The sequence below is a fragment of the Dermacentor variabilis genome, chromosome 7 (assembly GCF_050947875.1).
Source record: "Dermacentor variabilis isolate Ectoservices chromosome 7, ASM5094787v1, whole genome shotgun sequence".
In the NCBI taxonomy this organism is placed as follows: Eukaryota; Metazoa; Arthropoda; class Arachnida; order Ixodida; family Ixodidae; genus Dermacentor; species Dermacentor variabilis.
In genome coordinates this window covers 117,548,411-117,836,768 of record NC_134574.1, presented here as the reverse complement: position 1 = coordinate 117,836,768, position 288,358 = coordinate 117,548,411, and the positions used below count along the sequence as shown (strand labels likewise).

At 45.9% G+C, this 288,358-nt stretch overlaps 2 protein-coding genes and 1 long non-coding RNA gene across 4 annotated transcripts; 2 read left to right on the top strand and 1 right to left on the bottom strand.

The window, feature by feature from the left end:
• Positions 1–27,822: 27,822 nt before the first annotated feature.
• LOC142587831 (uncharacterized) lies at positions 27,823–53,628 on the top strand. Of its 2 annotated transcripts, XR_012829625.1 has the most exons (6): positions 27,823–27,980; positions 28,414–28,578; positions 34,917–34,979; positions 39,169–39,341; positions 41,188–41,355; positions 53,487–53,628. It is a non-coding gene; the product is annotated as an uncharacterized LOC142587831 (long non-coding RNA). The 2 variants fall into 2 exon arrangements; XR_012829624.1 differs by lacking the exon at positions 28,414–28,578.
• A 7-nt stretch (positions 53,629–53,635) lies between these two features.
• LOC142587830 (phospholipase A1 member A-like) lies at positions 53,636–67,123 on the top strand. The gene is made up of 3 exons (XM_075699123.1): positions 53,636–53,798; positions 65,375–65,627; positions 66,978–67,123. The coding sequence occupies exons 1-3, from the start codon at positions 53,766–53,768 to the stop codon at positions 67,004–67,006; spliced, it is 315 nt and encodes a 104-aa protein (XP_075555238.1). The 5' UTR covers positions 53,636–53,765; the 3' UTR covers positions 67,007–67,123.
• Positions 67,124–90,472: 23,349 nt separating this feature from the next.
• Positions 90,473–269,712, bottom strand: Polr2B (RNA polymerase II subunit RpII140). Its single transcript, XM_075699122.1, has 15 exons — positions 269,702–269,712; positions 137,928–137,981; positions 127,062–127,285; positions 125,267–125,379; positions 118,246–118,465; positions 114,888–115,046; positions 113,702–114,063; positions 110,008–111,330; positions 104,098–104,192; positions 103,891–104,012; positions 102,088–102,306; positions 100,851–101,072; positions 98,601–98,761; positions 95,236–95,431; positions 90,473–90,616 (listed from the first exon to the last, which is right to left on the bottom strand). Exons 2-15 carry the CDS (start codon positions 137,944–137,946, stop codon positions 90,527–90,529), a joined length of 3,525 nt encoding a protein of 1,174 aa, XP_075555237.1. The 5' UTR covers positions 137,947–137,981; positions 269,702–269,712; the 3' UTR covers positions 90,473–90,526.
• Positions 269,713–288,358: the final 18,646 nt, after the last annotated feature.

Here is a 288,358-nt window from a genome sequence, read left to right as displayed (position 1 = left end):
ATTCCAGTCAATACACTCACTGTTTCCGACCCGACCTGAGGCCGTCCCTAGTCACCATGGCACACCATAAACATTGATGCTGTTCATTTGCAAAGGTGATAAATAGAACAGAACCGAAGCTAGCTTCATCTAATTTAACGCACACTCAGCACTTATGTGAATAAACGTTTGCCCAGATATCCTCGTGCACTGACATTTTCGTGCACTGTGACAACCTCATTCTTTCAGATTTTCCAAGTGTCTCGCTGCTGCTAACGGCGTTTATTCGCCTTCTTGCTATTTGTCATTTGGGCCGCGGCCATGGAATTTCACTAGCACATTCGCGAACGCGCACAACACCAACTTTTCGAAAGAACACGTTTGGCAAGTGTTTCGTGATTGAACCAAAAAAAGACGCGCCAAGCAATTCCGAAGATATCAACTCTCTCGCGAACCTTTCATTCCTCTAGAAATTCGATATGAATTGAAGCTTCTTTGCACTATGCAATCTTTTCATGCCTCTTAAACATTTAGGCTGTTGTAACTAGGGATGAAGCGATGGCGTAGAGGTAACGCATCCGCCTCACGTGCAAGAGGACCGTGGTTCAAATCTCGGTGCCGCGCAATTTTCCACCGGATCAAAAAAAAATCCACGTGTTGATAAAATGGCATAAACAGGCCTGGAGTGGGGCCTGATCCCGCTGACCAGTACCGGTAACGCACTCCCTCACCAGAGCAGGATTGGCCACCCTGGTGCAGTACTTGGCCACAACCTCCTATATGAACACAGCAATCAAACCCTTGCCCTCAGTACCCAGCAGCTGCGAAGCAACTGACCGCGGTGGCGGTCAGACCTGTGACGCAGCGGAGGGTGCTCAGAATCTTTGGATCCGATTAGGCCGCCATTGGAGTCTGAACCTGGCAACGTTTAACGCTAGAACGTTATCCAGTGAGGCGAGTCTAGCAGTGTTATAGGAGGAATTAGCTGGCACTAAATAGGATATAATCGGGCTCAGTGAGGTTTGGCGGACAAATGGTTAGGAGGACCAGGGCTTAGCGGAGAGACGAGTACTAGGAGTAGGATTCCTGAATAAGAAAGATATAGCAAAGTAGAAGGGTGGGTCTAACAATTAATCCGCAGAACGGTGTTCAATGCTGAACCCCCAATTATCGCTATGCGGAATAGCGTAGGTGTAAGCACCGCGCTCTGGGGAGTGCCTCAGTGGGGTGTCGGAAAGGTGTGGATGTTTTCTGGTATCGGTAGTAGCCTTTCAGTTCGCGAGGGAGGCTTTGATGTAATTACAGGTGTTCATACCTTAGTCCTTAGTCAGGTGTTTGTACCTAAAGTCCTCGACAATGATCAAAAAAGTGAAGTTGTGAAAGGCGCGTATTCGATTGAGGGCGAGGACCGCGTATGTTTTTCGGGAGATTAGGTTCAAAATGTCCTCTTTTTTGTAGAAAGCTGTCTCGCGTGAAAATATACTTTCTGAAGGGCAACATGGTATCAGGGCGACGGCGACGGTGGTTAGGTTCGAAATAGGTCTAGAGTTTGCTCACGACCAGGTGCTCAAACAGTATATCATGGCGATGGGTCTGAGCTTGACCAGGCAGGTAGATTGTCATGTTTAGTACAGGAATTATACTTGCATTAATGTTTCCTGGGCAATGTTTCCTGCTCCCTGTGGTGCTCGAAAACGTCTCGGAGCAACAAGGTTTCAAGGAATTTTCAAGGTATCCCGCTTTAGGGAAACTTCAAACTCGTGTACTGCCTTAGTAATGTTCATTACCATTGTCGCATACTGTTGGCCTTTCAAGGTTTGGCTACCCTGCAGTTTTGACCACATCAAGACTAATCAAGATTGAGTTATTTTCGGCGCTTCGGATCTGTTGCTACGCGTTGGCGTTGACTAGTGCATATGAATTGCATAGAAGCATCGAATTTGCCCTTGGAGCGCGTAAGATGAAAAGGCCTCACCACATTTACAGCGTGCTACACGTACCAGCATTTCTCCACGAACAAAAAGCAATGTTAAACTTTTTCAGAAAGTTCACATATTAGTAAACATTTATCCATTAAGCAATTATGCTGAGCCTCGCGATGTCTTCGCGCCGCCGACGTTGTCGTACTGTCGCACGATCGAAGGCGCATGCACTGGTGGTGCGCGCAGGACTAGAGTGTTTCCAGACGGGCGAATGGCTTGAAAAACGACAAAACGCAGTGGACGCACCGTCAGCGCTCCACCATATTTGGTTGGTGGTGGATCCAGGCTAGCACACTGAATGCCCCTGCTGGCACAACCGTTCCGCGTAAGCAGACTAGAAATCCCGATGAGCTGAACGGAACGGACAGCAAGCACGAACTACTGTGATCTTAAGTTTTATTGTGAACTCACTAACGCCGATCGTTTCCCACTGACTCATCACGTGCATCATCGAGAAGCGGCTCCTGGAACACCAATGGTGGCACTCCTGAGCTGCCGGCGTTACGAGACGCCTGGGAGCTTCCAGGGTGCTGTTTCTTCTGTTTAATCTTACTACTCTTGCGTGCGGTGTCGTCCCAACTTGTCACAGTCACGCATGCATAGTACACCGCCCAAGGGGTGAAAGAACAAGAAGAAAACTTGGTAGTTATGGCCAAAACTGCAAAATTTATCCTTTGATATCTGCGGTGTGTAGTCTGACAATTCTTAAAAACTTGAGGTTACATTAGCAATTGTCTTGCATGTCAAAAGTTCAAAGCAAACTAATAACCCGAAGGAACAATATCGTCAGCGAATGAAGGGTTTACGCGCGGTACTCCCACTCCATTAAAGTCAGAATGATGAAGAATGGTAAGTAATTAGACGATGATATGCTCAGCAGCTTAATTTCGAAAGCCAGGCGTCATTTTATAGTACTTAATTTAATGCATCCACATGTGCATTTAGCTTTATACATCAAGAAAATTAGTCATCGAATTTTAATACAAGAGTGTGTGCATATTGCGGCTTTGATTTTCTTAACAATTATTCGGATACTACAATCGCACTCACGGAGTATGGGTGCTTTCTTGCTATAATATGTAGGTTTGCGTGCTGCAAGGAAATCTCACAGCTGTCGTTAGTACCTAATAAATGAGATAAAAATCCGACGACCGTATACTAAATTGTCCTTCAGCAGATGTGAAACCGGTTGTATGGCCTTCGCTAACGCATGCCTTGACGCCACACATTTAAATGTTCCTGGCTGTGATGTCTCAAAATGAAACTACCGATGGCAGTTGCCATCTTCTTCTGCGAGGCATACACGTTTATTTCGTGAAAATTGTTCTTTCCCAACCGCGACCTCTCTACTCTGAGCAGCAAGAGCTTTGATTACGGCAATAAAATATACAACGTTAAGCAGCTGAGAGGTAGGAATGTCGACGTCCTTAACATATAACGCTATTTGTGTCATCATGCTTCAAATTCTGAAACCAAAATACATTAGAAGTAAATTGTAACACAGCGCGGCATTCAACAATGAGTACCATGGTTTTGAAGCGAGTGATAATCAAAAATCAACATGGCCATTCCATCTGCGTTGACCAAAGATGCGCGTCAACCTTTAAAGGGAAAAAAAGTGCTTACACAAGCTTCATCATCACGTTCACTAAGGGTTTTTCATGCTATCGTAACTGCTTAACATTTGACAATCTAGATTATTATCGTGGCTCAAGGTAAACTTACGGGTAATTCAGCAAGGCCGCTTAAGGAAGGTGCCATGTACATGATAAATAGCTACGTTCTGCACGCCATTCAATGTATACACAATAAATTTACGCTTTAAGATCTTGCTTTGCCTTGTAAAACATAACTTGGTAACACTTGAACACCAAGAATATCATTAAGGCTAAATAATTTTTGGCCAATATCTACTCTCTTCCTTACATCTTTTATAGGTTTGGTAACCACATTTGTTGCATGGCATTTTGCCAATGTATAAGTGGTAATTTCTGCTCGCCTCCTTACACTCAATTATTAACGTAATCACCTCGGTTGGAAAGTGGTATTAACTTGCATATTATGCGCACTCGTCGGCAATGCCTAGAATCTGTTCCTCCTTTCCACATTAGCCTGCACCTGTAATGGTTAGCATATTCACGCAAGAAGGCATACATTTGGGGCGCACACTGCAATTATGTCGGCTTTCTAGTGCTTGCACGACGTACTTCGATGTGATTTCGTACAACAGGTGGCATCATCATTGCATTTCTTTTTGCATGTCGATTTATACTTATTTTACCCGTTCACAACACTTCTGCGTTATAACCCAACGACTGTTTACCTAAGCAATGCGCAATATTTATTCATCTTCTCACTCGCTAGTTGTGCGCCCCAATTTAAAAAAACTACACATTGATATAATACTGCACGAGCGCGCCACAAAATTTCTGATTGTGTGTCAATATTCACATTTCTAGATTACAGTATTGTTTTAACAAGTCACATTTTGGTGCGCCGCTATAAACATTAAAGAGTTTTGATATTTTATTCTAAAACATGAAACGTATGATGAAATTTACCTAAACCGGCAGAAAGTATGTCATCTTCGTGGTTTAGGGAAATTACGATGCCACCTTTTTCGTTGTATCGATGCTCACATATAAGCTCTAGGCTACCAATAGCGTATGCAAAACCTAGAATATTATACGAAAGCATTCTGCAACGCCGTGTTCTTCTGTTAAAACGGGTGTCCGCGTCCCTAGATCCACAGCCTCCTCCATGTCCCTGTAGGTTCATTGTCAAGGAGTACATATTTGGAGCAGCTGTTCCTGAGTGAAATGTATTGTGTGGCCCAAACAGTAAAAATCACCGGCCAAGAACTGAGTACAGATGGTTAATCAGCGAAGCTGAAACTTGTGGCCACGGTGTTTGTCACTGAATTACTGCCGACATTACATTAAACGACAGCTTGGTAGCCTCCCGGATCCTCGTTTCGCAGCTCCTGCTTGCGCTCGGCTTCACAAGCCTGTTCTTGTCCCCGGGCTGCAGCATCGGCACGCCGTAGACGAGCTCGTTCCCGGTTCCGCTCGCGGCGTTGCCGATCGAAAGCTGCCTGCTCCTCTGGAGTACGCATGACGTGTGGGCTACCCATTTCGCAGGCGGAGAGAAACTGCTGCGCTCCCACTCGGCTGCTTTGCAGAGCAACGGCGTTACTACTGGCGCAGTCAATCGCGCGCTTGTTTTTTTTTTTTCGCGCATGCGCACGGGTTTGCTCAGGAGAAGTTTTCGACGCACATGCCAGACAGACGAAAGGGTGCACGAGTCGGCGAGCCATATACAGCTTCGCTGTAAAATGTTTATATAGCACTGCTAAAGTAGTGATGGAAATAAGATGCAGGCCAGTGTAAAAAGGGAGCACATGTAGTCTGGTAGAGAGCCTTCTAACCCAAAATTGCACTTTTGAGGAAAAGAATGGCTTCGGTTCATAAATGATTCAGTGACCAATAAAACAAGGAGGACAATGTTTATATTGGTTGTTTCCGTAGTTGGGGCACACCGGACGATCTGGAAGGATCTCTAAAGACCTGTGGTATATGGCGTGTCAGCTCATAAGACAACTGAAGAGTGCATACGATAGTTTTGAAGGCACTTGGGCAGGAACGCGCCCCACACTGTGAACTCTTATCAGTGCTTGTTCCAACGCCTCAGCTACTGTCTACTTTTATGTTGTTTATTTCTTGTGTTAAACAAATTGTTGGCAGCGAACAATGTCTGTGTAGACGCAACCAAAATTGGACACGAAGATTGATTTATTTGTTTTATTTGTTTACTTATTAAGGAAACCACAGCGCCAAGGCATTACAGTGGGGGGGGGGGAGTACAAGAAGAAATACATACGACACGTCTACTCCTGGACAGTGTTAAAAGTGATAACAAAAGAGGAAAAACGAAAAAAAAGGCAACACCCTTAGCAATGCACTTCTACAATCTACAACATCAAATAAAAAGCATCATTTGAATCCAACCCTCACAACATCACTCGGCAGTCTATTCCATTCCCTGATGGTTTTAGGGAAAAAAAAGACGTTCTAAACAATTCAGCTTTTGTCGCAAATTCACGAGTCTTAAAATCATGGTCAACACGATTGGATCTATAAAAAGGCTCTTGCACAAATTTTCGCGATCAACCCGAACAGCTGAATAATAAATAGCATGGAAAAACTTGAGGCTCAACTTCTTACGGCGTGTGCCCAGCAATTCCCAGTTAATTGCTTCCTTCGCACGCGATGCACTGTACTGAGCCTCGCGTATGCCAGATATGAAACGAGCGGCAATGTTCTGCACCCGCTCCAGCTTATCTTTGTCTATACGAGTAGGCGGGTCCCAAACCGTACACGCGTATTCCAGAAATGACCTCACATAAGTAATGTGCAAATGTCCCGACATGACTGTGGAAAAGTGTTTGAATTTCGGCAAAGAAATCCCAGGGTTTTGCATGCTTTCGCAGCGACTTAATCGACTTGACGGTGCCAATTCGAAGCGGGAGTAAACGGCTGAGAACAAAAGTTCAATGCCTTAAAAAATCGGAAAGACATGGGGGCCCTGGACATTGGTCGGCTACCCGTATTTTCTGACAGCGGTAGGTCGCGGAAAGAATGGTTTAGGAGCCTCTAATTCTTCTTAAATGTTAATGACCTTCTCATGTTTCCAAGAAACGACCGCAGCTGCTAACACTCAGCGGGGAACGTACCTACGACGTCCTATGTACCCTCGTTCAAACCAAGCCGCTAAACCAATTAAGGTACGATCTTATTGTCAAGCTTCTCAAGGCTCACTTAGATTCACAACCTTCTGAAGTCTTCTGCATAACAAGCTTTGAAGGACGTGAAAAGTCAAAATGATGAATGATTGCTTGACACCACGCAAAAAAGCACCAGCTGATTGTAATTTTGGAACTAGCGCAAACACTACTGTGAATCCAACAATGCTACTTTGCCACAATGCTTGATCATTTTTTGCTGGTGTCTCCAAATCAAGCACCATCACCAACATCTGTTCACAGAAGGGGACTTGACGTTCACAGAAACGTACGAAATTTACCTGTGAGCTGAGAACGCTGTTTAACACCAGAAAACTGCGAAGACTAATTTTACAGAGGTTCACAAGGTCGGTACAATTACCTCCAAAGCAAAACCAAAGAAAGCATTCACAGGGTCTCTTATGTTATCCCTAAAACGACTTGAAGGCGAGAGCCCAGTTACCGATGCATTATTGGCAGGTACATGACGTACACATCTCCGTTAATTCGCGTAGCCTACTTCGCGTAGTCATCTTTCTTAATTCGCTAACTCATTATAAGTCGCTTACTAGTCCTCTTAAATCGCTTGGTCATCCTCCTGCCTTCACTTAGTGTATTTCGCTTAGTCATTCTTATTAATTCCAAAGGTAAAGGGCTCGACTCCCACCACAGCTCGTGGCCTCGAGTGTCTTAAATAGCTCTAATTTGCATTACCTGTGACCGAAGTACCCTGGCCTTAATTAGTGGTGGCTTAGGGCGAGGGTTCGACTCCCACCAATGGTTGTGTGCTGCACTCTCTTCAAAGGTAGTGGGTTCGACTGCCTTACCTCTACAGTAATTATTTATGCCTGAATTACCTTTGCCTTCATTTCGCCATAGGTCCTGGGTTCGGCTTCTCACAGATGGTTGTGGTTCCACCTCCGCCACAGGTCGGGGATTCACAGCCTTAATTGAGACCAAAGGTCTAGGGCTCATAGCATTTTTGTACCTTTTGTGTCGTCAACACGTTTTCACTCAAAGACGACTAACGGATGAGACACATAAGGCCTTGCCTTACGTGTTATAAGGCCTTCGCCTTATCATATCTGTTGGCATTGTCATGCGCAACATACTCCAGACAATTGTAAGTTTCTACAAGCTCCAGGTTGTGGACCAGTGTGAGCAGGTGCTTCCTGCAACTACTGCAAGAAACGCGGATACACAGAAAATACATGCGTAATGAAGCGGAAAAATGCTAAAATTCAGAGAAGCAATATCATTGAATTCCCACGACAAGCAATTACGACAGCGGCCTTAGCACCGGTCGCGAATCACTAGGGATCAACAGACATGCTGTTGTAGAAAGTTAACACCCTAACCAACACGCTCAATATACATAAAATAACCATCAGGCTACAAATTCATGAATCGCCCTTCGATTTAGAAGTCAATTGAGGTGTATCCTGCGTGCTAATCAGTAAAGCTTTGTGCAAGGCCACGTAGACACACGACCCATCATGGCTCCAGATGAACAGCGGCATAATATGCATAGGGTTAGGCTAGGTACTTCGAGTTCTCGGTTGTTAAACTGTGGAATGAATCCGCAGAGACAAGATCTCTAGATTACTGTTTCTGTTTATCAGGAGAGGAACTTGTAACCTCTCCGGATGAAACAGGCTTCTTCCTACTGGTATCAAATACCACGCATCAACGACGTATCAGGCGAAGAACTGCGCCGAAGCTTTTGTACAAGTGTCAGTGTGCATTCGACAGGGACACCTTAGGACACGCTGGTCCTGCTGTAGGACTTGAACTTGTATAAGGAACAAAGCCAATCTTCTTAAAGGCACGGCCGTTTCCTTTCACACTGTGGTCTCCTGTAGAGGCTAACCTGCCTCGACTGCAACATCAAGTCATAATCGAACAACCCAGCATTTCCATTCATACACGCCTGTCGTACTGGTTCCAAAGAAAAAATGGCTAATTACAAGTATGCGGCGAATAATGCCGTACACTAAATCAGGTATGGAAGAATGCAGCTCACCCACTTCCTACTTCAGGGTACGCAAAGGCCTTCAGCCACTGGCATTTAGTGCAGGCGTACCATCAACTTAGCGTAACTTCAGGGAGAGCTGAAATACTGACCCTGAATATACTTAAAGGTCTGTACAAGAACAAATAGTTGCCCTTTAGAATCTTTGCAGCACCAGTTATCTTTAAACGCTTCATGGAGACTATGCTATTTGCCATCACAGGCATTTCTGCACACCTAAGGGATGTAATTATGATTGGAAAGGACACCGCAGGACATACAATCAGATTGGAAGAATTCTCAAGAAACTACAAGAGTTCTACTTTGCAGTTTTGAAATTCCACCAGTGAAAAAAAGTTCACCGTATCGCTGAGGCTTCAGAATTAAATTGCAAGCAAATGCTTCGGTTGTTTCTCCAACATTGGCTTTCTACAACAGATTTTGAACAACAGGGAAAAAATTGCCAGCTGTTTCTACCAGTATCTTCACAAGGACGCAAATAGGAGACCGGAGATCCAGCACCACGAAAATTCGACCTACCTATGAAATTTCTTACGAGGTAAACCCTGCTGGCTCACTACAATGACGGAAAGCAGCCTCTTGTCTGATGTTACGCTTCGCCCTACGGCAGAGTAACCGTTGTTTTTTAATGTGGTGACCAGACTAGAAAGGCATCGGTAGATCGTTTCTCCATCTAGGACAATTAGGTCGGTATAACTAAATTACTCTCAGTTGGACGGAGAAGCCCTTGCAGTAGTTTTTTCTGGCAATAAGTTTCACAAACATAAATCGGAGAGAAAGGTAACTTTCGTCACTCACCAACAAAGACTCTTGGCATGCTGGGTCCCGAAAAGCGAGAGAGTCAAGTGCTCTCACCATGAATGACAAGAGGATGCATCAAATTATCTGCTTATGACTGCAACATAATTTACAGGCACGAAAAGAACAAAACGCGGATTCGTTCAGCCGATGGCAATTACCAGAACACACCGGCGTACCACGGCCACCAGGTGACTAAATATTGTTGGAAACGTCGTCAACCCAAATGTTTACAGCTACAGAGATAACAGGTCGGACTCCGCAAGAACACACTCTACAAAGGCTGTTGTAAGAAGTAAAAGATGGTCCAATACCTCGACAGGAAACCTCTGTGGAAGTGAGTTGACGCTTAACCGAGGAAGAGCGACGGCAGTGGCATTTCATGGCGATTGCCTCACGCTTCGATCTCGGGTGATTATACCAAGTTCAGCAGGGTTTCGCATTCTCGAATTATACAAGCTGGTCACGGCACAAGTTATCCACGTATAACAACGCTAGACGCTATGTATGGAGGCCCGGTTTTGACAAGGCACTCAAAGAAACTCTGAGGTATTGCCGGGAATGCCAGTGAACGCGGAAGAGCCTACTCGAAATTTACATTCTTTACCGGGACCGTCCCACTGCGCGTTGATTTCGCGGAGCTACTGCGCCGCTCCGTCAACCATGGTTCCATCAGTCTGAAAAGCTCATACATTGTAAAAAAGAAAATAAACATACCACGAATTGCGCATTGATGTCAATCTACGCGTGCCTAAAGATTCTTGCGCACCAAAATTCACATACACTTTGAAGTTGTAGTCAATTGATGTTTTCACTGCGTTTGCTGTTTTTCCAATTTGATACGACTTTACATTTGGGCCATGATAATGTAAACTGATCAGCACATTCATAAAAGTGCGCAACAGTAAATTTCTAACCCGTCCCTTTTGGCAAAGGCATCGCGATCACTGCAAAAGTTGAAGCGCCAAGGTAATATGAGGCTATCGACTTTATCTCACGACCTTGCCATTTCTCTAAAGATGTCATATTTCCTGCACGTTTTTCTTGCTGCAAGAAGTAATTTTATGCCTCTTAAACTTTTAACCTGTTCTAACTATGGCAGCTACAAAGCGTAAGCCTTTCTAGGCTTCGCTACTGCGCCGGTTGGTTCAGATCGGGCTAAGTCTAAGCTGACTGATCGGCGGCGTTTCTTTTTCACTCTTTATTCCCACTGGCACATGCGACATATGGATTGCGTGGGGGGAGGAGATGGAAATGACAATGATTTTACTAAATAAGAAATAAAGGACGCAAGTTCACTTTGGCCTTTCTGCTTACGCCACGGTGAAGTGTCTTTAGCCCAGGACGCTGCTTTGGCTGGCTGGACGGCCCGACACACCAGCTATCGCTGTTTACGTGGGTCTGGCCTAAACAGCTTGTCCGCCTACTGTACTGGTGTAGAGTGAAGAATGGCAGGGTCATTGTGCGGAGACATCCCCAGGTGGTACAATAATGTGATACGTATTCTCCACAGTGCACACATTCATAAGATACAGTGTTGGGTGTATTACAAGGTAAAGACTAACTTGTGAGGTGGTGTGTGCAGTTCGAGAGTGTGTAGATCGCGAGTGAAGATGTTTTTTTTGGGAGGGGGCGGGGGGAGGGTGGATACGCCTGTTAAAGCAACATTGTCTTACGATAGCCTGTTATTTTAGCGTCATGGAGGTCACTGTGGAGCGAAGGCATGTTGTTACCCCGTATAAGCTCTTATCTACGGGTCCATACGATGTCGACGTTCTGTATCATCAAGGTTCAATTCGGTAGGCTGTTAGCGGCAAAGTCCCACGATAACTTGAAAGTAGCGACACTCTCCTCCTTTCGGTGCTTTCCTGCTCGATTCTCTTCGCATGCCGGCTGCGCGCACTGCGCGCGGCACGCTTTTTCTTTTTAGCCAGCGCGGAGGGGCCACAACATTCGATGGAGGCGCACGATTTTCGGCCATTGGCGCGTCCAAGTCGTGCAGAAATTTTTTTATTTGGTGATAACAGCATAGATAATTCTGAAGATTACGTTTATGAGGAAGCTGGTTTCGTCTTAGATATGTATTGATGGGGTATAGTGACGTAAAGCGAGCCTTGAAGCGAGTTCTTTATTGCAGGCATTTTCTTCTGCCATATGACACGATGCTTAGTTTCTGCATCTGATCTAGCATTGCTTTTGGCATATCCTTCTGTGAGTTGCTTCTTTTATTCTTGCTTTTGCGCGCATATGCACCGGAGGTTTATAATATATATGCCTGCTTATAACGAAATAATCGAAAGTGTATCATCCACCCACGTGTTAGTCTTCTTAATGTGAAAGTAGCTTTTGCACTGTGGTTTCTAAACTATAAATGGGATGGTTGCGCAAGCAAGCGTGCGCAATCATGTGAAGACACATTGCTCATTGTGCCTGTCCGTGTGACAACTACATAATACTCTTCACCCACTCCTGTGTGCGTGGCAGCCTAATTTAGCAAGTTGTACTGAAAAAAATGCAATTTGGGCTAGCTAGCGTTCATCATCTGTAATACCAGGAGTATACTTCCCATTAATTTTTTTCAGGGCTTGCATTCATTATACTTAAGTGACTGAGCACACATCGAAGCAATATGGAAAGAAACCTCTTTACGCGCCGCTATTTCGATTTTTAGTTGAACAGGCAACGGATCCTATCAATCGCGAAACGTGCGACCTAGAGGCTGTATTGTCGAACATAATTGTTCACAGCGAAGAGCAGAACCTATAGGGCTGCATTTCCGACTTGATAACAAGAGACGACGTGCGAGTTGATGACTTCCCAACAGAGACAGGGATATAAGGAAGGGAGGGATGTTAACCAATGAAGAGTCTGGTTGGCTACCCTGCACTGGGGAAGAAAGAAGGGGAAGAGAGAGAGGGTATAGAGAGTTGCACAGACAGTACTTGATTCAAAGCCGCTCGTGCAAACCAGACATTCTAAGTAAGCAGAAAAGTGCCTTCCCTGCCATCTGAGCCTATGATCGGTGGGGACGGTGCTCTAGTGCTGTCTGTTCACTCAGAGGACGATCATCTAATTTCCTCAATCTGTTGGACAAAGATTGTCTTTGTGCTTGACATTGAGGACAGTAGCACAATAAGCAGTCAATGATCTCCTTACATCAGCATAAACATCACATGCAGGAATATCAGCCATTCCAATTAGTGCTCAGTAAGCTTTTGTGAAGGCAACTCCCAGCCACAACTGACACAGAAGAGACGCCTCGCGTCGATGCAGTCCGGCCGGAAGTCTGAGTTGCAGTGAAGAGTTTAGTCTGTGCCATTTTGAACGTCTTGTATGTGCGGTATTCCCCTCTGCTAAGGAGAGTGTGCGTGCTAGAATGCGAAGTTGTTTCGCAGCGTCGGTCCTGGAGAAAGGAATTGGAATGCAGCGGTCTCCTTTGTTTGACGTCCGAGCTGCCTTATCTGCGTCATCATTTCCAATGATACCGCAATAACCTGGCATCCATTGAAAGGAGATATCATGGCCTTTTTCTCTCAAGTGATGGACAAGTTCGACGATTTCGCACGGGAGCTTATCGTGAGTTTTATGTCGGAGAAACGGCTGCACGCATTGCAAGGCCGACCTTGAATAGCAGAAGACTGCCCTTTTTTTTACTTTCGGCATTTATCACATGAAGCGCGTCGCGGAGAGCCGCGAGATCTGCAGCTGTAGACGTAGTAATTTGGGAAGTCTTGAACCGCTGGGTTATTCTCATTGTTGGTATAACTACAGCGCCACTGGAACTGGTTCATTCAAGCCATCCAAAAATTCTGGCGGAGCGGCTGGTGGTCTGTACACAGTCCCTAATATATACCACATGTCTGCACAGCGTATCTTGCACCAAACCATTTCAGGGCGACTGCAATCAAGAGCGACTGTGTTTATAGTACTTTTCACAACAATAGCCACGCTACCACCTCTGGAATCCCTGTCGCATCTAAATAACTTGTAGTCAGGAGCAAAAATACTACTGTCACTACTTGCACTATGTAGCCATGTCTCAGTCAACATCAATACATCAGGATTCTGAGAAATCAGTAGATACTCTAAACCAGTTACTTTATTTGCTATGCTGCGGTCATTTACAAGTACAATGTTGAGCTATGACCGAGAAGAATCGCTATCCGTGTCAGAAGCCTTGTCTAAAGTTTGCAACTGACGCAATGTCTGGCCAGCAGTACTTCCCCTGTTTTTGAATTGAGGAACCTTATCTTGCTCAGTATGGTACAGACACCGTTTATTCGTTTAACGATCTCAGACGTAGATATGGTTGTTGATCTTAAGCTTGTCATGTACCAGTTTTACCTATTTGCCGTTTGCTCGTTCCTTTTCACTGCTTTGCCATAGTCTTTTCCGTACTGCTACAGTTTGTTTAGCGTAGTCTTCACTTATGCTTATCGAGCTGCCTTCTAGCTTGCCGCAGTTCTGCATCACAGACTGTTTTTCTCGCGGATCATAAAAATGCATGATTACCGGCCGATTACTATCGTCTTTTTTCTTGCCAATGCAATGAATTTTGTCGGTCATGTTCACTTGCACTCCCAGGGTTCCTTTAAAGACATTCTCAATAACAGCTTGTTTCAGGTCGCTGTCTGATTCACCCTTGTCCTAATCGATAGCAAAAACCAAGAGATTATTGGATCGGCTTCTATTTTCATATTCTACTAACTTCTCCGCCTGGTGACGAACAAGGGATTCTAGGGTTTGTACTCGCTTGTTAATTTCTGCAATCACGTTAAGTGCAGTGGTCATTTTTTCGCATTTCTCATTCATTTCAGCTCTTAATGCATCTATTTTAGCGTCTGATGAAGCCTGATTATCAATGAATAATTGCAACATTTCTGCGGTTTTGCGCCTAGGATTTTCTTCAACATCTCCAGAAAGTAACAGTGTCATCATCATAGACGAAGAGCCAACCAAAAAATTCAGGTAACTGCGCGGGCATGGCAGGGCTAACAAAAAGCGGTTTTCGCTTCTAAAAGTTGTAGCATTAGGAAAATAACGAACCTGCAACAGCAGTAACGTCCGCTTAGGCATGTTGTCGCTAGGCCAGGTGCCGTGCCCTCTGGAGCCTCCCTCGCTGCTTGGCTCCTTTTGTAGCCGGTCCACTGGTGACGTCACCGTCATCGACGAAAGACGATCCCCGAGCCGGATGCCATCAATCCCAAAGTCCTGATAAGGCGTGAAGAAAAGCGGTGCCTCATCCGGACTGCAGACCGATGTAGCGTTCACGAAAATCCATCGCAAAACCTGCAACAGCGGTAACGTCCGCTTAGGCATGTTGCCGCTAGGCCAGGCGCCGTGCCCTCTGATTGTCTTCGTTCACGCTAGAAAACAACCTGCTGGTGAAGAAGGACTTCTCCCCAGTCCGCGCCAGCTACCTTCTTGTTGTACCGTTAGCGCTGCGTCCAGAATTACTGCACGCCTTACACGACGATCCAACCGCTGGCCACCTCGGATTCTCCCGGACACTGTCGAGGATACAGGAAAGGTATTATTGGCCGCGTCTGACCGCTGACGTCGCCCGTTACGTTAAAACATGCCGAGATTGTCAGCGACGCACGACACAACCGACGAGGCCAGCAGGATTACTATAGCCGATCGAACGTCCTCGCCGGCCATTCTGGCAGATTGGGATGGATTTGTTGGGGCGCTTTCCGGCGTCAACATCCGGGAATAAGTGGAATATCGTGGCGACGAAATATCTCGCCCGCTCCGCTGGAACTAAAGCTCTACCAAAATGCAGCGCAGCCCAAGTGGCGAAATTTTTCGTCGAGAACATCCTGCTGCGACATGGTGCCCCAGAAGTCCTCATCGCCGACAGAGGAACGGCTTTTACAGCAGAGCTCATCCAAGCCATTCTGCAATACAGCCATACAAGCCACAGGAGGACAACTGTATACCATCCGCAAACGAATGGTCTCACGGAACGCCCGAACAAGACCATCGCCGACATGCTAGCAATGTACGTTGACATCGAGCACAAGACGCGGGACGTGGTCCAGCCGTATGTGACCATCGCTTACAACACGATGGTGCAAGAAACAACACAGATCACGCCGTTCAAGTTGGTTTACGGCAGGAACCCGACGACGACGCTCGACGCCAAGCTGCCGCATGTCACCGACGAAGAGAATGTTGACGTCGCTAGCTGTCTCCAGCTTCCCGAAGAAGCCCGACAGCTTGCCCGCCTACGGGTCAAGAACTAGCAGTCTACCGACAGCCCACACTACAACCTCCGACGACGCTACGTCAAGTACCAGCCCGGTGACCGGGCTTGGGTTTGGACCCCAATACGCCAATGAGGACTCAGTGAGAAATATTGCGATGCTATTTAGGATCCTACAAGGTCATCCGACGTATTGGTGCGCTAGACTATGAGGTCGCGCCAGACGCCACTCCGCATTCACAGTGGTGCCGCGCACGATCTGGAGTGGTCCACGTGGTGTGTCTTAAGCCCTTTTACGCACGCTGACGAACTTCCTTAGTTTGTTGTTTCTTTGCTACGAGTGTTTTTGTTTATTACTTTCGTTTGTTTGCAGCATTGGGTCGATGCTTTTTAAGATGGGGGTATTGACACGTGTACATGTTTATCTTTCTCGGGTGACCACGTTTCACCGCTTTACAAATGTTATAACACAGCGCAAGACGTGCCTGCATGTATCGGAAGTTTCTGGAATGCTACCAATGGTTCCATCCGCCGTCTGTCACCGAATTTTGTGTAATCTGATTGCATGTATGCGCAACGCGAACAGTGCAGAACTTTGTCGAAGACACGCGGGTCCCAGCGAATACTCTGGAACATTCGACGACTGATGTATAAAAGCCGACGCGCTTGACCCGCTGATCAGACTTTCAACGATCGCCCACTGTGTAAGCCGCTACCATTGTGCTTTAAGTGTAGCCTGTTTCTGTGGGCACAGGTTCGCCCAATAAAAGTTATTTTTGTCTTTTACGGTATTGCTACTCTGTTTTTCAACGTCACCACCACGTGACAGTATGATGTCCAGCCCACGTATGGCCACCTTCGGGGGGGCGAAGCACAAAGCCACCAAGTATTGCCATTACGGTTGCAGCTATGGTCGGCCTATTTGGCCGTATTCTTGTAGTCAGCGCCAACAAATGCTGACTGGAGCACTCAGCCATCAACTACTTCACTTTCAGAAATGAAGCAATTAAACGTGATTGATTTCTGTGCAAGTCAAAACTGAAGAGAAGCTAGAACTGAAATTGTTTAAAGTACTTATCAGTTTTCGTTTTTGAATATTGCTCAAAGCCATGTGAAAATGTCAGGGTAATTAGCAATACCGGAAGGAAACAGCTGGCGAAATCACCAAATCAAGGCTAAATTTTCTAGCCGTCAGTAGACAATGACCCGGCCCAATTAGCTGTTTTCGGTTCAACATGAGGCTGCTTATATGTACTGCCTTAATAAAGTGCAGCTACTTCGAACTCGTTTGCATTATTATAAGGCGCAATATAACTTAAATTGTGCTCGACATTTAAACGTCGCGCAACATGTCCGAGAACAATCACTATATTCACCTTCATTTTCAGGGCTTTACAGCTACACGAAGTGATCGTTCTCATTACAAAATCCATACTCACTTGTGCAAACATAAAGTTAACAATTAGCCATTTGTACAGCTTAGTGCTGCCTTCATAAAGAGCTATAATGACGAGCTCTATATGACAAGTGGAAGCACTAAACAGCGTTTCCGAAAATCACAACCACAAAGTACAAGTCCCCTGCGATTATTCGAAGTTGGCGCAGGCCGACGTTGGGGGACATGTGCCAGCGTCGTCATGAGCTATAAAAAATTTGGAGGACATTCAAGCATCGCTCCAAAGGATTCAAAGACCTCTGACTGCTTCTCACATTTCCCGGAAACTGCAGCTTGTGTAACCGTAATGTTTACCAGGAAACACTGGCGCCGAACGCTATGCACGAAGGTGACCTGGTAAAAACGTGGCCTCTTGGTTGAGCCGCGATGCGGTAGAGGCAAGCGCCATCTCGAGGTGTTGCAAGGAATCGGGCCAGCTGCTTCGAGGCCTCTAAGATTTGCGCGCGCCGACGCGCGCAAATCGCGTACGTCATGGCCGGTCTCTGATTGGTAGATGCGCTGGAAAAGGGGTTGGTTTGAGTTTCCGCGTAACCAAATGATGTTTTCTCGTGTATTCAAGTTACAATCCGACTCCTATTATTTCCGTAGGTCGTGTGTAAGTCGTACCTTACAATTTTCCTGACGTATTTTCATTGAGAAATTCAATTAGTTCAGTAACTTTCTTGCTCAACATGGACGTTCTGTGTGGTTTGGAATACGCGGTTGGGTTTGCATCGTAGGAATGGGTTCTGCCGAAACGATGGTCGACGCGGGACGCCGACGGCTGAATTTCTGTGACATGGGGTCCTTAAGGCTATCGCGTTAAAACTTGAAAGCCGAGCATTTCGGCCTACTGCGAAAATATACTGGGAATATGTTCCTTGTGGCTGCACATTTAGCACTGCATACTCTACTAGTAGAAAGTGTGCAGTATAAGCTTTGTTGTAAAACAAATATATCAGTGCAGCTTCTCGATGAGGCCTTAATGAGCTTGATGAGAAGCAAACAGAAGCCCAGCTGCGAAACTAAATAAATACATGTACTTACTCACAAGAAAGAAGAGAGCTTATTAGAAGGAACTAAATTTGTAGCCAAGACTATAAAATTTGCGGGTTTGAATTCCGGCAACGGCGTCCGTAGTTCGATGGGGCGAAATGCATAAACACCCGTGTACTAAAATTTGGCTGCGCGTTAAAGGACCTCAGGTGGTTCAAATTTCCGCAATCCCCCTCTACAGCCTTCCTCGTAATCACAAAGTGGTTTTGGCACGTAAAGCCCCTTAATTTATTTTTTTAACTCTAAAATTACAGCTTTTAAACGAAGTCACAACAGTCACCGTCTGTTTGAAAGACGGAGAAAGGGTGTGTATGCTACTTTGTCAGGCCCGCAAGTTCTGTTTAGTTTCCGTATTGTTGCAGACATCGGCACTTAGAAGAAAAAAAAATGGGACAGAAACTTCCCGTTAGGGAACTGTCACATATTCCACGGCATCCTTTGGAATTATTACTTATGAGGCTTATACTCTATCGTCAAAACGAAGATGCCGTATTTTTTAAAGTAAGCAACACCAAAGAATGCCGTGCATTCTATGACGATCTCTCCATCAGTCACTTTAGCACCATTCCGGAGTTCGATAAATAAAAGAAAAATTCTTGTACTGTCTCTCGCATAACTTGCTCGCTGAAGCGTTCGCCTGCGCCTGCTTTCCAACGCGTCCTATTGAGAAGCTACTCTCCGTTGTTGCAGGTGCAGTTCCCTCATTTGCGTTTTTCGTGGACGCCTTGCCCGCGCAAGCTCATGCCTGCGTTATTGGCGCATAACAGCCTGAACAAGGAGAACCATAGGAGCGCCTGTGTTGACAAGTGATTACAGAGCAGCGGGACCTATGGCTTCCAGCTCACCGGGCACATTATTTGTCAGCTGTTCCTAAGGCTACTGCTGCGAAGAAGAGTCCCGTCGGTCTACACAAGATGATGTTGCAGCCGTGTTGGGAAGCCGTGCAAATGACTGGTACATACGACTGCTGTCCACCTTCTCGAAACGCTTGGCCGGTGTGATAATGTCACTAACGGAAATATAATTCCTACAAATCGGTAGACAGGAGGTGGCATCGACGGTACCGTTCACGATATGCCTTAATTTTTCCGACTCTGGCACTTCAACGTCGGCCTTCCGGCAGAGTGCCAGCCCGTCTTGTGTACGGGCGACGTAACCTTCGCTGGAGACGCTTGAACTAGTGATTCCAAGTCCTTCATGGCGCGACCTTCTGGTACAAAGGTTTTTGGCAGATGTCTCGCAGCTTCAGCTAGCAGTTCGCACAATCACGGGGTTCTTCGTGGTTTTGAAACCACAATGGCGCTGTTACCGCCAAGTAAATAGAAAATCGCAATTCCGCCTGAAAGGCGAACCACCAATGGCGATAGCACATTAGTAGATACCTGTACGAAGTAATAATAGTAGTTTTATCGGCCGTGTAAAAGTGTAAACATTCGCTTACTAACTAAATTAACAACGATAGAATGTGTATGCGTGACTGAGCGAGGACGTAGAAAGAAACACAGCGCGGTCTTTGTGTGTCTTCTTCTTTCAAGGTCCTTGTTCAGTCCCGCTTACACATTCTATCATGGATTCAAACCAACTAGCCGGCCAACTTGTTTTAACTAAATTAACCAGGACGGTGTCACGTGCGCACAGACAAACATAAAGATATCTCGCTCGTTGAGCACAAAAAATCACCGCCAAAAAGGAATCGCGGCAGCAGCAAGCGAGTTGACCTTCATGCATTTCTCGCTTCAATGCGAAAGAAACGTCAAAAGCACAGCGCAAACGAGGCTACCGGCACTACGCACACTCTGCAAACATCGCAGATCGCTTTGAAAATGAGGCCCACGTGGGCGCGCACTTCGGCCACGTTGTAGGTCGCTTTCCAGACATACGAGCGCCGGGAACGCGTTCCTACGGCGTCCGCCAAAGGCGTCTACTACGGCGTTAGCGATTCGCGTGGTCAACGCCGTAGTAGACACCGCGGCTCACGCAGCGCATCTGCGGCAATCTATACTGTGATAATATTGTTACCGCGCTCAGCACAACGTTGAGAATGCAAAGCGCGATCTTGTTTAAGAAGCAGATAGTGTTACGTACGTGGCTTCTCTCCATAAAACTCTTTAAAATCTCTTTATCTCTAAAATCAGGTCTGCCCCACAGAGCTTAGGAGATACCTTGGATCAGTGAATAAATGAATGTTTTCGTTCATCTGTAAGAGTCTTGCGGTTATCCGCAAATTTCGGTTGTTCTAACAAGTAGCGTACCATTTTTGATGAGCGTTGTAAAGCTGATATTAGTGATGGCGTTAGTTTCAAGTGGGCGCTGCTACACCTTCATTTTGCTGCTACTCGCAAATCCCACGATTCCACGACAACAAGGAGCATTTACTACTTTACATTTAGAGCGGCTGCGAAGCTTTGTGGCTCTTTGGCATTTCCCCCCGCCGGAAGCACGTTTACTGCCTCTGCTCACGATGCCATAAAAAGTGTTGATACAGACAGCAAGGTTCCCTACATACTGCCACGTAGTAGTGACAGTGAAGGAAGGAGCAACGTTCTTAGACATACTTCAGTTTCGCAGCTCCCTATGCGAGCCCACTGGCCGACGTGGCCGCAACGGCTGTCACTGAAACTACCGGCGCTTCAGTCGCGTCTTTCGTCATGCGCCACGCGTCGTCTCCTCCTGCTGCGAGGAGTCGTTTGCACCAACTGGCCTATAAGCGCTTATCCGTCGGTAAATGTAGTGTGGATACGTAGTACGAGTTTTCTGACAAACCTGCCGCGCTTAAGTAACACGGCGCTTCACGGCGTCTGTGCACTATCGGCGCTGCAGTAACGTATCTCTCACGCAGCGCGGGTCGTCTACTCATGCGATGTGATCCCCGATGTGATCCCTGATCCATGTCGTTTTCCCCAACTGGGCTGTGCCGTTCGCTCTTTGACGACTGTGTTTTGGCTGCCCGCACAATATTTTATGCCAAGGACCCTCGAATGGCATGTCTATTTAGTGTTTAGAGGCTGCAACCACACGGGAAATGAGCGGTCGTGCACTGCTATTCCGTTTTTCAACCAACCTTCTCACTATAAACGCCTCAGTGTTCCCTTCAGCGGGGGCTTTACTTTTTACTGCTCATTCTTAACATTGTCCTCCATAAAGTAGTCCTCCATCAAGAAAGCAACAAAATTCCAATAAAGAAGGGCGTCACGCAGGGAGATACGATCTCTCCAATTCTATTCACAGCGTGTTTAGAGGAGGTATTCACAGACCTGAATTCGGAAGAATTGGGGATAAGAGTTAATGGAGAATACCTTTGCAATTAGCGATTCGCTAATGATATTGTCTTAGTAACTCACGGGACCAATTGCAATGCATGCTCGCTGACCTGGACAGGCAAAGCAGAAGGGGGGGTCTAAAGATTAATCAGCAGAAAACTAAAGTAATGTTTAACAGTCTCGGAAGAGAGCAGCAGTTTAGGAGAGGTAGCGACGCACTGGAAGTGGTAAGGGAATACATCTACTTAGGGCAGGTAGTGACCGCGGATCCGGATCATGAGACTGAAATATTCAGAAGAATAAGAATGGGCTGGGGGGCGTTTGGCAGGCATTCTCAGATCATGAACAGCATGTTGCCATTATCCCTCAAAATAAAAGTGTATAACAGCTGTGTCTTACCAGTACTCACCTACGGGGCAGAAACCTGGAGGCTTGCGAAAAGGGTTCTACTTAAATTGAGGACGACGCAACGACCTATGGAAAGAAGAATAATGAGTGTAACGTTAAGGGACAAGAAGAGATCAGATTAGGTGAAGGAACAAACGCCAGTCACGGACATCTTAGTTGAAATCAAGAAAAAGAAATGGGGGGCAGGGCATGTAATGAGGAGGGAAGATAACCTACGGTCATTAAGGGTTACGGACTGGATTCCAATAGAAGACAAGCGTAGCAGGGCATGGCAGAAAGTTAGGTGGGCGGATGAGATTAAGAAGTATGAAGGGACAACATGGCGACAATTAGCACATGACCGCGGGGGGGAAGTAGTTGGAGAAGTATAGGAGAGGCATTTGCCCTGCAGTGGGCATAGTCAGGATGACGACGACGACGACGATGATGATGATGATGATGATGATTCTTAAGATGTGTCGTAATTAAAGATGGCGAGCGCCTTGCAGACGTAGCGACATTAACGCATCCCGGCCAGCAGTCGCTTGAGACAACGCTGTGGTGAATTGATCCACCCCCTTCAACGCTTCTTCCCCTAATAAATTTAGTTGACACATGTATTTTTATAATTGTCCGCGGATATTATGGAACGCGCAAAGGCGTTGGAAGTGATCTATGAGCAGTGGCAAGGAAGAAGATAAATACTATGAACATATTTAGGTCAAAGCTTAATTCGTTTTCTTTTTGACGAACCAAACAAACGACAAACACAGTGGCACTTTTCATTTTCTTGGTGAACAAAAAAGGAACTTTGAGCAACTTTTGCTCAAAGTAATCTTGCCCTCTTTCTGGCTGCTTGCAGCTGCTCTGTGAGCGATGCCTCATTGCTAACTTTTTAGGAAAAGAAGTGCATACGCATGACAAAATAGAACTTGATGACATTATCAGTCATCTCCTCATAATGAATATCACATCCTACTGCCCGCACAGATGCTTTGTCTAGCCCATCCAGGATGCTCCAACATAAGTCACCAAGAACTCCGTTACTGTCGAGTGTGTGACGAATTATTTCTTCTATGTGTTTGATGACGGTTAACATTCTGAATGACGGTTCACGTAAGCACCCTGGCTTGAATGACCTCAGCTATGTCGAAAGGCTATGCGAGGGTCGTAGGTCGCGTGCGCTTGGTCACACAGAAGCACTTTCCAGTGATTCGGCACACCGTTCACAAGACACGGATTTGGTAACTTTCTTCAGTGTATATCCAGCCAGGTAGTAGACAAATATTTCTTGTGTTCCTGCTTTAATGTACCCGTGGTCGCCCAAGTAATCCATGTGGCCTACTGAAAGACTCATCCCACAGAGCTTCTTGTAGAGTTTTGCTTCAAATGCACCTTTCATCTCAGCATCAGCGTTCGCCTTCTGCCCCAGGCTGTCGTGAAGAGACACCAGAACACCATCGGGAGCGCCAGAGGAATTTCCTCTCACTGTATTTTTCACAGGTGTGAACAAAGACAACAATGTATAAATCTAGCTTAATTGAACTACTGATGGGTGGTCATCGTCGTCATGAATTAAAGGGTAACACCGAAAAATTTCTCAAGTGAATCAAGAAAGCATTTTCTGATTGCTTTTGCCTACGCACTCTTTAATTTCATGGTCCTATAGCGTGCCGTAATAAAAGTAACGACGATAAAGCAAACTTTGGATTTGCGGTCTGTTCTTGCATTAAAAATTCAACAGCTCTCTATAAGCATATTTCGGTGGTGGTAGTTGTGTTCCGTGTTTATCTGCGCAAATAAATGAATTTATTGTTTCGAGTAAACTGTAGGGCTTCTATTAAAATATTATTACACTGAGTTGGACTCATGTACACAGGCTTAGAGCATACCTCAATCTTCGGTGAGCCCTTTCGTATTCTTTCTGCAGGATGTTTTGTGTTGATTGCATCAAAGACGCCATTCATTGTCATTGTAAACACTTCTGTTCCCTCCGAGTCTTGGAGGCCCCTTCGACGCTTTCTACCCTGTATAACTGCAATCCAATAGCAGTACTACGGCTAAACAGCTGTGGAAGGCAAACAAAGTGTAACAGTTGCAATTGAAAAAACTTACAAAGCAACAAAGAGCAACCTTCTATATTTAGGCATATCAATATTTTTAATAGCTCACCTGTGCAGCGAGCCGCACGTTATTTCTCTGCAAGTTTGTGGGGTTTACGTGCGCTGCTGAGAGCTTGGGGAAGACATTGAGATGATGCTTTCTTTAGCACTCGTAGAGGAGTTGATAGTGAGTAAAGTTGACGCGGTAATCTCCAGCCTGAAAAAGTTATCGACGCCAATCAGCACAGGGTATTATGAAATTAACTACGCTAGCTCACCTGCCCATATTTGTGCTTGAACAAATGGTTGCGTACACACTTCTGGGCATGTGGCACATCACGCAGGAAATAACGGTACGCACCCTCAGGCCGGCGTAGATCTGTAATCTTGTGAGAAGGTGAGGTTACGCTGCCGCCATTCCACATCTGCTGCCACATCGAGCGATTATTCCCAGCCCTGTTACTGCCGACGGTGATCACCATAGCACCATGTTTATGCAATTGCATTACTGCGTGCAACACCCACTCTGGTAAAATCCTGCCAGGCGCAGCACCTTTCGTGGCAAAGGTGGCAATCGGTTGCACCCAGCTCTCAAGAAATGGTACGAGCGCATGATCTGCAAGTTGGTAAGTTCCTTCATTTGAAATGCCACTGTAATCCACAAAAGCATCAAGTTTGAAGGCTCAGTTGTTGAAATCGTACGTCTGGCGTAACTTAATTTCATCCAAATTCAGTGTCCCGAACTTCTTCCCATCTGCTCTGTTGCCCAGCAGTTTTCCAATAGCTTCCATACAGAGAGGACTGAAACCATACTTTCAGGGTATTCATTTCAGAATTTTTGTGAGACGGCTCAGAGAGGGCAAGGGCAGCATATTCATGACAGATAGAAGCTTATATGCTCGAGGGCTCGCTATCCTCAGCATTAAACAATTCAGAAGCCAGTCCCCATTGTACCGCGTGCCACACGGAGACCTTGCTTTCACCTGTTAAACGATGTCATAAACGCAAGTCGCTCTAAAGGCGCAAGTTCGGCCAACGCTTCCTCGATTCTGTTATCGGGCATTTCGGAAAACTTTTTCTTTAGAGCCGAAATTTCCTTCTTTTGCTTTTGATGCGCCGCAGCTACCCTAAGCAGCCTCCTCGTCACATTGTATACTTTCTGATATCGCTTGAGCATGGCGCTCGGAGCCTTAATGCTCAAAGTTTTCTCTGTAGACGGAGACAACGCGCGCAGACTAGTTGCTTTGTAAGTATATTGCACTGCTTGTGGTGCATATTATCTGATGTCGCCGTGTCACGATGGCCTGCCTTCACGCACGCGCATATGTTCAAGCTGTCTGCTTCGCTCAGGATTCTTTCCACACTTGCAATACTAAATAGCCTCTTGTGAATTTTGCTGTAGCCGGTCATGCAGCAAGTACCATCTTCTTCAAGCACAACAGTCTTCATTACTCGCAGATGCACGGCTACCAGTTGCCTCATATAAAATACTCCACATCGCTTCTGTGTTGCGTCGTCCTCAACAGTTTCGAACTTCCAGAGCGCTGAAGGCAGTGTCACATTCGTGAGCTCGTTGAACACGAAGTATGTAGCGCATATTTCTGAAGTTCCTTCTTCCAAGCCCAACAGCAGGTGTGAAGTTGAAGCGCTGTCATTAGAAACTTCACTCGATGTACTTGCCGGCACTTGCGCTCGTTCTTTTTGGGGAACGTCGCTTTCGCTCCACATTTTTTTTTTTACTTTGACATGTGCTCAGGAAGCCCAGGAAAAAGCCGAGGAAGTGCGCCGGGAACGAGCATCCATTTCCCGTGAGGAATCAATACTTATTTGTTGCCCACAACATGCTTGCAGTATTTCAAAATGTCGTCGTCCTCAAAGTGGCGTTCACACACTTTTCATTTGTTTGTGAGGCGTTTGTCTTTTCGGTGTAGCATGCGTTCCCAACTTTTAATCTCTCCAGCGTCTTGCGGTGGTGCGAAAAAATGGTGACCAGTGTCATCGTGTCTCAAGCCGCTGGTGCAGCCGGGGGCAAAACAGCACGGCATAGGAAACTTCTTGCTGTCAAGAGACGCGGAAATGCTTCTTCAAGAAGCTTTTCAACAGAGCGAATCGCGACACATCAAACAACACCTACAAAATGGAGAAGGATAGCGGCAGGCGATGCAGCGCAACCCACATGAAGCGAGAAGTGAAAGCAGAATTCAAGTTTCAAGTTTATTACCACAAACGCATTTACAATACATAGCTCAAATATGACAAATTTTCACAAAGAGGCTCAAAATTAAGAACTGTGAAATAACTGCTTCTCAAAATGGCAACTGGAGATCTACCAGAAGTGAAGCAACTTTTATCAGAAGCGAAACAAAAAGTGACGAAAGACGCGATCGCAGCGCCGCTAGTTCGTGTGACCAGCACTTCGGCCACCTCCGGAGTGGAGCTGTGAAACTGAAGTATGCCTAAGAACGTTGGATAGGAGCAACCCGCCAGGGTTGCTTAGTGGTTATGGTGTTGTGCTTCTGAGCACGAGGTAGCGGTACCAAATCCCGGCCACGGCGGCCGCATTTCGATTGGGGCGAAATGTGAAAACACACCCGAGCACTTACATCTATGTGAACGTTGAAGAATCCAAGTTGGTCCAAATTTGAGGAGTCCCCCACTAAGGCATGCCTCATAATCCGATGTGTTTTTGGCACGTAAAACCCGATCATTTTATTTTTAACAGCGGATAGAACCATCGATAGTCTTAGAGAAACTTCCGATTCATACAGGTGTGCTCTACGCTGAGCAATAACATTTGTTAGGCGGCGAAACGCCCTCACCCGAGAAAGACCAACCAGTACACGTGTCAGTGCCCCCTCCTAAATAGCATCGTCCCGATGCTACAAACATAACAGGAGACCGAAAAAAAAAATATGAGCGACAAATGATTTCTTCCTCTGGCGTCAACAAAAATGGCTCCAGCGATGCTATGGCGACGTCAAGCTTTTTTTAAATATAACTATGTTGGGTCATATGGATGTCTTATTTGAAACACTCCACATGGGTGCCCGTGTTCTGCGTCTAATTTGCACTGTTTCAAATGCAAAACATTTTATACGCAGACAGTCCTATGATAAGTAGTTTTCAGTTTATGTTTTGGTACACTAGGCAAGATACGATCGGACCAAATTACCAGCAATGACACAGCGGCACCTGCATAAAAAAAACAGAAAATTGCCGTATAAACGCCACCTAAATAAAATTCTTTCTTTTATAAAATGGAATGTTCCCGAGCATCTCATAATGCTCACCCCAACTAATAGGACATGAAACATTGAAAACCTTACAGTGAACTAATGAGACAACGCGAGATATCGCGTCATGGCTTCACATTTACGGCGGTCCTGCATGCAATGTATTCTGCCAATGTCATAAGTAAAAAGCAAAACGAAAATTGCAATATTGGGGTTGCTGATTTTTTATACGCTTCTTAGCTTGTCTGGGACTGTGAGATGAGAGTCGGTGACGCAGGTGTCTACTTACGGTTTTTATAATGCGCTTGCTGCGGTATTCCTAACCGAGATGTTAGACTAATTACATTGCAAAGATTTATGCGCGTCGCTATCTTAATGAAATTGAATATTGCCAATGTCGTATAATTCCGTATCGAGCGGTCGCATTTGACGTAACAATGCGAAAGATTGAGAACACGTTTAATCTTTTGTGTCTGCGCAAACACCGTTTTTATTGTTTCTGTTTCTCACTTTCACTGGCTCTTCTTGTTATATAAGATCCCTCGTTGCTTCCCAGTAGCTCGTAGTGCAATTACTAAGTTCGACTCAGCCGAACTTCCCAGAGCAAGCAATTGATCTTACCTTAGCACATGAGATACCACTCTGGCATCGTCCTAACAAATAGCGCAATCAGGTGGTAAAATATTGCACTTAACGAGCGAATGTTTGTTGCACCGTACGAAGAAAGCGTAAGTAGGGGCGTACCCAATCGTTCATCAATTACTTAAAAAATATTCTTGCGGGTCTTGTTCTTTTCGTGCTTGCTTGCTTGTTTTTTTTTAAATGCTGCCAGCCAAACATAGGATGGATCTACTCCCCGACTTTATCATAATTTCGTGCTTCTCCTTTTTGACCACGCTCAAGTTTTGGTAATGCCACGGGCGTGGCTATCCATCCTCCCCTCTGATGGAGTGTGGTTTGTCTTTCCGCTTTGGTATACTGCCTGCGTGGACAGTTTTTTCATAGTCATTTTTGGGCTACCATCTACTGATCTTATTACTTTTCTTATTTATGGTGCATTGGTCCCGGAACCTGAAAAGTCATTCCTAGTGCATACAGACATACATGTAGATAGTGTAGTATGCAGCTCACACTTGATGTTCCCATAAAATTTTATTTTAGGCTTGCGATGTGCACGCTTACATGAAAAGAAGTCATACCGACAAATCCATTCTGGGCGCATATGTACTACCTGCGTCATCGTGAAGCCGCCGCTTACCTACGCTTAACAACCAGGAGCAAGTATTGTCCAACCTCAAAAGGAACGTTATCGCAGCGCTACACTAGGTCAGTGCCTCAATGAACATAATATGCTTGTTTTGGCCATGATATTGAATAAGCAGTGGTAGTTATACGGGTGACATCCGTATGCAGGACATTGGACCACTAGAGCATCCGATAATTACTCTTTGTTTTCGGGCTTCCAAGGGCGCTATTTCACGCAACGCTGTTTGTGTTTCACGTGCAGCTTCGTTAGCTTATCGATGCTGGTTTGGAAAATCTTACTGTGAAACTGCAGAAAAACGAAAAGTATTGCAGCTGGGTAACCTAATTGCCCAACCTACATGCTCACAACGCAGGAAACTATATATATCGACAAATTATATTCATAACCGCAACGTAGAAATTACAGCTCTCAAAGCAGGCCTTTGTAGTGACTGTCTGCGGAATGGTCGCAGGAGAGAAAGTTGTGTTGGCGCGCATTCAAAGGGGAGCTCCACCAAATCCGTTTTATTGGCACACTCTAGCCGAGGTCAACACTTAGAAAAAATATCAAGCTATAGTTCAGGTAAAACGTTTGGAGCCTTTGATCTCCAGAAGGCTACTAAATAAAAAAACCTGCTCTCATGCATTTAGCAGGAAAGTCAATGGCAATAACAACTGTAGTTCTCAACAACACAAAGCACAGAACCTCTCCGAAGTGTCGTCTAGGTTATGTTATGGCGACCACTGTCTGAATCACAGGAACTCTATAATGCTCGCTTGGATTTACCAGCTCAATCGAACCGCCGAAAGGTTGCTGTAGAATGAGAAGAGGAACGCCAATGGTGGTTAACATGTGAGACAGAAGCAAAGGCGGCCAAGTATCAGATGGACCCTGTTATGTGTCAGGTAGACGCCGAGGGGAAACAGGCTATGCGCCATGGGGATGCCAAGCAACTACGAGCAGAATCTGAGGTAAAGCGGCGCAAACAACACGAGAAGGCGGCAAACACTGAGGGTAAAAGGCCGCACAGGCGAAGCGCCAACGTCTTCAGCAAGCAACGGATGCCAAGACTTCCTGCAGAATCCCTGCGAAGGTTAATTCTAAGGCATTTCCGTCGGCTGAACCACTTGATCGACTATCAGTTTTGCAACTACAGCTAACTCGCCTAGTGAAATTGTTGTGCACTGTGCGCACGCAGTGTATCATTATTGGCCAAGGTTTTCTGCTTAGAGTGACGCATCTGTGAAACAAGCAAGAATTTTGAGGCATACAAAATTGTGTGCTTCTTGTACAGGGCATACAGTATCCATAATACTGCGCACCAGACCAGCACAGAATATCGGCAAAAACAGGTCATAATATTCTTACGTAGACCATAGCTCATAAGGTCAAATGTTCTAACATATCTTTTAGTAATAATGGTCCTAACGTTCTGCGAGCATCAGACGATCATAAAGGATGACGATAAACATTTCGAAATTCAACTTGCAGGAGTATCAAAAGTTGTACAAACTAGCGTACAGACGCTACATCACCCTTTTCCAAGTTTTCTTAAAAACAGTAAAGACAAAGTGGTAGGATTTACACACCATAGGTCTGAAAGAAAATATTAAAGCGCCAATTACGTTTATTATTTCTCGCTAAATTTCAAACTTGTCTAAAGGCCCTATAAGTATCTTGATTTGAGGAAATTCATTTGTCTACATTTTGTTATGTAATGCTGCATATATGTATTGCTATATTTTGTAGAAGTTTTGCATACGCTGTCCCATGAGTACGTACCTTCGTGGTTTTATCTGTGCTTCATTGTGTACTTGTGCATATTTACTTCGAATGAACTGGATCGCTGGATCGCGCTGCCGGATGGCGCCAGAGCAGACGATAGCCGGGGGCACGGCAATAGCAGCCTGGGATGGTCCCGGATCATCTATATCAATAGCTGATGGGAGCATCTCCTTTAAATGTACCAGGATGTCGTAGCGAAACCTGGTGGCTCCACCAAATGCAATGCCAAAATAAACAGCAGAGGCAAGCTAGCTGCCATAGAAAAGACCCTAGGACGCATGATGGAAATGCTTTCCGGGATGGAGACGAGATTAACTCAACTAGAGAGACCCAAGGTCCAAGCCAAAGGCAGGCTTACGGTGTCGACAGTGCAGAATCAGGCAAACCCGAATCCCGAAAGTGGGGCTAAAGGGCTAATTCATCATACTCAGTAGGCAAAATGGCGAATGCAAACAGCACGAATCTGAAAATCTGGCAGTGGAACTGCGCAAGCTTCCAGAGGCGCAAAGCCCCATTAGGACAGTTTATCAGGTCTATTGCGGACAAGCCGCAAGTTATATTGTTACAGGAAACGCTATGTACAGCTGAAATTTCCCTCTCGGGGTACCGCACGGTAGCATACAGGAGAGAAAAGGGCAGAGGTATCGCTACCCTAATCAGAAACAAACATCTCGTTCGTTGAGCACGAAGTCCGCGCGTAGAAAGCGGGCCTCGAGGCCCAGTTAATAGAGATCGTACCCAACAGAACAATCAATTCTAAAATTTTCATTCTCAACGTGTACAGCGCACCATCGGACAGGAAAAGAGACCTTAAAACATTACTAGGCACCACGTCTAGGGCGGCGAGAACCGCGCCTCTCGTTGTTGCGGGTGACTTTAACGCACCCAATACGGAATTGGGGTACAGTTACAAAAGCGCAAAAGGAACGAACTTGGCCTTCAACGCTGCAGAGCTCGGCTTAATACTCATCACAGACCCAAGGCTCCCCACCAGATCCGGTAATTCGGTCAGTTGAGATACGACTCCCGATCTCCCCTTCCTCCGAGGTATCGAGGGCACGTGGGACAACCTCCAGGAGGGGCTAGGCAGTGACCATTACATACTTGAAGTTCTGTTGCGTGTCAAACCCAGACCACCCGCGAGATATGAGTATGTGGATATGAGTATGTGTTTCAAAAAATCAGAAATGAAACAGTCCCGCCAGACGAAACGTATTCAGATCTGCTAGATAATCTGAACAAGGCGGTTAAAGGAGCAACCAAAGAAATCATTACGGATGTTGAAGTTCCTAAAATGGACTCGAGACTTGCTCGCCTTCTGGAGGCTAAACACGCCCTCTCAGCCAGGTGGAAGACCCAAAAGCTTAATCGTAGACTCAGATCGAAAATCGCGCTTCTTAACAAGGAGATTGAAACCTATTCGGCCCAGCTCGCCCGGCAGCAATGGGATGAGACGTGTACCGAAACGGACGGGCGTATGCGAAGAAGTAGCAAATGGAGCTTACTTAAAAGTCTCCTCAACGATAAACAGCCTAAGGACACCCTTAGCCTTGCAACGGATAGGCTCATTAAAAAGCAAACCGCAATCGGTCTCACCGACAGGGAATTAGCCAACAACTTAGCACGTACTTATCTCCCCCTCGCCGAAGACGCGGATCGCCCGGTAGAGCGTGTGAACTACATGGGATTCTCGGCACCTGATCTAGACGAACCTTTCACCGTGTCAGAGATCAGACACGTGCTCTTCAATCTAAATGGCAGATCAGCCCCGGGACCTGATGGAATTACAACAAACTCCCCAGGAACCTAGACGATAGGGCAATCGAGATAGTCACGGCCAAAATAAATGAGGTATGGAAAATTGGACAGGTCCCGATAGACTGGCGTACCGCAAAAGTGGTACTCATACCCAAACCAGGAAAACCTCCACATATAAATAATCTGCGGCATATTTCCCTTACATCATGCATCGCCAAGGTTGCGGAGCACGTGATACGTAACAGGATCACTGAACCTATTGAAAACAAGGAGCTCTTTAAACACAACCTAATCGGCTTTAGACAGGCGTTGTCCACACAGGACGCTATGCTTTTGCTTAAGAAAGCGATATTTAATAACCCTACTCGCGACGTGAGAGGGATCCTCGCACTGGACCTCTCCAAGGCCTTCGACAGGGTCGCGCATAAACACATCCTGACAGAGATTTCGTCTCTCAACCTGGGCCAGCGGTTTCACGATTACACCAGATCCTTCCTCGCGGATCGCAAGGCACACCTCCGACTAGGCATGGTCACGGGAGGACCATACGAACTAGGCACCTGCGGCACCCCGCAGGGCTCAGTCCTCTCCCCACTCTTATTTAATATAGCCATGCACAAACTCTCCACTCGCCTCGCTGCAATCCCGAACGTGGGTCACGCCATTTATGCGGACGATATTACGATCTGGGCGCCGAGCGGATCGCTAGCCATGCTCGAACACTCGTTACAAAGCGCGTTGGAGGCTACCGAATATTTTCTTTCAAACACGGGCCTTGAACTCTCCCCCGCTAAATCAGAGCTACTGTTATACCGCCAGTCCAGACAGGGGGTCAGAAACCTTGCGCCTCTGGAAACTCTGCCGGTAGAAATTCGAGCTAAAAATGGGCATCCCATACCGAGGAAGGACTCGGTCAAGATACTAGGTCTCCTCATTGATGCCAAGGGCTGTAACTCGACGGCCCTCAACAGGCTCACTGGACAGGCTAGTAATGTCCTAAGACTTATAGCCCGCGTCTCAAATCGAAGAGGCGATCTTAAAGAGGACAATTTGCTCAGAGCTTATCAGGCATTCTTCCTGAGTCATGTCACCCACATCGCGCTGTACCTTAATTGGGGTAAAGCGGAAAAGGCCAAGCTCGACTCCCTAATCAGAACCGGCCTCAAGCGCGTGCTCGGCCTTCCGCAGTCCACAAGCACTGAGAAGCTGCTGGAGCTAGGACTCCATAACACCATCGATGAGCTAATAGAAGCTCACACAGCGGCTCAGATAATGAGACTTTCATCCACTAAGCCAGGGATTAAGATTTTAGAAGAAGCAGGAATCCAACCCAGACATGAACCGGCGACCAAAGTTAGCTTGACCCGGGAAACCAGAGCTCGCATCATGGTTGACCCCGTCCCGCGAAACATCCACCCAGTGCATAACCAGGGAAGAAGATTCGCGAGAGCCAAGTCCATCCTTAAAAAGATCAATCAGCAGAAGCTAGATGCCCTCTTTGTCGATGCTGCCAGATATGACAGTGGGGATAAGTTCGCTGTCTCGGTGGTAGACGCGGCAGGCAACCTGGTCAATGCAGCCTCTGTTTATACTAAGTTTGCCCATGTGGCGGAGGAAGCGGCGATCGCTCTGGCTTTTCACGGCTCAAAAGTTCCTGCTATCGTCTTCTCGGACTCGCGCACAGCGGTTAGATCCTTCTCGTCCGCCCTCATATCTGAACAGGCGTACAGTATTGTGATCAAAGCACTTCAAAGGACTAGGGAGAGTACCGCAGGAGGATACCAAATCTCGTGGTTCCCAGCCCATCTAGATAGCTCAATTAACCCGCTTGGATGTAATCCTAACGAGCAGGCCCACCGGAGAGCGCGCGATTTCACGCACCGCGCTGTCGCGGGTAGCCAGGCTTGGAACGAGGTCAACATCCACAAAGATCCATTAAGTACATTCCACGAAATTGTTTCCCATTATCGACTAGGCAGGAGGACATTTCCACCCCCTCACCCCAAATTGAACAGACCCCAGGCTACCACACTAAGACTCCTGCAAACCCGTACATATCCCACTCCTCGGTCTCTTCACAAGATAGATCCTGAACACTCACAGTCTTGCCCCAAATGTGGTCATGACTCATGCTCCTTTGACCACATGCTCTGGCTGTGCCCAGCCCTTACGCCTCTCCACCCATCACGAAAGAACAATGGCAGGACTCTCTCAAGAGCAGCAATCTCAACATTCAAGTCCAGGCTGTCCAGAGGGCCCACGACATTGCCGCGGGACTTGATGTCCCGGTTCCATCGTGGGCGGAGCCACCGACTTGATCTTCGGGAGCCTTCGGTTTGGCTCCCCGAGGTCTCAGTCCCTCAGGACTCAAATAAAGTTCTTGTCATGTCATGTCATGTGTTCATCTAGCAGCACTAGTTGGAGGTTTGCAGCGGTAGGCCGAAACAAGTTTAGTCGCTGTGTTGTTGTCGCAGTTGTCCTGAGTGTCTGTGGCACATACTCACAGTGGGGCGTTGGTCATGAATTAGGTGGGTAAATTAGGTTTCAAAAGAACAAGGGAGTTAACAATTTAAACGTTGGGGCATTGGAGCAAGCGCTTGTCGTCGTCGTCTTCTTTCACCAGCATGGTGCCCACTGGCCATTGCCCTCATTAAAGTACGTTAAAGAGAACCATGTGCTCAAACCTAAACACAATGTCTCAGTTGCGGCGTCTCTCATAGTATAGGATCATAGAATACATTAGTCTCAAAATTTCAAAATTGAATCCTTCATTTCTGGCGACACAGTACCTCAAATGTTAGGTGAAATGAAGATTGTGACTGTAGTCTGATACACGGCAATAGTTACAAAATTATTACCTTGCTTTTATTTCCAGGTAAATTGTGACATCCACGAAATTCTACAATGCTCCCTCCAGCGCCCGTCACTTATTTCCGTGGTATGTGAAACATGCCTTCGTTCCCACCCCGCTGTCATAGTCATCGTGGTTGACCCCACGTTTCGGATAACCATGTGTATTTATACAGCTATTTATACTTCGGCTGACTGAAATAGACTTTCTGGTATGCGCATTTATTTCTCAACAACTGTAGGTAATATGGAAGCGTAGATAACGAAACGTTCGATAAGAAAAAGAAAATCAAGATAACTCTAGCAGTCATCGTCATCTTCCTCGGCCGTCTTTTATATATGGCGTGCTGCCGCGCGTGTGTCTCGTGCCTCGAGCTGTGAGGTCTGAAGGAAATTGGAGAATAATAAAAAAAGGAGTTCTTCAGCTCCTGCCATCTGTCCTAGCGGTTCTCGGGTCTTTGGCTCGCCGACTCCAACATTGCTTTAGCAGACGTAACCTCGGTCCCTATAATACCTAATCGTTTAATACATGCTACAGGCTATCTTCCCAAAGACATATTGCGCTTTCCATTCGATAAGGAACGAAATAGGTTGATAAATGCAGCTACTTCGCATCAAGTGTTCATACGGTCACTGCCGTAGCATTGTACAGAAAAACAACAATAGCGCAACTTTCTGCCCAAATGGCGATAGATTCATGCCTGAAAACTTTCCTCGCTGTAAAATGCTGGTTAGTGTTCAACAAACGCAATTTTCAGCAATTTCACTGCTTGAAGTTAGTTTAGAGTTCCCATTAACTTCCTTTTCAAGGTGCTGTTGAATCACGCGTGTCTGGAATCATTGTTTTCTTATAGCTTCTGCTAACGCGAAAGCCCTCAGCTTAGCAGCAGAGCATAGATAGGTGCCGTAAGAACTGCAATTACTCTGGAAAAGGGAACTTAACGCTGGCTGTCTGGTTACTAATTGCCGCTGTTTTTGTATGCTGCGCCGTTGTTGACGATAAACACGCAAGAGACCGTCTTTGTAAGTGTATCCTGTTTGCTGTGACTCAATATCTTTTTACTTTCTTGTTCATACTTTGTGCTTCCAGGCGCATTTATTTCAAAAATGTATAAATAGGAGACACACGTTGAGAGATGCTTGTAAACTAAGTCGGGACTATATGCTGCCCCAGGCAGACATGTCGAGTTAAACCTTAGCTTTTAGGCGTCTCATAATAGCCGCTATTTGTTCGCGAGTCGTTTATTGAGAAAGCGGGCCAGCTATTATTGCCGCTACGAGGTGTTGCCGTACCAGAAAAACAACTTGACATCCTACTCAGAATCTCTGATTTCACTGCTACCATATGTGCTGGGTCGTGTAGAGAGGTCATATTTTGATAGTTTGCGGGCTTCCCATTTTACCAGAAGCTTACGCGCAACGAGCAAGTACTTAGAAAATTTTCAATGTGATGTTCCCTGCAATTCGCCTCTAAGTTTAAATTTTCCCATATTGATCAAGGACTAAAAACCTTGCTAATTACTTCTACAGAACTATTAGAATGTCAGGCGCGAAAACCACTGGCGCTTCTTAAACAACACTTGTAACTTGCAATTGTTATTATTAGAATTGAATATCTAGTCTTCTTCTAAAGCTTCGTGCATGGAGGTGATACATCTTGTTTATAAAGTTCTGCATGTCAAACGCCAACAAAAACCACTTGTGTAAGCGAAAAGGCACTTGCTAGCAGTAAGAGAAAAAATAACTGACGTCAAGCGAGTGTTCCTAAACTGCAATGATGTTTCAGGCTACTCGTTAGGCGCGTAAATGTCAGATGGCGATTAAAAAAGTATTGCAGAAGCTCTCTAGTGGGGCTTATCAGATGGTTCGTAAGCTTTCTTGCCAGTCGCTCATGCACAACTACATCTCTGACGTATCCAAACGTCTCGTTACGTGACGTGTCATCGTATGATGGTGACGTTTACTCGATTTGTTTTTTTTTTGTTATTTGCCTATCTATGAAATCAATAATTACGACACTTAACATTATTTATGTTTATTTATGTATATGTATAAGCCTAAATATTGTCACGTGGTGGTAACGTTAACGAACACAGTAGCAATACTGTGAAAGACAAAACTAACCTTTAGTGGGCGAGCCTGTGCCCACAGGAACAGGCTACACCTAAAGCACAGCGGTAGCGGCTTACACAGTGGGTGATCGTCGAAAGTCTGATCAGCGGGTTAAGCGCGTCGGCTTTTATACGTCAGTCGTCGAATGTTCCAGAGTAATCGCTGGGACCCGCGTGTCTTCCACAAAGTTCTACACTGTTCGCGTCGCACATACATGCAATCAGATTACACAAGGTTCGGTGACAGATAGCGGATGGAACCATTGATAGCATTCCAGAACCTTCCAATATATGCAGGCGCGTCCGGCGCTGGGTTATACCATTTGTTAGGGGGTGAAAGGGGGTCACCCAATAAAGATAAACAAGTACACGTGTCAATACCCCCCTCTTAAAGAGCATCGACCCGATGCTGCAAACAAACGAAAATAATAAAGAAGCACTCGTAGCAAAGAAAACAACAAAATAAGGAAAGTTCGTCAGCATCCGTAAAAGGACTTAAGACGCACCACATGGACCACTTCAAATCGTGCGCGGCGCCGCTGTGAATGCGAAATGCCGTCTGGCACGATCTCATATTTAAGTTCGCCAATACGTCGGATGATCTTGTAGGGTCCGAAATAGCGTCGCAATAGTTTCTCACTGAGTCCTCGTTGGCGTATCGGGGTCCAAACCCAAACACGGTCACCGGGCTACTCATCAGACGTTTCGGCCATCATGGGCCTGGCTGCTACTGGAGTGTATGGCGTCCTCATCTCAACCAGCCACGATACTACTACTGTCATCTAATAAAGTTCATGATAATAGCCACAATGACGCCTATCACATCGCGAAGGTAATTACACTAGCCCACGATGACTTGGGCGTAGAATGCAGCACAGTACCGGACACATCCTTGTTAGTGTCGTGCTGATCGCGGTTGCGACATAATAGGAAGCCCCTGCAAACCCAACAAAAGTCGAGAGTCATCCACGAATATTTCCGAGTTCAAATAAATTACGTGTGATTCATACATAAAAAAATCGTACATTTATCATCTATTCAACTCAAGAAAGGCGCCTTTCGCGCGTTTCTAACAATAAAGTGTGAATAAAGTGGCGCAAAAACCCCAGAGTTCGGTCTTTGTCGTTGCGACCGGCCAATATCAACAATGAGTCGTCGGGAGTTTGAGAGCTCCCGGTGCATAAAAGACTACGTAAAATGTTTGGAATTTCTTGCACCCGCACAAATAATAACTTGAACAAGAAAAGAGCTTATCCTAGATGTTTCATACAGAACAGTTGTCGTGGCTTTTTGTGTTGTGTCGGTGTTCCGAATATTTCGGTGAATAAATTTGTGGGTGGGTAATGTTTCCAGATGAAATCAAGGTAGCAAATGGTGCCACACCACAAAAATGCGGGAATTGCAGCATAAAGGCTGCCTAAAAAGTAACGTAGTTCACATGCAATGTCTCTACAAGGCGACTGTGTGTGGATATGTGTTTCGACATTGCCACACGAAGTTAAACGAATCCAAATTTGTTTTCTTTCTTTGCCGTTCACTCATGGAAAGTGTGCAAGTGTGTTGCGTTCTTGTGTGTTTTGAAATCGAATTAATAGTTTATTTCCAAACCGTGCTTGTGTGGGGTGGTGAGAAAGCACACAGCCCCTGTTTCTTTGTTTTTTTTTCACCCGCAGCAATGCTTGGGCAATGAACTCTGGAAAGCCTCTCATTTCAATTTTTCAATAACTTTTGTTTCTGTGATAACTGCAAAACACTAAGTGTGGGAGTGCCATATTAAGCCTTTCTTCATTATGAAGCAAAATCGACAAAGCCAATAATTTTTATAGCTACATTTTACTTGTTAAACTATACCAGCATTTTTTCTGCAAAAACCCATTCAGTTGTGGCAAAAATCGAGGCAAGAATTGCTGATTTCCATTGTTTGAAGATTCTGAAGTTATTTTAATAAAATTAAAATTTTGAACTTCACGCTGGTTGAATACATATACCTTGTTTCTCTTACTAATGATAATGCGACGCGCAGCTTTGCTAGTTCTCGTGTGTTTTTTCCGGCTGTAGTGCTTGACGGAGTGGGATGGAAGAGCCAAAATTTGGGAATGATTAAGCGTTATACATTGGATTTCATGTATGCCTAGTTACAAAATAAATGTTTTGTTTAATTTCCAGTTTTCATGGTCCTTGGATGGTGCGCTGGTGGTGAAATGTCTGCAAAGTCGAGAGCTAAAACGCCCAATAAGCCGCCTAATCAACCAGATGAATGGACATCGAAACAATATTCCGATGAGGATTGGACTAGAAGACTCGCAAGTCATAATGACCTTGCTTTACAAGTGATTAAGGTGACTTTTCTTACATCACATAATTTCAAATGTGCGTTAGGTGGTAAATGGTGAGGAGACCTTCATGATTACTGTTAAAACAATTCCACTGAATGAAGATCGAGTATAAGCAAGGGTGTATAGCGCGATGCAAGGTATTGCTACTTGTGGGGTCGATAGATGGCCGACGGGGCTTAGGCTAAGGAAAGAAGAAGCTTTTGTAGAGTATTTAAATAATAGCAAAAAAATAGTAGGGATAAATAACACCTATTGCTTTCAATTAGCTACCATAGGCCACCACACCAACTGAGCAGCTAGTGGCGCCTCACTCCTTTAACAATGGGCAGGTTTGGCCTGCACAATGCAGACCAAATGCACTTGACGGCGCAATCTTGCCGGCCCATGGTTGTGCGATACAATACTAGGAGCGTGGTGCAGTCCCCCGGGTGGAATTCTTTGCTGTCCAGAAAAAAATTAAATCATTAAAGTTCAGCGCATGGCGCTAGCCTTTGCATGGAGCACCGTTTTGCATTACACAGTTTTGCATAGAGCACGGCACCTTCGAGTAAATAGAGATGACCGCTCGACCCTCCACCTCGTTTTGCGTAAGGCTGGGTACAGGGCACGCCAGAGAAACGTGACGAAGCGTACGTCACCGCGAGGAAGATCCGAGCGGGCGTTGCTCAAAAGCGCATTTGGCACCTGACAACGCATCCGGAACTTCACATGTGGTGGCGCAGCTAGGACAGTGAGGTGCGCGGACTGAGCGACGTGCTCAATGGTTTGGAAGGAGTAGCCTCCGCCAGTAGTTTTCGCTGTGTTCAGCATTCAGAAAGTTTAGTAAAACGATCTAGAATCATCAACGCCAAGCAACTTCGGTTCAAGCAAGTTCCCTCCGAATGCAGTCCAAAGCGTCTTACCTAAATGCAGAACAAAGCATTTGCTCAAACCTCGCTATACTAGACTCAGAAAAACGAAACAAAGGACACCCAAACCACACTGAACACTTATGAGACAGAACATTCTCAGACATGGATAATTTTAGTTGACAACGCATTAAACTACAGGAAAACTGGAAATGCTTGGCAAGAAATTCTGAACTGTCAGTTGGGCAGTTTGTTGAGCACTAAAGCTTGCGAGGATAGCCTTCCGCTAATGCGTATAAATGCGAAAGAAACTTGCATTGCCGGGGTTTTACACGCCGATACCACGATATAATTATGAGGCATGCCGTAGTGCTGGACTCGAAATATTTTTTACCGCTTTGGCTTCTTTAACGTGGTCCTAATGCATGGAACACGGGCGCTTTTGCATTTTGCTACCATCGTAATGCAGGCGCCCCGGCCGCTATTCGATACCGTGACCTTGTGCTTAACAGTGCCACACCACAGCCGCTAAGCCACCGCGGCGCGGGACACGCATAGGCTAAACGGTTCTAACATTCTAACAACGGCTAAATGGTTCTTTCTGCTCCTATACTGTGAGCAGAAAGCCGAGGACGATCTATCCATAACAAAATGACCCAAATATGAATCAAATATAAAAATATCCTTAGAGAAAACCAAACCTGCAAACCAAAACCTGCAAACTACAATTTTATTGCCATTTCCACGTACTCATGAAATAACATGGTGCCTTTTCTACCAAGCAAATGCAGCTTTCGCAACTCTTCTTTCTACAAGCACAAGCTGTTGCATAACCAGTCAGTTCTCTTTTCGACTATATGAATCGGGTAATTACGGCTCTATAAAAGCAGTGCTGATGCGCCTATGAGGTCCGCGATGTACAAATCAAATTTTAAACGGCGACCAATAAAGTATCTTGGTAAGGGACTCAATTTCATCTAACCATGGAAATTTCATTGCAGGAAATCAGCGAACTGTCTACTGAGGAAATTAACGAATTGTATAATATGTTCCTCCAACAACACGTGAGGCGGAAGCGTGCTTCTCAAGCACCTTCAAAACTAGGAAAGCTTCTTCGAGACCTCATAGCGAAGGCAGTCGACAAGCTGTCGACCGCCGTCATTGTCCAAGTAAGAATATGCACGATTTCTCAAGATATGAAATTTATTAAAGGGACACTATAGGCAAACACCAAGTCGACGTGGACTCTTAAATACCATTGCAGATACCTTGCAACGCTTGTTTTGTGCCAAGAAAAGCCTTAGTTTACGAGAAAATTGCATTTGAAGGGTCCTTTTTCGAAGTTCAAATCTCCCACCACCAAATTGGGGGAGTGGGGATGTTGCATACGCCATCACCGCCCTTTACTGCTGTCGGTGAGTAAAAGGGCGCCCGACAAGCGGCGGTACCGAGCAAAGACAGAGATGTGGATTCGCTGCTGCTTTTTGTTCAAGTGGTGTATACCGTTCGGGCATCCCGCGATACCACACGGAAGCTGAATTGCATTTGCAATTCAGCTTTGCAATTCAGCTTCCGTGCAATTGCACACGGAACTTGCATTTTGTGCGAGTTTCACGAACCAGCGAAACCAGCGCCGCGCTACGCAATGACTATTAAAACGCGAAAGCGTGGGCGGCGCGGAGTCAAGAGACACCGAAACCGCGCGATCGCGCGCGTCGTTGTCAAGGGTAATTTCAATAACTTTTGTTTAAAAATGAAATAGCACTGGACAAGTAGTGTTTTATCTTGTCTTGTAATACAGTACAAGTATGTATTGCGCAACGAGTGGCTGAGTCCTAGTGATAGTGCCATACACGTATATGTATATTGTCACGTGGAGTGACGTATCAAGAACACAGTAGCAATACTGTGAAAGACGAAACTAACTTTTAGTGGGTGAACCTGTGCCCACAAAAACAAGCTACACTTAACGAACGGCGACAACGGCGAACACAGTTGGCGATCGTCAAAATCTGATCAGCGGGTCAAGCGTGTCGGCTTTTATAGATCAGTCGTCGAATGTTTCAGAGTAAACGCTGGGACCCGCGTGCCTTCCACAAAGTTCTACACCATTCGCGTCGCGCACACATGCAATCAGATTACGCAAGGTTCGGCGAAAACAGACAGCGGATAGAATCATCGATAACATTCTAGAAACTTCCGACAGATGTGGACGCGTCCTGCGCTGAGCGATAACATTTCTTAGACGTTAAAAGCGCTCACCCTTAAAAGATAAACGAGTTCACGTGTCAATATGTGAGCGCAGCTATCCACTGTCGACGACGCGGCTTTTCGACGCAGCCCAAGATGTAAATACCCCGTTTCTCTTCGCCTTTCGGGTCAGAGAAGCGAGCACTTCTACCATTATTTTGCCCCCTACAAGATTTAAGTTTGGTCCGAGGCCGTCGGGGTACCTCTATAGTTTGCCTAGCCGGGTTCACGCCCGCCTGCGCAAGCGAGAATTCCGGAACTGCATGGCCATAATCGCTTAGAAATCGTTCTACATTGACTTTCCACCAAAACACATCTATCGCGGATAAATCAAGGAAGTTTTTAGGCATGTAGGGCCCTATGGGCTGCACTTGTTGGCGATAAGGAAGCCTCACCGCCAACGGTATTATCTGATTGAGCTATGTCGAATGCTCGGTTGCCATAGTCACAAGTTCAAATCCTTCTATAGGATTTTTTTTTTAATCGGACTACGGTGAGATTGAGTTTAGCATCCTCCAGTGCACATCTGCAGGCTTCGAGTGACGCCTGACAACGGCAAAAGATGCCTAGAGCAAGTGGGGCTATACTAATCCAGGTACAACCAAATTAGAAAGGCCCACTTAGCTTGAACATAGACACTCCCTCACCAGAATCAGAATTGGCCGCCCTGGTTCAGTACTTGGCCACTACCTTCCTGATGATTCCTACAGTTAACCCATCACTCTCAGTCCCCAGCCGCTGCGGAGCGCCTGACCAAGGCGGCGGTCAGACCTGTAACGTAGCCGAGAGTGCTAAGAATCTCTGGGACCGGACAGGCCCCCAATGGAAACTGACCCTGTCAACCTTTAAGAGCCGAACTCTGTCGAGGAAGGCTAGCTTAGCAGAACTCTTTCAAGAACTATCAGACATTGTGTAGGATATCGTCGGCCTTAGTGAGATTAGAACTGGTGAGGCTTACACATTGCTGAATAACGACCATACCCTCTGCTATAAAGGTCTCCCAGATAAGAAGCAATACGGAGTGGTATTCCTAATCCATAAGGATATAGCGGGCAACATTGACGAATTTACAGCAATAATGAGAGGGTAGCAGTAGTCGTAATGAAATTTAATAAGATGTATAGATTCAAGGTAGTACAAGTGTACGTTCCAACATCCAGTCAGGAAGATGAGGAAGTAGGTAAGTTTTATGAAAATGTGGAATTAGTGATGAGAAAAGTGAAAACTAAGTATACTGTGGTGATGAGCGACTTCAATGAAAAAGTCGGGAAAAGCAGGCTGGTGAACAAGCAACTGCCAACTACGGCGTCGATTCTACGAACGCTAGAGGAGAGGTGCTGGTAGAATTCGCAGAAAGAACTAAGCTTCGAATAATGAACCACATTTCAGGAAGCGTGGCAATAGAAAATGGACCTGGAAAAGTCCTAATGGTGTAACAAGGCATGGAATTGATTTCATACTTTCTGCCAATCCCAGCATAGTGCAAGATGTAGAAGTGATAGGTAGGGTAAAGTGCAGTGATCATAGGCTAGTGAGGGCTAGAATTCACCTCAATTTGAAGAGCGAAAGGGTAAAACTGGTCAAGAAGAAACAGGTCAACCTAGGGGCAGTAAGGGTAAAAGCAGACAAATTCAGGCTGGTACTTGCAAACAAATATGCAGCCTTAGAACAGAGAGATGACGATGACATAGAGGCAATGAATGAAACCGTAACTAGTCTGGCTTCATAGCAAGCAATTGAAGTGGGAGGCAAGGCACCAGGGCAACCCGTAGGCAAGCTCTCCCAAGTAACGAAGGACCTAATAAAGAAGCGACAAAGAATGAAAGTGTTCAACTCAAGAGATAGAATTCGCGGAACAGTCACAACTGATCAACAAGACGAAAATAAGTAATATTCGAAATTATAACGTGAGAAAGACTGAAGTAACTGTGAAAAATGGACGCAGCCTGAAATCAGTGACAAAGAAACTTGGCATAGGACAAACCAAGATGTATGCACTGAAAGATAAGCAAGATATCAGCAACAATCTCGAAGGTATAGTAAAAGCAGCGCAAGAATTCTGTACTGACCTGTAAAGTACCCAGAGGAGTCAGGATACCTCGATTAGAAACAGTAATGAACTGGATACAGAAACTCCTCCTATAACTAGCGATAAGGTCAGAAGGGCTCAGATTAAGGGCTAAGGTTAGAAGTCATCGCTTTTATTATCAGATTGTATTCCTCGGACAACATAACAAACACGCGCATGTTTTTGTGTTACGGCAAAAAAAAAGAAACTATCGTACCTTGTAGCATGTACATGCACTCTTAAGTAAAATTACACCCTTTGGGTCATATCTTGCCACGTAACAATATACGTCATCACTCTTGTCCGCATTTCCTTTCCTTAACGCTGCGAGCCTGGTACTTCCAGGTCACAAACGGCATGTGCATTAGCATGACAGAGCATTCGCGACAGGAACGCAGTGAGTGCAGCGTTTTCAGGAAAAGAAATTCAAACAAGACGGATGACGAATATTGCTGTGTGGCAAATATGCACCCCAAAGAGTGTAGGTTTGCTTGAGAGTATACTCAGGAATTCTGGACATTGCGCCTTCATCATTCTTTGGAACTTCACGGCAACGCACATGCGCGACTGAATGGGCAAAATTGTATACAATTTTATTTCGATATATCAGCCGAGTACCAAGAAGTTTCAAGTGACTGCACCGAGAGGGTAGTTCCTTGTAACAACACATGCATTTATGGCACTTAGTCGGAATAGTATTGCTGTATTAAAGCAGTGTTTTGGGAGGAGGTGAGCGGTTATGTCACACAACAAGAGGAAATGCTTTTACACCCTACATTAACTTGAAGAAGTGCCATATTTACACCGTTATGTGATTTATTAAAGCTGGAGTTTGAACGGTAATTGCAGAGCGAGTGTCATTCAGTCTGCACGCGCATGTTTTTGTGGGGAAGCAGGGAAGGATAGAGCGAATGTATATGTGTGTGCACGCCTTGAACGTGCGTGCGTGTGTACTTGCATCTACGCGTGTGCACGTGTTTGTCTCCGTATTTGAATATACGTGCGTACGAATGCGTCTATGCGCGTGCGAGCACGCGCAAGTTTGCATTTGCCTGCATTTCCGAGTGCATGCGTGTGTGCATTTTTGTGCGCATGTGCATACGTGGGCACATGCGCACAGATGCACACAGTGTGTGTGTGTGTGTGTGTGTGTGTGTGTGTGTGTGTGTGTGTGTGTGTGTGTGTGTGTGTGTGTGTGTGTGTGTGTGTGTGTGTGTGTGTGTGTGTGTGTGTGTGTGTGTGTGTGTGTGTGTGTGTGTGTGTGTGTGTGTGTGTGTGCGTGCGCCGATATTTACATCCTCAAGACGAGAACGAGTGACACTGCATTTATATCATTATCTCTTCCTGAAAGCGAAATTGTCGCAAAAAAGAAACGCCCGAGCCGTCAATATCGTCGCCCCAGATTTCGTCGCGATGGCGCCGTCACCATCGGCATGCCTCCGCGAGCAGCTACTGAGCTGTTAACTTTTGTTATCTTCCTTCCCTCGGCGTCCGCGCATTGTCTTGATTCCAGCAACGCGCTAAATCTGCACCAGCCTTGCGTCATGCATCGCCTCAGTGACCAAGCAAGCTTCCGGTGGCACACGTTCGCTGCTATATTGACATCAAAATTTTGAACTGCTTGCCTTCGAACAAACCGCGTGAATGCAAATTGAAAGCGGACTAGCCACAAGGAACATGCTCAAGAGGCCATACTACTGATGAGAACATCGCAAAATGGTAGGTGCGGTTAGGCTGACTTGACACGTTTGCAAGGATTGACTGTCCAGCCTTGAAGCGCTGTTCTGTGACTTTACAAACGCTCTCTTTCTGCGTCAGTTGCGCTTTCCAGGAGCGTTTAATTGGAAAACGTTCATTCGCATAGCCCTTACAGGAGCATGTTTTATCAGACTTTCTTCACTCGGCTAGATAATCTCAAGGAGAGGCTCCAAACTGCTCATTTTCTTTAGCCCCCTATTGATGTATTATTGAAAATTTTATTACCTAGCTTCGTTAATTATGCACACAAATTCTCAACTTACTCCACGTCTAGAGGTTACCAATCTGAACACTCGAATGATAAAATGCGTATATATATATATATATATATATATATATATATATATATATATATATATATATATATATATATATATATATATATATATATATGTACGCCGAGGTACTCAGAGGATCTCCAGGACGCACTTTCGTCGCAGCCACTACGCATGTACCCGAGCCTCGGTTCTTGCCGTCTCCGCCGGAGACGAGATTCCGGAAGGCTGACATATGGCGCACTCCTGATAGAATCCCACTGTGCTACCACTGCGGCGAAGCTGGTCATCTCTACAGGATGTGCGAATACTGCAGAGCGGGACTTCGGGGGTTTTCCGTAAACACTCCTTGCCCAAGAAACGGTGAACGCCCTTTCGAGATCCAGGAGTATTTGTCAAAGCGCCAAAGCCGGCAGACTTCACAGCAGCATCAACCTCGGTCAACACTGCCGCTGAGGTATCTATCACCGAGCCCGCGTCCATCCTCAGCTCCCCAAGGCGATGCCCCCAAAGCCCACGTCGTGAAAACTAATACCGGCGACCTCTGGAGGTGAGGCCGCTGTCGACGCATGAACAGCGCCTCCAGCACTGATTCTGAAATATAACGACGGACGCAAAAGCAGTTGCGAGAAGAGTGACGTAGCTTCCGATTTATGTGTGTTTATAGACGGCTGTGAAGTTACTGCTTTAGTAGACACAGGCGCCGACCATTCCATTATAAGTAAAGTGCTTGCCAGAAGACTGAAAAAAGTGCTGACTCCTTGGAGAAGACCGCAAATTCGAACCCCCGGAGGACACCTTATCAACCCGGTGGGCAGGTGCACTTCTAGAATCGGAATACGCGGCTTTGCATACGTTGCCAGTTTCATTGTCCTATCAGAATGCTCAAGGGATTTAATTATTGTAATGGACTTTTTGCAGGCGAACGGTGCAGTTATCAACTTGCAGGAATCCTGTGTGTCGGTCTCAACGAAGCACGCCATCGCAACGTTCGAGTGTGAAGAACAATTCGATGCGCTTCAGATTATAGACGACGACATCACGATACGCCCAAGATCCTGCATAGCTCTCGCCGTAAGAAGCACCGTATTCAGCGACTATGAAGGAATAGCATACAGTAACACTGGGTTCTTGCTCGAAAAAGGGTACTGTATGGCAAGGGGTCTTGTTCGTCTGCATGACGGGTGTTCAAATGTCTACCTGACTAATTTCGGAAATGAAGTCCAGCATGCTGCGAAGGGAACCATCATTGCCCGCCTTAACGATTATGAACAGATTACGGCTTTGGGTCTTCCGATGCTGCACTACTGGAGTCTGACAACGTAGACTCCATACTCGCATCCGTCAACATCGAAGCAGCACTATCACCGAGCCAGAAACAGCCAATAGAGAACCTTGTACGAGAATTCGACATCGAAAGTCCAGAGAACATTCATCGCCAAACACAGTATCATTGTCAACGAAGCTGTGAGGCCTATTTGCCAGCATCTCTACCGAGTGTCACCGAAGGAGAGAGATCATCAGCAAACAAGTCGAAGAAATGCTGAGAGACGACGTAATTCAACCATCGACCAGCCCGTGGGCTTCGCCTGTGGTGCTGGTAAAGAAAAAGGATCAGACCTTGCGCTTCTGCGTTGATTACCGGAAGCTAAACGTCGTCAGAAAGCGGGATGTCTATCCACTTCCAAGGATCGATTACACCCTCGATAGACTACGGGATGCGAAATTTTTTCCTCTCTCGACATCAAAAGCGGATACTGGCAAATAGAAGTGGACGAACGAGATCGTGAGAAGACAGCATTCGTCACACCAGACGGACTATACGAATTCAAGGTACTTCCGTTCGGCCTCTGTTCCGCACCTGCCACCTTTCAGCGGATGATGGACATTGAGCTCTCCGGGTTAAAGTGGCGGTCCTGTCTGGTTTATCTTGACGATGTCGTGATTTTTTCTACCACCATTTCTCAGCATGTGGAACGACTAAGGACTGTGTGCAAAGCTATTAGTTCAGCAGGGCTGACGATAAAGCCACAAAAATGTCCCCTCGGCTTCTATGAGCCCCTTTTCCACGGCAATGTGATTAGCTCCAAAGGCATCCGTCCTGACCCTGAGAAGACCGCAGCAGTAGAAAAGTTTCCTAGACCACCCGATAAAAAGGACGTTAGGCAATTCCTAGGACTTTGTTCCTACTACAGGCATTTCGTCAAAAATTTTTCCAAGATTGCCGAGCCGTTAACGCGATTAACAAAAGAAGATAAGCCTTTCGTATGGCACAGTGAACAAGAAGATGCATTCAATGTGCTGCAACGGCGACTTCAAAACCACCCGGTCCTTGCGCACATTGAGGAGGAAGCGGAAACAGACATCCACACAGACGCCAGTAATTTAGGACTCGGTGCCGTCCTCGTTCAATGGCGAAACGGAGAGGAAAGTGTGATTGCATACGCTAGTCGCACTCTTTCGAGGGCTGAAACCAACTATTCAGCCACAGAAAAAGAATGCCTCGCAGTAATATGGGGCATAAGAAAATTTCGACAATACTTACACGGTAGGCCGTTCCGAGCAATCAGCGACCATCACTCATTGTGCTGGCTTGCAAACCTGAAAGATCCTTCTGGACTAGTTAGATGGAGTCTCAGGCTGCGGGAATACGACATAATGGTCGTGTACAAGTCAGGTCGCAAGCACAGTGGCGCTGATTGTTTATCACGTGCGCCGGTCGAATCTGCTCCTGTGAAAGATGGACACGACTTCCCATTTTTTGGAGCCGTCACCACATCTGAGATGGCCAAACACCAGCTGTCTGACACCGAGTTGCTTCTACTCATCAGGCACCTCGGGGGACACTCCGTCCATGTTCCGCGAGTTTTCTGCCGGGTATTGTCATCGTATGTGATCAGAAATTGCGTCCTGTACAAAAAAAATTTTGTTGAGCACAGCACAGAGAAATTTCTACTCGTTCCTTCAGCTTTGCGATCCGAAATCTTGGAAACCTGTCACGATGACCCATCAGCAGGACACCTCAGAGTGAGCAGAACGTTCGCCCGAATTCATGCTAAGTACTACTGGCCAAAGCTATTGAATTCAGTACAACATTATGTACGAACATGTCGGAATTGCCAAAGACGCAAAACGCCTCCATTAAAACCCGCAGGCTTTCTTCAACCAATAGAACCCCCAGGAGCCCCATTCGAACAAGTAGGAATGGACTTGCTCGGTCCCTTTCCGACATCGTCATCAGGGAAACGATGGATTGTAGTAGCGACGGATTACCTAACCCGATATGTCGAGACATCCTCTCTAATCAGTGCAACGGCCATTGAAGTGGCTGAATTCTTTGTCACCAAGATAGTATTACGACACGGTGCCCCTGCAATTATTATCACCGACCGAGGAACTTCGTTCACAGCCGATTTGACGCAATCCATCATGAAACTGACTCATACCAGTCACAGGAAAACAACTGCCTATCACCCGCAAACAAATGGGCTAACCGAGCGATTGAACAGGACGCTGACCGATATGTTGTCAATTTACGTAGACTTAGAGCACCGTACATGGGACAAGATCCTACCCTATGCAACATTCGCCTACAATACCGCATTGCAAGAGACCGCTCATATGACGCCATTCCAACTTGTTTTTGGTCGATCAGTTACCACACCCTTGGATGCAATGCTGCCTGTCAGCGACAGTACAGAACAGAACCCTGACATTAGCGACTTTACACAGAGGGCCGAAGAAGCCCGTCAGCTGGCGCAACATCGCATTCAACAAAGGCAGCGCATCGAGGTGGACCGATACAACCTGCGGCGAAGGGAAGTCGAGTAAGCACCAGGCGATAGAGTATGGGTGTGGACTCCCGTGCGGACGCGCGGCCTGTCCGAAAAGCTTTTGCGCCGTTATTTCGGCCCTTGCCAAGTACTTCGCCGCATCAGTCCCCTGAACTACGAAGTTACAGCAGAAGGACAAGGGAGCTCATCACGATGCCGGCGTCGCGCAGAAACTGTACATGTGGTCAGAATGAAGCCATATTATGACAGGCAGTGAATATTCGACCAAACACCTATTCTGTGCCATATACCGCTTTAGTATGGACAACAACTTGAGAACAATTTCGTCCCTTTACGCATCGGGACGATGCGTTTTGGAGGGGGGATAATGATACAAGGCAGAAACACATTTAAAGGGAAGCTGAAAGGTTTTCCAGAAAAAATGAGTGAACATGTGTACATAATGGTTTTCAACCCTCCGAATTTGAATATCGTATCGAAATTGAGCGAAAGAAAGCGCAAATATATTTTATTTCGACGAAAAGTGCAGCAGCGAACACGCCCAGCTCGCGCGTCTCGTTTCCGCCTGTGATTGGTCGGGCGCCTCGTGACGTCAACTCTAGTGACCGACCGCTGCCGCTACACATGAAGCGCGGTGCCAGGTAGTTTGGTGCTGTAATGGAAAATTAAGAGGTAATGGAAAATTTAGAGAGACTGCGTTTTTCTGAGGAGTTCGGCGTTACTCCCTACATGTACGAGCCGATTGCGAAGAGCCGGCCTCTCGAAGAAGCAAATGATGCTGGTGCGACCAACGCTTTCGACGCGAACGAAAGCGAAGTCTTGGGATCTCCTCGTGTTGGAAATGCTCTTTGGTGAGTATGTTTTTTGCAAAGCGATCTAGTGATCTCGCTGATCTTTCGCCGATCTAGTGAGCTCGTTTCCGGTCAAACAACTGTAGTGTTGTGTTCCTGCATGCCTCCTCTTGGAACGTAAGCGGGGATGCGATCGTCGGCATTTGTGCGCTGTCCAAAGCTGTCGGCAATCTACAAAGACAGTTTAAACGCGTGAAAAGCTTCCCGGTTCATGCAGTACGTGTAGTGACCTTCATCTGTGCGCCATCCGCACACTACTCGTAACCGAAGTCGTAAAGGTGGCGAATTCCGTCGGCTACGTGAAACGGTCGGTTTCTCGCTGTGCGCGAGAGAAGGGGGGAGCGTAGCGTCCTGGCGTGCGCCGGCTTTCCAGCACATGCAAACGCACGTTGACTACCACTCTACATACACGCAGACGCACCAACAAAGGAATGCAGGGTCGATCGAAGCAGATTACGATGGCACGCACGCAGAAACAAGCACGGTCAGGCACGGTCGCGCAGGCTGCGAAGAAACAAAACACTAGAGTTGACGTCACAACACCGCGGTTTCCGGTCTCCACTCGCATCGTCAGCGTCAGCAGCAGCGCGCGGCATTTGACGGGGGGCGGAGCTACCGCGCAATTTTAACCGACGATTACGTCGCTCCTAATTGAAAAAAAAAACCCAAATTTTACCTACGTGGTCTATAGGGTTCCCGCCTCCGTATATGAGCGTCTTATTATATTCGACAGACTGTTCAGCTTCCCTTTAAACAACGCGCGCAGGTTCGTGCGCCCCCTCAAGAGGACAACGGCGTATAAACCATAAACAATAATTTTATTGCGACGGCTTCGGTTTTCTAATTCATCTACCTTATTTGTGAGAAATGATAATTGACTGTCAAACTCTGCAATTTTTTTTATTTCACCTACTTGTTTCGGCAGTGAGCCCAAACTGGATAACTGTTGCTCAATATCATCTATTCTATTGCTTAGTGTCGAGATTTGCTTTTTTGATTTCATTCCGTGTAACAACAATTCTTTCAATAGTTCGTTGGACCTTATTTTGGCCATCTAGTAGTTCTGATAGCAGCTCCTCTTCAGAAGGTCCTGGGTTTGTCTCAATGTCGCCCGAAAGAAGTAGGCTAGTAGGCAGTAGCGCAATGTTTGTCAAAATACATTTGATACACTGTGGGCAGGGCAGCAGCAAGAAAAAAACGGTCATCGCTACGGTAACAGTACATAGGAGTATTTTTACTAACCTGTAGAGCAAAGCAGAAGTGATTGCTGAACATGTTGCTGATATCGCTGCTGGCCTGCCCACTGATGAAAGGCGATGTTGCTCGGTCTTTTAAAGGATCTCAGTGAGCCACGTGATGTGACGCCACAGTCGTCGAGAAAGAGCAATACGCTGCTACTTGTGGAATGTAAGGCACCTTATTCACCGGACATCTGGCACATGTCACAGTTTCTGCAGTTAGCTCATTGAACGTATCCACATCGATTGTCGTTGATGCGCAGTCGCAGGGCCACCGATGATTCCTGTGATGCATAGGCTCGTAGTTCTAGTGCACGCAGGCAGCCGCTGAGTCGCAGCCATGCAGTGGAAGCGGTCCACTGGTCCACTCAGAAGGGCCGCCAAAACCTGTAGAGCAAAGCAGAAGTGATTGCTGAACAGGTTGCTGCTACTGCTGCTGGCCTGCTCGTTCTCGTTCTGCCGACCCGTGCCAATTGGAACACCGGTGCCCGCTCTCCCTAAGCGCGCCGTGCCACCGATCACTAGTCACCACTCGTCACACCTCCTCAGGATCTGTGCTAATGTTTGCGCAACAGGTTCGCTGGACATTCACTTTCGCAGGGCCGTGCTGGCGATTCACATTATTTTTTAAAGTTTTCCACTGTAACACACTAATGAGACCAAAGCATTTCTGTAGTTCTTTCATAACTCTTATAACAAACTTTGTTAGGACATTTGGATTACGCAGCAAAATTTGCATGAAGGTACACAGATTTTCAATGTGGTGCCTATGGCCCGTGTCTCAAACGTATGAACAAGGCTCTGGGAAACGGTTTTAACGATTGAATGGGTTAAGGTATAAAGAAATATTTTTTGTTTGCTAATGAATATGCAACAAAGCCAAAATTTAAAAAATTAACAATATCCGGCTTATCTTGAGAAGAAGGGGCTTTCGAAAAGATACGTTAAGTCGATTATTTGCCTTTCCGTTTTATACAAAAGACACTTCTGCTTTTCACATTGCTTACTAGCAGTCTGTTGAAATAAAGAAGAGGACATTCCTGCGAGACATTTGTTTTTTTCACAGGTCTTCTTATTTATGCTCCGGAAGCGCTCTACTCCAAGGTGCTACAAAGATATTGGTTGCTTCAATACCAGCGAAAAGATGGGCCTTTATATTGGTGGTCCTGACGAACCGGAAGTTGTCGGTACCGTTATTATTCTGCACGGATCAGACATCAATTACACGATAACTGTGAACCGCGAAACGTGGATACAGAAGTATGTGGTTAATTGGGAACTTAAATTGGATAAGCCACTTTTCGCTATAATACATGGGTTTAACTTCAAGGACCAAGTTGGATGGATGGACGAGCTTAAGGACGCCTTGATGAAAAAGGTGAGTCAAGTTTATTGTAATGCCACATGTTCAAGCTTTATCCGCAACGACAAGAAACAGGCGAATTTTATCAATGAAGCAACTGCCAAGACATATAACACCGCAATATTATCTCCACCAGTTGAACCTATTGCATATGGTAATATTGTATAAAAAATTGCACATGGTTACGCCTATGCATTTCTCTTCTTAATGTTTCACTTGTTGCTTGTTGGGGTGGAAATGGTAGAATCTCATAACGTAGTCCTGCAGGTGAAGTGCCCATCGGGCAAGACGGCCTGAGGGATCTTTCAAGGACGACAGCTGACATTGTGCATGGTGTTCCGTGACTGCATCAAATGGACCGCCATACAAATAAGTATGGAACTTTGTAAAAGCCCTGATGATGGCCAGGCATTCTTTTTCTTTCACAGTGTAATTGGACTCAGCTTTCATAAGCGTAAGACTTGCATAAGCCACGACATACTGACGAAACTCTTCTTTGCGCTGGGCAAGCACAGCGCCGAGGTCAACACCGCTGCCATATTTGTGAACTTCGGTAGCAGCTGTCGGCTCGTAATGACGCAAACTTGGCAGAGACGTTAGTAAACGACGGAGCTTTGTGATGGCCTCGTTGCAATCGGACGAAGACGAAGTAAGGGGGTTCGTAATTTCTAAGTAGCTCGGTCAGGGGCTATATGATGGCGGTCAAATTGCGGATGAAGCGTCTGAAGTAAGAACAGAGACCTACGAAACTGCGCAGTTCTTTGATGGACGTCGGCTTAGGGAATTCAGCGACGGCCCGAAGTTTGGCTGGATCAGGGATTATTCCATCCTTGGACACAACGTAACCTAGAATTGTCAGCTGCCGAGCTGCAAATCGGTACTTCTTTAGGTTTAGTTGTATGTCAGTGATTGTTAAACGCGTCAAAACACACCGGAGCCGTCGAAGGTGCGTGGTGAAGCGAGGATAGCAATAACTACAACGTCGTCAAGATAGCACGAGCACGTGTGCGAGTTGAAGCTGCGTAGAACTGGGCCCATCATGCGCAGCCCTTGTAAAGGAGGACAGAGCGCTAGTCCTAGCGCTCTCTCCTGTCACAACTTTTTTTTCTGTTAGGTTTGCTAGCGCTAGTAATTATGTCACAGCAAATTCAGGCCCACTAGAAAGCGCTGGAGAGGAGAACCCTTTATGCCGTTCCAATCCTCCTCTACAAGCCTAAAGTTTTGAAGTACGCGGGAAGGAAGTTTCTCTAGCAGAGATGTACGTCGAAGTCCAAATTAACTGACTAAAGGCATAAATGACTGTTGAAGTTAGCAGCAGCTAAACCTATTGAAAGCTGTAGCAACTGAAAGCGTCGAAGAGAGAGGGCGAGGGATGGCGACTTTTTGTCGTCAATCAGATATTGTTTTTCACGGGTCCGCACTGGTCAGCGTATTCGTTTATCCGAAGTAAACACTCAAATTATCCTTTTCTTGCTCTAATTAAATCGGGAAATGTTTGAGGATTTTCATGCACTGATAGCGTTTATTGACACATAAACTAAAGAAAACATCAAGATGGAGAAGAACACGTCGGTGATATAGCTTGAGCTCACCTACAGTACAAAATAATCTTGTTCATTTTATTTTTAGCCCGCGCATGGCAACGACAGTCGAGCAACATTATTTATTGTGAATATTCATCTAAGCTGAACCTGCACAACGTCAAGCTGTTGCACTGACTCTTACTTATACGCACAGCAGAATATTTGAATAGATTAACACGCAGTTAGTATATATTATTGTCATTGCAAATATATACAACGCTCCAAGCGAAAGCCGTCTGCTGCTGTATATATATAGGTATACGTGTGCTTTAGGCCATGCCAAGGTATATAGCATGCGCTATACGCGGGTTATATTATCACACCATTTTATCATTAAAATTGCTCATACCAGGTCTTACATTCTTACCCCAATTACTTCTAAGAACCTTGAGAATGGCAACCAAAATAAATGCCACGATACGAAACACCTAAAACGCATGCCTTCTATCTTGAATCTTCTCTGACCTCAATAATAAATGTGCGAAGCAATAACACAGCCTTAACCTAGAAATTATATAATTCTTTCGGTCCGGCTTCGCACTACCTCCGGGATCGGCCCTGGAAAGAAGATTTAACATACCTTATAAGCAAAAGTGGCGGTGAATTCGTTGAGAAAGACGTTGCCTTTGATTAGAAAACATAAGTGAAATTGTCCGATGGCGAGATTCAAGCAGAGGACCAAGAGTTCGTTTTTACTTGTCAGCTTACTGCCACTACAGCCACGAGTCTTACAGTTCGTATAATATTCTGACATGTTGATGCGCCTTCATTGCTTCGCCCTTATAACGAAATTGTGATTTTTTTATGAATTACGACAAATTCACCGCTTCAATATAGTAAGCAACCTCAATATTTCTGCATGAAAAATACCACTAACCTTTTATTAGAAACATGACAGCACTCAGCAGATACATTCATTCCATCTAGCTCGTGTTAGTCTGACCGTAGTGCGGAGCAGCTCAGTAATGTCTCTTTATGGGAGAGTTTTCTAGTGCTGGCGATGAAACCTGATTCTCCATGAGAGAACATCGGTGATTGCGGATGCATGGGGCAGTCAGGGAAGTTCGGCACGCGCAATCGACGCAATCGATGACGCATGCCGAAGGCGTAGCCATGCACACATTGGTTATGTGCACGCCCCCCTCCACACCACCCCCTCCAAAATTTCTCTGTACCATGACATGTCCCCAATCCGACCATTAGCCCATATCATTTGTGGTCAAGTAGATTTCCCCACCCTCGCCCTTCCAAACTTCCAAAGAATTCCTGGCTACGCAATTGCATGCAGTTAAGAATGCAATCAGCAGCGCGCCCTCGCAATTGCGGAAATACTACACTGTCTTATCTCACCGTCTGACTCCCGCGTTAAAACGTAGGCTTTATGCTGCTACGAATGAAAAGCAGTGGTCACTGCGCGAGCTTTCCCGACAGGCCAATATTTAGATTTACTCAAGCACATAGGTCGAGAAACTCAGTCATAAGCGTGCTCACTCACACTCACTCTAAGACTGACCGCTGAGTCCGAATTCAAGTGCGCCTGGCCGAGTAACATTTCAATGAGTCTGAGTCCCAGTGAGGCTTGAACAAAGAAAAGATGTTTTGTAAGTAAATCTCAGTGGGTCCAGTTTATTTTGCCGACTTAAACACAAAGGAAAACGTAGCTGAATTAGTGGCGACGGCGGCAATATGAAATTGGATACATCACACACGCGCATAAAAAAAAAAGCAAGCACGGGAATACGCGGCTTTGCGCCGTAACTGCGGTTTATCCATCCCCTTCGCGAACGTGGGACTCCACTTTTACCCGCGTCTTTCGCGGAGCAACGGGAGCAAAAGTCAGTGCCACTGCGTCCTGACGACCAGCGATGCCGTTCCACCCACCTTCCATGTATTTTCTCCGCTTGCCATTAAGCAGGCTTCGAAGCGAACGAGGGGGGGGGGGGGGCAGGATTGCTGCAGAGCGCGAACTGGTAGTATAATGTATGCCGTGTAAGCATTCCTTTTCTCTTTTGCGGCCAAAGTGAAACAAAACTCGTTGTGGGCTGCGTTGTCGATAGAAGCGAGTAAGTTCGATGCTGCGCGAGTTTTTCCAGTTTACCAGGTTTCATCAGCGCAGTTACCATTCCCAGTCAGCGTTCATTCGAACCCTATACCCTGTTGTTATTTGGCGCTCGAGCCTTCGTGTGGAAGCAGTGGTGGCTTCCGTACAGCGTAACTTGACATCATGAAACTGCTCATTCGCTGGTCGTGCTGTTATACTATGCTTGCGGCATTTCCTACGATGAGTGGTACTACTGTCGTCTTTGTGGAGCAACCGGTTCTTCTAAACGCTCAGTGTCCAGTGCGACCAGAACGAGGTCACGCGGACTTTCAGCATTTCTCTCATGATTTAGTTCGATTGAACATCTCCGACGTAGCTTTTACGCGCACATTCGGTGCCTTGACGTACAGAAAATGCCAATAGCAGGGAGCATGACGCCGAGCAGCCAGTCTCAGCCAGCCAACCTCCTATGAAACCGCCTCATGCAATTCTCTCCAGTGCAAAACTGTACAATAAGTTTTTAATAGCATGCTGTGCTCAGTTGTTGGGTGTTTTTAAACACTACATGCTAGGCGGGAGGTTTTAGTGGCGCCCTTGTCGCGCATTCTCCATTCCACGTGCTCAGCGGATAAAAATTATTGCTTTCGCATCACGTCGTGATGGCCTATTTTCCATGAGCTTTTTTTTTATATTGCCGTGGCTATTCTGCAAGATGATCTCGTGGCGTTTTCTCTTAGATCTTCTTCATTAGCCTTGTTTGATGCACACTTTCAGCGCAAATATGCTTACCAGCGGTGTCACTGCTAAGGTTCCGCATCTGCACTTATGATATATATATATATATATATATATATATATATATATATATATATATATATATATATATATATATATATTGCCACAGACAAAACTGCGGTTGATTTTGTTGACCAAATGAAGCTTAAGAAATTCTAAGAGCCTACCGTCATGTCCGACACCTCAAAAAGCGTTAAAGCGAGCATAAACGTCCTAATGTTTTATAGAAAATCGCAGATAAATGACATTGCCTATAGTCAAGCTTCTTTGTACACGATTCCGCCAGGAAAAACTTTTGTATAACCCTTCATTTAAACAAAGGACTGTGATGTAACCCTACCTGCCAAAAATGCACATTGCAAAAATGCACAAAGGGTGTTCTCACGGCACGAACGCACGCGTGCACCGCGAAATAAGCATTTGCACATTCTTTGAATATTCCTTTTCCACGTTTTATCTTCAGGCGAAATAAATCCAGCACGGTCACGGTCAAGCCTCATAGTTCTTTGGTTCTTACAAGACATCGCGATGACCAAGAAATTATAAATGTATTCTCTATCAACCACTCTCTTGCAAAGTCTTTTCTAAATTATTAGCCAGTGTAATCCTTTGCAATCCCCATATATTATCCTTGTATGAAGGCATATTTGTCATTGATAGGTTATAGAAAAAGTCTGAGTTCGTGAGATCTGTGGGCCAAGAAGACCTTTCTGGGTCTTAATAAGTCAGTTCGAATGAACCTGCCTGAGTAGAATTTCTGAGTTTTAATCTAAGTCATCCCGGCTGTCTATAATAGTAGTGAGTCTGATTCCGAGTGATCCCAAAAAAGTAGCATTTCGGTCAGTGGGAGTCCGAGAGAGCTCTAAGCAAAAAAATATAGCTAAAACCCAGAATATACATCGGACAGGCATTGTGGGACCGCCGAACTCCAATTCCGGAAAAAATGAGAAAGAGCGGTATGAACCCGTACAAAATTATATAAGATGGGGGTCCACTTTTCTCGTGTCTTTTTTTTTTTTTTTTTTTTGAGGTCAACATATATACCGTTTTTTATGCTAATTTCTTGGAGAGTCTGAGTCAGCTCCGTTTGTTGAGCCGACTTATGGTCAAGCGCGTGGAAAGATAGCAGTGTGGCCAGCTTTGACAGTAGGAATGGCACAATACTATCAGTGTTGTGAACTAAGTTTGCGCGTACCGCAAATGGCAGATAAAAGGAAAATCAGACATCCACCCGTTCGTAGCAATTGCTACAAAGCAAGCCTTATGGGTTTCCTTTGCAGCAATTGCTACGAACGGGTGGATGTCTGATTTTCCCTTTATTAATTACTTCGCTGCACCTTGGGGGTTTCAGCAGAACTACTACTTCAAGCAAATGGTTGCTTTCATTTGTAGAAAACGGGGTAGGTAAGCGAAGGATGGTAGCCACTTCAGCGTGAGGCTTTGGGTGAGTGTGGGCGGGAAAAGCTTTTTGTGCTGACGGTGAAGGAAGGCGGATTATTTTTTGTATGTAATGACGAGGGAGAGGTGAGAACAGTACTTGCGGTGTGAGAGTAAGAGAGGAAAATGAGAAAAAAATTACTGACTATCCGGTAATCCAGAGTGGACGTAAGCATTGAATGGCAACCGGCAAAACATATTGACTGGAGATGATAGTAGTCACAATCTTGAAATTGATATAATGTATATTCGCGATGGTACACCCCACCACACTACACCGCACCACACCGCTCCACACCATGCTGTGCACTGGTGCATTTGGTCGCTGCCCAACTAGAAGAGAACCGGGTGAAGGTGATACGACAGGTAGCGAAAGACACCAGGGGGACAGTGCGCCCAGCCCATCTAGAAGAAAAGCGCCTGGAGGTGGCGCCACGCAGCGTGGCGCCATCTGTTGAGGTGACGCAAAACCGGCGGGGCAAAACTTATGGACTGCTGACGGTCAAAAGTGCGCGGGCAACCCTATCTCAATGCCACACAATGACAACGTAGTGTATGGGGCCCTGTATCTACCTTTTAAACGTCGCCTATTGGAAATGACAAATAAAACTTCAGCGAACTGGAAGTTACAGCTTTAGTGATATTGTGAACAAACATTATGAAGAACTCGGAAGCAATATATTTTGTAGCTTGTTTGGGCAGTATCTAGCGTATGTAATGCGGTCCTGTACAATGGGTTGGGGACCAGAGACCGCATTTCTTTAACCTTTGTCTGATTGACCGGATGATCTCGGTTGTCTGATTCTAGCAACTTGCCCGGATGTTCTCGCTTGAGTGTCCGGGTAACGCCTCTGGATGTTGGCTCAAGGCCACTTGTAGGTCATGGGCAACGAGAGCTAGGTGCATTTCCTCTAATATGCGAGTATTTGTCCACTTCTAAGGAGAACAGTGCAACCACTACAATGCTATGGCGGAGAGAAGACCGCGAAGTCATGACAATGACTAACGACAAAGCTGGAACGCCGGCAGACTGACAGCAATAGGATAATACAGGAATGACGATGATCTAACGAGAACCACGGCGTTACGAGGACCAAATCACAACGCCGGCATGATGACAATGGCATGACGATACTATAAAAACCTATGGGCACAATGCTGAGCTAAACTGCGATAGGCGAAAGCCTATCTATGGCTGCCTCTGTTGCTGTTCTCTGAACTGTTCTGCGAACGAACCCCGCCATGGCTGCGAGCATGGGATGCGATCACAGCCATATTGCTGCAAGGTTTGTCGCCGATGTGCGTGCACCCCCACGCGCATGTCCGCGCTCTCCCACTCGCACAGCGGTACTGGCATGTGCCTCCTCTCCTTGCTCCCCTCGCTGGTGATCACCGCTTTCCTGCGTCCACTACAGACTGCGCCCGGACACTCACGAGCCACTAAAGGCTTACGCCTTAATAAATACCTAAAATAATTACGACAAACTTACGCAAATTGAAGGATAATAGCTTGACGACACTATAATACGATGCGAAAGTTACGATGAAAGCAAGACGAAAAAGCGTGAAGGCTGGAACAATGACCATGGTGTGAAGCGGACATAATGATGACGATGGGTTGACTAACTTGGTATACCAGCGATGGAACAACAACGTATGACGACAGTACAGATACAATAATGACATTATTACTACGCATGATAGCAGAGCCATGAGCATGCCATGACGACGACTGCGTGATTGCGACGGCTTGAGTGCGATTGCGCGCTGACCATGAAAGGCTGACAAGGAAAGCACGACAAATTTTTCATGACCATGTTGCGAAAATGACGGCGTGGAGACAAATATAAAAAAAGACTATGAAACAAGTGAAGATGGGAGAACGATCACGAAGACATGACAAGAAATGAATGACACTATTGAAATGAAGGCTATAGATATAAAATGACGACGATGGTTAGCGACAATGATGTGTTTGTATTAAGGCTCAAGGCCACGCTTCATTCATCGGCTCCAACGCCACGTGCGTATGTTTGCAATGCATTCGGTGCTTCCCAATGTACAACCAATAACTGACGGATATCTGGATCCCACGCGGCACGATAATGGATATTGTAAGAGTTTGGGTCGGACATGTCAAAAAAAGTAGCTGGCCCATGCCGTGTTTCAAATTACCTACGCCGAGGATGTTGTTGTTGAAAGGAGGAACGTGTTCTCATCGAGAACGAAGAGTACTGGGATTATTTACAATATCTACATGAAGGGTGGAGAACGTTACATCTCATCAGTCTAGCATGACTGAAGTGAAGCCCACCGAGGAGCCGAAAAACCCCTCTGTCCTCCCTAGATCACTAAGCCAAAAAATCTTTCGTCCAACCTTCGTCCAGTCGCAGCGTTCAAAGTTGTCAGAGGACCCGCGTTGAGGGCGAAAGTTCACACACACTCACTACGACACCTTCGTTTCACTGAACGCACGAAAGGGAGGGGGAGTTCGTAGAGAGGGGTTGTCTCGCTTGAGTCAAGCATGCACGTTTTGGTTCCTGGGAGGACCCCACAGTTAGCTTGGGCGCTTATCAAACGACCATGACGGTTACCAGAGTGCGTGACGGGACGGCGTATAACACCATTTTCTAGGCGGTTTCTTGCTCCCGTTGCTCTGTGAAGATGACAGTGAACCAGTTACCCATACTCGGACTGCCAAACGTGTCTCCCTTGCGGGCGCCGGTGGTCTGCCCATGGAGGACGCATCGTAAGCTTCAAGAAGCGATTCATTGCATTGGGCTAATTCAGGCTAGAAGGTCTACTACCCACGCTGGCCGATGGTAATTGCTCCTCGATGACCCGAAAATATCGACTGGCTGGTGCAGATGACCGCTGGGCAGCAAGAGAATGGCTCGTGGCAAGGAGAATGACTTAGCTTGCAACAACCAGCTACGAAATGCTGACATACACTCCAAAACGTCTCACAATGACAGGTAGCAGCAAACGAACCCCACAGCCAGGGCTCTGCGCAGAAATGAAGTATCTTAGATCTCGCTTTACGCACGCCATGCTTCAAAGTAAACATGAGTGCAGCAACAACATATGCTGCATATCACTATGCAAATTTCGAAGGAATTTCATGCCAACCAAGTTACCAATAATTGATGGAGTCCTGCTAAATGAAAGGGCATCGTCTTGGCTTAACAAAATAAAGAAACAAGAAGAAAGGTCGGGATCTCTAAACGCAGAATGAGCTACAATGTAGCCTGCTCAAGCCATCCGCATTACTACGCAACTTTCCCTTCTTGTATCTGATGGAGAAGTTTTACTGTTGGAGGGCGAGGCTCCATTGGAGCAAGCGGCCATTTTCTGTCACATTTGATTAAGCCATGTCAGAGGGCAGTGGTCGGTCTCGGAGATGAATCTCGCTCCGTACAAGTAACACAACAACTTCTGGGCTGCCCACACCAAATAGGCACATTCCTTCTCTATAACACAATAGGCTTCCACTGTCACAGTTAGTTTACTGCTGGCATAGAAAATAGAATGTTCCTCATTATCATACCTGACCTGAATAAGTAGAACGCCTATTCCTCTGTCGCTTTCGACGCACTGAACTATGAATTCTTTTGTATAGTAAGGCATGTGAAGCCCAGGACAAGAAACTGATAACGTTTTCAAACCTTGGAGAGCGTTCTCTTTGTTCTTATCCCAGTGCACGCTGCTCAGTGTTCCATTTGGGCGTGCGGCCCTTTAAAGTACTTGCTATTTGCGAACAATTCGGAATGTACCGTGGACATTAGCCAACAAGTCCCAAAAATGAACGAATGTCTGTTTTCTTGCGCGGCTGTGAAAAATCTCCAACAGTAGCTGTTTTCAGCTCAGCCGGCCGTCTCGTATCCTGGCCGACAGCATGGCCCAGATAAGTAACCTGTGAGCAGCAAAATCTACATTTTTCCGCCTTCAACGTTAGGCATGCTTCCCTCATCAGCGAGAACACCTGCTTGAGGTGTAATACGTGCTGTTTCCAGCTGTCACAAAAAATTGCGACATCATCAAGATATAGCAGTATAGCAGCGAAATGGCACCTAAATTCCCATTGGCTGCGACGCGACGTCACGTGCGTGCCTCAGCAAAGCAGAGCGGGTGAGAGGGTACACTTGCTGCCTCGCTGGCGCGCTAGGTGTTGCTTGAGAGGAGAGCGCAAAAGCTAAGGGGATGAGGCAAAGAAAGCTTTGCCCTAGGTGTCATCGAGTACCTCGACTCGCCGGGGCTCTCGGCGAGACTATAGAAAATTTCTACAAAGATGGATAGCCTAACGGCCATCCCACCACCTCGGGCTTCCTGATCCGCCACTACTTCGCTTCTGCTGGGCCACCTCCTATACGGTCTAACAGCAGCCTACTCGTCCAGTCGAACCCACTGGGCCCTCCCGGCCGTGCTGCTCTGATGCTGCTAGGACGACCATCTACCTTACTCCCTCCTACCCTCTCTCTCCTTTACTTCACCTCCCCCACCCTGCTGGCGCTGAGCCGTGCTTCCGCATGGGTTGCAGAAGATAGTGCTGGCCTTTCCTCCTTTCCCCACAAGAACCACTTCTCTCTCTCAAACAAAGAAATGGCACGAGATACGAGGGAGAAAAGTGAAAAGAAGGAAAATATTGTAGTGATCAGGCAATTCAATGAGTGGCATTGCTTTCTATGTGAGTACACACATCTCCAGTTGAGGCTTTAGAGGGAGAATTGGGTGACTCATAGGACTGAGTCCGGAGAGGGGACCAATCAACAACGAATAGGCTCTTCGTCCCCTTAAACTATGGCATAAATGCATCATCGCGGTGAATGGGCAGGTTCTCTCTGTCACTCGCGGCACCGTCTTGCGCAATGAAGGCAATCCGTGGCTCCAACCCGTTACTCACCACCATTGGCCCATCCTGAGCTACAGTAGCTACCCACTTATCATAATTCATCTTATGGCTGCCATATGCGCAGACACCCGCGTAGTGCAACATCGACTGTGTGGAGACCACCACAAGTAAGCTACGGCGTCACGACAGTCAGCACTTGCTACCCGAAGTGGAATGGATATATATGGATTGTGGTGGCCGTTACGTTATACTGTTGGTTTGCACAACGTTGTTCAGTATTGGCTTTTGTTTCCTGAATGTTAAATCCTTTTTATCACTGTGGCACTGTGTTCCTATCTGTTTCTGTAGCTTGACAGAATCGTGACACTGTAATAACGAATCCCTCCAATCACCGACGTTTTGGTTAGGCTACATCGCCCACTTACAGAAGCAGATATTGCAAATATTGTTCGCGTAACTAGTCCGCTACCTGTTTAACTGCCATGAAAAGCTTTTCATCATTTACCCCTCTCCGAAGGCCTATGTATGGAAATAATTAAATCAGTTTTTTTTGTACTAATAAAAAAATAAACAGATTTCCTTTAAGTTTTAGAGTGCTTTATCTTCTGAAAACCTGATTTTCACTTTTGAATAGCTCTACCGAGTATTATATAGGTTAATGAATCAGCGAAAAAAAAAACGACAACACGAATGAATGGAACCATGTAGCAGCCAATGTAGCTGTCGGTATTCTTTTGCGCTGTGTTCCCGCATGCACTTTACAGAACAAGAAATATTTCTTACGTCTATATAGGTTGCTGAATGATGCAGTGGTCCTGTTAATATTCTAAGGCTAGATTTATTGTTTTACGTTTTACACAATAATACATTAGGTTTTTTTTCTTAGGTAAAATGCAACGTTCTAATTGTTACGTGGCTAAATGGAGCACGCATGCCTAATTACCCCGCCGCAGCAGCGAACAGCCCAATGCCTGGTGTTTTGCTTTCAAAGGCGCTTCAAGAGATGATTGTGTTATCTGATGGAAAGCTGAAAGCAAAGGATATACACCTAATAGGATTCAGCTTAGGGGCACACGCTTCAGGCTTTTGCGGTCGCCATTTCTACAATGCCACAAACGAAAAGCTTGGACGCATAACAGGTAAATATTTACGAATATCGTTAATTTCTATGAAGAAATGCCATGAATAGAACCGGTACGCCTATAAAAACAGGAGAAATCTTGAGTGTTAGGATGCAACATCATAGAAAGATTATGTATTTGAGGTATGCAACTCAAAAGAACGCACGCAGCCCGTTAGAATGATGTACAGATTTTTCCGAGTAAAGAATATTTGGGCCGCGTTTGAGGCATCCTCCTGCACTTGTTATGAAGTGCGCAAAGTATTCGTACCAATTTAGCTGTAGCATATCTCTATTTCTGCTGTAACTAACTGGTGTGGCTAGGTGGGTAGGTGTGTCGACATGCGTAGTTCCCTACTTCTCCGCGTCATGACAGCAGAAGTGGCTCTCCAGTCAGAGGCCTATCGAGAATAGCGCGTCGATTGGTACTCACTCTGTTGTAGCGCGCCTCTAATATTTGAAATATTCTTTTTCACACTATTACTTGTAAAAAAGTGGTAAATTCACAGGGAGCGAGTGTATAAAAGTGTGATGTTTCTAGCTGCAATGAGCCATTTTGAAAAGCTGTCATTTATCTTGTCCGTTCACGTGCCGATGGCACAGTGTGCTGCGTTCTCTGTAACGATAGTTCTAGGAGTTACTATAACTTCCTCAGACGTTCAAGAAGGGAAGTGAACAGGGTGGTTGCAGTTCGTGAATACCAAGCTCGTGAGACTTCGGGACAGAGTGAAAGTATTCCTGTGCAGAAAATAAAGTAAGCCGGAGGGGCATCCCTTGCTTTGCGCCACATTGTATGTTCGTCTACAAACATGTAAGCCCAAGGCGAAAATTTTCTTCATTTCGATACGCTGACACCCAGAACTTTTCAAGAAATATAAATTTGTCCTTCATCATGCTGGCAAATGTTTCAACCACATTAGTCATGATCCAGCGACAGTTCAAGTCGCATTATATCGAGCCTGTGAGTGGCAGGGAAGCTGTGCAGGTTCCGATGGCGTATGTGTGGCTGATGTATGACATTGTTTCTTTGATGCTACCCACGCTAACAGCTTACATCGAATGAAAATTGACACAAAAAGAATAGGCAAGGCTCCGACGGCATGTCAGCTGTTGAAATAATCCCGAAGAGACAGCAAGCCAGCCTTACACGTGCCTAAAGCAAAAAGGATGCGCGTGAATATATTGCGTGTTCTACAGGTGAAGAATGAATATTTCTACTCAAGTGAAAAAATGAACATGTTCAAAGGTGGCCGACGACATGGTTCTTTGTGCACAAAATTTAGTTCGAACTGCAGCGGCCTCGGTTCACAAGAAAACGACGGACAGATTGCGGGGCCTCTCGCATGTGTTATTTTCTTCCTTTCCCCAGATAAAGCCTTCAAAAGTCATCGGTTGTGACCAGCCCAAAATCGAAGTTACGAAGATCATCATCAATCTAATACACATATTACCTGCATTTTCGTGTGAACAGCAAGAACGCGGCTCCTGAGTGTACTCCATAAAAACAAGAACACTGTACGGTATAAGCTACGACATGCTTTCTGAACGCTGTGATGTAGTGTTACATTTAAAGCACTGTTGCAGGGCTTTAAAGACAGTTGCATTAAAAGCTGAGTGTTGCTGGTTTGCGTGCGATACCGAAGAAATGCATTAATTATTCATTGCGTTCAAACATACGCATTGTGGACATTTATTGTGCAGTTGTTGACAATATTTATGTTATCAACATCTTGTGTATGTCTTTTATATCCATCACGCGTGTAACTACCCAGACAAGGATAATGTGCTCGCGCTCGGTGATCAAATTATAACGCTCTCGTAGAGAGAGCATTCGACTTGTATAGGCCATGATGCAGGCTTAACCACGTTGGTGTTGTGCAAGAACATCGCCAATGTCATTGTCACTTGTTCGCGTGTGAAATTATGTTGCAACATATGGGTAAAATGCAATAAATTAAGAATGTCCTAAGCCGATTTATTTGGCTTAGTAAAGCAGTAACAGTATTCAAGACCCAGCCAAAAAATTGGATCTTTGTCTAAAAGGTCGGTGGGGAGAAGGGCGACGTAGACAACCTTTTGAACAAAGTGGCGTAAGTATGAACTGAAGCCAAGAAAGCTGTGAAGATATCTCCATTAACAATATAAAGCAAACTCTTTCATGGCGTGAAATTTCCCGGGGCCAGGTTAAGCTCTAGCAGCATTTAGATTATTTCAGCTTGAGTTTATCGCCACAGTATAGTTCGAGAATGACCAAAAGGCGTGGGTACTGGCTTACGCATGTCGTCGAAAGAATGATAACACTATCAATGTAAAAAAAGGCAAAATAACGTTTTCAATCCACCGAGAAGAGAGCCCATCATGCGTTCAAATGTAGCCGGTGAATCGTAGAGGTAAACACCATGACTTTAGACCGGCAAAGACTGTCTAGCGTAACATACGCGGTTTCCTCACAGTCCACCTGGCAGACAGAAATTTTCCAGGACCCTGTTCTCAGATCGACGGACGAGAAGAATTTCGGGCAATGAAGTCAGCGGAGCTCGCCATCTATTTGGAGTGAGGATACATGTCCTTCTTTGTCATTGTGTGCAGGTGGTAATAATCTACAAGTAACCGCGAGGTGTCGTCCTTTTTCTTTAGTAGAACAGCTAGTAATGCCATGCCATTGGCTGGACGAAGGCTCAACGATATCCTTGACCATCATCTTGTTAACTTATATTACTGTAGTTTTGCGCACCGCCGTGGAGATGCGGTAACGGCGTTGTCTGACGGACTTGGCCTGCCGATGAGAATGCAATGTTTGACGTCCTTTGTCTGGCATAGTGAACACTCTTCAAAGACAATTTAAAATAAATCTGTAGTTGACGATTGGCTTGAGGGCGTACTTAGTACTGGTCTGGGGCTGCCACGCAAGCGCACCCGAAATTGTCGCTGTGCAAATCAGAGAAGTGGATGAGGTCGAATGGCATGGCTGGAGCATCGGTCGCGAACATAGCTATATGTTATGTCTGTTAGCGTAGACAGCATGGCGCCTGCAATTCCTGCTTAGAGCACTGATGCGGGTCCCTCAAAATTAAGCACTAGAATACAGGCTTTGTTTTGGGGTATGCTAGCGACGAGATTACCGAAAGCAACGTAGTGCGTGAGAACGACATCTAGAGCAGGGAATACGGAGTAATCGTAGCGTACGACTGGTGGGGGGGGGGGGGGGGAGACAGATAAAGTTATATACTTGGTGGCTTGCAGTGGCAGGCGGGCAACATAAAATGGCACAGCTGACTAGGGGCACAAGGAAATCGGTCAGGACTAGTAGGTAGCAAACGTGTGCGAGATGCATTGCACAGCCCATGAGGGTGGATTCTTCTGACAGATAATCGAGCCAAGGTTCAAGTCACATGGCCACTGTTTCAACACTGCAACTAAAACACTGCTCTTGTAACGTGAAGTGCTCACAATGTCAGTGCACAGGTAATGAACAGCAGGTGTGCTACCATCAGCCACACGTACTATTCATCGAGCAGCCGGCGTTAGAGTCTTCTGGAGCCGATTCACCAGATTAGCGCTTATGACTGAAGTGTGTGTTTCAATGTTAGCAGGAGCTGTAACTGGAACATCATCCACTCGAATATCGAATAAGTTACGGCGAGTAGAGTAGGCGACTAGGTAGGTGAATAAAGACATAGCTGGTAGATTCGTCAACTTAGCGTAGGGAATGAAAACTGATGGAGTCACCATTTCGAGCTCTTCGCGAACGATGCGTGCCAGGTTCTTTTGCAATCGCCTGACTTGGTGGCATCAGGTCCGCAGATGATGAAGTTGCCTAAGTGTTAAATAGTCTACCAGATTTTGAATGCGAATTCTTTTCGCTGGCAAGGAGCTCCGACATTCTTTCACGATAGCATCAACCTTAGTTCATTTGTGCAAAAAGAAAACAAGAAGCTGAACGGATTGTCCGCCACTGCCTATAGGATGTGTCCAACTTTGTCGGCTTCGGACATGTTATTTAGTTTCTTGTACAAAGCCAGCACATCCTGAACGTACGATACATACGACTTCATCAATTTCGGAGCACTCACTGCAAGTTTGTAAATCGCAGCGGGATGACGACCCGCGTGCTTTCCAAAAAATTCGCTAGACTTTTGCTTGGAGTAGTCCGAGCTAGCCATGTCCTTTGGTGTATGACATCAGACGCGGAATTTGGCGTGCAGTATAATAAAAACGAGCGGTTAAATAAATAATTTATGGGGTTTCGGCTCCCCAAACCCCGATCTGATCATGAGGCATGTAATAGTGGGGCACTCCGGAAATTTGGACCACCTGGGGTTTTTTAACGTGCTCCTAAATCTAAGTAAACGAATGCTTTCGCATTTCGCCCCCATCGAAATGCGACCACCCTGGCCTGGATTTGATACCCTGACCTCGCGCTTAGTAACCAGTAGTTAGAGACAATGCTTTGCTGAAACTGGGCCACATGTTTTCTTCCTGCTATTTCGTTTGAGTCTGTCTGCACGATGAAAAGACTGTAGGTATCAGAAGCTGTTGACTGGTGTGGAACGGTCAATTTCCGCAACACCCGAAAACGGTGGGCTGATGAGTATACGTCACCAACCGACAAAATAAGCAGGAATGTGACTACAAATACTGAAGCTCTGACGAGAATCAAATCATCTCTCTCTAAGTCATGGTTCATCATCATCATCATCATCAGCCTGGTTACACCCACTGCAGGGCAAAGGCCTCTCCCATACTTCTCCAACAACCCCGGTCATGTACTAATTGTGGCCATGTCGACCCTGCAAACTTCATGGTTCAAGTCATGGTTCAGACTACATCAACCAGTTCTGGCGATGTGTTTATTCTGGCCAGATGATTAACACTGCTACTGAAGCCGTGACATTTCGCGAAGTGCACAGCTGCAGAACTCACGGATCAGTGCACTGCGCTGCAGTTCATTGACCCAGAGAGTGCTGGTACATGGATCATGTTTTCGGACTGGAGAACGGCTTTACACAACATGCAATCAGTTCTCTGGCGTGTATCTTAAACAGCTCACGTACGCATTTGCCAACTTTTCCACAACGCGAAACAGAAAGGCCACAAAATTATTTTCAAGTGGCTACCTGGCCATTGCGGGATCCATGGAAATTATCAAGCAGACAAAGCTGCCCGAGAGTTACATCAAGAGCAGCACATTGTTTCCATTCCTCTTTCCATGACAGACGTTTCAAGTCAACTTCGCCACATGGCACGCAAGCTCTGTTTAACAGAGTGGAACGCCGCAAATATAAGACGCGCCAGGTTGCACGAGCTGACCTCTTCGCTCCAGTTCCGACCTCCACCCTGGTTTTAGCGACGCGAGACATCGCTTCTATACCGGCTGTGGTGGAGAGTGGCTTTCACGAAGGTGCACACTACCACTACTGTGATTGGAAGGTCCGACAGTGCTGCGTGCGACGTCAGTAGCGACGAAGAGAACATAGATTTATTGCGCTAATGTGATTGATTTCATTCGGAAAGACAAATATTATCTACCGCATTGCGACGACTGGACGATCGGCCGTTGTCCGTGTAAGCGCTGCTTGAAGACCGTCCCCATCGCTCGTCGTCCCACAAAGCTGTGAAGGCACTTTTGTCTTTCTTGAGGGCGACTGGCATATGTGAGCAACTTTCACTTGCACAGACCCTCCGCTTGCGCGAGCTCACTCACCACTTCTTTCATCCGCGCTCCCTTTCTCTGCCTCATCTTCATATTCCGTCTTTTCGGTTCCCCAGAGCAGAGTAGTCAACAAGATGCATTTCTGGTCAACATCCCCGCCTTCTCTATTTCTTTCGTCCTCCTCCTCCTCCTGTTAACGTGAAATATTCCTCTTGTCTACCCTTATTTTCTTGGAACACTGCAAATAAATTAAGCAAGCATCCCATTGTATTTCAGTAAAGAGCTTCTTGAGGTACACGAAGGCAAAGCTCCCAACTGCCTCATCAGTACAAAACCTTCCAGGCCATGAAATGCTGTTTCATATATATTTTTTACGTGTAAAAAATTTGCATCCTTTTGGGCTAGAAGAGCCCAGTTTATAACATAATTCTGTACTAAAAGGTAGCAAAAGACTACCTTTGGCTGCATATTTGCATTGTTCTACTACGTTGAGGCTCCTCTACGCAGCTGGCATTCGCAAAAATCACTTAAATAAGTTTGTTTAGCCTTCTTGTATGGTCGTGATCACTGCATTTTCGTGCTTTTGGGCCTAGGATTTGTAGCATTTCACAGCGACCATTTACATTTGTACCTAATATGTTAATCTCCATACAGTAAGACTAAAAATGTGTCTCGCTTCATCCATGTGATGGACGCCATACAAGAAAGAACGTTTTTCTTGTAGGTCTTGACCCGGCAGGGCCTTTGTTTGATATCTCGAACGCGGCCTTATCGAAGGAGGATGCGACCTTTGTCGACGTTATACACACCAACGCAGGAACTTTCTTTGACTTGAGCCTTGGTATAAGGGGGCCGATAGGGCATGTGGATTTCTACCCGAATGGTGGCAGGAGACAACCAGGCTGTACCGGTAAGAACCTGTGGCATTTCTCTTGTGATGCCTTGAAGTATCTTGAGTGTGATTCATATAATGGCTAGCAAAATCATTGAGCCCGTGTTACATTCGCTCTTCCATTTATAGCGGCACAAGTTGTATCCATATATATGATGGCGACCATGGCCAGTTTAACCTTGGGTGCAGGCAGCGCGCGAGCATCAAGAAATCGAATGTTTCTGCAAGGATAGCTAATAAGCCAAGAATTATATAACATATTTTGCAGAACATTGCTATTTTCGTACGCTCCAAGTGGACCCATAGATATTTGCTCCTTTGTTTCTGTATTGCGCGCTTTAGGCTTGTCAACGAAGCGACTCAAAGCGCTCGCTTTCTCGATGCAATTTATAACGGTGATTTTTTCGCGCTTCTGACAGCATGTATTAATGACCTAGTGATGACAAAATCAACTTTTTGTGCTGGGGAGATGGGTCGGAAACTAGCCATCAGATATATAACTACAAGTTCATTGAGCGGCAGCGTCATTCGGCGTCAATGGGCACATACGACGTGTGCTCGCAGCAAGGCGATAGTCGTCATAACCGGAAGATTCAGTCGGGAGTACAGTATAAGAATGAACCGATTTAAATAATTACTACGTAATACCTTAACATATACTGCCGGCTCACACATGCCCTTAAGCACACCGAAGTCTTATTGCCTAAGGGCATTACGTTCACCAGATCGGTTGATTTATTTAGTTTACATTGATTTATGCTTTCTTACGGGGCAGTGACTGCATTACCGTTTTCGTGATTCCTCCAGAATGGGCATGTGCCACAATGAGAGAACAAGTACAAAATATCCGTCGCGTTTCTACATGCACACGCCTGTAATTACCATCGTTCCTTCAACAAACATCGTAAACCTCCTCCACTATCGTTAGGGTGATTAGTACATACGTGGGATTGTGCCTATGCCTGGTTTGTAAAGATGAAGACAAACCTTGTAGACCACACTGGAGAATTTATTCAGTTCCCGATTATGTATGCATTGCTTCGTTACGTTTCCTATGGCGCCTAATGGGGAACGGTGAATCGGTAAGAGCAACGAGTATTTGGGGGCTCTGAAGTTGGAGAGGCCACTGGTGAAGATGTGGTGAAGGACGACCCGTACTCTATACTAAGAACCCTATGAGTACCTGTACTTTATTTCCCAAGTTAGGTGCTGCACTGCGAAAGCTGGCAGGATTTCAACCCAACAGGGAGGCCAGCTGCTTCGCGTTGTGTTAGTCCGCGCTTACTTCGAGTCATGGCCTAATCGGCTGAACGCCCGTACCACGAGATCATGCGAGTCTCGGGGGCAGGCAAGCTAGAATCCGGATGGGTCGAGCTGAAAATCTTTTTTTCATGTTAATGTTTCGTCGCTCCGTAACGCCAAATACACCGCGCCAAACTGTTTGTGTAGTCCTTTTGATCGTTTACTTCCGTAACGAGCTTACCGGGTGTCCTCGACCTACGATTGCACCTCACGGAAGCCGCGAAAGACATCTAAAGGTAGGCCCTTCCTTGAAAGGTTGTTTGTACTCTTATGGGTATTATGTCGTTTTGTAGGGAAACTGTATATGGTTCACGCTCCGGGATTTTTTCCTGACGTGGTCCGTCAGCAGAATACGCTACGCAGCAAAGCCAACTTTCTCGCGAGATCCTTGTGGCTCTCAATCTACCTTCGAAAAAACACAGTGAAAGAGGCTGCTTAGGCAACTCTAACATTAAGCTGACTTTCATTTACTTGTCAGTTCTTCAGTTTACTGTGGAGTTGCAAACGTTACTGAATCCCCGTGTGCCGTCAATACATCGGCTTTTATGGGAGCAGAAAGGTTACACAAAATGGCAACACACCACTATCGTGTTGGATTAAACGTTGCAGAAATTAAACATTCGCCGTCAACATCACCGCTAGCTGTCGTCAATCAAAGCAAACAGCACAGAAAGCTTCGCTTACATCGATTACCACAGTGCGTGGGATCCCCACATATTTACTAGTATTAAGAGGGGGGGAACTTTGGGCCAGTTGGTAGCCTCACTAGCCACACTTCATGTGCCCAGAAACGCACTTCAAAAGCCAATCACAACAAAATGGTTTGCTTTAAGTTGATGTTAAAATTTATTTATGGGGTTTTACGTGCCAAAACCACTTTCTGATTATTAGGCACGCCGTAGTGGAGGGCTCCGGAAATTTCGACCCCCTGGGGTTCTTTAACGTGCACCTAAATCTAAATACATGGGTGTTTTCGCATCGAAATGCGGCCGCCATGGCCGGGATTCGATCCCGCGACCTTGTGCTCAGCAGCCTAACACCATAGCCACTGAGCAACCACGGCGGGTATTAAGTTGATGTCAACTGCAGTTGAGTCTGCTTTTCAACAAAAAAATTTATCTGTATTTTTCTGCCCGATTTTTGTGCGGTAGTCGAAGTGGCAACAACACCTGCATTTCTGGATGCAAGATTACGTATGTCCGCAACGCGGGGAAAAACTTTAGGGCTTCCTAAGGCAGGCATTGGGAGCGAAAACGCCGCGAGGTTTGGATACGACTTGTTCATTTGTAAAAGTAGACGTTGACTGAGTTCACTAAACCACAAGCTCGAGGCTGGGTTTACTTTTTTACAGCGAAGCTGTATATGGCTAGCTGATCCGTCCGTCCGTCTGTCGCCTGTACGCCGAAAATTCTTCCGGCTCAACCTCATTCGCATGCACGAAAAGAAAAGAAAGAGAGAGGTGCGCGATTGGCTGTGCCAGTAGTGACGTCGTTGCTCTCCATCGCCGCCGAGCGCGCGCGCAGCAGTTTCTCTCCGGCTCTGAAATGGGCAGGCCACGCGTCATACGTCCTCCTGAGGAGCAGGCAGCTTTTGATCAGCGACGCCGCGAGCCGAACAGGGAACAAGCTCGTCTACGTCGAGCCGGTGCTGCAGCCTGGGTACAAAAACAGGCTCGTGCAGCCAAGCGCAAGCAGCAACTGCGTACCGAGGATTCGGCCGCCTGCCAAGCCGTCCTTTTATGAACCGTTGCACATTTTAGCTTCGCTTGTCAACCATCTCTACGGAGTGCTTGGGCCGTGATTTTTTCTTAACAGCGTCTCACTGCGCAGTATGAACATAGCGATGACAGTGGTGCCTTTCTATAAGCAAAACTAATGTAACAATACCTACTTCTGAGTGTATAAAACAACTCAACGGTCACAGTGCGGAGTTGGTAAAAAATGCGAGTGATGTGGTGAACATGGTAGGACGAGACTAGTCGCGCGCTTTCCCGGCGCAAAGTTCTGTCCGGGCAGCCACCACGTTTTGATAAAAAAATACCCTTTGTAATATATTGTGAAACAAATACAGCGGCATATTATATGCGGATTTTTTTCACTGGCTGGAACTTGGCACCGACGCTTTCATAACTGATACCTGCCTCTGAACCAGTGACGCTCGGCGTCCAAGCAGTATCGGAGCAAATCAGGTAACGCGAGCAAATGTGGGTCGCGAAAAGAACACTAACAACACAATTCCCGGATTGATGTGGAACCAAAAAATGACACCGTTAATGTAACGAACTTAAACGGCGGGTTTATGACTGCATTAATTTGTTTGCTTTAATTTAGGTAGTTTGTGGCAGGTAGGTCTATAAGTAGGTTCCTGTCTCTGTTCGCTTTACTAAAAAGGAAATTAATGTGTGACCTAATAAACGAATTTTGCGCCAAAACAACACACACAAAAAAGTAGACAACACGGGCGCTTACTTCAACTGTTTAGTGAACGTAAAAGCACCCTACATATATAGATCTCCCAGGCCCCGAGTGCATGCGCACGCGTACAAGGCATCAAGTAGATTCGGGTAAAAAACACGTTATCTGAGTAAGCGTGAAAGAAAATTCTGCTCGGCCTCGTACAGAAAAACAGACGTGTCACTGACACAATTCGTACCAGCTTTTCTAATGTAAAAAGCTTCCAAGGTTTCACATGGCGTTTGCTGCCTGCCTGTACCCAAAATCCTCACATCTCGGAACCGTGGAATACAAGTGATGCTAGCCCTGCAATGTTCTCGTAGGCATTCATTATCATTTTCTATATATTTTGCATGATCGCTAAGTCGGTCATTCATGCAACGCCCCGTCTGTCCACTATAGGTTTTTCCGCAAGGCAGGGAAATTTCACAAATTACGTTTGTGGCACACATTATGAAACGTTTGGCATGCTTTTTCTGACAGGCCAACCTTCTGGCCTTCGCAAGATATGTGTCGGCTAAGCTGGACTAAGCTGGTTCTGGCGCAAAACTCGTTTATTATGTCGGATAACCAACTAGCCCAGCAGTTCACTCTTCCAAAGTATATAATGTGTGACTAATGGTGGAATCAAACCTCGGCTGTCGGGCACAGGGGCCCGGTGCTCTTACCATTAGGCCACATTTTCTTTTCTTTATTGCCTAAAATATGGGTTTATTCTGAGCAACAATTAGGCCAAAATCAAACGTCTAGTTCTCTAGTTCCAAAGCAAGCCAGCTTGCTGCTTGCTTGCTTGCTTCTCATTTGTTACGCTTACCCACTACGGGGGATTGGCCAAGAAGCCGGCGAGTAAAGGGAAGGGGAGAGAGACAACCCTAAACAGAGAAGTAAATCACGGTGAAACATAACTTATATGATAATTACGAAAGAGATTTACGCGGCAGACGCAGAAATAAAAATATTTTTAATTATATATAAACAGCAAATTTTATGTTTTTAGTGATAATAGAATAATTTTGAACACACCATCAGTGATTGTGTGTTCAACAGAGGCAGCCGCGAATAGCTACGCAATACAACAGAGGCAGTCGCGAATAGCTACGCAGATGTTCCTCTGGCTAAAGCCCATTGAAGAAGCGTGGAAGGAGAGGATATTTTGGGTGGTTAAATAAATACCTAATTTTCATAATTAAAATTCAAATCTCTTACTCTGATTTTTAAAAATCGGCTGTTAGTAGAAAGTGATTAATGGTTAAGGTTTCCTGGCAAGTAGGACACTGAGGGGACGGCACCAGACCGGACCTGGGGTGCTATAACGTAAAGCTCTTCCAAAGTTTTCTGTTCCAACTCGGCAATCAGCCTTCCGCAGTTGGTGAAAAAAAAAATTTAGGCCACCCACACTTCGCCAGTCTGTCACCGGACGCCACGAAAACTGCGATGGCTCCACATCTGATATGATGTGTACACAGTGATTATGCATGATTAGGCCGAACAAAATAAAAATGATTATCTCTGATTTGACGCATTTTCGTCGTTGGCCCTCTGCTATAGGTCTACATTTTTCGGACGGCACCCTCTTTGTCTGTCTGCCACGCCGCGTCACAAAACCACGAGAGCTCATCGCTTCAAAGTGACGTGTACGTGTATAAAGATGCAATAATGTGCCGTACAAAACCTTTCTTTTTTTTCTGAATAGCCGAAGACTGCCCCGTTCCGAAACGAATAGAAGATGGCTGCCCGCCGATCGCTCCGGTACGGCCACTCGGAGCTGCCGGAGAGAATGGATTTATTTGCGTATAATAAACATGTTTGCATGGCATGATAACGTTATCGAGCCCTTTAGACACGTATACGACATCGCTGTGCGAACTCATCTTTGCTGAGGATCCGCTTTAGCGGCATTCTTACCCTCCCTTTGCCCGCCGCCACGATTTCCGACTAGCCACCTCAAGTTAAGTAAGCGAAAGCGGACCAACGGCAGACACCGGCACCACTAACCTCAGCCGGTTGTCTATTTTCACTGCGCTGGCTCGGCCTCATCGAAACATTCTCCCCTTGAGCGTGCTCCTCGCCACTTGTCAGCCAATTAGATAAGAAAAACCGCTCAATGTAGGCAATGTTAATCGCTTTCAAAGAAGACGAAAATGACCTCCTATAAACCAGGAGAGCGTTTTATCGGTCTTTTCAAACAACGCCGCGGGTTACCGCCCGATGCTTGCGTCGGTGGTTACGTAAGTTTGACCAAGAGATTGGAATAGTTTTACGTTATAGGACCCGTGGATAGGCAAAAAGTTAATGGTGAGATGCGGCATCATAATATTTCTTGAAAGGCTCGTCGGGTGTTCGCCTGGCAACTTCCTCGTCTTCTTTCCTTGTAACAGCCACGCTCCGAGATGCCGTGTTCGATTGGAAAATCTCCGGGACCGGCCCAATATCTTCAGTAGCGTTCCTACGTTCATGGTCTCACAGCACGCCGCGCAGACATTGTGCGATATTGTACCAAAGTTATTATCGTCCAAGTTATTCATGCTTCTGCGTTTCTTCTTCTGAGTTCGAATGTCATCGCCGTTTCACATACACCACACGACACAGCCGCATGAACGCTCGATTGCATAACACGTTGTCGATGATCACGTCACAACCTGTATTTCTCGCGTTAACGCCAGTTCACTACGTGTGTAGAAACCAACAGTTGCCATGCCGTAAGCTTGCGTCGGCCGACTGATGCAGACATCATGGCGTTGCTGCCCTACGCTAGTGTGCAGCGTCACTGTAGTCGTCCTGCTATCGTCACAGACACGTATGTTTAAGACCGACAACGTAACTACTCCATTTGCACAAACACGTTGGTCCGAATGGCACCACTTTGCGGAACCTCGAACAATGCTAGACTGCCAAGTGCCTGTAAAATGCTTCGCATAACAACGATTCAAACAGCTTGAGGAATGCAGCGGAAGTTTCGTTTTCAGGAATCATTGCTTGCGGAATGCAGCGTCCCGAAAGCTTGGCGTCAGCGGTGGACAAAGTTTATTACGTCGTGAAAATAGCCTGCTTCGTAGAGTTTTCTGCCCTTCGCCATATTTACAACTCGTGAAGAAAAAAAACAACAAAGCTCCATCTTGTGCAAAATTGAGAAACCAGCCGTTTTCAACAATGGGTGACTCTTCACAGTCACCATCACCTTGGCTTGCTGCTGTCGTAGCGTGGCCGTGAGGCGGAATGTTCCCGTCTTGGATTATGAAGTGCCTACAATTGGCGACCTTCTCTCAACGATGGTCGGCTCTGCTAGAAGCAGCACGGTGTCCGTACGCTGTTTTCTGCATGCGCGCACGTGAGGCGCTTAAGGGGGCACTAAACGGCCATATTTATAATCGTGAGCGATGCGGAGGGGAGCGTTCTTTTAGAGGGCAACATTTCAGCACTGTGATTGTGCTGTAGCGCACGTGCACTTGAAGGATGGGTGTTCACCATATCTGACTTAGACTTATCAACAGCGCGATTACATGAGCTTCTTTCGGAGGAGTCGAACTTTATGAATCCGCTTGCATTAGGAGTGTCAAAGTGGAAATAGAAGGGGTATGTGTGTGAAATTCGGGTAGCCGGTTACCTGCCATATATATATATATATATATATATATATATATATATATATATATATATATATATATATATATATATATATATATATATATATATATATATATATATATATATATATATATATAAGCCACAAACTGCCGCTGGCCTGTTCCGGACCACCGTCAGTTGCTGTAGGATGTGTTTCGAGCGAGGTCCTGAAGAACGCCTTGCGATGTGGTGAACGCCGTCTAATTCATGAATCCGAGAACTCGAAGGAGTGAGGCGTAATGCCCTGCCGAATTTCTGTCGCATTTACTGCTGTGTCCCACTGAACTGTTTTCATTGTCAGCTGCACAAACACGCATTCTAACTTCTAGCGATTAATTCTGCCATGAAACAAGGGCGACTCACGTTGCAAGCATCAAAAGTGCTGGCTTGCTGGTATGAAGCTGGTAAGTGTGCTCAACGTATTTACCAGGTGTGCGTTCATGGTCTATTGGTTAGACCATCGGTTTGCTGTGCTGAGGGAACCGTGTTTGACACAAACTGCTGGGCATTTTTTTAGCAGCATGATGCGATAGCGGCTATGTAGCAGCTTACGAAATATGGGCCATGCTTGAAGTCTCAAAATAATGGCACGGCAGGTGTAATAAAAGTCACCCCGGGGGGCTAGCTGTCAGGATTGAAGGTTGTTTTGCGTGGGATTTTAGTGCGTCTACTAGTTAAACAGGCCACATGGTAAGCATCACCGATTGAACAGCAGACACCGATGCTCGCGCAGGCTAGGGAATATAGTAGCGCGTTCTGGACGTGCCTATAGGTATTATTCGAATTTTAATGAAATTGTCATTAAGTTCAAGAGGTCTTCAATACAGCAACCATACCTATCGGCAAAGCGAGAACGCGGCAAGTGTAGTATAGTTGGTCAAACTGATCTAAACATGATAATGCAAAAGAATGCTCTAGTTTCAATATACGAGGTTATTATAAGTCCCTGGGATTTTCAAAAATCACCTGTTCAAGATTACATAATTATAGTGTTTCAGCTAGATTATTCAGAGAGGCGGATATTACTGACACAAGAAATTGGAACATATATTCAACTAAATAACGAAAATTCACTAATTAAAATCTTAATTATTTAATCTATGGCCCCTATTAGTATTTACGAATTGCATCCGGTGAGTTTTCAAGGCGTATTCACTCGAACTGAATCCATAATTACAGCAGTTTGGAGGAATGCGCTATCAAACGCGTCATAAACATGCAGTGTTGTTCCATTTACATGTTCATCAAAAAGCTCGTTTAAGCATTGCAGCGCAAAAGTCAATGAGACGCCCACGTAGTTCATCCCATAGTTCGGGAACGTGAAATCTCAATACTGGTGTCAGTCTGAATATTCATTCCAAGTGGCTATATCTTGCAAACCCACCGGTTACTACTCTGAAGTTTCAATATGGCCTGCAAGGTAAATAGTTATGAAGTTCATTAGTGAACTCGTGTTATTAGTTGAATAAGTGTTTCGATTTCTCGTGCAAGTAATGTCTAGCTGCCTAATGCGTTGGCGGGCTAGTTGGTGCGAATCCATGAATACTTTGTTTAGCGCAATACGACAGGCACAAGAAAGACGACCAGGACAAGACAGGCACAAGAAAGACGACCAGGACAAGGCGCCTTGTCCTGGTCGTCTTTCTTGTGCCTGTCGTTTTGCGCTAAACAAAGTATTCATGAATGTCTGCCTTTTCGGATAATCAAGCTCAATCACGAGAATTACAATATCTGGAACAGGCGATTGTATAAAAATTGCGGAAAGCTTTAAAAAATGTTCATCTCGTATAGAGATGCGGGTTAGGGTTGTTGCCGAGATAAAGTTCCTGCCATCTCTCAGGGGACTGATTTGGTGAAATGCCACCGCTAGACACGAATAGCAAGTTACGCCGTGCAAACTTCGGTACTGTGGCGAGAGAGGACGGCGATTACGACGATATGAACATCAGTGTTTTTTTACACTCAGTCAGAGGCCGAAGCATAACACTTGCACGATTGAGTGTGATCACCAGGCCCATATCAGCGATAGGCCCATCGTGCAACGCTTAGCTGGAGCCTTGCTCATACACAGGTTTTAATAAAGATGGCAAATTGAGCAGACGCATCAATATTCTTTAACGTGATGAATTTTCTTTCATACAGATGTTGACATTGGCTGCAGCCATGCAAGAGCTCGAGAATTATTCCAGGAGTCAATAAATTCAGAGTGCCACTTCACAGCATACCCTTGCGGGAGTGACTGGCTGCGACTGTTTGGATACGAAGACGAATATAACTGGTGGTGCGCTCAAGAGATGGGCTATAACAGCGTCTTTAAAGAAGGAAAAGGGAACTTTTTTTTGGTGACAAAAGCTAAGCCACCTTACTGCGTTCAATCAGCACAGGATATATATGGAGATACACATTTCGATACGGGAAAGCATCCCAATTACCCTCATCCACCGCTTTGATTTGGAATGCTTCTATTTCATCTATCAAGACGCCTAATTCGTGGAGGCACTGTAGTCTACAAATTTCTGAGCCAGCGAGTCGAGGCAGCAGTCAAATATTATTTCGCCGCGTCTTCTACCGCGCATATGTACGGTAATCGTATCAGTAACCTGTAAGAGTTTTATGTGGCCAATAAAATTGGATTCTTCCGATGTGTTCAAGCTGCATTAAACATGGCATACAAGTTACAATAAATTCTTGATGTACGTGTGTATGACACCGAAGACACGACTCCAGCAGCACTGAGCGTGTTCGCCAGCAGAGGATCAGAAACGCGCGATGATTGACGAAACCTTCTTCAAGCTAACTACATGACCTCACGGACTTCCGACATTGCACCCACCTGTGTTCTTTAACATGTTAGAACAAAAATAAATGCATTTCATTTGAAGCTATTCAAGCGCCGAGCCTGTCCTGTTGCACTATTTTTATCTCGGACGAAGAGACCCAAAGATGCGGAGTTAGAAAACATTGTGACATTCGTTAGGAGACACTAAGGTATCGCATTTCAGGTCTTAGATAAGTCTAAGAATTTAAAATTACGGCCCATGTTTATTTGCATGGCAATAAAAGAAATTTCTGCCTAATAAATCTAGCAAACGTCTTGAAAAAAAACTTCAACATTTCTGTCTGTGTAATGTTGCTCATATAAGGGATGCTCGCTAGGGCCCGTTAAAATGGGAGTTCGGTACTCATGGACGTTCTGCAATTTATATTGTGGGCATGTGGCGCAAGTTACGCGTATTATTCTGTGCACATTATTACAGCACATGCACATGTCTCATATGTACTAGACCGTATATATTAGACCGTGAAAAAAAAAAGAACCCGAGGCTTACTCAGCAGGAAACAGCAGTCACCGCACCGTGCAAGGATATTTAAGAGTCCTAGTCAAGGATTTTTCCCAGAGAAGGAGGAGCAATTTCTGCAGTCAAATATTAGCTTTTCGTGATCTTACTGCCTCTACCACAATGTGGTGCCAAAGTACCTGCACGCGAGGCCCCCTGCAGTACATAAGCGTGTGATGGGGCGACTCTCTAGAGTTTCAAAGTGTAACGCTGAGGACATTAAACTTGGCAGTGAAGAGGCAAAATTTCATGTGTACTCCGTGAGTGGGAGCACAGGCTTTCATGAAGTGCATTTTTTGTACACCAAGCTGCAAACGCCTCGACTTTTGAAAGACAAATCTCATGCGAACATTTTGCAGCTGTCTCTCCCGTCTACCTGACGAATATAGGAATGAGCGTTGAGAGAAAGCTTTAGCTCGGGCCCAACTCCGACGCGGCCTATTCAAATACATGTAAAACGCAAAAATGTCATTCTGAGATAACCCCTCGACCGATTTTAATGAAATTTGTTGCATTTGAGAGAGAAAGTTAAATTCTAGCGACTGTTGGAAGCGGAATATCGATTTAGGGCTTGAAATTTGTAAAATAATTTTTGAAATATTCGGCCGTTTGAAAAAAATAGAAGCAGAAAGTTCACAAATTCATAGCTCTGCATCAAGAACAGATATCGCGGTTCTGTAAGCGGCATCCATTAGATCATTCAAAGCGGCTAAATTCGATATGTCATTTTACATCTTACGTTAATTTGTTATTTTGGTTACAAGTGTTTTACAAAAGCTGTATTTCCATATTACCAAATTTTTATATATTCATATGTGACATATCAACTTTGTCCGCTTTGGATGTACTATTAGATGCCATTCACAAAATTGTATTATCATTTTTTGTTGTTGAGTTACAGAGTTGTAAACTTGATAGTATCGTTTTCTGAAAATTTTTGATTTTTGCCAATTTTGAATAAAAAATTGACGACTTCCTTTTACATGTATTTAGACAGGAGCACCCGAGCTAAAGCTTTAGCTCGGGTGCTTCTATCTAAATACATGTAAAAGGAGAATTCGTTTTTCTCGGCAGCCGCTGCACCAAATTTGACGAGGTTTGTTGCATTTAAAAGAAAAACTTAAAATCTAGTGACTGTTTATTTCGAATTTCCGATTTCGGTCGTCAATTTCTTATTAAAAATTGGCAAAAATTTAAAGTTTTCAAAAAACGAAACAATAAAGTTTACAACTCTGTAAATCAATAAGGAAGAAATATAATACAATTCTGTGAATTGCATCTAACAGTACATCTAAAGCGGACAAAATTGACAAGTTACACATGAATATATAAAATTTTAGTAATAAGGAAATACAGCTTTTTCAGAACCCTTGTAATCAACGTAACAAATTCACGTAGGATGTAAAATGATACACCGAATTTGTCCGCCTTGAATGATCTAATGGATGCCACTTACAGAACCGCGATATCTGTTCTTGATGCAGAGCCATGAATTTGTAAACTTCGTGCTTCTATTTTTTTCAAACGGTTGAATTTTTGAACATCATTTTAACAAAATACAGGACCTAAATCGGAATTCCGCTCCGAAGCGTCACTAGAATTGAACTTTCTCTCGCAAATGCAACAAATTTCATTAAAATCGGTCCAGGGATTATCTCAGAAAAAACGTTTTTGCCTTTCACATGTATTTGAATGGCCGCGTCGGAGTTGGGCCCGAGCTAAAGCTTCCTCTTAAGGCTTATTCTTATTTTGGCCCATACGGTCAGCGCTGACTCGTTATGAGACTACCGTAGTCACAAAGTGAAATCGCAACCCAGCAACCTGATGAAGACTGGCGCGAAGCACCAGAAGACAAGGGTCGGCTCATCAAGAGGCAAATTCAGGCAAAGAGCGCATGCATATCATCTTCTTTACTACGTGCATGTCGAAGCAGTACTTGAACAGCTACTCGCTCATTTACCCAAGCTAGAGCCTTTGTTAAGCAAAATCTAGTGACAAGCAATGGAGTCACAGTCGGAGGCTCGCCAACTAAACAATACTTAGAGTGAAAACTACCAGCACAGCACGAAGCTGGAAAAGGAACGCACGGCCAAGGAACAATTGGTCTCGCGGAGAAAGGTGAGCAAGAAAGCATAAGTTGTGAGGAAGTGTTACAACCCGTTAGCTTGACGTAGTAGTTCTGCGGAAACCCGCAAGGTGGAGAGAAGTATTGAATAAAGGGAAAATCAGAGATCAACCCTTTCGTAGCAATTGCTACAAAGGAAACCCACACGGGTTCCTCGAAAGAAGAGCCTCATAGTTCGTCCTGGTCCGGGACTCGAACCCGGGACCACCGCCTTTCCGGGGCAGCCGCTCTACCATCTGAGCTAACCAGGCGGCTAGCAGATGGCAGGGCGAAGTCGAATTTGTTAAAGCCCCTTAAACTTCGTAAAGTAGCGACACTCTCCCTCTCCACCTTCCCTCCTCCTCGTTTCTCCTCTCTTTCACGCTACCTCCACGACCGTGGTGCCACCTACACTGCTCGAGCGTAGAAACGGCGCCAACATGCGCTCCTCGTCACTCCGTAGACGTTTCTCGAGCAAAAATGGCGCTGATGCACGGCGCGAGGGTCCACGTGATGCTATTAGGCCAATAGCGACGCGGCATCGGCTTCGGCCAGAGCGCGCGAGGAGGAGGCGGCATTCTTCAAAGCGTGGCACTACTTTACGAAGTTTAAGGGGTTTTAGAATTTGTCGACAACACGAAGCATAGGCAAGAGTTTGACGTAGTATTTCTGCGGAAACCCGGAAGGTTGAGAGAAGTAATGAATAAAGGGAAAATCACACATCCACCCGTTCGTAGCAATTGCTACAAAGGAAAGCCATACGGGTTCCTCGAAAGAGAAGCCTCAGAGTTGAAGAAAAATTCGTCCTGGTCCGGGACTCGACCCCGGGACCACCGCCTATCCAGGGCAGCCGCTCTACCATCTCAGCTAACCAGGCGGCTAGCAGATGGCCGGGCGAAGTCGAATTTGTCGATAACACGAAGCATAAGCCGTGTTTACATGAATGCGACAGAATGCGCCAGTAGCACATCACCTTCCCTAGCGCATCACGAGTAATGCGATGCGCCAGCGTTTACATGTAGCGCATTACCATTGGTGTGATTGTGGCGCGCGCGGTGTCGCACATCGCTGCAACTCGGCGAGCGCAGCAGATTAGCAGCACATTCAATTTCCCAGAATTCCTAATGCGATGCGATCGCATTGACATGCATTGCGAAAGTCGGCTTAGTCGTCTCAATCCACGTCGGTCTGGCGCATTAATGTGACGAGATTTCCTAGTGTATTAGGCCCGTTTACATGGAAGCGATGCGCTAGAAAGTTATGTGATGCGATGCGCCAGTTGTCGCATTCATGTAAACGCGACTATAGGCAAGAGTGTGACGTAGTAGTTCTGCGGAAACCCGCAAGGTGGAGAGAAGTAATGAATAAAGGGAAAATCAGACATCCACCCGTTCGTAGCAATTGCTACAAAGGAAACCCATACGGGTTCCTCGAAAGAAAAGCCTCATAGTTTAAGAAAAATTCGTCCTGGTCCGGGACTCGAACCCGGAACCCGAATCCGGGGCAGCCACTCTATCATCTGAGTTAACCAGGCGGCTTGCAGATGGTAGGGCGAAGTCGAATTTGTCGACAACACACGAAGCAGAGGGAAGAGTTTGACATAGTAGTCAAATTTCTCATTACTTCTCTACACCTTGCGGGTTTCCGCAGAACTACTATGTCAAACATTTGCTTCGACAACACACGAAGCCTTTGCTTCGTGTGTTGTCGACAAATTGGACTTCGCCCTGCCATCTGCTAGCCGCCTGGTTAGCTCAGATGGTAAAGCGGCTGCCCCGGAAAGGCGGTAGTCCAGGGTTCGAGTCCCGCACCAGGATGAATTTTTCTTCAACTATGAGGCTTTTCTTTCGAGGAACCCGTATGTGTTTCCTTCGTAGCAATTGCTACGAACGGCTGGATGCCTGATTTTCCCTTTATTCAACCCCTTAACTTGTAACAATATGGCAAGACTGGCTTGTTGGTTTAAGTTCATAATATACAAAAGCTTGAAGTGTACTGGTACACCGGTGTTTTACTTGTAAGTCACATCCTGTCGCGTGTGCTTATGATGATGCAGCCTGTTTATATGCCGTGCTGTGCATGTGCAACAAATTGTGTGCAGTCTTTGTGTTCCATAAAAAAATTTCATTTGTGAGTGAAGCGTTGCCTAGCTGTCTGCTTTTCTGTTCTCTTTTTGTGAGTAAGCTTCGTTGAAAATCACTCTGAAGTCGGCTACATGCTGTTGTGAGTGAGAACCCCCCACACAACGGGAGGGATTGCCCGTAATAATTTGTATGTACACTGTCAATGCGCTCATGGATAAAAGCCACCTATGGTGGGAACAATGAAGTACAGTAGCACTTGATATTAGTTGACCACAATTATCAAAATACCATGCGCTCATCAGCATCTAGAAATGTTTGAGAAATCGTTAAAACTGCCCACATGTCGGATCGCAAAATTGACAGCCCAAGAGGAGCTTGTGTATTCACTACTGCCGCCATTTAAAAACTCCATTGTTGAGTCGACCAAGGCACCAATTTTGAGTCTTTTCATTAAAGAGGTGCTAGGAGCACTGGAGGCTAGTTTCGATGATCGCTGCAGTCGAAGTTTTATTTTTCCGAACTCTTCAAACTGCCGAAAATTGTGAATACCGTTAAATCTCGATATAACGAAGCGGGTAAAATCAGCAATTTGCTTTGTTATATCGAATTTTAGTTGCATTGAAATTCGACCTTTTATGCAAGTTAGTACAGTCACCAACCAATTTTTCTTACATGGAAAGGGGCTGCAGAATTTTATGCATTATCGGGCAATAAAAAAAGCAAATTTGAATGAGACAATTAATTTTGATGAATTTAGGAGTCGGTGACGAATGATGCGGTTTCACACCACATCGACGATGTCTTCACATAGGCGGGACGGGTTAAGCGAAGCCAGCCACGCTTTCGCGTGCACTCCGCCCCCGCAACTGATAGCGTCGCCTGCACTGGGACGAAGCTATTATGAAAAGCGATGGCAGTGGGTACCGATTGCTTAGTCTGCCTCTCACTCCAACGGGCCACCGAAATTCAAGACTGTGCAACCTTCAATACTAAAGGCGCAGAAGACAGCTTACCTGACGCCACGCAGTCTCGGCGCACCCACACTTTGCAAACTCGGCAGGTGCACCTCTAAAGCAAGGTGCGTGCCTGTGTATGCGCTCTGCCACGTTTACAGCCATGTGCAGCCACGGCCGAGACATGCGGCAGAAATCGTGATGCGTGCCTACTCCCCACAACCCTCACGCGCATTTGATCACACTGCCGCGAGCTCGCTCCCCTCCCCCACTTTTCCTATGCCGGGAGGCGGCACTTGTGTGTGAAGTTACCATATTTGTTTTTCACCCTCGCACACTTTCACTCATACCTAAAGCACGAAGTGCCCGGGTTGCGACAGGATCTTATCGCACTTGGACTTGATGCGGAACGTGATGCGGCTTCTCTTCGGCGGTCGCTCTTGTTGCGCCCCTCGCGATTTGAGAGATGCATTTGCAAGCAGCTGCTTGTAATTTAATCATTTGACCATTTGCGTCCGCAAAAGTTTCCATTTATCGTCTCTGCATTCCTTCACTGTGGAAGCGAAATTTGGTTATATTGACATCACGTACAAACACACTTCTTTATATTGAGGCGCTAATTACATAGTCTTTATGGACAAGTTATGAAAAGTTAAATACTTCGTTATGTCAAGAATTTCGTTATATTAAAATATCTCATATCAAGCTTTCACTGTACTACAAATAAAGTTCAGTCATTTGAGATAGTGCACGATGTTGCTGGTAGAATTATCCCAACAAAAATGTTTAACAATGTGTAGAAAAGCTGTCAATCAAATTGATCGATTTCTATAGGCACAGTAACGAAATAGTTAAGAGAAAGAAAAGTAGTGCATCTTCATCGATTAAGACCATGGGCATATTTTGGAGTCAGTATATGTTATAAAGTAACTAAGTTCAATCACGCAAACTTTCTTATACAACAAAGTGCAGTAGTTTGCTAATAAAAGTTGCAAAGCATGCTCTGAAACATTCAATGAAGTTGTTTACATGGTTCTTTTTTCGAAGCTCTGAAGAAAGCCTGCAAAAGATGAGAAAAAAGCAAAGAAAGACATCACCGCAAACTTGTGCATCCGGTTTGCAGCACTCTCAACCTTGTTTCCAAAGAATGAAGTCTGCATGCCCATTTCAAAAGAATCTGACAAATGTGTTTAGATCCACTTTTAGCACCTGCTTATCACTAACCGCTTTGGATGACTGTAGCGTATCTTTTTCTTGAGAACGAATAACAGTGCTGATGTGGCTGCCTGGACACCAGTGCCAATTGTTTTAATGCAATAGCATTATATGGCTCATGAGGTGGAAAATATGGCGGCGTGGCCGGAGATGCTGCAAGAAGTCACGTGGTCACAGATAATGAAAGGGAGGTGCGTACTGCGTGGTCCTCTGGGTTCCTTGAAGCACCACCAGATGGTGTGTACCCGCAGCGGCGCCAGCCGTGCGGGGGAAAGAAAAGTAAAGAACCAGAAAGCTCGCCTTCGCACATAACGTTCGCACAAGCATTTACTGGTAAAGATTATGTTTTTGTAACATCCAATTGTCAACGCCATCAATTCCAAATGACTGTTTCTCTCACAGTGTAGCACCAAGCCACCAAAATGGCAGCACAGTGTGCTCACGCAAAGTGAAACTAAACTTGCCAGTCTGGGTGTTGTATCAGATGACACAATGCTAGTAAAGAAAAAAAAAAATCTTTTGCACCACTTTGACAATTGCAACTTTTCTCTTTTGCAATTTAAATTCCTTAACCCTTCCACTTCTGTAATAGCACCTGTAAAAGTTGTAACTTCTTAAGGGGCCACTCACTAGGCCCCATCGAAAGTTTTGGTTGCACACTGAAACATCTCAAGTGATGTCTAGGGAGCATCTTATACTGCAAGACTTTTCCAAATTGGTGCATTATTAGAGAACATGGGAAGAATTGAAATGTTGCGCTGCCAGGGGACGAGCTTCAGTTCCAACATTAAAACTCGCCCCCTCTGCCTCGACTAGTGTCCGCAGGAGACATCCCTTCCCTGCCTTCTCCCATGCCAAGCGACCGAGCCACATTCTTGTCACTAGCCCTGCATCTTTTTCGTCTTTTTTTTCGCTGCACAGCACACTTCCAGTGATGATATTGCGCCTTTGGTATGGGTGGTCTACCAAAGTCGCGTGACATAATCGATGATCTCGACTCTCATGCAGGTAGCAGGGCTCCAAGGGTGCATGGGCTTTCACCTGAAGTGTCAGTTCATTTCATATGATCGACGTACTGCACTTGTCTGTTTACAATGTTTAAACGCAGTGAGGGGCCATTTAAACAACTGAATAAGAAATAGGGTGCACCATACCTTCAATGCTGAGGGGAGGCAGGATGCACAACTCCTACTAAACACCCTATCAAATTAGTCCAAATGACAGTAACGAACGAGGACCACAGCACTTTTTACATGAATCAATTTAATGTGGCAATTAAAAAGGGAACAATCATGCATATTTACAAAACCATCATGCGTGGTGCTATAGACATGGACATCAGTTCTTGGAACAACAGCTTGCAGGCATAAGGCAGGCGAATCTGGGATATCTGAAACAGAGAGACAGGTCAAGTCATTACACTGAACAAGGTAAAAAAAACACATTCACCCATGCCATGAGAAGTAATGTTATAATTTTCATAGTTAAACATCTAGGAGCGACTCCAATCCAAAAAGTGAACAATCACATCTTGTCGCCGACACCACCACTGCCACAACCTCGCCCGCTTAGTTTCCCCGTCAGTCAATGATGCGACGAAAGGTTACCTGTCCCCAGTGAAACTTTCTACCCCCCCCCCCCCTTACGCAAGGCTTTTAAAAGCTGCACCTAACCACCATCTGTCATTAACTCCTTGAAGACAGAGTCAAGCTGGCTCCGAAATGATGGGGCTAATAAATCCACTTTTTTGGTTGGAGTTTCTCCTAATTTTCTAATTGATTGTGGCAACTTGACAGGGAAAGCTGAGCAATGCATTTGAAAAAAAAATGAGTAAAGGTAATCGAAAATTTAGGCACCTGGAACAGATTTTGCGTTTAGTGTATGCACGGACACCTACACAATTTAAATTATTCTTCACATGTAGTGAATGCGAAACATGTGGCTAACATTTAGGAAGAATATTTGAGTCTAATACAAATATGTCCGTCTGAAAGGAGCATACTTCTGTTAATCTTTACATTTCTTCACAAGATCTTGTTTGTATTTTGTCAATGGTGTTTGTGTAATTATATATACCAATTGAAAATGCACAAAGAACACTAAAGGGGACATGTGCACCCTGGTGTATTCTTTACCTCATATTGTCTTCGTATATGTATTCTCAATGTCCACATATAAATTTATGAGGCCTCAAGGGGCTACAGTGAAATTTAAATTTATGTAGTGTTGCACCATGTACAGTCCTAGCAGGAAAAGATTAGCATGAGTGACTCGTAGCCAGAGCGGCCAAATCGCGACACACAGTGCTGTTGTTACCGAGCACGCCGATAGCGAGAGTGCAAGGTACATTCCATTTTCCAAGGCAGGGGTGGCAATCTGTCTTAAAGCCCGCATTTCAAAAGCTACCATATGCCTCACTTTTTGGCCAAGTTATCCACCAACAAGTCTACGAAACAAGTCTGCAATAAAGGAACTTCCATTGCGAATAATGGCTGCGCATAAAAAAAGAATTGGATCAAGTGCGCAGCCTCGTCGGCACATAGCCTGGCATAAAAGAGAGGCATATGGTAGCTTTCGAAATCCGGGCTTTAAAGGGACACTAAAGGTTACCAGAAACTCAAGTTAAAGTGGTAGAGCAATGTTCTAGAACGTCTAAGGCGTCAATATAATCGCGAACAGAGCTTTAGTAACCGAGAAATTGAGGTAAATGCATGACACGATTTGAGACCCCCCAGCGACATTCCAGTACTAGCCCGATGACGAAAGGTCTCCTCATAATTTGTGTTACTAATACTCAACTACTCGTATTAAAAATATCATTTCATTCGATTATAAGCCGGAAAAAATGCTACTTGTCTACGTCTATTCGATTCTAGGAAAAAATAACATTTTGACGTTACCCTTCAGTAATATGGGTGTTCGAAAGGTTTCGTTTTCGCTCGACTCTGCGCCGCGCACGCTTTGGAGTTTCAGTAGTTTCGTTATCGCGTCGTGCTGTGAGGGTTCTGCTCGCGAAACTTTCATTTGGAACAAGCAGCGAGAATGCCACGTCCATGTGATGTCGTGGGAAGCCCTCGTTGCTTTCCCGCTCCGGAGAGCCGGTGTCGAGGCCGCCGTCGTAGTACGCAACGACGCCGGCAGTGCGAGCCCTCAGAAGCAGGTCGCGCTCGTCGGTGCTCAAATCGCTGAAGTTGAGCCCACCATCGCGAGCCAATCTGTCGGTGTCAGGGTCCATTGCGACGAGCGTCGAAGTTAGCGTCATAGAATGAAGTACCAGCTTATGGGCGTCTTGCGCTGGAGTGTGAGGTATAGTAGCGGCGCCTGGTGGCGGTGCGGGAAACGACATCTGGGTCGTGCCAGCTTGGGTCGTATTGAGCCCTGGCTGTGGCGAAGCACGTTTCTAGGCCGAGTTTTGCGTCGATTCGCACATTTTTATGCCCTGTTGCGAGTGCGAAAAGGCTCGTCGCTTCTCATAGACCACGCCGACCACGCTGCGAGCTCGCTGCAGCCTATAGTTTAACGAAAACGGACTCTCCGTGTGCCGTGGGACGTAACGTGGGACGTAATTCGTTTCTCCTTCCGCTAGCCAACATACTCCCGCTTTCGCTCTGCTGTCTGCTCTGTCTTGGCTCTGTTTCTGGCCGCGCGTTCGCGTTTTGCGCAGAAAAGCCGTAGCGCCGTCTGCGGACGCCGTTCTACTCACCGATGGCGCAACGTCACTATGAGACCATGATGTCAGTTCTCCTCGATCGGAGGGCGGGCGATTTGAACTGCTCTAGAGGTACGCGGACGCTTCAGAACGCATTTTCTCTTAAAATAAGTCTCTCCTTGGCACGAAACAAGCGTTTCGAGGTTTCTGGGATGGTATTTCAACAGTCCACGTTGACTTAATAGTAACCTTTAGTGTCCCTTTAAGATGGGTCGGTTGCTGCCGGCCACCCCTGCTTTGGAAAATGGAATGCGCCTGGCACTCTCGCTAGCGGTGTCCTCGGGAACAATAGCACTGCGTATTGCAATTTTGCCACTCCAGCCACCACTCACTCGTGGTAATTTTTTTCCGCTGGGACTGTACGCATTTGGACCTCGGAGCAGTGCTTTGTGCGCAAGAAAGGCGCACCTAGCCTACCTCAGGGACAGTGGCCTGCACTAGACGGTTGAGCATCATTTCATGTGGTGCTATCTGGAGTAGCATATTAGGCAAACATTCGCTAGAGATGTTCCTGTCTTGTTTCTTCAATGACAAGGTACATAGACAATCATAGTTATTCATCTTTGATAGATGAATCACACAAGCAACAATGTCGAAACATTTTACTGGAGACAAAAATTTGGTCTCATTGCAAAGTCTGAGCAAGAACAAAACAGCATAGGGCAAAATACAATTTTTTAAAGGCTGTTAGAACAGAAATTCAGATGTGCCAACCATTGATTTTTCAGACATTGAAAACTTGCACATGCATGACTATTCAGAGGCATATACAGCAGCGTCACTTGGCCCATAGACATATCACTAGGACAGTTATTTTGGACGTCTCAGAGCATACCATTCAGTGTTTCTGAACTACATGCACAAGACTGCCTGCACTTGACCAGCACAAACAGCAGAAAGTGTCGGGCCTCTATTTGAACTATGTTAGCAGCACCTTCTCAACTATGTCGACAAGTGGTCATCAACCAATGATAATAACCAGCATCCTCCAAACCACCACAGGGCTCTAACCATTTATTTTTTTTTATTAGGCAGCAGCTAGCGAACAATCTACCAAACCGAGCTGGTGACAGAACTTACAGACTTTTGCGTTCGATAGGATTTGAAAGATGCCAACATGTACATGGGGCAGATGGAAAGAATGAAAACTAGTAGTGTGCGATTAATTGAATGGAACGGTGACTGGCCAAAAAGTAGAAGTTGGATTTTGAATACCAAATATTTGAAATGCTGAATCATCCGATAGGTGTACCGGCAACGCATCTCGAGGCCAACATACGAAGGTACGCAAATCTGTCAGTAGAAGTTTCAGTGCTACAACGACATTTATGCAAACCGCATGAAAATTTTCAATCTCTTAAATTAAAATTAGCAGCACTCACCACAATATCAGTGCTGCAGTTGCTTAGTGCTTACAAAAATGTGGAATTTCCCAGGGGTCGTGTAAATGTGCTCTTAATTTTACTCTGCGGAGCAAAAAATGCACCCTCACGAAAACAAGGCACTGTAGGAACCGCATTAATCTTTTTATACAGTAACCTGTCTAGAACGTCACCTAGGTATTTGGGCCTTGAAACAATATCTTCCTTCTGAACCCTGGTGGAAATGCTAGGACTACAGGACCAGGTAGCATGAAGACTAAGCCCCTTGCAGGCATGCTATGCCACATGCCTGCAAGTGTGCATGCAGCACAGCACACTTGCAGGCCTGTCACTCTTGTATGGAGACACAAGGCTGCTGCACACCACCTATTGTGCCAAAGCAGAACTCGGCAGCGTTATTAAAAGTAGCCAGTTGGCATAAAATTTTAGCAAGCACACCAATTCATGTGCATAAAGGCACTGTGCAGTCATATGTGTGCCTGGCCCCCCGACTAGTTCAAGGTGCTTTCAGTGTTCAACGTGTAAGCCAAGACAAGCCAAACAACATGTGGAGAGGCAAGTGTTTTGTACGTGATCATCAATAGTTTTTTAATACTGCGGCTTGCAATTTGTGGCAAAGATGCTATACAGATGCTAAGTTCTTCCTCTACTTACCCTTTGTTTTTGTTTTGCTTCTACAGAATGTCCTATGAACACATTTAATTTTTAATTTTTCTGCCGTTTTCTCCAATCTGCTCATTAACTAGTTAAGCAGAACTTTACTTGTTCACACCCCCCAAGATAATGCAGATTCTAGAGTGACAGAGTTGGCCCTAAATTGCACATCCGCCTTTCCCACTTGTCTTGCACCATCGTGAAACCCAGATATTTAACAGTAACTAAATAAATAAGAAGGCAGACGCAAAAGGTCATCCTTACCTGTGTCTTGTTTCGGCAGCCCTTACATTCAAAAGTGTTGTTGCGCAGGTTGGCAATGGCCAGCAGGCCACAGAGGTTGCAGATGTGTGCTCTGTATGGATCCGACACTTCAAACAGCCGTTCACGCAAGAACTGGGCTGCTCCGTGCGAGATCTGGCAGTCACGCTCCATCTCGCCAAAACGCAGGCCACCGTCCCTGCACATCATATTCAACTATGACACCAGCTGCAGGCAAAGTTTATGGTTTCAGCACAAGAGGACAGTCCGAAGAGAAATACAACCAAATTGATTAATTTATTAAAGGCAACACACTTCCTTTATTTCGTTTAGGCCACATTCTCAAATAAGTTGACCTGTTTGGGGACGCTTGTTCGATGTCCCATACATTCAGTGAAGTTCTGTTTCGCTAAATTGATTAACCTGTTAAAGGCCGTGGAATTTATTTATTTCCCTTTATTTTGTATGGGTGAAATTCCCTAATAAGTTGATAAGCTTCGGGATATTCATTAAGTGAACTTCCGTTTCACTTCACCCTTCCAGCCTGCTGTGATATTGCAACACACCAAATTCGAGTGCCTAAATATGAATGGGATCCTTAACTGTGACAAAGTTGGATTCTGACGTCATATATAGTCACGGAAAAAAAAAAAAAAACGAAATGGTGTTCTCCCCACAGTGGGCTCGGGTTTGCTGCCCTACGCTACATTCTACCGCCCACATCTTTGGGGCAAAACTCAGGAATCAGAATGGTCAATTTGGTCAAAATTTAAATTCTTTCCTCACAATCCTCAGGTGCTTCTTTAAAACACGTGGAGAAATAATGCTACTTTTCTAGTGTGCTGCCGACAAAACTAAGCTAAAAAATTGGGCTTCAGTAGGGTGCCATTGCACCACAAATAGCGCGCCTTTCCGTCTGTCGCAACATCACCATCTTGGCACCTTTGCATTTTCATGCGCGCGCGCACACACACACACACACACACAGGCTCATATTTATTCAAATTACAGATACTGGCACAAAAGCTATAAAGCAAGCCTCTTTCTTTTGTCCCTTGCTGCCCAACATAAAATTTTTCAACATCACTTCATCGACTCTTTCACTACGCAGCACTATGTGATGTGTTTACATATAGTCCACACCGGTGTCCCATTGCGTCGGTGACCCTTATAAGGTTCATGTCCCTTCTTCCAACACAAATACTGTATACTCCTGCGTAAGAGCTACACCCTTGTAAATGAGCCTATAAATGTTTCAGGAAAAATTATTTTTCATAAATTACATGTGCATGGGCGCAACACCCTCTCTTATGTGCCCAATTCGTCAGCCATGGCCAACTTAAGGCAGTGTCCCAAAATTTTCACCTCGTCGCCCCTTCTCTATGTGCAGCACGAGTTTGTGCCGTTTTCCATAGACAAAGCCTTCCTCTGGGTACCACCCCGAGGACATGCGCTACGAGGCTTTTCCTGTCATGCACTGTTGTGTAGTAAGCTTTGACTGACTGTGCCGAGTGCATGGCTGTTATTATCTGCAACATTCTGTTCACATTTCATAGGAGAGAAAAAAAAAAAAAACTTTTCTCAGCTCGCAACCTTACAAGCAACGAGACATCAGAACCCACACCTGAGGACAACTGCACCTTTGAACAGCACAGTATTGGGAGACTCCTCTTTGGTTGTTTCTGCAGTTGAATGCTAGAAGGAAGCGCACCTACGAAGCCTCAGCATCGTCACATTTGTATCCCAGCATCCCGTGGTTTCTCTGCCAAGATTCCCCCATCTGCATGAGTATTCTTACATAGGCCTACCGTTGCACGTCACACACGGACTTTGCATTTTGTAAGTACAGTTAAACCTAGCTACCTCGCATAAGTAAACTTCATACAAGTAATCCAGTTCGTAAAAATGGCATTTTACAGTATTTATTCGAATTTAGGCTGATAGTTTTTTTCAAATAATCATATACCAAACTCTAGGGTCGGCTTATTCAAGGATTTTAAAAACGCGCGTTTCTAATTGAAAATGATAAATATGGTGCATAACTAGCGCCACCTAGAAAAGTCAGTATTACAGCCACTACTAGCTGCGCCAGTAGCCAAGTGAAGTACACGAGCGATGTCGCCATTTTGACCTGTGTTGTATCGGTATGGTGGATAGTACCAGCGTGCGGCGTGGCGTTATCGTAGCAGCACCAAACAGGCGATGCCAATGGAGTGGGGCTTTCAAACAAAAAGGTGTGCTAGCCACAGAGGCATCATCAAATGTTCAAGTGTTCAAGCAGGGCATGACTTCAACATCAATAAGAAAAACGTCCATTGTTGGAAGGGGTGACGGGAGATGCTTTATGCGTGTGCAGCAACAAGGCGATGACAGTGATAAGGAAGATAGTGACGAGGCTGGCAGCGATAATGACTCAAGATAAGCTCAGCATGTTCACACTGAATAAATACTGTTTCACAATCATCACTTTTTTGTTCGACCTATATTTGAGGCAAGCTTTTTTTTTTCTTTCTGGCTTCGGACAGTCGGGGGTTGGCTTAGAATTAGAACCTGGGCCAGCTTAGATTTAGGTAAATACGGTACTTCGTTATACAAAAATTTTACTACACTGAAGTTAGATTTTGCATTCAAAGGAGTACAGTCATTGACCAATTTTCTTGTGTGGATGGGGCTATAAAAGATGTTCAAATACAGCAGAATCTTGCTCATATCTTCTGGGAAAAAAGAAAACACGAGAAAGAAATGTACTAACCAGGAAAACATGCTATTCAAAGTCACTAAAAAATTTTACAGGCTCCACTATAATTGACAAATACGTAATGCAAAGCATTGCAGCAAGAGACGCTGACACACTCCAAGCCATTGGGGCTGGAGCGGCCAGGGACGCACATAATTTTTATGGCTTCAGCAAGCTTACGTTCGCGCTCCTTGAACTCAGCCTGGGTTAGCGGCATCTTCGAGCGGGTGATTTTCGTGGGAAGTTTTCACATGCCCACTCGGCGCGAACTGTTGCAGCACGATACACCGACGCACATCTAGCTGGTGAGGCCAGAGCGAACCCAGATACACGTTATCGTTTTCCTACTGTGTAGCGGGACAGCGACAGGGAAACAAAACGAGATCGAGCTGGAATACAATGCGCCTACGATGCTGCCAGGGCGAAACAAGATGCTCACTTTGTGCCACCTGCAGCAGGGAATAACAGCGCACTTGGGTTATCGCCCACTGTAAGTGTACAGTACGCTTCCAACAGCACTATGCCCCACACGACAAAAGTCCACACTCAGCTGCGGGTTTCTAAAATCTGCCCTGATCCATGGGCCGTACAATGTGCAGGCCTGGGTTAGGTACATCTGATTACAGCTTACCTGGCCCTGCCCTCCATAGGTTGCCGCACGAGAATCTGGACCGGACCTCGAGCTCGGGAGTGGATCTTGTCATCCACCATGTGCTTCAGCCGCTGATAGTAAGTGGGTCCCAAGAAGATCTGTGCATTCACTTTTCGGCCTGTGTGTCCGTTGAACATCACCTGGGTAGCAAAACAGCAACCTGGGTAGCAAACACTTGTAAAACGAAACCAGCAGAAGAAAGGTTTAAATGCTTCCTTTCAAATGGATGCGTCACAGTCTTCCAGTAGCATAACAAAACCATTATGAAACAACAGAAACACGAAATGCACAGGATGGGCGCTGGTAGTGTTTGTGCCTTCATCTTTGTCAGGTTGGCATGCCGTAAAAACCTGCATTTTTTAAAAAAACAAGGTGCAAAGCAGCAGGCACCTATCGCCATCGCCATCAGGTGCAGCGATTCAATGATCTTCAATTTCAATGATTCAACTTCAGGGATCTATTCGTCGCGATTCAGCAAGCTGGCACTGGTATATGAAAGATGCAGTAAATGTGTTTTTCACTGTTTGCACTGCATCATCAATGCAAGCATACATATCTTAGCCAGTGGTACAGCAGGAAGGGGTGGCGAAACCACAACTGAATGCCTGACAATGCACCAATCCCTAATAACTTTTCAGTCTGAACGCGCTCAATCAAAGCTCCTCGGAATATGAGCTGCGTATTGCGGAGAATACAATGGTTTCATGGTTGAAAAATATTGTACTTTGTTTTCTTAATGTTTAATTCCAACTTATTGTTCTCAGCCGTACCGACATATTGCTAAGCCAAAGGTTTGCTTTTTGTTCTAGACTAAACATATCTTGACCCGAAAAAAAGACGTTAGTGTCGTCTGCATGAAATACAATATCTGGTGTTAGAGGAATGTTTAGATGTCATTTATATAAAATAAGATAAAAGTGGCCCAAGTATAGACTCCTGTGGGACACCGTAATTTATCTTGCCCATTTGTGACTGAGTGCTACATATTCGTATACTGAAACGGATCCATAGGGTAACATCTTACTAGATTAAGGGGCATACCTCTTATTCCATATTCATTCCACTTTTGCAAAAGAATTTCATGCTTGATCAAATAAAAAGCTTTCTTAAAATCAAGAAATATGCCAACTGTATGATGTTTTTGCTCAAAATGTTCAATAATTTGATCTTTAATAGATAATACGGCCTTTTCAGTACACTTGTTCTTCTGAAATCCATATTGATGTCCTGTTATATTTTTGAGCTACAGAAGTTGGCAATTCGCTCATATATGGCGCGTTCTATAACTTCTGAAAGAAATTGCAAAACAGAAATTGGCCTATAGTTATTCGTGTCATTTTCATCCCCACCTTTGTGAATAATGGATACTCTAGCTATTTCACTGCAATGCGCTCCTTCTCTCCGAATGGAGACGTAACGCATCGAGGTTCTGCTCGTTGAACGTAGACAACAAGATGCAGAAAAACCGGCTTGACTTGGAGAAGAATGCTTTGTATTAAAGGAACACCACGGGCACTCAACGGCTGGTCACAGCACACAAAGCGGTTAGCAGCATACCAACTCTTGGCTAGCAGATGTGCGGAACCTGTTTGCCGATACACGGGAACGGTATACAAACAAGGGAAGCAGACGACGTCGTCCGTCACTTCTAGCAAGTGGTAATGGCGCTGTATATATATATATTTTTTTCTGTTGTGGTATGAAAAACATTACTTTTTGCAAGCGCATTATGATACACCTACTCACATTTCAAGAGTGAAATTTTCCAGAGGCTACTGCATGTCTAAATTATCTGAAAATATACTTTTTATGCAGCCAAAATTTCATTGCAGTTGGCCTATAACCTTGTGCAACTAGATCCCGCCACCCACCTAGGAAGCACTGTTTTATTTCAATGGTCCTCATTATGTTCTAAAGAAAAAGCATTCGACGTTCACCAATTTAAAACACTTCGTGCATTAGTAACACGTCTGCTCCTCCGACACGACACAATGAAAACTTATTCCTTGTTTATGGTTTCACCTTCGAGTGAAAAAAATTCATAATGTTCCAGTTCAAGCAAAAATAATGTTGTTTTTTTTCTGGTTTATGGTTCAGTTCCGGTGCAATACCCTGTAACCACTCAAGCTGTTCCATGGTGTTGCTAATTTTCAGCAAGAAATGAACTAAACAATAGAAAGATTACGGCCATGTTAGTGGACATGCCAGACATACAAATGCCTTCATTACCTCATTTCCTCTTAGGTGGTAGCCATACTCCTGAAGGAGGTTGGAGATCTTCTGCACGTTGACAGAATCATTAAAAGGCGTAGCATCACCAATTTCGCCCTTGTTAGCGGAGACCTTGCCTTGCAGGCACTCAATAAGATGGCCAATGGTCATACGAGAAGGGATGGCATGGGGATTAATGATGATATCTGGTGTGAGTCCTTCAGCTGTAAAGGGCATGTCCTGAAACAGAAAACCAGTCATAAGGCCCTGGAAGCATACTCATATTTTTATGCCATGTTTTGTAGATTCAGTAGCAATATCAAACAAGCAAAACAGGCGTAACTGACCGATGAAAAAAATGTTGAAAGCTCCATATTAATTTCATGCTAACACAGTTTCAAAGAAATGGCTGAACCTTCATTCTTAACTTGGTCCCAGGTGCCTACACTTTAAACACGACATTGTAATAATAGTGCAACAGACAGCATAAAGTCATTATACTATTACACTTGAAACATCAACATAGTGAAGTTATTTTTCTTTTCTTTTTATGTTTTACATGCCAAAACCACTTTCTGATTATGAGGCACGCCATAGTGGAGGACTCTGGAAATTTTGACCACCTGGGGTACTTTAACGTGCACCTAAATCTAAGTACACAGGTGTTTTCGCATTTCGCCCCCATTGAAATGTGGCCGCCGTGGCCGGGATTTGACCCCGTGACCACGTGCTCAGCAGCCCAACACCAAACATAATGAAAGTTGAAGGGGGAACTGAAATACCTCATTACACTGTCGACCTCAAATGAACTGAACTCAGGTGGAGTTGCAGAATGGTTCAATATAATAATTATTCTAAACATTAAATATGCCTGTCTGAAGCTTATCTCTAAACTCCACACGTCTCTGGACATTTTCCCGGTGTCGTCAAATGCAGGAATCTAACAATCTGATACTCCACAGCCATGTAGAATTTTAAGCTTGATTGCACTTTTCGGGCACAAACTGTTCATGTAGCAAAGAATACAGGCGTGTGCTTCGGGTGCATCATTAACGCCTCGCTCGAGGATAGAGCTTGCACGCTCGGTACCTGACGCTCCGCCAACAGACCTGCCTGCCGACCGTTCTTGTTTGGCAATTATACTGCCTTATACACTTAGTTACATTTTCATGGCTGATTAATACGACACTTTAACAGCTGCAGATGATGACTGCCGTCATGCCAAAAAGCATTGAAAAGGCATTTGTAGACCCACCTCTTGCCGATAGGTGATGCCACAAGTGCCTTTCTGGCCGTGCCGGCTGGCAAACTTGTCCCCAATCTGTGGGATGCGCACAGAGCGCACGCGAATCTTGCAGAACTTGTAACCTTCTGCATTCACAGTCAGCATCACCTGGTCCACAATGCCCGTCTCACTGTTTCGCAAGAATGTGCTGGCGTCACGCTTGGTGAATCGCCTGTTGGTACTCTCCAGCTGAAAAGAAGGTACCACAGCTTTGTCAGCTACTGTAGTAATTATTGCTAGATGCCAGGCTTGCATTACAGTGAGATCTCAAGGGTTCAAAGTTACTTAGCACGTAGCAGTGCCTGAATTAGGAAAGCGAAACTATGATTTCTTTAAGAAGGAAAAAAGAAGAAAAAAAAAAAGACAGGTTTGCACGCATGTGTTACAAGTATAGCACATTACATATTGACATATAGTTGATATGAAAATATAGAGAAATCTCAATAATTTGAACTTTTCAAACGGATGAAAAATATGCTAGTATGTAGCAGTACCTGAACTAAGAAAGGGAAACTAACTAGCTCCAAAAGCGCTTACGTCCTTACATGTCCTCTGAATTTGTGAGCAAAGCTTCGTGTCATTCACCCAATTGGTCTAGAATGTTGGCGCTGAAACAGAGGTTTGCGAAACCACACTGGCGTCACGCACTACCATTGTGAACACGAAGGCAACGAGGCAGCTGAGGCAAGCAATGGACACGACACTACGAGATCAAACATGGCAGCACCCATGGAATTGCTGGGAAAAGGGTCTATAAAAAATAACTGCGCTATGGTGTACCAGAATGGGACAGTGCGTAGTCCATATAGCAAAACAATGGGAGAAAGGGGAAGCTTCTGCGATGACGCCACCAGACAGGCGCTGCGATCGAACCGTGTACCTAGCATGCGAAATTTAAATACTCTGTGCAACACTTTCTGCATTTATAAACTAAAATGCTCTCAAAACACAATGGAAAATAATATAATTACCAAAAAATGAATAACACAAAGTGCTAGGATAAATCAATAACCCCATATAAGCTGGCACATTTACAATCACAGATCATGTAGTGTCCCTGATCGTCTGCTAAGTATTTTGCTTGCAAAAGACAAACACACACTTGTCTGCTTCTTCCATTCGGCAAGCACACATATGCTTTTGTTATCAAATTATTTCGAGACACACGAGGATGAGAAGCCCGGAAGGAGCACCTGCACCGTGCCTGGTGGGTTGCACGGTATTCCCTCCATGTTGCATCAGCTAGAAAAGTGGCCACCAGGTTTCAATTATAAAAAAAAAAAAAATACTAATAACACCCTGTGACGAATGCAGCCACCATAGTTTGGACATATCGCTCCGCAAAATGACGCCAAAGGACAAGAACACAGCCAGTGTTCTCAATATGCCCTATCTGAAGAAGCCCGGAGTTGTTCTCACTGTTGCGCACCAAGGTACTGTCCCAGGAAAAATACATGTGCAGCATGAACAAGGAGGTGCTAAAGGAACGCACAGATCATAGAATGGCTGCTGCACATTTGTATTGTGCAACTTCATATTCTGTAAAGCCATTCTTGGAAAACTGTAACACTTATACTGCTACGTATTGTTTGTTATTAATACGCAACAAAGTTTAAAACATCAAAAAATAATTTTCTGGCATTGACACCCTGTCACAGGCACTAAAAAATTTAGTGAAAATTACTTTTCAAGGGAACCAATTAAGCACCCATTGAAACAGGCTCAGTGCTCACAGAATAGGATTCAACCTGCAATTCAAGAAGCTGGCCTTACATCATCATCATTTTCTGGCAGGGTGATGGTCTTCCCAATAATGACATCATCTCCAGACACCCTGGTACCAGGCGCTATAATGCCATCGTCATCTAGCTTGTCGTAAATGGCATTTCGCATGCCTGAAAAAGACATTGCAGATGACACCATGAGTCCGGTGACGCTCACACAAACACTGTTGATTCAGCTGATTTATAAAACACCTACCCTGGCAGGTTTCTCGTGTTGGCTTTTCAAACTGCTCTTCCTGGTCTCCGACCCGCTTGCATTCTGAATCCTTGTACGACCGATAAAACACGGACCTGACAAATAGCAAGCACATTCCATTGCAATGGCTCTGCTACATGGTGTGCAGTCTGCACTACCAAATGCGCGCATAAATACGGTGCTGTTTATGCAATGAAAACCCGAGCAAGCTCATAGTTTGTTTCACCGATTACCTACAAAAACTGCCTAGGATGATGCTTTCCAAACTCTCATGACGCGAAAAGAATCAACATCAGCCTATCTTATGTTAACTGTGTGACAAAAGCCCCTTCCAGCCATCCCAAGTCTTAGAACTGCCAACTATGCCTGCATTTTTCCAAACCTCATTAGCCCATCTAATCCTATGACATCGACTCCATTTTCCTTCCCTTGGCACCTACCTCACTACTTCAAGAAACCACCAGTTCTATGCATTACATGACTTGCCCAAATCCACCACTTCCTCCTAATCTCAAATAGTTTATCAGCTACACCTGTTTGGTCTCTATCACACTTGTATGCAATGAATTTCATGCAATTGCTTGTAACCAATTATATTATTTGGTATTTTTGTAACTGATAGATTACTTTTTTACTTGGTAACTGTAATTTTATTACTTTTTTTTCAGCAACCATTAGATGTAACCAGTTATTTCATTTGCGAGACAAGCTCTAACAGGCGAAGCAGCTTTGGTCACTTAAATTTGGCGGGAACCATAGAGAACACCAGTGGTCACGCCACATAGCAGCCTCGCGTACCAGCATTTATAGATGGGCAAATCTGGTTGCTCTGCCAAAGATTTCAACCAACGCTACTATGGCTCAATAGCAACAACCACATCAGTTGTTGAAGCCAGCAAACCAACCATGGGTGATTTTTCTCAGCCTTTCACCGGACCTACCAGAAGTGAAACCACAGCAATACTGAAGCACTGCCCTTCATAAAGGACCCCAACACGAACACGGCACCATTCAGTAACCCCATTATTGTGCTCAACATGTCCATATGTTACAACACCACACTTCCCTCCAGTGTGCACACTGAGTTTTCCGCATGGTTGCCTGGTGTATCGGCTGTAAAACAATGGAAGATGACCGCCGAAATTTTGAAAAGCAACTGTCAGTGAAGAACGTGTGAAGGGCTGCTGAGAACGCAATGAAAGAGCCAGGATAGCTCATTCTATTTGCTGTACTAGTGTGTTATTAATGAAGGTTTGGAGGAAATTAAAGTAAAAGTAATTGATTACATTTCTGTAATTGCTTAATCTCTTTCCTGATGCAGTAATTGGTAACTACAATCAATTACATTCTTAAATGAAGTAATTGTAATTGTAATCAGTTACTTTTTTGTTACGTATTCAAGCCTGCTCTCTAAAAAAATGTGAAAATTTTAAGTTCAGAGCACCGAAAGCATGTGACACGACTGTGCTTGGCATCTAAGATACCTTATCTTTTCGACAAGCTTTTATAAAGTGTAAGAGGAGCACATCACTGTCACCAACCTTCACGAAAACTAGTTCTGCTGCTATCCTATGATAAAATTGCAATGACAATGGCTTTTGACAGTAGGCGGCTGCTTTGACAGTACGCAGTTTTCGGACCAACTTTCTCGAAAAAAAAAAAGCAGGTGGTAAAATTGGGCAAATAAGAAATAATTTACTGTGAGCTTCCATTTTCAAGGCTTGAGATTGTGACTATTTGGTATTCCATCCTGAGCATAGCTGAAGTGTGATACAAAAGACGTCTACAAAAGGAAAGACATAAACGAGCACTTGTCTGTCATTTCTTTCCTGTTTTTTCCTTTGTACTTCAACTCTATTCCACTTCCGCTTTAGAATATGCTGAAAGCAGGTCAATAACCAGCATTTTTGCTGAGAAATAATATTTTTTCGTTGCACGCACTTTCTCCTAGTGCTATAAAGACAGATGCTTCAGCCACTGGAGTCACTGTTAGGATAACCACCGGGGTCAGGCACAAGCTTTCTGACCACTCAAGTTCAAATTTTCCAGCAAGGTCTAATTTCAGGATCAAACTAACAAAAGCTTTGGCCCATAGAAATGTATGGGTACAAGCCAGTAACTTATGTTGGTTTCGGATTAACCGGACTCTAATTAACGCAACTCTACTGCAATAGTTTTGGAAAACACGGGCATTGGAGGTTTTATTAGTGACACAGGCTATAATCGATAACCCCCATCAAAGCTCATGCCATATCTACATATATTATAACAGAGTGATCAAGCAGCACTCATCTTGTTTTTGTTTCTCAAAAGAAGCTAGGATGTAATTAAAAATATAGATGGCCAAATCTCCCAAGCAGTTTAAAATTAATACCTGCGCACGCATTGATTTTCTATGTCCTATCATGATTTCACTGTCTCATGCATAGATTTATGCACTGCATAAAACAAATCACAACAATAAGTTGTAAAATGTAATCTTGAATTTGACACCTCTGCACAATAGCATGCTGTCATAAGGAGGGACTGGGCTAGCTTTCTTCACGTAAAAGACAATTCTAATAACTGAGCGAGAAGAATCGGGGAAACCAAGAGGCTCAACTTTTTCATTACTAACAGCCACAAGGCCAACAGGTAATGAAACCAGGGAGGGCACAGAAGAAATAAACCTTTTTTTTTAATGAAATGTGGAAAGAATAAAAGAAAACACAGGGGAAGACAACTAGCAGCTGGTGGGAGCCAGGCCCTCAACCTCCATGTGGTGGAAGCAATGTCCACCCCAAATGAATGTTCGCAGCTGTCTCTCTCTACATGTTCTTGGGTGTTTGAGTATATCTGTTGATCCTAGCCCTGGGAGTGTTAGTAAGCACCACACACAGCTGTGGCAGTGGATGTGGAGGATTTGTTCAACTGGAGCTGTCAAGTAATATATAACACTGCTAATTCTCTGCCGTCCTTGACTGCCTACCCTTGGCACCCATTGTGTAACTAATAGACCACCGGTTATTTGTCCTACACATTACATGAATTGCTTAGCTACACTTTCTTCCACTTAATGTCAACTAGAAAACTGACTACCCATGTTCATTCTTTAATCCATATCGCTGTCTTCCTGTCTCTTAACATTACGCCCATAATTTTTCATTCCATGACTCATTGCATGGTCCTTAACCCTCTTGGCCCTGATGTCCTATAAAAAGGACACAAAGAACAATTGTTCTAAATCGTGACGCAAATAGTCAGCAAACTCAAGAAAGAATACGAGCTATTCTCCATACACCTCCGCCAGCACAGGTGACAGTTTCTTCATCCTTGTCTTCCTCAGAAAGCCTTAGTGGTGAAAACAAAATGGTGGAAGGCAAGAAAGATGACTGCAGCAGCATTTATGTCTTTTGGCAATATTTTGCTCAATACCTACTGTCTCGGTAGCGATTATTACTTTATTTGTTGTTCCTGATATGCTTCGGGGTGTACTTATAACAGGAAGTTTTGCCTCTCATTTGCGTATAGCCCACAGCACACCACGATCTACATGCCCTAAATATAAGACACCAGGGCTCAGTGGTTGTGAAGTGCCCTGCATGTGTTGAATGTATAATGAGGGCGCTGTTGCTTGTGACAGCTTCCAATTTCTTGTTCTATTACTTCAGAGGTGATAAGTTGGCCTGAGCTGCTGTACCCAGCGGCATGGAAACTCCTATAGTGAAAAGTCTGTTTATCAAGGACCCAAATATGCTTGCTGTGCTATAGGATGTGTGGGTGTTGGAGGTAGAAGACAATGACAATGAAAAGAAGGATATACAGTTTGCATTTGCAGGCTTGGGGAGCAGTAACTGCTGCACTGTAGATGAAGAATTAGCCATCTAGGACAAAACATATAGGGGTGGGCGAATAGTGAAATTGAGGTTCGAAGCGAATAGTGATTTGGTCGAATAATTTCAAAGTGAATGGTTCGAGTAGTACATATCACTGCAGAACCTTACTAATTCAGATTTCATGGGAAAGAAAAGCTGTCTGGGTCCGAATTAACCAAATGTCGCATTTTCAAGGGTATCCAGAAAGCAACAAGCAAATGCTTATTAAATAATGTTAACATGCATTTGTTAGTAAATGGATGAGCAAATACTTTTGCTATTTTGCACAAAAGCAGTGTGGAAGCTGCAATTCTCATCATCTCATGACTGATTGGCTCTCGCAGCTGCGATCGAGGCCTCGCAACTTCCTTCGCAGCATGGCCGCAGCACATGCCTTCATTTGCGACAAGCTTTGCACTACCCAGCGTTCATTCCGATCATTTTTTCGCCAGCAAGCTGATCGCCAACTGGTCACACGTCCATCACGATGTAGCTGGTGCTCTCCACCTTCGACAGCTTTGCATCAAGTCAAAACGAAACAACTGTTTGCTGCAATCGCTACGGAGGAAACCGCCACCACTACCGTCGTGATTATGAACTGCGACTTTGCGACTTGAGGTAGAAGATGACGATGAAAAGCAGGATACACAATTTGCTTTTGCAGGCTTGGGGAGCACTTTTGCTGCATAGTATACAAAGAATTGGCCATCTATAACAAAGATACATCCGACAAAGCGACTGTCAAGTAACATGGGAGCTACTCAATTACAATGATGAGCAGTGTATAATGAGACCAAAGAATGTTCTTAAGGCTTTCACGAACAAGAACCATTGTCAGATTGCCATCATGCAAGTTTTTCTACATTTAAATGTGTGCTACAGTCAAGGATAACCCACAATTTTGAAATACTTTGTATCACTCTTTACAACCACCAAGCCCTGGTGTCCTATATATAGGACATGATGGCATATCTTGTACAGATGGGGTAATTCAAATGTAATCAATATTTTGGTGTTTCTTAGGTGGTATTAAATCCATACCAAACGATGAAAAAAACATTATGCACGTTAAATAAATTGAGGGCTCTTTCGTTAACCTCCAAGTTTCTGCACCATAAGTTAGTACTTTACTGAACAACAAAAGCACAGACGTCGCGCCACCTATGCAGACCATTTGTGCACTGACGGTGCCAACTGCATAAGTGGCAAAACATATCCATGTTTTCGTTTTTCATTGTTGAGTAAAGACAGTGCCGAGTCAGTGACAGTGACAGTGACAGTGCCCGTCAGTGCCGTTACACTGACGAGTAACGTACCACTAGAATGCCATGACTGTACACTTTCTTTTTCAAGGATAGCAGTATAACTGCCAGCCATGACTTGGTAATGCCTGCTGTATGTGCTACATGACCTAGATATTCATCTTTAAAATGCTTTAATGGGAAGAGCCAGTACTATGAGAAATCACCTCTGTAGCTAAACCTGCTGACCTTGGCTGTTCATGGAAGTGGTGCATGACTGAAGCACGTTTGTCGCTAAGCTGCAGGAATACCTCCTCTCCATGCCTACTGAGGTGATATGCAAGAAATATATTGTCCAGACTCATACAAGCACACAAGGCAAGGGTATCGTTTTATGGGAGGAGCCTCTCAAGCATTCTTAACTTGTTAACTATTAGTATAGACATTCAGCCAAGTTTTGCATGCTTGCATTAGAAACCTTGGCAGACGGGTTCTATATGCTCCAAGTTAGCATAAACCAAGGACTGTCATGATGTTGACATGATACAAAATGTTTAGAAGCAAATTACACCAGATCACTCTCCGTTTCCCAAATGAGCATTGAACTAGTGGCAACGGCTCCAGTGGCACTGAAATATGCAGGGCTGTGCACTTTACTGCCTTCAACTTTGCACAGTTTAATGTTTTCCTAAGGTACAGCTTGCAGGAAGGCAGTAAAGAAAGGTCTGGCACACAATGAACTGGCAAGCGTTTGATGTGCTGACACATCAGCCATGCATAGTAATGTGATGGTACTACAACGCTGACAGGCCTACCTGAAAAATCCCCGGTCGACTGCCGAGGCATTGACAATGATGGAATCCTCCTGGTTGTATCCCGTGTACGACATAATAGCCACAATGGAGTTGATGCCAGCCGGCAGCTCACGGAAACGAAGGTACTCCATTGAGCGCGTTGTGGTCAGTGGCTTGTGGGGATAGTAGAGCACATGGGCAAGGGTGTCCATACGCACATGAAAGTTTGTGATGTAGATGCCCATAGCTTGCTTCCCCATGGCAGACTGGTAGGTGTTACGTGGTGACTGGTTGTGGTCAGGAAAAGGGATGATGGAGGCGCACACACCAAGAATCATGGATGGGTGGATTTCGCAATGCGTGTAGGTGGAACAATATGCAAGTCCCTTGTCCTGCAGGTCATCAGGTGTCATAGACAGCATGACCGTCTCTTCTTCAAGTGTGTCAATGTACTCAACCACTCCACTCGCCACCAAGTCTTGCCAACTGTAGTTATTGTATTCGCGATCCTTGAGGTTGTCAATGTGGCGTCGCTTGAGCAGAAGTTTCTGGTCTTCAACAATGAGGAGAGGCCGGCAGATACGACCTGCATCTGTGTAGATCCGAATTTCTCGGTCCCTAATGTCTCGCACCATTGACACTTCCGAGACAATGATGTCCATCTGTCGGCGCAGCTTGCGGAGGGTGTTCATCAACTGGTCAGGGTCCCTGTGAATGCCCACCCAGCAGCCATTGACAAAGATTTTTGTAGCTTCTGCAATGGCTGAGGGTGCTATCTCTTCCAAGTTCTCCATGCTCCATTCCTCCAAGAACTCAAGGATGGGTGAAGGCTGTGAGCCTACAGAAATATAGGACATGAGAGCTAAATTCTTCACCAGGCCAACAGCATGGCCTTCTGGTGTTTCGGCAGGGCAGATCATACCCCACAGTGTGTTATGGAGTTGACGGGGCTTGGCAAGTTTGCCATCTCGACCAATGGGAGAGTTGACGCGCCGAAGATGTGACAACGTTGAAGCATAGGTTAGACGATTGAGCACCTGAGACACTCCTGCCCGTGCTTGATGTGCCTTCTTTTGGTCACCCCAGTTTCCTGTTGCCAGGGAGTAGCGGAGTCCATCAGTTATGATACGGGTCTTGATAGCCAATTCAAGGTTAAAGTCCTTGCCACGGTCTATGAACTTCTGAGCATACATGCGTACCTCCTTGGTGAGATTACGGAAAAGACCCCGAAACAGGAAAGCCATTAGGGGACCAGCCAAATCTAGACGCTTGTTGCCGTAGTGATCACGGTCATCTAGCTCTCTTCGCCCGAGAGCAGCAAGCAGCAGCCGGTGAACCATGTAACTGAAAAAACACAAAAAGACAAAATATACATGCAAATGAATGCAACGATTCTGTTACTGCTCTAGCACAGTTACACATACAGTTCAAACCAGTTTACTGAAACTTAAGAGTGATAAAAAATATCCACTAAGTGTCAAGAAATAGAGACATTACAAAACAAAATGCAGCTCTTTAGAATAAACGTAACTGCCACACCTGGCACTACAATGAAACCCTTAAAATAGGAATCATTAGTGCCACAAAAATAAATACAACAACGCATATTACTGTGGAGGCTGTCTAAACAGTAGCGACAAAAACAAGGTGTTGAATTTGTTTCTTTGCTGACGAGATAAGCAAGCTGCGTGTGCTTCCTCTCTCGGCCCTACTTTCTCAACTATCAGACCAGATTGTTCCCTCTCCTCCACCCAAATCCTCTTCGCGAGTCTATCAACAGTGTCAGTCCTAACAATAAAGTTATTGTTCACCACCAGCCAGCGTGTCATACATGGTACTGCGCTGGGACTAGCTGTTTACTACACAAGGCACTGTCATGTATCCGTCACTTCCTAATGGCAATTTGTGGCAGTCCCATTTTACTCATTACGTAACTGATCATAAATATGCTCTAGGAACTGCTGACTGTTTTCCACACAGGATGAGCTGCACAAACTGAATTCTGGGGTTTTACGTGCCAAAACCACGACTTGATTATGAGGCACGGCATAGTGGAGGGCTCCAGATTAATTCTGATCACCAGGGGATCTTCAACGGGCCTCTAATGCATGGGACATGGGGGGTTTTGCATTTAGCCCCCACTGAATTGCGGCCGCTGCAGCCGGGATTTGATCCCACAACCTCGTGCTAAGCAGCGCAAAACCATAGTCGCTAAGCCGTAGTGGCAGGTCAGCATTAACAACTACATGTAGCAGGGTGGTCTATAAGTATACTCATCTTGCCATTCTTACAGCATGTATGCATGGTTTCTGCCCATGCCATCATAGAGGTAGTCCTCAACCTTTCAAGATTCTATTTCTTGACATGGGAAACCATGCACAGTGGTAGCAGTGCAAAGGTCAACAGAAATGAAACCTTTGCCAGAGGTTGTTTTTGAATGTATCAGTGTGTGTGCTGTGAGCCCCATACTAGTCTATCCTTATAACTCGTACTAGCCTCTGCGGCTACAGGTTCAATCAAGAACAATATGTGTAAGCTTGTATCGGATCATAAATAAGCTTCAACTACTTCTACTGCACCTGGAAGCAGCTATGAACTCCACATAAACTAATCACTTTAGAATTCCATGTGAACACACAAAGGAAAAAAAGAAAGAGAAAATGCCGTATTTGTTGTCTGACAAATTAAGCACATCCAACCAGTTGCCTAAGGACTACCATCAGTGGCAGCCTTTGCAGCAGTGACTGCCTTTTGAAACAAACTGGACATAGATTCTACTCTGGCAGCCAATGACCGACCTAAGGTTCTAAAATAATGCCTAGTTTAAACATTCCTTTTTTTTTTCACCACTTTATGTAATTTGCTGGATATTTTCATGCATGCATTGTTTGCCTTATTGCCAGTAACCAATTTTACAAAATCGTCGTTGCCATGCTATCAGTTTTTTGTGCAAGACCCACTTGCCATATCGAAGTTCACAAGCGCTGTCATTTCTATAGAGAAATGGCACATCATATTGTGCCCACGCTATGGACACTGCAGTAGGTTCTTAAGCTGATCGGTGGTCACTGGCTGCTCTGATATGCATAATGATGAATGCGTAAATAGCAGTTAGACAGGTGCAGTGTTTGATGATCACAAACCAAGTGTTGCTTTACTTCCTAGGTACAACTTCGCCTAGCACACAGTTCTACCCTTCCCATTCTGTCCGTCGGCTAGTGTTCCTGCCTGAGCCTCATTACTACCTTGTGACAACATCGTAGGATCAAGTACAGGGCTCAAAGATGTGACAGGATTAAATGAAGGTTTGCTCAGCCAAATTACATTTAGATGGTGAAATGTAGCCAGAAAACACCCCGAAGACAAGTGGGATGGTGTCACCTGGCCAATCTTTCGCCTTCATATCTTGTCTACTGGACATCTTTTTTTCTCCCTTTCCTTGACACACCCTCTACCACTTGGGCCAATGAGCCATGCCTAATACAATAGATGAATTACTGACTCCTTCATAAGCTTTCCAAGATTCGCAATTGCATCTTGCAGCCATGCAGCTAGCTATCTTGCCCCTCCACAATGCTAATGCACAATCAAACTTGTGTTGCCACACAGCAGCCCAGTCCAGTGGCAGCCCCACCTTTAATTCAAAGCAAATCTCATATCTGGACTTTTTCACCAAAACACAGCTGCAGTGCACTTTTAATAACAGATAACTCACCCAAGGTAGTAAGCCTTTTTTGTTTCACAAAAGTCGCTCACACCAACGTGGGGAAGCATTTCTTTCTGCAGGATTTCCTTGGAATATTTGATGCGCTTCTCCTTGGTGACACCTGGGCGGGCTCCACGCGAACCGATGAAGTTCAGAGCTACGTTTTGCTCCTGAATCACGAAGGCTTCATCTAAGGAAGGCTTGACCATTTCCATCATCTCGGGATCTTCAAAGTCATAGATGATGTGTTCCAGTATGTCACGATCGGCCACAAAGCCAAGTGCTCGAAACACTATCATTATGGGAATCTCTTGCTTGATGTAGGGCAATATGGCTATGATCCTTTGGCCAATGGCGCTCTTGCGAACTCCCTGCATAAATGTAAAACACAAACATTGAGGTGATTACAACATGGGAACTCGGTGCCATGCATTCGTTACAATTGTTCCGACCTTCTTTTTATCCTTTTTAATTTGCATATGATCATGTATTTAAAGTTTATTTTGTGTCTCACGTCATACTCAGGCCTCTGGCAATCGGACTAATGGCATCTCAGGCTATAACTTGCCAACTGGTACGGATGTTATATGACCTATTAAAATGCTGTAGCCTACCGACTTTAAAAAGCTGAAATCTTTGTTACAGTGAACTAAATGTAATAAATCTGGATGAAATGGCATGGCATGTTAATAATACTCTTGCCTTTGACTTCCTGTGTATTTACGTAAGATTGGAATGTGAAGGGTGAAAGAATAAGATAAATATTTACAACGAGGAAGGATCTTCCTTTTGCAAGAGACAGGCATTCCAAACTGCCCACATTCATTGCATAAAAAGATGGTAAACATCAATGGTAGAACACCTATTGATATAAATTGAACTAAGAAATGTTCAGTGATGACTATTTCTTGAATTTAGGTGCCCAGGTGGCAAAATCATCACAACACTTCAACACGATTATTCCAAAATTTTTCATCGGGAGGTGACAGTACAATGGCTCAATAGTTGGGTTGGTGTGAAAGGGGGAGACTACTAAGGAAGACGAAATAACTGATTAATAAAATTTACCATTAAATATTTCTGCAAATGACCTCAAGTCGACAACAAACTTTTCTGTCCTCTTTGAGCAGTAACAGCACTTAATAACGTATAAAATGTAGCTGTATGAACTTGTGGCATGCCATGCTGTTCTTACCTGGCCTCCCCTGGCCAGCATGTTGACCCAGAGGGTGCTGGTCGGTCGGGATGAGTGCTCAAGGCATGAGCGGCACTCAGCCTTGTAGGCATATTTGGAATCTTTCATCTGAAATACGTACACTGTGTTGGTTGCCATCTTCTCCTGTGCTATCAGCACCTGCAAAAGACAAATGACCACGAGGTAAAAAAATGTGCAAGCACTGCAGCTTCAAGTGAATGCAATTTTCTTGACACATTTATTACGTATAATAAGCGTGCGAGTTCACTACCAATGCAAAGGGTGATTTCACGGCCTTTGTGATGTGGTGGAAGGCTAACACTTTGAAGTGCAATGAGCAGTGGTTGATAGAATAGTGTCAGCAAAGCCTTGGTTGACTAGCGAGGCTGCTTCACTGCACTAAAGAAGTAAAATTACAAATGATGAGCAGAAAAACATGCCACGGCACTCTTATGTACACCATATTTACCTATGCCACCAGTGTCTGCAAAGTTTCACTCCCCTGACACTGCTTCTGCAATTCCTACAAGCTCTGTACCTCCAATAGCGACACAACCTTGGCAACTTCGTCTGCGAAGACAATAATTAATGGCTGCCAAAACGCACACCACATCATCCCAGTGCATGGTTTTGGTCATGCAATGACAAGGAAAGACTTGGCTGCAGTTTTATGCCCCGAAATTTCAAGCAGTAATTTTGGAATTTGCGTTTTGCATGACCAGACTGCACATGAACCTAGTAGCCAGTCCCAGAAATCTTTCTGACAGGCATCAATAGCTTGCACAGATTTCATGCAAAAGCACAGGGAGGAAAGCCAGTGGCAATCTGAATGAGAACTGTCAGTGCCGTGTTGAACTGCTTATGCTAACAAAGCCCAATGTCTTAAACCCTATTTTGATGCCCATCTACAAAACCAACCTGGTATTTCATTGTTCAGTAACAGCATGAAAAGAGGGTTGCTTGAAAAAAAATCACTTCCATGTTAACTGTACTGTTCTCCCCATACCATGAGGAAACTAACACAAAATGCTTTGATGCTCCAGCGTTTATAAGAGCAATTGCTACAAATTTTCATTGCAAGGCTCCCTTCAAAACAATGACAGACACGCTGCATTTTAAGACCTGCACCGTTCGTTCATACCGCTAAGAAAGTTCATGCAGAACGTTTGTTCAACTAGGTGTCGATGAAACCACGAATCTTGCTCGGTGCCAAAATGAAAATGAACATGCCAAGCACTCATGCGCTGTGACACAAATGATGAACGTGTTGCTCTCACTCGACAGAGGCCCGCAATAAAGAGTGATGGGCACAGTTCAGCTTTGCATTAATGATGCAAAGAGCTGTCCCCTAGGGTTCTTTCTCCCACAATCGGAACTTTGCAGGAAACACAAAAGCGAAGCTGCCCATTCCAGTTTGGTCAAGCACTCTGCCTCCGTGATGCTTTTTGTTATAGTAAGGAACACATTAGATAAGGGTGTATATTGTTTTCCACTAAGAAACCATAAATAACTGGGTGCACATAGATTTGGGACAGCATAAGAATTGGGTAAATAGTGCCACATACAACAGCAACGTGTTCGGGCATTATTTCTGCCTCTTCTTCTAATTTGACCCATCGGATAATCAAATACATACTGTCGGACCCGTTAAGGTCGAAGTAATGTATGTTGACTGCATTTCTTATTAAGAAGCAATGTACTGAACCCAAGTATTTGCTGTAAAAATCTATGACAACACATTGAGCTGGCACAAGAACATCAGGACGGCCTTGCCACCCATGTGGCTTACCAAGCTTGTGAATGTGAGAGTTGACATTTTGCTACTGCAGAAGCATTGTTTATAACATAATGTAACATAACACTCTTTGGTATCTCTTTGAGAGGCAACGCCAGAGAAAGAGGACTTTTTTTTATTGACAGTGGCAGTTTCGGCGAAAAAGCCTTTCCTGTTTTGCATTTGTCTTGGTTTATTTTGTCAGCTTCATAGAAAGACCGGCTGCAAATGCTGGTCCTAAGGCATTCATGACAGGTAGCCTTACAACATGGACAAACTTTGATGGATGCAAATGCCTTGGTTCCAAATGTCCTGACTGCATGCTTCTATTGTCAGATGCCCATGGCATGTGTGCAGGCTTTGAAAAATTGTATTTTAGTTTATACTGTGAATATTGAAAATTTCATAAACTTACGTTAAAAACAGTCTACACTATACTAGACGTAAGCATAATTCTAAAATAATAATGGAAAGGCTGTTCATCATTAAAAAAAATATTTCAAAAGTATCTGATCTTTTATTCCTTTCTATTTGCTCCTACTATAATACTACACATTAAACCACTTAAAACACGAGCGCTTATAGCGCAGAAAAACGCAGCCTTTTCCAACTCATGTTTGCCCTCCCATAGAACTCCATGTATATGCCTACCCTGAGGGGATACGCGACTCTCGCGCGTCCTCTGATATGTTTTTCCCGCATGGCGCGTATCCTGTAATCCGGCTTCGCCGCGTGGCCTGCGTGATGCCCGCGGCGGTCGATGTGGTTGCGGCGCAGTGCGAGACATGGCGCGAGTGTTGCGTTGCTAACGCCGCCTTACGGCAGGGTTACTTGAGGGCGCAGGGGAGGACGGGCTGTCTCTTCCCCAGCGGGTCGGCGAACGGCGTGGACATCCCGCGCGCCGCCGACCCAATTGCCATGTTTTTGACATTGCACGCAAGCAAATCAGTTCGAGAAATGGAACCAGATACTGTATGGCAGCTAAAATTTCGGTCGCCAGGGGAATTTCAAATAATCAAGCAGGTCTGAGAATTTGGTCAGCGGCTGACTTTACCCTATGTTGCCTTTTATTTTTTCTTCTGTTTTACTTTGCCTCATGCGAAGACCAGGAGTCCCGACATCAACTTTTTAACATTCATAAATTTAACAGACGCAAACATCCAGGTCGCATTCTTCGATTCTCAGATGTGTGCAGCTGCTTGGCCTACATGTTTTTCAAGTGTGCCAGGCCTTTGAAAAAATGGTGTTTTGGTTATAATGCGGATATTCGCGACTCTGGCAACTTACACTATAAGCGGTCTATCCTGATATTCAATTCTTATTCCACTCAGGCTTGAAAGTAACTACAATTCGCACACTCCTAGCTATAACTTCCCTGAAGATCAATAGGAATAAAACTTGGCATGGGGTCCGATCCCTATATACGAGCCCGTTTCAATATTTAGCAACCACTTTAAAACTTAGCTTTCTTGCACAATGTGTCCGCTCAAAAATGCAAGACAGCATCAACATTTGCCATAGCGCCTTTCACGCAAGCTTCGGAGAAAAAAATTCGCAATTATCATTCACGACCACAGTGCTTACCTTCTCGGAGCCATTGATGATGAAGTAGCCCCCAGGATCCAGTGGGCACTCATTTAGTTCACTTAAGTCACGGTCCGTCAGGTTGTTAAGGAGGCAGTATGTGGAGCGAAGCATTATTGGAATCTTGCCAATGAAGGTCTTCTGGTGCTGCGTCTCCACAGCTTCCTCATTTTCTTTGAGCACTGTTTTGGTAATGTCCACATAAAGTGGTGCCGAGTACCTGCAAGAAAGAGGCCTCTTCTACTTAGGAAAAGTGACAAGAATGAAGCCATCGTGCCAAACTGAGACAAACTGTTACGCTGACCCCTGAGCAAAGTCATGCTTTGTCCAGAAACCATTTACAACTTGCCCACTACAGTCGACTCCCGATAATTCGAAGCCGCTTAATTGGAATTTTCGGTTAATTAGAAGTGAAGTGCTGGTCCCGTCAGTTTTGCATGTAATCCTATAGAAGAAATCGCTCGATAATTCGAAGTCCTCATCCAGTAATACTGTTTACTTGGAAGTTAATTTTCAGCCGGGATCCTCGAGGTGACCGTCATTCTTTGGTAGAATGTGCAATTTTTCAAGTGTTGCAACAGTTCCGTGCTCCGCGTTGCTGTCATCGCCACCGCAGCTGCCCGCAACGCCATCTTTCTTGGAGCGGCGCGATTATTCATTGCTACGGCTGCTGTGGCCTCCGCGATCAACTCCGGCGGGAGGCGAAGCTGCTCCCGCCGGAGGCCACGCGGGTGCCATAGGTGCACGCAGCGCTGCATAGTGGCAGTGGCAAGATTGTGCGAGATTAGTCTTGCAGCGTGCGCAGCGTATGTCGAGGCGTGTGTTAGTCGAGCGCCTTTGTGCGGGAAGCTCGTAGGCTACGTTGTTCCACGAGTGATTCGGAAATGACTGTACCTAGTCGCGCAGTTTATAGCCATGGCAAACCGTGGCTCTTATCGCACGCTCGACCTGGCAACGAAAGTCGAGGTTTTGAAGGAAGTTGAGAAGGGAGGTGCCGCCAAACAAGACATAGCGCGGAAGTACGGGATCAAGCCTAACACGCTCTCTAACTACATCAAGAACAAGCGCACAATAATGGATGCATTTGAGAACGACAAGTTCGAGACTTCTCGGAAGCGAATGCGCACCGGCGCTTACCCAGAGTTGGAGAAGGCTCTGCTAGTTTGGATTAGGGAGGCCAGGAGCAACAAACTTCCTCTCAGCGGAGACATCGTTGCGATGAAAGCCCGAACGCTTGCAGCAATGTTGGGGATCGATGACTGTTTCGTCAGATGGATGGCTGACGCGCTTTAAAGATCGCCATGACCTGGTTTTCAAGAGCGTGTGTGGTGAAAAGGCGTCCGTTAACCAGGAAACATGCGCCACGTGGAAGGACGGAAAGCTGCGTGAATATCTCACCGAATACAGGCCGGAAGACATCTTCAATGCAGATGAGACTGCACTCTTCTATTGGCTTCTACCAGAGAAGACCCTGACATTCAAGGACGACGACTTTGCTGGGGGCAAACGCAGCAAGGAGAGAGTGTCAGTGCTGATCGCGGCAAACATGACTGGCACGGAACGATGTCGGTTACTTGTTATCGGGAAAGCCGCGAAGCCGAGATGTTTTAAAGGCGTGAAGACGCTGCCTGTGGACTATGAGGCGAACGAAAAAAGCGTGGATGACGGCCGAAATCTTCAAGAGCTGGATAAGCAAATTGGACCGCAAGTTTGCTGCTTCGAACCGCAAGGTGTTGTTCCTTGTCGATCACTGCAGTGCTCACATGAATGTGCCAGCCTTGAGTGCAATACGCCTCGCATTTTTGCCTGCAAACACAACGGCTGTTTTGCAGCCAATGGACCAAGGCATCATCAAGAATGTTAAAGTCCTGTACAGGCGGCACCTCCTCGAGCGCATGATTTTGCGTATGGATAGCTCCACAAAGTACGAGGTGAGCCTGCTTAGTGCCATCCACATGTTAGCGCGAGCATGGGATCGTGTGAAGCAAGAAACAATCGCAAACTGCTTCAGGGCTTGCGGTTTTGTGGCAGCTTCTTCGGAGGATGCCTCTGAAATTTCAGCGGAGGAAGCGTCAACAAGCGAGCTTGACGGCACTGATTTTGGTGATGCTCTTGGGGACATCAATTTTGAAGATTACGTCGCTGTAGACAAGGCGGTCGAAACATGCGGTGCGCTGACGGATAGCGAAATTGTAGGGATTATTCGGCCCCAGGAAGCGACCCAGGAAAGCGACGATGACGTTGAAGGCGAGCCGCAACCCAAGGCTGCCGATGTAGCTGCAGGCCTTGCTCTTGCAGAACGCTTTTTTGCCGCTGAAGGTAACGCGGAAGAAGCATTCCACCACATCTACAGCCTGCAGAACTTGCTTTCAGCAGCGCGATTCAGCAAGAAGAAGCAAAGCAAGATGACCGACTATTTTTCTTAGAGAAAATACTCGATTTCGCCACAAATAAAGTGCTGTTTTTTGTGTTTTGTGCTTAATCGGATGTTCGTTTAATTCGAAGTTTTTTGCGGTCCCCGTGAACTTCATATTAATGGGAGTCGACTGTACTATGCCAAAGATCTAAATTCTTACCAATTGCCACGTGACTCAAGAATGCTAAATATAGAAAGAAGCCAAGGAGGTAGAAGGAAAATTAGTGTAACATAAAGACTGCAGCCTTCTAGTTTTAATAACTGAAAACCAGGTTAAACCCTTCTTCTCTTATGTCACAACTGCAAAGCTTTTGTGCACAAAGTTACTATAAAAGCTTTTGGAGCACAGAATTCATGAAAACCAATGTTCTGTGGTATCCTTGCCACTCAACTTCAATACCAGGGTTACAATGTGATGGTTGCACAGGGAAGTATGCACCAAACCCAGGGTGTCTACAAAGTTGACATTTCCAAATTCCCTGAGTTTCCCAGGTTTTCCCTGAGTGTCTTTGCAAAATTCGCGAGTGACAAAGAACTTTGTTTTATGCCGAGATGGGCTGACATGCACGTAAAACATTAAAAGATGACTTAATCCAGTTTGAATAGCAAGGAATAGTGTTTATTTTATTCAAAAACAAAATACAACGGGCAGTTCAGTAAAATGTACAGCCAATAAAATATCTTCGAAAAACATAGTAACGCCCGTTGCAAATCGAGTCGAACATTTTCAAATACAAAAAAAAGAGATGCATAGAGAAGCAAATATTTTCGAATATGAGCTATTTCTATCAACTGATAGCAAGCTCACTGGTATGAGGCCCGAACATTGTCACATGTTAGATTTTTCTCTCGGCAGCTAGAAAGTCAACCCCAACTGTACCGACATACACTCAGCCCGCAAACAACACCTCAGTGTTGCGTTTGATTGCTTTAAAGAGTTTATTTTGGTTTGAATGAGAGACACCTGCGTCTCAGCGTGATCCAACACTTTGTTTCTTGAGATCAAGCTCCTTCAAAGAGGTGGCGGCACGCTTCCTTTTCAGTTCATTCCTCAGTGCATAGGTACTTTCTGTTCTCGTGTTCCCTCCGCCACGCGTTTGCCTCACGGACCATTTGAAGCATTCTCTTGGTCATTTGCAGAGCCAACATCCGATTTTTCAGGCTTCCTAGGGGCCGCGAAAACGTCAGAAAAAAATGAATGCATGTCTTTTATTTATTTATTTTATTTATTTATACATACCACAGCCTCAATGAGGCTATTTCAGAAGTCGGATGAAGAACAAACATACCAACATTTATAAACAAGCTTGCGTGAATTGTTTCAGTGGTAGTGAACGGATGTTGCCCGGTAATGAATTCCAGACTTCAATTGTTGATGGAAAAAAACTGTTCTTCAAGGAATCAGAGTAAGCAAAAAAGGTTGAGATATTCCAAACCCTCCTCGTACATGAGGGTTGGGAAAAAGTCAAATAGTTATCTAGAGAGGAGAGGCGAGGAAAATTGATTGACGTGTGAAGGAATTTTAGGCATTCAAATTTGCGACGCCCTGCAAGAGGAGGAAGACCAAGTAGGGAAAGAGAGCTAGACAGTGAAAATTCCTTGTCATATCTTCTACAAACAAAACGCACTGCCTTTTTTTGCACCGATTCTAGTTTTTTGACGTCACAGTGTTCGTATGGGTTCCATACAACGTAGCCATATTCAAGGATGGGGCGAATGAGGGTTTTATATGCAAGAAGCTCAGTTTCTTGAGGAGCAAGATGCAGCGTACGATGTAAGTAATCTAGTCTTTTAAGGGCCTTAGTTACAGGTGACATCAAAGTGTTTCAACCATGACAAATTGTGTGTTAGCAGGATACCTAATATTTGAATTCAAAGACCCTATTTAGAGTAATATTGTTAAAGGCACAGGCAAAGAAGGAAGGGCATGAGCGTTGTGTAAAAGACATGGAGACAGTTTTGGAAAAGTTGATATTCATTTGCAATGTTTTGGATTAGCTACAGAAGTCAGCAAAATAATTGTTAAGGACAATATGATCAGTAGCAGATTTAATTGTATGATACAAAACACAATCATCTGCAGAAAGGCATACCTTAACTAAGGTGCGTAGGAGGAGATCATTAATATGAAGCAGGAATAAAAGAGGACCCGATACTCAGCCTTGGGGAACCCCTGATGAAACAGGCATCAAGGATGAGTTAGTAGAGTTGAAACATACATATTGCGAATGCTGGTAAAGAAAGTCCGATATCCAGCCAACCAAAGATGCATTTTTTAGTATAGCGAACATCTTGTGCATAAGTTTAGGGTGTGAGACAGTGCCGAAGGCCTTTTCAAAGTCTATAAATATAGCATGAATCTGGTCACCAAGGTCTAAAGAGCTGCTGATATCATGAACAAATTCTGTCAGTTGTGTTATAGTGCTAAGGCCACTTTTAAAGCCATGCTGGAAAGTGCATAAAATTTTGTCAGTTTCAAGAAATTGCCTGATATGTTTAAAGATAATGTGTTCGAGTAATTTACATGAGTGTGCTGTTAAGGAGATTGTCCTATAGTTAGATAACAATTGAACGTTACCCGGCTTAATAAGGGCAGAATTGAAGCAAGTTTTCACGAGAGAGGAAGGGTGGCGTTTGAGAGAGATTTGTTAAAGATAATTGTTAGATATCAGCTACAGCAAAGGGGGTATCGAACGAGAAAAACAGTCGGGATACTGTCAGGACCACACAACTTCTTGGTGTCTACGTTTAGGATTAAGCTGAGTATACACCCTCAGGAGAGATTGATATATCGTTGACTGGAGGGTATGGTTCGGAATCAAAAACAGGGTTTACAGAGTTGTCAGTCGTAAAGACAGAGTGTAAGTAGGTGTTAAAGGAAGAAGCTATTGTCTGCAAATCAGAAACTGCAACATTGTTAATTAACGTGTCCGAGGATGACCCAGGTGGTAGGATGGCTTTCCCAAGTTTACGGGGAGCCGTCATTAATTTCGGCAAGGTTACCTTGTAATAAAATTATTTTGTAGCAACCATTTCAGAACAGAATTCCTTTTTAATGATATGGAATTGCGTGAGTTTTGCTGAGTCACCAGAGCGTTTCAATCCACATAATCTGGCCACACGACGTTATAAATGCAAAAGGTCCCTAGTCATCCAAGGAATTTCGTGTTTGTTTTCTTTGTTTTTAAAGGAATAAAAAGGTTGATACACTTACTGATAAGATTTTTGAAGAAACTTGTCAAGGTATTAGTATCACTAGTGGTAACTCATGGATAGAATCGCATAGGGCATCTGTAATTGCCAAATCGTCAGCGCGGTTAAAGTCCGGAAATGTGGGATATATATAGCAGGATTTAGGGACAATGCCTGGAAGTGCAATGAACATAGCATTGTGGTCAGATATTCCATCAATAACATCGCATTCGTAACTGGCATTAAAAAAAAAAGATGTAGTAAGAAAGACAAGATCAAGGACTGAAGTTTGCAGAGTGAAATCCTGAACGATCTGGTGCAAGCGACAGGACAGTGAAATGTGGACCAACTCCTGCCCGATAGCTACTTCGTGTCCGCTTACTTTCATAGAAGACCAATCAACACCAGGAGCATGAATATCAGCAGTTTTTGAAGCGACCCACTGCCAGGCCTAGCAGAAAAGCTCGTCTGCTAGGTTTAGTTGCCATAGCAACAGCCAATCAGAAGGTGCCTAGCAGCGCGTTGGTGCACTGAGCCAATAAGAGGGCCGCGTGCATCGTGAGCTTCGTCAGATCGGCCCCTGATTGTTTTATGTTTGTGCTTTTTCTATGCAGCCATTGTCGGCGAGGATGTGGGGAACTGAAAGGCGGAACTTTGAGCTTTCGAACGATACCAAGATGGCGGCACTCAACGGCGGGAAAGATGAGAAATAGCTCCGTGAACTCTGGTGTTTCTGTGTGATTTTGAGGTCATTTCTCACCATCCGCGCCACCGAATTTTTTTTCTGACACTTAGGGTGCGTTTCGGAGCAAATCGTGTTGATGCACTATAAACAAGGCATTACAGATGCCAAAACAAGAAGTTCCAAAAAATCTTTTTTTTTTTCGTGATTTTCGGTTTTTAAGATTGCATTCCCCTTTAAATGTAAAAAAAAAAAGTCTTTTTTGGGATACATTCGTTTTTTCGGACATCTGATAGTTCGGACATATTTACGTTTCCCGTGGAGTCTGAATTATCAGTCGTGGACTGCATAGTAGCCATGAAGCAAAAAAAAAAAAAAAAAAAAAGAAGAACAGGCAGATCTGCCATTGCACTTTGCACTAAAGTGTGACAATGCTCCGATGCCAGCACAAATTTGATACATTGCAATGTGTGTGCATGGTGCACCAAGCTCAAATAATCGAAGCTCAGTGGTTTCATGTGTCCTCAATGTCATAACGGAAGTGATATACTGTGACAATCAGAAAAGATGGTCAGCAATAGGTAGATATTTCAATGAGATGTTACATCAATATATTTTCTGCAATATCAAATAATCAATACATTAGGCCGTTTTGCGATCTTAGAGACTTGCATACATGTTAATTGCAGTATCGCAAAGCTCACATTAGTAATTTAAGGAGTGTTACTCACGTTAGGTTGCGCAGCCGGGCCTCATTTGGCATCATGGGACTAGGTGCTCCATCCTTTTCCCAGTGAGTTGGCTTGGAAAGGTAGATTTGCTCAAACTTCAATAGATAGCGAGGCTGCCAAGCAAGAAACGTAGGCACAGCTTGAAATAAGCTCAAACAGGTCTTCAAAACTGCCATGCACAATGTGATCTAGTTATAAGAATAAAAAATTTTAAAAATTTGCCATTCATATGCATCAGCTTCTTTAGCATAATCAAATTTTGTTGTGATCTGCACAAAGACGAAACCATTATTAATGCCATTATCTTTCCATAGAGAATACAAAGATCTACTTCTGGCAGCTCAGACAGCATCTTCAGGGAAAACCCAGCATATGAATTAATGAGGAGAAGTTTCATCATGCATACAATGGCAAAATGTCAATGCCAATGCACACAAGACGTACAGTTGTCAAGGGTGCCTCCAATACGATTTCAGACATGTGAACTAATTTTCTCAGCATGTGTGCACACAGGTCATCAATCTCCACCTGCTGAAAAACTAAGTGATAAGATTTCTTTCAGTGGCCTTTTTTCCCATGTTTTTGGAAACCCTATGCAAAGGAGCAGCATTATTGATAGTGAAGAAAACTTTTAACAGTGCAGCAACCACAGTGGTGAATGAAGGCTTAACTTAAGCCCTCACTTGGAGCACTGCTGCCAGCATGTCATTCAGCAATTTCTGTTGTTGTAGATGCCATCTTTGCTCTTTCACAGGTACTTCTGATACAGCATTACTGTCAACAGATTAAAAAACTAAGAAAAGAACACTGGGAGGCACAGGATGCAGCCTTTTAACTGGATCATGGTTGTCTAGCAAATTATGCTGGAGGTTCCATAGACACTCAAGGCGGCACTACTGTTGCAAAAGTAAAAATGTCGCAGAAGTCTCCGCGGAGAAAATAAGTGGGGCAGTTATTGCTACATCAGTTTGTTTTTTTCCTTTCTTTTTTGGGTCCTTCTGTTTGACGTGTGCAAGGAACAAAGTGCAGCAGTGTGAATAATGGTCACCACACAACTCACCCACACAATGGAAGTGGGCAATTGCTTTCATTTCGAGTGTAATGGGATATGGAAAGTGTGATCAAAGGCACAAGGCGCCCATGGCGCCTTGTGCCTGCGATGTGTATAAAAGGTGTTCCTCAGCATGCTAGTGTGGCCAGGTACAAACAGCGGTGACAAACCGATGTTTGCAGGTTTGCATTGTGCGTAGCAATGTATGCTAGAGCACCTGTAACCTAACTTCATCATGAGTGCTATTGCCTGGCTTAGCTTCTAGTGCACAGAACATGCTAACATGGCAGTTGACTGTAGGGCCATCTAGAGCAAGGACTAAGTCTAATATGATGAAGTTGCATTCAACAGGAAAACATCTTCATTTTACCCAATAAATTGTTATATCCATGTTTATTATTGCCTGTGTTATGGAAAGACTGGTTACCTGTGCCCAAAATGGCCTTAGAAGAATTTTTGTTTAATACATAGGAGTGCCCAAAATTTTTAGCAACAAGCCTTTAAAGCAGTTGTCTGTCCTTTTAAGCCCCCCAGGTCTTCCAGAAAGTTCGAGGGTGAAAACTTCTGCTTAGTAAAATTAAATACAATGTTCTTAAGGTACCACTCTGAAACTTTTATGGAAGCATCAGGAAGAAATTCTAAACATTTGTGGCAATTTTCATCAAAATCCATGAAGAAATAAGGAAGTTGATTTTCACATGTCCCCCATTAAAGCTGGGACTATGACCACAAGCAATGTATTACCGGATTCTCTATTTCGCCAGAAGTGTGCTGCGCTTCAGCTTGCAGGTCGATCTGTGGTGTGTCCTCCACAATGCGCTGGACCGACATCTGGATGAACTCATCAAACGAATCCAGCTGCTGTCGCACCAGGCCTTTTTCATCAAAGTAGGCACTGATGACAATCCAGCAAGCTTCCTGCCACAAGTCAGGTGTGATCTCTTCCGATTCATCCTCGCCAAAGCCATCTGGGAAAGAAAACACAAGATCCGAGTTACATAAGTTTAGCCAAAAATATGTATATCTTTAATATTAGCTCCTTACAATGGTTTTAAAGTGAGATCTTCTATCCATGAATAAGACAAAAATAATGTGGCTAACCACAGGTTGGCACATTCATTCATGCATGCTCTATTTGCACACATTCAAACACATACATGAAACAAAAGCTGTTAGACTTACTAAAAATTGAGCACAGTGGGGACTGAGGAATGTTCCAACACATTCGCCTGTTCCGCCATCCCTACACCTCACCCCCTTCCCACTCGCAACCGGTTGTCAGCAGTAGTGCTCCACTCACGACAGTTTCTTCAAAATTTAGCGCAGCGGAGATTGAGGAATGCGCCGGCACATTCATCTGTTCTGCCGTTTCTACGCCTCACCCCCTTCCCACTTGCAACCGGCTGTCAGCAGCTGCGCTCTACTCGCCATGGTTTGCGATGAGGGAGGCGCACTGACGTCATGATGCAGCGGGCTGTCAGCAGCTCTAGGCAGGAGCTCGTCTCTGACCTCCCGGGCCTCACTGGTTACGTGCAGTGCACGTCATCCTTGTGTACAACGCGGCAATAGCGGTCGCCAGGGTGCTCCGAAGCCGGCCAGCGATGTTTAATGCTAGTAGCAGGGATCGAGATAAGGTGCGTCTGGGCACATTTGGCTAAACTTACAGACAAGCCTTGCTCTTTCATCTCCTGCAGAAGTGGACGATTAGCTGAGCGTCAGTGAGAAGGCACTTGAAACTAACCGCGGTATTGGCTCGCAGTGCTTTGCTCTGCACGAAAGCAAAACTGCTGCAGAAGCAAGTAGCAGTGGAAAGATGAAGCCGATGCGTAAGCGCCTGCTCCAACAGGCGGTGAAAGAGCAAAGCATGCATGTCTGTGTGGCCAAAAGTGCCTAGACACATTTGATCTCGATCCCAGCAACTGCCGTTAAACGTTGCTGGCTGGCTTCGAAGCATAAGGTCCCTATATAAAGCAAGTTGCCAAGGTAGCCCCCCTCCTCCTTTCCTCTTCCAACACCCTCTCTCTCACTGTACGGAAGCGCCCCCAAGAAAGTTCAAAACTAATCAAGCCATACAGAAAAATAGGAATACTTGTTAGTTACTAATTGTTACTAAGTTGTTAGTTGTTAGGACAGGCCGCCATTGGAATATGAACCTGGCAACGTTTCACGCTAGAACGTTATCTAGTGAGGCGAGTCTAGCAGTGCTATTGGAGGAATTAGAGGGCAGTAAATGGGATATAATAGGGCTCAGTGAAGTTAGGAGGCCAAAAGAAGCATATACAGTGCTAAAAAGCGGGCACGTCCTGTGCTACCGGGGCTTAGCGGAGAAACGAGAACTAGGAGTCGGATTCCTGATTAATAAGAATATAGCTGGTAACATACAGCAATTCTATCGCATTAACGAGAGGGTGGCAAGTCTTGTTATGAAACTCAATAAGAGGTACAAAATGAAGGTTATTCAGGTCTACGCCCCTACATCCAGTCATGATGACCAGGAAGTCAAAAGCTTCTATGAAGACGTGGAATCGGCGATGGGTAAAGTCAAAACAAAATACACCATACTGATGGGCGACTTCAATGCCAAGGTAGGCAAGAAGCAGGCTGGAGACAAGGCAGTGGGGGAATATGGCATAGGAACTAGGAATAGCAGGGGATAGTTATTAGTAGAGTTTGCGGAACAGAATAATATGCGGATAATGAATGCCTTCTTCCGCAAGCGGGATAGCCGAAAGTGGACATGGAGGAGACGAACGGCGAGACTAGAAATGAAGTATACTTCATACTCTGCGCTAACCCTGGTATCATACAAGATGTTGACGTGCTCAGCAAGGTGCGCTGCAGTGACCATAGGATGGTAAGAACTCGAATTAGCCTAGACCTGAGGAGGGAACGGAAGAAACTGGTATATAAGAAGCCGATAAATGAGTTAGCGGTAAGAGGGAAAATAGACGAATTCCAGATCAAGCTACAGAACAGGTATTCGGCTTTAACTCAGGAAGAAGACCTTAGTGTTGAAGCAATGAAGGACAGTCTTGTGGGAATCATTAAGGAGTATGCAATAGAAGTTGGTGGTAACTCCGTTAGACAGGATACCAGTAAGCTATCGCAGGAGATGAAAGATCTGATCAAGAAACGTCAATGTATGAAGGCCTCTAACCCTACAGCTAGAATAGAACTGGCAGAACTTTCGAAGTTAATCAACAAGCGTAAGACAGCTGACATAAGGAAGTATAATATGGATAGAATTGAACAGGCTCTCAGGAAGGGAGGAAGCCTAAAAATAGCGAAGAAGAAACTAGGAATTGGCAAGAATCAGATGTATGCGTTAAGAGACAAAGCCGGCAATATCATTAGTAATATGTATGAGATAGTTCAAGTGGCTGAGGAGTTTTATAGAGATCTATACAGTACCAGTGGCACCCACGACGATAATGGAAGAGAGAATAGTCTAGAGGAATTTGACATCCCCCAAGTACGCCGGAAGAAGTAAAGAAAGCCTTGGGAGCTATGCGAAGGGGGAAGGCAGCTGGGGAGGATCAGGTAACAGCAGATTTGTTGAAGGATGGTGGGCAGATTGTTCTAGAGAAACTGGCCACCCTGTATACGCAATGCCTCATTACTTCGAGCGTATCGGAATTTTGGAAAAACGCTAACATAATCCTAATCCATAAGAAAGGGGACGCCAAGGACTTTAAAAATTATAGACCGATCAGCTTACTGTCCGTCGCCTACAAACTATTTACTAAGGTAATTGCAAATAGAATCAGGAACACCTTAGACTTCCGTCAAGCAAGGGACCAGGCAGGATTCCGTAAAGGCTACTCAACAATAGATCATATTCACACTATAAATCAGGTGATAGAGAAATGTGCGGAATATAACCAACCCTTATATATATAGCTTTCATTGATTACGAGAGAGCGTTTGATTCTGTAGAAACCTCAGCAGTCATGGAGGCATTACGGAATCAGGGTGTAGATGGGCCATATGTAAAAATACTGGAAGATATCTATAGCGGCTCCACAGCCACCGTAGTCCTCCACAAAGAAAGCAACAAAATCCCAATAAAGAAAGGCGTCAGGCAGGGAGATACGATCTCTCCAATGCTATTCACAGCGTGTTTACAGGAGGTATTCAGAGACCTGGATTGGGAAGAATTGGGGATAAGAGTTAATGGATAATACCTTAGTAACTTGCGATTCGCTGATGATATTGCCTTGCTTAGTAACTCAGGGGACCAACTGCAATGCATGCTCACTGACCTGGAGAGGCAAAGCCAAAAGGTGGGTCTAAAAATTAATCTGAAGAAAACTAAAGTAATGTTTAACAGTCTCGGAAGAGAACAGCAGTTTACGATAGGTAGTGAGGCACTGGCAGTGGTAAGGGAATACATCTACTTAGGACAGGTAGTGACTGCGGATCCGGATCATGAGACTGAAATAATCAGAAGAATAAGAATGGGCTGGGGTGCGTTTGGCAGGCATTCTCAGATCATGAACAGCAGATTGCCATTATCCCTCAAGAGAAAGGTTTATAACAGCTGTGTCATACCAGTACTCACATACGGGGCAGAAACCTGGAGGCTTATGAAAAGGGTTCTACTTAAATTGAGGAGGACACAACGAGCTATGGAAAGAAGAATGCTAGGTGTAACGTTAAGGGATAAGAAAAGGGCAGATTGGGTGAGGGAACAAACGCGAGTTAATGATGTCTTAGTTGAAATCAAGAAAAAGAAATGGGGGCGTGGGCAGGACACGTAATGAGGAGGGAAGATAACCGATGGTCATTGAGTGTTATGGAATGGCTTCCAAAGAAAGGGAAGCGTAGCAGAGGGCGGCAGAAAGTTAGGTGGGCGGATGAGATTAAGAAGTTTGCAGGGACAACATGGCCACAATTAGTACATGACCGGGGTAGTTGGAGAAGTATGGGAGAGGCCTTTGCCCTGCAGTGGGCGTAACCAGGCTGCTGCTGCTGATGATGATGACTTTCACATCAACTATAGGCACTTATTTCATATAAGCATTATTTCACACAAAGAATAAGCTTTCGTTTAGTTTCTAGTATAAGGTATATAAGGAAGCAAAATCTGTGCTGTCTGTCAACATTGTGCACGTTGTACTTTACACCACTAGCCATGGCGTCCCACATGCTCCCTAACATGTGCCCACTTTGATCCATATTCATGCTTGTTACTTATGCTCCACTCTGACAGCAAGAACTAATGACAGTGAAATCAGCCATTGCTTAATCTCACCTCATGCTGAGGGCAGGACATTAGGTGTGTTTTGTGATTGTTATTGAGATAAGATCTTTGTTTCGACACTGTTAGGACTGTACAGACAATATTGAAATATAAAAGGGGCTTTATTTTAACCTAGCAGATGGCACCACAGCCTTTGAGCTGATGATGCGTTTGCGAAGCTTAACTCTTCATTTCATTTTACACTACCCTTGTGTACGGTATGCGATGACGGTGACGTGTAAATGCTAACTAGATGCCTAGCAGACCAAGCGACATGGGTGAGCATATTCAGAAGGGCGTTTGCCCCTCTTGTTGGCTAAGCAAACCTCAAGGAACTGCTGAGAAAAAGTGTACTGCACATGAAACGAAGTCCCTGCGTTCAAGTAAGCATCACCTATAGTTACAGCGCCGACACATTTGTTGTGACTTATCACAGACACCGGCGTCCAGCTGCGTGTTCACACCGACAGCCTGGTCATACAGCTGTTTCGGAGCTCCGACATGGGCGGTGTATCGCTTAAAAAAAGAATGCTTTCAGTGGAGTATGTTCTATCTCATAAGCGGTATTTTGCATAGCCAAGGCTGCGAGGTATGGGAACCAAGATGCACAAGGTGAATATAATTAATATGTCCATTACCAGGCCACATTTACGTATTGTTGCGCAACAATGAACGCTGCGGAGACTTATTACACTATGGACGCCGGTAGCAGGCAACAAAATGTGGACAGAAACATTTCTATGTGTTCGCCTTCCACACTGTCCGAGGCACCAGTAGCTTCCACAGAGCTGGAAGGAGCTTTTCATGCCAATTATTGCAGCACTGTGTGCTTTTTTACGCCAGCTGCATTATTACACTCTAAAACATCATCCTATCCATGTTAGCCACAACTACACCTCTTCATCCGGCAAAAATCTGACCAGGCGATTAGCACAAGTGCCCTAGTTTTAAACCTTTTTCAACATATTAAATATCGTCTCTGGCCATTTAGTGCATCCTGTGCATGCAATGCGTCAATCACAGACTCATATGAAGTAGAAAAGAGAGAGTAAGTGCAAGAGTGAGGAGGATGGCGCAAAAAACAATGAGTGTCGCTACCTTGTAAACTTGTTTTAGAAGGAAGCACATTTAAACTTACTTTCGTTGCTAGGAAGACTAGGATTTGCTGAAGCAAAGCAAGCAGTGAGACTTTTGTAATGCAAGGTCATTTGTTCTTGTGCCAATTACGATACAAATGAATGCTGTCATTGCATCAGTGCACAAAAGTATTACAGATATTCTTCGGTGCCCTGCCAGCTTTTGTGCGTATCCCCATACCCTGTGATGGCTTATAGCAAGCATTTGTTTACAGATTACACAGACGAGACACAAAGCCTCTAACTATACAGCTAGAATAGAACTAGCAGAACTTTCCAAGTTAATCAAAAAGCGTAAGACACCTGACATAAGGAAGTATAATATGGATAGAATTGAACATGCTCTCAGGAACGGAGGAAAAGCGGTAAAGAAGAAACTAGAAACAGGCAAGAATCAGATGTATGCGTTAAGAGACAAAGCCGGCAATATCATTACTAATATGGATGAGGTAGTTCAAGTGGCTGAGGAGTTTCATAGACATTTATACAGTACCAGTAGCACCCACGATGATAATGGAAGAGAGAATAGTCTAGAGGAATTTGACATCCCCCAAGTACGCCGGAAGAAGTAAAGAAAGCCTTGGGAGCTATGCAAAAGGGGAAGGCCGCTGGGAAGGATCAGGTAACAGCAGATTTGTTGAAGGATGGTGGGCAGATTGTTCTAGAAAAACTGGCCACCCTGTATACGCAATGCCTCGTGACTTCGAGCGTACCGGAATCTTGGAACAACGCTAACATAATCCTAATCCATAACAAAGGGGACGCCAAAGACTTGAAAAATTATAGACCAATCAGCTTACTGTCCGTTGCCTACAAAGTATTTACTAAGGTAATTGCAAATAGAATCAGGAACACCTTAGACTTCCGTCAGCCAAACGACCAGGCAGGATTCCGTAAAGGCTACTCAACAATAGACCATATTCACACTATCAATCAAGTGATTGAGAAATGTGCAGAATATAACCAACCCTTATGTATAGCTTTCATTGATTACGAGAAAGCGTTTGATTCAGTCGAAACCTCAGCAGTCATGGAGGCATTACAGAATCAGGGTGTAGACGAGCCATATGTAAAAATACTGAAAGATATCCATAGCGGCTCCACAGCCACTGCAGTCCTCCATAACGAAAGCAACAAAATCCCAATAAAGAAAGGTGTCATGCAGGGAGATATGATTTCTCCAACGCTATTCACAGCATGCTTACAGCAGGTATTCAGAGACCGGGATTGGGAAGAATTAAGGATAAGAGTCAATGGAGAATATCTTAGTAACTTGCGATTCGCTGATGACATTGCCTTGCTTAGTAACTCAAGGGACCAATTGAAATGCATGCTCACTGACCTGGAGAGGCAAAGCAAAAGGGTGGGTCTAAAAATTAATCTGCAGAAAACTAAAGTGTTTAACAGTCTTGGAAGAGAACAGCAGTTTACGATAGGTAGCAAAGCACTGGAAGTGGTAAGGGAATATATCTACTTAGGGCAGGTAGTGACCGCGGATCCGAATCATGAGACTGAAATAATCCGAAAAATTAGAATGGGCTCAGGTTCGTTTGGCAGGCATTCTCAGATCATGAAAAGCAGGTTGCCATTATCCCTCAAGAGAAAAGTGTATAACAGCTGTGTCTTACCAGTACTCACCTACAGAGCATAACCTGGAGGCTTACGAAAAGGGCTCTACTTAAACTGAGGACGACGCGAGCTATGGAGAGAAGAATTATGGGTGTAACGTTAAGGGATAAGAAAAATAGCAGATTGAGTGAGGGGACAAACACGAGTTAATGACATCTTTGTTGAAATCAAGAAAAAGAAATGGGCATGGGCAGGACATGTAATGCGAAGGGCAGATAACTGATGGTCATTAAGGGTTACGGACTGGATTCCAAGAGAAGGGAAGTGTAGCAGGGGGGGGCAGAAAGTTAGGTGGGCGGATGAGATTAAGAAGTTTGCAGGAACAACATGGCCACAATTAGCGCATTACCTGGGTACTAGGAGAAGTATGGGAGAGGCCTTTGCCCTGCAGTGGGTGTAGCCAGGCTGATGATGATGATACACAGACGATGGAATTCTGCACTGTGACAGGAATTCTGTCTTAAGAATATCCCATCGACATCCACTGCTCGGACATCAATATCCTAGGGATGTGTTGAATACGTCCAGTAAACGGCCCTCACATGACCATTTGGTTGCATTTTCCGTGTGCTCTGGACATGCATTGCATGTCCACGAGATGCATTATCTGGACAAGGTGCATATATTTTATGAACATATGCCAGGAGCTTTTTGCATACTGTTTGCCATAATGCAAATTAAGGTCACAGCACACGGTAATAGTTGCAATGGGCAGAGCGCCCACGCATCAAGAACAGATACATTGTATGCATGTTACGCGCTCATGCACGTGTGCGGACGTGCAGCAGACTCCTCATTCTTCTAGGCCTTGTGCCAAGCACAATTGCCTTATTGAACTAATTGAAGTTTTAGAGGTAAACTGCATCATAAAATTCATAAAACTACCGTATGTAAACACGAACTGCAGACATGACAGCTTCGGATTGTAATTCGAACATGCGAGAAAAATAATTCTGATACACTGAGTATTGGCTCATCGCCAATAATGCAACGAACCATTGGGCTATGCTAAGCGTTCCACATCATCAACGCATCATCAGCCCTAAGGCTGTGTTGCCATCTGCTAGGTTAAATTCAAGCCTCTGTTATACCTCGGATTTGTCTGTGTACGCCTAACAGCGTCAAAACAAAGAGCTGATCTAAATAACGACGAATCACACCTAACGCACTGCCCTCAGCATGAAGTGAGGCTAAGTGATGGCTCATTTCATCTTTTATTTCTTGGTGTCGGAGTGGAGAGCAAGCAATAAGCATGAATTTGAATCGAAGTGGGTACATGCGAGGGAGCATGCAAGGCACCATGGGTAGTGGTGTAAAATATACATGTCCAACGTTGCAATGCAACGGTACATTATGCTTTTTCGCATAATTGACCTTATTACTTGAAACTAAGAAATTCTTTATTCTATGTGTGATCTACTTCTATAAAAGCATATATGTTTATATTTGGCGCGACAGCTCATACAAAACATTCCCCTTTTTGTGCAGGCCCTCATCAGTTTTCACCCACCTTAAGGTGCTCCAGAGTAGTTCGGGGAGGAGGAAACCAGCAGAAAAGGAGGAGTGGTGCTACCTTGAAAATTTGTTTTATCTAGGGACCTTACTACGAACATTACCGAAGTGCCCCAACGTCTGCCGTTTGCGCACTCTACACTAGAGTGACGTGCACTGTACACGCTTCCTCTCGTCCGTCGAACCTTTGTGACCTTGAGCTCACATACAGTGCCTTTGCCTGTGCGAGGAGCGCATACTTTGTGTTTATCCTTTCCGGACACTAAGCGAAGAATGGGTGCCTAGTGCTTGCGCCAGGTTGTACCACGGCAAAGCCGCACTTACTGGAGGCCCAAGCCGAAGGAGATTGCCTGAGCTCTTGCAAGTTGGCTCATTGATTATCGCGAGAGCAAGTAGCATGGCCGTCGGAACTTTACCTAGCTATAGGCACCCCTGTCTGCATTTCTCGCCCTTGGTGCGAGAACTGAAATTGATGTTTTCAATTTCGTTAAAACCCCAATTTAGAACGACCAACATGTCTCAAGTGAGCGTCGCAAAAGCATGGCTCCGTAGATGTGGCTGCCATGGTGTTTCGCGGAACTGACACAGTGGCGCTGACGGCTGAGCCGATCGCTACACCGCCTGACCACTGAAGGTAGCCTATAGTCATGGCTATGTGGTGTAATCCACCGCCCGACTTACAGGGTTCAGCCTTATCCATCGATCCAGTTTGGTGGCTCGGACACTTGACTGGCGAGTAGCGAAATGTTAAACTCGGGCAGTGTTTGGCGTAATTTTTGCTCCATTGCCGCGCGTGGCAGGGTGGCGCAGCCGAAAGTACCATCTGATTTCTACAAACACAACTGCAAGATGATAGATGACAGCAAAAACAATAAGTGTCAGCGCTAGTGAATGAATGTGTAATGTTTACTGGCCCAAGGGCCAGTTATGGCCAAAGAGCACCATGCCAGTGTTAATGGGTTTGCAGTTGAGGTATTTCTATGAGGCTGATGTGACGTGGCGGTAAAGGGGCCTTAAAAATAGTCACTCTAAAGTGCGTAAAATCTATGTGTAATAAGATTATGGCGATGACAAATGACGGGAACTATGAGCATTAAGATGCATTGCGAGATAATGATATGATGTACAAAATATGCCTGATGCTAAAATTTGCTAGAGCACTAGCCTCATTATAGCTCTTGACACAAAAGGGCCTGGAGGCATGCACTATACAAAACATTATCACAGCAGCATCCTCTCTGAAGGGGATGCGCTATGAATTTGATGCGCTTATAACATGTAGGACATCATTCAGGAAATCGAGGACTGCTTTGGTATTAAAAAGCGGTTCCTCACCAAGAAACATAGCCGGGTGAAGAGGGATGTAATAACGGTATGCAAGAGGAAAATGTTTCTTTCTCTCAGCTTCGGTTTCCCGACATTCCAGGAGGACGTGGAGAACGGTCAGCCACTCACATCTACTACAGGTTGGAGGTTCATTTCCAGTAAGTAGAAAATTATGAGTCCCAAATGTGTGTCCTATTCTGAGACGACAGAATAGGATGTCTGTTCGCCATGATTTTGTTGCGGAGGGCCAAAAAGCTAACAGTGGCTTTATCACGTGCAGTTTATTTATTTCTGTTTCCCTGTAGAGATCCTTTTGCGCTGTTCCCCTGTAGAGAACCGTCAAGCACATCGCCACATTCATCTGAATTCATATAACCGTGTCCACCCTCATGCACCCACATACATACTGAACCAAGCTGGCGCGAAAGAGGTTCACTGAAGAGCAGCACATACCCGCTGGCATATACCCAGTGGTCGGCATGAAAGCGGTTAGACAGACAAACATACCGCAAACGGGGTGAAGCTCCCAAGGAGTGCTAATCGTAATTCAATATCATGCGATGCATCAGCAAGCCCTGACGTTGTACTCACTGGCGAATATTCAGGAGTGCGTGTGAAATGAGACATAGCTAACAAATCCGGCGATCCCTCACGTTTCATCCAGATCAGCAGCAGTTAATTCCCGCTAGCATTTCTTTCTGAGCTCATAAGCATATTTACTGTACAAATGACAAAACATCTCACGTAAAAGGATGGAGGACTTACCTTCTTCTGCTTCGTACATGACTGACGTCGCAAGCAGCGAACGAGGAACGAAGTTGTAATGAAGGCAATGCAGAAGCAGGGTTGCCAGGTATTCGGAAGAAAAAGGGCCAAAAAATTCCAAATAGCCAAAAAAAAATTAGCCACGCTACAACAAACCAACTCGACAAAACAATTCAATCCAGAGGAAATAGAGGGATTGACGAGCTTTGTTATGAAAGTGTCGAGCACTCAATGCCTCCTTTACACGAGACGTTCATTTGAGGGATCGCCCGACGTTTGTGCGCAGGCGCCAGTAAGAGCGGGCACTGGAGAGAAAATCTGGGGACTTTTGCTGCTTTTGCTCCTGCTGTGCCTAGGCACTACGGAGGAGGTTTCTTAGCGCGTGTTGTATGCGTTTGTCCCTAGGAGTGCCGACATTGCGGAGTGGGGTCGCTCGGACGCTGGCATGCTGGCGCGCTGAAATGGGTGAAGCAGCGGGCACTGACGCCCCATTTGGCGACCGCTGTGTAGGAAAGACTGCCTTGCACCTGCAGCGCTCGTGCTAAGTCAGTATTAATCGGTGCCTTGGAAATAACATCACAGATGTTTCCGTGGGAGCAGTAGGGACCGTAGTAGGGCGGCCTGGCCGAATATATTTAACATCTAGACGTCAGAGCGCCTTAGCAACCGCGTCTGGACGCAAGTGGCTGAAAGGCCGCCGGTGATGCTCGACGGCCTGGCAACCGCTATGAGAATACGTCGCTCTAACCTAACGGTAACCTAAGCAAACGTAGCCGAAACGAAAAGGCAATAACCAGCACGGTGTAACCGTTGCGAGAATACGCCGTGCCTAGACCACACGTACGCTTGCGGACGCGCACAAGCGCGCGTTCACGCGCCCACGCGTGCGCATGCAGACGGTGCGGCAAGGCTCGTACGCGTCGAAACGCGGCGTGATCTCGGGGAACAGCTCCTCTCTGCTATCGTGCGCTTGGGTTGCCCCATGGGTTGCCTCGCATCGGCGCGCCTTGTTACGCAGCTACGGCGGCGCGGAACACTCAACTGTCAGTGAAGTAGATTTATATCATGCAATAAAGTGCTCCTTCTTTCCTCTTTGCGTTGATCTAACAGCTATAAAATATAACAATTACGTTTATAGATACTGAAGCATTTTGGAACACTGTCGATAACAAAGTACGAAGCGGTGTTTGCGAAGGCGTCTTGAGCCAGTATATATAAGCGCGCGCTGTCGCGCGTCTTTGTGGATGCAAACCGCCATTAAGCCCCAACCAGACGTAGTTACAATGAGCAGTTCTTTGTCCAAACAGAAGGCATATGTAGTTGGTTGTGCATAGCTCGCGCGCTAAGACTTGTTGGCATGCTATGACAAAGACCTGCCTGAGAACCTTAGTACAGTGTCTATATGTAAAAACTTTCTGATGTGTTGATGACTACCTTCTCTTTATCACACTTTGCCTGATGAAGCCAGCAACTGGGTCAACCAATGTTCAACAGGCTTCCCACTAGTTTTACCAGCGTCTCCTTTACCAGGGTGCTGGTCATAGACATGTTTTCTAGACCTTGCGCTGCACTTCAACCACGGCCACTCCTGCTGAACCTATAGCATGCGATCATACATCATGTTGCTCCAAACTCATGACATCTGCCACAAGGCCTTGAGGAACACCCTCGTTTATTTACACCCTCATCATACTGTATGAAGCTTCGTGTGATAAGTTGGACAATAAAAATCTGCTGGTTTTTCAGTGTTATTCCTGTCCAGCTTGCTGAAAGCTATCCTCCGTGTTTCAAAAGCAGAAGACTACTACCGGACAAGAAGTGCATAAAGCAAGGGTCGCAATACCAACATATGTCAAACAACACGAAGAAGGCCACTGAGTGTACAGGCGGTTTACTTCAATTTCAACAAGCTTGGTTATCCCTTTGCAAGTGAGTAAACTCAATTAACTTGCCTCGAAGACATGGCCTGTGACAAACTATGTGCCAGATGCTGTGTCCCCTAAAGATGTGTACGAGATCCTGACACCCCGCAGCGGCTTTTACACTGGGCAAATGGGCTCCTACAAAAACGACTGCCTTTACTAATATGCTAATAACATGAAAACGGGCAGAAATTTGGCTATTCATTGGCCCCAACTGCAGGTGCAAACCGCTCTTCCACAAGATGTGTGTTCACAGGAACTGGCGCTATACAAATGCAGATAAGAACAGTGATGTTTGAAAGCAGTAAAATTGAACTATATTCTGCACAGGCAGTGCTACCTGCACCGCTGGTACCTTATAGCCACAATTCATAACTGCACCACCATGCAAAGGCACTGTTTTTGAATTATTAACTTCTATATATTATATTTATGGTGGCCATATATTGCAAGTACATATGCACATTGTGTGCAATCTGGTTAAATGATCATAGCCATTCCTTATCTGAAATGCAACAACAGAGCAAATATAGGAAACAAATTGTAATTCAAAAAGAGAAAGACAACCAGTGCACAGGATAAGTGACAGACTTCCTTTTATTGAAAAAAAAAAAAGTCACATGTGTCATGCCACCAGCAGTGGGTAGCAATCTTTCAAGCTTGGGTGACAGAGGGAAAACTTGGCAAAATGCTACAATAGCACTCAAATGTAAAACAGCCTTGCACACAAGAAACCGACATCATATTGTAGAGAATGAAAGGGCAAGACTTCATCCAAGAACTTTATAGCACCACATACTTGGCATGGTGTAAAAAATGTTAACATGCCCTACACATATATTCAATGTGCAGAGCCTGAAACCAAGAAAAAAACAACCCAAAAAAGTTTTCACCAAGTCTCTCAATGATTTAAATTGTCAAATTGTCTCGTCACTTCTTAATGAACCTGCACAGCTGAAAAGGAAGGAAAGAAAGCCCAATAGCAGGGCCGCAGAAAATACCGCCAAATAAGTATACTTTGCTTACCAAGGATACCTCCGGTTTAGTAGTGGTCTGACTTTGCACAATAATTGTGTATAAGCTTTTCTTGTTTACAATAGTTTAGCAGATAGGGAAGAAATGACCATGAAAGCACCCGGTCTAGGCATAGTCTACGCACAAAAAGCCACTGCTTTCTTCTATTTTTTTCTCTACCACTATTCACGAGTATTTAAGTGTCTTAATAGCACTGCTAACGCCCTACTGCAAAACACAAAATTGGGCAAGTTGTGGCATAAAGAAAATTGCAGTTTCACTCATAACGCAAAACAATGATGCAGTAGCAGGTGAAATATGCGGAGGAAGGTTGCTTCATGCGGTGTTTGTTGAAGTGAACACTTGCCAATGCAAGTCAGTAATCTCCTTTAGAGAAGTAAAATAAGTACGAGTCGTATTTATTTGTGGGAGTTGTGCCTACCAGTGTTGAAGTGGAAAGACTCGACTTTTCTTCCTCTTTCATATCCGGACTTGGCCACTGGTCTCCACCAAAACAACCCTTTAGCTTCTTACTGCTGAATTTGTTCTGGTTTTCTCAAATCTATATTTGGGCTAGCCATAGCTAGCTCTCGCGCTGTGCTTGAGGAAAACAAAACACTAGAAGAAGATTAATGAAGCAGATGCACCCAATCACTGTCATTACATGTAAGAAGAAAAAATAACGTAGGACTGCCTTCACAAGTGGAAAGGTGATGAGTCAGAACTTGAAGGCGTGGACGCCAGCTCTATATACAGTACGCAGACATTGAGCAGGTGTTAGGAAATCATGGCACCTGTTTCATTTCATTTCCTTAAAGACCCCGTAGTAGGGGTATTACATAAAGGGTGGGAATACAACATATACAAACAAGTGTTATAATGCATTCAATTATGTCGATAAAAAGTTGTTACATCTTGAACGAATTGTGAAGAGCAGGCGATGGCAGCGATTTGATGAGGAAGGCCATTCCAGTCTTTAGATGCTCGGCAGAAAAATGAGGCTGAAAATGTATTTGTGCGTGAGTGTGGTTGTGCTACCTGCTGGGGATGGCCAAGGCGACGTGACCGGCGCGTTAGAGGAACAATGTATGGTGGTTGATTAAGCGTCGTATAGTAGAACCTGTGGAAGAGTGAAAGGGTGGCAGTGCGACAACGAAGGGATAGAAGCGATAAGGAAGATTCTTTTTTTAAAGATGATATGCTGACGTAAGAACATGCGGAATGAATGTACCTGGTGGCGTGATTTCGAACTGCCTCGAGGGCATTGGCGAGATATGCTTGATGCGAATCCCAGATGGCAGGTGCGTATTCGAGTTTCGTTCTTACCATTGATCTATAGGCTAACAGTTTCACATGCAATGGAGCGAGGCGAAGGTGCCATCTTAGAAATCCTGATGTTTTGTTAGCCGATGAAATAACATTGAAATAACAATAAATAACTGTTGGCTTGGTTGCGCTCTTCAGGATCAGTATTCACCACGACTGTAGCTTCAGCAGAGTGGCGGAAATATAGAATTGTGGACTGCCAATCTTTTCATCGTATGTATGAATCCTTGCAGTACAATGAAAAATTTATTTGCAATATTCTAGCAAGAAATTTGGAAATTCCAGTGAGAACACCAGTAGACATCAGAACAACCAGGGGAGTTAGCCCATATCAGCTATTGCTGTAAAAAAGAAGACTGGCATAAGCACAAGAATTGAGATGGGCACACATGCCTTTGTTCTGGTAGTGGTCCACTACTTTGGTGCTACACTTACTGATCTCTTATGAGTTCAAGGAGCAAGAATTTAGCCCAGAAAAAAAATATGCTTAACAGCTGTATCTAGTATCATTTTGCGTATGCAGCTTTATATAACCCTGTCCACACTTGCCTAAAGCACATGAGTGGCATCCAGAAAAAAAAGAGCTTTTGATATTGCTTTGGAGAAAATTTATCTGTTTCGGCCTAACAGTACATATACATACTGCACATACTTGCATTCGGTATACCTTATCACCAACTCTTAAGTCACCTTCTTACCTCATCAGCGAACCACTCCTGCAACCAAGTGTGCTAGTCCGGGTTTTACCTGCATTTCTACCTGTGCAGCTGGTAAAGTCTTTGGCTGTTAATTGTAACTTTATATTTCAAACATTTGGTTGCATAAGAGGCTTTGACAACACTGGCAACCCTAATGCCTGGGCAGGCATCACGAAAGGCCACCAGCACCTCCTTGTCGCAGACTGTGCTCAACATTCTTCTTAGTTCGACTGTGACTAAGAACCTATATATCTTTGCTTCGATGCGGCTGGTATTGGCGATGCTTTGATGCAGAAAGAGGCTATTGTCGCATGTGTTAACCTTAGGCTAGAAACCAATCTGGCACAGGTGGGAATAGCCTTGGCTTTCCCATATGGTGGTTCAGCCTCGAGAGGCACATTCATTCAGTCAATTTGCACACTGTCAATGTGAGGGAGACTGATCAATGGTTGGCTATGGTGTCAGGTTTCTTGACTGGTTTCGCATCATGACCAAGTGTTTCCACTCTGGGGAATTCCAATATTCCAGATTTCATTGATTACAAGCAATAGTGCTTGCTTCCTCATTTCAGCAAGATTCCTCAACATCTACAAAACGACTATATTTTTGCCACATGTGATTTAAGTGCTGACAAGTTCGAGAGCAACAACAGGTTCTGCCATCATAATGAGGCCTTCCATTCCTTCCTTGGCAAGTGGTCATTAAGGTGCGTACAACTCTGGTGACTGAGGTGGTTGGGAAAAGCATCTTCAGCTTGTTCCTCAAATTACTCAGATGTGCACTGAAGATCAAGCAGCATGTTTTCAATAGTATTACAGTATTTGGTTCATCCTGTTATAGCCGAGAATGTGTCGCATCTTACTGAGACCTATACGTTCAAATGACACACAGCGGTCCATCTACTAGTCTCTGGCAAGTTGCTTAGCAGGACATCTTGCCTGCTCAGTCTTGTGCAGAACACTGACCACGGTTTGTTGCGTGCAGCCACAATTTCAGTATGGAGCTTGGCTTGCTCACCCCAAAGTTGCAGCAGGTGCTTGTCAGGGCTGGATGATGCCCCAGTAAGCTCTAGTTCGCATGTCATTCTTTGCAGTGTGTAAAGGATGCATGTCGCTAGCTATTCTTCAACACCTTCACATTCTGCAGACTCAAGTGCATCACGGAAATGGTCCCAGCCTAAAACCCTGATTTTGTGAATGTGGCACATTTTCATCCCTACATCAAGTGTACTGGATAATGGTCGCTGCCTCTTGGGGCAGAGTCGCACTGACACTGGATGAAGGCCCCAGTTGCTCATGCTAGGTAAGTGTACCTTCTGGTTTTAATGGAGGGTGTGTCAGTTGGTATAGTTGGTGTCATTTGTTAATTTGAGGTCTGTGGTGTCTGCTTCGTCAAGGTGGCCTTCTCTTGGCCGTACGTCTTTTCATTCCCAATGTGGGTGATGTGCATTGAGCTCACCTCGACTGAGTATTCTGTGCTCGGGAAAGCGAATTTGAAGATGTGGTGCCTGCGGTGCCTGGATTTGGGACAGTGGTAGATCAATGCCAAAACGGCTTCCTTTCACTGCCTTAGCCTGCAGCACACCACCACACTTTCATATGAGACATATGTTTACTCAAGTTATTCTTTCCTTCCCCTAATTCAATAATAGCCAATTTTAGGAGCTGCAAATCAAGCTGACTTCAGAAGACTGCTGACTTTTTAGCAACTTCTAGTAACTTAGTGCGCGGTTAATTCTCTAGTTGGGCATGACATACTTCATGCTTAAAAAATGAACTGTTTAAAGAATTCTTAGAGTAATATTAGGGCAGGCAACTCTAACTGAGTGACCACTGCTTTTGTCGCAAAATGTGGCAATAAGCTAGGCAGATTGATGCTGTGATGACAGCATAGTGTTTAGGTTGTATGAGTATAGAAGAAACAAAATTGGAGTTGTGAAATTCAAAGCCCTATTTTTGCAGCCTCTCTTATACTGCCGATATTAGAGAGCTTTAGATTAGTGGACGGAAGCAGCATGCGTAAACATGAACCCTGTTTGGGTATTTCTAGGACCCATGTCGTTTGCATAACCAAGCAGCACACAAGTCACTTGCATCCTCTTTTCCAATACTATTATTTTCATTGTAAAGCAACCAGTATCGCAGTAGGTCTGATCAACCTGCATCAATATGCTAGAAATTTTTAAGCACTTAAGGTGTGTCGGTTGAGTGTTTAAAGCACTTCACCACACCCTAGGCCATTAGACTTGTGCTTTCCAGTATTAAGTGCTATCAACTCTTGAGGCGTTTACATTGTTTTTCTGTGCTGTAAGATTAGTTTGAAAGTCCTAATAAAATCGTTAAAGTGAAGGTCTGGGCTGTTGTATTGACCATGTCATTCTAAAAGTGTTAGGTCTGACACTGTCAAAGCATTTGAACTTTAATAAGCTTCACCTCACTACATATATGTATTGCGGTGGGACCATTCAGCATGTGAAAATAAAAATACCGGCATATAGAAGGTTCAAGAGCACCTGAGATTATAGTAAAGCGGGCGGGACAGTATCTTCATGGTAACGGGGACATGAAAGCTGCAACTAGGGCTGACATACATCCCGTCACCACAATACACTGTCTGCTTCATCGCATTACACAAATATGTTGCGGTGAAGTTATTGCAGACGCACATATACACATTCATTCGTCCCAACTTTACAGAACCCTGCGTCGCATTTTGCTGAAACTAAGAGCGCGAAAAACGGGCAGAGGTGCAGCTGAACATAACAGGGCACAGTATTAAACTCCACCTCACCGTGTTTATCGCGCCCTTAGTACGAATAATACTAAACATCTACTCTGCATTTTAGTTCATGGAATTCTGGCAGACCATGCGATGTCACTAAAGCTCCATTAAGTTCATAGCACTACGCGATAATTGTCGTAAAGCCCACAATAAAAGTAAATCACATGAAGTCACGGATGGCGCACTAGAATTGAAGACAAGCGCTGCCCCATTTCAAGTACACGTGAACAGTTGTGAGCAAACACCACCTTAAGCATTATATTACTTACGTAATTAAGTCGTGGCGGAGAACACGTACAATACCTCCGCTTACGACGCCCGTCAAGTAAAGGTGCATGTGCAATGTGATGACGCTGCCGAAAAGGGCGAACACGGCGACGCTGCTGCACAGCGCCGGCTCGCAAATCGCATTGCCCGAGGCGCTACACCACTTGAATATTTCGATCGTCAGCACCACTGAATTCTTCAGAAATATGGTCTCACACCACCAGAGTTCACCGAGACCAAAAGCCGACATGCCACACCACTAATACTGCACGACTTTTCGCCAACAAATACTGAACCTACTGCCGAGACATATTACCATATTACGACCAGCGGTCGGCGTGGGCCGCAGATTCAAGGATTCAAAGCGCCACGGCATCACTTGGCGCCATCATCGCGCCTTCTCAAAAATCTCTAAACAATCCTGTCTCTAGGCACCTAGGATTAGGTGACGTGAGGGATTTTCGTACGACATTTAGACGCACGCCGGCGGACATTAGGGTGCCTCGATGGTGTGCGTCTAATAGCGTCCTCGATCACCCGCACCGGTGCGCACAGACCATCCTCGATCACCAGAAACGCACCCTGTTGGAGCGGTTTTCCGTTGCCCTGTCTCGCACCGAGAAAATCGGCGGTGCGTCGGGATGCAATCCCAGCAAGCACTGCGGGAGGCGTCGGGTTGCTGCCGACTGGAGAACCGCGGACGCTCTGGCCCGATAGCTGCGGTTGCAACGGAGTTGACGGAGTTAGCTAGTGGAGACTTCGGCAATGAAAAGGAAAAGCGGCTAGTTGCCGCAATCGATGAGCTTTTTTTCAAGTTCGTCTGACAGCGAAGACTACATGCTGATCGACCTCGTCCAAAAACAATGTGGTGAAGAGCGGCCGAAAGTGGACAGATTCGTTGAACGGGTCGTCAGGATTAATTATAAAATACATTGGTGTTTGCTTGCAACCAGGTATGTCAGAGCACGCAGTTTGACAAGGTTCGAGCGCTTGCCGTGGTTGCTCAGCACCTGCAAACAATAAAATGTGCGCGCGCGCGTGCTCGCGCACGTTTTGCGCGCCAGGGGCAAGGTAGCGCTGCGTGCAAGCATCCTGCACGGGGTGCAGTTTTGTCCTCGACGTTGACCCTCCGCAGTGCGCCACCATCGCGGTGCAAAGCGCACGATTCTGGTTTCGGGGCAACCCTGGGGCAAGGTGATCGAGGACTCAACAAATGTCGTACAAAAATCCCTAACGTGACCTGATCGTAGGTACCTAGGGACAGGATCGTTTAGGGACTTTTGAGAAGGCGCGATCATGGCGCCAGGTGATGCCGTGGCGCCATGTGGCGCGTTGAATCGTTGAATCTGCGGGCCACGCCGACCGCTGGTCGTATGTCTCCGCAGTAGGTTCAGTATTTGTTGGCGAAAAGTCATGCAGTAGTATTGGTGTGGCATGTCGGCTTTTGGTCTCGGTGAACTCTGGTGGTGTGCAACCCGTATTTCGGAAGAATTCAGTGGTGCTAACGATCGAAATATTCAAGTGGCGTAGCGCATCGGCAATACGATTTGCGAACCGGCGCTGTGCAGCAGCGTCATCACATCGCACATGCACCTTTACTTGACGGGCGTCGTAGGCGGAGGTATTGTACGTGTTCTTCGCCACGACTTACGTTACGTAAGTAATATAATGCTTAAGGTGGTGTTTGCTCACAACTGTTCACGCGTCCTAGAAATGGGGCAGCGCATGTTTTCAATCGTGTTCAGTGCTAGTGCGCCATTCGTCACTTCGTATGATTTACTTTTGTTGTGGGCTTTACGACAATTATCGCGTAGTGCTGCGAACTTAACGGAGCTTTAGGACATCACATGGTCTGCCAGAATTCCACGAACTAAAATGCGGAGTAGATGTTTAATATTATTCGTACTAAGGGCGCGATAAACACGGTGAGGTGGATCTTAATACTGTGCCCTGTTATGTTCAGCTGCAACTCCGCCTGTGTTTCGCGCTTGTAGTTTTAGTAATGGGACACAGGGTTCTGTGTAAAGTTGGGACGAATGAATGTGTATATGTGCGTTTGCAATAACTTCACCGCAACATATTTGTGTAATGCGATGACGCATCTTCGCAGCAGTAGCCTTGGGAACAGCTGACGAAGAATGGGCGCAGTGATCTGGCAGCCATACGTGCCGGTGCTCTGTAAGCATTTGTCAATGTGATTTCAAAACCACGAATAACTCCGTGATTGAGCGAACTGCTAGCTGAAGCTGCGAGACCTCTGCCAAAAACCTTTGGGTCAGAAGGTCGCGCCAAGAAGGACTTCCAATCATGAGTTCAAGCGTCTCCAGCGAAGGTTACGTCGGCTGTACGCAAGACGGATTGGCACTCTGCCGGAAGGCCGACGTTGAAATGCCAGAGTCGGATAAATTAATGCATGTCGTGAAAGGTACCGCCAATGACGCCTTTAGTCTACAGATTTGCACGAACTATACTTAAGTCAGTGACATCATCACACAGGACAAGCGTTTTGAGAAGGTAGAAAGCAATCATATGTAGCAGTAATTTGCACGGCTTCCCAACACGGCTTCAACATCATCTTGTGTAGACCAACGGGACTCTTCTTCGCAGCAGTAGCCTTGGGAACAGCTGACGAAGAATGGGCGCAGTGAGCTGGAAGCCATACGTGCCGGTGCTCTGTAAGCACTTCTCAATTAAGGCGCTCCTATAGTTCTCCTTGTTCAGGCTGTTGTGCGAAATAACGCAAGCGTGAGCTCGCGCAGGTTAGGCGTCCGCGAAAAACGCAACAGTGAGAGAGCTGCATCTGCAACAACGGAGAGTAGCTTCTCAACTGGACGCGTTGGAAAGCTGGCGAACGCGTCAGCGTGCTAGTTATGCGAGAAAAAGCACTACAATTTTTGTTTCATTTAGAGAACACTAGAATGGTGCTAAAAATGACTAATGGAGGGATCGTCATAGCGTGCATGGTATTCTTTGGTGTTGCTTAACTTAGAAAATACGGCATCTTCGTTTTGACGATAGAATATAGGTTTCATTAGTAATAATTCCAAACGATGCTACGAAATATGTGGCATTTCCCTGACGGGAAGTTTCTGTCCCAATATTTTTTCTTCGCAAACTAAACAGAACTGGCGGGCCTGACAAAGTAGCATGCGCACCCTTTCTCCATGTTTCAAACAGACGGTGACTGCTGTGACTTGGTTTGAATGCTGTAATTTTAGAGTAAAAAAAATAAATTACGGGGTTTTACGGGCCAAAACCACTTCGCGAGTATGAGGCAGGGGATTGCGGAAATTTGGACCACCTGAGGTTCTTTAACGTGCCGCTAAATTTTAGTGCACGCTAGTTTTTGCATTTCGCTCCGCTGAAATACGACCGCCGTTGCCGGGATTCGAAACCACGAATTTTATAGTCTTGGCTACAAATTTAGTCTCTTCTAATAAGCTCTATTTCTTGTGAGTAAGTACGCGTGCTTATTTAGTTTCACAGTTGGGCTTCCGTTTGTTTTTCTTCGGTTTCTCATCAAGCTCATTAGGTCCTAATCGAGAAGCTGCATAAATATACTTGTTTTACAACAAAGTTTATGCTATACAATTTCTACTAGAAGTAGAGTATGCAGGGCTGAATGTCCAACCACAAATAACATATTCCCAGTATATTTTCGCAGTCGGCCAGCATGCTCGGTTGTCATATTTTAACGCGATAGCCTTAAGGACCCCATGTCACAGAAATTCAGGCGTCGGCTTTCCGTGTCGACCGTCGTTTCGGCAAAACCCATTCCTACCATGCAAACCCAATCGCGTATAGCAAACCACACAGAACGTCCGTGTTGCGCAAGAAAGTTACTGAACTAATTGATTTTCTCAAAGAAAATATGTCAGGAAAATTGTAAAGTACGACTTACACGCGACCTACGGGCATAATAGCGTCGGATTGTAATTTGAATATACAAGAAAACATGATTCGGTTACGCGGAAACTCAGACAAACCTTTTTCCAGCGTTTCTACCAATCATAGACCAGCCATGACGTCCGCGATTTGCGCGCGTCTGCGCGCTAATCTTAGAGGCCTCGGAGCGGCTCGTCCAATTCCTTGCAACACCTCCAGATGGCGCTCGTTTTTGCCGCATCGCGGCCCAAGCAAGAGGCTGCGTTTCTACTAGAAGGGTCGCCTTCGTGCATAGCGTTCGGCGCCAGTGTTTCCTGGTAAACATTACGGTTACACAAGCTGCAGTTTCCGGGAAACGTGAGAAGCAGTCAGGGGTCTTTGAATCCTTTGAGGCTATGCTTAAACGTCCTCCAAATTTTTTATAGCTCATGACGACGCTGGTACACGCCCCCCAACGCCGGCCTGCGCCAACTTCGAATAATCGCAGGGGACTTGTTCTTTGTGGTTGTGGTTTACGAAAACGCTGTTTTGTGCTTCCACTGGTCATATTTAGCACTCGTAAGTGCTCTTTATGTAGGCAGCGCTAAGCTGCACAAATGGCCAATTGTTAACTCTAAGTTTGCACAAGTGAGTATGGATTTTTTAATGAGAACAATCACTCTGTGTAGCTGTAAAGCCCTGTAAAATGAAGCTGAATATAAGAAAAGTTCTTGGTCATCTGTGCGAGGTTCAAATGTCGAACACAATTTAAGTTATATTGTGCCTTATAATAATGCAAACGAGTTCGAAGTAGCTGCACTTTATTAAGGCAGTTCATACGAGCAGCCTCATGCGGAATGTAAAAGAGCTAATTGGGCCGTGTCATTGCTTACTGACGGCAAGAAAATTTAACTTTGATTTAGCGATTTAGCCAGCTCTTTCCTTCCTAGTTTGCAAATTATCCTGACATTTTCACACGGCTTTGAACAATATTCAAAAGCGAGAAGTGATAAGAACTCTAAACAATTTCAACTCTAACTTCTCTTGAGCTTTGACTTGCTCTGAAATCAATCATGTTTAATTGCTTCATTTCTGAAAGTGAAGTAGTTGATTGCTGGAGTGCACGAGTCAGCATTTGTTGTGCTGACTACAACAATATGTGAGAAATAGGCGCACCATAGTTGCAACCGTAATGACAATATTTGGCGGCGTTGTGCTTCACCCCCCGAAAGTGGCTATACGTGGGCAGGACATCATACTAGGATTGGTCCCACAGGACCGCGAGTGCCACTGCAGTGTCTGAGTACATGCTAAGGCAAATAGGCACTGATCGTCAGAGCCGTGAGAGCCAATCAGAACCTGTCACTAAGTTCGGATGATTCAAATTTGGTGAAGTAGAAACGCTGAATGTACATGCAAACGCAATAAATTAGGTACGACTACATGACGTCTGCTTTTCGGAATTCACAGGCTCAACATATATTTTCCTGATTTTTCATCTTCCTCCATCATTTTAACTTATGTGGAGTCGAAGTATGCTGCAAGAACTTTTCATTCGCGGACCATTCTGTTTCCTACGGGTCTGTATTTGTTTTCCACATGTAGCATACATGACAAATGCGAACATTAGCAGGAAGTTATTGATCATTATTAGAATAGAGACCGCAGAGGTCAAGCGAAAAGTTTGTCAGTTTCGCCAGAAACTGCCAAGCCCTGCACTGTGCTGTGCTTTATCTCCTCGGACAGTGTATTATGTATAGGTGGTTGAGACATGTTGCTACAACGCAGCACGCAAGGTAACTACTGTTAAGCAGAAGGAGGAGCGCCCTGGCAGCTGCAAGGCGTCTCACAACACTGTAGTGCTTAGGAGGCCCACCGGCGGTGTTCCAGCTTTCACTCTCGGATGCTGCTGGAGATGAGGCTGGCTGAAAACCGTCAGCGTTAGTTCAAAATAAAACTTCAGATAACTTTAGTTCGTGCTTGCTCTCGGTTCCGCTCAGACCTGTAGAGACGCACCACAGCTCATAGGGGATTCTAGTACATTTATAGAATGCCTACGCACAATGGTCATGCAAGGAGCCGCATTGAGAACACCGACCCTCGCCCACCATACCACCAACCCGATTGGGTGGAGCGCTGATGATGCCTCCACTGCGCTTCGGTGCTTTTTCAGCCGAACAAAAACCGTGTTTCTGCTAAGACTTTGAAAGTACGCGCGCATTCTATTCTGACAGTACAACGACGTCCACGGCATCAAGCTGTCTCGAACCTGCGTATAATTAACAAACTTTTTAAATAAATGTGAAATTTGTTTAAATGTGAATGTTGCTTAAGGTTCTTATAGGATGACATTTTAGGCCAATACAATCAGCGGTGGCTGGCGAATGTACTACATTGAAATGGTCACCATAACTACGATGGTTTAGCAGTTTAAGCTCTGCCGAATACAAGATCGCTAAGAAGCTTCTTTGAAACCTAGATGATGCCTCTACCCAGTTGCTACTTGGTCTTACTCAACTACAAGTGAAAGAAGGGGTTTATTCCCCGATGTATGTTAACATCGAGATACGGGTTGAAAACCAAAGCATGATAAACCCCCTCGCTAATCAACGTCAGGCACACACATGTGCACCTAATAAGCGTATATCGCGGTCTACAAGGATGCGGCCACCTACCCAAATCCAACTTCCCACACAGCCTTCGTATTCAACTCCTACCATAATGAAATGGCATCGACATGCCTTAAAGCATTCGCATACTTGAAGCAGAAGAAGAGGCCATCGTATTTACCATAATCTCCCACAACGACAGAGGATATTCGTTTGCTTCATGCGAAAACTGTGGCAGAGGGCGTGCATCTACTACCGCTAACTAAAGTCCTTCAATAATTTGAATGTACCTCCACTCCTTGAACTATGTCGCCACCGCGCGACCTCCTCGCCCCTTGCGAGTCCTCCCGCGGGAACCGGTATTGCGCCCGTTTTTCAGTACGGCGATTGGTCTCCTAGCCGCTGCCTTTGGAAACGCGCGGGTCTTGCGTATCGCTTGCGTTTTTATTTTTTGTTGACGTCATTTTTCTCCTTGGCTCGACTAGCTCCTTGGCTCGACTAGCAAGAAGCCTGCAGATGGTTATGCAGTTTTTATGATGCCACAAGGAAAGTGTCACCGCTTGCGCAAGAACCAGTGGCTGCAAAACAATGACGGAAAGAACTTTGTCCCGGCAAAGAACATTGTTGTTTTCGAGTAAAGGCGCCTTTCTTGTTGTTAGTATCAAGCGCCCCTAATGCTATATTTTTAATGCGTAAGCACATTTTGGCATGTCATACAAGAAAGTACCCCAGACCGTCACAAGAAAAGTGCAATGCCTTGTATATGCACCAAACTGCATAATTTGCGAAGTTACGACATTTAATCACTATATTAGTGTACATGTAGATGGCTGGAAGATTCATAGGCGATACGGAACAATCGAAGCCAAATGAAAAATAAAACTGATGACAGAGAATTTTCATAGGCGTACAAAGCAGAGGGGTGGCCCAATTGAACTTTCAGTGTAGACCAGCTTACATTTGGTGCGGGGCCAACTTGAAATTTAGGAGTGGGTAAACTGAAATTTGGGGTCAGACAAGCCAGAGTTAGAAGTGAGCCAACTTAAATTTTAGGGGTTGGCGAACTGATATTAGGTGTGGGCCGACCTGAAATTTCGGGATGAGCAAACTTGAAATTTCGGCTTTAGAACACTTATATGGGGGGGACAAATTGAAATTTTGGGGTGGCCCAACGTAAATTCAATGGTGGACCAACCTATATGGGGGAGAGAGGGGTGGCCTACCCTAAATTATGCAGTGGCTCAACTTGAAATTTAGCGGTGGCCCAACTCAAATTTGGAGGTGGGATACCTTAAATTTGGGGATGAGCCAACACAAAGTGGGGGGTATGCTTTCCCGGAATTACACAACTCCAGTGGAGTTTGTTAATAATTTTATTATTTTCCCGGACTGCTCATCAGCGTTTTTCTGCCCAATTAGTACATTGCATGAAAATGGGACTTTCCTCAGCATGCTTCATATTCTGCTGGTGCCCCAGAGCGGAGTACTGAGCCCAACGCTCTTCAATCTTGCATTCATTAGACTTGCTGACGTCCTTCCAAGCACCGTTAGGCTGTCCATCTATGCCGACGACATCTGTATTTGGACGTCGGGTGTGATGCGACTGAACCTTTGCACGTGGCTTCAGAAGGCAGCCACTTGAATATCAATCCTAACTTCGAGAACAATGACTCCATATATCATGCGAAAAGTATGCAGTGGTGGCAATTACTAGGACACCAATGTCTCCGTACATGATACCTGTCGACGGACAGCTGATCTCACACAGCACAAGTCATCGATTTTTGGGGATGGTCATTGACAGAAATCTCTCCTGGACTCCTAATGTGAGTTATGTGAGAAAACGCCTGAAAGGAATTTGCCATATGTTTAAGTTCCTAGCAGGAAAGACCTGGGCAGTGCCAATAAGATCCATGCTGCAACTGCACAGATTCCTCTTTACTGGATTCCTGCGGTACAGCGTACCGATCATCTCCAACGCCTTCGGAACTAACCCGAATATAATCTGAAGCATCCAAGCCCAAGCCCTCATGATATGCCTTGGTCTACTGCGGAGTGCGTTAACAACTGAATTTATTGCAGTCACTCAAGCTTACACTATTAGAACACACATTACAATTGAAACAATGCGTGTGCACATAAGGCACTTCGCTGGGACCCCTACCCACCACCTCGCAAGTCTCCCAGTAGAAAAGCCTCACACGACATTCAGTGCAACTGTCTTCGCCCGCCGTGCCTCTCTCAAGTCAGGTTACCCACCTGTGGCAAGACGTTCGATTACTCCATTGCGTGTGAGCCGTACTCAACTAAACCTAACAATCCCAGGACTTTAGAAGAAGTCAGACTTGTCATAATCAGCACTCAAGCAAATTATTTTACTTCTGTTGTCAGAGTAATACAGAGACGGCACACACGTCTATACTGATGGATCAACTACATCAACCAGTTCCAGTGGCACTGTAGTTATACCAACACTGAGAATAACCCAGCGGTTCAAGACTTCCCAAATTACTACGTCTACAGCTGCAGATCTCGCGGCTCTCCGCGACGCGCTTCATGTGATAAATGCTGAAAGTCGAAAAAATGGGCAGTCTTCTGCGGTTCAAGGTCAACCTTGCAATGCGTGCAGCCGTTTCTCCGACATAAAACTCACGATCAGCTCCCGTGCGAAATCGTGGAACTTGTCCATCACTTCAGAGAAAAAGGCCATGATATGTCCTTTCAGTGGGTGCCAGGTTATTACGGTATCATTGGAAATGATGACGCAGATAAGGCAGCTCGGACATCAAACAGAAGAGACCGCTGCATTCCAATTCCTTTCTCAAGGACCGACGCTGCGAAACAACTTCGCATTCTAGCACGCACACTCTCCTTAGCAGAGGGGAATACCACACATACAAGACGTTCAAAACTGCACAGACTAAACTCTTCACTGCAACTCAGACTTCCGGCCGGAGTGCATCGACACGAGGCGTCTCTTCTGTGTCAGTTGTGGCTGGGAGTTGCCTTCACGAAAGCTTACTGAGCACTAATTGGAATGACTCATTGTCCTTCATGTGATGTTTGCGGATTTGAGGAGACCATAGACTGCTTATTGTGCTACAGCCCTCAATGTCAAGCACAAAGACAATCTTCATCCAACACATTGAGGAAATTAGATGATCGTCTTCTGAGTGAACAGACCGTACTAGAGCACCGTCCCCACCGATCATAGGCCTAGAGGGCAGTGAAGGGCAGTTAATAAGGCACTCTTCTGCTTTCTCAGAATGTCTGGTTAGGACGAGCGGCTTTGACTCATGTACTGTGTGTGCACCTCTCTATACCCTCTCTCTCTCTTCACCTTCTCCTTTCCCTCAGCGCAGGGTAGCCAACCAGACTCTTGATTGGTTAACATCCCTCCCTCCCCCCTTTATATCCCTGTCTCTGTCAAGACGCCATCAACTCGCACGTAGTCTCTTGTTATTGTGCTATTAAGTCGGAAATGCAGCGCTATTAGTTCTGCTCTCCGATGCGAACAATTCTCTTCGACAATGCAGCCTCTAGCTCGCACCTTTTGTGATTGCTAGGATGTGTTGGCTGTTCAACTAAAAATCGAAACTGCGGCGAGTAATGGAAGTTTCTTTCCAGCTTCCTGCGATATGTGCGTGAGCCACTTAGATATAATGAATGCAGGCGCTCAAAAAAATTAATGGCAAGTATACTCCTGGTATGTAGATGATCAACGCTAGCCCACACTGCATTCTTTTTTCAGTTCAATTTGCGGTGTCGGGCTGCGACGCACGCAGGAATGGGCGAAGAGTATAATGTAGTTTTCTCATGGACAGGCACAATGAGCAAGGTGTGTTCACATAATTGCGCACGCTTGCTTGCGCAGCGACTATTTAGTTTGGAAAGCACAGCGCAAAAGCTACATTCCCATTAAGACGATAACATATGGACGGATGATACTCATTCGAATAATTTGTTATAAGCAGGCACGTTTAATATAAGCCTGCGGTGCACATGCGCTCACAGGCAAGAAAAAATAAAGAAGCAACTCACAGAGGGATGTGCCACAAGCAACAGTAGATCAGATGCACAAAATAACGCATCTTCTCATGTGGCAGAAAAAAATGCCTGCAATAAAGGACTCGCCTAAAGGCTCCCTTTGCGTCACTATGCCCCATTAATACATATTTAAGAAGAAACCAGCATCCTCATAATCTTTCAATAGATGAAGCGCCAATAGTGACGGCACGCAGGAAGGAACAAAGACAGGACAAGGCGCTACTTGCAACTGTTTATTGAAGCCACAGGTGGCTGGTTATATAGCCATGGGGAGAGGGGGAGAAAAAGGGGAACACTGTATATGTGAATGCGCACATGCGAGAACACTGAAGATGTATATGAAGGGAATCACGTTTAATCTAAATCTAAAACTTATCTAAAGACATGCATTCGTTTGTGTAACTATTCAGAAACGGGGGGCTGACACAGGCGTCCCCTCTTCTCTTAATCTGGTGGCCTCCAAACATTCACGCGCCACAGAATCTTTTCTTTGAAACATGATTGTTGTATCATGAAGCCTTGCTTCACATACTTGTTTATGCTCATTCTAGCAGGCCTTGCAATGAAGCGGCAAGCTTGAACTATATCCATTTTTCAATGAAAGCTTGTCTTCCCTCAGGCGTTCATTAATACATCGGTTAGTTTGGCCGATATACTCTTTCCCACACTTCAGTAGTATGCGGTATACGACCCCTTCTTCACACTTAACAAAAGCGTTCGTATGTTTTAACGCCCTACTTTCTTAGAGTCATCCGAACGAATCAGGCGGCACAAAGTAGCGAATTTTCGGGGCGCGGGAGAAGCCACAGGAATTTTGTATTTCACGGCGACGTGCATAAGATTATGCGCCACTTTATGAGAACACGGTATCACCACTGGTTTATCTTTCTTTTCGACTGTTTGACTTCCAATTCTTTTTCTTTCCTTTTTCACCTTTTTCAATAACGCCTCCGAAACTGTGCTTAAAACCAAGCAAAGAAAGCCAGCCTTCCGCAACTTCAAAATCTGGTTCTCAAAGCTTGCTTGTGCCTTATGACTGCAAAATTTTTTTCAGGGCGGATTCGAGGCACATAGTTGGAATCGCACGTTTAACAGTCTTGGAGTATGTACAATTATACGGCAACAATTCCTTGCGGGCACGGGGCCGGCACATCCAGTAGGAACCTCCGTCAGTAATGGTTATGTCAAGATCTAAAAACTGCAAGCTGTTATCCTTGGCTAGTTCAAAAGTAAAATCTAAGTCTTTGCCTTGCTGTTTAAAATCACATAAAATGCCCTGCGCAGTATGCGAGTAAACATGCGATATCGTTCCGTCAGGAAAATTAAAAAAATCGTCAACATACCTAAAAGGTAGTGATTAGAGTGACGGGGCCCGGTACTTTAACATCTGCACTACAGAGACGGAGTCCGGCTCTTTAAGCACATTGACATATGACAAAAATACGAACATATATATGGACATGTTCATATAAGAACGGTAATCGAGGTCCCATGACTATGATCGTATACGACAAAAGGTGGAGAATAGCGTTTTTGCGATTTCGCTAAGTTCCATGTTTGGGGCCCTCCTACATACAAGATACATTTTCGTTGCGCATGAATATTTTCTGAGGGATCAGTGATGAAATCCCGATACATCTTGCGTAAAGGTGAGGCTGAATAATGGCTTCTTTATAGCGCGTAGCTCGGGGAGAAATGTTTAGGAATTTTTCCCAAAATAAGAAGACAACAAAAGAAATATTACTTAGTGTTTGAAACAATGCAAGTTGTTAGGCTTACATGAGAAAATACACAAGCATGTCAAAAAAAAAAAATGTGCATGCAGAAAGGCCCCAGACTTGGAACTTTGCGAAATCGCAAAGATAGCATGCTCAATTTCTTGTCATATAAAACGTTTTCCCACGAAAACTAGAGCGTTTCATGCAGAGCTAAGGGTTATTCCTTTGTATCAACATATTCGCCCATCACATATAAAATTCTGTAGTTAACAAAAAGAAACGGTAATGGGACTTTGATTAGTGTAATCTGAACACGCCCATATTGAGAAAACTTTGCATAATTTCGAAAATTTCACACAATTCCGACAAAACCACACCTTACTTTTTGGCGTAGATGTGACAGACGCACATTTAAAGTGCAGAAACTTCAGGTACGCGTCACACCGAATGGCTTATCATGAACCCTTTGCCGACATACACTACATGTCCACAAACTATGATTACGCTTCTGAGTAATTGTTGCAGTAAGCGCGGCCCACCCATCATCGGTGGAATAGTTCCGGATTTCACCTATCTCTACTCTGTCGTCCAGAACTGCTGAAGGAACTTTCTCAGGGGCGACTTAATTTCTTTTTCACCAATCTTGTGTCCCCTGATAGCGTTTGGTGACATGGAACAACATACCCACTAAAAGAAAGCAAAAAATTTCGGCAAAGCACTACAATCATATTTATTGACTATAAACCACTGATTTGGTCCTGTATTCTTGCTTGGCGTCCTATTCTTTGCGGTTTGATAATTTAAGTAACTGGTGATAATTTTTATGCATGCTGTAAAAACTACGACTCTCTCGTCGAGGTTGCATGAGGCTCTGCGGAGCTCCGCCCTCGACGACCAAACCTGGGCGACCCAGCACGCCCGTGAGGCGGCGGCGAGACAAGCCCTCGACGTCCCTTCTTGGGAGGCTTAGGCCCGGCCATCATAAAGTGCTTGTTGTACAATAAAAGTTTATTCCTCCTCCTCCTCCTGTTTTTAATGTGCTAATGTGTTGTATTCATCCTCTGCATTGATCCCCCATGCTTGTACAGAATGTGTATTATATTTCGCATCCGGATCCATCCACTAGCCTGCAGCTATTGGGTCCAACAGTCTTTTGCGTCTGCACTGTAACACATATGATGATGATAAGAAATAAATAAATAAATAAAGAAAGAAAGAAAGAAAGAAAGAAAAAGAAAGACAGTTTACTGGAATGGAAAGGGAACGGTACAAAGCGCATTAAAAAAAAGGCATGGCACATGTTGATGCTTGTGTAGCACCAGACAATCAATACTGTACTGGATTAAGAAAAAGAAGCAGCGGGTAATTGCTCGCTTAGAAGACCGGTAAGCATCTAGTGTGATGCTACTTGAGAAATAATGATATTGAAGCTTCGAAGACTTTAGAAGAAAAGAAAAAGAAAACACTGAATCCTCGCGACGGCACAGCACAAGTCGCCGTATGGACGTCAAGGGCCCTAGCTATAACGAAATTATTTTTGAACAGCTCTGATAGCGTACATGCAACAGTGGTTGCTTGCGTACGGTGAAATGCTCACATACTGCGGCATAAAGCTTACCCGTGCGATCGCTGCATTGAAGCTTCATTCTGTGATGCTCCATTTGGCTATACAGACGGCCCACTATAAGAACATATTTCACAGAGTTTTCTCTCAGCGATTGCTGCCTTTAATGCAAGAAACCTGTTCGGGGGAATCGATCGCAGGGACCGCGCACAGTGTCCCAGCTTACCGTACGTAGTAGGTAAAGAGATAGCTTCTGTAAACCATTCTGTGCCTTCTGTTTGTTCAAGATTATTATTTTAATGGTAAGATGATTCTGTCATTTCGAGAGTACTTGCAAGAATGTCCAGGAGAGCTCCCGCGTAGTATGTTTATTTAGCGCCGATAGCCAAACCTATGCGGAGCGCGCCGCGTTATCCCTCAGACTACGCAAGTGAGGCGCTTCCGACAGATGGCGACTCCGTAAGTCCTCGCCCCCAATACCGACATCAATTATAGTGGCGGCCCCGTCGCTACAGTGTTGTTAAAGTGACGGGCCCCGTCACTGTTGTGCTGATGTTAAAGTGCCGGGCCCCGTCACTGTAGTGCCAATGTTAATGTAACGGGCCCAGTCACTGTAGTCACTACCAATTCAAAGATCCCTGACTGATTCTCACGCTTCCCGGCAACTGGAGTGTATGTAACAGCAATGTTTACCTGGAAACACTTGCCGCGAACGCTATGCACGAAGGCGAGCTTTGTGGTGGAACCACGGCCTCTTGCGAGGGCCGCTATGCGGTGGAGGCGAACGCCAGCTTGAAGGAACCGGGCGCGCCACTCCGTCGCCTCCAAGACACCCATCGCACCGGCGCGTGCAAAATGGCGGGCGCCGCAGCCGGTGTGTGAACGCTGCGGCCGGTTTGTGTGTCTGAAGGGGTTTCTTTGAGTTTTCGCCTAACAGAATTACGTTTTTTTTTGTATAGTAAAATTACAGTCCAAGAGCAATCATGCCCGTAGGTTGTGTGCAAGTTGTAGTTGACTATTCTTCTAAATATTTTAGCTTGAAAAATTCAGTTAGTTTAGTCAATGCTTTGCGTCATATGGAACTCCTAGGTATGCGTGGTTCGAAAATATTTTTGCCCTTGTGACGTCAGACCCGGGACGCCGGAATTTCTGCGACACGGCGGTTTCCTTAAGGCTCTCGTGTTAAAATTTACACCAGCAGCTAAGCTGATTTCTGAGCTGACCGGATTTTCTGCGACGCGGGCTCCATAACGCTATCGCGTTAAAGTTTTACTGCGCAGACTTTCTACGAGAAAAAGCTGGATTTCCGCCAGCGTTCGCGCAACGAACGCGTGCTCGCTAGCATATAGATGCACTTGACAACGACGGCAAAATTGAAGACGTAGTTATGTATAACCGATGTCTCAAATAGGTATACGTATCAAAAAGGCGTCAATATAAATATGCAGTTAAAATAAAACACCATTATAAGAGCATACGCGCGCAATCGGTACTGCAGCGCAGCGAAATTAAGTTGAATATGCCGCAAAGCGCGTCTCCGCCCCAATCCAGTTCGCTCGCAGCGCCCTCGCAAAATTTTTCCACACGTGGTGCCTCAGCGCGGGAGCGCCGTGCTTACCTGCACATTGGGGAAATGAGAACGATCTGGTAAGTGGAATGGGCGGCTCTCGATTACCACAGACATACTCGTAGAGTATGTACGAGTATGTCTGTGGTAATCGAGAGTGACCGAAGTGAAGTATGTCTGTGAAGTATGTATCTGAAGTGAAGTATGAGTGACCGAAGTGAAGTATGTCTGTGGTAATCGAAGTGACCGAAAAAGGACGAGACACAAGCGCAGCGCTTATGCTTATGCTTATGCCTGGAATAAGGCTTATGCCTTATTCCAGGCATCAGCGGCGCTCCTGGAGAGCCCGGAATGCACCACATTGTGTGACCGCAGGCCACGACAACGTACTGCAGCCTTGCAATTCAGCGCCACAATTAAGGCCCCAAGTCCAGCTTGGGAAAGCTGATAAACACAGAAGTTCATCTTGGAGGTAAACAAACTTGTTAATTCCGTTGTGCACTTTCGAGCTGCTTTTCTGGGTTGATGCACTTTTGTAATTTTAGATGTTGCATCTTCAGACAGCTCCCGTGCTCAGCAGTACAATGAATAAGAACGTTGATCGGTCGTTGGTGCACAATGCGCAAGCTTACTAGTCAGCAGAGCTGCTTGGAGCTGAACTCCTCTGTATGTAAAAAGTGGTCTGTCACTAAATTTAGCACTAATGTCATGTGCAGTCAATATTACTTCAGTTCTAATGCTTGACACATGTGTGGCATTCTGTTTTCATGCTCGCAGATGCATCCACTGCACCGGCAAATGTGCCAGTTACTTGTGCAGCTGAGGTAGACAAGCCTGCTGAATTTTCTGCAGGGCTGGCTGCAGGCTTCAACGAAGTACAGCAACCTTGCAAATCAGAACCGCAAGTCTGCAAGTCTTGCTCAGAAGTGGATAGAGACACAGATGCTGGTGTTGAAGATAAGCAAGTGTCCGTGTTGTGCAAGCTATTCACTGAAGCAGTTTCAAATAGAATAAGGTCCATACTTCCACCGACCTAAAGAACAGGCTGACTTTGGAAAATGTTACTCGACAATAAACCACATCCAAGTCATTAGCCAGGTAATAAATAAGTACGCAGAATACAACCAGCCTCCGTAAATGACCTTTATGGACTACGAAAAAACATTCGATTCATGGAAATACCCACTGCAATGGAGGCTTCAAGGCGCCAAGATGTAGAAGTATATTTCAGTATCCTAGAAAATATCTGCAGGAATTCAACGGCCACCATGATGTCAGTTACAAAACAGCAGTAAAGGAAGATGTCAGATAGGTCGATACAATGCCACCACTGCTTTTCACTGCATGTTTACAAGAAGTATTCAAATCTTTGGACTGGGAAGACCAAGGCATAATAATTAATGGGGAGTACCTCAAAAACTTGTGATTTGCGAATGACATTGTCTTACTCAAACTCGGGGAGAGATCTGCAAAAAACACTTGACATGAACTACCGTAGCCAAGGGGTAGGTTTAAAAATGAATATGCAGAAAACTAAGGTACTCATAACATGGAAAAAGAAAACGACTTTTGCACAGGAAATGAATCCTTAGACATTGTAAAAGAATGCATATATCTTGGTCAAGTCGTTACTGGTGGCTTAGACTGGGAAAGAGAGATCAACAGTAGAACTAGAATAGGATGAAGTGCAATGAATAGAAAATGTATCCAGAGAAAAATAAATATAAGATAGAAGGATGAACTTCGTTCATGCGCAGGTAAAGAGTGGGTCTGGTTGGTGCAGGATAGGACCAATTCAAGAGCTGTGGAATAGGCCTTCGTCCCGCAGCGGACATGACAGGCTGTTGACAGTGATAATTACAAGGAACAAACATATTGAACAGTTTTTGGTATTTAATTATTGCACAAGCTGTTCAGTCATCGGTACTGTTTTGCATGCAAGAAGTGTCACAATATCGCTGTAGTACCATGTGTACTCAACACTAGTAAAATTTAACGCATGTGGGGCATTCTGTCTTTATGCTTGCAGATGCAGCCACTACACCAGCAGAAGTGCCAACAGCTTGTGCAGCTGAGGCAGAAGAGGCTGCAGAATACCTGCCTGCACTGACCTCCAATGCTTCAGCCACAGCATTTGCAGCACCTGACATGCCCACCGTGAAGGTCGTGCAAGTGAAGGAATGTCATCCACAAACCACCGATGCTTCAGTCAACATTGTTACACGTAAGCACCGTTCGAAGTCGCGTTTATAGAATTTCTAACAAAAGTGATTTGGTACAACCTTCTGCTTGAAAAATGCAATAGCCTCATACATTTTTTTGTCCATTTGCACCTTAGGTGTTCAAGATGGAGAGACTCAGACAGCGGTCACAAAAGAGTACATTGTTTCCTTGGAATCTAATTACAGAGAGTTGCGGCTCGAGTTATCAAGACTGAAGAAACAAGTAAGCTGCCTCAAGATGACACAGTCTTCGCTACAGGAAGACGAGAGACGTGTAAAATTCTACACAGGCCTCCCAACTTACGCGATGTTGCTAGCAATTTTCAACGTTCTAGAAGGCAGCGTGTCACGTGGAGGCAGAAATGCCCTGACCAAGTTTCAGGAGTTCCTTGTGACACTGATAAGGCTAAGGCTTGGAGTACCTCTACAAGGCCTGCCCTACAGGTTTTGTGTAAGTGTATTTATAGTGTTTATACACATGAACGCAGCCCGATTTCTTGTTACTCTCAGTATGGAATTTAACTGCTATAAGTTCAAATGTTTTTATAATAGAATGCGTTGCCAAATCAAAGCAATGGGTGCTGTTAACAGTATGCGTAAAAACTTTTAGTTTTGGGAACTTTATATTGCCACATCCAATACGTGGCACGTAGACAAAGGCGAAGATCTCGCGCATTGCAGAAGGGAGGACGAGGTCCCTTCGGGATCGTTTTCCAGCTTGCCTGGAATTAAAGTGTCTTGCCCTGTTTTATCAGTTACTGCTGCTTGTGAATCGTGACACTGGTGGAGGTGCTGGATAAATGTTTGGGACGCCTGTCAACAGCCCCACATCAAGCTACGAACACTCGTTCATCGCGCCAGCCGTCGCCTACTAGGCCTAAGCCCAGTATTTGGTCCTCTACCAGGAAGTCTGCCTGTTACCATGAGTGCCCAAGCCATGGCAAACCCAGGCCGTGCACAGGTGATCTTTTGACTCCTCGATCTCCCGTGAGCTTCCGCGACAAGCTACGAGGATGCAGAACACTGGCTCGAGGAGTACGAGCGCGTAGCCAGGTATATGGAGGGGCATGCTGGACAGGAGTTATCCCATGTGTATTTCTCTCTTGAAGACGGAGCCCGCACGTGGTTCGTAAATCGCGAGGGAATCTGGCCAAGCAGAGATGAGTTCCACCGCCAGTTCCTCCATACGTTCGGGAGCCCCGAAAGGCTAGACCACGAGCAGTGTCTTCCCGAATCACGAGTTCAAAAGCCGAATGAAACTGTGACCATGTTCGCTGAGGACATGGCTCGTCTTTCTCGTCGTGCAGACTCCGATATGCCCGCGGCAAGAACACTCTGCCACCTCATGCGTGGCGCGAAGGAGCACCTGTTTGGCGGTCTTGTGCGGTACCCGCCGACGAGCGTCGATGAATTTATTGAAGAATCGGCGTCCATAGAGCGCGCATTACACCTACGTAGCCGCCAGTATGAGCACCTGATCAGCACTGGACCGGCAAGCGTCGCGGCCGGGATGGTCACAGACGAGAATTCCTTGCGCCAGCCGATACAATTGTTCAGGAAGAAATGAAGAAGCTCACTGCCACGCCAAATGAATGCACAGCTGTAGGTGGCTGAAGTTGTGTGCCAAGAAATAAAGCAAGCGCTTGCGGCTCCCGAGCCAAATTCCCAGACGTGGCAGCCCAACTGCGGTAGATGTTGTCCGTCGATCGCCACCTCCGATGCCGACGCCGCAGTATCACGAGCAGTCAGCACCGGCAACACCTTGATACCATAGCGAACAACCGACATGGCCACCGCTTCGCAGAACCGACATATGGCGCACAGCTGACTACAGGCCCTTGTGCTTCCACTGCGGGGAAGCGGGCCATATCTGCCGTCATTGCCCTTATCGCGTCGAAGGGTACCAATCATTTCCATCCACGGCTTCCCGTCGTGCTTTTGACGGCAGCCGAGCGAACACCGACGCGAATTCGACGAGCTGGCAAGCCGATTTTCCTGGTTACCGGTCGCGCTCCCCTTCTCTGGTACATCGTTTTCCAGCTGCAAGACGCAGTTCCACCGACGTGGCCTGAGGGCGATATCCGAGCCCACGCCAGGGAAACTGAAGGCCGTGACCTCAGGGGGAAAGTTGCCACACGTCGAAGTGCCGAAAAACCCCCGTTGCCATCGAACGAAAGCCGATACAGCCGGATGATTTGATGACAGACGAGATTGTTAGCGCCGATGTTACTGTATCAATTGACGGCCACGACGTGACGGCGCTAGTAGACACACCAGGCGACAATGTTTTGCAGGAAAATACTCATCGTTATGCACTGCATTGTATAAAACAGCATTTGGAAAGATGTAAAGAATCTTACAATGTAACATGATACCTCCAGCTGTGGGCACTGATGCATTTTTTTCTGTAGGCCTGCCAAGCCACAGTGACAAGTATCTGAGAACGCTGGCTTGATGTCATGCACATACGCGTGAGCCAACTTGTAGAGTGGCCGGATCGGAAGGAGCTGCAACTAACCATGCCCATGTGCTTTTGTAGAGCATTTGGAGCGAGAGTGGCTGTAATAACTGACTGCTTCGAAGTGTTTCTAGAACGGTCGTCTTCAGTTCTTCCACGCTGTCAGACGTGGTCACGATACAAGCATCATAATACTGTAAAATATCGCATTGGAATTGCACCTTAAAGTTCCATCACCTACATATCTAAAGGATGGGGTGGGCTTACAAGCGACAAGCTCCTGAACGAGCGCTGTGGTATTCTAAACAACCTTTTACCAGGAAACATTGTGCTTGCGGATCGAGGTTTCGCTATTGCCGATGCCGCAGGGATTCATTGTATACGTCTTGAAGTGCCAACGTTTACAAAGGGAAGTGACAGCTCACGGCATGGGAGGTGGAGAAGACACGAAAGATAGCCAATGTTCGCATACATATGTGAGTCATTGGGCTGTTGCGTCGGAAGTATGCAATTTTGTCCTTGGTTATTCTAGTCGAGCTTGTGATGGTAAGAAGTGGAGACACTGTAGTACAACTGGACAAAATTGTGACTGTATGCTCTGCCTTGACAAATCTCTGCAAGTTTGTTGTGCCGTTTCAGTGAATTCGGCACATGTTGTCATTACTGTGATTCAACAAATAGCCTTGCTTTGGAACAGTTTTCTTCCCTCTACGAGTGCTCGAATTGCAGAAAAGTACAGACAAGTTGGACATGCCACGTGTGTGCGTGTGACGTGCTTCCAAGTCATCCTGTGTGCTCCCTTGTTGACGGATTAATGTACCCTGATCAAGGCTGCTGCTTTTTCTTGCAAGGCTTACAAGCTAAGCAGAACCATGCTTTGCTCTTTGGTGGACGTTTCAGATTTGCACATACAAAATGAAACCATTTACAAGGACACTGTCGGCCACTGCACTTAACCGTTTCACCGTATTCAGCGCCACCACAGTAATAGTATCATTCACTGTCTGCTGAAGTTTCATCACATGTAAGCATTGTTTCTTGCTGTGGCAAGGTAGTCCAGTGTTTAAATGAAAACTGCGGGAGCAAAACCTGTTCAAAGAATGCTTTTGACTTCCGCGTCATTTCTTTGCAGAAAGACAAATAAATAGCGGTGCGTTCTATCAATGTCTAATGGCGTCCACAGAATAAAATCGTAGTACTGTCGCTGACACACGTAGAGTTGCAGGTGTACTTGGTAGAGGTATACATAGCTTCTGTTCAGTCGTGCACTGTCATCACATAGCTCTTAACAGTCACCTTTCTGCTTCAGCACATCACCCACACAGACTGCTGAATAGGGACACTTAATTTATAGCACGCCATCATGGCAGCATTGACATGAAATCAAGCCATCTGGGCTGGCGGCTAGGTAGGGTGCTTCTGTACAAATGTGTAGGCCAGAGCTATGACACACAAATTTCTCGTGCTTCCCAGTCACTGCCTAAATGTAAGCCTTCCTGGCTACTACTTCTTTTTATTTCCCCCGATCGCTTGCCGCTGAAAAGAACTTCTGCTCTTTGAAATAGCACATCCTCTTGATGAGGCTTGTGGACGGCTTGTAGAGGGGTATTCGGCAGCCGGAATGCACAGTTGATGACGTCACCCTATCTTCTCGGAATGCAAACCAAACAGAAGATGCTGACGACTCCCTTGTTGCTGCCACTATAGCCTGATTTACCTACATTTTCACAACAGAGGCCACCCAAGCAGTGAAAGTGCTGCAATGCAACAACTTTATGAACTCGCATCACTCACGTTGACCACTGACATGCAAAATATAAGTACTTTGCCATTCTATCCCTTACCTAACAGGCACAAGCCCTTATGCCAAGATTTAGAAAATAAATACTTTAGCAATGTGCTGCCTGAAGGAATGCACAAATTCCATGCTCCTTACGTGCCTTACGGAAACTGTACTGTACAGTACAGTTTCTGTACAAAGTACAGTAAACTGTACTTTTTCTTTAAAAATGCGGCTTTCACACCTCAAACGCACCGAAATTGCATACTACTGCGCTATCGTAAGAGTACCACTATGCTACAGCTTGCTAAGCACACCAAGCTTTTACATTTACATGATGTCAAAATCAATGCGTTGCTTACCTTCGCTTCTACAGTGAACGCTTGTGCAAACATCTGGCACTCCTCTTGAATGTTGTCCCATGTTGCTGGTTTATAACGGGGCAGCTCCCCAAGAACAGCTGTTGAATACTTGAGACAACGAAATGAAGTCGTCACAATAACCCTTTCTGAGTGAGAGCACTGCACTCTGCACTCCGGTATTTTTCACACTGGTCAGGAAGGCAGCCAATTCTTCTCTTGATGGCCTCTCGATCCGAGCTTTATTTTTCTTCGCAGAAGGGTGCTTTGTTTCGCTGAGACGCCATCGTTTCGCATTGGATGATGAAAAGTCTATCTCAGCAATTGGTGCACGGGCCACATTGGTCATACAAGGTGGCAACCTCTTGTTTGTCTTGTGTGAGCAGGCCTGGCTCTCTCGAAATGAAGCTGCTGCCTCCAAATAACTAAGAACTGCGCCTATGTGAGAACAGGCATCACCAAGGCCCGACATGCACGTACAGTGTGCTGCCTTCACCATTCCGTCTTCTTTAATAATAATCCATGGCTCCAGTGGTTGTGTCGAAAGTGCCTGCGAATGGTTTACCTGTAAATGCAATGAATAGAATTGTTTAGAATCGTGAAAATTCTTTGAAATAGGTTAGCCTGCTTAAGTCATATGGGTACAGTATCTGATAAACATTCACAATTACAATGATTTAAATCTATCCCGCGACACATCATTCGCTCCAGGTAGTGGGCTATACCGTACAACTTTACACACTGGTGGACCTTGACGCCCATATGTTTAGTGAAGTGTTTCTTACCTTCGGTTCTACAATGAACGCTCGTTCGAACAAGCTATGTTGCGCGCTGTCCATACTGCTCACCGCCGTGAAAAGCCTGCTCACGACATAGGAAGGTCTAATCCTTTAAGTTCACGAGTTGGGGTTTACATTGCCGAACAAAATGATTCCAACACCTAATTAATTGATTCCATTAGAACTTCAAAACACATTTTGCTGTGCGATAAGTACTGTGAGGTTCCGCGTACGCCGTGTCTGCTGTAGCCAGCGTGTGCGCGAATCCTTGAACTTCCGTTTCTCCGCCCCCGCATGAATTCGTGTGTGCATGCTTTTCTCGGCAGCCATGCAACGAGTGCACGATCGCTTCTGTGAGGCGACTGCGAGCTAGGTTTCAAATCTCAGCTCTCAGCTGCTGACGCTCGCTCGTATGCAGCCCTGACGCGTCTCTTCTCTTTTAAACACTTTAAATACTGCACTTTGTGTAGCGCGGTGTCGCCACGCCTGCCTCGCCACCAGCCTCAAGCCTGTTTCACATGCAAGCGAAAATGCTCACGAATCCTGCCGCCGCGCCGCAGAAATCTGTTTCGAGCGGCGGCGGCGGCGGCACTAGCGGCGGGAGCGGTGAGGTTCGGGCAGGTTGGAATTTCATCGCAGCGGCAGAGCGGCAGCACCGCTTCCGAATGGCCCGCCTCGACACGTGACCAGTGGAGGACTAGTGCGGGAAAGCCTGCGCATAGGACGATGTTTATTTACGGGGTACGAACAACATGCCCAGAGAGCCTTTCAACGAATTGTTAATTGCTAAGCGCAGGGTATGTATTCATAAAATAAAAATTTGAGAGGCAGGGACAAAGCAATGCTTATGTTGGTAGTCGCAAACTACCGAAACTGGCTGAAAGACCCATGTTTTTTGCCAGCAACATTGCTATTCGCTGCGGCGGAAAACGCGCAGCGGCAATGCATGTGAAACGAAACCTCGCGAAAAGCCTCGCAGCGCCGCGCCGCTGTTCGCTCCGTTCGCTCAATCGCTTACATGTGAAACAGGCTTCACATCATGACGCCGCTCCGTGCGCGTAAGGCGTTCGTCAGAATTAGCAGAGAGACTTTGAGCAGCTTGCCGGGATTCAAAACGTACTTCGACAAACTCTTACCTTTCCACGTACGATGATGACGTCGTCCACGTTCTTCAGCTGCGGCTCCTCAACGAAACCGCTTGTCAGGTAGTTGTGCGCTCCGAGCGACGTTTTTGCTTTTAGTTGATCATGTGTAATGTAGCTAGTCGCGTGAACTAAATAATCCTTGATGTCGGAGACCTCTACCATTATAACAAGCACGACATCAAAGCACAGCGCGTCTGTGCCCAGCAGCAGTGGGTCAACACTGCTCCAAAGCTTCACTTTTTCTACGTAGCGTTTCTCTGCTGCTTCCTCTAAGCCTCGAGCGTATCCACTCAAGCTGATTGCAGGCTCATCGCCTATAGCTTCGCAGCGTCTTTGCGTTCGTGGAAGCTCTTACGGTGATTGTTAGTACACACCAGGAATTTTTAATCCAAAGAGCACCCGGCGACTCAACCACAAACCGAGTACGGCACACGGCTAACACACTGTGACACGGACACGACTTCAAGCACAGAATAAAGAACCAACTTTAGAGAAGGGGGACTGTACCTTCCACAGTGGTTCGAAAATAAGAAGCGGCAGCAGGCCCCGAACACTCTCACGTTCAACAAATGGCCACAGAGGGCAAAAAAATCAACCGCATGCGCCGTTAAAAAACAAGCATAGCACACCAATTAAAAAGGCTCCCCGTGAGCTCATTATCTCCCGCTAGAGGCGCCGTTGTAAGCGCAATTTTAACTGGCAAACGTTGGTGAACAATAAACGAAGCGTTTTTATTGCATGACAAAGAGTACAAAGTTATCATTCCTAATTTTACATTGTACTCTTTATTACCAACTTTGTTGTTTCTTGTCATTTTCATCGCAAGATAGCGTTCAGCATCATCGACATCCCATGTGACCTCTGGCCTGGCTTTAAAATTTATGCTGGTATGTTCGCGTGCACGGTAGGCACGGATTCTTTGGTTCGTACATCAGTTGGTTATTTTGTGCTAAAACAAGTTTATTGGGCTTCGATATCTCGCGTTATTTAACTTGAAGTGTAAGCCCGAAACCAAGGTTTCAGTCGTGAGCCATGTGGAACACGTCTGCATAGAAATTGGAGCCGGATCCTGCTGCGTCTGGGGACGGCAATAGTCGTTTCACATCGCTGCTTCAATCGCTATGTAATTTCTTTGTCTCGTTAACATACAGGCGGGGGCAATTGAGTTAACGAGCTGCATTACATAAGGTCAGTCAGGACTCTCCGTTGCTGTTTTCGAAATGAACTTTAAGTAGCGAGACCGTCATTATACATACATTCACGAAAGAGAAAGCGATGTTGGAACGTGCGTCACATTTTTGATCTCGTTGTAGCCGTAGCCATGGGTGACTGAGTAGCCTTATCAATAAATATATATATTTCTTTTGAGTCCATCGGCAACTTATTTTGTCTACAGAACCGAATAACCCTTTGATAAACTGAAGCTAAAGTACTGAATTTAATGTATTAAACAGTTGCACGCATGATAATTCACGCATATTTCGTACCTGTTGGTTCCAAATGTTCTTGCCGTTCAGTTTCGTTTACCTCAGGACATCTATTTTTGCAGTAGTGAAGCGGTGCATAACGTACATGCAGAAAAAGAATGCATCAAATCTAATAGCTTCATTATATCATCTATTTGCTTGGGAAACCAGCAGTGTCATCTCTTCTAGTGTATAAACGAGCGCAGAAATGTTCTCATTTGTGATCTTAATAATACTTGAGCTGTTGACATGCATTGTAGTTAGGCTGACATCACTTTTACGGAGAGTAACAATATTTATTTACTATGTTGCTTAAGCACCCTAGAACAAACTATGTACATTTGCATGTGTTCTGTAGTCACAAACCATTACAATGCCTATGCATATGCCACACCTTCTCGGATTTTATATGGCAAAATTGTGCTTATACAATTTCTGATGCAGTCCAAATCTCTGTTCCAGATATGCAGTAATGAGGATGGCACGAGTAGAAAGCAACACACTCCTTTATACTTGGCACAAATGGAAATTGGCAAGGCCAGGAAGCTCACTAAGGAAGGGCAAGCTGACGGAACTCTTTTGGCCAGCGTCGTCTGTGCTTGTTCAGAGGTTGCAGGTACATGTGAAGACACGCAGACACATCTGAATACACATAATTTTTATTTTGTTGAGGTACCTAGATAACCCGGCCAATATCCGTGATGGTGGAATGATGGCGGAGTGTTTTCACTCTTGACACAGTCGTCCGTAGATTTGATATCTCACCCGAATAATTCTGGAATGGCTTCTTTGTTTGTGGTGTAAAGCCTTGAGAATTCGGCTCCAGCCCCTTCCTGTTAGTGTAGATGGGGGCTCCCGTGATGACCAAGATGTACTTGGCAAGACTCTGCTGGGGCAGAACAGTCACACATGAGATACAGCAGAGATCTACAAACTCATGTGGTGTTTTCTTTTATGTTCAAACCAATTATGCTGAACTGTAAACACGAACAAACGTTCATATCATCTGCTACAAACAAATGACATGTACCTCAAGACTAGCAAGCCAATACAGCATACATCAAGCATATTTATTTCTGAACCAGGTGTTTTTTACCTTGTAGTAGTAGCCAAAGTCCCCACAATGACCTTGTTGTAGAAGGCAGCAGCTTCTGCTTAGCGCATGGAGTGTGTTGCTTTCTACTGGTGCCATCCTCATTACTGTATGTCTGGAACAGAAATTTTGACTGTATCAGAAATTGAATAAGCACAATATTGCAATATAAAATCCGAGAAGGTGTGACATATACATCGTAATGGTTTGTGACTACAGAACACATAAAAATGTACACAGTTTGTTCTAGGGTACTTAAGCAGCATAGTAAATAAATATTCTTAGTCTCCGTAAAATTGATTTCCGCCCAACTACAATGCTTGTAAACAGTTAAATATTGTTAAGATAACAAATGAGAACATTTCTGTGCTGGTTTATACACTAGACGAGATCACACTGCTGGTTTCCCAAGCAAATAGATGAAAGAATAAAGCTATTATAAATGATGTATTCTTCTTCTGCATGTACGCTATGCACTGCTTCACTACTGCAAAAATAAATGTGCTGAGGTAAACCAAACTGAACAGCACGAACGTTTGGAACCAACAGGTACGATATATGGGTGAATTATCATGCGTGCAACTGTTTAATACTATAAAGTCAGTACTTTAGCTTCAGTTTATCAAAGGGTTATTCGGTTCTGTAGACAAAATAAGTTGCTGGTGGACTCGAAAGAAATATATATTTATTGATAAGGCTACTCAGTCACCCATGGCTACGGCTACAACGAGATAAAAAATGTGACGCACGTTCCAACATCGCTTTCTCTTTCGTGAATGTATGTATAATGACGGTCTCGCAACTTAAAGTTCATTTCGAAAACAGCAACGGAGAGTCCTGACTGACCTTATGTAATGCAGCTCGTTAACTCAATTGCCCCCGCCTGCATGTTAACGAGACAAAGATATTACATAGCGATTGAAGCAGCGATGTTAAACGACTCACCGCTATTGTCGTCCCCAGTCGCAGGAGGATCCGGCTCCAATTTCGATGCAGACGTGTTCCACATGGCTCACGGCTGAAACCTAGCTTTCGGGCTTACACTTCAAGTTAAATAACGCAAGATATCGAAGCACAATAAACTGCCTTTAGTACAATATAACGAACCGATGTACGAAACAAAGAATCCGTAGCTGCCGTGCACGCGAACGTGGTAAAAATTTTAAAGCCAGGCCAGAGGTCACGTGGGAGGTCGATGATGCTGAACGCTATCTTGCGTTTAAAATGGCGAAAAACAACAAAGTTGGTAGTAAAGATTACAAAGTAAAATTAGGAATGATAATTTTGTACACTCTGTCATGTAATAAAAACGCTTCGTTTATTGCTGAAGCTAGTTTGTAAGCTCAAATTGCGCTTACTACGGCGCCTCTAGCGGGAGATACGGAGCTCACGGGAGAAGCATTTTAATTGGAGTACTATGCCTGTTTTTTTAGCAGCTCCGCGCGGTCGATCTTTCCGTACTCGGTGGCCATTTGTTGAACTTGAGGGTGTTCCGGGCCTGACTTCAAATGGCCAACATCATGGCGGACGTTGGTGCGGATGGCGCTGGCATAGTTGTCAGTGCTTCTCGCGGCGTGGTGGTGACGCCATGTGAATACAACCTATAAATTTAACTGCAGCAACACATTTAGTCAAAAAAATTATAAAGGCAGCATGTGTCAATGTTTCACCAAACTAATACTATACTCTTACCGTATTATGTCCACCGCTTTAAATTATCGGGACTGTTTTCTTGCTTGTGCCATTGTGCTACGTATTGTTACGAAAATAGCTGACGTCTGATTTGTTGGCGATTGCCAATTTCGTAACTGGGTGCAAGGGGAACTGACGGAGGCAGCGCAGGAGGGAGGCGGGGGGGCGGGTGGCTTCGACTCCGCCAAGTGCGTACTTCGCGCGCGCCGTATATGGCCGCATCTTGAAACTGATCTGCAGACGGCTCTTGCCTTTGGGTGCGCGTGTCCTCGCCGTTTTTACGTTGAACGATAGATCGCACGAAGGGTACTTCGCTCGCTGCTGCTGCTGCGCTTTCTGACGCCAGCATTTTCACAGCGAGTGTCCGCGCTCGTCGACTGGGATGTGTTCATGTTTGATTGCATGTGCTGTGGCCATACTTGTTGATTCAGATAATAAGCTAATGTTACCAAGTTTGTACTGCCGATAAAACTAGTGACCTTGCTTCGTGTAGCTGTCAACTAATTTGCTATTGCAATCAATGCTTCTCCTTTTGGGCGAAAGTGGGATGTTTTTTTTAATTCGGAAAATAATAGTGCACGGAGCATATAGGACAATTCGATCTATTGATATAGATTACATGAAGATGTGGACTTTACCTGCGCTCTTTTTCTTTCTTTGTCTTCATTGACTGTTTTAAGCTTAAAATGAAGCAATAGACCCGCCGTGGTTGGTCAGTGGCTATAGTGTTGGGCTGCTGAGCACGAGGTCACGGGATCGAATACCGGCCACGGCGGCCGTATTTCGATGGGGGCGAAATGTGAAAACACCCGTGTACTTAGATTTAGTTGCACGTTAAAGAACCCCAGGTGATAGAAATTTCCGGAGTCCTCCACTACGGCGTGCCTCATAATCAGACAGTGGTTTTGGCACGGAAAACCCCATAATTTAAAATGAAGCGATAGTCATTGTGAATGTGTCGCCTTTTCTATGTTTAACTGTACTTAAAAAAAGAAAACCACAGACGCCTCAAATAACCTGAGGCTCCACGTTCTCTAGCTTAGTGCACATTGGCAATAATAAAATGAAGCTTGTCAGTGCAATGTTCTGTATAGGCTTCTACATTTTTGAAGTAAACATCGCCGCCAACATGGAGTTGTGTGTACGTTGTGTGTGTGTGTACATGTGTCTGTTGCGTGTGTATGTTTTGTATGCGTATGCGTATGTGTGATTTGTACGTGTCGTGTGCGTGTATGTTGTGTGTGGGGAGGAGGGAGGGCGAGTACGTTTTGTCCCATGTTTGTCCCATGTTCGATATACGAGTTGGTTCTCTTGCAATGTAGTAATAAGTTCGCTGTTTGTTTTATTTTCATGTGCCTTATTTACCATCAGTTTGCCTTGCCTTAAAATAAAACACTTTTCTTTTTTCGTACAATACTGTAGCCTGGCTCTTCTTTGCAGCATCATTTATCACAGTGTTAGCGCTGCCACTTCCACTTTGTGATGCATGGCTCCATGAAATGTCTGGTTCGTTGGTTTATAGAAAAAAAAAAGAAACACCTGCCATGGTGGCTAAACGGCTATAGTGTTGCGCTGTAAGCACGAGTTCGCCGGATTGAATCCCGGCCGCGGCGGCCACATTTTGATAGGGCCGAAATGCAAGAACGCCTCTGTCCCGTCCATTAGGGGCACGTTAAAGATCGCCTGGTGATCAAAATTATTTCGGAGTCGCCCACTACCGCGTACCTCATAATAAAATCGTGGTATGGCAGGCAACACCCAAGAACTCATTCATTAAAAAAAAGAGTTGGAGTGAAATTAAACAATTTTCAAGTGAGAACAGTTTTGATATTCTGCGATTCAGCTACGATGGTTAAACCAATATCTGACTTTATAGAACAGTTTCTTCTTACATAAAAAAAATGCATTCGATTGTATGTGCATTTTGAAAATACTCACACCTCTTCTATGTGCACTTCACAATGTCTGGACACGGCGACATGACGCGCACCCATCTTTATGCTACTTTGCGTCGCAAATTTGTGCATGAATACATGCCGTGACTAATTCAAGCAAACTTTACTCACAGGCTAGGGGGAGTACCGTAACTTGGCCACCAGTGCCTATTATACACAAAGATGTGCGTATTCATTTACTTCGCTTGCCTTTCTTAGAGAGGGCACGCACTTTTTCCTGTTCTTCCTTCTCTGTGTACGCGTGCGATCCATGGCAAGCGGAAGCTTATCTATAGCCTGGGAAATCGGCTTTTAAGCTGTTATACCACCGGGAGGAAAAGCGATGCAGCTTGTTTTCAGAACCTAGTGTGCATAAGCAGTTCTATTTATACACATATTGTCATATTCCTCTCTCCAGTGATGTATTGATCTAAAATAAAATAAATTAATTTTCTTCTATAGTGTCATAAATTACAAATTATTTCTTACACCCACTGATAGCAAACGGGTTGACCATATTTAACAGCAGCGCAACAAAACTGAGAAAAATAGAAATGAATACGCACACGTGCGCGACCTTTGTCTTTTTGCGCTGCATTTGAACATTTTCAGCTTTGAGCGCTGAGCCTAATTTTCGTTTTGAGACCAGCTGCACATTTACATATTTCTTATTTTGTAATGATTATGTGACGCGTGACAGAAAATTGAAAGATGACAGAAGTTCACATGAAAATGGAGGCTAGAATTGATAAACAAGGAATGTTGGCTGCACTGAGCGTTTCTACGAAGGAATTTCTCTTCTTGATGACGGCAACTGCCCTCACGAATAGAAATGCCCTTTTTAAAGCGTTCGCTTCAGCGACAGTCCTGGTTCGCCCATTATTCATCGCGATAGAACATTGTCTTTACACATGGCACTTCTATACAGTGGAGCAGAAGAAAAAAAGCGAAATAACAGAAAAATACAAAAGAAACAGAACCTTTTTCTGTGCCTCGAAAAGGATAATTGTTTTAGACATATAGTCTGTCAAATAAAACAGAAAACATTAATAAAGTAACTGAAAATTTTAAACACGAAATAGAAATTTTCGTGTAATGCAAAATTGATACCTGTCGTTAAACACAATATTTCTCTTAATGTTAAAAAGACAGAACTTGTTAAATACCTGAAAAAAAGAAAAATAGAAAACTGCTTTACAGTGATTTTCTGGCAAGGCAGCTGCCAGAAAATTTGTTTTTTGAAGGAAAAGTTTTTTACAGTGCGTCTTGCACAGCACGCAAGGAAGCAGGTGAGATGGGCGGGTAGGGAAAGAGGGTGTTGTACCAACGCTGGTGTGACAACCAACGCCGCCATGTTTCTGATGGCCAATGAAAAATTAAATCTATTCTTCATGTTTGGCAATGTATTTGGAACCCACAAAAATTTTAATAAATGACGGAATTATGTATTGAAATAAAATATGTTTCCACCCGTTTTCTCTTTTTGCAGCACTTTGTTGTATTTGGTCTCTTCATTCCTTTCGCCAATAAGCAGTGCTTTCGATGTTATGGCTTCGGCTGTCATTCTGTTAGTCTGCTCCTGGGGTTTTCCACACACGTCCACACATTTGCCCCCTACTGCGCGCTTCCAGATTTTGTTTCTGTGTCAACCGGTGTTCCAGCAATATAGGAAAAACATGACGGAGAGCCACAACGCATCTTTTGCGGCACTGTGGTGGGCCGACACAAGGATATACATCATGGCCGCCCGTTTCCTCTTTCAGAAACTGAAACTTAGCATGGTTTTTATGCAGTCTCTAACACGCCGTGGTTGCTTAGTGGCTATGGTGTCGGGCTGCTGAGCACGAGGTCGCGGGATCGAATCCCGGCCATGGCGGCCGCATTTCGATGGGGGCGAAATGCGAAAACACCCGTGTGCTTAGATTTAGGTGCACGTTAAAGAACCCCAGGTGGTCAAAATTTCCGGAGTCCTCCACTACGGCGTGCCTCATAATCAGAAAGTGGTTTTGGTACGTAAAACCCCAAATATTATTATTATTATGCAGTCTCTAATTGGTGAAGATTGGATAACGTAACTGAAGTGACTATAATACGGAACAAAGTGTCTTGTGTAAGTGGTACATTTGTCAGTAGTGTCTAAAAGCACTGAAGCTTCCTATCGACAGCAGCTCCGCAGTCGAGTGACACGTGTGAGTGGTAGCTTAGCCGCTCACGGAAATTGTACTTCATTACATTATCTCGGCGAATGCTCGTTGTTGTCTTGAGGTATAACAAAAACTATAGAAATTCAGACAATTGTCTGCTAATGCGTAGCATTCTTTGGCTCGGCTCGTATTTTTCGTGCCCTCTGTTTAGCCTTGTTTGTGCTTTTCTGTTCCTGTTGGCCCAACCCAAATTTCAAATTTCGCGCAGCGCCAAAATGAGGTTGACGGCTCACATTTCAAGTTAGCCTACCCCCAAATTTATATTGACCCACCGCAACTTTCAACTTTGCGCATCCCCAAATTCAATATGGCCTACTCCCAATCACCCTATATTCAGTTGCCCCCCACACCTCTATCACTCCCAAATTTAAGTTGACCCACCCCCATATCATCCCCAAACTTCTGCTAGCCCTCCATATCACCTCCAAGTCTAGGCTGACCCGCTCCCAAATTCAAGCTTGCCCACCCCCAAGTTTAGGCTAGGCCATCCCATATCACCCCCAGAATTAGATATGCTATTCCCAAATTCAAGTTGGCCCATCCCTGTGTTTAAAAGGTTCAATTACCTAAAATTTAAACTTGACGATCCCCAAATTTAGGTAGGCGCAGCCTTAACTTCAAGTTGGCCCACCCCTAAATTCACACTGACCCACCACATATAACCCGGAAGTTCATGTTGGTCCACCCCCTTTTCTATCCTAAAATTAGGTTAGCGCACACCCATATCACCGAAAAATTAGGGGGGCCCTCCCCGTATGACCCTCGAAGTTGGGTTGGCCCACCCCCATATCGCCTGCAAATTTATATTGGTGCGTTCTCAAATTCAAGTTGGCCCACATCCAAATATAGGTTGGCCCACCCTTAAATTCAGTTTCAGCCACTCCCTATCACAACCATATTTAAATTGGCCCACGCCCAAATCACAGCCAATTCAGGTTGGCCTATCCCCATGTCACGCCAAAATTTACTTTGGTCCACCCCCACATTACCCACAAATGTATGTTGATGCACTCTCAAAGCAAAGTTGGCACAACCCAACCACATGTCTTTCCTAAGGAGCCCTATGTATTCCTATGAGGAAGGCGTCACACTTTTTTGTGTTACTGTGGTACTCGCCAAAGAACGCTGCGCATTAAAGCTAATATTTTTTTTCTTCGATGCTGATACTTGAAGGCGTGTTTCGCGAACGAAGACGTTAAACTACAGTGCGCTGTGATTGCCGGTCGTTCTTGGTTAGACAGCGCAAGCCGCCTGTAGCCTCGCGAGGTGCAGAAACCGATTGAAGCAGCACTGTTCAGGCGCAACAAGAACTACAAGCGCTGTTTTCTTCGCGTGGTCTGCTACGGCGCCAAATGCATCTTGCGTTTCGAAGCCAAATTTCCAGCGCGTGGCCAAAAACAAGCAGCTTCTCCATTTCTCTTCGCGGCATATTCATTTCTGATGTGCAATGATCGCGGTGTTTCACATTCAAGTCAAGTCAAGTCAAGTAGACCTTCGCTGCGAGTCTCTGTCGCGCAGTGTGTACGAAGACCATTACGTCGGCACTTAGCAAGCCACGCGCTCAGGGATTTCCGCAAAGATTTATTAAGAAGAAAGTGTTCTACGCCACATGAAGCGAAAAGGCGTCTGGCGGTATTATCCGATGGTACCAACACTCACGTGATCAAGTGTTGACGTCATGTTCCCGGCGCTGGAGCTGCTGCGCATCGCACTGCGAAATCCTATGGTGAAATAAAGTGAATGAAGGCGAATGAAAGTGCATTTACGTGGAATAAAGTGTATAAAGTGGATTAAGGTTGCTACATGCTAGGGCAAGGTCAATGAAGGTGGATTGAAGTGGACTTGAGGTGTGTATAAATTAGAGCAAGCTGGGTTAACGTTAAATAAAGTGATCTATAGGTAGATTGCGTTAGGATGGAATAAGGTGGATTCAGGTGGAGTTTTAATTTTGGGTGGTAACTTAGGCAAGTCCACATGCTTTCGTCTCATAATCACGTAAGGATATTTAAGTGACTCTAAACGTTTTACCCTCTGCAGCACAAATTCTTCTAGAATAGAAATGATCGTGCACCCTAGACCGGCAGCTAGCTAACCTTCATTCAAGAGGCATTCTGCAGAACAAAGACCGGGAATGAATATAAGGTTGAGCAGTCTGATTCATTAGTACCTCATTTGCAAGGGAGTGATAACTTCATGGCTGAAAATTACTTATCTGTAATATACTGATAACACATATTTTGAGGCATCAGTTGAGAAAGCAGTATTAATAAACTTGTTAGTTTAATATTACCATCATCATCAGACTATTTTTGTGTCTCTCGAAGGTGTCTCCCATTGATTGTCTCTCCCAGCGATCTCCTACTACTATTGTCTTGAGCTGGTTGATTACAGCTTGCGCCTTCAAATTTCCTAATTTCGTCACCACAGCAAATGTCCTGCCGTCCTCGACTGTGGTTCCCTTCCCTTGGCACCCACTCTGCACTCCGATGGTCCCTCACTCCCCTCATCTGCTCTGTGGATTACATGGCCTGACCAGCTGCATTTTTTGTCTCTTAATTTCAATTAGAATATTGGCTGTCCCTGGTTGCTCTCTGATCCACACCACTCTCTTCCTGTCTCTTAACGCAATGTACAGTGGTGGCGTGGAGCAGACGTAGAACACCGGGCTATTAATCCGAAGGTCGTAGGTTTGAGGCTTGGATGAGCGCATCACAGCAGCTAAAAAAATAATGTCGAGAGCCATTGGCACAATGTATTACTTGAGGCGCAACCAAATAAGCAAGGCCCGCTAAGCTTCTGCAAACACACTTGCTCATCAGACCAGGAATTGGCAAGCCTGGAGCTGTATTGTTCCACGACCTCTGTCATCACTTGTGCAATTACCTTGAATACAGGAGCAGTTACAATTAAGAGACGGCTTGTGAAATACTTGCGCCGAACCTTGATCATATATCGTACAACAAAAGATAAGTAGAGTTCATCTACACCAATTAAAAGCCCTGTTTTGCCAAAACTGTAATCAAAGCTGCTGCCAAAAATGTGTTTTGCTCGAGCATATCTTGTTGCCTCTATTGATGCGAAAGCATCAAATGGCCTGTTGAGTGAAAAAGCCGGCATATGTCTTCTGGACTAGCGAAAAATCCCACCTAAATTTCCATTGGCTGCACCACCTGACGAGGGCGTCGTGACGGAGTCGAGCCAGCAAAAGAGAACACCTGCTACCATCGTAGCGCGCCAGATGCTGCGTCAGGGACGAGGGTATGACCGTGACGCGACGTTGCCCTCGCTCTCGCCCTCGGATGCGTGTGTTATCCCAACACCACCTAGACAAGAGAAGGCCTGAGCGCTCGACGAGCGACGTCAGGGAGAAGTGGCCGGCAGCGGGCTTAGGGATATGGGTGCAATGAAGGGTTCGGGCCCTTTGGGCAACGTTAACCGGAGCGCAGTTAGTTCAGAAAAAATGAAATGGTTCAACATTAGGATTGAGAACGAATTTCGGGTAAATGACGAGAGGGAGCATGGCATGATGACAGGGAGCATGGTTTATATTGAAAATTCCCAGTGCTGCCCTCTTCTTCAGAGTAGGTTCCTTGCCTTTGTTTATCGTCGGGGTCAAAGAGTTTGCCGTTCATGCGACTGCAAAAGTTATTCAACAAAATGTTAGCACTGCACCATAACACATATGTCATGACAACTTCAGTGGTGTCCCCTTCTTCACATTCGGGACACATCTATTTATTCCAGTTTATATTAGGCTCTAAACAAATAATTTCGCTTTCGAGGCATTAATACATACAGTACCGCAGTCACATATTTACAACACCTCTAATGAGTTTAGCAATGGAGATACAAAATACAAAACATTCGTGTAACTATTTACAAAGAAACAGCTGCCTTATTTCGCAGAATTCCAGCTTTTCTCTTCTTTGTCTTAGCACTGGCACCCAATATATTGTCATTGATTTTACGGAAACATGAACAGATGATTTTTCGGCTTCGATTTGTAATTGCTACTGCAATTGGGCACGCAGCACTTATTAAGCATATCCTGGCACGAACGTAATCCACATTCCACGGCAACGAAGGCTTGCCGGACACACAACCGCGATCATTCACGGTTGACGTCCAGAAAGAAAGAGCGCTCGGAAGCATGTAGCAGCACGCCAGGACTTTTCTAACCCCGAAGCTATCCAAGGAGCGGCAGCGTTCTCGGAACTAATCGAATTGTTATCGCCGTCGTCGCCCACTCGGTTTTCCGCGTCTCATTTTCCACACAGATGCGCCGCTCGTAGCCTTGTAGCACGCAACACAGCACTTCTATGTGGGCCTCTTTTGCATGACGTAGCTCAAGGGGAGAGGGTACAGCCAGAAGGCCTTAAGTTCTGTAAAGGGTGTTGGTTGTCAGAGCTTTCGTTGTCCTCACAAGCTCTCGCGTGCGTTCTAACTGCGCATCGGTGGGGCCAAATCAAAACGTGCCAAAACCTTGTGGAAGCTTCTCAACGCGTTCGCTCTCCGGCGAAGAGTTCATAAGTAAAATGACCGCTCAACGGGTTTGAATTGGACACTAATGGTTCCCTATTTACAACTGATAAGAAGTGCTTATGTGTCTTCGGATTTATTGTCCACGCTACAGCGCCAGCACGAACCATTTCTGAATCAGTGAGTCCTTTGAAAGTGTCAGGGCATACAAAGTGTGCTACCTTCATCATTTTAACCGTTCTCGCGTATAATTTTCTTTTGAATAAGAAATCACAAATACCTGCTGCAACAAACAAATTGATTTTGCAGGTTTATCACATGCAAAGCAAAAGAACCCAAGTTTTGTTATTGAAGAACTTGTAAGAAGCTCTGTTTTGTACTTAGCACTTTTAAGATGTACATATTGCAATTAGGTATGAGATACTCAGCTGGGCGATATTATTTTGTGTATTGTGTTTCTTGCTTTGCAAATGTTGGTAATAAAAGTTCGAAATAGAGCATATTTCTCTGCCTATTTATATCCTCCGGAAAAGCAGTATGCGCGCGCAATATGGCTTGCTTGCTCGCGTATCTTGAACGGGATGGGGTAACAACTTAAGAAACAGGGATGCCGCTGCTAGACCTTGAAAATACGTGCACCAACATGCACACATAAATTAATTGCCATCACAATAAGAAAGAGGCTGAAAATGGCAACTGTTAGAACAAAGTGGACTGCAGCATGAAAAGGCAACCTTGGCTGTTTCTAGTAGCGTCTACAGTGAAATCACGGGCTCGTCGAACGCTTAGCAGATGCCGAACGTGATGGCGTCTGCCCCTCGAGCATAAAAAAGGGTTTACATTCCTCCAGCCCTTATATATTTTTCTCAGAGGCATGGCCTACCAGGCACCGGGAGAGAAACTGGCGCTTGGCAACTCATTCTCGATTACCTGGGGTGGTGTACCAGCTGGCATAGCCGTCGCCATTCTATCGCGGTCGCGGCTGGATATGGCGCTGCAGAGTGCGGCCACCCGGGCTCTAAGTTGAAAGTGATCTGCGATGGGTACAAAGCCTAGGCACGCTGAGGGCTGGTGGCTTCGTGCGCGCTGTGGTCTCGACGCTCAATTTGCAATGAAGCGAGATGAAGGAGAAAGGGCGACTTTCTCGTTAATGCTGCCACTCTTCATCGCGACATCATTCTGGCAGTGACCGCCCGCGGTGATCGAGTGAGACGGGTTGATGTTTGGCTTTGCGCGCGTTACCGCATGTTGTTAATTTCATTAGTAAGCGAATGTTTACAAGTTGAAACAGCGGATAAAACCACTATTTTTAATAGCTGTCAGAGATATTACTATCTCAGTGGACACTTCGCCTTTCTGGCGGAACTACTGTCTTTCGTTTACATTTCTTAGCGCTTGATGAAGCTTCTCCAACGTGTCTTTTGTCCAACCTGCACACATAATATGACTCTCAATGTAGCTGACCTGAGGAGAGCGGATCTGTGTTACTGGGGAGCATGCGGTGGGCTAGAACGTCAAGAAACGCGAAGAACTTTGTCCGCGATGCGCTTCACAGGGTTTCCCTGTTTCAGTTTTCCAAAATGAGCTTCCAAAAGATGTCTAAACGCTGAGCTCTTCCTTCCTTCTTCTCTAAAATTCGTTTATTGGCACGAAAGCATCAAATAGGCCATTCAGCCAAAGAGAATGAATCTGGCATCTGTCATCTCTAGCAGCGAAACGGCAGGTAAATTCCTACCGGCTACAATACCACGTCACGAACGTACTTCCAGGGAGTACAGCAGGTGAAATGGAAGCGCTGCTGCCGCTCTAGCGTGTCAGGTGTTGCCCAAGGTGAGAGGGCATGTCGTTACCCTGAAGCTGTCGCCTGCGTTATAAATGGGCCTCGGTAAGGCAAATCAAAGCACACCAAGCTTGTCAATGTGCTCGCTTGCCCGTGAGCAGTTCATAACTCGAAGGACCACCCAGCGTCCTTACATCAGACATTATTGTTTTCGCATTCACAACTCTCAAGAAGTGCCTAGGTGTCCTCGACTTTCTTTATGAACTAGTGAATAGCAAAAAATGAGAACGGTCACATAAGGATCGTTTCAAAAGATTTATTGATTCCGGTGCGTGCTAGTAGCGCACAACTTTTTTCTCGTCAAAAATTACCCTCGTCTTCCGCGAGCTCATCATAAGTGGATGGAAAACGAATACGTCGGTTTGTTTCGTGGAATGGTGAGACACGCTAGTGTACTTCCTGAAATCCATACGTCACAGCTACGCCCCCCCCCCCGCCCCATCGCCTAAGCGATAGACACAAACATTAGGTCTCTTATCTGCATATATAAGCATATGTGCAGGCATGTGATCTCTTGAAGTTAATGATCATGTTCCGGTGTTTCCCAAGAGCTTTTTTCCAAAGAAAACACTACGTAAGAGACTACTGGCAGTGCGAAAGTATTGCATGAGCGTCTGTAAAGAACGTCGTGTGTATTGTACGTCATGGAAAAATAAGGGCACTGATGGCAAGATTGATATTAGCGGTTTGACTAGGAAAAGAAGAGACATTCATGGCAACATTTTCTTTAATTGAGGAGGCCGTTTACACCCCTCTTCGCCTGAATAAGGTGCATTTCGCTCTGCACACATATAAGCTGCTATGACTTCGCAATAAAGTGAGGTCATCTCTTCGTTTCGTATACCTCGTGTGCATATGCGTAGGAGTCATAAGTTTGCGATAGAGTGGCACGCATTGCAAGATTTACTGATGGATTTCACCAGCGTAGTGTGACACATCAGCTATAAGGGCGCCTTAAGTTGGTGGCTGAAGAACCCCTTGCACGGGTAAATCGCGGTTACGATGACTTTAGTTATGCATTTATATGAAATAAGTGCGTTTAAGGCAATAAAGTGAGGTGAAGTGAAGTGAAGTTTTCTGAGCCACGGAAATGCTTCAAATCAGAGAAATGTTTCAACGGCTCGCACAACACTAAAAAAACCTGCGATACAGTCAGGCAACCCTGGTATATAGTGGACATTCTGAGCGATAGACTCCGCAGCCTGTAAAGCCGGTCGCGTGCTCAAAAACGTGCATATATGTTTTGTACTGCCCCCACAGCGTTGCCGCACTGAAAATGAGCATGGCGACTTGCTTCTGCGTATCGCTATGCAACACGTGTGGGTCGTTGGTCGTGAGGCGCGTGAGGCACGTGGTCCACAGATTGCGTGAACGCAATCTGTGGACGCACGGCAGCTGCGTGACAGTAATCAGTGTATTTATTCGTTGTGTAACAAGGGCACGTTCGATCTCAATCGAGCACTGTTGAGCTTCATATGCAACAGGTCCTGCTTAGGGCACTTTTGTTCGTGAGTGTAGGCGAAGTGGCTTCAGTCAATGGTTATTCGTGCAGCGTGATTGTAGGGTATATTATTTTTGGGGGCGTATCAGCTTAATTCAAGTACCTCGGACCTGCTTAGCGTGAACAGGTGCGCTCAACTCAAATCGCTCAGTTTACTACTCGTTGCTGGACCTCGTCAAGCCAGCGATGCACCTCGTATCTGTAAAGGTTGTTTTCCTTTGTGATTCAAAATTCTACAATCATAACAAAGCTATAATAAGAGCATTAATTCCAGTAAAATAAAGTTTGCGATCAACGGTCACATTTGACGCAGAACTGCAAAAGATATTCGTACTTTTGCTCAATCTTTCGTGTCTGCGGGTGCAAACTGAATCTTTATTAGCTCTTTTTCTTTCCCTGTCTCCCACTCTCCCTCTGGATGTTGGTACATAAGAGCCGTAGTGGCGTCACAGCCGCATGCCGTGCTCAGTCGGACTGAACAGAACTTCATAAGGAGCAGTTTATTCTCTCTCAGTATTCGAGAGACCTTTCTGGCATCTTCATGATAAATACACCAAGTAGTGAAATATTCTGTTAAAGACGCAAATTGCGTTGGAAGGCACGAATAAACAGTAAGTACAAGCATAGCTAATGATTATGAATCCCTCGAAGCCCATTAGTGCGAACAGCGGTTGTAGTGCGTTTTTCTTGCACGTGTTTTCATTTTCCCATCGGATTCTTTTTGACATGCTGTGCAAGATTCTACCTGCCATTATCAAAGAGCGCGACTGGATTGCTTGTTTTCACGCTGCTCGTGTTCGAGCTTCAGTCGAGTAGTGAAAATACCTCGAATGCGGCTTTCGATCCTCCAGTCTGATGAAATCTGCTTTTTCTTCTTAGTTGGTGCGGGCACTTTTTAAATGTGCTAAGCCTATGTACTTTTTTCCATGGTGCATTGTGCCGGGCGCATAAAAAATGTCTAGATGCATGTAAACGCATTCAGCCCGCTTTATAAGTACGCAAGACTTGCTGCTCACACAGTTAATTTCTTTTTAAGCTTGGCATCTGCACGCTGGCTGGCGCGAAATGCAGCATGTGACACTGACGATTTCCTTCTACGAGTTTAGCGTTTACTTCTTAGTAAAGCTGGCGCTCAGCTAAAATTGACAACCAGGCGCATGTGTTGTCCAATGCGAAGAAAAAATTTGTCGCAGTACTGTATTAATACGGCGTCTGTAATCAGGATATTACACTGTTTTGGGTAATGATATTAAATTAGCAGTTGCAACTATTTTGCTGGGACTCGGATTCAATGCATTGAAATACTAGCGCCGTAGGCATGTGCACTAAACGTTGTTCTCGTGTTTACCAAGACGCTTATTCACAGAGAGCTGTTACTGTCCTACGTGCAACTTCGTGCAGCTTCTTGGACCAGGTTATGAAAAGCTCGATGTGGAACTGAAGCAGAGTACTGCTGAGTAACCTAAAAGACCAGAGGTGCTTGCCTAGAAAATCGATACTGGATTTCTGGAGCAATCCCTTTTGGCATCGACACACAGAAATTACAGCACTCAAGGCGGTTCCGAGTAGTGGCCATCTGTGAAACGGTCACAGAAGAGGATATAGTACAGGTGCGCGACCTACTAGGGCAGCACTGCCAGATCTCTTTTATTAGGGCAATCGATATGTGGTCTACACTTAGCAGATATATTATGCCGTAGTTGAGGACACTGGTTTGGGGATGCTCTTTGCTTTCCTCGCGGTGGGCAGGAGAACAATTCCGTGACAACCACTGAAGGTTAAAACGTAGGAATAGAAGACCTGAATAAATAAGAAATATTAAAACAATTAACAACTATTCTTCTCGACAACAACACAATATGCAATGTCCCTTTTACGGCCGTGGTGGACGCAGCGCTATCAACGAGTGGTATGGAAAGTTGTGCTACTGAACGTTCATGAAACAAGGCCTAGATATTGTCACTGCGGCGATAGGCCGAATCAGAGGAAGTCTGCAAACCTCATTTGGCTGCGGCAGCTGAAGAGAAGCGCCGAAAGCATGCTGCCAAGTGAGATGCGGAAGGCCAATGGTGGTTAATCTGCGAGGCTGATGTGAAGCCGGCAAAGCGTCAGGCAGAAACCGATGCGAAGGGGGCCAAGCGCCATGCAGAGTCTAATAAAGACTAGCAAAAGCTGGGGTGAAGTGGCGCGATCGTCAACAGTAGACTGCTAAGCGTCCAGCTTAAAATGCCTCAGAAGCGGAGTGCCAACGCTTTGTGCTCATTTTGGAGCAACGAACAGCTTCAATATAGACTTTTTGGAGAATACTTGCAATGCTTTGCAGCTAGCAGCATTTCCGTTCCATCTACCACTTGAAGGCCTTTTAATTTTATCACGGAAACTACTGGCTTATCACATTTGTCTTTAGATTATGCGCAGGTTGTTTACAAATGATCTTCTTTTTTGAAAAGCTGATCTGTATGCTCGTGGAACGAGTTGCGGCCGGAGACAACCCTAGTTGCGTTTAGCTTTTCCTTTTGCTTCATTATTTCTCGAGTGACAGCTTGCCGTGACACTGGCAGATCCTCGGAACCATATAACCGTGATATAGGTTATATAAAGTGGAAAATAAAATCATGCGAAACAGCGTCCATGATTCTACCCTGCTATAACCTGTAAACACATAAGCAGTATGAATGTCAGGTGTTACCTCGTCTGGTTTTTCTTTCACTGTACAGCACTTCTTATGGAACGTTCGCAACTGGAAACAAGAGTCGCAATGAGTTGAGAAATTAAGTGATCCACTAAGGGAGAGAGCTGAGCAACAGCGAAGCAGGAAAGAAAAAGGAAAATTAATAAATTGAAGCGTTGCTTGTGAAGCTATTTGTGGATCAACATCCCTTTATTTAAAAATGAATAGAGAAAATGCAACCGCAAGTGGAGAAGGATTCCATCTGTCTTGAATGACGCTTTTGCCGCTATCAATTTAACCGCTAGACATAGGCACTTCTCTGCTGTGCTTATGTGGGTATTTTTTAACCTTCCGCGGTGGGCGCAGTACGTCTAGAACCGCAGTGTGCTGAGCTCTACGCGGTTGTGCGGTACTGGCAGCCACGTATCGTTACCAAACTTCCCAAATAACAATACGAGATGGTTTTGGCGCTTAACTTGGTAGAGAAGTAAACAAGAGATGCAAAAGAACCGTTACTGTTCCCCAAATATATACTTCTCTGTGTTCATTCCAGAGCTAATAATAAAAAAGGCTATTAGAAATCTTTATTTTCGCTTGTTTACTTGTTCTTGGCAGTGTTCTCCGTGCGCTTCTTTCCTGCGCGAGTCCATTTGATGCGGTTCATTGTTTCTCAAGCAAAAGATATGTCTATCTTACATGCGTATACCTGTGAGATAAAGCTTATTTCATTTCACTTTTGCTGGTTTACCCTTTTTTATGGCGAATGATGGGCATTATTCGCATGTACACTAGTAAAGCCCCCCCCCCCCCCCTCCCATCATTTGCACGGAAATGTCACCTTGAATTAGGTCCACCCGAAAAAAAACAATCCTGGGTACATGGCTGCCTTCGCGGGCTATTTACAACGTTTAACACCTCACTGTAATGATGCGTATGTCGTTGCCGCAAAGCCATGTGCATTGCTTTGTCCTCAATTAAGAAACGCTGAAACCAAGGGAGATTTGTAAAAGCCAAGCCTATGTGTTCTGGAAAGATGCTGATTATGTTTGCTAAGGCGCTCTACTCTCATGCCAGAAGGCTGTGGCCTGTTCCTTCTCTTTTACATTTATTCTCGCATGGCACCGACCACAGCAGCTTATTGACTATGGCGACCTCCTGCTGCTCTTTTAGTGGCGGTTTCATCTCCTGTCCTCGTCGGCCACATACATAAAGGAAAGTAATGCAAAAACGCACTTATCTTTGACATTAAGTAAAGAACACTGTCTTAATGAAAAAAACCTTGAGAAACTTAATCGGAAAACCTATGATACGGTAGCTATCATACTATACAATCAAACAATCAATTGGGAGACGCTTTCTCAAGCATCAGCTCTATTAAGAACTGTAACTGAATTCTTATATAACATGACATCTACCAAATTAATACCTTCTTTTCCTTTCTAGGAATTCCTGACAAACACGAAATTCTACAATGCTGCTTTCATTACCGCTGAATTGCATATGTGGTATGTTAAATCACTTTTTTCCCCGCCATACTAAGATAAGCATAATTTGTCACTCAGTTTTCATGCGAAAGCATTATATACTCTATTACGCGAAAATCTGGCGTTATAGTCGGCGGCGTGACGGAATCATGGTACCAAAAAATGGCAGACGTGAATACGTAAACCCCCCATAAGAAATACTCGAACGACGTCAAATTTCTCAGGGAGGTTCCTTTAAAGATAGAGAATTAAGGTCGTGACAAGAATATTAGGTAAATTTCGGTCGGGGTGGCAATCGAACCCGGCTCTCCGCGGTTCGATATGAACACGCTTGCCCGACTTCACCGCGGCCCCACGGTTCTGGCTGTCATTACACACGTCACGTCGCAGTCATCTGGCTGACTAAACGTGTGGCCTAGAGCGTGCGTCGTTGGGCACGTGACTGCCCAACGTGCACGTGACGTGCATGTCACGTGACGCAGCCAATGGCCAAGAGGCCGCGTCACGTCATGAGTGTATGAAATGACTGTATGAAACACAAAACACAATAATCCTATTGGATGCCGCAGAGCGGTCCTTAGAGTATGAGCTCTTCGCGGGCAAGCGAGCGCGTTGAGGCGCATGACGCGTTTTCATTTGACCTTACCGAGGCGTAGTTAAAACGCAGGCGAGAGCTGGGGCCGACACGGAACACACGAAAAAAAAACATTTCTGCAGAGCGACTACAATGCTTTCGTATTTGCACACGCATGTGTCCCTGCCGCATTTTTTCATAACATTCTTTTCTTTTTTGAAAGATCAAGTTATGTCTACGTCGCCCGTTGAAACAGACGTTCGAACATGCGCGTTCATTTCCCAATGGCCTTAGGGAAGACAAAAGCATGTATAGAATAAGAAGCCTTAGCACAAAATAAGGGAAAGACAAATAAATGTGGAACAAAGTAAACAAGCTATTTTATTGAATGCGTAATACTTTTTTCGGTTCTACCAGCAATGCATAGATATTAAACACAGCAAGTTCACATCGAGTGTTAAAACGTTACCGTCGTAGCATTGGTTCAAAGCAAAACATAGCTAACACTTATTGTTGATAACAATTTAATTAGGACGTTGTGCCTGACTTCACGTGTGTGAAGTCGGGCATGCTCCAGAGCTCAGTATTTGGGCCCTCGCAAATTGTAATCTACACAAACGCTATTCGCATTTGTATGAATCCCATCATAGGTCACTTGTCAACTACTCGGTTCTTAAAGGACTGTTAAGGAGCATAACGGCTGCAGTGAATAAAAAAAAGTCTTGCAGAAGACGCACCAATAGTGTTTTGATTGGCAGATGAGTAGTAATGTGAAGAAACAAAAGCTAATGCAGTTTACTACGCGAAATCACTTTTTTTCGCACACTTATGCAGTAAATAATGAGGAAAGCGAACCAGTCGAGTCAATTCAATATTCAGTTTCAATTTAACTACTAATCTGGCGTGCAACAAACTTATAACTGTCTTTTATAGGTAGTCAGTAGTACTACTGCTTTTGTCTGATGCACACTTCGCCAAGCTAGCAAGGACACAAAACTTCTTGCCTGCAATTCAAATGTGCCATATATGTTATTCGTCTGGTATTTGGAGCTTTTATGCCTCTTGCCTCACGAAGAGAATAAAATCACTTCAAAACATCAACATTAGGTTGATCGGATTGAATTTTTATTATTTCGGTATATCTAGTAAAAGATCAGCGTTCACCTTGCACCACTAGACAGAAGAAGGGTGAAGGCTTCCAGAATAACATTATTTCACAAGATGTACCACTACGGAACTCCTTATAATGCAATAATAATAAAAGCGGTACCTGCAGCTTTTCCGCGCATCAACCATTCTTACCCAGCACACCAACCTATCACCTTGGCGGATATACTCCGTTTTTCGTAACTTGACGTGGCCAATCAGGAGTGGACTCAGTTGCCAAGATCAGTGTGGCTCACGTAGTCAGTGAAAATGAAATTTCAGATGCATTGAGCCAATTTCTTTCACTGACAGAAAAAAAAAGCTGCTGCCATAAACACAAGATTATTTCGCATTGTTCTCACGCCTGCGAATTAGAATGTTATTTTTAAATGGCATCACATTTTCTTTAGCTTTCTTTCTATTGCATTCTTCAAGGCATTGTTTTATACTCCGAAGGGAACATGCCGGGTTCCTTAAAAGTTTCGTGCATCGAACTGGGACACTGTGGTTATGATGCACCGCATATGAAACATGAGCAAATACACTTACTGTAGTCAGGCAAGTGTAACGTACTCGTGAAATGCGATAGAGCTGCACATTAATAAATAATTAACTAACATTGTTAATAGAATAAGATTAACAATAATAAATAAGATTGGAGAAAGTACCAATGCCTCTAGAGTGGCTGTGACTACCCTAACAAGAGCAGGTTTGGAAGCACTAGAATTATGCCATGCTCAAACATGTCGTATGCTTGCAGATATATATATATATATATATATATATATATATATATATATATATATATATATATATATATATATATATATATATATATGGAAAGAGGGAGCTGAGGTCCCGGAGCCGAATGCTTATACGTTTCAGAGTCGAGCGTGCGGAACTTAGTTGTACGCGTATTACAAGGTATATATATATGCCAGTGTTGTTACACATAACGGTTTGTGTCTAATTTGAGTATGATTCTGAACTGTTAGCTAAGGAGTAAAATTCGAACATGAAAATGTTTTCTGTTGCCATAACTAAATTTGAAATGAGAACTTTTGGGACATGATGACTAATGCGTAACCATCACCCGGCTGAATAGCTACGGTATAACTTTGGTAAATTATATTCCAAAGAAAGTCATGCCATTTCAACAGACGATTTGACGCTGCGCACTTGGAAACACAGTAAAACAACTCACAATTCTAATTACGATATTTAGGTAAATTACTGGTTAGCAGGAGAAATCAAAGGATGCAGCAGTAAACTGCTTGACATCCTTCATTTCTTGTGAAGTGAGAACATGATTTTGTATTTACAGTTGTGTGTGTGTGTATTTACACACATAAGCACGCTCACACATGCACGCACGTACGCATGACCAATTGATGGTGGTTTTTTCCCCGCTATTCTCAATCTTCGATTCTTCATCCACCCTCTAGATCTCTTGCTTTCCTATGAACACTACTCTCAATCTTATGCTCTCTCTGAATTTCTGGCTTCCTCAGGAAACATGGGTTGGACTGGTGAGGCGTATCAAATAATATGTATTTCATATAATATCGCAGCCATGTGCTGCTGACAACAGTAATTCCTTCATGTCTTGCAACACCCCTTTTAAGGTCTAGGTTGTGGGCGGCTGGCATGACTGCGAGAATGAAATACATCTTTGTGACACCAGTGATCTTTCGCAAACTACCTGGTTTGTGAGAGGGCGTACCACTGTTTAAATGCATGTCTTTTCAACACACAAACTTCTACGCTTTCATGCAGCCGCTGCCAAAATCGTAAAAGAAAACTGTAAGAACTTAGTCACCATTAAGTATTGCAACATGTCTTACCGAAAAAATAGAATCTCGGTACAAATTTGAAAAAATAAATACAGCGAGGGGGATATCTTTCCCAAATTTTGTTGGAAACAACAGCAATACAAACGGCCATTAATTACACCAACCTTACTGAGTCCATAATGCTTTATGAACATACACAAGTGAAAATATTAAAAGAAGATTTTCAAGGGTTGAGATGAGGCGAGACAATATTCATACGCAACGGCGAATATATGCTGACAATAGATATGCTCAGACGAGAGGTGATTATGATGATATTGAGATGATGACGGAGTTGTTCGGACAAAATAAGCAAAAAATTGAACACCTCGTCCTTACCTTAACTGAAGCACACTATCAACGTGCATCAAACAGACCGTGTAAAAATGTAACATTGACACTTCCTACTTACCTCGCTGTACTGTTTTACATATCAAAATATCAATCGATCCTCAGGACTGCTAAGACTACCTAACCTGTTCAACACTCGGTGTGAAAAATAAACCTGCAAACAACAATGCCAAGCCCCACTGTGTAAAGTGCGAGTGTGGTAAGCTCGTGTTCGTACGTTTCATGCATAAAATGAAAAAAAAATGTTGCAGTTTCATAAGAAAGGGCAATCAATAGTAGGGATAGAAATTTTGTTGGAAGCTAGATAAAATGCGGTTCGCAGGTTTATCTGTAGTACAAATTGCAGAAAATCTTTGCTTACTTGTTAGATTAACATGCATGGTGTCAAGCACTTACGGGCAAGCCCGAACAGATCCCACTCGTTCCCGCGACCATTCGCTATCACAACGCTGGAGAGATAACGAACGGCGGCCTATAGTAGCGAACGCCTTGTGCTTGCTCTCACTTCAATCGTCTCCATAACTTGAGATTGCATGTCCTCCAACAATACGCTCGCGGGAAGGCAGTGCACATAAAGCGACCAGCCATGCCGGCTTGACCAACTTTTGCCCCAACGCAAGTCAACTTCAACTGGTGTGACAGCGGGCTGCATATGTTTTCAGCTTCGCAGACAGCTCTGCACAGCCGCAGCATGACTAGAGGAAGAGACGGGCAGTTACTTGTTCCACTAGCGCATGCATAATCACATTGTCACGCGTTCACATGACGCACGATCGCATGCACTTGATCACGTGACCTTAACCATCGGGCGTTTGGAAGGACATCATGCATGCCGCCACCGCTCATTCTCCGCTCACCCTCGCTAGATTTCGCTCGCACTGACAGGATGCGGCACTCGGGGCACGATTTCTTTAGACTTTGCTTATTAAGGTACACCGCCATAACGTCACGACGGTGGAATTCGCTTTAGCTTTTCGTATAATTGCTGTCGCAATAAAAAGGTCATTTTAGGACTCAAGGCAATGGAGAACAACACTTTGTTCAAGTAGGCACGCAAGAGCTTTTGATTTTCGCAGAGTGGAAAATGCAGAGATGTGCAAAACATGGGGCAGTGCCAGAAGCTTTCGTGGTCACTTGGAAATGGAAAACATACTGTTTGATATGGACCGTTTTCTTGGCATCACTCAAATTCCCCGACGACATCCATTCGCCATCGCGTTCCAATTATCGTGCGCCGAAGCGCGTCTATCACGTTACCGGACCTGTCAGACAGGTTGGCGACCACACCTCACGCGCCGCACGTGGAGCTATTGTCTTCTCCCCCAATCCTTCATTCTTCCAGAAAGTGCAACGGGAGGCTGGCACGGTTCCAGGTAGCTGATCTTGGTCGCGAGCAAAGCCGTTTTGCGGCTCCGGAAATTCAACCCTCGGACTTGGAGCGTCCCCATTGGCCGAATGTGACGACACTTGCACGGGAGCCTACTAGTGGAGGAAAATAATGACACCGGAGCTGGCTCGACAATTGGCTGAAAATGACGTGACCCCGACAAACCGAAGGGGTTAAAAGTGAGAGACAGGCAGAAGAGTTTTTTTCGTTCTTCTTGCCAAGGGCCGCAGCGTCCAACTTGCTGCCAACCGTCGATGACTTCGGGACTGTTTATCACTTGTTACTGTAAATAATGTAAATAAACCTTCAGATGTCCAAATCTTCCTCAACGTCGGCGAACTTCCGCACTCAACGGCAAGATCTAATAGTACACTGAACGAGCTGTCACGCCACCAGCGAACAGAAAGCAACAAACGCTGTTCATCTTCCCTGCGAAGAGTGTCAGCAGTAATTTGCAGCTGCGGTCTCTGTGGCCTCTGCTCGGAGACCTCAATGGGTGTCCCCAAGCGCAGCGCGATTTACCGCGGCCCCAGCTAGAAGCGATGAGCTACGCTGCCGTCAGCAGCGGTCAATTACCGCTCCCTCCACGCCACCAGGTGCAGCTTCAAGGCACTACAATTGCGTCGCGAGTTGCTACGCTAGGCGTATGCCCATCGGCTATCCTGACATCTCTAGAAGCACAGACGTACAGCGCTCTCGAGTGCCATGTGCTCTCCTATCACCTTGAAGGAGCGGGCCATGGCGACCGCCCACGCCCGTGCCACGAGGTGGCACTACGAGACTCTGCCATCAAGGCGCCGTGACCACAGCAAGGCGAATGAGTACGCGACATTGTTGCCGATCATGCTTCAACTGAGTGACTACGTTGACGGTGTTAATATTGGCCATCGTCAGGCCGCTACTTGTCTCCGTAGCTCCAACTGTTCACTAGCCCCACTCATAGTTAGTTCGTTAGCTCTTATTCGAAAAACGAAATACCGGAGTCAACAACTGGAAGGCGCCCCTATACGACGTGCGATGACACTCCGCCATCCAAGCGGTGCCTCGAAAGATAAAGAACACGCAGTTTAAAGAAGACCTGACAAAGTCAGTATTCCGCCTTACTCCAACGTGAAACATTTAGCCGGCTCCGAAACACACGCAGTTGTCCATGGCGTCGTTGAAGGCGCCTAACATCTCCTGTTCGACCGTGAATTCATCATAAAGGGAATCACTCAGTTGCATGGAAAGGAAGCGAAGGAATGGGAGTCAGCTTCAAGCAAAAAATATAAGCACGTCAGCTAATACATACACATACCCAACATAGAAGAAATTACGGTAATTGTTGACTCATTTGTCCTATAAGATTCTGCCCTAGCTACCAGGACGGTCCAATTTATATCTGCAGCTTTTGATAACATTCCAATTCGTTTTCGACATGAAGGTCAAAATGCACTTCCAACAACATAAATACTTCGCGTCCTAATCAAAGATTAGACTAAGTCTAGTTGCTAAACAAACAACGTCGCTGGGCTACTTTGTGCATGATTTTTTACCATAATTGTGACCCAGGCAAAGAGCGTGACGGTCCATGTTGGGTCTGTCATTCGATGTCTTTTGGTACGCCCCATCTCATCTGAAAAACAGTGGCAAATAATCAAATAATAACAGAAGAACGCATACTCACATCTTCACAACATTCTTCCCAATGACGTCTTACTTGGTATCCTGCGGTTGATGTAACAAGACAAATGTGCCTTTATGTGCTGATAGTAACAATATAAACAGATGATGAAATACAAATTCTACTCATTTGATTTTAGCCCATTATAACTGCTGCCGATCCGTATGCTTTGGAAAGAAAGTTTTGAGCATGAAGGTCATGACCATGTGTCACGACTCAGCTTCGATGCGTTTGCTCCTCCGGAGTTGTGGCATAAGGGGGCGGAGTCTGGTGCCTGGCGTTCGCCAATTGCCGTCTTGAGCGAGACAAAGGCATGATGAAATCAAGCAAAGGCAGTAATTTAACGTGATTGCTCAGCAACAAAAGAAAATGGCGTTATTAAGTAGTGGATATGAATATGTTAGACTGATACAGTTAAGTGACAATTCCAAACGACAGGTGTAAGAACGTTAAAAAATTATTATGTGCGATCGCAACCTGAACAATGCATATCAGTTCAAACTATATTCCTAAACAGTAATTGAGAAAGCATATAATAAGAGTCCCAGTCCGCAGAATCAAAAGCGACATACAGTCAACCGGGCGTGCCGACCGTCCATCCTAACCAATGCGGCCGGTAAGTGACCCAGAAGTCGGCGCCTCGACGTCGGCGGCTGACTTCCACGGCGGCTGGCGGTGTTCGGTGTCGGTAGTAGTAGAAACATTTATTTCGAAGGGAAAGAAGTAGTTGTCGAACGGGGCGTGATGTCGGCCGCTTATTTGCCCAGGAGTTGCTCGGCGTTCGTTTATCATCCCCGGAGAAGACTAGTGAAGTGTCGGATCGGCGCACTTTTATAAACCTCTCGAGGCACCGGCGTTCACGTCTTGCCAACTAGACATGGATCACACACGCGCACACTAGTTCTCGCCGTAGTTCGGGCCGCACTGGTGGTCACCTTCACCGGCAGTTAATTTAATCACACACAAAACACTAGCTGCGGACGAAGGCGGCTTCGGCTTGGCCGGGCGTGTTGGCACTTTAGTTCAGACTCTGCTAGCGGTCACCTTCACTGGCAAGCAATTTAATGGCACATAAAACAACAGCCACGGACGCATCCAGCCTCACGTAGCGCGGGTGTGTAGCCACCATGGTTTTGACCCTACCAGTGGTCACCTTCTCCGGCGAACAAATTAATCACAAACTATATAGCAGTCACAAACACATATAGCTCAACGTGCTCCGGATGTACCCAAGGTCACGTTCCCCACGTTTGTGAAATGGTTCAGCACGTAGGCTTGCGGCCCACTCTTAAAGAAGCGATGCTTAATAGGCTTGCATACATAGGATGCAGCGGCGGAGAATTGATGAAATAATGCGAATTTGTGACACTGCCCCCCCTTGTAGAATAGTATTTTATAATGTTCGTCACACCACAAAGGTCGCTTGGTGTCAAGACAGAACTCACATCTATTGATGGTTACACATTCAAGTCTATGGTTGCCGATTAGCTGTTTTACAATCTGCTGAGATAATCCGCTCCCACATTTTCTTTTCCCTTTATGTGTTTTATGGTGAACTGGTACTCTTGCAGTGACAAACTCCATCGAATGACTCTATTGTTTAGTTGCCGTGCCTGTCTCAAGTAGCTTAGAGATTGATGGTCCGTCTGGACGACAAATGGGGTCCCATAGAGATACTCCGGAAATGTCCGTATCCTCCCCACGAGTGCTAGACATTCTCTTTCAATTGTTCTATAGGCTTTCTCTCTGGGCAGCAGCTTTCTGCTGGCATAGACTATGGGGTGAAGCGTTCCGTCGTGGTCTTGCATTAAAACTGCTCCAAGGCTCGTGTCAGAGGCGTCTGTGGTAGCACGAACGGCCTTCTGAAATCTGCAAGCCAGGAAATGGGAGCACTGCAGATCTTGTTCTTCAGTTCTTGGAATGCCTTCGCGTGTATCTGTGTCTAATTTACCATGTTTCTCTCACACTTTTTATCTAGGTCAATAAGTGGTGCGCTGATCTCGGCGTAACCAGGGATAAAATCTCTGTAGTAACCCGTCAGTCCAAGGAAAGCGTTCACATGTCTCTTCGTCTTCGGCCTTGAAGCTGCGTCTATCTTGTTTAAGGTTTTTCGCAGTGGTTCTAGCTTTTCTCCTCCCGACTCGATGTCCAAGGAAATAAATTTCCTCCAAACCCAATTCGCATTTACTTGGGCTCACTGTCAGACCGGCTGCCTGCATCCGCTCGAAAAGTTGACTCAACAAGGGAAGGTGGTCTTCCCATGTTGCGCTGGGGACGAGCACCTTGCCGTAGTAGTGCTCCACGTTTGGTACCCCTTCTACGGCTCGACGCATCAATTTGGCGAAAACGGCGGATGTGGTCTTTAACCGAAGGCATGAAACAAAATTGATACATTCCCGCTGTTGTGGTAAATGCTGTCTTGGGCTTCGAGTCCCCCGACGGAGGAATTTGCCAGTATCCTATGGTAAAATCCACATTCGAGAAAAATTTCTTGTCTCCTACTGTAGTGAAAACAGCGTCAGCCCTAGGCATGGGCTCTGCATCTGCTACTAATACGTCATTCAAGTGGTGAAAGTCTATGCATAGCCGGTTTGTGTTGTCCGGCTTCCTCACCAACAACACTCGCGAATTGTAAGGCGATTCTGATTTCTCGATTTTTCCGAGCATTTCCAATTCTTTTACCCCTTTTTCTATATTTTCTCGAGTAGCAAACGGCAGCGGATAGTGCTTGACATTTACTGGGGTCTCGGTCGTGGTTTCTAGGTGGCATACGGTCAAGTCTGTCTTCCCTGTGACATTGGAGAAAATGGGTGCTCTTCTTTTCATTTCGTCTAGAAGTTCTTGTCGCTGTGTCGCAGTCAGGCGGGGCGCGAGCTTCACGTCTTTGAAGGTCTCATTTTCCATAAGTTCTGGCACTGGGATGCTTTTACCTTCTTCTTCTGTGAGGCTAAATATTGCGTCACTCTGTTTTGACGGTTGGGTGCCGTCTCTGCCCTCGTATTTTTTTAACAGGTTGGCATGAAAAACTTTGGGCCCTCCCGCCATATCGATCTATAGTCGAAATCACCTTTCCTTTCTTTTACTTCGAAAGGTCCCTTCCACCGCAGAAGCAGCTTGTTTTGTTCGGTCGATAGCAGGACTAGGACTTTGTCTCCCACCTGAAACCATCTCTGCTTTGCTTGCCGGTTGTACAGCTTCGCGTATCGAGCTCCTGCCCTCTCGAGCTCTTCGTGTGGCAATCGACACCTTTCACCTAAATGGTTGTGAAGGTCGATCACGTGTTGGTATGTGGTCTTTGCTTCTTCATCAAGGCCGTGATTCGTCCAAACATCCTTTAGAATGGTTAGGGGCCGTGTGATGTGGCGACCATAAAACAGCTCGAAGGGAGAAAACCCAAGGCTTGCTTCAGGTACCTGCCTGTAGGCGAATAGCAAAGGGGCCAGGAAGCGGTCCCATTCTTTCGGCTTCTACGCCCACATTCGTTTTAACATAAGCTTGCTGCTGATGATGATGACGCTGATTGTATTCATCCTTTCTTTATTGAATCGTGATTATTCCGCTGTTGTCATGCACTCGTCGTTATTGCATCGTCGTTACAGAGACGCTATCATGCATCCGCCGTTATACCGCCCCGGTCATGCCACCGTGGTCGTTTCATCGTCGTCACTTAAGTTTCTTCGTCCGGTTGTCGACATACTATTGTCGACACGCAATCGTAGTCATACGCTCGTCGTAATCTTATGGTCCTAATGCTACTGTGGTTATCCTGATGTCGTTACACCATTGCTTTATTTCAATAATCATCTCATTGTCATCAAGTCGTCATCGTTCTATCGCCTTTGTCATGCCAACATATTGTTGCGTGGCGAAGACAAGCACGAGTGTTGTCTGTGCAAGTCGAATACTGAAGACACCAGCTTAAAATAGAACATGGTGGCCTGAGCGCCCCAGCAACAACAATTCTTCGTTATCGCCTCTTGTCTGCCTATTCTGTTCTATATCACGACATTGCGCCGCCGGAGTTGGAGCGCTGACCAGGCGGAAGCGAGTATGGCCCGGCAAAAGCACGCACGGAGAGCTTTAGACAGGACAAACATGAATGTCATCGGTTGTTCGCTGTATAGACAACGGGCCTGGCACTTCAGGAGCAATCACGTACGTCACATCCGAATGCTGCCGCAGAATTCGGTAGGGGCATGAATACCGCGACAGAAGTTTTTCCGATAGACCCACACAACGAGATAGTGACCACAGGAGCACGAGGGAGCCAGGCAAATACTACACGTCCCGATGGTGCGTATTCTAATGGTACTTCTGGGAAGCTTGGGAATCAGTTAGGTGAGCGCAGGCGATCTGACGGGTGTGTGCTGCCATAGAAATCGCATCGTGGGCATAAGCAGTGACCGAATGTGTGACTTGTGGATGTACAGTGTCTATGGGCAAAACAGAATCACGGCGAAACATTACATAAAACTGTGAGTAACCTGCAGTGCTATGGCGGGACGAATTGTACGCGAAGGTAACATATGGCAGAGTTTGCCGTAATAGTTCAGAGGAAACCCGCAAGGTGGACAGAAGTAATGAATAAAGGGAAAATCGGACATCCACCCGATCGTAGCAATTGCTACAAAGGAAACCCATACGGGTCCCTCGAAAGAAAAGCCGCAGAGTTGAAGAAAAATTCGTCATGGTCCGGGACTCGAACCCGGGACCACCGCTTTTCCGGGGCAGCCGCTCTACCATCTGAGTTAACCAGGCGGCCAGCAGATGGCAGGGCGAAGGCGAATTTGTCAACAACACGAAGCAAAGACAAGTGTTTGACGTAATTGTTCTGGGGAAAACCACAAGGTGGAGAGAAGTAATGAATAAAGGGAAAATCGAACATCCACCCCATCGTAGCAACTCTGAGGCTTTTCTTTCGAGGAACCCGCATGGGTTTCCTTTGTAGCAATTGCTACGATCGGGTGGATGTCCGATTTTCCCTTTATTCATATGGCAGAGTGTCGTTGCAGTCCTGGTCGTCTGGAGAAACGTACATAGCTAGCAAGTCGATGAGCGTTCTGTTCTGTCACTTTGTGAGACAGTTAGTCTGGATGGTAAGCAGTCGCTATTTGATGCCCAATAGAGCATAGGCGGAGGACATCATCAATGACCTGTAACAAGAAGTAACGTCCGCGATCCGTGAGGAGCAGACGTGGAGTACCGTGGTGCAGGATGACGTGTTGTTGGAGAAAATCTGCGACGTCAGTGGCACAACTTGTATCGAGGGCTTCCGTAATGGCGAAGTGCATGACGTAATCGGTTGGAACCGCAACCAGTTTGTTGCCCTTAGATGAGAATGGAAAAGCGCCAAGTAGGTCGAGTCCCAAACGAAAGAATGGCTCTGTGAGACTACTGGTGGGTTATAAGAAAGCCAGCTGAATTCAATTAAGTCGGCTTCCGATGTGGCACAGGTCGCAAGAAGTCACATACCGGCCCACAGAGCGGTAGAGGTCGGCCCGGAAGAAACGGCGCCAGACTCGGTCAACGGTGCGAACAACACAGCGACTCACAGCGGTGGGTGCGTCGTGGAATTGTTGAAGCACGGTGCAAGGAAGGGGCCCCAGTACGGTCAGTAGTAGGTCAGCACCGTCAAGACGCAAGTTGCGTTTGTACAGGACTCCGTCGGACATACAGAAGAAGATACGCTGGGAAGGATCAGGAGTTGGCGAGCTTAACCGATCTATGATTGCTCACAGAAAAGGATGACAGTGCTGTTCATCGCCAATGTTAAAGAAACCTGAGACGGACGTAACACCGGTGTCGGATTCGAGGTCTGTGGCTTCCTGTTGGTCAACAGCGTAGCGGGACAAGCAGTCGGCGTGCTGATGTAAACGGCCGGATTTGTACATTACGGAGATAGTGTACTCTTGCAAGCGCAATTACCAACACTGAAGACACCTTGTACGGTCCTTCAACGAGGAGAGCCAGCAGAGCGCGTGGGGGTCGGTAATTACGCAGAAATGGCGACCAAATAGGTATGGGCGAAACTCCGCTAGCGGCTAAAGCAGCGTTTATCACTCTCGCTCCATGACAAAATAGTTGCGCACGGCCGTAGACAGAAGAGGGCTTGCTTAAGCAATAACGCACTCTTGACCACACTGAATCTGGACAAGAACAGCGCCAATGCCGCGACCAGTAGCATCTGTACAGATTTCAGTGGGTGCTGAACGGTGAAAATGGGCTAAAACTTGAGAGCTCGTCAAGAGTGTGATGAGGGCTGTGAAGGCTTCGGCGTGCCACTGCCCCATGCGAAAGCGACGTCATTCTTTAAAAGCTCTGTGAGAGAGCGCGTAGTGTCAGCAAACTTTTGAACGTAGCTACGAAAGTATGAAAATAGGCCTATGAAGCTGCGAAAATCCTTAGTTGAGCACGACACAGGAAAGTTTTGCTCCACTCGAACTTTGGCCGGGTAAGGTTGAATTCCATTGGCGTTTTCAAGCAGGGCTATTTCACGACGACCGAAGTGAGATTTCGACGAGTTGAGCTGATGTTTCGCATTGCGAAGCACAGCAAGCAAAGCAGCAAGCACGCTTAATGTGGGTTTCAAAGATTGGAGCAACAACGATTACGTCATCGAGATTACGCAAACATATGGTCCACTTCAAGCCTCGGAGAAGGGTGTCCATCATTCTCCCGAACGCTGCTGGGGCATTGCAAAGCCCAAAGCGCTTGGAAAGGAAAGGTCCATCAATTGGAATTGAAATCTTGGAATTGGAAAGGTCCATCATGTGTAATAAAGGCCGTCTTCTCGTGATCCTTCTCTTAAACAGCGATCTGCCAGTAGCCCGAGTGGAGATCAATCGATAAAAAATATTTCGCCCCTCGTGGACAGTCAAGCGCATCATCAATACGAGGCAATTGATACACGTCCCTCTTGGTCATCTTGTTCCGACGGTGATAATCAACAAAAGATCTCCAGGTGTTGTCTTTTTTCTTGACCAGAACTACTAGTTAGGTTCACTGGCTAACGGAAGGCTCGATGATGTTCCTCTTTAGCATCTTCCGCGACTTCGCTTTGAAATATGGTGCGCTATACTGCAGGCACGCGGTAGGGGCGGCGATGGACGGTACTTCCACTGCCAGTATGAATCCAATGCGTCGCTACGGCTATCTGGCCGAGCGGTCGTTCATCGACATAAAAAATTTCGTGGTATCTAAACAGAGTGCGCCTAAGGTCTTAAGTTTGGGAGAGAGGTCGGTAGCGATCATTTTATCGATGTCGTGGTATGGTGACGAAGCCGAACGGGCACACCTGACGATAGGGCTGACAGAGGCAGAAATAGCGGGCGTGAGCGGAGATATTTCATACTCGTGTGCAGGTGTCAGACGGGCCACGGTCATGTTACCGGGAAGAACATGTGCATCAGACCCAAAGATGTGAACGGAAAGCGAAGTAGAAATAAGGACAATGATGACAACGGTACTTGGGAGTGCGACGCTCTGCTGTAGAATAACGTCGACAAGCGGAGAGAGGATGTAGTCGCCATCAGGAATATCTGGTCGAGCGTTAAAAGGTACAGCAGTAGCGGCTTGAGGCGGCAACCGGGTGAATTGGGTAGAACATGGACGGATGACGTGCATCGGAGACAAAGTAGTTGTCAGAACGAAGGTCCAACTGCTCGACACCTGTAGCGCAGTCTATTAGGGCAGAGTGGGTTGAAAGAAAATGCAGCCACAAAATCAGGTCATGCGGACAGCACTCTAACGCAATAAATAAGACGGTGGTATGATGTCCGGCAATCGTTACTCCTGCTGAACTCATGCGCACAACCGGTGGCGCTCTGCCGTCGGCAACTCGTACGGTGCATGGTGAGGCAGGCGTGGGGATTTTCCCGAGTCTTTTGCGAAGGGCGGCACTCATTACAGACATCTGCGCACCGGTGTCAACAAGGGACTTCACTGGGACTCCATCAACCTTAACGTCTAAGAGGCTTCCAAGGGTAGGCAATGTGAGAAGAGCATTTTGTAGGCCAGGTCGTCGATGCAGCGTCAACTCAGGGAGCTGCACCGACTAGTTTTCCTGTGTCAAAAACGCGGAGGAAGAATAGCGGCGGGCCTGCGGCGAACGAGACCGTTGACTTAGCGACGATGGTGACCGGCTGGTTCGGAATGTCGTAGATACGTTGTCGGTTTTCGTAGATGGAGGACGCACGCAGAAATGGGGAGCCCCTTGATCTGGATGGTCGGACAGGAAGCTCCACCTAGGGGGCGATGACCAGCGACTGCGGTAATGTCGATCGATATGTCCAATACGCCGGCAATTGAAACAAATCGGCTTATCGTCCGGTGTTCTCCAGTCGGCCGGCTTACAACGGCGACTTGGAACTGCTAAAAACGGGGAAGCACTGATTCGGCGGGGCCGGTCCTGACTGACAGTGGCATCACGAATAGGGCAGAAAGACGTGAGGCCTAAATTTGCTATCTCTTGTCTGAAAGCGAAATATACAAGTCATGCAGAACTGGGCAATGTCTGGGCAATGCTGATGAAGAACAGCGCGAGGCATGGCTTTGAGCTCGCGACGAATTAACCAAGTGTCAAATTTTCTTGTCTAGGCAAAGGAGGTCCACGTGGCTGTTCTTCAGATAAAGACGTCTAAGCTGTATTTGGTAGCCCGTTGAACTGCTGCGCAATGCGGCGGCACCTAATCAGTTCGAAATTGCGGCAGTCTTTGATAATCGGTTCCACCGAGTCATAGTTATTGCAGATAAGCAGGCTGAATGCGTCATCTGCCATGACCTTGAGGATGTGGCTATTACTGCCGGTCTCTTCCACGTTTTTGTCAGCTTTACGACAGAGCGCGAGGACATATTCTATATATGCCACGTAAGATTCGGTTGATGCTTTAGCACGATTCGATAGCTTCTTCTTCGCTACCAGCTGACAGCCAAATGGCTTTCCAGAAAGGTATGGAAGCTTCTGTTTGCAGACGTCCCGTCACGGTATGCGTTTTCGTGGGTCTCGTACGATGCTAGCGCAGTGTCTCGAAGGTAGAATATCAAATTGGCTAGCATTAAAGTTGGGTATGGTATGGTATGAAGAACTTTATTTAGGTCCTGAGGGATCAGTCTGGGACTGATGCGGGCCGCTCCCACGTCGGCACAGAGAGGCCGAGCCCCTCTGCCATCACACGGGCCCTCTGGACAGCCCTGAGTTGGTCCGCCAGCACTTCACTGTGCAGCATTCGCTGCCACCACTGTTCACCTCGAGAACCATCACCGGCGAACGCCAAGCAGCGCCACAGCATGTGTTGTAAATCGAGCAAACCCCCACACTTACTACAACAGACTGAAACCCCGCAGTCCGGATTAATTTTATTCATGATGACTGCGTTAGGGTACGTCCGTGTCTGCAGAAGCCTTAATGTAACCGCCTGCGGCCTACTTAATTTAGGATGTGGCAACGGGAATGCCCTGCGCCCTAAATAATAGTGCTTGGTGATTTCGTTGTAGGTTAACAGTTGGTCCCTGTACTCAGGAGCGGGAGATCCAGCCCCTTCAGGGAGTACACGGCACACTAATCCTCCTGCCTCCCTGTGCGCCACCTCGTTGAGGTTACGCGGGGCTCCCTCCACTGTCCCCATGTGCGCCGGGAACCAAGTAACGGTATGCGAAGTGATATCCCTACCCTGCAGCAGTCTGTTAGCCGGTTCCGCAACAAGTCCTCTCGAGAAGGCTGTAATCGCAGATCGCGAGTCGCTAAACACCAAAACTCTTCTAGAATCAATTAGCGCTAGGGCAATAGCCACCTGTTTAGCAACCCCCGGGTCTTTGGTATAAATGGAAGCAGCATTTCTAACGCTCCCTTTGCCATCTACTACCACCACCGAATAAGCATTTTTACCATTAATCCATGCGGCGTCAACAAACGCAGACTCCTCCTCCTGATCCTTTGCCTCTCGCAACAAAGCCCTAGCTCTCGCGACCCGCCTCCCTACATTGTGCACGGGGTGCACATTCCGGGGAAATAGACGAACCATGATATTTGCCCTAAGGTTCACGTTCAACTCGTGTAGGGGCGCCCTATCGTGCGACACAGCCACCGATTCTTCAATTGACTGTAATATATACCTTCCCGCTGGTGTACCTAGCAACCGCTCCCTCTGTGCGGTACGTTGAGCCTCAGCAATTTCATCTAAAGTATTATGCAAACCCAGTCGCAACAACATATTCTTTGGCGTAGTCATAGGCAGACCAAGCGCAGCCTTGATGGCTTTTCTGATTAATGCTTCCAATTTATTTTTCTCCCCCCTATTCCAATTTAGCATAGCTGCCACATACGAGAAATGACACATAATAAACGCGTGAACTAAGCGCATCGCACCTTCTTCTCCTAAACCCCTATGCCTATTAGAGATCCTTCTTATAAGTCCTATGGCCTCCTCCGTTTTCTTGGTAATACGGTGAATGGTTCTAATGTTCGATCCGTTCGCTTCAAGTACAAAACCCAGGTCCCTGATTGCTTCAACTTTGGGTATCACCGACCCTTCCCTAGTATGAATTCTAATGCAAGGCTCAGCTTCCGGTACCCAACCCCTCGGCCTACAACCTAGCTTCTTAGATTTGAAGATCAACAACTCCGACTTTTTAGTGGAGCACTTGAGCCCCATGAGACCCAGGTACTCCTCCGTAAGCGTTACCACCTGCTGCAGCCTAGCCTCAAGCTCTCCATCACTACCACCGACACTCTATATAGTAATGTCATCCGCGTAGATAGAATAGCCAATATCCTGGACAGTGTCCAGTCTATTAGCCAACTTCGACATCGCCAGATTGAATAACGTAGGCGAGAGCACGGATCCCTGCGGAGTACCACAGCAACCCAATTTAACGACTTCCTATTTTATCTCCCCAAACCTGAGACATGTCTTTCTATCCGTAAGGAAAGCCTTGACAAAATTGAAAAGCCGCTGCCCCATATTCAAGTTCGATAGCACCCGTAGAATGAAAGAATGTCGGAGTTTATCGAAAGCTTTTTCCACATCAAGTCCAATTATTGCCTTAGTATGCCCTGTTCGCCGGTCAAGGATCTGATGCTTAATCCTGATCATAGCATCCTGAGTCGAGAGACCGGGCCGAAATCCTATCATCGAATGCGGAAAGACCCCATTGCCCTCAACATAACGCGTTAGCCTATTTAAAATGGCATGCTCAGCGACTTTTCCCAAACACAACGTCAGGGAAATGGGTCTGAGATTTTCAAGCCCTATGGCCTTGCCCGGTTTGGGTATCAGAACAGTAGTTGCCAGTTTCCACTCTTCCGGGAAAGAGCCTTCCTTCCATAGGCAATTGATCTGCCGCGTAAGGAACTCAATTGACCCATCGTCTAAATTCCGTAGCATTTTATTCGTAATGCCATCCGGCCCTGATGCCGATCGACCATTAAGATTCTGCAGCGCCATCCTGATATCACTTTCAGTAAATTCCGCGTGCATAGCTGCATTTTCGTCTCCACTATATTCCAAAACCACATCAGGTGTATCGTGCCAGGTCTCCAAAGGAAGGTATCTCTGAGCCAAATCCTTTAGCAACTCCTGCTCCGTGGAGTCCCGACACGCCTGATGGACCAGCTTACCTATCACAATCCTCTGATTAGACTTAGTGTTTGTCTCATCTAGTAAATGTCTGAGCAAACTCCATGCGCCTCCCCTCTTAATGCGACCATCAATAGAATTGCACACTTCATCCCATTGCTGCTTGCACAGTACCCGACAATGGTCTTCAATTTCCTGATTAACCACTGCTATACGCTTTCTAAGCCTTCTATTTAATCTCTGACCCTTCCATCTCGCTAACATCGACTGCTTTGCTTCCAACAAATGTGCCAGGTGACTATCCATGTGTTCCGTGTCAATATCGGTCTGGACCTCTTTAGTGGACGCCTCAACGTCACTTTTAAGCTGACTAGTCCACTGTTCCAAGGTCAACTCATATCCTTCATCATCGATTCTCTGCGCTCTTCTTTTCCTAAATGCATCCCAGTCAACCATCCTGAATGTGCGCTCCTTTTTATTAGCCACTGCCAAAGTAATCATAAGTATGTAATGATCGCTACCAAAATCTTTATTAGAATTGGACCAGGACGAATCCACCATCCTCCGAACAAAAGTTGGGTCCCACTGAATAATTTTGCTTAAACGCTCATACCAAGAAATTCAGTCTTCAATATCCGCACCATCGATGCCAATAAAGGTTTCTGGGTCTCGTGGTTGGCACAACACGACGGAGGTCACAGTTTGTGGCACAGGAGGTGGGCGACCTGTCATTGCAGCGCTTTGGCTGTCGGTAATCATGTCAGGGCTCACGCGGCGACCGCTGCGGAGTTCCGTGTTGGCAATCCCTACGTCCCCACAAATTTTGCGAGCCGGAGACAAGCACTAATACTGTTTATGGAAGGCGAATGCTAAAGGCACCAGTTGATATTAGAAGATGGCGGCCGAAGCGCCCCAGGAAGAAAAATTCTTCGTTATCGTTTCTGGCCTGCACGTCCTGTTCTGCAACGTGACAATATCATCCTTTCTTTGCCATTTCACCGACAATGCGTCGGCATCAGCCAGTAGTTTTAATGCCATAATGCACAACGGGTGACCTTGGCACGCTAATCTCATTGCCAAGTGGGAAGTTACGGTAGTACGTCGCATATAGCTGAAGCAATGACAGTCTCAGAATGATCACTTTGCGCGCCAGATAACGCTGACTTCAAGAATGCTGCGCTACACTGCTCGAGTACCATGCGCATTACCGTCGGCAGTCACCATGACACGAGTTCTGCGGTAATCTTTTTTAAAGGCTGGAAGTGGGCCACAAACTCTCGTTTGTTTCTCTATATGGGTTCTCACCCATAAAAGAGGCCCTGTAGAGATTTGTAAATATCCCTAGCCGTCCCTTGTCCCACCACAGCTTTAGTGATATACTCAAGCATCTGCCAGTATTATGCGAGGCAAGGGAGTGCTGCCACAGGGGGCGTACCGACAAAATATGCGCAAGTGCACCCGCGGCCACGTGCAGTGCAAGTGCTGGATGCTCTCAGTTCGGTGCTTGCAAGCCTTGAGTAAGCATTATGACTAATCCGCAGCATTATATTCGCGCTGTAGTCAAAGTGGCCGCGGTTTACTTTAACGATACGCTGCAACGTTCTGCAATGCACTGCTAACGACCACTGGCTGCTTCGCCTTCCGAGGTTGCTTCAACGCGCGTCAGCAGCTATTGGGAAGCAGTGAGATTAGCTTCAGGCAGCACAATGACGGCAGCCCAGTGTATCAGCGGGACACTTGCTTCGACTCTACTGATTTCAAGGCGCTTTGCTGCGCGCGCATACAAAGTTCACTCTCTCGCGCTTTACTCTTTCTATTCAACCTTTGTCTCGCCTCGGTGTAAAGTAGCAAATCGGATGCTCGTCTTGTTGACCTTTCAGCCATTCTACCCCTTGCTTTCTCTCTCTGTTTCTTTCTCTCTCTCTCTCTCTCCAAACCCGTGTAGTGACCCTCACCTTTTGGGAGCTTGGCGGCACTCAACCGCCAGACTCATTCACTATTATACCAAATCTAAAAGCAAGTGTGCCAAGTTAGCAAAGAGCCAGTCCACAGATAGTGACCTTTACAACTTAGGTACAGCATTTATTGTGGTTGACCCTCCCAGCTTCGTGATTTCACCTAATGAAATTTTTAAGAAGTTTGGGGACGTAAACCGTTCATTCGTTCTCTCACTTCCTGCATGGCATATTCTTGCCGTGCTGCAGCTGTGTCCAAGCTGAGCTTACGGAGTTTCGAAAGAGCATTCTTGGCTCTCTTTGCATACAAATGAAAACCGCCCAGCGATTGGGATCATTGATGGGGATGAGTGTTGAATAATTAGAAACAGCAAATTATAATTTGCTGTAATAACCTACATCTTGGAGTTTAACGTACCAAAACCACTTCCTGATTGTGAGACAAGCCGTAGTGTACTCCAGAAATTTCGACCATGTGGTTTTTTAATGTGCACCTAAATCTAAGTAACGGGCGTTTTCGCATTTCGCGCCCATCGGAATGCGGCTGCCGCTGCTGGCATTCGATCTCGCGACCTGGGGCTCAGCAGCCCAACACCATAGCCACTGAGCAACCACGTTGGGTTGCAGTAATAAACTTGAGAGTCCAGTATAATTCGAGTAGCTTGATCGCTCGCTAGGTGGAAGAAATATAAAAAAGAGACTAAATGTATTGGAAGTGTCCAGTATGTTTCTGATGAATCGCCTGTAGTTTGTTCTTTCTCACTGCCGCCTGTCGCTATCAATGATCTATCGTCATGAAATATTTAGAAGTTCAAGCACTGAAGAGAGTGCAATGTGTGAATTTTTTTTACGAGAAAAAGGGATCATACCTTTCTAAAAGAAGGTGCTAAACTAGGTGTTTAATTCCGAACAAGCCGTCGCCTTTTTAAAAAATTGTTTCTGTATTAGGTGAAAACATTTCTGGGTAAATATATTTCCAGATGAACTCAAAGAATAAAAAGTGTGACAAGAAATAGTTTAGCTAGTGTGACAAGAAATACTTTTCTGCAGCACCACCTGCTCGGCCTCTGATGGGCCGCTGGGTGTGAATTAGTATCTCGACACTACAACACAAGGTAGACAGTGGGAAATGTGTTGTGCTTTATATGTCTATTACTTGTGCAAAACCTCCAGATGCATAGTTTATTTTTGCCTTATGAACTTGAATAAACTGTTATTTTGTGAAATGTGCTTTTGGTTGACGGTCGGAAGCAGTCATCGCATCATATTTTCATCCATAGCTTGCTTGGTGAATAAAGTGTTGAAAACATTTTATTTACGAATTTTACAAGCTCTTTTTCTGCGATAACTTGAAAATATATAGCAAGAACATCCCTTGTAAAGCAGTAAACAATTTTTTGGGTCTAGATTATATTTAGCAAAGCACACCGTTATTCCTGTTGCAAAAACAAAATTATTTAAGGCAAAATTGAGGCGAATGTTTTCTTGTGAATTTTTATTGACGTTAGAGTAAAATAGATGACATTAGCATCCTGAGTTTCGAGGTTCAACAGCATATAGTTCTTCGCCCAACAATACTTGGTACTGCGTAGCACGTTCTTATTGGCGTTCGAACGTTTTTTAGGTCGCAGTGCAAAGAAAAGTTGGCTTCAGTGCAGTTCTTAAACAGTCGTTTCTTTCTTTTCCAGTACTCTTGGTTTTTGGATGCTGTGCGGATGTTGCAATTTCAGCAAACAAGGAAGCTGAGAAGGTCGATAAGCTGCATGACCATCCGGGCGATTGGACAGAGAAACTATATTCCGGTGATGATTGGAGTAGACAACTCGTGCTTGATAATGAACTCGCTTTGGATGTGATAGAGGTGATTTTTTTTCATTACCAAAATTTTCTTATGAATTAGGCCATAAGTGGTGAGGAACCTCCGTGAGAAGTGTAGTGTCAGTCCCCTTGACCTAGATGGACGGTTCTATCTTAGCAAGTCCGCCTAGTACGATGCGAAGTGCTGAGAATTGGGGAGGTTATAAGGAGGAACACGTAATAGGTTAAGAAAAACATTCAATATTTACAAAAACAGGATGAAAATAGCAGCGAAATAGCACATGTACATCTTCCAAATAGCTGTCATAAACACCAGGCTAACTGAGCAGCTACTGGACACACTTTTCAACAATGGGTAGGTCTGGCCTTCTGACTTAAGCACCCTTACCGACGCAGGCTTGACCGACCAACGTTATATGAAACAAGGTAAGGACAGTGTTGACGCAAAAGCGTCGAATTCCTTCTCGTCTGAAAAAAAAACATATGGAGGATCTGTAGCTCACCGCTGGCCAGCGGTTTCTTCCCAGCGTGATATAGGCACGCGCATACACGCAAACTGCGTCGGGCGGCCAGTCGCTCGGCAGTTTTGCGTGCATTAGTGTGCTTCTTTCACGCTCGGAAAAACACCTTTATATGGCAAGTATTGACCAATAGAAAACTGTATTGAGAGTTTGTGATGTGGCGCTACGATTTTCTCGTTGGTTCATTTAATCTAATTATATTATTTGATAAGTTTATTAAGTAAGGAAGACTAATGCAATTGGACGTAATGCAAAAGGAATCTTATTATCTTCAAGCGACGCAAACTTTACCTAGGTTCTCTCCAGCTACGTGGCATCTGCACATTTTAAAATTTTGGTGCATGATAGTTGTGGCCCACTGTATACGTAATTTGCCTCTTGCATCCCAAAAAAAAAACATTAAGCTCCGACGCGTAGAACATATTCGGATGAATGAAAAGTGATTATTCCAGACATGTGCTGCGTGACCAATGCAATGGGCAATGAGACGCTCACCCATTTTTCCGATGTACCATGGCATCATGTGGCCTTGTAAGGTATATCTCAATAGAAGTTGAGGTAGCATGCCTGCAGCCATGACGACCGGCTACGTAAATATGGAAGAAAGATCAGTACAGACATAATCGACAAGTAGACTAATGCATAGTTCTTGGGTAAAAATTTTAGTAAAGAAACAAAGGACGAGACTGTTGACTTGTGAAAGAAGTCATCGCTCATGTCAGTACCTAGCGATGACATGGGTATCCAAGTTGCGGGGGATCGTTCCCTTGCGGAGATGGAGACATCGAAGTGTGGTTGCACTGAAGAACAGAGTGGTGGCCCCTCAAAGGATGATCTCATCGGTGTGGGTGGAGTAACCTTGCATTCATGTTTGTCTTGTGGGGAGAAAATTATGACTACTTATGCGTCACGTATGACAGACGCCAGTTAAAGCAAGTTAGAAGTTGCAGAGTGTGCCGATTGAATCAGATGGCACGATAGCTCGGCTCACGGAAGACATAAATAGCGCTTGCCTCTAGAAGAAATGAATCGAGAGGCTAGGAACGTGCAAACCCTAACATGTTGCAACATGGCAAAAATGAATGGACGATTTGAGTTTTCGAGCTCTGATAGGTGGAGGTACAGACGTGCATCTCTGCGGAGTCGGTGCAAGACGGTGGTAGTAAGGCCTTCCGATAAGGAGGTCAAACGTTTCACCCGTGCAATCTGGTATGGAATAACCCAGGAAGCACAAGAACAGCTGGTTGCCATCTCAGGATTTTGACTTTGGGCCAATGAAACCCTTCGTTGTGAATAGCGCATTTAATTTGGAATTTGTACACCCTTGAGCACGTGTGATTGGCCCTTATGAGTGTTGTGCTTTGTACATCGTGTTCTTTGTTTGGAACCTATAAGTACTATGTGGTTAACGCAAAGTGAACAGTGTGAGCTGAACTCAACAGGTGAGCGTTGTAAAATTTGTTTCTTTGTGCGACATGAAGTCAACTTATCGCGTTTCTGCGCTGTCTATTTCTATACATTGTGACGAGCTCTCGCAACAGAGTGCAGAAAAACGCGAACGATAGTGCCTACAAAGGGTACTGAAGATAGGCGACACTTAGGTAGCTTCCTCTGTACCGGTCCCGGAAAGCGCCAGCCGTCCCGAATGATCTGCCTTGTATTTTTCAGTGAGCACTTCCTGCGCAACATTTGGTAACTCTCAGGACCTATGACGAAGCCGTCAGACCTCCGTAAGAGCCGGCGCCTTGCCAGCCTCCGGTAATTGCCCATCATCATCCTTAGAGGGTAAGATGCTCCCAGTACTTCATTGGCAGCACCAGCCCTGATGCAGCACTACCAAGAGCCATGAACGTTATTTGCAAATACAGAAGACGTGTTGATGAGCGGCCGGCCCATTATGAAAGGGTAAGGTGGTACAACCACCTGAACGCTGGCAACCAAATGAGGAACAACGTTTTATTTTTGACCGACATGCGACGGCTTGGTATCAAAACCAAGACGACGTCATAACTACTTAAGCATGCTTCGTTGAGGAGATGAAGAAGTGTTTTGACAATTCGGATGCTAATAGAAAATGAGTGGAAGTATTGTTACCTCAGAGGGCTCACGTACTAGAAGAAACTGGCACCAATAAGATAGAAGAAGTTCGAAAACTGGGCAAGACCATGCCCCCTCGTATGTCAGAAAATGATAAGGTGGGGCATCTTTTAAGAGGTATCGCGGAAGAGGCGGATAAGTTCCTCATTATAAAAGAAAATCTGAACACCGTATGAGGGGTGATACGACACTGCTGTAACTTTGAAACGCTGAAGACGCGTCGAATAACATCAAAATTTCTACAGCTGTCTAACGTGACCCTTGCGGTCAGTGTTGACACGAGTTGCCCAACAGCATTATTGTGCACCGCTGGGCAGATTGTCCGTGAGGAGCTTCTTCTACACAAAGGAGCGCGTTATGTGGCACCACATTATAGTTCGCACGTTTTATAGCTCCCACGTTTTGTACAGCTCCCTTGACTCCTTGGCAGCACTCAGAAAATGGTGCGGGCTTTGGAAGCTATTGAGACGGCCCGCATTATGAACTGCCCCTACGATCCTATAACGGTCTTTTTGACCAACATTTTGATCAGCACCGACTGAGTGTTAGTTCACGAAGACCAGCCATTGCCTATGACCTACAAAAACATAATATTCATTATTCTCAGCACAATGCTGCAGTAGAACATTGTCACCAGCATTCCGAAGTTCACCTTAGGCCAGTGTGTTAAGCTGTGGCCTACGAGCTGACTACGCTAGTGTCTGTCCCCAGCGTCGACCATGGGGCTATGGGCAAGCAAGGCTGTTTACGTGGCATAGTCGTCGTATCTTGGACACTCAGTAGCCCGTGAGTTTCGCTTTAGGAGGCCACTTCCGAGGAGAAAGGCCACGTAACTCCAGCCAAGGACGCTGCGTTTGAGCAGAGAGAACAAGTTTCCGTTCGTCTGTTTCCGATCGCACTCTAACGAAGTTCACGAAGACCAGCCATTGCCTATGACTTACAAAAACATAATATTTATTATTCTCAGCACAATGGTGCAGTAGAACATGGTCACCAGCATTCCGAAGTTCACCCTAGGCCAGTGCGTTAAGCTGTGGCCTACGAGCTGACTACGCTAGGTTCTGTCCCCAGCGTCGACCATGGGGCTATGGGCAATCGAGGCTGTTTACGTGGCATAGTCGTCGTATCTTGGACACTCAGCAGCCCATGAGCTTCGCTTTAGGAGGCCACTTCCGAGGAGAAAGGCCACGTAACTCCACCCAAGGACGCTGCGTTTGAGCAGAGAGAACAAGTTTCCGTTCGTCTGTTTCCGATCGCACTCTGACACCACCACCAGCTTTCCGAGCGGATCAATCACCGCCACCCCGCGCCGCATCACGTCACCCGCGCCGGTATATTAGCCAACGCGGCGGATGGAGGCGAGAACGCTGGAAAATTTTTGCGGCCAATTGAGATACCTCCAGCTATACCTCCAACTAAAGAATAGGGTTGAAGCGTTTAATTACGACACCTGTATAATGTCTTTAGTCGGCCCAGGTGCCACTGTTTCCGTCAAGGGCGCAATGTTTAAATGACTTCTGGGACGGAAGATCTTGTTTGGTCAGGACCCGATCACAATTTTTTTGTGTAGTGGTGACTGTATACTCGTTTGGTCTTCGTAATGCAGATGCTTCATTGGGCAGTGAAGTTTTTAACACTGAATTTACTGTTGCTCCTCGTTCCAAGCACAATGCGGGTTGAGGGATCGACTATTCGGATTGTGTGGTGCCAAAGTTGACTGCCTAACGGGAGAACTCAATCAGGGCGGAAGTGTTACGCCTTCGCACTTGGCAGACTAAACCTGCCAAGACAATGCGTTTTGTGTTTCCGAAGAGAGAGTAGTGTCCGCTGTCTGTGTGTTGCGTATCTCTGTTTCTTGTACTCGCAACCCGTTTGATGTAGTAGTAGACCCTGTAATGTGAAAGGCCTAAAGGATGTGTTGGTTCCTCATGTCATAGTATCGATGGTGAACGGATGCGCCATGTTATGAGCGAAAAACTATGCTACTGAAGCGGTGGTGCCTCTTCAAGGAATCAAGCTTGCCACCATTCAAGAAGGATCGGCCAAGCGCCTACCTACCCATACCGTACCATACGCTTGCCCATACCCATACCCAGACTCGCCCATACCATTGGCGGCCCTTCCTCTCAAACACTTCTCGGTATTTGACTTTCCGCAGAACGACGGCCTGCATTGATATCTGTGTCTAGGACTCGGCATCGCATCAATACATGATCTGTCCAACCGATTCCACAAAACCGTATCATGTGTCGCCCGCAGGGCGCAAGATTATGAGTAATAAAGACGAATAAATGCTAAGCAAAGAGTCATCCAAGCACCATTTAGCCATAGAGCATTACCAATAATATTAGTAAAAAAGAAAGGCGTTACATAGCGATTCTGTGCTTATTACCACAGCCTGGGCGCCATTAGTAAAAAAACCCATGCACCCGCTTACGCGAATTGACGACGCAATCGATTGCCTTTTAACGACCTCTTAGTTCTCCTCTGTTGATCTGCAGTGAGGTTACTGGGAATTCCTATGCAAGCTAGCGATAAAGAAAAGAATTCGGCCGCAAGTTACACTGCTGCAACACGTGAAAGCGAAAGCCTGCTGCACACATCCTAATGCACAGTCTTGCATCGTCACTGCTGCTTTCGTAGTTCGAATTTCTTGGCTCGTTTTCTACGCTTAGCTCCGGCTTCGCGCTCGCAAAGTGGAGTCAGACTCGCGCCAACGACGTCTCATTTCAATTTTACGTTCCATCGTCTTAGCAAGGGACTGAAACATGTGGTGTTCATTGTGTTGTATGGATGACTTGAATGAAGGTGTGCAGTATTCGCTTCACCTTGCTGCATGAACTTTACGGGGTGTGGGCCGTTAAGAAGGCGACGTTGTTTTTCTTGTACCACTTGTCTAGACGCCTCATTTTTGAACGCTGCATGCGTGATGCCAGTGAAGGCAGGCACTGTACGCTTTTTTTTGATGAGTGTTTGTAACCTCCTCATTAGGAGAGGGATGAACCATTGCACTTTTCGTTTGCTTAGTAGTGGGGGGGGAGGTATGAGCGATTGCTGATGATGATAGTTTTTGTACCATTGGATCATACACGTTTTTTTAAGGCTCTTGGGGGTATGAGCCACTTAGGGATTTCGCCTTTGAAGGGCATCTGTACCGTCCGAAGGATCATTTGAATTTACCGTCATGCCTTTTAGGTTGTCTAACGCATTTGCAACGTTCGAACTGGTCTTGGACACTTTGCGGCCTGAAGTTCGCATGTGCTAACTGGAAGAACTTTGGGATTTGTGGGCCAAAACCTATTTAGCATAACAAGAGCCTGGTGCTCTTTCTGAATTTCTAGGAGAAAGCTGGGCTTATCCTCAATTCTAAGAAATTCCATTCTGGTGAAGCACAAACACTTGTGCTGGGAAATCAGGTCAATTAAGACGGCATACGATCAGATCCAGAAAGAAATGCTGCTGTACAGGAATTTAAGGAAGCTCGCGGTGTTAAGCAGCCAAGATGTTTTTAGGCTTTTACTCATAGTTTCGCGATTCATTCCAAGATTTGCTGACGTGGACCATCCTTTAACGTCCCTTCTCCAGAAAGGACCTTTGAGTCCTATTTTGATGTTAGCAAATTCTCCGCTCAATTTATCAACATTTCGCCAGAGTGCGTTCTTGAGCTGTGTAGCCGAGTTATGGAAAGAATGAATCTTGCTCGCTTGGAATCGTACCACGAGCGATTCAACATGTATCTAGAGGGCATGGCAGATTTTCCTCGACGTCACTCAAGCACCAAAAACGTTATTCACTTCGTTACCTAGCTCCGAGAACAAAAAGCGTCATGCCCCTATCAGTGGCAATTTTTCTCAATGTCAAAGGAGAATACAACAACGTCGCCCGTGAGGTCATACTAAGCCTACTTTAGACTGTGGGAGTTGGTGACCAGCTGTATCAATGAATGGGGACTATATAACTGAGATGTGCTTTTTCTTACAGAACGAAGACAGCTGAACTTCTGAACATTACATCTGCCGTCGTGTGCCTCAGGGTGTGGGGTGTTGAGCCCCAGTTTGCTCAGCAGCGTCCTGGTAGGACTTGCTGAGTATTTACTATAGACAGTTCATGTCTCAATATACAACAATGACATTTTCATCTGGGCCTCTGCGCTGATTTGCCCTCAGCTGCGGACAAAACTTTAGCGGACGGCAACCATTACAGCTTCTTATCATAGAGAACAAGGCCTCAATGTGCCTACCGAAAAGTGTGCATTCGCTGGCTTTGCACGCAAATAAATGTAATCGAACGCCGATCTAATCCCGGCCAACCAGTACACTATAGTGAGACTCATCGCTTTCTGGGTGTTATCATTGACCGCAACATCTCGTGAAGACCTTGCTGCGTCCATCTGAAGAACGTATCTGCCATGACTCAGTTCATCAAATTTTTCTCCGGGAAAACCAAGGGTACACCAGTACATTATACACTGCAGCAGTACCAAGAACCATTCTTGGGACTTCTGTCTTACAGTCCACCAGCTGTGTCAGATACATGCAAGACCAACATTCGTGCTCTGGGGAGCATACAAGGACACCCCCTACGCATAGGTGCAGGCTTGCCTCGGACCAAATGAGCACCAGCAGCAGTTGTCATCGCGAGAGACCATATGATCCCGACGCACGTAGCTGTCGGTTCTCTGGGAGTGCACATTCACTATCTCTCAAGGGTCGTTGACTATCGCCTTGCTTCCCTACCAGCCGAGAGACCTCCAGCGACTTGCTCGCGAGTGATTAGCACTCACAAAGGGTGCATACCGTCATCTTATACACTGGCCGCGAAGCCTTCGCCTCTCGTGTGGTGTCTGCGATAGCCTCAAGAGAACCTTGTTATTTGGAGAATTAAAAAAGGCCAATCATCAGTAGCTGACTCTGAAGCTTCGGACGCTGCTACTAGTGCACGGAACACTGCATGGCTGCATACATATATACTGATACAGGAAAGAGGCAGGCGCACAGACGGAAACGGGCGTGTATTTACAGACGATAGAAATGGCACCCAAGCAGCAGCCACACTCTTCGTCCTTCTTCTCTCGAGACCCCTTCATCGTTCTCTTTTCTGCAACGTCACCCTCCCGGCGGGGTAGCTCCGTCCCGGTGCAGGTTATGGACCATCAACAAAGTTGGGTACATAGGACTTGAGTCTAGTAACGTAAACAACATGGCTGCTTATGTAGGGAGGCATTGAAGAATCGCCTGCCGGTAAAATCTTCCACGTCACATCAGATTTGGCGCAAGTTCTTCCGTGTGGACTAGAGTAACGCGATAGGAGGGTTTCGGAGAATCCGACACGACGCAAAGCTGTCTAGAGGAGCTCAAGACTACCTGGGCAACATGGGCACCTTGGTGCTGACGGTCATAACGGCAATTTTGGGAACCTTGCGAGGCAGTAAGGCAATCACGAGTGATTTTTCAGTACTGGACGGCCAAGGTAATGACATCACGAGCGTAAGCTGTTGAGGTCTTTAAATCGTAGGGAAGTAACGTGTCCGTGTGTAATGTAGGCTCGCGTCCAAAAAGAAGGCAGGACGGTGAAAATCCAGTTGTGTCATGACGAGGCAAATTATGCGCAAAGTGATACACGGTAGGGTGACGGTCCCAGTCACGGTGATCGTCGGAAACGTACACGGCAAGCATTTCAGTTATCGTGCGGTTGAGGCGTTCGGTGAGGGCATTGGTTTGGGGATGGTACGCGATAGGGACTTTGTGTTTGGTAGCACAGGAACAGGGTAGGTCATCGATGGCCTTCGATAGCAAGTAACGGCCACGATCCGTAAGTAACTGGCGAGAGGTGCCAGGACGTAGGATTACATTGTGGAGCAGAAAGTTGGCGGCATTTGTCGTGCAGCTGGGAGAAATTATTCTGGTGATGGCATATCTTGTTGCACAATCTGTTGCCACTGCAATCCACTTGTTTCCTCTGGTAGAAATAAGCAAAGAGACAAGCAGGTCGAACCCCGCACGGTAAATTGGCTCAGTGGGTGCGTCAATAGACCGAGGAAAACCTGCGGGAGGTAGCGCAGCCGCCTTCCCACGTTGACGCAGATAGCAAGCGGTGACGTAACGGCGCACAGAGGGAAGCATTCTGTGCCAGAAAAACCGGCGTCTCACGCGGTCGTATGTACGAGGGACACCCAGATGTCCAGCGGTAAGAGCATCGTTTAGCTGTTGGAGCACTGAGACTCGGAGGTTTCTTGGAACGACTAGCAGGAGTTCGGGACCACCAGGACAGACACTGCGATGATATAAGGCACCATGGTGCAGGTGAACGTCCGGCGTGATTGCTGACTGGGCGTAGATGTCAGGCGGTTCATCATGGTGCGAAGGACAGGACGGCGGCGTTATTCATCACCGATATGGAGCAAGTCGCAGATAGACAGGATGAAAATGTCCGAGTCAGCATCTGCGATGTTCGATGGATCCACAGCATGGCGGGACAGGCAGTCCGCGTCTTGATGCAGATGTCTTCATTTTTTACACCATGGAGAAGGTGTATTCTTGCAGACGTAAGGCCCAACTAGCGAGGCGTACTGGTGGGTGCTTCAACGAGGAGAGCCAATAAAGGGCATGGTAATCAGTGAAGAGGCAGAAACTAGGACTGGACAGGTATGGTCGAAATTTCGCGACCGCCCATACGAGCACTAGGCATTCACGTTGAATGATTGCATAATTTCGTTCGCGTGCAGAAAGAAGGCGGCTGGTGTAAGCCATGACACAATCTTGACCTCGTTGACACTGGGCGAGCACGACGCCGATCAATGGTCTCGCGTCTGTTGGTAGTTCAGTGGCAACCAAGTGGTCGAAATGAGACAGAATTGCGGTTTTGCAGAATTGCAAAGTCTTGGGCTTGCTCTAGTACCCAGGAATAAAGCACGTCCTTCTTGAGAAGGGTGGTGAGCGGACGAGCGACACGGCAAATTGTTTAACAAAGTGGCGGACATACAAATATAATTGCAGAAAACTTCCGATATGTTTTGTTTAACATATAACAGAAAACTTCCGCACAGCGCGAATTTTTTCAGGGTCAGGTTGTAATCCCGCAGCGTTCACGAGATCTCCGAGCACAGTAACTTCGGCGGGGCCAAAGTGCCATTTTGTGAGTTCAGCTTAAGGCGAACACCGCGAATGACAAAGGACAGTATCGAGGCGCTGATGGTGACTCTTAAAGGTCGGTGAAAACGCAATCACATCATCAACGTAATGAAGACGTGCTGATAACTTCAGGCCATGACGAAGAGAGTCCATCAAGCGCTCGCATGTAGTTGGGCATTTGCATAGACTAAATGCCATGACTCAATTGGTAGAGACCATATGGTGTAATCAAGGTGGTTTTCTCGCAGTCCATGTCATCTACGTCAATCTGCCAATAGCCCGAACGGACGTCAATTGACGAAAATTATTGTGATTCGTGAAGACACTCAAGGGCATCATCTATGTGAGCTTATATATGTTAAGCCTGACATATGGGCGTATAATCTTCTGTTCGCCAATCAGCCGGCTTGATGGAGTGGGCGATAGCTTTGCGTCTGGAAACAAGCAGGCAGAGCAACCTAATAAGCGTCGGACGAGCGAATCGGGCAGAAAGATAGAAGCCCAAAACTTGCTATCTCCTCACGAACAACCACTTTCATCAGTGCGATGGAGGGCAGGCTGCCCGGTAGGTGGGTGCGACGGTCTCGGGCCTAGCGTCCGCGGATTACGCCTAGGCCTAGCAATCCTCCGGACGGCGCTAGTAGTAGTCATGAAATTTAGGCAAGAAAAAGGCGCCTCTGGGGTCAGCTGGTATCGGTCGATGCTGCTTGCTTTAACGGTCACATTGAAGCAAGGAAAACTTTGGTTGAGGTAATTAGCACTGCGTAATTGACAAGCAACCACAGGGCCGATCTGTGACTGGGACGAGCACTTCTTCGTTGTCCTCCTTCAAGCAGCCAGAGGAACCTGATAAGCATTGGACGAGCGAACCGGGCAGAGACGTAGAAGCCCAAAGCTTGCTATCTCCTCACGAACAACCACTTTTATCAGTGCGATGGAGGGCAGGTTGCCCCGTAGGTGAGACCGAACTGGAGCTCGCAGCGAATAATGCATGTTATGTCTTGCAATGCCGGCACCGGCGTTAACCGTGCTGGGGCTATGCACGAAGATTTCATGGTAGTATTAAAAATTTTGTGGATCGTTTGGGCGATCCGGTGACTCTTCGCTTGTTCAAAGCGCCGACACTCTTTGATAGTTTCATCCAGCGTCAAACAGTTTCCGCACATGAGAAGGTTGGAGGCATCTGCTAAGCCTTTTAAGATGTGATAAACTTTGTGTGCCTCTGTCATGTTGTTGTCGGCCTTGCAGCAGAAAGCTGGTATATCTTGTCTGTAAGCAACATATGCTGCTTTTGACAACTGAGCACGGCATCCAAGCTCCTTATACATTGATCTTTTTTTGCCTGTTCCTTCGACTTTTCCACTGCTGCTGCTGTCGCGCACACCGCCTTGAGGGAGGGCGGAGGTTCAGGGCGTGTATATAGATGACAGCCGAGCAAAGTAAAGTAAATTGAATCGTAGTTGCTATTCAGATAGTATTTGACTTCTGAATTCACTGTTAAAAATTAATGAATAACCGTTTGCATTCGAATGTAACGAATAACAGCAGTTTGAAGCCTCGAAGGTGAGGGGCCAATGCAAGTGAGGACTCATATTCTGAATGATTGTGCTGCTGGAGAGTCGTGAGTGTTGCGCAGAGTAACACCAGTTCTGGCGTGCGATAATTAACGTACGGACGCTAATAGGTTCTAATGAACAAGTTGCTAGCTGTAATTAAATATGAACACTCTGTTTTGGGACCTCTAAACCTGCAAACCTGATTCAGGGAAGGAAAAATTTTTTTTGACTGTCCCATTAGAACTGCGTGCCCAATGTAGTACCACACTTATCTTCTTCAAGGAGCACGGCAGATCTAGAGATATGTTTACCTGTATGGGAGGCATGCCGTTTCTTTAAATCCTTCGGTATTGTTCATAGGATAGCGCACCGGATAACTGAAAGCAGCCGTTTATATTGCAGAAGCTGCTTATTTGAGCGGACGTACAGTCGGGAACGGCACTACATTGACAGTATGAAATATAACATAAGCGTAACATGTTGTTCCAAGTAATGAGATTCGAGAATGATTTTTTTCGTTTACAGCCCTAGAAAACGCGAAAGGACGCAGTTACCTTCTTTTCATCTTTATTCTTTCTTAATTGAACAAATTCTAGCGTTCTAAGTCTGGTGAACTGCTTATGATGCACCCTGTTCAGTTTTCACCACCTGGGGTTCTTTAACATGATCCTAAACCAAATTAGGAGTCGAATTCCGCGACCTGGTTTGGACCCGTGAGCTACCGTTTAGCAACGCAACGCCATATCCACTTAACAGCCAAGGTGTAAAAGGCTATTTTCCCTACTATCGCGTACACGTGCATGCATGAGAAATCATGAAGATGGTACAATACCAAGCCGCCCCCGGCGGAGGGGACGCAGGCGTTAAGCACTCCCGACACGTAGGCCGATCGCGAAGATTGTACCATAGCGGACCGACCCGCGGCGGTGGCGCAGTTCGCCATTAAGGGGCCCACATAAATAGCTTCGCAGGTCACCCTTCACAAAGTGGAAGGGCACTGATTTCTGTTGTTGTTAAGCATGGACTGGACATAAATTTTACATGACTTACAGCCCAAAGATTAGCATATATAATCGCTACCTAAAACAGTTTTCGGCTCCCGAGTGTCATCCACAATAAAAAAAAAAAAACCCGTGCGACTTACACCGCGTTCTCTTACGCGAGTACGACGGAAACATGAATGGTATGTTGTACTGCAGTCTTTTTTCTTTTTTGATCAGAGTACGTCCCGTAAATACGAGTACCGGGCGCCGGATTGGACCGATATGTTTTATTTGTTTGAAGCGGCAAGCAGGAGTTTACGTGTGTTTTTTTCTAGCTGCGCTTCGCAGAACCTACTGATGAAATACTATATGCGCAGAAATACACAGGAGGAATGCCTACTGCTTGAAGAACAAGAAATATATTTATTCTCCAAAGGGAACGGTACAATAAAATCGTAGAATGAAAGCCGACACTGTGGCTGCAGTGCACGCGCAATCACAGAGCAGCATTAAAAATAAATAAAATAAAGAAGAGAAAGAAAGGCATCTAATCCTAAGGCATAAATACATGACATATTCAATTATAAACACCATTTGGCCGGTATGCTCACAAACTGTAGCGCGCGAAGCACTACGCACGACCGCGCCGGCAGATTTGACAACAGTATTCAATGTCGCTACCTAGATGCGGCCCTATTCAGTTTGATTGCAGTGCGACCATACTATTTTTAATCGTCGCGCGCCTCACCGGAAAGCATGCGCCGCCCGAGCCGCTCGTCCCACTCAACCTTATTCTAGTACATTCTAGTTTCCATATATAGGAACGGTGGCGTCATCTAGGTGAATGGACGACACGCGCTACACTGGCGCCATCTCGTAGCCATTGTTGAAGCAGATCCCGTCTTGCGCGGCACTTCGCATTTCTTCTCATGTCACCTTTTTCCTGCCTCTCCGCTTTCCTCCTCACGCTCTTTTCTCTATCGGCGTCTTTCATCCCCGCTGCGCTCCGCGTTCGCTCTTTCATCCTTCGCTGTGCTCATTGGCTCGCTTACAACTGACGCCTCTACTCGCCGCAGGAACGGTCGCCTAAGAGTTGCGCTCTATAAATAAAACTCTAAAACTTTCTATTAAAAGTGGCTGAACATTTTAGCACCGGTGCGACATGGTAAGTGACATTAGCCACATCTCTATTAAGTACCTAATCCCGCTGTGAATTTCCAGGCTGTGAGACAGCCAAAGAAAATTGTAGTTCCGCCCGTAAGTAAAACACCATTGCGATAGCAAATTAGTAGATAACTGTTCTAAGTAAGGATAGTAGCTTTATTGGCGTATAAAGTTGTAAACATTCTCTTACTAAATTAACAATGATAGAAGCAGATAAACAAAGACAGCGCTTTATCTGTGTGTCTGTTTCTTTCTACGTCCTCGTTGATTCACGCTTACACATTCTATCATGGATTCACACCAACTAGCACGCCAACGTACTTTAACTAAATTAACCAGCAACTGTGTCAGGCGCCCAGAGGTAAACATGAACACATCTCGTTCGATGAGCACGGAAGCTCGCCGTTAAAATTCTGGGGTGCCGAATCGCGGCAACAGCAAGCGAACGGACCTTAATGCATCTCTCGCTTCAACACGAAGGAACCGTCGAAAGCACAACACATACGTAGCTACCGGCACTACGCGCACTCTGGAAACATCACAGATCACTTTGAAGACGCGGCCCACGCGGACGCGCACTTTGGCCACGTCGCACATCACTTTCATGAGACACGAGCACCGGCAACGCGTACCAAAGGCGTCTACTATGGCGTCCGCGATTTGCGTGGCCAACGCCGTGGACAACGCGGCCCGGATTCATGCCCTTTCCTGTCACGCGCGAGGCGAAGGAGGGCTCAGGAGATAGGATGAGAGAGAGAAAGAAGAAACTTTACTGTAAAGTGAAACGATTTGTGTGGCGGGGGCCCTCAGTCCAGGACCCCAAAGGCTGTTGCTACCGCTCGTGCTAATCGTAGTAGGGCCAGCCAGACCTGAGGCTCGGAGCGACGGAGGATAGCCCCCACTGCGCATATGTTGGTTGGGGGGATTGGAGAACAGGGATATGCTTAGGTAGTTTTTGGCATTCAATCATGACGCGGAACGTCTTCGGTGGTGCACTGCAGCCTGGCCAGGTGGCGGGATATAAGGTTGGGGAGAGCTTGTTGAGAAGGAGGAGGTTCGGATATGAGTTAGTTTGAAGCCGTCTCAGGGATATCGCTTCATTGCGGGAGAAGGATTTGGGTGGAAGGAGGATATCGCAAGCGCCCTAGTGTGCAAATTTCTAGAGTGTCATGGTATGTGTTGGACAAATTCTGGGAGACTTGATATGGGTTGCTCGCTTCACTGCCAGGTGCCTGGCAGGTTAGCTCTCGGGCAGCCGCGTGAGCGTGGTCAGTGCCCGACAGTGAGGCATGAGCAGGTGTCCAAATCAGCCTGATGCGTGGTACGGAGGGATCTGGAATATGCGGGAGCTTATGTATACTGGTGAGAGCGCGATCGGCTTCCTGAGGTATATGACCCCTGATGTAGGCTCGACATGCGTTTTGGGAGTCTGTAGTGATGTGCTCGTGTTTTGGTTATCTTTTCATGTGAGTGACGATATGGTTCATGGCGAGTGCTATGGCCAACGTCTCCCCTGTGAGCGTAGCCTCGGTTGGGACGCTACACGAGGTGACGATATAACCCTGATCGTCCGCCACCACCGACACTTGTCTTTCTTTATGTCTGATCGCAAGAGTATAGTGGACAGCGTCGGTATAATAGACGGTGCCCTTCGGTTGGGCGTTGAGGGGTTTCCTAAGGTATCTAACACATGCATCCCGGCGATCATTATGATGCTCTGGATGCATATTGCGCGGTATGGGTGCTATGTTGAGTAAGGTTCGGATGTTTGAGGGGAATGGGACATGCTCTCGCGTAGAGGGTGAATGCTGTGGGCAACCCAGACGTGAGACAAATGCGTGCCTCTGGGAGTCTGTCTCAATCGCTCAAGCTGCGCCATTCTGCGTGCTTCGATGTGTTCCTCGATGGTATTGTGTACCCCGAGAGCAAGTAGTCGTTCCGTGGAATCATATACAGGAATTCCGAGTGCTTGTTTAACGGCTCTTCTAATAATTGTGTTTATACGGCTGATCTGGGAGAGTGTCAGGTTGTGATTTGAGAGATGATATGTTAAACTGCTGATAATGCATGCCTTGACCAACCGCAGCATGTTGGCTTCCATGAGTCCTGAGCGGCGGTTGCTAACGCGCCTCATCATACCGATGATTTGCTCGCACTGTCGGGCAAGGAGATCTATCGTGAAGTGAGCTTTGGTATTGTATTGTAGATGATAACCACGGATTCGGACCCTTTGGGCAGTGGGAATTGGGATGCCTTGTATTTTCACTTCAATCACTGGAATTGGCGTTTCGCAGCTGCTTTGGGGTCGGATTAGTAATAGTTCTGATTTATGTGGCGCACATTCGAGGCTTCCAGTCGCGAGGTACGCCTGCACTATATCTGCCGCGGTCTCTAGGCGGTCCTGAATGTCTCCACCCCAGCCTGTGCACGTCCGGAGAGTGAAATCGTCAGCATATATCGCGTGGTATAGCCCCTCGACCTTCTCCAGTGACTGAGGTAGTCTCGCCATAGTTATGTTGAATAGCGTCGGCGAGAGCACGGGCCCCTGAGGTGTCCCCGCTCCGGTATCTTTAACGTCTGATGACGGATATGGGCCCATTCCCACTGTGGCTACACGGTCCTTAAAAAAGGCTCGCACGTAATTGTAGACACGGGAGCCACAGTGGGAGTGGGCCAGGTTCTCGAGGATGAGACCATGGGAAACATTATCGAAAACTCCCTTGACATCAAGTGCCAAAAGAGCTCTTGTCTGCGCCCCGATGGGGGGGTCAACGAAATCCTCTTTTACCTGAAGAAGAACATCGTGAGTGGACAAATGTGGGTAAAATCTAAACTGTGTGTGGGTGAAGAAATTTTGCTTCTACAGGAAAGGTTGAAGCCGTTTTAGGATTACATGCTCAAGTAGCTTTCCGACGCACTATGTGAGGGAAATTGGCCGTAAATATTGGATCGACAGGGGTTTTCTGGGCTTGAGCATGAAAGTGATCTTGGCACGTCGCATTCCAGAGAGAGAGTGCCGGCGTGCCAGTGCTGATTTTACATAGCACAGGGAGATTTCGCGGTAGAGTATAACGTATCCCGTCCTCTCCGGGTGCGGTGTTCCTATGAATGTCTGCTAGTGCGGCTTTGATTTCGTGGACAGTTATGTCAGTGCCCAGCGGGTCGCTTTCTTCTCTATAGAGATAGTCCGGATAGCTTTGCTTAGAGCCATGGGAGAGATACCTTTGTTCAAGGTCCTTGACGAGCTGGTCTCTGTCTCCTCCGTGCTGATGGAAGAATATTTGAAGCCGCCAATTTTTATAGGATTTCGTGTTTGTCGGATCTATTAGCGACCGAAGTGTTGCCCAGGTTCACGCGATGCCCAGCGTACCACTTAGCTTGCCACAAAACGTTTGCCAGTTAGCACTGGTTAGCTGGTCTGTGTATTCCTGGGCTGCTCTCGTGATTCGGGATATTCTGTAGCGCCATTTTCGATTGAACTTCTGCCGCTTCCATCGCTTCCGGAGACCTCGGCGCGTGTCCCACAGAAGTAGGGGATGCAGGTCAACCTTGGGAGTGTCTGTCGTCGTGGTTATGCGGCTAGTCATTTTGGTTAGATCGTTGCGTAAATCACTGAGCCAACTGGCATAATTTTTGGGGTTTTAATCACCTGTGGCTCGATCCCTACGGATTGCGCGGAGTTTGGTCCAATTTGTAATGCAAGTTTTCTTTTCAGGGGCGTTTGTAACTTGTGCGACTGATGCGGATGATGAAAATGTGTTGATCGCTACCCAGCGTCTCGCCAGTGTTCAGCCACTCGCCCTGAACCCCCCTCGTGAAAGTGAGATCCGGCCAAGTGTCTCCCTCGACACTATTTCCCTGGCGACTAGGCTGGGTATGATCTGTTATGAGGGTGAATCGGTGATTATGTGTGAGGTCCCAAAGTAGGGTGTGTGTAACTGCGATAGCCCCAGGCCACATGTGTGGCATGGAAGTCACCGCACGCCACGGCCATTGGGCCCAACTTGATGAGTTCCAATAGTAGGTACTGGAAATTGTCCCACCGAGCACAAGGTGCAATGTACACATTTAATATGTACAGACTGCTCTGTCGAATGTCCGCGGGGACAATTTCAATGATTTGATGAGGGATGTCTGACGTGAGAGTAGTATGGGTATAGGTGAGTTTGCTGGACACCAGCGCGCACACTTTCACCTCGTCCGAGCCCCTAATGGTCTCGTAGCCACTGATAGGTACAAGTGTGGCGCCCGGCTCTTGGAGAAGTATCATGTCTGGTGGTTCCGACGCTACGGCAACGTAATGTTGCAGTCAGCCCCACTTAGATTGGTACCCCCTGCAATTCCATTACCACAGCGCCAGTCCCGCCGTTCAATTTTGCATTTGCATTGCAGGAGCTATTATTCTGTAGCTTGGCTGGGCGAACGCACGGGTGAGCGCGCTCGCTTGTCGCTAATGACGGCGCTGAGGTTGGTGTAGCGCGTTCGACTAGTGAGGATGAGGAGGAGGATGAGTTAGGGGGAAGGGGTTATGCCGTGAGCTCTCTCACGCTCTGCTTGAGCTCGTTGGTAATTTAAAGTAGCATTGTTCTCAGCACGGTGGTTTGGAAGTCTACAAATACGGCTCGGATCATTTCCTTGACCTCCGTGAGAATGCTTTCTCGCATCTCCTGTATAGCTCGGTACAATTCTCGTCGAAGCTGATGCTGGAGGTCGCGGCACAATGCAGTTGTGGACAGGGGCGTGATCTTGGCGCAAGGCGCCAGTGTTTGGGATGCGGTTTGTGGTAGCGACTGAGGTTCGGATGAGTTTGAGGGATATTTGCGCCGTGAAGGAGGCGGGCCCTCCACCCAACTCACCCTTTTAGGTCCGGCTGGCCCTTCGGGCGCTGCTAATGGCAGCTATTGCGGTATTAGTGGCGGCTTCTTCTTGGCCGGTTGTGCTGCCACTGGTGGTGATGAAGGTGATGATGGTACCAGCTCGCGGTTCTTAGAACAGTAGACAGGGCCTCGGCTCTGAGATCGTGAGCGGGATCGGGACCGTGATCGGGATGGGGACTTCTTTGCTCTCTAGATTGGGCCAGAGGACAATGCTGCTGGCGTTTTTGTTTCTCGAGTTCCTGGCGCACTCGTTGCTTGTTAGGTGGCTTTCGTGCCCGGCCCGGACAGCTGGGATCGGTTGTCAGGTGGATCCCCTTTGCACGTCAGGCACACGGGCTGGCACTGGTGAGGTTCGGTAATGGATGGGTTTTCAGTCCCACATATGGTGCAGCGCTTGATGCTTGGCGTAGGGCAGGCGTCCGTACAGTGGCCCACTGTGAGGCATATGCTGCACACCTGGGCCCTCGGGGTGTGTATGTAGCATCGGTACTCGGCCCCATGATACCTCACGTAGCGCGGTACCTTCAGGCCAGCAAATGTAATGATGGCCGTGGTTGTTGACGCCATCATGCGAGCATGGAGGATTTCCACCCCAGGTGCCACCAGGTGGTCGAAACTTTCGGTTGGTGTAGTCCCTGTGTCGGGGCCCGTGATTATTCCTTTGCATGAATTATCGGGGGAGGCGATCTATGTTGAGATAAGGTAGCGATGCGGGCCAAGTGTAAGCGTTGTCATCTTGTTAAGGCTGGTCGCGATTCTTTCGCTTGGCGTGCTGATGAGGGCGATGTTTGGGCACGTTGAAGACGTAGGTAAAGTTCGTCTACCTCTTGTTCCTTGAGGCGCGCCTCGATGCCGACGGCGCGAGTCAGAGAGTGGCGAGGCCACTCACCGAAAGTGAGACCGTTTCTCTGACGTAGGATGACTTTAATATCGCCAATGGGCAGAGGTGGGGGCCTGTGGGGTCGTCGTGGTACAGTTTGGTTCGAATGCTGCGTCTCTTAGCGGCGGGCAGCCGGGTCAGACTTAGCGTCGTCGCGGCGTCTCCGCCGGCCACGAGCGGTGAGCCATGACCCATCCGCGGGGCGCCTGGATATCCTTTGTTGCTGGATCGTCTTTGGTAGCTTCCGCCTCTATGATCATGGCCAGTGGGTGTCCGTGGTGTTGGACAAGGTCGGCAGTCCCTGGACACCGATCCTAACCACGCTCAGGCTTAGCTCGAGCACGACCTGCACGGTGGCTGAGAGACGCCGCGTGCGTCCCTGCTGCATCGGCGGTGATCTTGACGTCGCTGTGGAAGTCGCAAGAAGCGTCCGTTGTCCTGTTTGGAATAGGGCGAGGAAGAGCGCGTGAGACGCCGTAGCGTCTGCTGCTGGCGCAGGAGCTCCAAACCTCACGTCCGCACACGGTGGTAGCTCTGAGTGGACTCTCGTGTGTTCCCCGCAGGGGCGTCTGCGTCAGCAGGCGTTTGGTGTGTTGCGACACCACGTACCCGAGCACATGAGGGTTTGACACCCCCCGCGTCTAACCGTGTGTGGGTTAGCCGTGACCGGGGAAAGGGGGATCCTGGGGGTTGAGCCGATGCCGGTTATTCGGACCTTTAAGGCCCCCCGGCCGAGGCAACAGACCTCTTTGGCCTCTGCTTCACGTAGACGGCACTACCGGACTGACCCACCTGAGGGAAATCGGTAGTTGCGTTTTCCGGTCTCTTTCTCCCTCCAACCTGCGTCTTTCCCTGACTTTCCATCTTTCCTGTCTCCTTCTCATTTCTTTATTACTTCCGAGCTTCCTGGCAGCAAGGGTTACCCTTGATTCAGTAGCCAACCTTGGTTAGGTCATATTTGGTTATAGTGGCAACGTACAGCTGGCATTTTCAGGCCCTGTTTTTGCAGGCCCTGCAGAGTCCCCTTGTTGGACCCCATCGTGGATGGCTAACGTTGGTGCCGAAAACTACACTACTACACATGGCTACTTCCTTCCCTTCACTACCTGATCGCCCTCAGAAAAGAAGGCGCACCGAAGATGTTTTTCAGTTTTTCGGACGACAAGTTTACAATTTCCCCAGTTTTCATGTTGTACACTCTGAAAAACCAGGCAAACCAGTGCGAACCGTCTCACCATTTCTTGTTTCAAAGTCGTTAACTGAAATTTTTGGTCCAGGATATAAGGCGGTGAGGATGGCAAGCGGTGATCTCCAAATGGAGCTCCGCGATCAGAAGTATTATGAGAAACTGCCAAAACTAGTGTCCTTTGGGGAAAGCTAAATAATCGTAACCCCGCACTCTACTATGAATATCACCCGTGGTATTGTTTCAGATGATGATCTCTTGGTGTTAACTGAAGCGGAACTCTTGGAGGGCTTCAGTGAACAGAATGTGATCAATGTTAAAAGAATTAAGATGAGGTGAGATGGCAATGAAATCCAAACGAAGCACTTGATAATTCCCTTCGGTTCAAGTATCCTGCCCGAGTCAATCGAGGCAGGGTATATTAAGATTCGTGTTAGGCCATACGTGCCAAACCCCCTGAGATGTTTGAAATGCCAACGTTTTGGCCACAACTCGCAGAGCTACCGAGGCCGCCAAACCTGTGCGATATGCAGTGCCCACGAACACACCTCTGAAGCTTGCGATAACTCCCTCCACTACATGAACCGTGATGGGGAACACGCCGCGTACTCGCGGTCCTGTCCATCATGGAAAAAAGAAAAAGAAATAGTCACAATCAATGTTAAGGAAAACATATCGTTCAAAGAGGCACGCAGGCGAGTAGCATACCTGCCAAAGAAAACCTTTGCCGAAGTGGCGCGTCAGGGGGCAGTGTCACAACGGCCTCCGGCGGCTGTCCGACCCAGAAGTAGTGAGTCGGCAGTTACGCCATCTGCCCCCACGGTGGTTGCAGCTAGCGCTGCTCCGCCAACCGAGCAGAAGGAACCATCGACCCCGAAGAGTGGCGCACCCGATGCTGCCCCAACCTCCCCGGCCCCTTCCAGCGCTGGCAACAGCCGGCACAGCCAAATCCCCCAGGGAGCCCCATCGACCTCCAGGCTGGTGGGCGCAGGGGTCTTGCCCTCCAAGGCGGTACCCTCCCTGGTAACTTCTCGTTCGCAAGCGCACGTGTCCGGCGCCTAACAAGAGGCAATGGACACTACACCTGTCCCCATGGCGCGCCAAGCGCCTAAGGAGCGGCGAGGCTCTGTCTTACGCTTCGGAAAGGGCAAAACCCCGATTACAGGGCCTCGAAAGAGCTCTGTAATCTAAGGCATCACTTCAGTTTCCGTACACACAGCACCTATTTACTACCAAAATGGATACACAAATTATACAATGGAATGTGAGAGGTCCCATCCACAATCTTGATGACGTAACCGAACTTCTACACAAACCCAATCCGAAAGTACTGTGTGTTCAGGAAACGCACTTAAAAGCGACACAGATGAATTTTCTCCAGTCACAATATTTTTCGTAAAGATCGTGACGAGGTCTACACCTCATCCGGCGGTGGGGCCATAGTTATTAATAACACTGTTGCTCGCCAACATTTGCCGCTTCGGACGTCCCTCGAGGCAGTTGCGGTTCGCGCAATTCTTTTTAATAAGTTAATAGCCGTCTGCTCCATCTACGTACCTCCAGGCTATCATTTGAACACAATAGAATTCTACGAACTTATTAATCAACTTCCTGAGCCATTTCTTATTGTTGGGGACATTAATGCTGATAGAAGTCTCTGGGGAGATTCCAGGACTGATTCGAGAGGACGACTGATTGAATCCTTTCTTGTTACGTCCGGTGTATGCCTGTTTAATTGGAAAAAACCCACCTACTAAAGTGCGCATAATTCATACTTCTCGATAGATTTAGCACTTGGATCTTCTATACTTTTTTCTTACTTGGAATGGAATGTAATAGAAAATCCGTTTGGGAGTGACCATTTTCCTATAACTTTCAACTTAGTAACACGACCCGACACCCGTCCACAGGCTCCTGGCTGCAAACTTGACTCCGTGGATTGGAAGTGTTTTAAGGAATGTACTTACTTATCACAAGATTTTATACGCGATTTTAGCATAGATAATGCTGTAGAATATTTTACCGCTTTTATTATCGATGCACCTGAAAAGTTCATTCCACAAACAAATGGTCACTCATCTAAGAAACGTATTCCTTGGTGGAATGAAGACTGCAGGGATGCACGAAAAAGACAAAATAAGACATGGGGCAGACTGCGCCAATATCCTACGGCGGAAAATTACATTGCATATAAACATTTCAAGTCGCAAGGACGGCGCACGAGACGGCAGACTAGAAGAGCAAGCTGGGAGAGGTTTCTCTCAGGCATCAATTCCTATACCCAGGGGGCTAAAGTACGGTATTGTCTGAGAAGGCGAAAAGGGCAGCAGATCAAGCCATTACCTTTCATTGATGAGTCAGGAAATACCTTGGAACACCAGGCCGATGCCCTTGGATTACATTTTGCGCGTGTATCAAGTTCCATAACCTATAGACAAACATTCCTTAAATATAAGGAAATAGCAGAACTTAGGTCAATAAACCGTAGATGCAGACATAATCTACCGTACAACTGTCCTTTCAATATTGCCGAGCTTAGAGCTGCGTTGCGCTCGTGTGAGAACTCTGCACCTCTAGTTGACAGAATCATGTATGACATGATTAAAAACCTACACACTTATACACCGATGACACTTCTGGCACTTTTTAACTCTGTTTGGGCTGCTGGATGCCTGCCATCCTCATGGGAAGAAGCTGCCGTAGTACCGGTCTTGAAACAAGGCAAGGACCCATCCGACATTTCAAGTTACCGTCCAATAGCAATCACAAGTTGCTTATGCAAACTCTTCGAGAAAATGATAAATCGTAGTCTTTTACATTTCCTTGAATCGAATAAAATGCTTGGCCCTTATCAATGCGGCTTCAGAGAGGGTAGGTCGACTACTGATCAGCTCGTGCGCATTGAGGCAGGCATTCGCGACGTCTTTATCCATAAGCAGTGTTTTCTTTCTGTTTTCTTAGACATGGAAAAGGCATATGACACGACTTGGAGATATGGGATTTTGGAAGACCTCTCAGAAATGGGTATTCGAGGGAATGGACTTAATGTAATTGAAAGTTACCTATCAAACCATAGATTTCGCGCTAGGGTGGGCAACGCTCTATTCAGGCCATTTACACAAGAAACTGGTGTGCCGCAAGGAGGGGTATTAAGTTGTACTCTTTTTATGATCAAAATGAATTCCTCGCGCTTATCTATACCGCAGAGCATGTTTTATTTGGTATACGCAGATGACGTACAATTAGGCTTCAAGTCATGTAACCTTTCTATTTGTGAGCGACATGTTCAAATTGGCTAGAACAAAGTTTTTCAATGGGCAGAAGAAAACGGCTTTGAACTGAATCCTGGTAAAAGCTCATGTGTCCTTTTCACATGAAAAATGGGAATAATTGCAGAGCCCTGTGTAGAACTACATGGACAGGACATACCAGTTGTCAAACGACACAAATTTTTAGGAATCATATTAGATTCAAAACTGACCTTCATTAAACACTCAAAGCACCTAAAACAGAAATGTTTAACAACAATGAACCTTGTTGTTCTTTCATTACATACAACATGGGGCAGCGACAGGAAGTGTCTGATGAACCTGTACAAAAGTCTTATACGCACACGGTTAGATTATGAGGCCATGGTATATCAATATGCCAGTCCAAGTTCTTTGAAGATGCTTGGCCCAGTTCACCACGTAGGTATCCGCTTGGCGACCGGTGCCTTCAGGACAAGTCCTGTAGAAAGTCTCTACGTTGAAGCTAATGAGTGGTAACTTAATCTTCAGAGGTCACACTCCAGTTTCATGTACTTTCTAAAACTGAACGAAAACCGCGACCATCCCTCTTATGCAAGCATTAACGACGTGGCATCTGCAATGCTCTTTAATAATCGACCTGCAGCTACAGAACCCTTCTCTCTGCGCATTAGAAAGCTTGCTGAGAATATGCAAGTCCCAATTCAACAGCAAAACCTGATGGCCCCAGCTAAGCCATTACCGCCATGGCAGTAGAAGCCCATAGAATGCAATATATCATTTGTAGAGGTGACGAAACACGCCCCAGAGGCTCATATTCGAATTCATTTCTTGTAACTTCAATCTAAGTACTCGTGCATAGAATTTTACACTGACGCTTCTAAGTCGCATGCCGGTGTGTTTAATGCTGCAATCGGACCATCCTTCTCCCAGTCCGATGGACTGAATCCGGAAACAAGCATATTCACTGCTGAAGCTTATGCAATTCTATGTGCTGTTAAATAAATCAAGAAAGCAAAGTTGCACAAAGCCATTATATGGACGGACTCTCTAAGCGTCATAAAAGCCCTAAGGTTCCTCCGCAATCATCGAAACCCTGTACTTACCGAGCGTTATTCCTTCATTTGCACATCGTACATGTCTCAGCAGCAAGTCATAATATGTTGGGTTGAGGCTAATAATTGAGGCTAATATGCTGGCTGACCAAATAGCCACATCAATTGCATCATATCCATCGCACCACTGCACCACCTGCCTTATATCTAAAGCCTTTGATCCGAAAGAAACTCAGAAGCCACTGGCAGCGATTATGCGATGCTGAAACTAATAATAAGCTTCACTTGATTAAACCAAAACTGGGTTATTGGCCCTCCGCAACAAAAACACGACGAACAGATGTCCTATTCTGTCGTCTTGGAATAGGACACACATATGCCACACACAGTTTTCCGCTAACTGGAAATGAACCACCATCCTGCGGTAGATGCAGTGAAAGGCTCACCGTTCTCCACGCTCTCCTGGAGTGTCGGGAAGCCGAAACGGAGTGAAAGAAACACTTTCCGCTAGCATACCGGCAGCACATCCCCCTTCATCCTGTAATGTTTCTTGGTGCAGAACCGCTGTTTGACACCAGAGCAGTCCTAAATTTCCTAAACGATGTTTTCTTACATGTTGTTTGCCCTACGAATTTGTAGCACATCCTCTCTCCAGAGGTTGCCGCTGCGATAATATATTTTTGTATAGCACATGCCTTCAGGCCCTTCCGTTAAAAGGGCTCTCTTAGGTAGTAGTGCTTCTTGCAAACGTTTATCTTCATTTATTTTTAAATATCATAATTCTATCACAATGTTTCTTTTGTGTTCTTAATTCTCACTAGTCATTGCCAAAATTTTAATGCATATAGCTTTTATGGACTTTACAGAGATTGCTTTTAGGCCCTTTACAGCTACGTCCCAATCACTTACGAGATTCATCTACCCACTGCAAACCCATCAACACTGACCTGACGCTCTTTGGTCATAATTGGCCCTTGGGCCATTAAACAGCAAATTCATCATCATCATCATCACTCGCGTGTGTCATGAAAGCAATGCGCGACGTGATCAAAATGCGCGCCCACGCGGGCCTCATTTTCAAAGCGATCTGCGATGTTTGCACAGTGCGTGTAGAGCCGGTAACTTTGTATGCGCTGTGCTATCGACGTTTCGTTTGAGTTGAAGCGAGAGATTCATGAAGGTGAATTCACTTGCTGTTGCCGCGATTCCTCACCTCAGAATAATAGCAGCGAGTTTTCGCGCTCATAGAGTGAGATGCCTTCGTGTTAACCTTTGCACGCTGGACACCATGCTAGTTAATTTAGGTAAAACACGTAGGCGGGCTAGTTGGTTTGATTTCATGATACAATGTGTTATCGCGACTGAACAAGGACGTAGAAAGAAGCACACACAAAGACAACGCTGTTTCTGTACGCCTGTTTCTGCGTCGTCTTTGAGTCGCGCTTATATAGTATATCATTGTTAACTTAGTTAATAAGCGAATGTTTAGAAGTTTAAACGGCCGACGAAACTACTATCGTTACTTCGTACAGCTGCCTACTAATTTGCTATCGCAATCGATGCTTCGGCTTTCGGGTCAAACTGCTCCTAGGTCGTGGATAAATTCCACCTGTGTATTCCTTTACGTCGTTTCTGTAGCCTAGTTCTCGTACACCCTCTTCATTACGCACATGGCGTTTCGCATAAGCCAATGTGGCTGCGTTTCTGATACAGCCTACCGAATTTTATTCCATATCTAATGACCTTCCCAGCCCCTTACCAATCTTGTTTGCTACTCTGTGGTGGCCAAATATTATGAGCACTCGCCAGAAAGTTACACGGTTACGGTGCCCTGTTTACGCACCTTGCTCTTTTTGGCCTCTGCTCTCAAATTCTTGGTCTCCCAACCGTTTCTATTCTTCAGCTTTAAACCGTGAATGATTAATGTTGTGCTTTGCAAAAACGTGCGTCTAAATTGAATGTAATAGAAACAAGCCACAAGTGACTCAATTTTAGTAGGCGTGAAAGTAGTGTGTGCTGATTTCAACATTTGTTCTTCAGTTTTTTCTCATGTTGTGTTCATATAGGAGGTTGTGGCCAAGTACTGCACCAGGGTAGCCAATCCTGCTCTGGTGAGGGAGTGCGTTACCGGTTCTGGTCACCGGGATCGGCCACGCTCCAGGCCTGTTTATGCAATTTTATCAACACGCGGATTTTTTTTTTAATCCGGTGGAAAATTGCGCGGCACCGCGAAGAGAACAGCAGTTTACGATAGGTAGTGAGGCACTGGAAGTGGTAAGGGAATATATCTACTTAGGACAGGTAGTGACTGCGGATCCGGTTCGTGAGACTGAAATAATCAGAAGAATAAGAATTGGCTGGGGTACGTTTGCAAGGCATTCTCAAATTATGAACAGCAGATTGCCATTATCCCTCAAGAGAAAAGTGTATAACAGCTGTGTCTTACCAGTACTCACGTACGGGGCAGAAACCTGGAGGCTTACGAAAAGGGTTCTACTTAAATTGAGGACGACGCAACGAGCCATGGAAAGAAGAATTATAGGTGTAACGTTAAAGGATAAGAAAGAGCAGATGGGGGTGAAGGAACAAACGCGAGTTAATAATATCTTAGTTGAAATCAAGAAAAAGAAATAGGCATGGGCAGGACACGTAATGAGGAGGGAAGATAACAGATGGTCATTAAGAGTTACGGACTGTATTCCAAGGGAAGTGAAGCGTAGCCGATGGCGGCAGAAAGTTAGGTGAGCGGATGAGATTAGGAAGTTTGCAGGGACAACAAGGCCACAATTAGTACATGACCGGGGTAGGTGGAGAATTATGGGAGAGGCCTTTGCCCGGCAGTGGGCGTAACCAGGCTGATTATTATTAATATTATTATTATTATTATTATTATTATTATTATTATTATTATTATTATTATTATTATTATTATTATTATTATCGCATGTGTCTAGTGGCACTGGAAAAAAAATTTTCCACAGTAGGTTAAACTAGTTGCAGAAGCGCCTTCAATGTAACTTTCACTTTATTCATAACCCATGTTTTATTACTCTAAAAAGCATGTTACACAGAATGACTTCCTATGATCTTCCTGGAGAAATGGAAGCGTTAACGCCTATTTTATTTAAAGATAACCAGACAATGTCGTCTTGTTTGACCACTCACAGCAGACCAACTCCATGGTTTATATTGACTGAGTTTATTAATAACCCAGGAGTCTGGAACGTGCAACTATATTTTCCACATGACAATTTATACCCAAGTTGTCTTTTGCAACTTGAATCGGGAGTGCGAGGCTTTAGAAAAGCTGGGCTGTGGCGTCAGTTCTACCCCAGACATACATGTCAAATTTTAAACGGCAACCAATGAAATACGCGGCGAAAGGATTGATTTTCAACCAACCATACCCATTTCATTGCAGGAAATCCACGCACTGTCGTATGAGGACACCGTAAAACTGTACAATATGTTCATGGAGCATCATGTAAGGAAGAAACGTTCTCCGGTCACAGTGACAGATATCGCTAAGTTGTTTGTATCTCTAACAAAAAAGGCCGTCGACGAGCTGTCGACAACCATCATTGCCCATGTAAGAGCTGCATGGTTTGTGAGTATGTTTTACCAAGGCTAACAAGGCGGAGGAGTGTTTTTTAATACAGTGTAGTTCTTTCTAGCTCCAGTTTATTTCTATGAAATTCTAAGTGCATCCGCTGGTCCTCGCTGGCTGCACGGTCGTTATGGAAGTGGACCATCGCGCACGTCTGCGGGTGATGGCGGCCGACTCCAGGAAGCGAATCGGTCAACCTAGCGACAGCGAGGACACCCACGTTTACTCCCTCAGCAGTGAGGATCCTTGCGATGACAACTTCTGGCTTGTGCAGGGCCGCATAACGAAGAGAAGGAACACCAGGACGTCTTCATCGTCAAGCACGCAAACAGTAAGACACGCGCAGAGGTCGGGCGCCGATACCATCATATCTCTGCCCGTGCTTCCTACCATCATCCTGAAGCTACTTAACGGGCAATCTGTGTCAATTTTACTGGAAGCCCTGGTGCCTAACAAAATATGGGACGTTCTAGTTAACAGTAGAAAGAATCTACTGGTGGTTGATGTCCAGCATGTGGGTACTATGACAACTCTACGCAGCGTAATGGATATCGATGGCTTTCAAAGGCGCTCTTACATAACTCTGGGATCTGACGTAGACGTCGCCATCCTTAACAGCGATTTGCCGATTCTTATCAAGCTAGCAAATGATGAGGTCATTGTTGATGTTACTGGACTATGCAGTACACGATGCCTGAAGATTGCATTCAAGCGTAAATATATACCCTCGCATTTTAAGGTGGGACACTTGAGATACGCTGTGCGGTCTTTCATTTCGAAACCTCTTCAATGCGGCAAATGCACGAAACTAGGACTCGTGAGCAGCGTCAGCGAAAATAAGGAGCTACGCCGAGCACCACGCTGCAGATAGATGTGGCGCGACTGTAATGAAGTGTATGAATTGCGGAGGGTCACATGAAGCTTCGACGAAGAATTTTCCCCACATATTAAAAAGAAAATGACCATCTTGAAAGAGATGGCGAGAGGTAATTCTTCTTATCACGATGCCGCAGATAAAATCAGGAAGCAAGGTTCCCGTAATTGACGCTCCTCAAGGAAGGCTGTTGCCGCTGCGACCACATGCCCATTCCTACAACACCATCTCCTCTTCTGCCGCCCAGGACAGGCACAGTGGAAACAACCAAGAAGAACAAGGCCACTGAGAAGACATCTGTCAAACCTTGGCCAGCCCTACCAAAACGAGAGCAATCACCAACAGAATCACAGCAAACTTTTGATGGAAAAGCCCGACGTCTACTGTCGGTGATTAGTGCGACCAAGACAGACAGGTGCCTGCATTGCTGCACTCTCTAATTAATACAATCCGCATGATACTGAAGAAGATGCCAACACCAGCAGCTCAAACTGCTCTGCAAATACTGGATGCTCTAAATCCAGTGCTTGCTACCATCGTTTCAGCATCATTGCTCGACCAATAGTCCCCTTCCTCACTGAAGCGAAATGTACCTAGTTCTTTTATGGCAGAGATTTCACGATCCGTATAGCAGATTTTCGCCAACTCGTTTATAAAAATCGCTTCCCCACATTGGCCATTTGCAAACCAAATACAACAGCTTCACTCACACTGTTTCCCTACATATCTTTCATCCCGTCCACATGCGGTACGTGCGCCAAAGTAATCATCTGCATCCGCACGGACTTTAAGTATGGAGCCAACGTGGTAAAGCTTCATGACGACAACGAATATGTCTGCCTGTATGTCAAAAAGAAGGCTGTGTCATTTGCGGTATTTGGAGCCTACATATCCCCAGCGGGTCACTTTGCTGGCAAAAGAGTCAAGAAAATATTATTAATGACCAAGGGCCCCTGGGTTAGCACAGGTGACTTTAACACCCATCAGCAGCTATGATATCGCACTAAAATTGACTCCACAGACAGGAGTCTCGCCTCCTTTGCTGGCGATTATGATATGTGCTGTGTGGATGACAGCAGCCCTACATTTCTGCGTGGCGCGACCGATAGTAGCTACATGGAGTTATCTTTGGTGTCACGGCGCTCCGCCTCTAGCATTCATTTGTTTACGGACATAGAGACACATTGACGCGACCATATTCCAACATACATAAAGGTTAGTGGAGTTAAGCAATGCTCCTCTACTGTCTTGCGTACGGTTGATTGGTCAAGGTTTAAGAAACATGCATGACGCATGTCGGGAAGACCTTTCACACAATATCAAAGATTCTATCGCAGACGAGTTGAAAGCATTCATCTGCTCGCTTACAAGGTGATAAAGGCGAACAGACTCGGATATAGAACTGGAGAGGATGCGTGCGGCACACTGACAGGCGGAGAGGAGGTATCGGCGCACTATGTCCTTTTTGGAAATGAGGGCTTCACGACGCATACAAAAGAAAGTCCAGCGTTTTACCGATAAATTAAAATACAAGCGATCGAAAACTCTGTCATTCGTTTGATCCCCAAAAACCGCTCTCGCACATGTGGAGAACGGTTAGGGGTCTTAACTTATGTCCACATCAAAGGAAGGCCTTTGCTGCTGTGGCCCTCTACCAACGCCGATTGCAGCTTGAAGTGGCTGAAGAGTTCTGTGCAAGGGTTGCTGGGACTGGGGTCATCATTACTGACGCCGAACTGCATGACATCCTTGAGGCACCTGTACCAGAAAAGAAGGTGATATTTTCACTCGGAGTTCGACGCTGCATTGGTGACCTGCAGGTGCTCTTCGTTGCCAGGACCATTTGACATCACGTACGCTGCCTTATGACCTCTTGGACATGACGCATGTGGTGAGCTGCTCAACTACTACAATGAGTTGGCACAACGGCACCATTCCTAAACAATGGAATTCGAGCCACTTGATCCCCATTATGAATCCTGGAAGTTCTCGTCTTCAACTATCATCATATCGTCCACCTGCACTTTCGAGCTGCGTCGGCAAAGTGATGGAAAGAATGATTCTTTCTCCCTTGCATTGGTACCTAGAGCAATTCAACCCTTATCAGGACGCCATGACGGGCGTTGATCGAGGTCGCTCGTCCATCGAAAACGTCACTGACATCGTAACCTGAGTCCAAAATAAAAATCCTGAAGCGCCCGTCAGTGGCACTTTTTCTAGATGTCAAAGGGGCATACCACAGCGCCGCGCATGAGTCCATACTGAACTAACTTGAGGCTGTGGAAGTTGGTGGCAGAATGTATCAATGCATTCGGGACTATTTGACTGAGAGGTACTTTTTCTTACAGAACTAAGATATCCTAACTTCGGAAGCTTACATGTGTCATGGTGTGCCGCAGTGTGGAATGTTGAGCGCCATATTATTAAACGTCATCCCGGTAGGACTAGGGCAGTGCTTACCGCGGACTGTTCACGTCTCAATGCATACCGACGATATTTGCATCTGGGCTACTGCGGTGACTCGCCCTCATGTACGCGCCAGGCTTCAGTGGGCGGCAACCATGACGGTGTCTCCGAGAACAAGGCCTCAGTGTGTTTACCGAAAAGTGCGCAATGGTTGGCTTTACGCGCAAACAAATGTGATTGTATTCCGTTTCAAGCAATGGCCAAGCTGTCTCCTATGTTAAGACGCATCGGTTTCTGGGTGTGATCATTGAGCGCAAGCTCTCGTGGAGCGCTCAGTGCGTCAATCTGAATAAGGAACTAGGTGCCATTGCCTATCGCTACGCACTAGCGCTAGGCACGTGTTTAGGGTTGCCGCGGTGCAGCTGAACGGCAGCAACAATTGCCATCGCCAGAGGCCATACGATCCAGACACATGTAGTCGTCGACATTTTCAGAGCGGACATTTGCCAACTGTCCAGAATCCCCAAGCAGCACTTAGCATCCCTAGAAGCCGAGAGACCTCAAACAACCTTTTCAAGAGTGTTTAGCTGCCATCAAAAGTACATACCGTTTTCTTATAGACCGGCGGCGATGCCTTCATGCAGCGGTGTTGCCTGCGGCAGCCTCACGTGAATTTTGCTATTCCCGGAATTACAAAGTCATCCATCGCGGGGTCTCAAGCAACGGAAGCTCCTATTACTGCACCATACGTATCATGACCGTATCATGACCGCATGCATATATATATATATATATATATATATATATATATATATATATATATATATGCATACCCAAAGATGATTGGACATAACCTAGCAGCTCAGTTGCCGCTTTCGTCGTTCCAACTAAGCAGGTTGCACTTACATTTAAATTGCCACACGCGACTTCATCTAAGTCTGCAGAACTTGCAACTCTCCATGCCGCTATGACGTACGTCATTGAAGAGCCGACACAGAAATGGGCGTATTTTGTGACTCTAAGGCAGCGCTTGGCGCATCAAGTCTGCATTACATCACAGAACTTAGGAGCAGATGATATCCGACATCAGGTAAGTATATCACCATGCTCTGGAAACAGGGCACAATATTATCTTTCAATATTTTCCTCCTCACTGTGGTATCGTTGGCAACAATTTTGCTGTCAGCGCGGACTGGTATGCTCACGAAGGCACCCAGACGCGTCAAATATCTTTGTCAAGATTAGAAGCTGCCAGGGAACTTCGCCTGCTTGCACGCAAAAAGTCGCATGATTTCTGGAGTTCAAGTGCCTTTAATTGCCGATTGAATAAACTGAACCCCACGCTTTGGTTACAACTTCCATGTAGCCTTTCCTGCGGCGATACAACCTTGCTGTGCCACTTGTGGCTGGGAGTGGCGTTCACGAATGCTTACTTCTATTGCATGGGTATGGCCGAGAGCCCGATGTGCGAGTCCTGTAGGTGCGAGGAAACCATCTATCCCCTATTGTGCACCTGCCCTCGCTACGACGTACGATGCTTCTTTCTGTGGGCAACTTTAAACTGACTGGGCTCGAGACCATTCTCCGAGTCCAAGATACTCGGAAAGTGGCCACACCTGTCACTGGCACCCAAAAGCGATTCATGCACTTGTGCAATACTTGAAGTCCACCGGCTTATGGGTCTAGACCGTTTATAGTGTACCTGTCCATCCTAACACACGCAATCAGTGCTCACTCTCTCTATTCTTTTCTTTATTCCCCTTTCCCCGAGCCCCACGTGTATGGTACCAAACCGGGTACTTGTCTGGTTGACATGCCTTCCTTTCCTGTCCTTGTTCTCTGTTTTACTACGGCTAAACATAAAAGACCGAATTGACTAAACGAATTTACGAGCTTACTTTGCCATATTATTAAAGCTAAAACAGTTCGCAAGATCAGCAAGCTTGCCATGCTCGGAGCTGCAAAGGCTAACGGCCTATGGGTGAAAACTCGTGTATGTAATGGTAAACCCGGTGCGAACTTGAGTACTTGCGCAAATAGCAAGCGTAAGTACATTCTCAAAACCTAAACAGCCTTCGCAGCTACCGACGTAAGAAAAAATTTTTACGATAGACGGGGCAGTGCTTGAGCTTACACAGCTAAACTTCGAAACGTGCTGTTGGCGCTGATTGGCCAATGGTCACAAGTGATTGCCGAGAGTGGCGAGTGTTTGCATCTTCGCGGCGCGCTTTGATTTGCCATTCCAAGTGCGCTGAGCACTTTTGGCGTATAATTACATTGGGCGTGCTATGCTGCAAAAGGAGTACCATTATTGCTGTGCGCCTAAATGCTGTCTACTCTCTGATGGGATGTCGTTTTCTTTGATCACAATAGCCTTACCTTTCATGCCTGTCATGATGGCATTTGGAGTGGCGACAATTCCTAATAACCACTAAGTTTAGAATTTCTTTTGAGCCCTTCTATTATTATGTTTTCGTTCGAGATTTCTCCCGAGGATAAATATGTGAATGACTACTTTCCAGACGATTTCGAGGCTATAGTTCTCCATGCGAAGTGGAACAGCAAAAAGCAAACGCCTTACCAAGTTTAACTATCAAAATTAACACTATACTGTTAATAGTTTCAGCAATAAGTCGAATGGACGTACTACCAACGGTTTTCGCTCATCCCGCAGCTTCCTGTGGGACGGAAGACATGCACAGGACGAACGGTATTACTGCATATGAAACAAACGGGAACTTAGAGCCAGTACGCCAAGCAACTACACCTGCGTACATGTGTGCACAGTCGGGCCTTCTTTGCCTTTGTCATACCCATGCCGGGACCACAGTGACTGACTTCCCCTTGTGGTAGACATTCTCCATGGACACTGTTGGTCGCATTACGATGTAGTCGCATTCAGCACCCATCTTGATAACTTGTTCTCAGAAATGTGCGCTAAAAAAAGAAGCCCGTAAATTTTTGTAAACATTCTTCCAAGCGATGATGTTCCCTATCATCGGCTTGTCGACCACCCAGAGATGACAGGTGAGAGATTACTAGCACAGGACGTGGCACCGAAGGTGATGTGTAAAGAATGATTGCTGGATGGATGTATGGATGTTATGAGCATCCCCTTTGGAATGGGGTGGTGGGTTGCTCCACGAAGCTATTATAGTGCCTAATGTCCTACCTAGGTTAAAAACAGAAAAAGCGAAAAAAGGAAAGATGAACTCCCACCACCAAATTTTCTTATCCCCTATTGTGACCTTTGCTTTATGTACGTCGCCGTTTTTGGTCGTTTGCCTACTTTCCTTCCACAAATATTCCAATCGCTTCTTACTAATCTGCCTTACGGGCATGTTTACTTTTGCCCTGCTCTCGCTCCACCGGAGGGCTTCAAGAAGGCCAGTGGTACCTAAATCGACCGCTGGGCATATGTCTTCACATTTTATTAAAACATGTTCCATAGCTTCCCTAGCTTTATCGCAGCATGCACATGCTCCTTCTCCCTTCTTATATCTCGGTATATAGGTGCGTTTTCTGAGGCATCCTGACCTCGTTTCGAAAAGTAATGAGCTTCCCTTTGAGTTATCATAAATTGTTACTTTCCTGATTTCGTTGTTTACTCTTAAGTAGTTACTCAAGGCAGGTTTCTCTTACGTTGCCGCCACCCATTAGATTATTTCTCTCTCTTTGACTTTCCGCTTCACGTTCTTTGTTGCTGTGTTGCCCACCCTACAGGCCGCATACTTGCTGTTAATCTTCCTTGTTAGTTTCATCCGATGTGAATCAATATTTTTTCTGTACAGCTACCTCAACACTCTTCCAGCCCATTTAGTTTTTTCCACATTTCTCATTCGTTCTTCATAATCAAATTTACTGTGAGCTTCTCTCAATTCAAAACTAGTCCAGTCCATATCACCCTGCACAGCTTCATTTGTAGTCTTCCTGTGAGCGCTCAGTACGAGGTGTCCCACTGACCTTTGGTTCCCATCGAGTCCTGCTTGTATCCCTGATTTCAAGGAAAGAACCGCATTTCCAAAAGTAAGTCCTGGAACCATCACGACTTTCCAGATACCCCGGAGCACCTCGCACCTATTGTATCCCTATAACGTTCTGTGCTTCATTATGGCTGCCTTTCTCTTCCCATTTATTGTTATTGCTTTTTCCTGTGTTTCCATAAATCTATTGCCTTTGTTTATCCATATACCAAGGTATTTATATTCTCTTACCCGACATATTTCCTGACCCTGTATTGCCACTGTCTGTTCCCTGTTTTCATTGATACTATAACACTTGATTTTCTAAAACTAAATTTCAGACTTAAATTCTCGCCTTTCTGTTCACAGATATAAATAAGCCAGATGTTAGAAATAACTTTGCTTGTTAGCTAGGAAGGCAATGTAGTTCACATAAAATAAACCTGGAAGCTGCTGCTCTACTACCGTATCGGGTGTTTGTATTAGAGATTCTTTCTAGCGTCCTCTCCATCCTCACCATGTCCATAACAGCCCCGGGGTATAATGGGCACCCCTGCCTCAGTCCTTTGTTTATATCAACTTTTTCTTCGCTACTCATCCCTTTCCATTCTAAGCAAGCGGTATTTTCTACGTAAATCTAACTCAAAAGCTGTAGAAAAACGTCATCTAAGCCTTCCCCTTCCAGAATATCCCAATAATTGATGCGGTTTACGCTGTCGTATGCTCCTGTAATATCTAATGTGGCCACATATAATGGTCCGCTTTCTACACTGGATATTTCAATACACTGAGTAAGTACAAGTAAGATATCATCCAAACGCGTATCTATTCTGAAGCCATCGCGAAATTCTCCCAAAATGCCATTATTCTCTGCCCATGCTTGCAGCTTTATACTGAATTGCCTGCATTGCTAGCCTGTATATTACCGATGTACTGTTCAATGGTCTGTACGAGTGAATTCTATCTTTCTCCCCCTGACCTTTATAAATCAAATTCATTTTACTTTGTTGCCAGTTGTGTGGTATTCATCTATCTTTGAAAGCTTTTTCCACTGCGTTCACGAGAGCTTCCTTTCTTCTTGGTCCTAGTTCATTAATCAGTCTAACCGGAACCTCGTCTAGCCTTGCGGCTGTGCGCTTAGGAATTTTCTCCTCGGCATTCTTACAGTTGAAGTTTGCGAGCATTAGCTTCTTTTCCATCTGGTTGTCTTTCGTGCTCTTCTTTTCTTAACTACAACCTCGTCATTGACTTGGAAAGATTCGGCTGTTATTTTTCTGATATAGTTTAATGCCGCTTCCCCTTCCAGTTTATTTCCATCTTCGTATTAGATAAGTTGTATTTTTTGTTGACTTCCTGCCTAATAATTTTATGTGGTTCCGAGATATTCTAGGTGCGGCCTTCTTCTTCTCATGTTTTTCGAACAACCAACGTTCACTTTCACCTCTTATCTCTGCTTGCGCCAATATTTGAGCCATTGAATTTTTCTTCAAGCTTACTTCCCATTTACTTGCTACCTCATCTTGCCGCAACTGCGCCTTCTTTGCCAGCCTGTGCTCTCGGAATGCTTTCTGTCGTCCGACAATGATTTCTCGTATCTCCCTGTTCCAGCACCTTTTGTTTTTTCCCCTTTCGAACGAAATTGCTTCTCTTTCCGTATTTCTGTCGTTGTTGCACTTAGGAGCTCACTAAATTCCAACTCTTGGCCATTTGGAAAGTTTTTGAGCGGCTCTAGTGACTGCATTTGTTATTTTTACAGCATTGAAATTTGGACTGTCCGTTTTGCACTCCTTGTTTTCTTTCCAAACTATAATTCCTATTTTCAAAATGATGCGTTTATGGACACTCTATACTGCTATACCCTTCCTCGTCAATGACCATTTCTCTCAACTTATCATGGATTCCTTCTGTCAGCAGACAGTAATCAATGGTCGATTACCGGTTTCTTATTTTCCACGTGATCTACCTTTCACGCTTAGGCCCTCTATTCCCAATAACGAGGTTATGTTGCTCACAAAGGTCTTCCCGTTGTTGTCGATACAGCTACCTAATTGCTGTATGTGGGCAATCATGTCAAGTAATAGGATAATTTCGGCATTTTTTCTGAATCCTCAATTTCAGCACTTATGCATTCCACTAACTCTTTATTCTTCCCTGTGTAATTATTTCCGATCCACCAATGCGTAACGCGCAGCGAAGTTTCTTTCCCGCTCATTGTACTTGATAACCAAGGATACTCCTCACATTTTAAGTTCACTCTTTTCCATTTCGTTCCCTGATGGACGAGCAATCCGAATATACCACTCTTTCTTTCCGACTGAGGTCTGTTGCACTCTTCCCAACGCTGCACTCTTCCCTGTTGCACTCTTATGACGTTCCTTTAGAGGACGCTGTTCTTTGCTATCTATTATGGCTTCCTGAGCGTCCGTGGGCTCCCTAAAGAAGCAACAGCGCGAACAGTAAATCGACAGCCTAGTTCTCATGCAAGCCTGTAATTGAAGTGGATCCCGTCTCGTTCAAAACAACCACATCTTCTCACCACAATGTTTACTTCGACAAGCTCGAAACCTTTCCCTCGGCTCATTTTCCATATCGCCTCGTTAGCAGCCACTACCACTCTTTGTACGTGACTGTCAGGTACAGGCGCCTCCGGCACCGTGCATACCACGATCTGCACCTGACTGTATGGTTCGCGCAAGTCGTTTACCTCCTTCGTCAAATGCCATGCTAGCCCTGTCCCTTTCTTGTTCAGGACGTCATTTAGCCCACCTGCTACTAGGAAAAGGTTGCGCGTGGGCATTTTCCGCAAGCTTTGCTTTTGCTCGCTCTATGACAAAACGCAGTGTCCGCCCTGGAAATGTCCCTACCACCACCCTTTTATCGGCTTTCACACTCTCCACAACTGCTTCTCAGCACCTAGGCATGTTTGAGTCGCAGGCGATAACCACTATTTTACTCCCTCCTGCCTGTCCCTGCTTCCATTTGTCCTTTTCCACATGATTCGGACTCGACAAGAGGCACTGACCCCTGCACTCCTGCTTTTTCTGTGTGGCAGCCTCAGGGTAGCTGCCGCTCTTCCCAGCCACCTACTCCCCACGTTGCATGCATTCTACGTGCTTTGCTGACACTCCCTCTCCTCTCACGTCGGGGGACAAGTTCCATTGTCACGACCATTCCTGTTCACAATGGCGGCCCTGTTCAGCTTCTCCTCGGCTGCTTCAAGTCTATATTCCACTACCTTCCATGCACCACGCTCCCTATTTAGCCCATTTTTGAGCTCTTCAAACATTTTGAGAAGCTTTTCCTGACAAGCCTCTATTTTCTTCAGCCTAGCATAGACATCACAGTGTGTGCCGATTGACTCAATTCCCTCTCCATTCTAATAAGTCCGCTCATTTGCCTTGAGGGATACTACGCACATTGCATGCTTTCCCGGCTTTCTTGCCGTGTATTGCACGGCTTTTTCTAATGTAAATACAATAGTACTAAAATACTATAATAATGCACAGCACGTGCCTTCTAGTAAAAACCGATACGCATATGATCTAAATCCTTAAGATGTCACAAAGTAATTCTCACCAATATTTTAAAAGCAATCAATGTTGCTCAGACTTAAGGTATGACATGTTTTCGCACTTGATCAACTACGAGGTCAGGCTCTCACTCTCCTACGAAAGCAACAGTCCCGATACCAAATCACACATAGTAAAAGCACTAATAGTTATTGGTCTCGTCAATTCCAAGCTACTATTTGAAGGCTATCAAGACTTAACATTCCACCCAGTTGCATGTGTTGAAGCACGTGGCGCGAAAGGATGCTCTGACTATCCTGCAAAACCAAATATACACGAAACATACGTGCGCAAGAAAACGAAGCTAAAAAAAGAAAACTAACCAATTCTTATTTAAAGCTTAACCAAAATCGAAAACAGAAGCAAGTTCAAAGCATGCACAAAAAGCTTATGGTTTCGTCACCGCCAAGGAGCTCTTGAAAAAGACGTCCATTCGCCACAATATCTCAAACTTCTCATGACGACACAGCCCCCTTTAGGAAACTACCATCTGGCACCAGATTTCCCTCTAGGTGTTATTGCGACAAACTCTATTATTCCCCTTACCTACTTACTCTGATGTTGCCACTGCGGGTGAGCGCGGAGACAGGCGCGCCAGGTCCCGCATTTGGGGGGCGGGGGCTCCCGCCTAGTTACGGCGTCCAGAGGGCTTTGTGTAGATGCGACGCGGCGTAAACGTCGACACAAGCTACTCCTGTTATGTACTAACGCGATAACGTTAAGGACCCTGTGGCGCTGACATATTAGTGTCGACGGCTCGGGCGTCGTTTGAAGGATAATCATCCTGAACCAAAACTGCGCGCGTGGCGCACCTTGACTTACATTCTTTACATAATCATTCCTCGGAATTTTGAAAACTTCAGCACATAAACAAATGTCATGAAACAAAACACCGACAGCGCATGGCTTTTTTGTTTTTGCGACCCCACTACGTCTCGACCATGTCCCGACGCGGTTGGCTTTGGTGGCGTGCATCTCAACTACGTCGTGATGTGACCTGCTTTAGCTGCTTGCAAGACCACAGTAGCAGTAGCAGCAGCGGAAAGTCGAAGAGTCAAACAAAGCTTCGTTTTAAAACGGTTTGCACTTACATTTAATTTAAAGCGGTTGGGCACTTACGTTTAAGGACACGTTAAAGAACGCCACAGTCTTATAATTCCTCCGCACTCGACTACGGTGCACCTCGTAATCTAACAGAGGTTTTGGTGCATAAAGCTCAATATTTAATACTGCCACGATTCAATGTGATGCACCTACAAGGCACTGAATATGCTCGACCACCACGGAGGTTATGAAGTATGGCACACAACAACACCTCAAGCAAACACCTCCCCTTGTGTGTTCTGTGTAGTGCGCCGATAAACAGCAGTGGTGCACGCAAGGAAACATTTAACTACACACCACTCTCGTATTGGATAAAACGTTGCAAAAATTCAACATTCGCCGCCAACATCACCGCTAACTATCGTCAATCAAAGCAAAGGGCGTAGAAAGCTTCGCTTACATCGATCCCTACAGTGCGTGGGATCCTCACATATTTACTAGTATTATATGCATTGATAGCCATACTTCATGTTGCCAGAAACGTACTTCATGGGCCAATCACAACAAAAACGATTCACTTTAAGTCGATGACAACTGGAGTTGAGTCTGCTTTTCAGAAAAATATATCTGTAATTCTGTGTCCAATTTTGGTCGAAGTGGCAACAACACCTGGTTTTGTGGATGCAAGATTACGTATGTCAGCAAGGCGGGGAAAGACTTTAGGGCTTCCTAACACAGGTGTTGGAAAAGAAACGCTTCAAGGTTTGGATATGACTTGTTCACTTGTAGAAGTAGACGTTGACTGAGTTCGGTAAGATACAAACTCGAGGCTGAATTTATTTTTTTACAGCGAAGCTGTATATGGCTAGCCGATTCTTCCATCCGTCTGTCGCCTGTACGCCGAAAATTCTTCCAGGGCAATCCTGCGCGCTTGCAAGAAAAGAAAAGAGGAAGAGAGGTGCGCGATTGGCTGCTCCAGTAGTGACGCCGTTGCTCTCCATCGCCTCCCAGCGCGCGCGCAGCAGTTTCTCTCTGGCTCTGAAATGGGTAGGTCACGTGTCAAACATACTCCTGAGGAGCAGGCAGATTTTGATAAGCAAAGCCGCGAGCTGAACCGGGAAGAAGATCGCCTACGCCAAGCCGATACAGCAGCCCGGGAACAAGAACAGGCTCGTGCAGCCGAGCGCAAGCAGTAACTGCGTACCGAGGATCCGGCAGCCTGCCAAGCCGTCGTTTAATGAACCGTCGCACGTTTCAGCTTCGCTGCTTAACCATCTCTACTGAGTGCTTCTGGAGCCGTGATTTATTCCTAACAGCGTCGCATTTCGCAGTACTACCACAGTGATGGTGGTGATACCTTTGTATAAGCAAAACTAATATAACAATACCTACTTCTGAGTGCATAAAAGAACTTAACGGTCACGGTGCAGAGTTGCTAAAAATGAGTGTGATGTGGTGAACATGGTCGAACCAGACTACTCGCGCGCTTTCCCGGCGTATAGTTCTTTCCGTGTAGCCACCAGGCTTTGATCAAAAATACCCTTTCGAATTTATTGTGAAACAAATACTGCGGCACATTATATGCGGATTTTTTTTCACTAGCTTGAACTTGGCACCGACGATTTCATAACTGATAACGGCCTCTGAACCAGTGACGTTCGGCGTCCAAGCAGTATCGGAGCAAATCAGGGAACAGAATCAGGCCTTCTAGCAAAAACCGATACGCACACGATCTAAATCTTTAAAATGCCGCAAAGAAATTCTCACCAAAGTTTTAAAAGCAATCAATGCCGCAGCCACTTCAGGTATAATACGTTTTCGCCCTTGTTCAAGCACGCGGCCACACTCTCACTTTCCTGCCGAAGCAATATTCCCGATACCAAAGCACACACAGTAAACCCCTAATTGCTGTTAGTCTTGCCACCTCCAAGCTACTATTTAAAGGTTATCAAGACTTAACATTCTACCCGGTTGCACGTGTTGAAGCACGTGGCGCAACTACCGCGAAGGCCAGTCCCCCTATCCTGATAGATTGACCCTCACGAAGAGGCCACGAATTGATGAAAGAGCCATTGTCGAGAACTCCCGGGGAAAGGTGTCGCTGGCTGGTTCACAGTTTGCCCCGTGGTTGCCTCGTATTGTGCAACGTTGGAGACCGGGGAATCGGCAAAGGGTTAGGAGCTCGACAGAAAGGGGGGTACGTTGGGGAACGAAGGTTGGGAACGATTCGGCGTTTGTGATCGGCCAGCGAATTCGCTCAACGAATGAAAGAGGGAAATAAACGGCATAGAAAGCGGATCTAGGACTGCTGTGAGCAGAGGCTCGTATATGCACACTCTACCATATATTGTGCTCCGAGAGATGGAGCGTTTCTGTAAAACTCGATTATGTATGTACATTTTGTGCATAAACCTTTTTCTCATTCCGTGAACGTCGCTCGTGTGTTTTCTTTCGCCCGGCTCCTGGCACGGCATTATCGATGAAACCTTTGTGGCTGCACGGACCCCGACTTCGCAACAGCATCTACCGCAACATTTCAGCTTTGTCTAGTGGCCGTGCAGGTTAAGCATAAGTCATTCTCAGCTTATTCCTTTCTGGGAATTCTAGCAACATATTTTCTCTACTATTTCGAGAATCGATACCCTAGTTGTCAATTGCTTGTTCACCAGCCTGCTTTTCCCAACTTTTCTGTTGGTCACCCATGACCACAGCGCCCATGACCACGCTGGTTCTACTTAAAGGGCTGTGGAAATAAAGACGGGGCTCTTTCCCCTTGCTGGCGTTTAGGACTACAGTCGTCTCCTGTCTTTCGTCGATCACGGACTGACAGCGGCGGCGCCGATACGACAGTACCCTCTCATTAAGACAGTAGAATGCGTCAATGTTGCCGACTATGTTCTTATGGATTAGGAATCGTACCTCTTATTGCTTCTTATCTGGGAGTCTTCTATAGCAGAGGAGGTGGTTGTTAGCCAGCACTGCACAAGCTTCACCAGTTCTAACCTCACTAAGGACGAGGATATCCCAAACAATGTGTGAGATCCTGAAAGAGTCGTGCTAAGCTAGCTGCACTCGAGAGGGTTTGGGTGTTGAACGTTGCAGGGTCAGTTTCCAGTGGCGGCTTCTACGGGTGAAGAGATTTTTAGCACACTCTGCTGCGTGATAGATCTGATCGCCGCCTTGGTCAGGTGCTCCGCAGTTGCTGGGAACTGAGGGCCATTGGTTAATCGAATGAGCCATTTGGAAGGGGGTGCCGGAATGCGGCACCAGGCAGGCCATTCCTTGTTCTGGTGTAAAAATTGTCTGTTTGAAGCTTAGTGGGTCTTCCTAATTTGGTTGTGCCTGGAATAATATAGCCCCACTGGCTCTCGGCATTTTTGGTTCTCACCACGGGTACGAACCACTACACAATATTGCAAACAATCACAAGGGGATTTACTCTACCTTTCATAGAATAATGCCTGCTAGGCGACTTGTATTCCACAAAACATGCCAATGGAAATGCGACAAATGGCGGAAGTCCGACTCACCGAGACCGCATAGCAAACGAATATGTTCGCCCCATGCTGGATACCAACGCCTGGTCATTCGGGAGTACGGACACGCGAACGATGGAGCGTTCAAACGATCGTGTGCATCCATTCCGGGGTAGGCCCCGCGAGACGGTCTCGCAGAAGCAAGGAGCGGCGCAGGCGCAGAACGTCTGCGCCGGTTGCCGTACCCGAGCCAAAGAGGATGAGCCTTCTCCTTTTTGCGCCCAAATAAGCCCGCCGTTAGGTGGCGTTAGCAGAGCAACACTCGCGCCATCTCTCATACTACCCTGCAAGCATGGCGACCGCCACCATAAAGCTATACGGCGAAGCCAGATTGCAGGAGAGGGAAGCTATGTGGGAAAACAATGTATCAGGGGACGCGTGAGAGTCGCGCATTCCCACAACTGTTCCCAGGATACGCCATCACTCAGCAGTAAAAGTCTGTTGTGTTTGTTTGACGAAAGCTTACCTTAAAAACACTGTTTACATTTTTATGTATCGCATTGAATGAGCAGCTTGAGCAAAGTATTTGCCTTTTTTTTTTGGTGCGAGGGTAAATGCCTCAGGGCGCACAAGGGTATGGGATTATGCGGCGAGAGTACCGCTGCTGCGAGGTGCCGGAGCCTCGTCGGTTTCAGTGCAGGGCAAACCCACAGCAGGTGGTGGATGTCGGCTTCAGCATTTTGCGACTTGCAGAGTGGACACTCAGGGCGAGGATGTAACGGGCGAAAGAGCGGCCACTTCCGAGTCACGGCCCTGATCCCCCGACCCTGATCGTCCGAAGCGCAAACTCATCTGCACGGGTAAGACCGCGGGGGAGGTTAAGCGCAGACACATCATAGAAACCTGACGAAGTAAACCTGTTGCAAGAGTTTCCCGTTACGCGAGTAACTATACTGACTATGACCGGCCAGCGAGCTATACACTAAAAATCCCTGAATACAAAAAGAATTGCACAAGACAGATGTTGCAAGCACAATTTATTTGTTCCTGCAGAACCGCGAACAGCGAAACGGATTCGTCCCCAGTGGTAAAAAAAACAATGGATACATGATCCCGTAAAGCACAGTGCAAAATGAAGTCATATGCAGGAATCGCTACGTAAAGAAGCGAAATATTTTTCGACGTGGAACGCGCGTTTGTGGTCCTCCTACTTCTTGAAGCTCCTAGCTTCTTGGCATGACATGCTTTTACTATTTTGTTTTCGTTTTCTACAGTTACATAAGATGGCATTAAGCACACCTTCCATTGTTTTATACATAATGTATGCAAATGAATGAATACAATAAGCTTATATATATAGCAGTAACTTCGTTGAAAGCACGCGCGTCCTCGAATCCCATGGTATTGCTTTGAGATCGAATGCATCAAGACAAGCAGGAGAAATGGTTGTTGCCTTTAAAATGGGTTAAGATAAAAGAAATAGTATCTCGTAAAATACCTTTTCTTTACAGGAATGCATGAAAAGGGGGGGGGGGCAAGAAATAGAAGAACTACTAATTTTCATGAAATTTTTTCGCGAAGGATGTCACATATTTAACTATTTCCCCAATTACATAATTGCAAGTCGCTTATCACTTAACAATATTCTATCCAAATGGAAACATGTCACTCATTCGAAACATCTGCCTTTTTCACAGGTCTTGTTATTTATGATGAAGAAACGATCTACTCCAAGATGCCATGAAGGTATTGGCTGCTTCAATATTGAGGACAAAATGGGCCTCTATATTGGTGGCCCTGACGAACCTGAAAAAGTTGGTACGGTTATGACACTGTATGGCTCAGATTTTAATTACACGATACGCGTGGACCACACTATATGGAAACAAAAGTATGTAGTAAATTGGCAAATTGACTTGCAAAAGCCACTTGTCGCTATAATACATGGATTTAACGTCGATGGTAAAATAGAGTGGATGGACGAAATGAGGGCGGCATTGATGCAAAAGGTAAGTAAAGTCTCATTTTATATCTTCCATAAAGAGGCACTTTCCTTTACGAGAAGAAAGGAAATTTATAAAATAAGGCATATTATGCACTGTATCAATATGCACGTAGATTTCTGGTAAAATGCCTTTTTTTTCAACGAGGGCTCTGGATAACTGGTTGACGCAGATGAAATTTTCGATTTTCATGGCATAGGCTGTCAGAGTTTCACGCCTTCTTTTTCCGATGTCGATCCGCCATGCCAGTCTTATCCATTAAAGGCACACATCCCCACTGCCGATAGTGCACCGCCATATGTACAATGGCCTGTTGCTTAAAGCGGCCATGACGTTAAGTTTTCCAGTTTAAATGATGCATTGCATTGCGAACCATACGCACCCCACAGCAAGCTGTCTAATTTGAGTACGTTCGGTGCAGTAGAACATTCGTATTTGTCAATGTCGCCGTTCAACCGCAAGGCAGTGTGGCCACACTCAGTGCTCACGAAATTTATTGAAAAACCTTGAAACGGCTCCCTCGCCTACGTTTTGTGGACTGGAAACCCCGTAAGTGATTGGAGTAGCTTAAAATACGTCCGGAACGCTTTGCGTCATTCAGTTTTTGCTTGTGCTTCCAGTCGCATCTCTGTGGTTTCCTACTGCTTTTTACCATACAAGTCAAAGAATTGTGGGCACAATTCAGTGATGACGCCATTGGTACGCCACCGAGTGCTGTAAGGTGCGGAGAAAGAGATCCGATGTGATCTCCAACTATTTCAAAGCAAACGACACAGAGGTGGCGCCTCAGTTGCTGGCATCACACATCCTTGCCAATATGGCGCTTGCTCTCGGTGGAAATAGTTGAGAAGCTGCGATTCAATTTGAAATTTCGGGTCAAAATGGGGGCGCTGAGAGCCCAGTTTCTTCGTGGGTATAAGTATATTGTAGCCTCTGCTCGCACTTACTAGTATAATCGGAGAACTTTTACACGTGCGTGTCATGACCCTTGCAAGAGGTTTCGGGTGCTGCCTTAATCTGGTTTTAAATCACTTGCCGCTCTGTCCATTGTAGGCAAGGCCGAAGGTAGCAGCACCATGTGCATACACACGTTATTGAAGAGATGAAACAGCAAGTAGTGTGCTTCAAATTACTGTTGTGACCTCTGCAATCTACGGCTTCGCCGTTTTGGGGGACTACTAGGCGAACGCCAGCCACCTTGTTTGCTGATGAAAACGCAAACTGACTCCATAGGCGGTGGCAATCTCTTTAATTCGGTGGTATACGTTGCGTAGGTACGAAGTCGCGCCTCCTTTTTTTTTCTGCTGCTTACTTCGTTTTCAGCGCGACTTAGCTGGGATTTTACTTAATAAGTCTGACTCTCGTGGGTTCTTACTACAATGTTATTCCGAATATAGGTTCACTGTACCATTATTTATTACCACATCATGCCTTATACCGCTACATGGTACTAATGCCCTACGCATACTGTGTACACGGTTTCTTTATGCATGAAACGTACTGTCTTCTCAGACATCCAGACTAACATTCCATATGCTAAACCTTCAATTGCATTACATGAAGAGAGCACGTGGTTTTGCCACTGACCCAGGAAATGCTGTATTTGATAGCTCTCGCAAACTATTTTTACCAGTTCACTGGCGAATGTGTGGAGAAAAAAGTCAATGTAATAATGACACGTGTATATTACCTTCCCGGGTGACCGCTTTTCAACGTCTAACAATTGTTATTGCTCCCCGCAGGACGCGCCCGTATGTATTGGAAGTTTCTCGAATGTTATCGATAGTTCTATATTCTGTCTGATGCCACCGAAGCTTGTGTGATCTGATTGCATGTGTGACGCGAATTGTGTAAATCTTTCTGGAAGACATGCAGCCACCAGCGATTACTTTGGAGGCTTCGATGACTCTTGTACAAAAGCCGATGCTCTAGACTGACAGATCAGATTTCCGACGATCGCCGAGTGTGTTGCTGCTTTCTTCACCATCAGTACTATGTGACATCTGCTGGAGGTGCTTAACGGTCGTCAACCGGATGCCCTCGACTAGCCGTGATCAAAGTCGGACCGCGAAGAAAACACCAACGCCGTCCCGGGCCATCACGCAAGCCGCAGGCTAGAACACCGGCCCCCAGAACACGGACTGCTACCTGAGACAACGAAGGTCGTGGTCATGTCTACAATCACAGTGGAAACCCCACCGTCGCCCATGGTTCTCAAAAAACCCAGATGGCCACTAACCTCTTGTGGATCAACTGCTTAACACCCAGAAATATGGCTGGAGACCTATGAACGACTCGCAAGTTTAAAAAACGGCGACTACGACAAGTTGCGACATGTATACGTCGCCTTAGAAGACGCCGCCAGAACGTGGTTTGAGAACCGGGAGTAAACCCTCACAATATTGGACCTTTTCCGTAGCGACATCCTGCGGACGTTTACGAGTGTCGTGCGCCAAGAACGAGCCAGAACTCGACTGGGAACCCGTATACAGCTGCCAAACGAGCAAATAGCGATATTTGAAGAGGAATTGACTCGCTTCACCCGCCTCTTCCGCCACGTCAACCCCGACTTGCCTGAAGAAAAGAAAGTTCGGTTCTTGATGCAGGTTGTGAAAGGAGACAACTCTTCGCCGGATTGATATGCAACCCGCCCAAGTCTGTCGCTCATTTTGTTTTGGAGGCCACAACGATCGAGAAGACGCTCGAATTTCGTACCAGGCAATATAACCGGCCGGCGCAGACAAGAAACTCCGCCGAAGCTCAAGTGGTACGCACCGGTGACATACGCGAGACGCTCAGAGCGGTCATACAGGAAGAGCTGCAGAAGTTGTACTCAAGGTAGCAGACCCAGGTTGCCTTGATGGCTGACATAGTTAAAGAAGAACTTCAGCGGTCACCAGAAGAACCAGAATTTCGGGCATCGCCGCCAGCCCAGCGTGAAGCAACGAGCTACGTCGTCGTCGCTCACCGTCAAAATCTCCTTCAGCGATCGCGCCAGGGCCCCGTGACGTCACAATTTCATTGCTCACCGCTGCCGCGGCCGCCGCTGCGAGCACGCCCAGCCGTTGACCAGCGAAGCTACCCGGAGAAGACATGCATTTGATGCGCCCGCGACCACCGCTCGCTCTGTTATCATCATCATCATCATCATCATCATCATCATCATTATCAGCAGCAGCAGCAGCAGCAGCAGCAGCCTGGTTACGCCCACTGCAGGGCAAAGGCCTCTCCCATACTTCTCCAACAACCCCGGTCATGCACTTATTGTGGCCATGCCGTCCCTGCAAACTTCTTCACCTCATCCGTCCACCTAACTTTCTGCTGCCCCCTGCTACGCTTCCCTTCCCTTGGGATCCAGTCCGTAACCCTTAATGACCATCGGTTATCTTCCCACCTCATTACATGTCCTGCCCATGCCCATTTCTGTTTCTTGATTTCAACTAAGATGTCATTAACGCGCGTTTGTTCCCTCACCCAATCTGCTCTTTTCTTATCCCTTAACGTTACACCTATCATTCTTCTTTCCATAGCTCGTTGTGTCGTCCTCAATTTGAGTAGAACCCTTTTCGTAAGCCTCCAGGTTTCTGCCCCGTAGCTGAGTACTGGTAAGACACAGCTATTATATACTTTTCTCTTGAGGGATAACGGCAACCTGCTGTTCATGATTTGGGAATGCCTGCCAAACTCACTCCAGCCCATTCTTATTCTTCTGATTATTTCCGTCTCATGATCCGGATCCGCCGTCACTACCTGCCCTAAGTAGATGTATTCCCTTACGACTTCCAGTGCCTCGCTGCCCATTGTAAATTGCTGTTCTCTCCCGAGACTGTTAAGCATTACTTTAGTTTTCTGCATATTAATTTTTAGACCCACTCTTCTGCTTTGCCTCTCCAGGTCAGTGAGCATGCATTGCAATTGGTCGCCTGAGTTACTAAGCAAGGCAATATCATCAGCGAATCGCAAGTTACTAAGGTATTCTCCATTAACTTTTATCCCCAATTCTTCCCAATCCAGGTCTCTGAATACCTCCTGTAAACACGCTGTGAATAGCATTGGAGATATCGTATCTCCCTGCCTGACGCCTTTCTTTATTGGGATTTTGTTGCTTGCTTTATGGAGGACTACGGTGGCTGTGGAGCCACTATAGATATCTTCCAGTATTTTTACATATGGCTCATCTACACCCTGATTCCGTAATGCCTCCATGACTGCTGAGGTTTCGACTGAATAAAACGCTTTCTCGTAATCAATGAAAGCTATATATAAGGGTTGGTTATATTCTGCACATTTCTCTATCACTTGATTGATAGTGTGAATATGGTCTATTGTTGAGTAGCCTTTACGGAATCCTGCCTTGTCCTTCGGTTGACAGAAGTCTAAGGTTTTCCTGATTCTATTTGCAATTACCTTAGTAAATACTTTGTAGGCAACAGACAGTAAGCTGATCGGTGTATAATTTTTCAAGTATTTGGCGTCCCCTTTCTTATGGATTAGGATTATGTTAGCGTTCTTCCAAGATTCTGGTACGCTTGAGGTCATGAGGCATTGCGTATGCAGGGTGGCCAGTTTCTCTAGAACAATCTGTCCACCATCCTTCAACAAATCTGCTGTTACCTGATCCTCCCCAGCTGCCTTGCCCCTTTGCATATCTCCTAAGGCTTTCTTTACTTCTTCCGGCGTTACCTTCGGGATTTCGAATTCCTCTAGACTACTTTCTCTTCCATTATCGTCGTGGGTGCCACTGGAACTGTATAAATCTCTATAGAACTCCTCAGCCACTTCAACTATCTCATCCATATTAGTAATGATATTGCCGGCATTGTCTCTTAACGCATACATATGATTCTTGCCAATTCCTAGCTTGTTCTTCACTGTTTTTAGGCTTCCTCCATTCCTGAGAGCATGTTCAATTCCATCCATATTATACTTCCTTATGTCATCTGTCTTACGCTTGTTGATTAACTTCGAAAGTTCGGCCAGTTCTATTCTAGCTGTAGGGTTAGATGCTTTCATACATTGGCGTTTCTTGATCAGATCTTTCGTCTCCTGGGATAGTTTGCTGGAATCCTGCCTAACGGAGTTACCACCGACTTCCATTGCACACTCCTTAATGATGCCCACAAGATTGTCATTCATTGCTTCAACACTAAGGTCCTCTTCCTGAGTTAACGCTGAATACCTGTTCTGTAGCTTGATCTGGAATTCCTCTATTTTGCCTCTTACCGCTAACTCATTGATCGGCTTCTTATGTACCAGTTTCTTCCGTTCCCTCCTCAGGTCTAACCTAATTCGAGTTCTTACCATCCTGTGGTCACTGCAGCGCACCTTGCCGAGCACGTCCACATCTTGTATGATGCCAGGGTTAGCGCAGAGTACGACGTCTATTTCATTTCTAGTCTCGCCGTTCGGGCTCCTCCACGTCCACTTTCGGCTATCCCGCTTGCGGAAGAACGTATTCATTATCCTCATATTATTCTGTTCCGCAAACTCTACCAATAACTCTCCCCTGCTATTCCTATTGCCTATGTCATATTCCCCCACTGCCTTGTCTCCAGCCTGCTTCTTGCCTACCTTGGCATTAAAGTCGCCCATTAGTATAGTGTATTTAGTTTTCACTCTACCCACCGCCGATTCCACGTCTTCATAGAAGCTTTCGACTTCCTGGTCATCATGACTGGATGAAGGGGCGTAGAGCTGTACAATCATCATTTTGTACCCCTTATTATGTTTCCCAACAAGACCTGCCACCCTCTCGTTAATGCTATAGAATTCCTGTATGTTACCAGCTACATTCTTAATAACCAGGAATCGGACTCCTAGTTCTCTTCTATCCGCTAAGCCCCGGTAGCACAGGACGTGCCCGCTATTTAGCACTGTATATGCTTCTTTTTGCCTCCTAACTTCACTGAGCCCTATTATATCCCATTTACTGCTCTCTAATTCCTGCAATAGCACTGCTAGACTCGCCTCACTAGATAACGTTCTAGCGGTAAACGTTGCCAGGTTCATATTCCAATGGCGGCCTGTCCGGAGCCAGTGATTCTTAGCAGCCTCTGCTGCGTCGCAGGTCTGACCGCCGGCGTGGTCAGTTGCTTCGCAGCTGCTGGGGACTGAGGGCCGGGATTTGATTGTTGTGTTCATAGGAGGTTGTGGCCAAGTACTGCACCAGGGTGGCCAATCCTGCTCTGGTGAGGGAGTGCGTTACCGGTTCTGGTCACCGGGATCAGGCCACACTCCAGGCCTGTTTGTGCAATTTTTATCAACACGCGGATTTTTTTTTAATCCGGTGGAAAATTGCCGGCACCGGGATTCGAACCACGGACCTCTTGCACGCGAGGCGGGTGTTCTACCTCTACGCCACCGCTGCACCTCTCTCGCTCTGTTATCAACGTGGGTAAACCAGACACGTCGACTCCCAGTGCCCATACCGCGATTTGGGTCTGCGAGGGTTCACCGTGAATGCGCCGCGCCCACCGCAGGGGGACGGCGACATCCTCTTGCCGGCTACTTCGCCGCCACTCAGTGGAGCCCACGACGACCATCCCGTTCGCCATCACCAGGACGCTACCTGTCGCTGCAGCGCCGACCATACACTGGCCCAAGCCGGGGCCGGTCCGTCAGCACATATCCGGAAAAATAAAAGCAGGAAGCGATGGAGGTGCGGTTGCTGTATGGCGAACTGACAAAGATCCACCACCGCCGATGAAGGCGCCGTCACGACTATTTCGACTACATACCCACAAGACGCTCCCATCCGGACGAAGCCCAGAAGAAAAGAATACGCTGAGAAAAGAAGAGGTGACGACGCGACGCTCCAGCCACACCTCAGCACGACGCCACCGTGATCCGACTTCAAGAACCAACTGCCATGCACGACAAAGAACCACATACCTCGACGTGCTTCTCGACAACAACGAAGTCTCCGCGCTTCTGGACAGTGGTGCCGGCTACTCCTTCATCAGTGGTTTATTCGCCGCCAAGTTAAATCGAGTCAAGGCTGAATGGTATGGCCCTCTAATTTGGACCCCCCAGCTGGAGGACACTTCACAACTCCAACTGAAAGCTTCACGGCAAGAATTACGGTTCATGACAGAGCCTACCCTGCGACGTTTATAGTCCTAAAACAGTGCTCGCGAGACATAATTCTCGGCATGTACTCCCTGAACCAACGCGTTGCAATCATTGACTTGAAGTGGAAGTCAATAACGCTATCCGAAGGTCAAGCGATACTGCCGGAGAGTGTTTCTAGTCACCCTGCCTTGAATGTGGTCGAAGATCTAGTCAGTATTCCGTCTCGCTCCAGTATTGTTATTTCCATCGGCACCGAAACACCCACAGACCTAGAAGGCTTCATCGAGGGCTACCGAGGTCTACTGCTCGACCGTGAAATTTGCGTCGCAAGAGGGAAAGCTCAACTTCACGAAGGACAAGGGAAAGTGGGGGTCACAAACTTCGGCCAGGAGTTCAGGCAGATCAACAAGGGCACAACGATCGCAAGCATCGAGGAAATTCTAGAAACCAGCAATGCGTTTGTCCTTTCGGATCCTGCCACATCTACCCGACTGAGTAAACAGCAACAGCTCAAAAGTCTTCTCCGACGATACCAAGACTGCTTTTCGATGTCATCGAGGATTCGACAAATACCAGTTGCAACTCATCGCATACTAATCGAAGAACGCGCTCGACCACTCCACCAGAGCCCTTACTGAGGTATGACACGAGAACGTGAAGCTATAAGACAAGTTCGCGAAAAGCTGCGTGACGCCATCATTCTAGCCGTCGAAAAGCCCGTCGGCCCCTCCTGTTGTCTTGGTGAAGAAAAAAGAACGGAACCGTACGTTTCTGCGTGCATTATCACCTTATTTGGGCCTGCAGTATTGAATAAATAAATAAATAAATAAATAAATAAATAAAGTAAATAAATGAAGAAGGAGGTATACCCTCTCCTAGGGATAGACGAGGCATTGGATTAGCTCTGCAACGCTAAAGACTTCTCATCAATTGATCTCAAGTCTGGCTATTGGAAAATATATGTCGACGAGAGAGATCGCGAGAACATCGCCTTCATCACGCCAGACTGCCTCTGTGAGTTCAAGGCCATGCCATTTGGACTTGGCTCGGCGCCTGCAACGTTCCAGTGCGTGATGAACAGGGTGTTAGCAGGATTGAAGTAGCCGACCTGTCTTGTTTATTTTGATGAAGTCAGCACCTTTGCAGGAAATTTCAATGATCGCCTTAGGAGGCTTGCGACAGTTCTAGAGGCCATCGAGCCATCAGGGCTCATTCTCAAGCCGGAAAAGCGCCGCTTCACTTACGATGAGTTTTTGTTCCTAGGCCTCATCATCAGCAAATATGGAGTCCGCCCCGACCCTCAGAAGACAGCTGCTATTACAAAGTTCCAGAGCTCATCGACAAGAAGGCAGTGCGTAGATTCCTAGGAAAACCTGTTTTTACGTTTGAATAAAGCCATTCGACATTCAATTCTCAAGCTGGCAAAACCTGTATTCCTTGCCTCCGCTAAACCGAGCTCCCAACGTATATATAAGTGTTGGTAACGCTCTTCCGTTATTAGGCCATTGAAAGTGCTGTTGTATTGGCTTCGGTTTCATAAATTGTAAGTGCGCCCTATCTATGTGCAGCATCTCTCTGTCTCTATAGTTTGCTAGAATAAGGGACATTTTCATAAACGAATCGCTCCCATCGTCGACACATTTGTTTAGCTAGAGCACCCGCTTTTGAAGTGGAACATTAAAATATTTATACAAGTATATTTTTAAAAATAATGAAAAAGTTCTCGTGCATAAACACAACAAGGATTGTAGGATGCTACAAGGAATAATATGCCTAATGTGCGGCATACCGGGCACCTTGGCGCACGTGATCTCTGAGTGCCCATGACATCTAGACAAAAACGGTTCACCCTCATCAAAAGAGTGTAATCATCACCTCATCAAAACATGGCATGCCAAGCTCGTGCCCGAGGACCTGAAACAACACCGACGCCTCGTCGCCATGGCGAAGGAGGCAGCGAAAGCCAGAGAGTTCCTGGAATGAGAAAGCCTCTCTTCTAGAGTAGAACGCGGGTTCGCACTCGCATATTGTTTCATTGAAAAATAAACGTGTTTTCCACCTCCTCCTCATTCCCCTTGAATATATGACGTCATTATTCACGAAGAACCATAACCTTTCCTTTTATTTCGATATCAATTATATGGATACTCAGGGGAAATTCTGGCGTCGGCGTCGCCGTCACCGTTACATATAGAGTCCAAGGGCGATAAGTTTGTCGCCAACAACGTATGCTCTATGTCCGAGAGAAAGCTTGCGAGCGTGAGCTGGCGATGGGTGAGATATGTTCATGTCTGCTTGTGCGTGCGCGACACCATCCTGTACACATTCGTTGGTATGCTTACGTTTACAAGGTTACAGAGCAAAAAAAAAAGCTGACATCCTTACTTCGTACAGAAGTCCATTAATTTGATATCGCAATCGATCATTCACCTTGCGGGCGATACTGCGACTTATTGAATAACTGTGTCAAGTTCGATGTAGGTAAGAAAGTTGTCGTAATAGAAGGATAGCATGAGAGAAGAGAATCAAACAGCTCCGAATGTTTCTGTTAGTATATGCGCTATGCTTCAGCATGCGATATGCAGTGTCACTCAAACTACACGGCCTTTTATAGTTTTCTTATTATTGTCTTTGTGGACAAGTAGCGTAAGTTTTAGTGTTTTTCATTTGTTGTTTACGGAATCACTATTTTTTTCTTTCTTAGCTTGACTGCAACGTCATAATTGTTACATGGCTAAATGGAGCACGTATGCCTGATTACGCCGCCGCGGCTTCAAACAGCCCCATGCCCGGTGTCTTGCTTTCAATGGTACTTCAAGACATGGTTGCGACATCTGCTGGCAAGTTGGAAGCAAAGGATATACACGTTATAGGATTCAGCTTGGGCGCACAGGCTGCCGGCTTTTGCGGTCGCCATTTCTACAATGCCACCAAATATAAACTTGGACGCATAACAGGTAAATATTTATAGATAACAATAATATCTATAAGTGATACCACGTATAATGTGTTACACCTACAAAAACATTGTGAGTCTCTAGCGTTCGGCAGGGGTATCATAGAATGATTATGTACTGAGGGACACAGGCTGCAAGGTGGAATGATGTCGTAGTTGGCCTAAGCAAAGCACATTTGCGCTACCATCCGAGCGTCACTGTTGACTCCTTTAATTGGAATAAATGCGTGCAATGTTCCTAACCAGTTAACTGGAGCATGGTTGTGTACTTTTCCTGCAACGCTCCTCAGTAGTCATCCCCGTCTACATCTGTTTACTGCTGGATAAAATTATCCTGTATCAACGGCGTTTCTTGTGTAATCTATTCTAACTTGCTTTACACTAAGCACAGACGTTTCCTAAAACCATATGCAGCTGCCGAAAGGAAATGTCACGCCATTAGTTTCTTTAAGATATCTTTACAGTGAGATAATATGGGTCTCTGTACTCTATTCCATAGTTAAGAATGGTTTTTTGGATTAAAGAATCCGCTGAGCATGGATTTTTCGGCGACTCTGTCTTCTAGAGCTTTGACTATGGGGCCGTCGAAGAGCACATCACCATCGGTGATTCGTGGTCTTACATAGCAATTATTCGTTGCGCCGGATAACGACCGCGTCGCGCTGCGCGCTGCTCGTAGGTTGCGTCGTCAGGTCTTTTTTAGACGGCATTTCCCTGGCTTTGAGCCTTCCTCTGGATGTCAATGTGCCGCTGCGCCTTCGTCACTGCTTTGTCACTTGTTTTGCGGGAGTGGATGTCCTACGGCTATTAAGGAACAGGAACCATGCCGAGCTTCCATCAGTTGCAGATTGGAGATTACCGTCTGAGGGCTAATGGGCCCGCAATGGGTAGGGCCAGTGCACATTCAATGTTTCGGCCAGAGTTGGCGTACTTACGAAGGTGGGAAGGTAATCGATAAATGCACTGAGGTTCTGCGTGGAATTAGGAGGTGTGACATGGTCGTTCGCCTTCCTGTAGATATGACTTGTCGACTGCAAAGCCTCGTCTTCCTATCTAGAGATAGGGGCACCGTTGATACTGGTGGCCAACTTGCCTGCAGCGATAGCAGAGCACGCGATTTAAGCGGGTGCTTCATACGCTTGTCTTCTTTCGGCTTTGCGCCAGCCAGACAACGATTACGCTTCATGATCGAAAGTATGCGTATCGATAGGCAACAATTGTGATAGAATTTTGAGGGGTCTCAAGGCATGGCGCTCCTATTATGAATACTTCATGTGGCCGTGCTGCGCAAACGCAAAAATACTGTAACACCTTTATAAATGTTACAATGTCAAACAATAAGCCAGTGGAGAATCAAGCATTGTCCTGTCGACCTACTTTGAGTCCGCGTCTTAGGTGTGCTTCAATCTTCAATATGAACTTAGTAAGGGTCGTAAGCCGCTGAAAAATAGTCAGAGCAAAATGCTAAACAATGTATGCACTTAAATATTATCTGATATAGTGCGTGTCATGTTCTGTAAGATGTTATGTTCTGTATGTTCCGTATGATGGGCGACTTCAGTGCCAGGGTAGGCAAGAAGGTGACTGGTTACAAGTGAGTCAAAGAATATTGCATAGGCTATAGGAATAGCAGGGGAGAGTTATTAGCAGACTTTGCAGAACAGAATATTATGCGGATAATGAATACCTTCTTCCGAAAGCGGGAAATCCGAAAGTAGACGTGGAGGAGCCCGAATGGCGAGACTAGAAATGAAATAGACTTCTACTCTGCGCTAAACCTGGCATCATACAAGATGTGGACATGCTCGGAAAGCTGTGCTGCAGGGGACTATAGAATGGTAAGAATTCGAATTAGCCTATACATGAGGACGGAACGGAAGAAACTGGCACATAAGAAGCCGATCGATGAGTTAGCGGTGAGAGGGAAAATAGAGGAAATCTAGATCATGCTACAGAGCAGGTATTCGGCTTTAAGTCAGGAGGAGGGCCTTAATGTTGAAGCCATGAAAGAAAATCTTAAGGGCACCATAAAGGAATGTGCCATAGAAGTTGGTGGAAAAAACAATTATCGGGTTTTACGTGCCAAAACCACTTTCTGATTATGAGGCACGCCGTAGTGGAGGACTCCAGAAATTTTGACCACCTGGGGTTCTTTAACGTGCACCTAAATCTAAGTACACGGATGTTTTCACATTTCGGCCCCATCGAAATGTGGCCGCTGCGGCCGGGATTCGAACCCGCAAACTCGTGCTCAGCAGCCCAATATCATAGCCACTGAGCAACCAGGGCGGGTGTGTTGGCGGTAACTCCGTTATACAAGATACAACCAAGCTATCGCAGGAGACGAAATATCTGATCAAGAAGCGCCAATGTAAGAAATCCTCTAACCCTACAGGTAGAATAGAACTGGCAGAACTTTCCAAGATCATCAACAAACGTAACACAGGTGACATAAAGAAGTATAATATGGATAGAATCGAACATGCTCTGAGGAACTTAAGAAGCCTAAAAGCACTGAAGAAGAAACTAGGAATTAGCAAGAATCAAGTGTATGCATTAAAAGACAAAGCCGGCAATATCATTACTAATATGAATGAGATAGTTCAAGTGACTGAGGAGTTCTATGGAGATTTATACAGCAGTAGTAGCACCCGCGACGATAAAGGAAGAGAGAATAGTCTAGAGGAATTTGAAATCTTACAAGTAACGCCGGAAGAAGAGAAGAAAGCCTTGGGAGCTATGCATATGGGAAAGGCAGCTGATGAGGATCAGGCAACCGCAGATTTGTTGAAAGATGGCGGGCAGATTGCTCTAGAAAAACTGGCCACTCTCTATACGCAATCCCTCATGAATCTTGGAAGAACGCTAACATAATCCTAATCCCTAAAAAGGGGACCCCAAAGACTTGATAAATTATAGACCGGTCAGCTTACTGTCCGTTGCCTACAAACTGTTTACTAAGGTAATCGCACATAGAATCAGGAACACCTCAGTCTTCTGTCAAGCAAAGGACCACGCAGGATTCCATAAAGCCTACTCAAAAATAGACCATATTCGCACTATGAATCAGGTGATAGAGAAATGTGCGGAATATAACCACTCCTTATATATAGCTTTCATTGATTACGAGAAATCGTTCGATTCTGTCGAAACCTCAGCAGTCAACGAGACATTACGGAATCAGGGTGTAGACGAGCCGTATGTAAAAATACTGAAAGATATATATAGCGGCTCCACAGCCACCGTAGTCCTCCATGAAAAAAGCAACAAAATCCCAATAAAGAAAGGCGTCAGGCAGGGAGATACGATCTCTCCAATGCTATTCGCAGCGTGTTTACAGGAGGTATTCGGAGCATTGGAAAGAATCGGGGATAAGACTTAATGGAGAGTACCTTAGTAACTTGCGTTCGCTGATAATATTGCCTTGCTTAGTAACTCAAGGGACCAATTGCAATGCATGCTCACTGACCTGGGGAGGCAAAGCAGCAGAGTGGGTCTAAAGATTAATCTGCAGAAAACTAAAGTAATATTTAACAGTCTTGGAAGAGAACAGCGGTTTACGATAGGTAGTGAGGCACTGGAAGTGGTAAGGGAATACATCTACTCAGGACAGGTAGTGACTACAGATTCGGATCATGAGACTGAAATAATCAGAAGAATAAGAATGGGCTGGGGTACGTTTGGCAGGCATTCTGAGCCTGGTTACGCCAACTGCAGGGCAAAGGCCTTTCTTATACTTCTCCAACTACCCGGGTCATGTACTAGTTGTGACCATGTTGTCCCTGGAAATTTCTTAATATCTTCCGCCCACTTAACTTTCTACCGGCCCCTGCTACGCTTGTCTTCCCTTGGAATCCAGTCCGTAACACTTAATGGCCATCGGTTATCTTCCCGCCTCATTACATGTCCTGCCGATGCCCATTTCTTTTTCTTGATTTCCACTAAAATGTCATTAATTCGCGTTTGTTCCCTCACACAATCTGCTCTTTTCTTATCCGTTAACGTTACACCCATCATTCTTGTTTCCATAGCTCGTTGCGTCGTCCTCAATTTAAGCAGAACCCTTTGCGTAAGCCTCCAGGTTTGTGCCCCATACGTGAGTACTGGTAAGGCACAGCTGTTATAAACTTTTTCTTGAGGGATAGCGGCAAGCTGTTGTTAATGATTTGAGAATGCCTGCCAAACGCACACCAGTCCATTCTTATTCTTATACTTATTTCAGTTTCATGATCCGCATCCTTAGGCCTACCTGCCTTAAATACCTTCCCTTGCCATTTCCGGTGCCTCGCTACCTATCGTAAACTGCTGTTCTCTTCAGACACTGTTAAACATTACTTTAGATTTCTGCAGAATCATTTTCAGACCCACCCTTCTGCTTTGCCTCACCAGGTCATGGAGCATGCATTGCAATTAGTCTCCTGAGTTACTAAGGAAGGTAATATCATCAGCGAATCGCAAATTGCTAAGGTATTCTCCATCAACTTTTATCCCCAATTCCTTCCCCTCCTGGTTTCTGAATACCTCCTGTAAACATGTTGTGAATATCATTGGCAAGATCGTATCTCCCTGTCTGAGACCTTCCTTTATTGGGATTTTGTTGCTTTTGTAATGAAGAAGAAGAGCACAAGAACAAGGCCAGCCAGATCGTCTCTTCCATGCCTGCTTTGCAACCAATGGGCCAGCCAGATCGCCAGTGCTTGGCAGGAGTGTGAGGCATTCCGGCAACCAGCTGTTCCTGCTCTGCGTCACCTGCCTCTTCGGTTACGAAGAGACGTTACCCTCGGAACTGTTCAGTGCACCCATTACAATTGGTGGAGGTGCGGGGTACTCAAGAACATCTACACTCTGGAACTCCGGTCTCGGACTCTGCCTCCCATCATGCCTGACTCTCCCCAGCCGACGTCGCCGCCACCCCCCGTTGCCTGCTCTGGCGCTCTCCCGCAACGCCATCCAGCGGTTTTCAGCGGTACGGATGACCAGGACGTCAATGACTGGATGGCTACGTACGAACGGGTGAGCTTGCACAATCGATGTGATGATACCGCCAAGTTAAATGCCGTCATATTCTACCTTGCGGGAGTGGCTCACCTGTGGTTTAAAAATCAGGAAGCCGACTTTCAGTCCTGGTCCGCGTTCAAGACCAGTTTCGCTGCAGTTTTCGGTCGCCCTGCCGTCCACAAGTTCCGTGCCGAGCAGCGGTTACGAGAGCGAGCGCAACAACCCGGTGAAACATTCCCCTGTTATATTGAAGAGGTTCTCGACCTATGCAAACGTGTGGATGCGTCTATGCCCGAAAATGACAAATTGAAGCACATTTTGAAGGGCATCGCCGATGATGATAGAGCCCGCGCACCGTAGCAGAGCTCATAAACTTGTGCCAAAGCCACGACGAGTTGAGAAGGCAGCGCGAGTTGACTAGGCGCACCTCAGTGGCTGACGAGGCCCTCTCTTTCATGACAGCTTTCTCTGATCGTTCCTCCTTGCTCACACAAATCCAAGCTTTCGCGCGGGAGGAAGTTGCACGTCAGCTTTCTCTGCTACTCATTGCTGAGCTACAGCAGCGGCTGCCGCAACAGCCTCCTACACAGCTTGCTCCTACGCTCCGGCGGGTTATTGAAGACCAAGTTGCTGAGGCTCTACCAATGCTGCATCAGCAGTACCCTGCCGCCGCGCCCCTTACTTACGCATCCGTCGCCGCGCAGCCCCCTCATCAACCACTGGTTGCACTACATCCTGGGCCGCCAGCACCCGTTCATAGACTCGTTCATCGGCGTGCTCCTGCCTTTACTAATCCTTGGCGCAAGCAAGACAACAGGCCCATATTTTATGCCTTCGGTATTCCCGGCCACGTTGCACGACTCTGCCGCCGCCGCATGCTGCACTCTGATGAGTTTGTGCAGTCGCCTGCCTGCGGCAACGTGCAGCCTTTCCACGACACTTATTTTAGTCGGCAGTCGAACAGGCCACCAGCCGAGCGCCCGGTCCTTACACGTCGTTCACCTTCCCCGCGTCACCGCTCGTTGTCCGCCATGCGTCGGCGCCCTTCACCCACGCAATAGGATAACTAAGCGCCGCAGTTCAGGAGGCAAGAACTGCGTCGTCACCGATCTGTACAAGTCCTCCATTGTCGCCTTCTAACGTAGTCGACCTTACAGTTGACGGCGTCCCTACCGTTGCGCTAATTGATACTGGAGCAGCCGTGTCTGTTCTAAACGAACGCCTCTCTCGCGCTTTACGAAAAATTACGACGCCACTTTCTGGGTTTTCTCTTCGCACAGCAACCCCCAGCCAGTTCTGACTTCAGCAGCATGCACAGATAGAGTTGGTATTCAGGGCATTCTTTATATTGTGGAGCTTGTGGTTCTCCATTCCTGTTCTCACCACGTGATACTTGGGTGGGACTTTCTATCGCGAAATAACGCCATCATCAATTGTGCACGCGCTGAAGTCGAATTATTGCCTCTGTGTAACGTGCCCCTCGTCGGCGCCACTTCTCTTCCCGCTAAGCTAGTTCTTCGAGAAGTCATCGCCATACCGCCGTACTCGTCTGCCGCTGTTGCCGTCTTCTGTGGCGCTGTCTCTGAAGGCACTGTCCTCTTCACTCTTTCAGAACTCTTCATGACCCGAAAAGACGTTCCCCTGCCTTGCCCCGCGCTTGACATTACAGCCGGTTTCAGCGCCATCGTTGTCTGCAATCCGCTTCCTACATTCCTGATGGCTATTCGCGGCGAAGCACTTGGCCATGTTCAGCCTATTGATGACATGTTTACAACCGACGTGCCGGATGCTTCGTATGCAGAGCTCATCGACTTCTGTGCACTTTCCACTTCTGCTCCGCCATCACCTAACTTATTCACACCTTTCATTGCCGATGACCTTACTTCCGAGCTGCGCTCCCAGCTTCTTCACCTGCTTGCCCAGTTCCGCTCTTGTTTTGATGTCGCTCAGCCTACTCTGGGTCGCTCGTCAACCGTCAGCCACCACATCGACACTGGCTCCAACGCGCCATTGCGGCAGTGCCCGTACCGCGTATCCGCCAACGAGCGTCAGGTGATCAGTGAGCATGTGGACGACATGCTTCAGCGCGGCATCATTCGACCTTCCAATAGACCGTGGGCATCACCGGTGGTTCTCGTCACAAAAAAAGATGGTTCGAATCGGTTCTGCGTCAATTATCGCCGTCTCAATAAGATACCGCGCAAAGACATCTACCCTCTACCGCGCATTGACGACGCTCTGGATAGCTTGCAAGGCGCTAAATTCTGCTCTTCGTCGGATACGCTCGGGCTACTAGCAGGTCCCGATGTCAGCAGTTGATCGCCTTAAAACTGCATTTATTAAGCCAGATGGTTTACACGCATTTATTGTGTTGCCATTTTGCCTGTGCAATGCGCCTGCTACCTTTGAATGAATGATGGACAATATCTTGCGCGGCCTAAAATGGTGCACGTGTTTGTACTATCTCAACGACATCGTTGTGCTCGCCCCTGATTTCAGCACACATCTTCTTCGCCTGAGGCAAGTGTTGGCGTCCTTGAGCCACGCAGGCCTGCAACTGAACCTGTAAAAATGCCAGTTCGCCGCGCGCAAGCTCTTCTCTTCGTTGGATTTACGCTCGGGCTACTGGCAGGTCCCGATGTCAGCAGTTGATCGCCCTAAAACTGCATTCATTACGCCAGGTGGTTTACACGAATTTAACGTGTTGCCATTTGGCTATGCAACGCGCCTGCTACCTTTGAACGAATGTTGGACAATATGTTGCGGGGTCTAAAATAGACCACGTGTTTGTACTATCTCGACGACATCGTTGTGTTCGCCCCTGATTTCAGCACGAATCTTCTTCGCCTTAGGCAAGTGTTGACGTCCTTGACCAACGCACGCCTGCAACTGAACCTGAAAAAGTGCTACAGAAAAAGAATGCCTGGCCATCGTTTGGGCACTCGGGAAGTTTCGCCCCTATTTATACGGCAGGCCTTTCAATGTGGTTACTGACCATCACGCCCTTTGTTGGTTATCCTCTTTAAAAGACCCTTCTGAACGCCTTGCCCACTGGGCTCTGCGCACTCAAGAATACGACCTACACGTCATATACCGCTCAGGTTGCAAGCACACTGAGGCTGACGCTCTCTCACGCTCTCCGCTGCCAGCCGACACGGCCTCCCTCTCCACCATTAAGGCGGTATCCTCGGTCGACATCGACACCTTCACATCAGAACAGCGCAGGGATCCTTGGGTAGCCTCTCTTTTGGATTTCCTTTCTGGCTCGCCTGAATCTCCCATCTCCCGCTCCTTGCGTTGCCAGGCTGTCCATTTTGCAGTCCGGGATAAACTCTTGTATCGACGGAACTACCAGCCCGATGGTCGCAAGTTGCTCCTGGTTATCCCTAGGACTTTGCGTTCCGACATGTGCGCGTCTTTCCATACTGACCCACAATGTGCACACGCAGGTGTTTTGAAGACGTATGAGCGTCTGCGGCAACGTTACTACTAGCGAGGAATGTTTACTTTTGTCCAAAAGTTTGTCCGCTCGTGCCCGCAATGCCAACGCCGCAAATCTACGCCTCCTCCGGCCCACGGATTATTACAGCCGCTTCGGTGCCCTGCTTGTGCCTTCGAATGTGTGAGAATTGACTTGTACGGGCCGCTACCACTAACACCCCCTGGAAAACGATAGATTATTGTCGCAGTTGATCACCTTATACGCTATGCCGAAACCATTGCTCTACCTACAGCGACCGCCAGTGACATTGCATCCTTTCTGCTCCATCGTATCATTCTTCGTCATGGCCCACCTCGGGAGCGGCTGAGTGATAGAGGCCGTGTGTTTCTGTCGCAGGTGGTTGAAGCTCTGCTTGCTTAATGCCGCATAGTTTACCGGAGCACCACGGCATACCATCATCAAACTAACGGACTTACAGAGCGTTTCAATCGCACCCTTGGTGATATGCTCGCCATGTACGTTTCGTCGGAGCATACAAACTGGGACATCATCCTCCCATTTGTCACGCACGCATATAATACGGCTACACAAAGTACCACAGGATTTTCTGCATGCTTTCTTCTCTACGGTCGCGATCCTTCCTATACCATCGATACGGTTTTGCCTTATACAGCAGACGCGTCAGAATGTGCTCGCGTTTCAGCCATCGCCCGATACGCCGAGGAATGCTGTCAATTAGCCCGAAAGTTCACTTCCGCTCTCCACCAATCGTGATGGCTACGCTACGAATCCGAACTTCGCTCCCGGCACCCCTGTCTTGTTGTCCGTGCCTTCTACCACGCCTGGACTTTCGACAAAACTTCTTTCGCAGTATGATGGAGCATACCGCGTCGTCGAATGGACCTCTCCTTTCAACTATGCCATAGAGCCTCTTACATCGACCTCTGACAAGCGCCGCCGTGGACGGGACGTTCACGTGCGCCGCGTGAAAAAATTCTATGACCCGCTCGGTTCATGTCCTAAGACGCCAGGACGGCTCCGCTTTTGCACCGGGGGTAACTGTAATGAAGAAGAAGAGAACAAGAACAAGACCATCCAGATCGTCTCTTCCATGCCTGCTGTGCAACCAGTGGGCCAGCCCGATCGGCAGTGCTTGGCACGAGTGTGAGCCGTTCGGGCAACCAGCTGTTCCTGCTCTGCGTCACCTGCCTCCTCGGTTACGAAGAGACGTTACCCTGGGAACTGTTCAGTACACCCATTACACTTTCTTTATGGAGGACTACGGTGGCTGTGGAGCCGCCATAGATATATTTCAGTATCTTTACATACGGCTCGTCTACACCCTGATTCCGTAATGCCTCAATGAGTGCTGAGGTTTCGACTGAATCGAACGATTTCTCGTAATCAATGAAAGCTATATATAAGGGTTGCTTATATTCCGCACATATCTCTATCGCGTGATTGATAGTGTGAATATGGTCCATTGTTGAGTAGCCTTTAAGGAATCCGGTATGGTCCTTTGTTCGACAGAAGTCTAAGGTGGTCCCGAATCTATTTCCGATTACCGTAGTAAATACTTTGTAAGCAACGCACAGTAAGCTGATCGGTCTATAATTTTTAGAGGTCTTTGGCGTCCCCTTTCTTATGGATTACGATTATGTTAACGTTCTTCCAAGATTCCGGTACGCTCGAGGTCACGAAGCATTGTGTATATAGGGTGGATAGTCTTTCTAGAACAATGTTCCCACTATCCGTTAACAAATCTGCCGTTAGCTGATCCTTCCCAGCTGCCTTCCCCCTTTGCATAGCTCCCAAGTCCTTCTTTATTTCTTCCGGCGTTACTTGTGGGATGTCAAATTCCTCTAGATTGTTCTATCTCACATTATCGTCGTGGGTTCTACTGGTACTATATAAATCTCTATAGAACTCATCAGCCACTTCCACTATCTCATCCATATTAGTAAATATATTGCCGGCTTTTTCTCTTAACGCATACATCTGATTCTTGCCTATTCCTAGTTTCTTCTTCACTGCTTTTAGGCTTCTTCCGTTTCTGAGAGCATGTTCAGTCCTGTCGATATTACAGTTCCTTAAGTCAGCTGTCTTACGCTTGTTGATTAACTTAGTTCTACCAGTTCTGTTCTAGCTGTAGGGTTAGAGGCTTTCATACATTGGCGTTTCTTGATCAGATCTTTCATCTCCTTCGATAGCTTACTGGCATCCTGTCTAACGGAGTTAGCCCCGACTTGTATTGCACACTCCTTAATGATGCCCATTAGACTGTGGTTCATTTCTTCAGCATTATGGCCCTCTTCCTGTGTTAAAGCCGAATACCTGTTCAGTAGCTTGATCTGGAATTCCTCTAGTTCCCTTCTTACCGCTAACTCATTGATTGGTTTCTTATGTACCAGTGTCTTCCGTTCCCTCCTCAAGTGTAGGCTAATTCGAGTTCTTACCATACCATGGTCCCTGGAGCGCAGCTTGCCGAGCACGTCCACATCTTGTATGACGCCAGGGTTAACGCAGAGTATGAAGTCTATTTCATTTCTAGTCTCGCCATTTGGGCTCCTCCATATCCACTTTCGGCTTACCCGCTTGCGGAAGAAGGTATTCATTATCCGCATAATTTTCTGCTCTGCAAATTCTACTAATAACTCTCCCCTCCCATTCCTAGAGCCTGTGCCATATTCTCCCCCTCACTTGTAACCAGTCTGCGTCTTGCCTACCATGGTATTGAAGTCGCCCCTCAGTATAGTGTATTTCGTTTTGACTTTAGTCATCATCTATTCCGCGTCTTCATAAAAGCTTTCGACTTCCTGGTCATCATGACTGGATGTAGGGGCGTAGACCTGTACTACCTTCAATTTGTACCTCTTATTAAGTTTCACGGCAAGACCTGTCACCCTCTCATTTGTGCTATAGTGTTCCTGTATGTTACCAACTATATCCTTATTAATAAGGAATCCGACTCCTAGATCTCGTGTCTCCGCGAAACCCCGGTAGCACAGGACCTGCCCGCTTTTTAGCACTCTATACGCTTATTTTGTCCTCCTAACCTCACCAAGACCTATTATATCCCACTTACTACCCTCTAATTCCTCCAATAACACTGCTAGGCTCTCCTCACTAGATAACGTTCCAACGTTGAACGTAGCCAAGTTCAAATTCCTATGGCAGCCTCTCCGTACTCATCATTCGTACTCATTATTCGGTAAATGTAGGAAGTGGGCACTTCCGAGATGTCTATGCTTGTATCATTGTTCCAATTCGTAACAGTTTTGGGATGCAGAAAATGCAAGCAAATCATTAATTGTCAACATAATAAATGAATTTTGCGTCAAAACCCCTCACACAAGAAAGAAGACAACAAGGGCTCTTCCCTTCTTCTTGTGTTTGTGGTGCTGACGCAAAACTCCTTTAATATCTGGGATATCCAACTAGACAAGCAATTAACTTATAAAATAAATTCCCCTACTGTTTTGCTCTATTTGTCACTATTTCGCAGTCTTCCAACTCTGAGAGTATTCATGGGGTATGCAGTAGTATTTTTTATCTAAGAATACAAAATGCTTTATTTGTTTTATGCAGGACACTGCTATCGGTAGTCATAATGCGCTCAGACGTTAAGGTCATGCTTTATGTATAGAAATATATACAAGATTCAAAAACACTATGATCATACCCAAGACAAATTTATCATCCCTGCGCAGCGTATCGCTGAGAATTTGCAGATTATTTCATTCAAGTAGTGACGTCTTGGATTTATCACCATAAAAATATTTTTAGAATCATCAATTTATACTGTTTTCATTTCATTTGCTGGAACAGCAGGAGGTTTTTTAACTCACACCGCAACCTTTTCAATAACCAATAGCACAAGACGTGCTCTTCGCACGCTATAATATTGACTGCTATGCTCTCAGAAAACAACCGCCTTGTCGCCATCATTCTAACTCCCTTCTTGACTCGCGAAAACCCGAATGATTTACCAGTCGAGAATGTTGTGTTAGGTGGCTGATCAACGGTTGTCGCCTACAACACTCAACTACACCCTGTCCTAGGACAGGAGTCCTACACTTGGTGGCGACTATAATGATAATGTATCCCGTCGCGAAAGTAGATACCAGCTCACAAAGCCATTATGTGTATGCGCCTCACCGCCTTTGATTTATGCCACAGACGTAACGGCGTCATCATGCCAGATCCTCACAATATTTTTACTTTCGCCGTAGCGCAAACAAAAGAAATGCTTGTCGCCGGTGGCCTTTCTGTTCTCCGAATCCATGTAGTGGAAGCATTGGAAAACCTGCATATGGCATGAGATCTCTAAGAACCACATGGCGGTAAGGACGCGTAAGGTTTTTCTTCGCACAACTGAAGAATTATTGCTCAGTAGTCACAATGCAGATGTCGAAACGCAGACATACTAATAAAACAGCGTATTTCAACAGTATACGTCTTACCTACGAAAGATCGCAAAAACGAGCATTGAGGTCAAAAGAGCATTGCTTCTAAGAAATATTGGCCGGCAACTTCCACTGTGATTTAAACTCATGTACCAGTGGTGCTCGTTACGTTGAAGAAAGACGCTGTAAAAATTGCACTCTTTTGCCTAGTATCCATGGTTCGAATTTTGCACAAGGTGTTAAGATCCATAAATGCCATTAGGTGGCACAATCATGACGTCTGCACATGTGTTTTGGTGGCGACAACGTGCAATACAGCAGTCAGATGAAGAAAAGCTGTGCATCACTAGGAACTTTTTTTAGAAAGCGGTGGCATCAGCTGTGAGCGCATGCTGCTGTAGAAATGTGTTCACCGGCAGGTGACTAGACAGGTGCACCTTTATGTTCGTATATTGTTACAAGAAAATGACTAAATTCAGCCGTTGACATGTTACGAGCGGACAGAAAGGCAGGTATTAACCAAGTGTGTTTGAGACTGTGTGATCTTTGGCCATTTCTTCCTCACTTGCGGATAACACCAAAACGCCTTTGCGCTCTTGGTGTTGTTCACATTACTCCCCAAGGATGGTAACATTGATTCAATGCGCGTATGGATGCGGCCGTCGTCCGACACTTGCGGCGTAAGCAGCAGGGTATGCCTATAGTAGGCCGTTTTGAAGCCAGTTCAGGTAATACGGAAGTAACACGGTGTGATCCGGTAGTCAGTAGTGCGGGAAAGTAATCCTGAATTTTGCGTCACTGGTGTCACTCGTTGAAAAATGTGGTAGCAATCACAAAAGAGGGACTGGAACTCCTCGTCGATACTAAAACGGTAATCAAGAACGCCGCAAGTCAAAGAAGATGAAAAGAAGGGCAAGCACAAGGCTAACGTAGCAGAAAGTCACGGCAATAGTTGCTTTTTATGATAGCTGATATGTGGGTGTGTCGTGGATCGCTTGGAACCCCTTCAAGGTACTGGACGCCCTCTACATTGTGGGGGCAGCGGTCCTGTTAACCCAGCATGTGACGTCACCCAGTACGCTCCCACGTTTTCCGAAGACCAACGGCGCTTGCAGCTTGTTCTGCGCGCTCTCTATGATGGTGGCCTCCGCATAAAGCCTTCAAAGTGTTTCTTCGGCTATCCATAAGTTACCTGCTTGGGTGATGTGAGCGTCCACAGCATCAGCCCAGACCCTTCGAAGTTAGAAGCTTTAGCAAGCATTCTACCTCCGACAGCGGCCAAACATATTAAAGGTTTTTTTTATTTCGCTTCCTATTCCGCTGTTTCGTCCAATGGTTCACCGCTCGCGCTTGACTCCTAAATGAACTTCTGAAGAAAAATCGCAAGTGACATCGAGGCCCCGACCAGGAATCAGCCTTCCAGGACATTCCACCCACAATCACACGCTATCAAGAGGACGCCCCTAGCATCATCCACACTGACGCCAGTGGTTTTAGCCTTGGGGTGGTTCCTCTAAAATCAGACTCTCAAGGGACCCAAAAGCCCATTGCCTATGCGTGCCGCCGGCTCAGTGAACCACACAGTTGGTGCTACCCTTCAGAACCTTAGTTCCTCGTGGTATTCTGGGCCATTCAGAACTTTAGGCCTTACTTCTACATCAATAATTTTGCTATTGTTGCGGAAAGCATTGCACTGCGGGGGCTCCACGCTAAATATACCTAAATGAGAAAATTGTCCGGTGGCCCCTTAACCTTCAAGACTACAGCTTCACGATCGTTAATCGCAGAGGATCTTGTCCCCAAGAGGCCTAATACCTTTCACGCAATCTTGTCGTTACTAACTACTCTGCGGCGGAGTTTGCTGTAGTAACTCTCCAAACTGCAAAATCGAACAGTGCCAAAATCTACGACATCGTCCCGCGTCTCTCTGGTGACACCTGTACTCCGAAGCGATGCCTCTGGAGAATTTCATCAGCTTATAGAGTCCGATGTCGCACCCTTCATCATCGGTGCCTTTGACCATACGATAATTCACACTTTTCATGTGTCACGATGCTCCCTCTGCTGGCCACGTGGGTTAAGGAACGGTTTTGATGTTCTAGAATGCGCACCGATGTCTACCTGTACTTGTCATACTGCACCAATTTTCAAGCTCATAAGGCCGTTACAAACCCACAACTTGTGCCGCTACAGCCAATGGCCACTCCTAACGAACCGTTCGATATCGAGAGCATTGATCACATGGGCTCCTTTCCTCGCAGCAAACATTGTAACAAATTTCTCGGTGTGTCTCCAGACTTCCTCACCAAGTGGGTAGAAGTACGAGCAGTCCCTGATAACGGAGACATTTATATCTTGACATTTATTAACGAGTGCCTCATATTCCAGCATCGCACGGCAAAGTTGCTGATTTCCGACCGTGACACAGCATTTATGTCGCCTTCAAAAGTTCCTTTTCTAAACATGGAATACGACACGCTCCAGCGTACCCTCAACATCCACAAACAAATGGACAGTTCGAGCGCACCAAGCGAACCATAAAAGACATCATATCTTTCTGCGTCTGTCCCAAACACGATGACTGGAATGTCTACGTCCCTTTTGCGATTTTCGCTCTAAACACGTGTCAACAGGAAGTCACTCTCGCATCGTCATTTCATCTACTCTACTGGAGGACGTCAAGGCAAGAACACCTTGGCGTCGACATGTCTCTGAAATAACGCTCCGCCAAGGTGTATTCCAACGATACCTTGCGCCAGGGGCGCCTACGAGCACGGCTCGAGGCCTGTGCGAACTCGAGGGTTAGAGGAGGCGGCGAGTGAAGTAGTAACGTAGAACGCCGCAAGTGAAAGGAGAGGAAGAGAAGGGTACGGCACAAGGATAGCGTAGCAGTGGATCAGGGTTGGCTTATGGGGCCGCTGAGATTTGGGTGCGTCGTGGATTGATTAGAACCCGCTCAAGCCAGCGCACTCCCCTTACAATACGCAGGCACAGAGTCCAGATTATAATGTACTAGGGAGTGAGTAGTGTAATAAGGGTAGGTGAAACAAAAATAAAACCCCGAGTACCATGGTAGTATTCCGACGGGACGGAATACAGGCAAATGTAACATGACGAAAAGCAACGTCCCATTCGCGATAGTCTGAGGACGCGTATGCTTAAAAGCCATGTCAATCAGTGTGCGCTTTATTCACTCACTGAGCCCATTTGTGTGTGTATAGCAAGCAGTGTCGACATTGTGCTGTGTAGAACATTAACGCACAATTCCGTCAACGAGTTTGGATAAAAAAGGACCGGAATTTGTAAGGAACAGCTAATAAACACCGTGCTTGGGAATCAAGTCAGTAGGATAAAAATTGCCGATATCTGTTGCCTAGATTTAGTATTCGCCTGCCACCTTACGTATTCGGATGCGGCAGCCACCCGTTTGTTTCCTGATGTTTATCTCGGAAAGGGGTTTACGAGATCCAGCCAAACGCGGAATAATAGTTCCAAATGGAGGTTGACGGACTGTTGAAGGCCTGAATGAAGGGGTTATTGACTGCTAGAGTCATTGACAGAGTTCGCAGCTGGCAACATATTAGACTTAGTGATAAAATATGGGCATAGGTGTGTGTCACATCTACAGGGCCAGAGGAGGCTTGTGGGAAGCTGATTGGCAACTGTGGAACGCAGATGGGCAGACACGACAAGCAGATGCTCAAGGCCGACGGGGGGGGGGGGGGAATGTTTTGCCGGACAAAAATCCGTCGTGCAGTGTCAATTACTAAAGTGACGCGTTTCAGCACCATCACAATAGAAAGAAACAAACTATCATCCATAATTACCGGGATCAATAACGGCAACGTTAACCGCAACTTATGCACATGTAAACAAAGGGCGGAAGGAAAATGTGGGCGCAGATATTGTCGTGCTGTCTCAGTCATGCGCTATGCTCTGCGCTATGTTGGGGTGCTATTGTTGCCAGACCTCAAACCGAGCTCCCGCTTGATCTATCAGTCGAACGCTCACAGTGGCAGCGTTTCTTAGCTAAAGTTGTGCGTTTTGCCTTATTGTGGTTTGCAATGGATAAAAAATTGATGGAAACACATATCTGTCCTAAAGAATGGGGCTCAAGCTAAGCAAATTTAAGAATAGTCTCGCTATGAGGCGCTTTTCTTAAAAACCTTGACGAGTAGCTTGACGAGTAGCACAAAAACATGAACCTTGAACCTACCTTGACGAGTAGCACAAAAAACATGAACCAAGAAATACGCATCATTTTTGGTCCATGTTTGTTGCGCTACTCTTCAAGGTTTTCAGCTATGAACCAACTGGCCCAAACAAAAGTTTTATTGGAATGGAAGGCGCAATTTCAAGGCGGTTGTCCGTGGATGAAACATGTAGTAGTGCTTATGAAATTCTATAGCTCCTTGAGCCGAGGTATGCCCGTCGCCGCGACTTGGCTGATTCGAGGAGAAGCGTTAAGTGAATGCGTGTTTAAGGATGCTAGGGGTAAGCTTGTATCGCCGGCTCACCCTTGCGCGTTTTAAGTCGTACATACATTATACAGTGTGCGGTGGCGATTTGTCCTTTCACTTTATGCGGATGGTAGCGGCGATGCTGACGGCGCCGGCAGAAATGCGGCTGGAGTGTCCTTTTAACTATTATCCTAGTATGACCCTTTGGACTAGAAACTAGGCTAAAATAAAGAGTGCGTCTGCATCATATAGTTTTGCAGGGTGCTTACATAGTGCCTGATACTTTGAAGTTCTTCCGGTAAGATTCTTATATATGTGTTGCCTACTCCTGATACTTCTGTGTGGTGGCGATTAAGGCACACAACTTGTAGCATCTTGCAATGAACCTGTACCTTTAAGCCGATTATAATAACATTTAGACTGTCAGACTTTAATAATAGATATATCTTCAGCAATATGTTAAACGCCACTAAGGTAGTATATTTTTCTTCTAGGTCTTGACCCGGCTGGGCCTTTGTTTGACATCGCGAACGCAGCCTTGTCGAAGGATGACGCGACTTTTGTTGACGTCATACACACGAATGCAGGGAAATTATTTGAGCTGAAGCTTGGAATTAAGGGGCCGATAGGGCATGTTGACTTCTACCCGAATGGTGGCAGCAAACAACCAGGCTGTGACGGTAAGAAGCAATGATAGCTGCTAAGATTTCCTTATAGGTGATCGAGTTCAATTTATTTATTGACAAGCCAAGAAATTCAGGAGGAGCTATCGTGAATCTCGTGTACATTGTGGCGAAAGTAGGAGATATATTAGCGATGATGAACTTGACAAGATTTGGGCCTAGCGCGTAGGCATATTGTGATTTGTAGTATAATTGAGTGCTTGTCCACCGAAAGCCCATGAGCATAGAAATATATTGAGACGCGTACTTATATTTATTGGGCGACCACGTTTCGCCGCCTCACAAATGTTATCGCACAGCGCTTGACGCGCCTGCATGTATCCGAAGTTTCTGGAAAGTTATCGATGCTTCTATCCGCTGTCTGTTGTCCCCGAACCTTGTGTTATCTGTGAATACTTTGTTAAGCGCAAAAAGACAGACACAAGAAAGACGACAGGACAAGGCGCTACTCTCAACTGACATCATTTTATTGCGTCACTCCTTTATAGACCGCTCAAACCAGAGGAACATGCGCAGTGAGCACCATGCGGTGGAGCCACCAACATCCGATCCCAAGAGCGCACTCATGCGACAGAATCCAAAAAACCAAATTCAGCGCTGTACAAGGTTAAGGAAGGCACACTAATGCACAGTGACCCCAATGGCTGAATGAAAAAAGCTTCTGATAACTCTCGGGCGGTGGTGTGACGACTCTTCTTCAAAATTGTGGTATCACGAAACATGGGTTTGCATTTGCATGTTTTACAATGCTGAGCCAAATGCGAACCTGGGCCTGTTGGTATGGATCGCTCATGTTCTCTCAGGCGCTCGTTAACACAGCGGCCTGACTGCCCTACATACACTTTGCCACATGATAAGGGAATTTTATAAACCACACCGACGCTGCAATCTACAAACTTCACGTGGTTCTTTTCACAATCAGGTTTTTTACTTGTTTGAGAAATACGGCTGCACAACATCGACAGTTTCTGAGGAGCGGAAAACACTACCGGAATTTTGTATCTGGTGGCGACATTCTTCAGATTGTGAGCCACTCTGTGGCAATACGGCACAACTTCAGGCCTTTTCTTGTCCTTGTCCTGTCGTCTTTCTTGTGTCTGTCTTTTTGCGCTTAACAAAGTATTCATGGATTCGCACCAACTAGCCCGCCAACGCATTGTGTTGTGTTATCTGATTTTATCGCGTGACTCGAATGGTGTAGAACTTTGTGGAAGGCATGCGGGTCCCAATGATTAGTCTCGAACATTCGATGACTGCTCTATAAAAGCCGACGCGCTTGACCCGCTGATCAGATTTTTCGATGATCGCCGACCTTGTTCGTTGCTCTCGTTGTGCTATAAGTGTAGCCTGTTTGTGGGTACAGGTTCGCCCAATAAAATCTAGTTTTGCCTTTCATAGTATTGCTACCGTGTTCTTAACGTCACCACCACCAGATGTCACGTGGTAACAATACTGTGACAATACTGTGACAACACAGTAACAATACTGTGAAAGGCAAAATAGATTTTATTGGGCGAACCTGTTCCCACAAAACAGGCTAGGCTTCTAGCACAACGAGAGCCGCGAACACAGTCGGCGATCGTCGAAAAATCTGATCAGCGGGTCAAGCGCGTCGGCTTTTATAGAGCAGTCATCGAATGTTCGAGACTAATCGTTGGGACCCGCATGCCTTCTACACAGTTCTACACCATTCGAGTCACGCGATGAAATAAGATAACACAAGGCTCGGCGACAACAGACAGCGGATAGAAGCATCGATAACTTTCCAGAAACTTCGGATACAAGCAGGCGCGTCAAGCGCTGTGCGATAACATTTGTTAGGCGGTGAAACGTGGTCGCCCGGTAAATATAAGTACGCATGTCAATATCAAGTATTAGGTGGAACGTTGTGTCTTCTTTTTCCGACGGTTCACGTGGGCTCTTTGATATTTCTCTTTCCAATTGGTACAGCAGATTTAGGCTAGTCAACGAATGTAAATCTCTTGGCAACATCC

Coding starts and splice junctions, on each gene's coding strand:
- LOC142587830 (XM_075699123.1), top strand. CDS start 53,766: ATGGACGAGCTTAAGGACGCCTTGATGAAAAAG. Junction 53,799..65,374: donor AGGACGCCTTGATGAAAAAG/GTGAGTCAAGTT, acceptor TTTTTTTCTTAG/GTAAAATGCAACGTTCTAAT. Junction 65,628..66,977: donor AAAGCTTGGACGCATAACAG/GTAAATATTTAC, acceptor TCCTTTCCCCAG/ATAAAGCCTTCAAAAGTCAT.
- Polr2B (XM_075699122.1), bottom strand. Junction 114,064..114,887: donor TGCTGGCCAGGGGAGGCCAG/GTAAGAACAGCA, acceptor ACATTTATGCAG/GGAGTTCGCAAGAGCGCCAT. Junction 104,193..110,007: donor GTCGACCGGGGATTTTTCAG/GTAGGCCTGTCA, acceptor GCTATTTGTCAG/GTCCGTGTTTTATCGGTCGT.